Source organism: Panthera pardus, unplaced genomic scaffold (assembly GCF_024362965.1).
Source record: "Panthera pardus isolate Hobbes unplaced genomic scaffold, ASM2436296v1 HiC_scaffold_16, whole genome shotgun sequence".
NCBI lineage: Eukaryota > Metazoa > Chordata > Mammalia > Carnivora > Felidae > Panthera > Panthera pardus.
In genome coordinates, this window is record NW_026526721.1 from 110,859,912 (window position 1) to 111,148,269 (window position 288,358).

At 37.6% G+C, this 288,358-nt stretch overlaps 1 protein-coding gene across 17 annotated transcripts; it reads right to left on the minus strand.

The window, feature by feature from the left end:
• Positions 1–8,905: 8,905 nt before the first annotated feature.
• On the minus strand, positions 8,906–215,064 carry MBNL1 (muscleblind like splicing regulator 1). 17 transcript variants are annotated; one of them, XR_008422554.1, is made up of 11 exons: positions 158,903–159,180; positions 51,400–51,570; positions 40,975–41,175; positions 28,533–28,790; positions 27,291–27,344; positions 26,229–26,382; positions 18,595–18,630; positions 17,809–17,903; positions 15,924–15,987; positions 14,772–14,846; positions 8,906–12,325 (listed from the first exon to the last, which is right to left on the minus strand). XR_008422554.1 is itself a non-coding variant. In XM_019439947.2 (11 exons), exons 2-10 carry the CDS (start codon positions 124,634–124,636, stop codon positions 14,790–14,792), a joined length of 1,032 nt encoding a protein of 343 aa, XP_019295492.1. In that variant the 5' UTR covers positions 124,637–124,750; positions 191,305–191,419; the 3' UTR covers positions 8,906–12,325; positions 14,772–14,789. The 17 variants fall into 17 exon arrangements, 15 of the variants coding, with proteins under 15 accessions (XP_019295492.1, XP_019295499.1, XP_053759679.1 ...); XM_019439947.2 differs by lacking the exons at positions 15,924–15,987; positions 158,903–159,180 and adding exons at positions 124,631–124,750; positions 191,305–191,419; XM_019439954.2 differs by lacking the exon at positions 15,924–15,987 and adding an exon at positions 124,631–124,750 and having other exon boundaries at positions 158,903–158,988.
• Positions 215,065–288,358: the final 73,294 nt, after the last annotated feature.

Below are 288,358 nucleotides of genomic sequence, written 5' to 3' on the forward strand. Positions count from 1 at the left end.
GCATCTGCTTCCTGGAAGGCCCTAACTGCTCTTTACCCTAATTCTGATCATCACGTTTTATAACTAAGAACTGGGTTTCCTGCTTCTAGTTTTACCTTCACAAATCCTCTGCCAGTGGCAACCAGAATATTCCATCTGTCTAGAGCTGGCCTCTGAATGTATACTGAGACCCATGAGGTCTCTATGTTCCCATTCCAGCCTATCCAGTTTTCCCATTTACTGCTCATCCAGTTGGCACTCCTCCAGGAGAGCTTCCTGAATCACCCCAAGTGAGATTTGGTGTCCGACCCCACCAATCACCCTGTCGCCTAGATGCTTCTAGGTCCTATATGTTATACCTTTGTACCTTTCTTCCCAACAGAACTACGATCTCCATCAGGGCAGGATCAGTGCCTATTTGTCTCAGCTCCATATCATTCAACAAATATTTGTTTTTAAGTTGAAAGTGTTAGATTCTAGTACTTCGTTAATTTACTATCTTTAAAAACTCTCAGAGTACAAAATAATTGATTAGTTTGTTCAAGTGTTTTTGCAATTATGAGAGGACAGGCTTGTAATTCGGGAATTAACAAGGCAAAGAAGCAACTGTCCAGACTTTCCTTCATTTCAGGATTCCGAGAACCTCCATCCAGAGGGTAGACAAGAGAAGAAAAATAAGACCAACTTAGAACCAATCCATTTTCTATTGATAACAGCGTTTGAGGAAACATCAAAATGTTAATACTAGTGACTAAATTGAGGTCTAAATTTTGTGGTGCTCTAGTTTACTCATTCAACCTTTAATATTCATATTTGAAATAAGACTGATAAAGAAGTCCGGTATTTTGGGGTTTTTGTAAAAAATGCAATGAGGTAAGCATTTTAATAATTTCTTTTATTTCTATTTAAAAATATTGTAACCATTTACCCGTACAGGTGGTGGGGATGTACTTCCTTCTGGCAAATCAGAGAATTTAAAAAGATATCCACATTAGGCCAACACACCAATCAATTCAAGTTAAAGAAACAGTATCATCGGATTTTGTGGGGCCCAAACTCAGGTGATTGTCACATCTTTGACTTAACAAACTTAAGGCTTGGATATTGTGCAACTACAGAAGGCAAATAATACTTTCTTTATCATAGGAGCATGATAAAGATTTTAGAAAGTTGCATGACACTGAAAACCACTGGGAAACCTGTAAAGTTGAGGACGTTTGCATTGCACAGACTCATCTTCTGGCTCTTTCTTCTTCATTGCTCCCTAGGAATCAGGGATCTTTCTCTTTCTTTTCCATAGCAGTTTGCATGGTCTTCTAGGATTTCAGTTATTCATTTGAATTGCAGCTATTTGTTGACATCTATCTTTCCAACTTTTCTTTTTGTCCTTTGAGAATAAAAACTGATTCAGATTAATGATATTGTCCTCAGTGTCTATCACAGTGCATGGCACAGATTAGAATTCTCTAAATTCTTGGAAGAGAGAACAGGAAAAAGAAAAAAAAAAGAGTCAAGAAACAGTGGGAGAGAGGGATGAAGAGAGAGGAAGAAAGAAAGGAAGAAAGAAAGAGAAAAGCAAAAAGAAAGAAGGAAGGAAGGAAGAAGAAAGAAAAAGGAAGGAAGGAAGGAGGGAAGGAAGGAAAAAAGGAGGGAAGGAAAGAGAAGGAAATGAATTTAAGTCATTTTCCCATGAAGTCTCCTAAAGTATTTAAATCTCATTAAGTATAAGATGAAAAATTTCATCTCTTATTCAGAGGTTGTTAATTAGCAGTGAACAGGTGGGAAAATTGAATGTAGTGGCGTTCCAGACCCTTTCAAGTCACATCAGATGAAACAATATTTCAATACACCTTTTCATAGGAGAGTTCTGCTGGAAGCCGAGGAGCCAAAAATAATGATCAGAGCTCAGAGCCTTGTGAAATAATATAAAGGGAACAGGATGGAAGAAAAATAAACCAACTAATTAAAACAAGATAAAGATATTAAAAGCATTCAGACTGTAGGTGTATATTCTGCACAGATCAATTTCTGCTGCAATTCTTATAATTTGTTCACAAATAAGTGACTTATGTTCCTCTGATGCTCCGCTACTGATGCTAATTAACACAGGCTTGAGGAGCCTGGGAAAAGGAATACATAAATAAAAACAGTTCAGCAGATGATAGGGAAAGACATTTGCATGCAAGGAAACAGACTCTCACTCTCAGACTTAGAACTGTAAAGGCTTGTTCTCTCACCACAGACTCCTTATGAGAATATGTTCATGAGGTACACCACACATACTAGGATATTCCTTCCTACATTCTCCTCTCCATAGATAATGAGTTTGACAATCACGGTTTTTATTCAAGAAGGGAGGGAAGTTTTAATTAAGCACATTCTAAATTACTCTATTTAGTGGTACAGTTAAAGAGGTTCAGAGTGGGTTGCAGGTTGAATACCAGTTCTTTCCTCCAGACCATTTTTCAAAACAATGGAAGACACTGAGATTCTGTCAATCTTTCTAGATTCTCAGTGGTTGTATTGTTTTCCCGGCCCAAAGAGCTGAGGTGATAGAATGCTCCTGCTCTCCATTTTCGATTGAAGCTACGAGATAGACTTAATTAAAATGCAAGCAAATGAACACACTCAACCAGTGCCTCCCAAGTACAAAACGTGGTGCAATGCACTGAGTGCCCCAGTGGTGAGTAAGATTGGCTTTTCCCTCCTGGTAGAAAAGTACCCTTCTTTGGGGAGATGCAGATTTGTAAATAATAAACCTGTATAATACCAGGAAGAAGGAAAGAAAGTGTTAAAATAGAGGGAAAAGCCCTGAGGAAATAGAGCAAGGAATAACAAATGTCCCCTTCATCGTGTCAGGAGGGGAGAAAAGAATGTTTCTGGATGCAGCGGCATTTACTGGAGCAGAAAGGATGGGTCAGCATTCACCAGGAAAGACTTCCGGGAAAGGCACGCCACCAAGGTAATGTCATGCCTCCTTAAGTCACTCAGGTCTGCTCAAATGCCACATCCTTGGAGAGCAGTACGTTGCCCTCATCTCCCCGGTTAATGTAGTTACCCTGCTAGCAGATTTCCCTAAGTAGAAGGATCCTTAAGACACTTAGCTCTTTTTTCAATAAAATAATATATGTTAACCAATTTTGATGAATTAGGGTGTCTTTTGGAGAACAGAAGAGTGAGGAGGTAACTACCCAGATAGACAAATCGACTGATTTGAAACAGAAATTTGTGTTATACATAAAATGGAAATCGGGGATGATAGAATCACGGAGACTAGTTGGAGTTTTAGAGCATTGTGACCCAAGATTGTACTAACAGGGGTTTTATTAGTATTCTTTTACTACTCTCCCTAAAACAGCATACATATTTTACTCACTTGGCAAGATATTTTATATAATTTTCAACTAACAGTGATAGGTAAAGTGCGTGTTTTGTAAGACACATTAATATTCTGGATTTGGCAAATTGAATCACTTAAATGGGTGGATGGTTTAAAAAACAATGTAAGTGATTCAAAGTAAAAACTAAAGGAAAAATATAGGAGGTAATTTAAGTAAAAAACAAATGTTTACTAAAACAGAGATTTTTTAAACCCAATTTAAAAAGCCTCCTATAATCCTCCCACTAAAATTACTTTCCCATATAATTAAATCATTTTTGAAAAATGCTTTTCATTTTATTTTTCTAAATAGACTCCAGCCCAGCACGGAGCCCAATGTGGGGCTTGAACTCACGACCCTGAGATCAAGTTCTGAGGGGAGATCAAGAGTCAGATGCTTAACCCACTGAGCCATGCAGGTGCTCTGAAAAATGCTTTTTAACTATCTAACACTCCATTATACTTCACTTAGTCATTTTCTAACTACTGAAACAAAGACTGTTCTTTGGTTTTGCCATTATAAAAAAATGCTATAATTAGCATAATCAACCATACATAATTTTTCAATATTCAGATTACTTCTTAGGGATAAAAAGAATTGGGTAATGAGGAGAGCAGTCATATTATTCAAAAAGAGTAATTTTCATTTAATTTTATTCTAAATTACTTTGTGTTACAGTTAAAGGGCTCAGGACAGTTGTGGGAGAAGAGAAGTAAGAGATCAGGGTGTATTCAGTATCCTATACATTGTATTTTAGTTATTACACTGTGAACTTGTTGCCAATCAATCTAGTATCTCAGAGCCTCGCACAGTGCCTTGGCACATAGTTAGATTCTAACTATAGTGTGTGTTCACAGAGCTGAGCCAGTGCTAATGTAAGCATCTAAAATAAACCTGCAATGAAAAATGATATGGAAATACATTAGGGTCACTCAGATGTAATTGGAAATACTATTTTGATAAATATAACAAAATATTTTAAATGCATTGTTTAAAGGCACACTTTTTATGACAATTAATGCATCCATTCTGTTATTTGCTCTTGAGCACAATTTTAATACAGGGAAAATTCAAATAGTTAAGCTTAGATAGATATGTCTAAACTGTCACTTTCAAATTGACACGACTTAGGTACAATCTATGGTCATATCATGCTGGAAAATGACATACGAATTTTCAGAATGAGTCAGAAAGTACTTGATTCTAGTTTTGAAATATCCGCTGTATGTGCAGCAACAAACAGGAGCTGTGGTGAATTAAAGGAAGATAAAGTTTCACTAAACAGGGAAGACAGCACTGTAGATAACACAAATACATACAGTGTGTGCATGGTTCCTTGAAAAAAGGGCTGTGTGACCTAAGAACTAGGACAGAAAGTGAAAGATCATGTGTAGCAATTTGCAAAATGGATACTAATAAAATAGTGATCATAGTTAACATGTATCAAGTGCTTGCTATATGTTCAGGTGCTGTTCTATGCACTTTTTGTATATTAACCCAATAATTGCCTTCACAGCAATTAAATCAGAAGGTCTAGAGGTAGGAACCAAGCCTGAATACCTTTTAAAGATCCCCCAGGAAATTCCAAACTGCAGAAAAGTCTGGGAACAACTCCATGACCCTGCAAGGTAAAAATTCTTTTTATGACTTCTGTCTTATTAAGGTGATTTCTGTCTTATTTTGATTTCTCTCTTATTAAGGAGTCACAGAGAGGTAAAGGAACTCGAAGGGTTAGAAAGTTGAGAGATGGATCCCTGTGGTCTTGTACCAGAGCCCTTGACCACTGCTGAGCCACCCCAGTGCTCACTGCCATTTCCAATACATAGCTTTGACTTTTATGGATTTAAGGAAATTTTCAATGCATGTCCTAAAAATAGTCATTTTAGGCGATTATAACCTATTCCTACGTGCTATGTTTCCTACTAGCATCTGTGATGCTCTTCTCCCTGGCTAGGACCTATCTTCACCATGCACAAGGATGTGCCCCAATTCCTTAAACTCCTCCCACCCTCAGATGTGACACTTCAGAGCCCACTGAAGTCCGCAGGTGGGAACTGGTTGCATGTATGAAAAGAAAGGGGCCCAGGAGTAAAACAAAGCAGGGCATACACTACAGTTCTTCTTGTTACTAAGACCCTTTTCAGGGCCCAGGTTTTGACTGTTAATTTGTTAGATGCTAATTCCTAAGGCTTCTTTTGTTCAGCCTCCGCTGCAGCCTTGAAGTTCCTCTTTCATCCTAAACCTAAAGTCATGGTATATTATGGGACTTCGGGGGTGGGGATGGGATCGAAGTTTTCTGCTTAACTTTGCTACTCTCACTATATGACTTTAGGCAAGAGGCTTATGTCTTCCAGACCAGTGCACTGTGTGCCATTCTAAATGGACTTTGGAGATCCGCTTGGCTAAATTTTTGGTTCTCTGGCACTTCATGGCTCTAAATTTAAGTTCAAGTATGCTCGTCTGCGGACTGCTCACTGATTTCCAGACCTTCAGAGTCACCATGACCACTGGTTTCTATCACGAACTTGGGGTTCTCCTGTGAATAGATCCTGTCTACCCGGGCAATCTTGATGGTAGCTATCCTGGTCCAAGCAAGTGCCTTTCAGTTACAACATGGGTGGTATAATTCAGTATTTAATACTCCCATAGTTGTGTATCTAGGGCCAGAACAGATTTAATAAACCAGGCACTTGGGCCTAAGGACTCACACCGATGTGGAACCCTCCTCCTACATTTTCTTCCATGGCTGCTTTTCTATGTCCTAGGAGATCTATTCATGACTGTGGCCCAGGCAATGGTTGCAACAGCTAAAATCTTCCTCTAGGGAAAATGCACCCATCTCGGTGGAGTCACAGAAGCCCACCTGAAGCTGTTTGACCCCCTTCATGGAGCTCTTCTAAGTTCCAAGGTCAGGGATTCCACCTAGAGGCAAATGGGACGGAGAGTAGTGGTTAGAATTTACACAACGACCTGGTGGCTCCCAACCACCACGAATAAACCTCCTGGATTATTCCCTGTTAAAAAATAAATTCTACACTTTGTCCTTATGAAACCCAATGAGAGAGAAAGGAACTGGTCGCTCTCGCTTCGTTTGGTAAGTCGTTTTCTGAAAGACTGTTATCAGGTCACTAATAGTAATAGGTTTTATCTGTGTTCTACACTGCCACTGTTATTTGTTCCTAAAAAGGTGAATTCCAGGGGAGGCTATATTTTGTTCTATTTCCCAACATTTCATTAGCAAAAAAATCCCCAAAAAACAAAAACAAAAATGAAACTACATGAGCACACTAAAAGTTCATGCAGCAAAAAGAAAATTGGGGGTCAGATTCCTTAAAATACACAAAGGGGTAGGCTCTGCCTTTGTTTGACTGGGACCCTTGGCAGGGATGGGGGAAGGATGGGGTAGCTGAAGATGACAGGCATCCAGCGCAAGGGTTGACAACTCTGAGGAAGCGTGCCAGTAGGCCTTGGAAGAAGGAGAGTTCCAGAGCCCCAAGCCCAGGTCAAGCACAGCACACATCTGGATCTTGCTTTTCTGAAGGTCCTGGGAAAACCTAGAGTCTAACTCCCAAGAGGTTTGGAAGGGTAGCTGTGGCCCAGCGTGGCCTCCCACAGCCACAGTCTGAAGGAAGCTTCAGATTTACCACCCGTTCCAAGTGCTGGTGGGGCCAAGGCCCCTTCTAGGGATGGCTGGGCCCAATGCTGGCAATGGCCAAGGGTCTCTTTAAAGTCATTTCAATGAGGCCCGATGTTGTTTTGATAGATCAAGAGACAAATGTCAAAAACAAATCACTTGACATTTAAATCTCTCTGTTGCACATTTGTGGACCTCCATGATGTTAATACAGTTCAAGCAGGTATCTTCTAGGCTTTCAAAAGTTTCCAAATTCTTTAATAATATCACAACACACTATTTTTCCAGAACACAGAGGACCTCAAGTATTTTTTTTATGAAATTTACTGCCAAATTAGTTTCCATACAAGTATTAAATTGACTGCCTCAAACTCATTAGGGAGTGGAGTGAAAATAAGTTAAAAAATAACAAAATTTTGTTGCCGAGTGTCCTACAGGTTTGCTTACAATGTTAAGTGACTATTTCTTATATGAAGGAAACTACTGGTCTGAGTGTGCCTCAGTGACATTATAGATTGCTACGCATCACTTACCTCCAGAGTAATTCCCAAGTGTAAACTCTGTGAGTGTCAAGGCTCTGTAATGAAAGAATGGCTCTAGCAAATGATTTTGTTCCCCAAAAAAGAAAGAAGTAACTAATGACTTCTAAGACAGGGTCCCATCCTGTGAGCTGAGGACCCCTAGTGGTCCTTGTCGTCAAAGATCCTTCTGAATAATAAGTGTTGTCTGGAAAATAACAAATATCTCAAAAACGATTTTTCTGTTGTGATTAATAAAACACAGCATCACTTAAAGAGCTGAATACTGTTGTGATTAATAAAATACAGCATCACTTAAAGGGCTGAATACTGTTGTGATTAATAAAACACAGCATCACTTAAAGTACTGAAAACTTACAATGGCTGTTCATTATTGAAATTCTTTTTCAATTAAAAGATACCCAAAATACCAACACTAATTGCAGAGAGTTGGATGTTTTCACGTTACTCAAAAATATTATAAACTCCTGCTTTATATAATCATCTCCGGGACAGCTACTCTAATTTTGATTAAGTGGCACCTCGAATAGTTGGATCCACTGAGAATAACAGGAATGTTCTATAGAACTCAACCAGTGGCAGAACTGTATTAATTATAAATAATGCACTTACTTTCGTTGTAGTAAGTTCTAGAGAAAAAAGCACCGATGCACAAAGAAAAATTTGCAGGCTTTGACCCAATATGGAGTGTGGCACCGTCACATAAAGCAGCACTAAAGGAACAAATGAGTTAATTTCTTCACTTTGGAACTTTGGCTTTCACTGGCTATTTGTGGAAACTGCAAAATGGGAAGCTGTATGGGATGCCAGACCTCACTGTAGCCAAATTTTTAACTTCTCATTTACAAAATTCACACACACACACACACACACACACACACACACACACACGAGTTATGGCATGGCCTGGCTCAGCTGCCTATGTGTAATCTCTTTTATCCCGCTGAATCAAATGTCATCATTATTTCATTACTGAAATATTCACTTAGAATGCCTGATTTCCAGGTCTAGCCTCCCGAAGAAGCCAAAGAGAATTTCTTTAATAGACAGCGCTCTAGAACTGATAAGAGATTTTTTTTTTCCTCCCTTATGGTTTTCCTCCTCTATACTCAAAATAGTATCCAACAGCAAGCACTCGAAGTGTCAAGGTAAGAGAGGGCAAGATGTTTCAGAAAATACAGGGCGATGCATCACAATTGAGATTCTCAAGCTTGGTATCAAAGGACAGTTGGTGAGAAGAACAGTGAGTGCCTTCCTTGCAATCAGTTAAAACCAGATAATGAATTTTCATATCAGTACGTTCCTTAAGACAGACAGGCATGAATACTCGAAACGCGCACAAATAATTTACTCTTCAGTCTCAGATACACAAATATACTTAAGAAAGAGAAGTTTTATTAGGGCAATTTCACTTTATTTTTCCATACAGCAAAGTCAACTACTGCAGTAATAATAAAATAAGCATAAAACAAATTGCAGCCCAAGACAAAATACATAATTTTAAGCAACTACAAGCAGAAAGTAAGTTGTGATTACATAATAGTAAAACCAAGCACATCTGTCCTTTCAGCAGATGAAAGCTGTAGGGTTGCTGATAAGTGCAGCCAGCGGGAGTGAAGGCTGGATACACGAATTCATTAAACAAGTGCCCATGATCACCTTTGCTTTTTTGAGTGCTTCTGAGTTGAAAATTAAAACCGTGAAATTTGAACTGCGTTTTATTTTTTCACCTGCTGAAAGAACAGGATCCTACAGCAATTAAAAAACAATCACATAACAACTATAGCTACGGTGTGCTGTTTGGTTTGCCTGTTTATGGTTTAAATTTTGTGAGAGTCAATACTTGTTTTGAAGATTTTTTTTTTGTGAACAATAAACCACTGAAATTGGCAGAAACTGATTTGTATAATATATGTCCTTAGTATAGTTCTTTCTCTTTTTTTTTTTTCGTTGAAGTTTTAAACATGCAGTAGTTTTGAAAAATGTAAGGAATATTTGATCCATGATTTCACCTTAATGGTTGAAGTACCTGCTATTTTTGGTAATGATCTTCAGGCAGATTTGGCCCAATGGAGTTTTTGTCAGTCATGAGATCTCGGAAGGATGGCATATCTTTCCAGCTGAAAAAATCCTGGCAAACTACAAGCTGTCCACAATAAAGCAAAGCAACATGTTTGAAGGGGTATGGAGTGCTAACTCTGTGCCACTTTTGCAAGCAATTTTGCTCAGTCTGTCATTTTATTAGCCTTAACAAAACTCCTTGTAATTATAGACGTTTTTATTCAAAATAAGATCTTACTATTATACAGGTTTCTCTCTTTTGACTATATACAGAAGTGCAAAAAGTCAACCTTCTCTCTAGACGTTCCAACATGCTAAATTGCAGCATAATCAACCCTCAAGAGTTTGCACACACGCTATAATTCTCATTACGTAAACTTTGAGTATTTGGATTATCAACAAAAAAGTCCCTTGTTCTATTTATTGATTATGCAGCTTATTTATAACAAGGCCTGATATTCAGGGATTTCAAAAATATTAAACAATACTTTAACATTTGAAATGGATACAGTAGAAAATAAATTTTATTCTAATATCTAGGATCTAGATCTTCTTATAATAACTAATTACAAACAAAATAAATCATCAAAATATTACTCAATTGTCTGCCAGGATTGTTGCGATAGCAACAACTTAACTTCTTACTTAGCAATGATTATATATTTATAAGATATCCATATAAAAGATCTTTGTTCTTTTAATGAAAACTAGACAAGAACTAACAATGACTGACATTCTTACACTTTAATATTAAATCAGTAAAATATAAATCATTTAGTTAACAATAATACGAATATTCGTATGACACTACATGTAATTCAAAACTGAGTATGTTATGAAGGAAAAACTACTTTAATTTTTTTTTTGTATTTTGAAAAATTCATCGGTAAAATCTAATAAAACAAGAGTCTATAAACTGAAATGGTATTCAATTGTTAATAGAAAATGAAATCTAATAAATGTAGGAAATGAAAAACTACATTTTAACAAGAAAAATAAGTAATATTCTATAATGTAACTAACTACAATAACATGTGAAGTCACCATTACTCTCTTAACATGATTGAAATTACATTGGTATGGGTTCCAACCCGTAATGTAATAATCTAAGGCTTTAATAGATGTACAGTACAATCAGTAAAATCAACACATCAGTCTTATATTAGAAAGCATCTCTCTCAAGCATAAAAACTTGCAGTAAACTTGGAAGTATGGAAAGTTCTATAACCGAACTTTCGCTTCTCCCATTCCACACTATAACTACCAGTGACCTGGCCCCGACGTCAGCAATTTTTAGAACTGCCAATCAGAGCAAAAATATCCTTTACTAGCTGCAACATCCAAACCACAAAAAAGGAATTCCTTTGGATGAATCCATTCTTAAAAACTGAATGCACATCTATTTTTTTTTAATTTTGTAAAAGGCTTTCTAAGGCTATAAGCAGTTAATCTGAACAAAACAAAACAAAACAAATCACATATAAAATTCACCCATGTACTTAACCCACCCAATTACTAGGTTAATTAAACATTTCCCATTTTCATATTTTGGTTTATCATGCATCTGATGACAGTGCTGCTTTCTTCTTTGTTTAGAGTCACTATTTTAAACGTGACTGTGGTGAAGCATTTAAGCAAATGTGAAACCATTTTTGCAAAGCATTTATAGTCGTTTGACTTTTGACAGAGCTATAAATAGAAGCAAAATAATTTCCTCAAACATTTTTTTTTGTTATCGTGTCTCAGAAATGGCATATCCCTTTTGAATAACATGTTACACAGTATAGTATGCATAAATATTACACTACAATGCATTAAAATAATTTTATATATATATATCTATTATATATATCTCCAGTATGTGTGAGTTTATCGGTATTGAGAGAGTTTGTGTTGTGCTGTCTATTGTTACTGTAGAGTTAAATTGGCCATTTCTGAGACAGCTTTGGTTTCCAAAAAAAAAAAAAAAAAGGAAAAAAGAATGGTGCCCTTTGACTGATTAGTACTAGCAAATAAGCAACAAAATGTGGCTCTGAAAACAATAACACTGAAGAAATAATACTCTAATTTGATGTACAGTCTATGGCACTTCATGAGAATCCTTAACAACATGGTACTTAAAGCCATGATGTGCTTTAAAAGATACACAGTTGTGGTTTTGCTTGGCACATTCATCTCTGTCAGATCCCTCCCTCACCACATCTTAAAATCTATTACATTAAAAATATTACTCTTAAACAAAAATGACTGTGCATGCACGCTCTCGTCTATAATGGCGATTTTAAATACAAGGTGCACCTTTGTTATTTGTAAACCTTGAAAGAAATAAACTTATTTTTAAAAAATTATACCTTGGTCTACAGACGTACCAATACATAATAGAATCATGGTTACACCATAGTCTGTCTTTTCAAGATGGCATGAATATATAGGAAACTAATTAGGTATGCATCTTTTAATGCAGAACTCTGTGCTAGAAAAGAAAGACAATGTTGTTCTTCTTTCAGACAGGAATATCACCTCAGCACAAATATCAATTAAATGTACAAAGTGTATAGGCAACAGTGTGCAGTGGATTTCCATGTTGTCTCTTCTTCTGGTTAACATGCAATATGTGGATGTCTTGTGGCTGAGGGGTTTTTGTGTGTGTTGCTTGACGGTATTTACAATATGGCTAATGACCTCGTCCTTTACGCTAACCAAGCACACTGTCCTTTCCTCTTTAGTATGATCTACAAGGGAAAAAGAGACAATCTTGGTTAAAACAGAGAGAAAGTCTAAAAAGAGAAGATGTTGGTTAAAACAAGGCAATTTCCAATAACTACTTCATCTGAAAACCGTATTGCTTGGTTTAAAGAGTAAAATACACGTATGTTGTTACATCTTCATATAGAAACAAAAACCACTCCCCAAGTACAAGTGGACCTAAATTTACAACTCTATGAGAATAAAATGACATGCACAGCCTAATAAAATTATGGGCTCTGCTCAAATATTACCCAATACTCAGCTAAAAGTATAAAATATGTTTGCAGAATCAAGGGGCATAATATAGTAGAGCTCTTTTTTAGCACTATCATTGTGGGGCAGCATTTAAGCTCACTTTAATTCCTCTCTCCTGTAGTTTAATGGGTTGCAAGAATACTGGTTTGGCCCTACAAAATTAAAATCCACGCAACAGTAAGTCCTATTAAACATGACTCACCATATATGGGTGCTTGATTCGCATAGCATATGTTTGGAAAAAATTTATACTTTAAATAACTGTTTTGGTTAATTTAAAGTTTGGGGTTTTTTTTCCCCCTAAAGCCAAGGGAAAGAAAAATCCCTTATGCTCCTGACAAATTAAGGTGGAAAAGATATTACAATGTACTTGTGAATTAATACTTTCAGTTTTTACATGAACTTTGTTCTCATCAGAGAATCTTTACATATTAAACGTATGCTTTACAGTACAACCTCGAGCATGAAAGAAGTCACCATTTTGCTCCACTCAAAAAGCAGTTTAATTATTGCAACTACGCATGAAAATGGGCAATCAGTTGTTAAACAGAACATTAAGAGCCTAAGATTCAATACACATAAGTCCACTGGTTTGCTAATTGATGAACTTACAGCCGTTTGGTATTATTTGTTTTCAACCTGGATTATCGCTCAGAAATAGAACATAGTTATATACACACCAAACATACCCAATTGACTACAAAAGCTTGAAGCAGGGTTTTAGAATCTGTCAAAAGGAGAACTTTTCATCCAAACCTACATATTAAAAGGAATGTGCTTATTAAAAAATGTGACTCCTGTTCAGGAGAATTTATTACCAGATTATTGAGAAAGCTTATGAAATAGACAAAAATCACTTTCAAGAATTTAATCCGTGATTGTAGCATGTCTTTGGTACTACTTCCTGGACTGCTCTCAAATTTTGTCTATCCTCTTGTCCTGCATGGGCTCAGCCTTTGTCCAGCTCTTGCTATAGATTATTATCGCAAGGGTCTCAGAACTGGTTCTCTGCCACCGTCTCCTCACTTGACACACTCACAGTCCCTTCTGAAAGGCCCTTACTCCTCTCTTCTCTTGAGCGCAGCCCTCACTGCCCCAAGTCACTATTTTCTGACTCTGTTGGAAAAAGTTGTTCCTTCATCTTTGCTCCAAGAGAAATTTGTTCAAACCTCTCATTTTATTAGAGTGCGCTGAAATTAACATCTTTATCTCGTCTGTTCATCTTTATCTCATTGGCACGGTAACACATGGTAACACATAGCACCAAAAAATCATTTGCAAATGTGTTATTGAAAGGAAGCAGCAAGAAGGATCACCCATCTTATTTACGAGATTCAGTTTCCAATACAGAGGCTCGTTTTAAATATAAAACTATAAACATGAAACAAATATCCTGAGCATATATGATAGCTTGAATGTGTACATACTGAATGAAGCATAGCCTCTGAGGATGAAAAATGGCCGGCTTTCCCAAGTGTCTAAGTCAAGGTGTTTGAAGGAAAATCACAAGACTTTCAAATTATTTTTCAACAATGACATTTTCAGAATTATACAATCTTCTAAGGTTGACTACTTTGAAGTACCTAAAGTTGGATATGTGGATATATGCATATGTATGTATGTGAGTGTGTGTATACATTGATTTAAAGCCCGACTCTTTATATCTGAATAACCCTGTGTGTGGTGAATCATGAGGTGAAGGGGGTACGTGTTCTCACATATAGGATTTAGCAAAACATTAAAAAATAAAACAAATGATGACCTACACTGGAGCTCAGCAAACTACTAGCCGTGAGCCAATCAGACCTGCCACCTAATTTAAACATATATTATAAATTTTTATAATAATATTCCTTACAACCCACCTAAGATAAAAATGGGAGACCTTTCTTACCTCCTCTCAAAACCTTCAGCACTGAAGCATACTCTCGGTTATAAATGTACTCATTTGTCTAAGCTTTAATTTGCTTGTACATTCTACTTCTAGAACTGTGCCAGTCACAAGGCAGCTGTTCAATAAATATTTGATGACGTTCAATTTAAAAATAATAAAAATAAAAGAAAATATATAAATATTTTCTCTGAAATTCTGCAAAACTTCCTGAAGTACATCACACAAATGGTAGCTCAAAAAAACACTACAAGTACACACTATATATTACAGAAGGAACTTACTGTTTAGTGATGAAAATTCTACATCTGGGTAACATACTTGTGGCTAGTCAGATGTTCGGCAGATATTATGGGTATCTAGCAAATAAAAAATTATTTAATGAATGATCCATGCAAGCAAGCCAACAACCAAGAGATGAAAACATTTTAATATTAATTTTTTTTTTTTTTAAGAAAAGTGAAATTCAGCTGTGAGGTGACAGTCCTTATCTGGCCAACATAACAGTAAGTTAATGTAAACTTAATGTCAAAGGAGCAACTCATTTTTAAAAATCTTTGTGTTAAATACTAGTCTATAAATGTTATCAGTTTTTAGGAAGTAAGAGAAGTAAAACTATCCAAAATTCATGCACAGCAGTAATTGAAAGAAGCCCTTTTTGTTGGCCTACACACACACACACCTGTGGTTTCAGTTATTTACTAACCCATAAATCAAAGTAGAAAATGCCTATTTTTGTGCAACCAATTTCTAACATTTTCGTTCAACTTATGGTTTCTAACCTTTTTTTCCCCCAAATTAAACGTCCCAGTTAAGAATTTTAAGAGAGTATTTCAAAAGAACCAGATAAGAGCTTAAGTTTATTTCAGAACATAGTCCTGAATCCTGATTGCACATTTGACTGTATTATAAATGGGCAAGAGCTTTAAAAAAACTTGAGAGACAATACAATAAGAAATCAATATAGAGGTGACTTATTTCAATGGTCCCCAAAGCTATGAACTTCCAATTTGTAGCCTGACTCTCCTCCATGCCAGAATTTTTGCTGCTAACCTGGGAGAGGCAGTGCGGTAGACTGAGCCAGTCCAAGGACTGCAAGCACAGGTTCTCACGCTAGTGCATCCATTTCCTGGTGGCGCAAATTTGAGCCAAGCACTTAATTACTCCATGGCTAAGTTTCTTCATCTATAAAATGGCACTAGTCCCACCTCAGCAAGGTTGATGGGAGAAGAGTGAAATCACATACATGAAGGCATTTTGTTGTTCTTTCAATTTAGATGTCCTAGACTAATGCAACATATTACAATCCACAGTCTGGAGTGTAAATGAATATGTCTCTATTTTATTTCCATTTCTCAGCTGACATCTTTACACAATTTTACAGCATTGGCAAATGGCACGAAAATGTGCTCCAAGCATAATGAAGCTTCTCATACCATTTTTCCTGCTGCTGCAGGACAGGATGTTGCACCCAACAGTGTAGAAGCATCAAGGATGGGGCTGTCGAAACATACCAAGGACCTTCAACACCAATCGATGCAGATGAAGGGCCAGCTATAAACTTCTGCATGCATGCAGGCTGCATTTTGTGGCATCAGCTATTTCCAGCATTGCTAATATACTGTAGGCATATACATATGTATGTATATGTAGATATAATATATGTGTGTATATATATATCCATTTCCCTTTTCTTTCTTTTGGTTGTAAAACAGTATGAAGACCCAAGATTATGCATGAAATGGTCACAGCACAATGCAAAAAGTAAAGTGTCCCCTACAACCCAGGTGGCCCAGGGCATGTTGGAATTTGCTTTGCTATAGTTCTGCTTACACCAGCAATTCTGTCGTCATACATGGTACACAGAGAGCTCAGCATCATTGATTTGCCTCATAAATGGATTACGGTGAATCCATTAAGAAATTTCTGCCATAGATTACTTACTAACATGCCACATATGCACAATCTAGTATTCTTGTAAATGAGTCTGATGTGTTAGCATAAATCTGGGGCTATTTTGACAAGCTTCAGAAAAACTAATGGTTCTTTGCCAAGCAATGTTTAAAGCTTGTCTGAAACTTTAAAATACATCCATTTTGGCATGCTGCTTATGAAAGTTTTTAATGGCTACACTAATAGCTTGCAGTTCTTCAACAGTACATGATGTACTGTGGAGACAAGGGTGGTTACTTCTCACAGCAGTATCTACAAAGTCAGATGGCGCTTAACTGGCCTTCTCTTCCCAAGGGGCAATACGCTGATTCTCATCTCTTAGAGATTTTTTCACGTCATTTGGCTACATTTAACCTTAGTCTGTGGGTTATCTGAACTTTGATTTGGCTCCAAATGTTTTCACATGCTATTAACCTTACTGAACTTTGCTTTCATAACAAACATACTTATACATTAAGGCCAAAACCCACTTTACATAAATTTGACTTTGATTCAACCATTATTTTCCAGAATATAATTTAAAATAGGATCAGAGAATGTTGGCTGAATCAATGTCGATTTTTAAATTTTAAATATTTTAATAATCATTTTCTTTTAAATAGTCATTCTTGCATATCATAAAATTTCAAATTTCTGAAACAGATCCCATTTACTTAAGAGTAATCTGTGAAATTGTTACTCCATAAACTTCTATGGAACCCAGAATGACTCAATTTACCATATTTGATGTCTTTTTTCCCTTCATAACTCTCTAAAATCTATGCTGGGTAACTATAGAAATATGAGCACTTAGGGTTTTTGTTTCTGTGTTTGCTTTTCATTTAAAGCAGTGAGAATCAAACCTTGGACACCAATTTATTTTTAATGTACAATCTGCTTATCAAACAAAACTATAATGAATTTATAAAAACTCTATTTACAAGAGTGGTCATTTGTGGCATCTATAACATATTTAAACATCTCGCTTTTTATTAAGAATTTAGGAAAGAACTAAGAAATTGTACATACCAAATGTTTATCATAAAAACCTTAAAATCGCCTGCAGTTTTGATTGGTCAAAACACCTGAAGGATTGAGACCAAATGAGAATTGCTTGTGTAAATATCATTTTAGTAGCTTTAGAAATGGAGCCGCGACAACTTTGGAGCACTTATAAATGGCATAAAAGCATTCTGCTGCTCATCATAGAGAGAATGTGTAGGCCAACAAGAGGTATCTTTGAAACCCCATGCTATTAAAGCACCCTCTACAGCCCTCACGTACACACGATTCCCACTGACCTCAATGGGAAAGCCACGTGCGTAAGGGCTGTTGGATTGAGCCCTATTAGAGTTGGTTTTTAAGAAACAAAGCTGTAAATTAGCAAACCTGGTTGGCTGTGGCTGTTGCAGCGAAGGGAACACTTGTGGCAGATGTTGTTGCTGCGGACACAGTGGCTGGCGTAGCACCGTGCACCATGGGAACTTTCGGAGGGAAAATCATATAAGCAAACATACAGAAGAGTGTAGCAATATGGAAACCATGGCAACATGGAGGAGATAATTGGGCATGGTATTTATCACAGCAATAAGCCATGTGACGGGACATCATCACCAGCGAGTGACATGCAATCACAGCGCAAAGCAGGACAACATTCCAAGGAGAGAAGGGGAAGGGAGATGAAAGAGAAAAAAAAGGGGAAAAAAAGCTTGTTACCATCAAATCAAGAAAATTGACACAAACAGGCTTAATTTGCTACGTCAAAAACAAGAATTTTATATAGTGTTCACAGTCAGACATTCAAAATCTAAGTCAAAATACAGGTATTTACTTCATATATACAGTTATTTGTTTGAATGAAAGTATTTTTCTCTTATTTATTATTATAAAAATATACAATATATTACTTTTATGATATAGGTTTTTTTTTTTTACACACCAGAACTCATAGTCCAATCAAAATCCACCAAAGGTGACTAAAGGAAACTTGTGTGTAAAGAAAACATTTATGTGAGTCCATGTCAATTAAATAGAAAATGGCATTTAATTGACAGGTGTTAGTAAAAGGGAAATGGACTTGCCCAATAGATACAAGTTAAACTTAGCAGTGGATTTTGAGGGGCTGTGAGGTGCACCATAGGTTTAAGATAATCAAGAAACAAAGCTGGCACCTACCAACACTTGTAGCGGGTGTCATGCACAATATTGAGCCTGCCCATCATGCATTGCAACAGGAAGGTGGATTTGAAAAGGGAAAAGAATTAAAACATCCCATCACACGTGTAATTAGGAAATTCATTTGAACAAAGAAGAAAAATTGTTATTATGGGAACAGTGGCATGTAACTGTCAGCACAATCAAATCATACAATAGCACAGTGATCAATTAGAACTAGTCTCAAGTGAAGAATAAAAGCCAGTTTAACTGTGTGCTGGTACACTTTGTTTCTCCTGATTGCTGCCTATAAGTAAAAGTATTTTGGGAAAAGTTTAAACTCGCCTAATTCTTTTAAAAATAATATTGTAATTTGTTTTGTTTTAATCTGGTTACTAGCCATCTGGCGGCTTTGCTATTTCTGACTTTAACATATGAATGTATTAACATTTTCCTTATATTGAGCACATGTTAAATAATTAGAGAAATTACTTATTATTAAAATGGTAGGTAATCCAATGCACAAAACTGGCTTAACAATGTAATAAAACCAAAACATTCATTTTCATTCCCTTGGTTTTTATTTCTCTGTTCACTGTAGCAGCAACCACACAGACATGGAAGGGGTTGTGATCATCCATCCATACAGGAATTTTATTTGGAAGGATACCAAGAAATAAATTATGCATAAGGAGAAAGTGAAACTTCTGCATTGCCTTTGTTTGGAATTTAAATGTAGGCAAACATTTAGAGAAGATATACTTTTAAGTCCTGAATTGGTTTAATTAACAGGGATCTGGGGAAACAGACTGGTTTTCACTGCTGGTTTAGACCTTCAGGACTTCTTGGAATAGCAAATGTTCTCAAACATTTCATATAGAAAAAAAAAGTTAATTATATATATATATGTATGTATATATTACACATGGGGTGTTGGCACTGATGTTTTCAATGTTCAACCATGATGCTAAAATATTATGTATGTAGTACCTGTTCTCTTTTACATATAAACATTGCAACATACAATTTTATGTTTTTTTCTTTTTACCGAGTACAGGGCACTTTCCCACATAAAGAACTACTGTTCTTTCTATGAGATTATTTTAGATTTCTAGGTTTTAAAATATCAAATGATTTTATATTTCTATCTAAATCTTGGCACATCCTATTTAAACACTAGCAGCATCTGGGATGAACATTTGTTAGACAAATATCTGCCAATTGAGTCTTGTCAGAGATGGCCCTACAAAACAAAGCTGCCATTGAGAAACAAGGATTACTGAACTGGCGTCCCTGGAACAGCTGCAATTAGTCTGTTATCACAATTAGACTGTGGGCACAATGATCAGTGATTAAACTTGGTAATGGAGCTAGGGAGGCATCCGCCCAGGTGGCATAATATTACCCTGACAGTCATTTGTTAAGATGCTTGAAGATCTCTATCATTTGCTACTACTACAGAGTCAGACTTGGGAAAGAGAAGAACAAAAACAGACCACTAATAACAAAGACGTTAATGTGAGACAGTAGAGCAAGCGAAATTTAATCCTGGGTCTAGATCCTGTGAAATCGTTATCCTCTCAAGGTGGGGCAAGAGGACTGACTGGGAAAGAGAGGATGAAAAGATGAAGGAAAAGCAATAATGTGGTATTCAAGGAATAGGAAAGCCGGTTTAAATACTGTATGGGTAGTAGGTTTTCAATTTACCATTCATTATTATGCTGTAATTTGCCTATTATATTTCATCCCATACATAATTTAGCCTGCACATGCGGAAAATGAATTAACCATCCTATCTGTCTAAAAGCCTAAAGCTTCTATGATTGGAATTTTAGTTTGAATTATCTTCCTCATTACCATTATAACCAGTGCACACAGTTTTGAGAGGGATTTGCAGCAAATAAACATAAGGCAGCAATGAAAATACTAGCCAGGTGCAATAATTCACAAAAACAAAGACATTATGCTGTAGGACCCACTTACCGAGACCAAAAATCACTTTGAAATGACCATAATATCCATCTTTACAACAATGGGTTGATTTACTAATAATGATGCACAAATAGCCAATTGAAATTTTTTTCCTTAATTTTCAACACAAAGAAATGTTTCAGTGAATGCATTTGTCAATTTCAAATTTCCCCTATGAAGATATTTGCATAGCAGAATGAAGTGTTTCTGAGGAATGCGTTCCTATTTGAAGATGCAGGAAAAACAAGTAGGAAGGTAATTTGTAAATGCGTTGTATGCACAGTTAAAACTACTTCAAGGAGAAGGGAAAGAAGTAGAAGAGAGAGAAAGTGATAATGGATATTTGGTTGGAGGTCTGAACTTGGATGTGGTAATTCAAGCCTACTGATTAGCAGTATTAAGCTGATTTAAGATCTTCTAAAATTTGTATCATTTGGGACTAAAAGTACACAATCAATTGAAATTATTTTCGAAATTGATATCTGAAACAGCAACAGCTTCAGTTTATTTCTATCTGATGTTTTGAATTCTATTCCATTGCAGTACTGAATTTAAGAAATGACAAATAAAACCTAGTGCCTACTACATTCCAGGCTTTATCCTAAACGCTTAGACCTGCCTATGATAGTGCTTTAAGAGAATGTTTTATGAAACTATGTTTAAAACTCATTTAAATGTAACCTTATGAAATAATCACATTATCTACATTTTATAGGTGAAAAATAAAAGGGATACAGAGATTATAACTTGTGGTGGATCTGGATTTAAACTTCCAAGCCTGATTTATAATCCTATGCTAAGATGAAAGTAAACTGCATTAATTTCATTAATTATAATAAAAGTGACAAGCTGGGAATTTTTGTTTTTGTTTTTTTCTGTAAAAACACCCCCATCCCCTTGCCACCTCCCTTCTCACTCCTCCCCCTCCAGGAAAATTTCCTGGCCTTCTGTTTCTTTATGTCTGGTAAGTTGCAACACAAGCCAAAGCCAAAGTTGCTTAAAGCAAACTTATTTTTAGGTTTTTAAAAAAATCATCAGCCCACACTGAGGGCAATATGCTAGGAAGAGGGAAGAGAGGTGTGCTTCTGAGGGTAGAAAGCAGGCAAAAATGGTGAGGGAGAAAGAAGAGGAAAGAGGCAGGGAGTCTGCAGGGTCCGTGAGTAGTTGGGTATGTAGTCTATTCTTCCACCATAGCTCCATGGGCACAGGCTGCCAAGGGAGCGTATGCTGCTTATGAGGCTAAGGAGCTCAGACAAGCATGCCTGGACCTGAGGCAGTCACAGGAACCCTGGAGGGTGTAGCTTGCTGAGACCTTGTAAGCATGGGCCATGATCATACCAGCAGTGACCAGTGCTGACTGAAGAATGGAGAATGGGCATCTTATCTACCCTACTGGACGGCACAGGCCCTCACCTTGGGTGGGGGGTGGGGGGTGGGATGGGAGGGAAGAGAAGATGTGAGAAGGGGGTCCTGAATCCCGGTAATTAGACCCCAGTAAGGGAGCCTAATCTCCCAGTGAGATTAGAGTTTAGAGTTGGACTTCATTTGAATTCAAGAAAATGAAGTGATGTAAATACAAATGGTACTTCTTATTCCAATGTCAAGGGTGAACTCCATACCTACAATGTAAGTAGACCCTAGATTATACATAAACTGTATGAATAATTAATTGAGTTTTAAAGGGCGAAGATTTTTTAAAAAGTAGTATATCTCTAAAATTTAAAAAAGAAGCTTGGATATGAATTTACTCCAGTAATTGTATTTATTTTTAAACGAGATGGAGGGTATAAAAGCACCAATCATGGAGTCAGGGTATCAGTAAGGCCTAGTTCATTTTTTGGGCCAAATCATTTTTAAGGACTTGATATAAAGAGCTCACAGATTTTGAGAGACTGAGTCAAACCCACCTGACCTGATTTCAAGTTCTGTCTAAACCTTACATACAAGCCATGCAACTTGGAGCAAATCATTGGACCTGACTAGACCCCAAATTACTCATTAGTAAAATGGGACTATTAATGCCAACCTTTTGGGGTCGTTGTGAGAAAATATGAGATAATGTATATAAAGTATCCAGTGCAGTATGGCACAGAGCAAATATTCAATAAAGGCAGCTGTTTTGAACACAATGTGTGAAACAACTGGGCCTGAAACCATTAGGGAGTTGTGGGGCTTGGATTGGACAGAATGCACACCTTGTAAAGGATTTACATTTTGATTTTATTTAAACATTCTTAGACACTTCTGGATTCTAGATTTAACCCTTGGGTCATAAATTTGCAATCTCCAATATGAATACTGGCATACCATGTGGCATATAATAGATGTGTGCTGATTCAATGAATGGATGGACATGGGTGGATGGGTGGATAGATGGATGGATGGGGAGACAGGTGGATGGATGGATCAATGAATGGGTGGATAGGTAGATGGATGGAGAGAAAACTGGGAAGGACAGAGGAAGGAAAAGAAGGAAGGGAAGGAAGATAAGAGGGAAGAAGAGATAGGTGGTTGGAAGGACAGATGGATAAATGATTGGATGAGTGCACAGATAGACAGGTGGATGCCACATAAACCTAATTTTGTTATTAAAAGTTATATATGTAATAATTGTTTTTAGCTAGTTACCTGGCTTGCCACTGAACCTTGATCTTTTGCCAGCAACCCAGTCTATATACATAGTTACCTCCTCAAATGACTTAACTATGCTTCACTGTAACTTCAATGTAATAGACCCACAGACATACCCCTTAAGTTATTACTGAAGCAAGAGACTACAGAGCTCTAAAACTCTAAGTTGCAAAGAATAAATAACTTCTATTTTCTTTTGAGTTCCAAAAGAGCCTTCAGAATATACCTTCCAAATCATTATATTGTGGGCAGATGGGAGGTTCTAATCAAGTAAGTCATCTGCAGAATAACACAGTCTTTGGAAAATGAACTTCCTTTTTCCCAGGTATTATATATGAGATTACACAGATGTGTGGTAGGATGGATTTCCTGTAGTTCTCAAAGGGCATTTAAAAAATTGAATTAGCTGTAAATTTTTTTTTTTTAAATAGAGAAATTTCACATGCAACCATCCAAATGAGGTAAATATCTGGGAAAAAATCAAAAAGACCTGCAATACTGGACATCAGGGCCATTACATTAGATTGTGCAGGTCTGCACAACTAACCACGGGAAGCAGAGACACAACTACCCTAAAATGTAAATGGAGCCACAAAGGATGTGCAGTTTACAACAGGTACAACATGCCAGGCAGATATTTCTCTGAGGCAATAGAAGCCTAAGTCAAAACACTCACCATCCTCTTTAGATTGGGCCTGTGCTCCCCAGTGCCTTCCAGATCTCACAGCTCCTAATTTATTTCTTGCTCCATTTGTTTATATATCCTTCCTGGCCCCTAAGGCATTTTAGTTTACATTCTTTGCATCAGATTTCTTTCTTTTCTGGCTGTCTGACAAAGTGGTTTGGCAGAAGTAAAGACGGGCTATCCATTTTAACCTTTTAATGTCATAGAGCCAAATTTTTGGACACAGGCACTTATGACAAATAACGACAATATTTTAAAAGAATGATGAAGGTATTATCTACTTCTGATTATGTGACTCATAAAGGTTAAGCCCTTTAAAAGTGGCTTACAAATAAATGTAATTTTATATTATTGTAATAATTTCATATCATATTGATTAGAAATATCAAGAATAGAATATAGACTATCTCTGATGCAAAATTCATCATAAAAACGCAAATATTTCTTAACCTTTTTAGCACATTGCAATATATTGTGACACATTTTATTTACATTAAGAACACTTCGTTTCTAGAAGAGAGAAGTATGATTTTGAATTGCAAATGTGTTTGTTTTTCCCACACTTGATCCTTACCTAGCATCTTTTGCTCTGTCTTATCCACAGACCAAAAGCCTTTCTAGGGAGAGATTACTGTCAGAAATATCAAGCAATTAATGGTTATGTTTATTTAGAAACGGCCTTAGTCATCTGAATATTGTTGGAGAAACTAACGTAAATCCCATTTAATAAGACTGAACTGTTAGGTTTCCCTAAATAATATATGGAGAGAGTTAGATGTTTTTATTTTTAGATTTTAAATAATGAAATTCACTTCTAATGACACTGTTTTACTGAATGAAATAAGCTGACAAAAATAATCTTTGGTTTCTTCAAAGAGACTATGGTAGTTACCCACAATCTCTTAAAACTTTGTTTAGTGATCTGACTATAGAAAACTTGATATATTTGCTGAAGACGGCATAAATCTAGGGGCATGGCAATTTATATAAAAGCATAAAGATTACATTCTGGAAATCTCTGAAAACCTGTATGTGTTGAGAAAAAAGTTTCAACCTTATAAAGTGTAAGAGAAATGTGATTTGCCTCAGAATGCAATAAACATGCTACAGATCAAAATGATGTAATTTGTATTCTAAAATGGACAAACTGCAAATGCACAGAGACTATTTTGTAAGTACAAATACTTTATCCATGGTGCCTAAGGCGTATGCATTGTAAGTCATGTAATATTCCACATACTCCAGTCCACCGAATCTTGTTACATATTCTACATACGGATGGCCAGCTTTCAGAGATGCACTGTATAGAAGCTGTGCTTGGCATTAAAAACTAATGTGAACATAACTTATTCTTTTGTTCGCTATTCAAAAATAAATTCTCACATTCTCTCGTGGCATTACGAACCTAACGCATTTAAGTACTGTCAATATAGCATAATATACTACTGGTGCTGGACCTCTGACATACATACCTCATCGTTAATTAATTTAATTAGGGATAAAATTATTTTATTAAATAAATCTCTGAACCCATGGTAATTATCTTAGAAAGGTTAAGAGGTAAAGAGGAAAACAGGATTAGAGTCTCTGGTTAGTTGAATTCCAGACTATACGAAGTTTAACATGGATTTCCTGAAGTCAATGAAGGGTGCATAAAAATAATAAATTTTCAGGTAATTAAATGACTGGTTAATGTTTCTAAATTTTATACCCTTGCAGATAGTTCTACAGTATGTTTATGTGACTAAATTGAAATCCACTGAAACGACAAATGTATAACTCAACAGTAGATGTAAACTTGTACTTCTATTAGCTCAAGAGAAAATAATGATTTTAAGCAATGTACTGATTGGCACACTTTTTAAGTGCTCTGGAACACAGAGTCAGCGTTTGTTTTTTTGTGTTTTTTTTTTTTGTTTGTTTTTTTATTCTCCACCTCAAAAACAAAAAGGCTGAAAAATAAAAATCAAAACTGAAAGTGTCATTTCATAGAATTCAAATTTACTCTGGAATCATGAAGGCAAAGGGGTCTTACAGCAGAAGAGTGTCATAAAATAGCTTGACAGACATAAAACAGTGTTGAGGAAAGAGAAAAAAAAAAGAGAACTACATTTCAATTCCGAATTACACACACCAAAATAAATCTATAAAATACCACAATGATCTTTGATCCATTTCTCATTACACTAAGATTCTTAGTTTTTAAGGAGAACCACATGAGATACCTCAGTTCATCTGCTACTGCTGACCACCTTACCTTCCAACTATCTATGGCTAACGGCAAACTGGGGGCCTGGCTTATCTGCTCTACCAGCGTATCTATCTGCGGCTCCCCAGATTCGTTCATGAATAAGCTCAGACCCCTTACCTGGTGGGAGAAATGCCGTATGTTGTTGCAACTGCATGTTGGCTAGAGCCTGTTGGTATTGGAAAATACCAGTGTTAAAGACTGCGGTGGCACCGTTGGTTTTTTCAAGAGCAGGCCTCTTTGGTAATGGGGGAAGTACAGCTTGAGGAATTCCCTGTTTAGTGAATGAGTATAAAAAACAAATACCAGTAAAAAGAGAAAAAGAAAAAAGAAAAATCAGTTGAAGGCTAAAATTGTTAGGAAGCATGAGCAAGCAAGCAGCAGAGCACTGAACTACCCGGGGGGTGGGGTGGGATTCCAATCAACAAAAATTAAAAGGGATCAAAAAAAAAAAAAAAAAAGCAAGATAAAAGCTTTAAAGGAAGCATTATTTTTGTCCAAAACAAAACAAAACAAAACAAAACAAAAAAACAACCCACTAGGACGAGAGCACATGTTATAATGTGTTAAAGTGTTTTAAGTCCCATAATGCTTCAGGCTTTCTGTGAGAAGCCACTGATTTGGGGCAAGAAGAAAAGCTGCACTGCGAGCTCCATGAGGACTGACAAGTATAAGCAATGTTAATAGTTAATCGTACAGAGTGACCAGAACAGGTAAAATAAAAACTCATCCCACTCATCTCCTCCCCACCAGACCTACCTACACATGCAAATGTCCCAGAGCATGCAAGTTTTTTTTTTTCTTAAACACTGAACTATAAATATTAAAAAAAATAAATAAATAATTCTATCACTAAAGCCATGCTAACCAAACAGGTACATAAATATACAGTCAAAAATACATTTTTAATGTCCTTAAAGTATTTCACTAGAACATTCTACAATGTAGTTAAACTGAATGTGGGCTGCTGGGCTTTCGGAATCTTTCATTGTATGATATCCGTCCAGGTACTCACAGTAGAGTCTTTCCACTAATTTTGTCAGGAAACCACACTCAGTTTTTCATTGTACTTTACAATTTTATAACAGAAAAAGGAATATATATTTTTAAATTGATAAAAAAAAAAAACTTGTATCTACAATAAAGCTACATGCCAAGCTAAAAGGTGAAAGGTCATAGTACCAGGTCAAAGGTTGCCTCGAGGGGTCGCTTCAGTGATTTGACAGCCGACTGAGTCTTAATTAGCAGGCAGCGAGCACATGATGGCAATGGGCCAGTGGGGTTCAAGCGCATTAACATAAACAGCAAGCAGAGGTGCATCATGGGGGCAGCAGTGCATTTTTGGGTAGGTGAGAAAAAACAAATAAAAAAACAAATCATCGGAATGCCATATACAACGAATAACAAGACTAAGCATGCACAATAAAGGCACTACTGAGTTGTTATTGGGAGGATAACTCCTCTTTGTAGTTAATTACAAACAAGATACTCTAACAGAAAAAAAAAAAGAGTGAAAGGTAGAGAGGAGGAGAGAGTCTGCCTTCTGTATTTTTGCTCAAGTATCCATAAACAAACACAGAAAAGACCTCTCTCGTGATTATTTTACTGTGCTGTGAAAACCACACAGTGTTTTTTATGACTATTTTCATGATTAAGTCTTTTATATATTTATGTAAAAAAAAGGACAACATTAAAACAGCTAAGCAAAGAACAAAGAATGGACTCATTAAAATCAGCTATTAGATCACATTAAAATTTACCTTCAGAATATAGGTGTTTCTGTTCTAAATGATCCAATTTCTTCCTTGAGTACTGCTGTCTTTCTCCTTTCTATGTAATGGCATAGTCAAGGTTCTCTAGCGTTACAATTATATTTATGCCACAATATTATTTAAGATGATCTAGATAGCACACTGTTCAAAATCTGGTAGCTAATCCTAAAAACAATTTTGTTTCAGCAACTTTCCTAAACAGTTCTAGATTATGTTATTGTTAAAAGCAAGATATATGTAGAGAAGAGCCTTGATGTGCAAAAGAACACACCGAAGGAGAACAATGGCTGATTAGATGGCACACAGAAAAATAAGAGGACTGAAAATGGCAGTATCGTTAAATTGGAGAGGAGACAGGTGTTCTTTACAAAGCAGAAATTTTAGAAACCCTATATCCAGAATAAGACAGAGTATTAAGAGTTAGGCCAAGGGTAGGAGCAATCTGAACCATTTGAGGAGTTACCCTCACTTCTGTGAACGGTAACTTCATTATGTATTGTCTGGGATACCTGAACAAACATATCTTCAGCAAAAAAATAAAAATAAAAATAAAAAAATTTAAGGTTAATAAATGAATAGCTTGTAGTCAGATCTAGTCATTCAGTTTGCTGTACTGACTGCTAACAAAGAGAGAGCTGATGTCTCTACTCACCATGGCAGCTGCGGTGGCTGCTGCCTGAGCGGCTGCAGCCTGGTTGACCTGGTATTGGGCAGCCTTGATCTTGGCTTGCAGATGCGCAGGAGGATGAAAGTATTTGCACTTTTCCCGTGAGCATCTCCCTTTGATGTAATCCATACACACGGTCACTGTGTTGTCATTGGTGTCAATCATTGTGCTGTCAGCGGGATGAGCAAACCGGCAATCGTTTTCTCCTCTGTTGCAGTTGCCACGCTGGTACTCTCGACATACCTAGGAGGTCATTAAGTGCATGGGACTTGGTCAACAACGTGGACAAATGCGATCTTTTTGGAGAGTTTAACTTAAAGGTGGTAGAGGGCTACACGCGAAAGGGGAAAAGACCATTTGCAAAAAAAAAAAAAAAAAAAGCACAAAATAACTTGAAGAGTTCCTCCTTCGGTGCACAAGTTATAGCCCCATTTCAGTAAAATTTCTGTGAGAAAGAAAATACTAATACTAATTTAATACTAATTATGGTAAAGCATCTAATTTATACTAGGTTGATGTATTTATTAATTACCGAGGGAAAAAGAGTAACTTTACAGTGAAGCCACCACTTTAAGCAAGTGATCAACATGAAGATCACCAGTAAGAAGACATAATGGCATTGTGTATCTACTGATTGGTAGGACACACTGGAAAAAAAGGTCACCGCATCACTTTCATTGTATCGTGGCCGAGAATGCATAACCGGCATTTAATCACGTATGTTTTCGCTCTTATGTGGATCCTGAGAAACTTAACAGAAGACCATGGGGGAGGGGAAGGAAAAAAAAAAGTTAGGGAGGGAGGGAGCCAAACCATAAGAGACTTTTAGAAACTGAGAACAAACTGAGGGTTGATGGGGGGTTGGAGGGAGAGGAGGGTGGATGATGGGCATTGAGCACTGCTGGGATGAGCTCTGGGTGTTGTATGGAAACCAATTTGACAATCAATTTCATCTTAAGGCAAAAATCATGAGGAAATATTGGACAAACTGAAATGGAAGAATGTTTTACAAAAGAACTGATCAGTCCTCTTCCCAAGTGTCAAGGCCATGAAAGGCAAATAACGATGATAAACTGTCAGAGACTGAACGATCCCGGGGTCAGAGAGAGGAGGTTTGTAGGACAACTGGTGAAATTTGACGGCGGTCTCTAAATTGGTTAAGAGCAGAATATCAGTACTAATTTGTTTTGTAAGCGAGAACAAGGCCATTCAAGTTGTTAATATTTGGGTAAGAAGGATAGGCAGGAACTCATGGTTCTGTTTTTGCAACTGCTGTGAGAATCTGAAATTATTTACAAGTATAAAAAGTAAAATCTTATAGCTTTGTAGTCAAATGTTTCCAAGAATTTTTTTTTTAACCCTTAGAGATCCTTGGTAGCTATATAAAGCAGATGGAAAAAGATTCTTGTTTATTTGCTTTATACCTATTAATTTTGGATGGAGTCCCTGGGGAAAGGATGCAAATGGATTATTTCTCATGTGTTTGCTCCATTTTGACTCTTATTATTAAAGTTTGTCATGAGGGCTGCTCCAAGCAGGAGTCTGCCAGCACTGTCTTCATCTGGGATAGTGTGACCTTTTTACCACAAGAGGGCCATCTAAAACACAGAATGTCCTTTTTACTATTTTCATGTTCCTACTTCTTGTTTCACACAGTTTTTATTTTTCATGTTATCTCCTCACAAACAGAAAATACACAGATCCCAAGCATTTTATTTTGCAGTACAGCAAGGAAGTGAAATGGGAACCCTGTTATGATTTAAAAGGCACAGGTTTTCTTGGATATGTGTACATAAAATGATCCCATTTAATTCTAGGTAATTTTCTCTATTATATTCATATCCCATTACTGAGCAAAGAGCTTCTTTTAAAAAATACCACTATAATTTGTATCATGCCACATCTTAAAACAGCATTATAAATGACATCTTGCACTATTTTTAGACCTCAAGCTAGCTGAAGCTTTGTATTCCACATACACAGCAATGAGCCAACTTTATTCATCATCTCATTCACTTTCTTCAATTAAAAAAAATTACTGAATAAATGCTATAGGCCGGACACTCTGAGAGAAATTAAGACTACAAAAATGACTTAGGAGGTTACAGAAGAGCCTTTTTCTTCTTCTTCTTCTTTTTTTTTTTTTTTCTCATTGCATTTGTCTTCTTAAACATAAGAAAACAAGGATAACCAGGAGTTGATAATTTGAAAGTGATTAAGCCGTTATCCAGAACTATTGTCCTCCACGCTGGCTGGGCACCAGTGTCAGTGGCAAAGCTTTCTACACCATAAATCCCCAGTCCCTAACCAACACTTACTGAATTAGGCTCATCAAAATAGACTGGAATAGTGACACACTTAAATGAGGATAAAAACTTTTCACGTATGTATATGAAATTGATGCTAAATTTAGACTATCGCATGAACAAAAAGGCTGTTTTTCCACATAAGCAAATCTACGTCAGTGTAGTCTCATGCAATAGAAAACTGTATGTGACTGCACACTTCTGGGGTGAGTTCTCCGGTAATTCCTGCTTTCTCGAACGTACTTACAAAGAACCTGGCAGCAGGTGAACTAACACCCTGTCTTTCAATTTATCTTACTCTGTGCCACACCGACAAGAAAGATCCAAAGGTGAGCTTTTTCAGAACTATTAAAATCTAAGATTTGTTATTTTCCCAAAACAAGTAGGCTTAGGCATGCCTGTGCCAGAAATTTGAGCGTCATTCTCCCAAAATAACAACCTGGGTGCTGGGCTGATTTTGACTTTTTATTTCTCTTTCTGTCTCAACATTATTTTTATTTTCAGTGATATAAACTTACATTCAGATTGCATACAAATGGTCTTCATTTAATGTTTTTATTTATTTAGGAGAGAGAGAGAGAAAGAGAGAGCACAAGGTGGGGAGGGGCAGAGAAAGAACGAGACACAGAATCCGAAGCAGGCTCCAGGCTCCAGGCTCCAGGCTCCAAGCTGTCAGCACAGAGCCCGATGCAGGGCTCAAACTCATGAACTGAGAGATTATGACCTGAGCTGAAGTTGGAGGTCTAACCGACTGAGCCACCCAAGTGCTTCTACAAATGGTCTTTCTAATACACCTTCTCATTCCTGTCCATCTGCTTTATATGTGTGTGTGGTTCCTACAGGTTAAGGAGTGGTTTCTTATCATTTTCTACTCTTTGTATCTTGCAAGATGCAATTCAGGAGAACTTTAAGTCTATCTAAGAAGAATTGATAGTTAGCATTCCACTTAGAATTTGTCCTAAAACTAACCTTTTCAAAGTTTCAAAGAATGTAGTCAACTGCTTTTGTACGATACACATTTTTTTTACTTGTTTTTATTTTTTTCTCACTTAAAGTGCTCCTGACATGAGAAATGGAACAGAAGAAATATACTGAGATAGCTGTTCTCCCATTATTTTTGCCCTTGAAAAAATAAAGAAAAAAGATGGAAAATCTCCTGTGAAAACTTGTACTGCTGAGAGTTGTATACCAGAGGGGCCAGAGGGGTTTGCCAAGTGCTGGATGTGTGTCTATATCATTGGTACCTACCTGAACAGAACAAACTTCCCAGCGCTTTGAAAACACCTTTTTCTCTAATAATCATCACCAATAAAACAGGATCCATCCCTGGACTGCTGAATTTGAGTTTGGCCTGGTTTCTCTGAGGAACTCAAGAAAACTTTAGACTATACTGATCTTCAAAAGAAATATCTTAGGTGTGGTTTCATATTAGCAAATTATAACTGGCGGACAAGCTTCAATAAACTTAATCTCGGAATTCAAATCAGGATAAGAAATTGTAGGATTTACCGTATGGAGAATTTAAAACATAACAGGTAAAATTAAGTTTGAAAATCCTTAACAACATTGTGGTTCTTTTTGCTTTTCCAATCCAGTCTTCTGCATGCACACATTTTTCGAATAGTTATAATTATGGTATAGCTACTACTTGGTGACCTGTTTTTGTTCAACAGTGCATGTAAGCATTTTTTTAATTTTACTAAAATATAGTGTCTAGAGTGATCATTTTTGATGGCTGCATTGAATTCCATCAAACAGATGTGCAGAATATAGGTAACTCTAGCAGAGATCATCTAGATTATTTCCAATATTCTCATATTACAGATAACATTGCAAGGGATATATTTATGAACATAGGCATTTAAAAATCATTTTCTAAAGTTACATCTGCAGAAATGGCATTAGTGAGTCAAAAAATATAAGCACTTTTTATAGTTTGGTAAATGGTTTTCAAACAGATTAAAATAATTCCAGCTATTTAGCTAAACACATAATGTGTTTCAATCAAAAAAATGTTGAATCTTTTACTCTACAAACATTAAGGCAGGATTTGTCTTATAAATCAGATAAGTTTTATAAATTTTCATACGAAATAGGTAAGAGGTTGTGTTTACATTAAAAGCCATCATTTTAATGAAGATATTCACTGAACACTTTTATTTTTTTAATTATTTTTTTTAACATTTATTCATTTTTGAAACACACAGACAGAGAGAGTGTAAGTGGAGGAGGCCAGAGAAAGAGAGGGAGACACAGAATCTGAAGCAGGTTCCAGGATCTCAGCTGTCAACACAGAGCCCGACGCAGGGTTCAAACTCATGGACCAGGAGACCATGACCTGAGCTGAAGTCAGACACTTAATCAACTGAGCCACCCACGTACCCCTCACTGAACACTTATAAATATTAAAATCCATTTCCAGAACCATCTATTCCATAATTATGGAAAATTAAAAGTACTTAGAAAATCAAAAAAATCAAAAGTACTTAGAAAAATTCCCAAAGGAATATGACTTAATTCTATGTTAACTTTTTTTTTTTGTTTTGTTAATTAAACAGCAGTGGTATAATGAAAAGAAAATAGAGTTTAGAATCAGAAATTGTGGGTTCTACTTAGTTCCTACATTTACCAGCTATGGAATCATGAATACCAAGAAAGATAATGTATAGATTAGCTGAAAACACACAATACAAATCTGGTTAAAATAAATAGTTCTGTTATTTGACCTCTAAGTTTTTTTATGAATGTGACAAACCTATTTCAAAATGGTCAGAATAATAACAGGTTTTATAACTATTATTAAATTCAGCAATGATCTGCAAGTTAAGGCATTGAGCTTCTAAAGACATTAATCCCAATGTCTGAACTTATTCAAGGTGGGACAGTCATTTGCATGTTCGTTAAAGAAAGATCTGTTTGAAGTAGTATGTTTTGTGCTCGCCATATTTAAGGCAGTCATTTTTAGAAAACAACTTTCAAAAGCAGGAACAGAGAGCTTATTACAATAGGGAACAGGGACTATTTTAATATTTTGGGAAGTCAATTTAAAACGTAATGACAAATATGAAGGAGCTTATACATATAATATCATATAACATACAACACTGTATATAAATATATATTAATACTTAAGGAGCTTCCATATATATGTACCTATTGTTCAACAATAAGCATCACAGACTTTATTTTTTACGAAGCTTGAGCTATATGAAACTTTAAAAAAGGAGGGGTGCCTTGGTGGCTCAGTCGGTTAAGCGGCTGACTTCGGCTCAGGTCATGATCTCGCGGTCCGTGAGTTCGAGCCCCGCGTCGGGCTCTGTGCTGACAGCTCAGAGCCTGGAGCCTGTTTCAGATTCTGTGTCTCCCTCTCTCTGACCCTCCCCTGTTCATACTCTGTCTCTTCCTGTCTCAAAAATAAATAAAAAACGTTAAAAAAATTTTAAAAAGGAATACTGGATAAACAATGATTTTATCAAAGTACCACAGCATTAATGGTCATGAGTATATAATCTAATGCCAAAAAATTATCCGTATTTTTACCTCAAAAAGGATTATAATCTTCACATTTTAAAATTCTGGTGATTATGGACAATGATCTCAGTAGATTGTATAATTAAATTCCCAAGAAAGAAATCTGATGATGTGATACCTACTTTCAATGTTATCTAATAATTGTACAAAGTTGGCCCATCTGAACTTCATTTTCCTCCTTCTAAAAAAAATGAAAAAAAAAAAAAAAAAAAAAAAGACACCTACGTCAGCTACCTCAGAGGATTTCTGTTAAGATCAAATGGGAGATGTCTTTGAAATCTAAAGGGCAGAATCCCTCGTTATACCATTAGGGCAGAGAACACAAGCATATTTCTACAGATAATACAGCTCAGAATTTATCACTTTACCCCATGTAATTAAAAAAAAAATCAAACTGACCAAGTAAAAAAATCCTTCCATTTTCAGGTTTTCATTTATTCATTCCTATGAGAAACACGTAAACCAACAGGACAGGAAAATACAACTCTGAAACAAGGTCATCAATATGTCAAAATGCTCAAGTCAACAGTTACTTTTACCACTGTTGCTAAATAAATGAAACCAGAGAAATGCTAGATTTAATTTGGAGGAAGCAATTAGTAGACGAACAGCAAAAGTGAGTGGTTAAGCTTAGGGAGTTAACGTATTTTAAACAACTTACAACTTCTTCATCTCCCAAACAAAACTCAAACTAGTCACAGAGAGTAACTGACAGACTAGATGTTTTAAATGGGGATATGACTACATTGTAAGGAGCCATTCTACAGCCTTAGTACAGATTTAAAAACAAAACAAAACAAAACAAAACTCCTTAGACCTGTGTGCACAAAACTCTCAATATTTCTTAGTAATTTTCTAGAGAAGTTAAAAAGTCATACAAGCAGCAGCCAAACACCCTCCACAAAAATACAAAATTAAAAGAATCCTACCAATAAGCTTCTCTTATTAAAAAAGTATCTGCTTTTCTAATCTTATTTTGAATCGAAGGTCTTCTATATGCAATGGATCATGCCAAATCAATTAAACACCTATAAAAATCTCAATCAAGGCATCACTTCCACTAATACTTGACCTTCATTTAGCTCTAAATGCTCTTTTTTTATATGTAGTCAATAGGTACCATATTGTCTTATGCCTGTATGAAAAAAGTCACTGGACTCTTCTGGGTCAATAAGTAGTAGAAGCTTTCAGCATCCAGTGGCCTGAATTAGACACTCACGTCATGATTCTGTCAGTAGAATAAAACTTTCAGCACAATAATAATCTATTTGAAAATACTTTTTGTAATGTTTATTTATTTATTTTAATTTTTTTTTTTTAACATTTATTTATTTTTGAGACAGAGAGAGACAGAGCATGAACAGGGGAGGGGCACAGAGAGAGGGAGACACAGAATTCGAAGCAGGCTCCAGGCTCTGAGCCATCAGCCCAGAGCCTGACGTGGGGCTTGAACTCACAGACCGCGAGATCGTGACCTGAGCTGAAGTCGGACGCTCAACCGACTGAGCCACCCAGGCGCCCTGTAATGTTTATTTTTGAGAGACAGAGAGAGAGAGAGAGAGAGAGAAAGCACACACGTGAGCGAGCGAGCATGAATGGGGGGAGGGCAAGGGGCAGAAAGAGAGGGAGACACAGAACCTGAGGCTCCAAGCTGTCAGCAACAGAGCCTGACGCGGGGCTCGAACTCACAGATTGCAAGATCAGCTAAAGTTGGACACCCAAGCGAATGAGCCACCCAGGCGCCCCAAGAATAATCTATTCTAGAACAAACAAATTCCAGCTGAAAAATATCAGAAGCCAAGGGGTGTGCCCATCTTTCCTGGAATATAGACTGTTGATATAGAACTGATGCCATAACCAAATAGCAATCTAATATCTTTGTCAGCCTCTGAAATGTAAGGTCAGTGGATTAGTTTTTTGTTTGATTAATACTAGTAGGTGGTATAAACAACCTTAATCATTATCAGTTTACTTGAACTATTTCATTATGTGCACTGCGTTCTTAGCAACCTAACAAAATGTAGAATGTTAAGTGTTTTGGAGGAGGAAGGTTTTTAATTCTGAGTCACAAATAACTGTACATAAGGTAAATGATGAAAAGCTAAGCCTTAAATAACAGGTGCTGGCATCCTGTTGAGTAAGTATTTTACAGACTATTTGTGTTTAAGATCATCTGGCTGATTTGTGAAAAAGACTCCCCCAGTGAAGGAAGACCTACGGAATCAGTCTATGGGGATGAGGCCCTGCATTTTTAGCGATCATCCCATGTGACTCTAATCCCATTAAAACTTGGAAACCACGGCTCTAGGACTAAGGGCAAGAACAAGATGCCATGTTTTGTAGCTGGAATGCTCAAAATGTAAACATGTTCCCAAGGAGAATGTTAACAAATGTTAAAAATTTATCCTGTGTTATCTTCTCTGTTGGATTACACTAAACTCTGAATAAGGGCATGTATCTTTTTGTGATTAATTAATTAACTGGTTGACTGGCTCATTTATTCATTTAACAAGTTATTGGGTATCATTTGTGAGTATGGCAATATTCTGATGTGGATCTTTTCTTGCTATTGGTAGCCGTTGAAAGGTTTCAAAGGTATTCCTCACAAGTATTTTTTTACTTGAAAGATGTTCAGTAGTTCTTTGGATATTGTTGAATAAACGAGGGAATGAATGCATTCATGGATCCTTTTTGCACCATAAAAATTACTGTGTTATCATGAAAATAAGTCGAACAATAATTTCTTAATTACCAACTCTTGATAATAAAGTAAGGATATGACTGAAAACCTCAGTCCTGTCTAGTACCTGTAAATTTTAACAATTTCTTTTTTTTTAATTTTTGTTTATTTTTGAGAGAGAAAGAGAGCACGTGGAGGATGGGCAGAGAGAGAGGGAGACAGAATCCAAAGCAAGCTCCAGGCTCTGAGCTGTCAGCACAGAGTCCAACGTGGGACCTGAACCCACGAACAGTGAGATCATGACCTGAGCCAAAGTTGGATGCTTAACCAACTGAGCCACTCAGGCGTCCCAACAATTTCTTAAAACAAGCATTGAAAATAAACTGCTGCTTGCAAATTACAAAAAAGTATCCCAAAGTTAAAAATGTAATTTTAAAAGCCTCATTTCAGTGACCAATATTTAAGAGATTTGCTCCTCTTTAGAGAAAACCATGAATACTGAATTTTACAGTATAGAAAGTATACTGCTACAAAGTCTCTTAAAAGGTATCCAACAAAGATAGATAATATGGATATTGATATAAAGTTGATGTGTGTTTTACATCTATATATTTAATAAAACATGTAATATACATTTGTATATTTAAACTAATTTAATGTATTTAAATATGCTTATTTGAATGTTATATTTAAATAAAATTTTCAGTAACTTGTGGCTGGCATTAAAAACAAAAAGACAACTTAAATGTCTTCTAGAATATTCTAACTGGAGGTGATCTTACAGATTATCTGGTACAATCCCCTAATTTTATATGTGTGGAATATGAAGTTCAGAAAAGATCAGAAACTTGACCCAAGCTTACTCATCTAATTAGCAAAACTGCTAACACTAATTCTTGGATTCCTGTTGTTCGACTTAACATTTTTTGTAGTATCACAGTGAGTGCTGTAAATATGTGTCAGTTCTCCCAAACAGAAGAACCAGAAGGCTGATAATCTATGGTATTTTTAATTTCCTTATGGTCTAACAATTTGGAGCAGAAAGAGAGAAAGAAGCGGCAAGAACAGTTGGCCAATATTTAAACTGATTTAAACTTTTTTCACCTTAAAAGGAACTCAAAATTCAAACACGCACTTCAGAGTTCCAAGAGGCAAAAACAAGAGCATATAGATTTAAACCGAAATAACTACACATGTGGCGAACTGGTAAATAAGTGTGTGCACTTACTGCCATGTCTTTTGGATTGCGATATGTTGTGCAGTTAGCGTGAGAGGAAATAACCCGAAGACAGGAGTGTCTAAAATCACAGCACCAAGCAGAACGACATGCCCCTTAGCTTCACAGTGCAATATGCTAACAGACTGTAACTGTGACAGGGCAGCAGCTCCTGTTAACCAGAATAAGACAGGACGCTGCCCTACCACTATCAAGCACTGAGATAAGAGGAATTTGGGTTAAAAGGAAATGACAATCATGTCACAGCAGCCAACTGCTGTCACTGTAGCAGAAGACAGACAAAATACACAAAGTAGCTCCTCACAAGAAAACTCCAGAACTAATAATAAAAGTACTTATTTTATTGTTTAAAAGTGTTTATTTATTTTTGAGACAGAGCGAGCAAGCACAAGTGGGGGAGGGGCAGAGAGAGAGGGAGACACAGAATCCGAAGCAGGCTCCAGGCTCTGAGCTGTCAGCACAGAGCCCGACGATGGGGCTTGAACCCATGAACTGTGAGATCATGACCTGACCTGAAGTCAGATGCTTAACTGACTGAGCCACCCAGGTGCCCCAAAAGTACTTATTTTAAATTAAATACTAATCAAAATATAACCAATTACAGACTACCTAAAACTATGGTCGGATTAGTTTATAAGAGTTCGGACCACACAGCTCAGCCTTTAAGGAGATTTAAAGAGAGATTTTTAAGCTTCTTAAATATCATCTCCTATCAATAACTAATTCATTATAAAGGTCATCCCAGACTGCCTATTTGGTTCCCATCAATCAACAATTATGCATTATGAACCGAGGGTTTGCTTGAGAAAGATCAGGGGAGGGGGAAGGTGACTCACACGTTAAGCATCGAGTGATTTTTTAAATATTTAAAATTCCTAAATTGCCTCCTAAGTTACCTGAAAACAGCATTAGTTAAATAATGAGCAAGTGCAACTGCACAACGACCAAGCACCCACAAGTCAAAGTGTGTCTCTAGCACACAGCCGTCCTTGGTCCACAGAGGGCACGCAACTAGGTCTCCACGTCCTTTCAGAGTTGTCCTTACGGGACCGGCTTCATCAGTAGCTTTTCCCAAAATTTTCGTGAAAGGTAAACGTGCAAACAAACAATATACTCTAAAGAACATACGGGCGCCAAAATGTCTTGCTTCCTCTCTGTACTATCACTTGTATGGAATGAGAGATTTAAACAGTGTTTAAAAATGGAGCTCTGAGCTCACACCCAACCGGAGCATCCTTTCCATGACCTTGAGGAAGTTTTGCCACAGCTTTCCCCTAAATCTCTTGCCCTATAAGATGGAGTTAACAGTATCTTCCTCAGCAGATTGTTTTGAAGGTTAACGATGCAATGCATGTGATGGGTTGATGCTGTGTTTGGTAGACTAAATCTCCAGTAAATACCAACTACTGTTACCACCATCAAAAAAGGTGGTGGCGGTTCCCACTACCTTGAAATCTGAGATCTTTTGCAATGAATGCAGTAAAGCCCTACCAACGAGAAACTGGTGCTTATTAAATAAATTCCTGCTAAACTGATTTAGGGTCAATTAGGGTCACACAACAGCCTTATTTTGCCTCTTTCTTAGTAACTAGTAACTTCTTCTAGTAACCAAAACTTCTCGGCCCCAACTACCTACTGCCTCATCCTAACCAGAGGAAAAGGAAAAAGTCACTTTGTTCCTTAGTTGAACATGAATGCCGGGTTTTAGAGCTTCAATGTACAATAATGTTGCCATTTTGTTTTCTTCATCTGAAGTTTACCAAATCCATTAATTTATAGCCATGCTCCAATTCTGAAACAACCACTTCAATGTAAGATTTACTTCTTTAATTTCTTTTTCATGCAGCAACAGCAAAGCATATAGATCTGATCATCCTCGACTCTGAGACTTGGAGCATCATACGCTTTCCAATTTAAACCATTTTTATAAGAGCACATTTCACAAACAAAGCTGCCTTGCTATTATTCCAACCAAAATACTGTGAGGCCTATGAGGAAATTCCCAATAATAAATTCTAAAATGCTTTATAGATAGTAGCTGAGCAAATCGTTATGAGAACAAAGTGTCAGGGGATGAACAGAATTGGTTGTTCTTTTTTTTCTTTAAAGATTTGAGACACAGAGAGAGACCAAGCACGAGCAGGAGAGAGGCAGAAAGAGGGAGACACAGAATCTAAAGCAGGCTCCAGGCTCTGAGCCATCAGCACAGAGCCTGACGTGGGGCTCCAACCTAGGAACCATGAGATCATGACCTGAGCCAAAGTCTGATGCTTAATGGACTGAGCCAGCCAGGCGCCCCTTGGTGGTTCTAACTAGCAACAACAACAACCAACATTTAGCAGGCATTTGCCGTGTGTCAGACACTCCTGGAGGTAAGGGCCATTATTATCTCCATGTTAAGGATGAGGAAACTGAGGTCCAATGAAGTAACGAGTGGTCTAACCCCAGAGTCCAAGTTCCTATCCGCTATTATACATACAGATGCTGTGGCTCTCGTAATCATTTCACTGGTCAAACATGGCATACCTAAATTCTCGCAAAATGCTCCAAACACCAAACCAAGATCTCTGCTTCAAATATTGTTTAACCTTTATGGCCGTGGAAGAAGTAAACAAGCAGCACACTCTGAAAATCAGAACGGAGTACATAAAGGAACCAGTGAAGCATTCCTACCTCAAGTCTGTCTGTCCGCATTAATTTCTGTGCAGCAGCCGCAGCAGCTGCAGGCACGGGGACCCCAGGATTCCCTGTGACCAACATTGGTGCGGTCGGCAAGATCTCTGCTGGAACCAGGCTTGGGGAAACAGGTCCCAGGTAGGGATTAAAGGCTGCTGATGCATTGGTGGCTAAGCTTGGTGCAACTGAAAACATTGGCTGAAAAATAAAATAAAAAGCAAAATTTAATATACAGGTCTTGGGTCAAATTTGATATTCTACATTATATAATCTATCCCTCATCCATCCATCCATCCATAATCCATCCTTCCTTTCCGCCCTCCCTCTTTTCATTTAATTCTATGTTTATTTACTCTCATTCAGGATAAGAATGTTTCTTGAATAAGCATTCCTCAAATCAATGCTTTTCTAGAATACAATAGGTAATTTACCCATTAAATTTTCTGCTGGGATTTTGAAACTTGGTGTCCATAATGCTTGTAATTTCTTTTTGAATAATAGATCAATTATTCAATACAGAAACTTCCTGGGGTCACCTAATCTCCATTTTTATCCTGATAAAATCCTAGAAACTTGTCTAAGAAATACATTTCATAATTGCTATGTCAGATGAACTTGAGAGATCTGTTTACAACTGTTAATGGGTTGCAAGTGTCCTATTATCTGGAATAAATAAAGCAGAACTCCCAGAGGATAACAGAGTTTCACAGTCAATATAAACTGGAAATAAATCTCATGGGACGTGTGAAAGATGATGATGACACCATTTCTCTTGAACACACGAGGTAAACTATTTGGCATATTCACTTGTTGCAGGTTCTTCCAAAGAAACTGTAAATATTCCAACAGTTTATCATCCTCCTGTGAAACATTTAACGAAGAATTTACCTTACTAGGGAGAAGCCATTCTGAATGTCTGAAAGTCTGAAACAGAAAACTTCTAAAGAAATGCTACACGGTTTAAAAAAAATACACATGGTATTTTGTGACAAGATAGAATTTCTGCCAGAAATGCTTTAATGGATATAGGAGGATGTGATATGAAGATCTGCATATCAGAAAATATATCTGTTCTTAAGTAGAATTAAATAATTTACTTGAAATCTACTTTAGTGATTTGCTTTTCCAGTTTTTAAAGCATAATCTAGCTCAACAATTTTCTGCCCGTGGGTGGTATCTTTTAGCTTCCTAATTCAATAGATTTTCAATTCTTGAAGTTTGATACTTTGTGTAATAATAACGTTTGTCTCCAAAATACAAAAACTCACGGACAAAATGGATCCTGTTTTTTAAGGGACTTTTTTTTAACAATTAATTTTCTTTACCCTGTGGTATAAGGAACAGAATCGTGGACAAATTATTTAGAATGAAGGGGACATTAGAATGTAGCTAATTCTTCCCTCCTATAGAAATAAGAAGTTAGATGAACGCTGAGTTTACATAGTATTCAAGAGAGTTTTGGAATAAAGTCTTATATAATTAAGATGTAAGGATAATTCCCATAGCTCAAAAGAAATGTTTAAAATACACACACACACACACACACACACACACACACACACCCTTATTTAGGCTGGCCCTGACTTGCCCCATATTTAGAAGGGTAAAATGGAACTCAAGAATTCTCTTTTTCTTAGGGCAGTGGTTCTCAATTACGTAGGTGATTTTGCCTTGTAGGGCACATTTGGCAATGTCTGGAGACATTTTTGATTGTCACAGCTTGGGGGCGCTGTTGCGTCTCATGCGTGGAAGCGAGGGATGCTGCTAAGTGGCCTGCAACACACAGGACAGTCCTCACAACACAGAAGGATCCAGCCCCAATGTCAGTAGTGTTTAGGTTGAAAATCCCTGTCCTACGGGATGCACTTTTTTCTCGACTTCACAAATTGTTTTAGGACAGAATTTTTGCAGCTACTGTACACGTTCTTATTAAGACCATGGAAAACAGAATATTTCATACATAATTTGATTCACTAGGAAGAAGAAACAATATACCATACATTCCACTCATATTTTCAAGTTGTAATTATGCTTCCAAACGTGTTGGTTTGAATGCCATGGTTAGCTGCCCTGCCAGGTCGCTGCCTCCTGCCTAATGAAGTGGCCTAAAGTAATACCTCTGATCCTCAGCCCCGTCCCTGCCCAAAGCACTGACAACAGGAAACCACCTGAGCATTCCAGATATAAACAATCAATAATCTGTCAGAAACTGGGGCCCAGAGCAATCTCTCTCCATCAACAGTTACTTGAATAGCAGCTGATTTTATACTGCTCCACTGTCTACTGGCTGCTAAGGCAGTGCCAGGACAAGGGTTGACCTGTACAGTGAGTATGTGTTGAACTTGGACTTCTACTCAGAAATATCCAGGTTAAACATACGCTGTTACATATACACTGAATGTAATTTCAATGAGACCAACACTCTAATTTCCTATTAGGTATTTAAGAATTATAAGCAACCAAGCACAGAAGACCAGAAGACCTGTTTAAAATACGGACAACAGTCTGTATCATTCCTCTTTGTATTCTATTGCTATGAATTAACGTGTATTTTTCAGGTAGAACCTTCTTAATGAATGCATACTTTGGAAAGTTACTGAGATGTTTATGTCCCTGTACACAATCTACCAGAATTATTTAGAAGCAGAGGTCAAATTTACAAAGCTATTTGGAGGCAAGAAAAATCATTTATTTTTAAGAAAAGCATTCTTACTTGAAGAGAATAAGACCAGGGACGAATAAAATTCAGCTCTGTTAAATCTCACTGAATAAATTTATAATCCACAATGCATATAATGCAACAGTTACATATTACAGATGAACGAATACTTCTAACTAAAAATATTGATCTTATTAACTGGCAACAATTTTCCTGCTGGATTGTTTCTATTGAGTTGTCATGTGAATGGATTTTCTGACTGAATTCAGCAGAGCAAATTCAAATCTGAAGAATTTTAGGGCACTGTCCCCATGCGAAATCTAGCAGCTTTAAAAATCTGAAACAGGGGCGCCTGGGTGGCTCAGTTGGTTAAGCAACCGACTTCGGCTCAGGTCATGATCTCACAGCTCGTGGGTTCGAGCCCTGTGTTGGGCTCTGTGTTGACAGCTCAGAGCCTGGAGCCTGCTTTGGATTCTGTGTCTCCCTCTCTCTCTGCCCCTCCTTCGGATTCTGTGTCTCCCTCTCTTTCTGCCCCTCCCCTGCTCATGCTCTGTCTCTGTATCAAAAATAAATATTCAAAAAATTCTTTTTAAAATTCTGAAACATCAACTATTCAGCAAGCGCTCTCTCTAACTGTTCTCTCTCCAGATAAGTAGAGCTATTTGCTAAACAGGTAGCCGATCGATGATAATAATAGCTCTATACTGTGAAACTTGATTCCAAAGGCTGCTCCCAAAAAGTGCAACATTCCTTCCGTTATTTTGAGGTTTTACACATTTGTTACATTCCTTTTTCAAAGAGCACCTTGCTGGAGGTAGGTCACTGCTTGGCCTTATCAGTGCCCTAATCAGATTAGTCAAGCTGGGGAACTGCTTCACTGCCAATTCTCCATTCCCAAAGCCATCCTGCAGACAGTTCAGCAGAGTCGCAGGGATGGATATTAATGCTATGGTATTATCAAGTGCACCCTATTTTCTCTTAAATCTCCACAGGATAACATATAACTATGTAATTGGTGCATATGATACTGACTACATTCTTGTAATAATGATTTACGGGTATCTTTGTTCCTGGAAGGCATAAGGAAGGTTGACTTATGATTGCCTTTTGCCAGTGAACACCCTCAGCAGAGAAAAAACAAACTGCAATCTTATAACGTCGGTGCATTTATGGGCTAATCACTTGTTTGTTTTAAATGAGATATTTTGATTCCATTAAAGTAATCAGGCTTTATTATAAATTAAAATGTTATTCAATTTCACATTATGACCCTAGTTAAATGTGAGCAAACATGATTATTACTAGACTTCCCTCTATTTATTGTGTGCCAGGCATTGTGCTAAGTGCTTTACCTATGTTATTATATTTAATTCTCATAAGAGTAAAATATAAACGACATAGGGCAAAGGAAAAAAAAAACCCTCCATTGTTTCTGTTTGGAGTTGGGGGAGGGGGGCGGGTGGCGCAGATATCTGTAGAGTTCACTGCCAAATCCCCAGAATCTAGCTAGCTGCCTAGAACATAGTAAGTACTCAATAAATATACACTGAATGAATGAGTGAATGAATGAATATGTGGATGAATTAAATTATAGTCTTGTGGGGGGGGGTGGTTTCATTACTCCCTCCCATTCTGCAGACAAGGAAAAGCGCTCACACAGATTATGTGTCCATAATCATAAATGAGTGTGTGTAAGACTTAGGATTTGGACACAGGTGTGTCTGATTTCAGGTGATTCTGAAACCTGAGGTTCTCAGTGCTGGCTGGCCATTAGAATCCTCTGGAGAGCTTCAACCCCCGAATGCCCTGGCACTCCCCACTCATCACATTCTCTGCAGTACTTTTCAAATCTCTTGGGTAATTTCAATTCCATACATTATGTGGTCTTCTACCATTTAAACACAGAAATAGATTCAGACTTCTGATTCTGCCTAAGGTCTCTAGGGAGACACGTTCTCTTACGGCTTCCTTCTTAACATGGTTTTTCCCTCTACATTGAAGGTTGCTCCTGCCCAGTCCACTTGTTTAATTCCTAATCATGCTTCAAGAATCACGACTCTTTCTCTTGAAGCTTCCCCTGATCCACCCACATCTCCAACTCTGACGAGGTTTCTCCTACCCTCTGTTACCACAGAACTCCTCGGCACTCGAATTTGGCAATGATCACCACATGTGTTTACTTAACCATCTCTTCTACCCTGCAGGCACTCAGACTGCTGCCTTATGCAATGTGCTGCCTTCATTCTGCATCCAGCCTGTGACTGCAATCTACGCAGGTCCCCTACACACATTTGACTACACACAATGACTGTATTAATGGGTTTACTAACTGGTTTCTCCAGCACACAAACTAATCAGCAAATGCATTAAATGTTTTCTAGTATAGATGTTTGAACATTAAAAAAAAAAGAAGAGATTTCATATTACTTCCTCCACACCTGAAAATTTAATCATTAATTTATCTCGTATGCTTGTTTGAAAAGTATGATTTATTTTTTTATGCTGAGCTAAGTTTTTTTCAGTAATATATTATTACCATGCTGTAATGTTGCAAATAGCATAGGGGCCCTAACTTATTTTAATACATGATGTGAATCACTGTTTATTTTGCATATAACGTTTGTGACTTTTAACAAAAAGTTAATGGAGTGCAAATAATAAATAATATCTAATCAGTGTCTGTTGCAATTTACAGAAGACAAATTTTGTCAGATTTTTCTCAATTTTACTTGTGCGTGCATGTGTGTGTGTGTGTGTGTGTGTCTTTGTAAAGGTTGATCCTGCAAGCAGTAAAAGAATAAACCTTTATTTTTACTCGACAGCACACAATCAAGGTGTATAAAACCATGTTTCTGGGTATACACAATCCTATACAGGAGCTACAGAAGTCTCTGTAAACAATTGTTTTGCATATAAATGGCCAAAAGCTAATGGAAATTCTCAACAAATTCACATTGCGATGTCTTTTTTTTTTTTTTTTTTTTTTATAAGAAGGCAACATATGACTGGAATTAAAATAAGAAATACTACGTAAAGTCCGCTTCTAGACTGACTCGCTGACTGGGCAAATCACAATGACCACCTGGCTTTACTTTTAATTTTACCTTACCCTTCAATCAGTTTTAATGAAGTAATAACACTTAAAGAAGACTGACGTCTGGCCCATCAAGTAAAAAGGTATCACCACATACTGCCTGGTCCCTAAGATTTGGGCCAATGTCAAGATGCTCCAGGAAGCACAGACTCCTTGACCGAAACAGCCACTGGAAGTGCAGGTGGAGGGAGCACGACTCAGGATGACGGCCGTGGAAAACATTTTACCAGAAACACTTGGTCATGAAGTGGCCTTATCTCAATCACTAGCTGAATACACTGGAAGGTAAAGCACTAAGAGCCAATTTAAGAACTCTAGGTGTTCCTGGACATGTAACAAATGATGACTTCAAAGCTTTCAGCACTCAACTGCCAGCTGCTGTGACAAAGAAACACCGTGACAGCAAAGGTGAGGCGACGGGAACTGCAAGGAAGCTTCCAAGATTTTGGCTAAGTGCAGTAACTCTGAATTTCTTTATCCCTAGACTACTTCAAATTCATGAAATGCACAGTAATTCAACTTGAGTTATGTACCTCAAGGCGGCTAGGTGTGTGTACCTGAAGGGAAGCTGCCATTGGAAATTATGGATGGCCAACGTTATCCCTGGAGAGCACAGAGAAAGGCAGATGAGGTCACTGCTGGTGGGACTCCAGAGCTCAGATACAGCTCTCCATAACCACTACTTATGCAGAGTTCTTCAAGGGCAATGACAGCTGGAATCAACAGAATTTCTGAAGACACCTTTCTGGGATGGACCAAAGAAATATACCAGATGCTTCCGAGTTGTGAGCCACAAGATACGGTCTATATTTGGTTAGGTTGTTTGGTTTTCTTGTTGGATTATCTTTACATCAGACAGTGCATGGCAATGCAATCATTTTTTAAAGTAGTAGTTAGAAAAAAATACAAATACTTAATTTTTAAAATTTGGGTAATCAAGTACTACAGGTCTTCCATTTATCTTCAAATATCAATATAATAAGGAGAAATGTGATCTTTTGACATTTTTATTAGGGGCTTAGAAATGATAATAGAATTAATGGCAGTTATTTAATCATTTATTATGCAAATTTTAGGGAGGAGACAGAGATAAATTCAATTTGTTATTTTCAACTACTTATTTTCTCATCTTACAAAATGGGAACAATTGTGTTAGAAGATTGTTAGGAACTTGCAGAAAATATATTTTAAATGTTCACTGTATGTTGAAGAAGGCCAGAGATTTCCAATGAATCAACCACGGACTCAGAGCTGTGGTTGGTGGATGTCTCCCACTAGTGTTTCTACAGCATGGATGCCAGAACCTGAACAGCTTGGGATAAAATCCTTGTCCTGCTACACACGAGCCATGTACCTTATGCAAATTATTTAACCTTTCAGAACCTCTGTATCTTTATTGCTGAAGTTGAGATAATAATATCTACTTTATAGGACGGTTGTGAGGATTTTTGATACAAAAAGTAGTGAGTGCAGTAAATGCCCTTAGAGTGTTGTCTTTGCTCCCAAAATGTTAAGCCCTCTTTCTGGTTCTTGGCTTGGTGCATTTCATAACAACATCATAAAGTCCACAAAAACAGGAAACTCTCCTATAAATCCCTGAATTCCCCAAGTCAGCCCAAGGTCATATTCTGAAGATCTTAAATTGAGAGACCCGGTCTCTGAAAATTTATGAAAAGAGGAAAACCCAATTGAGGGACATAGTAGCTATTGCCTGGTCTCAGCGGTACTCTCACCAAGCCCCTGGCTGCCTCTGCTAACACATATCCGACCATATGCCCCATTCCATGCCACAGTCTCTATAATTGGGCTTGTACTCTGGCTCCTGCTCATGATTCCTTTGGAATCACAGGGGCAGGTAAACTAACACAAACCTCTGCTCTCTTCCTTGTATTTGGGGAAGGAAACTCCTTACTTTATTCTTTCACTCATCAAGAAATTTTTGATCTCTGTTATATGCCAGGCACGATAGGAGATGCTTCTGGATTTGATTAGAGCTTCCCAGCTCCTTCTCTTTGTGGTCCTTCAGGCTATGGTTTGGGGGCCAAACTGGTTAGCCCAAGAAAACTAAGATGCTTCACCTACTTGACTACAAATCCTGAAACTACTCAGACATTCCTACTCCTCCTGCTATTAAGGATGTGCTCACAGTATCATCTTTGATAGAACCACTACCTGGGTTGGATCCACATTTGTGCTCTGTCTTCAAACACTAACATCTGTCCTAGCAGCCATCCTGGCTGCTTCCAACCCTGTTATAATCCCTATTTGTAGACCCAGCATTAAAGTTCCAGTAAGCAGCTGGTTATGACCATCTCATTTATTTCCGAATCTCTGTATCATGACCCTCATCAAAACAGGGCTGACTACACAAAGAATCGCAAAGTCTCAGGTGAGGTTTTGAAGGCAAATTTCCTGGATTAAAGCCTTCTCCACAGTCATTAAAGCCCCAAATACTTTAAAATTGAATAATTAAAACGACTTCTATATTTATTACCAAAAAAGTCACCCTGAACAGAGTCTATTTTTAGACTGTGATCTCAGGATGCCTGTAGCAGAAGGGTAATTCCACATTCAAATCTAGTCATATCAGGGAAAACTAACACAAAGCCTGAATGTGCTCACAACTAATATAAATAAATGTTTTGTCGAAGCAGCGAACTTTCCACCAAAACCACCAGAAAATGTGATTTTTCTGATGGTTTCAGAAACTGTGATTTCGTGATTTCATAAACACCACGTTTGTTACTGTATTTCACAGACATGAGCATAAACATTGTTTACGGTTCGTCCCAGGATTACCCACGTGATGACCCTGGAATGGCCTTGAGGGTAGAGCTCAAGGACTAACTCAGGAGATGGGCCAAGGCTTCACAGTGAGCTGCTCACTGCCATGGCCAGCACTGGTTTCCACAGCGTGGGAATTACACTTGTTGACCTCGAGGTGCTCCCGGTCACAGAGAGGATAGAGACTGGTGCTAAGCAGGCTTTAAATGTTTAAGTGGAACAAAGTGTCTCACATCAATGAGAGATCTTCTATCAGCTAAAGTAGTAGCCACCCCAAGGATTTATCAGATCTTTGAAACTGTGCGAGAGAGCCAGTTGCAAAAGAGAGCTCTTATCCTATATTTTATGCTACCAAGAATGATCATAACTAAACTTCTTTAACCAAATCTTCATGCTATCCCAGTACAGATATAATATTAGCGGATATCACAAAAATAAATTTAAGATATCATATTTTTAACTGAGTTCCCAATAATGGAAAAAAAATCAGGTTAAAACAGACACAGAATTATAATATTCTCTCACCTCAACTGCATAGTACTGATAATTGGTATCACTGCCGATGTGATATGGAGATCCCTCCCACCTCGAAATGCAATCCCCCCCTCTTTTTTGGAATGATTGGTGCATTAAGTTCTAAGAGAGAATAATAATTACATTGAGTTCAGGTGTTAAAATGTATTTGGAAAAAAATTAGCACACATGCTTACAATTAGCATATCAGAAAACCAAGGGTCTTCACATTTCCATAACCCTCTAATACTGCATATAAGTTAGTGACATAAATTACTGACAGATATATTCTCATCATTTCAGATTTTAACATGCATTTAAATACAGAATTACTAGATCACAATTAATATCAGGACACCTTTTGCAATCTAAAATTACTTAGGATATTAACCTTACATTTTTATGAGTAAATGTGGGTAAAGGTTATTAAAGTCATTTATCATATATATACTCCCCCGAACCCCAAGTAAATAAATATGTGCTCAGAATCAAAAGTTATTCACATATCCTGCTCAGTAAACATTAAATCTCTATGATCACCTACAGTTTAGAATATTTAGCTCTTTGCTTAAAAGCCCTGGGAGTTTCTTTCTCTCCCGATTAGTTCTCTTTTTTTTTTTTTTAATTTTTTTTTTCAACGTTTTTTATTTATTTTTGGGACAGAGAGAGACAGAGCATGAACGGGGGAGGGGCAGAGAGAGAGGGAGACACAGAATCGGAAACAGGCTCCAGGCTCCGAGCCATCAGCCCAGAGCCTGACGCGGGGCTCGAACTCACGGACCGCGAGATCGTGACCTGGCTGAAGTCGGACGCTTAACCGACTGCGCCACCCAGGCGCCCCACCGATTAGTTCTCTTTTAATGAGACTTGCAAGTGTATGATATTGTTTCACCACTGTTAGAATTCCGCTAGCATTTGTAACTACAAAATAATTGCAATCTGAGTTTAAAAGAATCACAAGCTATGCAACAGATACTCTTCAAGGAAAGAAGGAAAGGAAGATTCTTCTCAAAATTAAAGATGATCTATACCAAATTTTAAAATTATTATTGCCGTTATAGTCTGCAAATGCACAGACTATACTGGTGAGTCTGATGACCCTTTTAACACCTGCCAATCATAAGATTTAACATAAAGAGAGTTTTAGGGGGAAAGCATGCTCTGATGTAAATTTCCACATGACTTGGCCACAAGATGAGTAACTTCACAGTGTGAAAACTGGTTCCGGGTTTGCTTGATAATTTTGCTAGAAAATGCTGGAGAACTGACACTGTTACCTATGTTCACTTGATGAAGTGCAGTCATTACTTTATACTGAAATTGAACACTTGGAATTACAAACCTAATGAATGAGAACTGAAAACATGCTTACCACAGGTTGTAATGGGGCACCAGGCATCATGGCATTGGCTAGTTGCATTTGCTGGGCCAACATGGCCATGTTCTTCTGCTGAATCAAGTTATTGCGCCCATTTATCTCCAATTGCGTTTTTAAGTGTGGGGGTGGATGAAGATATTTGCAGTTCTCCCTGGAGCAACGACCCTAAAAAACAAAAGCGGAAAATACCATCTTAAAAAAAAAAGATTACAATGACACATCTTAAAAAATAAAAATTATGCAAACCTACCACTTGGATCTACCATGGGTTTCTAACACACTGCACTGTCCATATCAATTTATAGTACATCTGGAATAAGTAATGAATTCACCCAAATGTATTATCAAAATGAGGTGTTAGGACACTTGAAAAAGTTTTGAAGCTTACAGGAAATTATTTTAATATTAGCCCTGATATTTCTAGATTGGAGTTTAAAAATCTACAAACTGCCAGGGTAATATTAAAATAAAGAATATCAAATAAAGAATATTAGCTCTTTGCAAATCTTCTGGTTAACTTTAACGAACCCAAAAGAATCATGAAGTTTGAACATCTATTTTTACTCGTATTGAGTTCCAAAGAAATGAACTGGGAGGATTCAAGGCACACTGACTCTTCAGTTAAATACCTTTACAAGTATCTCATAACCAAATTAAATTACGACTAAGCTTTACAAGCCCATATATTAAGAAACTTACAGGTGAAAAGAAAAAAATTCCCACATATTCTCACTGTATATACAGATGGCTAAGTACAATGAAACACTGGTGAAAATATAGCCTGTTTAACCTTTCAAAGTCTTGTCTCCACTGCCCAAGAACTAAACAACAGTAAGAAATAGACATATTTACCCTCCAAAAGATTTACAAAGTAAAATGGACAGACAAAATAAGTTGCTATAAAGTAAGAAATGTGAAAAAACCCTTCCTTTGGGGATGATTCTTCTCATTGGAAATACGTATTAAATTGGGGCGCCTGGTTGGCTCAGTTGGTTAAGCATCTGACTTTGACTCAGGTCACGGTCTCATGGTTCATGGGTTTGAGCCCCACATCGGGCTCTCCGCTGACAGCTCAGAGCCTGGAACCTCTTCAGATTCTGTGTCTCCCTCCCTTTCTGCCCCTCTGCTGCTCCCACTCTGTCGCTTGTCTCACTCTCAAAAATAAATAGACATTACAAAAAATTTTTAAAAAAGAAAATATATATTAAAGTCTATAATATGCAATACTGTGAGGGATTTGTTTCATATCATTTCAATACTATCCTCATTTCACTCTTTCCGTATTATTTCAATATGTTGTCAAGTCTTTATAGTAACAGGTCTCATCAATTATTACCTTGACAACTTCTCTCACCAATAAATCTAATTGGAACTGTTTGTGAGTGTCAAAGCATTATTTAACTGCAGCCGTCAACCACCTTGCTGAGCCTTCTTTGATTTTTCTAAGAAAAATCCATTTACCATAATTTGATCTTCAACTGTACACTGACTCAGCATGCTTATGTTTGTGATAAAAATCTGTTACAACCCTAATTTGAATGACCTATTTCTGGCTTGTTTTGATTCAGGTTTTTAGGAGTAAGTTTCTGCACAGGGCTAATGTCATAGGATACTGCTTCATGTTTTAACAAGCTTTATGGAATAAAGCATCACTAATAATACTTTTTAAACCAGAAGGCAGTAGAGGACAGTAATTGATACCAAGGAACGTACAGTTCTCAAGACTTGGGGTAGAGGCCGAGGTCTCTTACACATCAGCAGTACGAATTGCACAAAAAAACTTTCTTTAAGTCTCAGGCTTTTCATCCATTTCAAAATTGCTACATAAGCTACACCACGGGTTTATTATGAAGACCAGAGAAGATAACGCATACGTCATGCCCTTGGTACTGCATGGCACTCTGTGAGCTAGGTAAAGGTCAGGAGGTGCTATTGTCATCCGCACCCCCACATTTTTAACTGTATATCCAACAAAAGAAAAACAACATATTGACATGAAGGTCATTTTTATAATATCTCTTCGTTATGCACATTGATATGTTCACAAAGGAACATTTATAGATCTATGACTTATTCTGTATGAAATCATGCTTGATTGAGATCACAAGTATATTATCAGCTTGAAAGCATTTACACAAAAAATAACTTTTATAAAAAAAAAACAAACAAACAAACAAAAAACTACCCCAAAACACACTGAGTCACAAGACCGACCACAGAGAATGACTGGCCAACATAAATCAGTTCATGGATAACAAACACTTAATTGATTTCAGGGCTCTCCAGGTGAGGTGTTCTAGAGAAAACCCGCTTTTTCAGGACAAAGAACAGCTTGGCTCGAGGGGAAATTCTGGTTCTCAGTATCTCCAAGTCATATTTCTTACTAATATTGGATCTTTACAAGTGAAAATAAGCAGAGTTATCTTCACCCTGAGGATTTAGTTATTGTCAATTCACTCAGATCAGTTTCTATAGCTCCATAAAAAGCACAGAGGGAGCCCTGGGCCTTGAATCAGGCCTTGCCAATACTAACACTAATCTTCATAAACTCTTCATTTTGAGCGCCTCCCTTAACACAAACCACCCAGCCCCTTCTACCTCTAAACACAGCACAGACTGAAATAATGAAGGAGAGAAATCGTATGGGCTTTATATATATTCCATGTCAGTAGAGGTCAAACCTTTTAAAAGAAGCTCAGACCTGTGGTTTGCATTTTGGTATTTACTACATTCAGGAAAAATGTCATTCTATTGCATTTCTTACATATGCTACCTTTCTATGCACAGCTTGATTCGATTGCACTAAAACCTCACTTTCAAAAAGCTATGTTCCTAAGAGTCAACTGAGGATATTTTGTGAAAAAGTATGCAGACAAGCAAGCCTCTTCCAGAGTCTGTGGCAACAGACCTGGGGGGCCTAGGGATCTGCATTTTAATAGTATTCCAAGTTATTCTGATGTAGCAAAAACAAAAACAAAAACACCAAACAACAACAACAAAAACCACTACAAAACACAATTCTGCAAAGCCACATGAATTTTTCATTGACATGTGTGGAAAAAAAACAGAGTAGTCTCTGCAATTGACATTAGATAAACTCAGCTTCCTAGAGAGTTCAAAACGTGTTTAATGCTGACTGGGCTGCTGCATAATTGTGGTTTGACAAATAAAAAGGTCAAGAAAAAGTTAGAATAAACATCCTCTTCTAGAGGATTGCCTAAAACTCTGGAGAACATCACCAGCATTTCTGGTGAAATGAATTTTTGGAGAAAGAAATCTTTCGTTAAGATTTAAGACAGGGAAAAAAATGGGGAGGGGTACCTGGGTGCCTCAGTCGGTTAAGTGACCAGCTCTTGGTTTTGGCTCAGGTCGTGATCTTGTGGTTTGAGTATGAGCCCTGCATCAGTCACTATCAGCCGTCAGCACAGAGCTCACTTGGGATTCTCTTTCTTTCCCTCTCTCTCTGCCCCTCCCCTGCTTGTGCTTGCTCGCTCTCTCTCTCTCTCTCTCAAAATAAATAAAATAGACCTTAAAAAAAACTTTAATAAAGAGTTAAGGTAGGGGCACCTGAATGGCACAGTTGGTTAAGCATCTGACTCTTGACCTCAACTGGGGTCATGATGTCACAGTTGAAGAATTAGAGCCTCGCCTCAGGCTCTGTGCTGATAATACAAAGCCTACTTGGGATTCTGTCTCCTTCTCTCTGCCCCTCCTCAGCTTGTGCTCGCTCTCTCTCTCTCTCTCTCTCTCTCCCCCTAAATAAATAAATAAACTTTAAAATATTTTAAAAAAAGAATTAAGGTAAGTACACCATGGGTACCTCTCCAGATTCATCTGAGTTCCCAGCAACAGACCTCAATAAGCATTTACAAAAGAATGAATGAACACTTCTTAATAAATCCTTAAAGGTGAATTCTACTCTAACTCAATTCTGGGACAATGAAAATAACAGAATGAAAACTAACTCTAACACCAAACTGATTCTTAGCTGCACTAATTTAATGATGCTTTTATTCAGAGGCCAGTAATTTCAACACCCCATAAAGCTTGCCACAATAAAGGGACAAAAGGTAATAGAAGGTTTATAAGTTTCACCAGAGATGAAACAAGATTTGTGTAGAGATTCCATGTATTTAGTGTCTAAAATCTATACAGTGACAATACATTCTAAAAATCTAAGAACAGAAATTTAATCCGCATCTAGCCCTCACACATGCAAATTTTTATAAAGGAACTATATTCTAAGTCATCAAGAGATTTCACCTCAAGATACATTAAATTGGGCTGCTAGGATTAATGCCAACATATAAATATAAAGTAGATTTTATTCCATTTTGATTGCTCTATGCAGTTTCACCTATTGCCATATAATTGTACATTTTATCCAACACAGCTTGGTTCAAAGAGCAGAAGAACAGCTTTGTTAATTACGTGCTGTGTGACCCTGTGGGAGTTAAATTCTCTGAGTGGCCATACCTTTCCGGTGGAATTGCAACAATACCATTGATTTCATTGGTGATACATAAGAATCGAGCAAGACGGTGGGCCAACTGCATACGTGGTTCCTGATTTAACAGGCTGTCAATAAATGTTAATTATTTTTCTCTCTTTTTTAAAGTTCTCAAGCTAATAACAAACAGCAGTTGCTTAATTTCGCACTGTCTCCATTAAAAGTACTAAAAAATAATGCAAATAGCACAACCCAGTGACAATGCCTGTCAATCATCAATAATACAATATTAGCCTGGCCCTTAATGATCATTCTGTATTTGCCACATCCAGTACGGAAAAAAAGCCAATCTAATACATTTCTTACACTGTTACGTCCCTGTGGTTTGCTTTTGTTGACTACACGGACACTTTATTTTCAGTAAGCTGTCCAGCTGGCTAGCAGGCCACTTTATAGAGTCCATGCCATAAATACCTTAGACGCCGTTCAAAAAGGCTTTTTATAGGTTAACTAAACACAGATTTCAAAGACATCATTGTAATGCATATATGGTATATTTTAAGGGAACAGAGGAAGTTCAGTAAAATATCGATTCAGATTGAGTCCATTTTTCTCCAATAATTTTTCTACATCTTTAAATTAAAAGTAATCTTTCCAAAAAAGTTAAAAATTTCCCCTTGTAATCTTAAAAGACTGTATGATGAGATCGATAATGATCATTCAAGAGATCAATTCCTCAAGTCTTTAATATCTGAAGTTATAAACTGTTCAATTGTGAATTTAAGGATTTTCTCACTAGCTTTTGAAATAGGCAAAATTTTGTGATTAATAACAAAGAAAGCCTATGTTTAGATTAACTGTGTGAGCTTCAAAATAAGTGCCTGATTAAACATTAGAGTTTAATAATATGTGCACTTTTAAATAATTAATAGTATGAGCATATATGGTACATACCTAAAATGATATGAATGTATATATACTATATGCTGCATATATTGAGATATAAAAATAGAATGGAAGAATAAATATAAAATTGAATGAAACTACAGATGGCAATTCAAATATGAGAAAACTATCAGCTATTTTTAATATTTAAGAAGTAGCTAACAACAAAAAAATGAAACATCTTACTTAAAAGCTGGCTAAACTTAAAACAAAAAAATCAAAATTCTATTTGAAAACTAGAACTAATTTTCTATTTTTAACTATACTTCTTCAATCTAAAATAAAAGGAATACTGTGATTTATGACGTCAGAATGTAAAAAGACATCTTTTAAGCTGCCAAACGGTAACTATGTGGTAGAATTAAAATTATTGGGTCATATTTGGGTAGACTCTGGAAATAAAGGGGCAATGAAAAAATTATAGGAGTACCAGCTAATACACATAAGTCTTTTTCCAAATTTCACTGGAAATACTATTGGTTTCCAGGAAAAACTGTTCAAACTGTAACCATTTATTTCAATTGTTAAAACAAAATCAGTATTTCCTTTGGACAAACAATTTTTACCAATGTATCTGAAGCACTTTCCAGAGATATTCATTGCTCAGATATTGGCCAGAAACTCTGGCAAAGGAATTTGGTAGCTTCCTATTGAAAATTTTTACTGTTTTTTTTTTTTTTTTTCAGTTAAGATGATACAAATATCTCACAAAAATTTTGCCAAAGGAGAAAAAATTGGCAGTCAAGAAATATCATTTCATGCATTTCCAAAAATGTTTCTTATGATTCTACCATGCTAATTTGTAATTATCAATCCTAATGCAAGGTGAATAAATTTACATATATAATATTTATTTTAAAATTACAAGCCTCTGATGGTAGGAAATTTATGGCAGTTTATTTATTTTCAATGTTTATTTATTTATTTTGGAAAGAGAGAGAGAGCACACACAAGCAGGGGAGAGGCAGAGAGAGGGGGAGAATCCCAAACAGGCTCCATGCTGTTAGCACAGAGACCCATGTGGGGGCCTTGATCCCACAACCATGAGATCATGACCTGATCTGAAATCAAGAGTCAGATACTTAACAAACTGAGCCACCCAAGCGCCTGTACATCAGTTTACAACATGATTAAGTTTTGAGAGAAAATTATACACACACACACATGCATGTACACCCATATACACTGTTTTGTTTTCATTTAGGTGAATATGAGTTTAACTCTAGAAATGAATTTACTGGCTTGAAAATATTGAAAATAAGATAACTGTACTTAACACACAGGTATGTTGTGTTGGTCTTGGATGTATGTTTCCTTACAATCTACTTGCCTCCATAAAGGACTTGCTCTAGCTTACAGGAACAAATACAGAAACAAATACATCCTAAAAGGAATCTCAAGGTCTCCAAATCTCAACGCTATTGACATTTTGGATCATATAGGCTTTGTTGTGGAGCTGTTCTGTACATTGTAGGATGCTTAGCAGCATGCCTGGCTTGCTAGATGCCTGTCACACTCCCGTCCTCAGTTATGACAATGAAAATGGTCTCTAAATACTGCCAATGTTCCTGGGGGGTGAGAGAAAGGCAAAATCATCTCCAGTAAAAAGTCAACCACTGTTTTATACCTAATGGAATTTAATGGGGGCTATATTAGTCTGCTTTGGCTGTAACAACAAAATACCATAGATCAACTGAATTAAACAAGAGGAATTTATTTTCTCACAGTTTCTTGTAAGAGTGCTTTCTGGCTTGCAGACAGCTATCGTCTTGCTATTCTAATCATACAGCCTTTCCTTGATGCACGCACAAGAAGAGAAAGTTTGTTCCCTGGCATCTCTTACAAGGACATTAATCCTATCAGATCAGAGTCCCACTCTTCTGACTTTAACCTTAATTATTTCCTTAGAAGCCCCATCTTCAAATATAGCCACAGGGGAAATAGAGCTTCAACATAAGAATTTTAAGGGGGCACAAACATTCAGTCCAGAAAAGGAACACACATAATTAAAACTGCCAACCCAAAGCTATTTGTAATTAGCTTTAAATATCTTCATACTTACATGTAAGTGTCTGGAAGCTTTCTCAAACATAAGATAATAGATTTTTACTATAAAACTGGACTCAAAAAGAGTGGGTGGCTGACCAGTTATTCCTTCTAATTTTGCCAAATTCTAATAGCTGCAGCTTCTAAAAATTCTCAAGGTATGAATATGTGAATTTCAGTGTTTATTTGTCTTTTATTTGAAATGGAAGCAAATACAGACTGTGGTATACAAAAAAAAAAGTAAATAATTATATTCCAAAATCATACTAATAGTGTCATTCACCTGTTAACTACAATACCAGATATGCTGACGTATATTTTTTAAAGTTTTACTTCCCTACAGAAAGTCCTTTCAGGATAAATGAAAGTGAGACATATACCCCTTACTTTGAAAAAGAAGCTACTGAGGAAGATAAATTAAGTAGCCAGATAACTCAGAAAAATAATTAACAATTTCTGACCACCACCTGAATTCTGGTGGACCCAGTGCTTAATGTTGTTTTTAGTCCTATGCAAATGTATACACATGTATGTAAATCATTATATATATACACACACATATATACTCACTGCAATTATGTACCTATTTCTAAGAGCAGCATATGTATTACAAACTGGCAATTCTGCTCTTGTTGCAAATTTAAGAAACATAGAATATTAGATTTAAAATTTGTATTTCATGTTTTACTTGGAAAAACACATAAGGACTTTTAATTTTTTTTTTTAATTTATTTATTTTTGAGACAAGGAGAGACAGAGCATGAACAGGGGAGGGTCAGAGAGAGGGAGACACAGAATCTGAAACAGGTTCCAGGCTCTGAGCTGTCAGCACAGAGCCCGACGCGGGGCTAGAACTCATGGACCGTGAGATCATGACCTGAGCCGAAGTCGGCCGCTTAACCGACTGAGCCACCCAGGCGCCCCCACATAAGGACTTTTAGAAAGTGACAGAATAAAACCTAAAGGGACACTTAACTATCATTTGTATAAATTCCTAATGTAGTCGAAAGGATATTTTCATTGTTTTTCTTAGAATGTCTCCATGAAGATTTTTACTGATTTTATGTTATTGTTTTATTGTGTTGTGTTTCATAAAGAGTATACTATACTATATTATAAACACACATAGTATATATACTCTTAATAAACCAATATTATGTTTTACTATATTTAAGTAGTATATTTTAAATAGCAAATATATAATATTCACATATTAACAGTAATTTTCCTATTCACTTTTTATTCTCAAATATTATCATGCTTTAATCCAGAAAACAAAATGGGATTTTTTTTTCACCCTGTATCTATTTCAGATTTTATCATGTGGAAAGGCAAGAAAATATTCTTAAGCCAAACACTATTTCTCCTGTTTGAATTTCCTCATTGGACTTTCAAGTAACACCAAGAACAAATGCTTAGAATTCTCAGAGAACATGAAGAAAGGAGTCAATTCTCCCTTTATTTTCCTAGGTATTTAATCAGTAGTCTTCTAAACTTAACATGAAGTAAACAGCACAACACTAATCAATATTTGAAGCTTAACTTTCTACATTCATCCAATCAACATAAGGCCAAATGCTTTGAGCTCAGGTCAACACAAGAGCTGGGAAAAATTTCTCTTATCAGTGAGAGAGAAAAGCAGAAATTTATGCATGTATTTTTACTGAAATATTCTCAATTTCTTTTAAGTTATTTTACCCCATATACAACATATTTTCAAATGAAACACAACAGAAAGCCAACTTAAATTTTTCCCTTTTTTTTAAATTTTTTTTTTTTAACATTTTATTTATTTTTGAGACAGGGAGAGACAGAGCATGAACAGGGGAGGGTCAGAGAGAGGGAGACATAGAATCTGAAACAGGCTCCAGGCTCTGAGCCGTCAGCACAGAGCCCGACGCGGGGCTCGAACTCACGGACCGCGAGATCATGACCTGGGCCGAAGTCGGCCGCTTAACCGAGTGAGCCACCCAGGCGCCCCAAATTTTTCCCTTTCTTGATCCCAGTGAAAGCTCATGTTCACATACACACTGACTGTGGCTTAACAACGTTTGAGACTGCCAGAACAAGAAAGAAAGAAAAATACAAACACAGGTACATACACAATCTATTGAGTTTAAATCTGTCATTTTGCCATGGCCTCAAAGAACGTGAAAGAATGTTAACAGACTTTCACTTGTGTTAAACACCTTTTCATCAAAGTCTAATGTGAACTCAAAGCAGCAATTTTAGGTTAGACACTTCTAGCTCATGTTCAGAGGGTGTGCTAGGCACTACTTCATAGAACATTCCTAAGTGTGATGCTGAAGATGCCTGGACATTAAAACCAATAGTGACATTTACAATATCCCAAAATATCCTGAATGCTGACGCAAACTCCGTGCACTCTAACTCAAACATCGGGATACTATGACTTTTTTCCCAGAGAACTTACGAGCTTTAATTGCACAACTCCCATTAATCATCTTGAAAACGGCCTAACTGAAACTCTACACATCTAGAGAAGTATTACGTAATGCCTAGGAGCCAGAGGAGGCAGAAAAGGGGAAAAAGGAAACAAAATCACACACATTCTTGTTACAAAAACACCACTCCTTTCTCCAAGCAGCTTTTGTCAGTGAGAGATCACGTATACGTACAACAGTGACAGCAACAGTATGACGAGCACACAGTGTTAGCAGATAGTCCTCTGGAGAAACTTCAGCCTCCCCAGTGAGGGCCCACAAAGATCTCATGTGAAGAAATGCTTACAGCAGCATGCCAGAAGAAGAAATGGGCTCACTTCTTCATTCTACCCGGGGCCTCCTCCACCTCACAGACTCCCACAAAAGTGTGTAACTTACTGCATGAAGTGCTATGAAGGGTTTAATTGGCACCTACTGTCTCCACCTATTCCACGGTCTTCCTGCGTTCCCAACATGGGTCTGGCCAACCTCCCTGAGTCAAACCAGAGTCTCCATGACCTTGTGAAAGCCCAGTGACATTTGGTAGGTGCCAGCATCATTAAACAGTCCAACATATCTTGGCTGCTTTTTTATGGCATCATAAAATTGGAAATGCCAGATCACTATGTTTCTATTATTTTTTCAATTGCTTCATTATTTTCTCCGTGCAGCAACTGTCAGACTTCTAAACTATTTGTAGCAGAAACACTTCTGAAGTTTTACAGCCTCCAAATCAGACACTCTCCAATCTTGGCTGATAATTAAAAACTCTAGCATTTACATAATAAAATTTAGTGCTCTATTTGTAGTGCATGCCTTTCAATTGAGAAACATAAAATGTTTTACAAATAGTACCCAATTCATCATACCATTGTTATGTGGATTACAACATGACAGTATGTATTTATTACATTTCTACGGACTTCCTGAGGGTTAAAAAAAAGGTAAATTTCTTAGGTCAAATGCCTAGACTTTTTCCTTAACAATCTGTTGGAAAACTTGTCTGAGCAGTCCTTTATAGACCTATTCCAGTTCCTGGTACACTGGCAAAGCAGAAGTTCCCATCTTTAAATACCCCTCCAAAGGTGTGTGTGTTGGGGGGGCGGTTCCTTGTCCAAGGGCACATAACTAGACGGAGGCAGTCTAACCACAGAGTTGGCACTCTTCACCACTATGCTGGAAGTATGCTTTCATACTGATGACCACTTTGACACGCTCAAGTACGTACGTATGTGCGTATGTATGTTTTTCGAATCACGCTGACACTAAAACATAGATGACTCTAACCAGAATAAGTCAGAACTGAAGGAATGCTTCAAACCCCTTTGAGTTCTACAAAGGAAAAGTTGTTTCACAGTATAAACCACTAATTTCTGAGAAGACGAATCCATGCAGTATTTCCAACGTGTAATGGAAACCAGGAGATTCCCTTATAAATTTCAGTTCATCTGTCATTCATTTTTTTTTTTCTCCCTCAGCAGGACTTACAGAATCAATAGTAGTAAACAACTCAACACCAAACAAGTTAAAATTTTACTTCACGCTATCCACTTCATTTAGACACCTAGAGAGGCAAGAGATTCTTGGATTATCTATGGAGTCCCCTGATGGGTCTCTGTGATTTGGATACATCGCAAATGGATATTTGGGTATATCAATGGATATACTAATGGATATCGGATATATCACAAATAAAGAAAAGGTGATTTCAATAAATTTTTAGTGTTTATTTTTTTGAGAGGAGAGAGAGAGAGAGAGCACATGCGAGAGCAGGGGAGGGGCAGAGAGAGAGGGAGACACAGAATCCAAAGCAGGCTCCAGGCTCTGAGCTGTCAGCACACAGCCTGACATGGGGCTCGAATTCACAGACTGCAAGATCATGACCTGAGCCAAAGTCAGACACTTTACCAACCGAGCCACCCAGGTGACCCGAAAAGGTGATTTTAAATTTATTTTTTAACCTTTATTTATTTTTGAGACAGACAGAGACAGAGCATGAACGGGGGAGGGTCAGAGAGAGGGAGACACAGAATCTGAAACAGGCTCCAGGCTCTGAGCTATCAGCACAGAGCCCGACGTGGGGCTGGAACCCACAGACCGCGAGATCACGACCTGAGCTGAAGTCGGACACTTAACCGACTGAGCCACCCAGGCGCCCCAACGAAAAGGTGATTTTATATATAGAAAAAAGGTATATATTCTTTATATACATACAAACATATATAAATACATATTAATATAAATGCATAAATGTATATTTATACAAACATAAATGTATAAACATGTAAATACATATTTACATAATATGCATAAATATATATATTTATATATACACATACATACATAAATATATATATTTACATATACACACATATAAATGTATATTTATATAAATATACCTTTAAATATATAAATGTATATTTAAACATATATAGCTGTACACATATATTTTTATATATATAAATTATTTACATATATATAAAATGAAAAACATAAGTGATATTGAAAGGATGGCAGGTTTTAAGGGGCAAGTCTTCTTATTCAGCAGTATAACAGAAACTAAAGGAAATCAAAGAGGCAAAACATTTTGGTGAAGTCAGCTCAAGAATAACAACAACACTACCTTGTATTTATGAGGCATTTGCTGTATTTGTACTTTCTAGATATACGTGCCTACAAATATATTTTTACATATCTAAAACAAGCTATGTAAAAATATGTAAATATATTTTTACATATCTAAAATATTTATTAGCTATGATAAACTTTAAAGAATAATATCACGCGATATTGTCAAAGTCCCATTTCAACATTTCCTTTGCAAATCTTTCATCCATGTCCACTAGTTGGGAGAGTATATACTACGCATATGAGGAGTGCTTAGATAATTCTCTCAACTGTAACAGATGTCCAAAATTTTGTTTGTCAATTACATGCAGAAATTATTGCACTATACTGTTTTCTAATCTTTCAGAGATGTCATTGTCTTTGCCAAATATCAGACACCTTTTCTCTCCCCAGTTTTTCATTCAGACTCCTCTGTAACCTCTGGGATTCCCTAACTGAAAATACATGCTGTCGTTTGCTGACCTCACAGATTTGGTTTCAAGTCCAGCGATTAAATGCTATTTCTTCACATAAACAACAATGACAGAGCAACGAAGAAAAGGTGAGGCGACAAAGGTCCTTACCACTGCTGACCACTGTCTCCTTCAGACAGATCAACTTTGTACTTGAACAAAATGTGCTCAATGACACTGGCTCTGTTCCTGTGGGTGAAGCACACCCCTCCCCCCACGTCCCCATGACAATTTGCTAAAATTGTGCACAGCCATCAGCCCTCTCTCAGACTTCAGGCTGCAGCGAGGAGAAAGACAATTGGCTCACGAGCCCAAAACACATCTCTATTGGATGCTGACTGCAGCAGCATAGGCAGGAAGGGCGAAAAAAAATCTTGAATAAAAAAAGCAGTATCACCACACAGGTGATCTGAGCCTGTCTTCTTCTATCACCCTACTTCTACCCCCACCGAATTCCACTGGCTTTCTAAGGCAGGTCCCCAAATATCTATAAAGAAACGACACTCAACAAAAGTTCCTTAAAAATTGCCACTGGGGATAAAATGGGAGAGAATTATGAGAAAGAATTTTGAGAGGGAATTCATGTTCTAGTATCCTTCAGTAGCTTTGTGAGAACGGATCCATGTTACCAATAAACAAACAAGTGAAAAGAGATGTCTGGGAACTATGGAACTCTTACAAACGTGTATAAGATGACTCTTTAAGACAGAAGGGTACTGAAGTCATCACTTAAACGCAGGCCCTTGAAAAAGCTTAATCATCACAAGGTTGCTCTGTTTTAAAAGGCGATCGGGGGGCGCCTGGGTGGCGCAGTCGGTTAAGCGTCCGACTTCAGCCAGGTCACGATCTTGCGGTCCGTGAGTTCGAGCCCCGCGTCAGGCTCTGGGCTGATGGCTCGGAGCCTGGAGCCTGTTTCCGATTCTGTGTCTCCCTCTCTCTCTCTGCCCCTCCCCCGTTCATGCTCTGTCTCTCTCTGTCCCAAAAATAAATAAAAAAACGTTGAAAAAAAAAAAATTTAAAAGGCGATCGGAGGCTGCAAAGCGTATTCTTAAGTGTTTATTTAAGATGCAAAGTATGGAGATGTTGGGCCTCCCAGGAATGTCAGCCATGGCAACACTGGTTTTTAATAAGCCAGAATGTGAACCTAAGAGGGAAAAGCACAGGCTGCTGTCACATGATGTTTTTCTCTTGCTATCATATCAACAACATTTAGGCCGAAAGCCCAGATCTGCTAAACTCCAGGCTTGGGTGCAGTGGAGTGGGTAAAGCAACGAATGCACGGATTTTACGCACTACCCCTGGCTAAAGCAAGTGGTGTTTGGTAGCAATGGTTGTTTACCTTCCTTGGCACTTCGTACATGCCTCTCTCCTAACAGTATCACACGGCTTTACTGTGCATTTTTACACACCTTCTTCCCATGCCCACTGCCTCCAGAAGGCAATGTCCTGACTCAACCTTGTGCTCACCAGCTAGGCCAGGCCAATAAGCCCAACAACTGTTTGCCAAGTGAATGAGTCCTGCCTATATTTCAGAATAGAAGATAATCTGTCCAATAACGTTCTCAAAGATTTCTTCTGCATCTTCTCCAGGACCTCTCTCAACTCACAAACTACAGTCCCATTTTCTCTTCATCAATTTATATTTCCCTTTTTCCCTAGTCTCCTCCCATCTGTTCCTTTTTCAGGTAACTTCTTACTACCGTTACCAAACCACATCTTTGTACTCTGCTCCCACCCAGATAAGATACTGCACTTGTTGGATTTATCTTTGTCCTTAGCTCGTTAGGCATAAGCTTCTCATCTACAGGCCTTAGAGATCTGCACACAGGAAATGTCTCAGGACTTGACATAAAAAAAGCAATTGAGCCCCGGCTCAATGGTTAACATCACATGAGCTGGAAATCACAGAGTTGTTTGTTCAAATGTCAACTTTGATATTTATTAGCAGTGAGATTTTGCATTAACTATTCAACCTCACTAAACCTCAACTTCCTCTTCTATAAAAATGAAGATAAGAATACCATCCTAGGCATGTTGTAAGTATTAAAGGAGAGAATGTACACAAGGGCCTCGACTATGTTCTGGTACTCAGGAAATAGAAATTACTTTCTCACTCTCCTAGCACGTTCTTTACAACCTTGCAGCCCCTGCTTCCTGTTATTCAGCCCATATCTCTGGACACGCTCGAAAACATCCTTTCTCTTCCCTCAACCTCCTCTTTTCCATACTCCTTCAGCTCACCATCGAGACAGAATCTCTTCTAAAGAACTCACACTAAGCCTCTCATGGCTGAAGATGGCAAATGTATAGTCCAGCCCAAAAACATCCAGGGGAGCCAGGGAGACCTGGATTCACCGGACCTCCCCACCCACTAGCTATGTGACCTCATGCAGGTACTCAACTTCCAGCCCAAACAGCGCCTTCATGTGTGAAACTGTATCCAACTAACTTAACCCCTGGGTGGTTATGAGAAAGCTTTCCCAATGCCCAAGGTAAGATTCAACTACTGCTCATTTCTCTTACCATTAGGAGACTGGGCATCTGCATTTTAAAAGGAATAGATAATAACAGCGAATCATTTTCCTAAGTTAAATTTAATTATGAGAGGTGACCCTTTCAAATGTCACTTCCTGGGGACATTTTCTCTCTCACTGTCCCTTCCTTCCTCCTCTTTACTTTCCTGCCAGATAGAATAAACTCACTGTAGTGAATTCAGCACCTGTCAAATTGTATTACAGGTAATTTCTACAAGTCTGTCTACCCCTTTAGATTAAGAACTTGTTAAAGACAGGGCTAAATCTAACTTAGCAACCTAAGCATTTTTAGTAAATGTTTGTAGAATGAATAAGCAATTTAAGACACGGGAGGGCATTTTCGATGTCCCAGCTATCATCTCACTGCGACAATACTGTAAGGCCTAGGCCATTGGTCCTCAATCATGGATGCATGTTATAAATAATAAATTTCTATACCCAGCATCCACCCCCAGAAATTCTGACTTAATTGATCTTGGCTGGATCCCAGGCAAGCTTTCAGATGATTCTAATGATTGCTACTCTCAGGACCATTGGTTAGTCTATATATACCAATCTGCATTCTCATATACACATCAATTACAACCTTTTCCATAGTTCTTGTAAAACCGGTATTGGCCAATAACTCCAGGACAACTGCTAATGTTATCTGACTATTCCTTAATTGACATTTCTGTCTCTAGACTGTTTTCTTCACAGCTCCTTTCCTATTCAGTGGTAGAAAGGACAAGGGACTGCACCAAAGGAGCTGCTGTCTTTTGTTCCCTTGGGCATAGAGTCGTAGTGCCTCAAACCAGCACCACCTGTTTCTGAACACCTTGTTCACAGGAAGCAAAGAGCTCATAAGAAAAAGAGGCTCAAAGGGATCCACATCATCAATGTATCCATGAGAGCAGCCCTTAAGTATTATTCTCAACATTGATGGTACACTAAGGAAAGAGTGTACCAAAGATATTGATTGCATGGTCCTAGACATTTCCTTTCATTCTCATCCATTGGAGGCTAGAGGTCTTAGGCGGCTCCTATGTTATCTTGACAGTATCGCTTTTGTGACTCAATTATAAGTCGCTATGCTAAAGTTAAAGTTTTTATAGCTGCAGTAAAGGTTTATGAAGGTAAACTAGTAGGTCATAAATTTTCAAATAAGAAGATAAGAGGTCTCCACAGGATTACTGCATTTTGCTTTGGAAGACCATTACAATGGATAGAATCCTTTCTCTAAGGGTGACCTCCTCTGTGTCCTATTCAGGGGTAATTCAGGGGTCTGTTGTTAACTTTCATAATAATACCCATCATTTACCCTCAAGGCAATCCCAAAAGTGATTCTTCTTAGCCTCCTATGACAAATGAGGAAACGGAAGCTCTCAGAGGTTAAATATCCCATGTAAGGCCCCACCAATGTGAAGTGGTGAAGTTAGGAAGTACTAGACACATCAGAGTTAGCATGCATCCGCCCAATGGGTAGGCGGGATGTAGACAATCTAGGGCCTGGGGGCAACTTTAATTTGTTGTTGCTGTTTGCCTGCAGATACAACACATGATTTTACTATAATCCAGGGATAGAAACTGGAAATTAATATGTGCTGCCCCCATTAGAAATTATCAAAAGTTAAACAGAAGGGTTTGTGTTTCTTGCAAACATAACAGAGCATAGAAGGTCTATGAAATTGTTCTAAAAGAACTAGATTTATATCTTGATAAGAAATATAGTTCATGTTCACAGACACACATATGTGGACACAAATGAAAGGGAAAGCAGAAAAGAAGAACTGATCATTGTCACCTAATCAAACTGAAGAGTAAGTTAGAAGATAGGAAATGAATGGATAAGGAAGGAAGGAAGGAAGGAAGGAAGGAAGGAAGGAAGGAAGGGCAAGCTGTTGCCTTGTCAAGTGTTATCAAAGTGTTACTTTGAATATACTTCATATTAAATCTTAATATCTTCTAGAATAACTCATTTAAACATTTATTCACCATCTATTTGCTGACAGCTCTCATATGTTCCATGCTATGGGCCAGCGGAGACAATAAATGAATCAGACATATTCCATGAAGGGACATAAGACATGTATGTAAATAACTAGGTAAGGATAGAAGGCAGAAAGGGTGATAAGGAACATTCAGATAAAGAGTTCTCATAACTTGAGGGAAAAAAAAGACAATGCTTCCATTTAGAAGAATCAGATAACAGCTTTGAAGAACAGGTGGAACTTAAACATGAAGCATTAGAAAAGATATCCAGGTAGAGGAAATAGTCTGAAGCATCAATGACAAATAATACATGCATTATCAAGTGAGAAATAAGTATGAAAAGTAGTCTGACTCTAGTTTGAGGACAGTTTTTAAAACTGAGTTACAGATTGTCTACTTCCTTTTACGGGCCAAGCAGAGCCACTGACGGGCCAGGGGTATCATCAGCGCATCAGCAAAGCTGTACTTCATGAATCCATCAGACAGGAGTCCAAGGGCTCCTGAAGTGGCCGAGGAGGGGACACCAATTAAGTAATTATTTTGACAGTCCAGGCAAGACTTGACACAGAACTGACCATTCTCCAGATAATCTCCCAGACTCATTTTTTTTCACAATCTCCCACCCCACTCCTATTCTAATGCGTGCCAACTCCCCCCCACCCCCTCCCAGCCACAGTAAACTGAACTGAGTTCAGTGACTGTCACAGGACATCACTTTGACCATGCAGATTCAGCTATTAAAATACTCTGCCCTTCCAGGTTTTTTTTTGGACTGGCTAACTTCTAGTTATAGAGTTAAGAGTCTCCAGTTAATGTCACTTCCTTCAGGAAGTGTTTCTTTTTTCTTTCTTTTTTCTTTCTTTCTTTTTTTTTTTGCTTTTTTCTTTTTTAACTTCATCTTTGTTTAATGTTCTGGCTGATTCCACAGCATTCATTACACTTTATCACAATTAAATGTCAGCTGCCTGTTTCCTTCACCAGACCAGGCTCAATGAAGGTAAAACCAAGACTTTATCTTCCAAGTTGCATTCCCAAAATAAGAATACCTAGAATAGTGTCAGGCTCATAATAGGTATTAAGTCAGATAGGAGTCTTACAAAGCAAAATATATTACATAATATACATACAATACATGCTTAATAGACATAATATAAATACATGTAACATACCTTATCTATATGTCTAACTTCCAAACACAGCTAGAACAGTGCTTTTTTCAACATCTGGTAATGTTTTGAAAATTGCTTATTGACCAACTGCCAAATCAAGCTTTCTTATTTTACAATTTCTTGCAGCTTAATAGCAAATTTCTGGTTCAATCATTAGCCCATCATTCTGTTTCACTGTTTTGTTGTACCAAGATAAAAACTGGACTCCACACTACAATCACATCAGGAAAGAGTAAATAGTAATTACTCAGATTGGAAAGGTCACTTAGAAGTGTCAATTTGGTAGGTAGCTTGACGAAAATTCTGAAGCACTGCTCAAGAGATACACCAATAAAATGAAACTACATTTTTTTTCCCTGTTACAGTATTTCTTGTTGGAATAACCATTTTACATTTTTCCTGATTTTGTAAAAAACAAAGCAACAAAAAACAAAGTTCACGTTTGCCTCATTTTATTCTCCCAGTAGCTGATATTGATAACTTTAATGTAGGTTTTCTGAATGTGCCATATTCATCTTTAATATTTTAAAATAACAATCATGCTACCCACTCTAAGAGAATTTTACAATATCACAAAACCAAATATGAAAGCCTTTTGAAAATTAGAAGGAATTTTTCTAAATCGGTGTAGTAAACACACTAACATAAAAAGAATAATCAGTATATATGCCTACCTTCTACACAATTTTTCTTTTTAAAAATTTTTTTTTAATGTTTATTTATTTTTGAGACAGAGAGAGACAGAGCATGAACGGGGGAGGGGCAGAGAGAGAGGGAGACACAGAATCGGAAGCAGGCTCCAGGCTCTGAGCCATCAGCCCAGAGCCCGACGCGGGGCTCGAACTCACGGACCGCGAGATCGTGACCCGAGGTGAAGTCGGACACTCAACCGACTGAGCCACCCAGGCGCCCCTTACAATTTTTCTGAAACTATTCCAGTGAGTCATAATCATGTGATTAAGTTTCAAATTATCCAAAACAAGTTTAAGTCTCTACATGCAACTATTTTTAGTTCTTTCTGAGATTATGTTTTGTTTTATTTCATTTCATTGTTAGCACTTACCTAAAAGTCAAAATAATTTCAGATTTCACTTAAAAAGTTGTGGTTCCCAATTTATAATAAATTTCTCTTGTACTGTAATTAGGGCAACTGTTTTTGGTTTGTTTTGATTATATTTTAAATAAATTGTGCTCTGACAAAGACCATTTAGCAAGGGAGGTTTTTTTTTTTTTTTTTTTAATATTACTCTCTGGAAGAGAGTAAAATTGATAATCAAGTGGACTGATTATACAAACAAAAACTAATTCTATTTGCAATCCATATTATACATTATAAACTGCCAGGGTTTTGCTGAAGTATACTAGCTTACATGGGGCAGGGGGTAGGTTCCCCTGCCCCCACGACCATGAGGGAGTGATGAAATTACTGGAGCCCACGCAGCACACAGCAGGAAAAGATTGATAATGTATCCGTCAATGGAGTTATTTTAAGGAAAGATTAAACAGAGCACCATGAAAGGACCAAGAAATACCTTAAAACAATTCAAGTAAAATTTTACAAATTATCAACAGTCTTATTTATGTTTACAACATTTTATCAATCATTTGAGATTGAACAGCTCTCAGAATGACAACGTTCTTGGGGCACCTGGGTGGCTCAGGAAGTTAAGCATCCGACTCTTGATTTTGGTTCAGGTCATAATCTCACAGTTCGTGAGTTTGAGCCATATGGCCATACGTCGCGCTCCATGCTGACAGCACAGATCCTGCTTGGGATGCTCTCTCTCCCTTCTTCTCTGCCCCTCCCCCCTCGTACTTGCTCTCCAGCTCTCTCTCTCTCTCAAAATAAATAAATTAAAAATAAATAAAAATAAAAACGAATGGCAATGTTCTCATCTGCCGGATTTTCTAAAGTTGGGGAAACTTTCAGATGAGATCATCCATTTTTAACAGTACATCACATACTATATTACATGGGCTTAACAGCACTGTCTGACTATATTTCCTCCTTGTATAGTCCTGCCAGCTCACTATTTATTGTGGGAAACTTTCTGTCATTTCTCCTTTTGTTGTCTTTCCAATGATACATTTATTAACATGTTATACCCCTCCCCATTCTCCACGCTTATCTTCAATATATTTCTATGTGTCCACTAACGCAAAAACATCTGTCAATTTACCATAATTCATTTCTTATACCTCAGTTTTCATAAATAAAACACTGCTCACACGAATGAACAGATGGTTCATTTAAATAAACAGGTAATCCCCAAACTTTCTTTCTGAGAATTTTAATCCACTTCTCTCTCTTTTACCTGACGGCCTACCCAAAAACCCAAAAATCAAATGTGAAATTCGTATGGTAAGAAAAGGTGGGGTGGGCCAGACCATAAAGCCTAACACAAGGTAAACATCAGAGAACAGATGATCAATACTATGAAGTGTCCTTCATACTGTGAAGTGAACTGAAGTGGACAACGTGCAGAGGAAAACACTCTGGGAATCATTTTCACATGCTTTTTCAATTAACTTCACAATGATCAAACGAGTAGCTAAGTACTTAAGGCTCCCAAAGAGAGGTGAAATGACTTGCCCAAGATCACAGAAGTAGCAAAAAAAGTTTAAGTCTCAAATTCAGGTCTGATACCAAGTTGGAGGATTATTTCCTCTGTAACACAGGCGGCTTCCCAGTAATCCAAACAGCCAGAGGGTCTAAGTGGTAAAATAGCACACGGGTGGGATTTCAGGCCATTCAGCAGCCAGTGGCTAAACAGCCACTCTCTCACTGGCCTAAGAGAGATGAATGCTTTATTCAGGGGAGGTATATTCACAGAGAGTTCAGGCTGTGAAAGTGAGAAAAGGAAACCTCATCCAAAATGGAGTCGGGAAGCCATTAAGGGGGAGCTCTCCTGCACTGTCACCTGGCCAGCCTGCATATTTCAGGAGGCAGAAGGAAGATTTCCTCTCAGCCTGGCAACAGTAAGCTGCCCTCGCCTGCTGCCAATGAGAAGCCGTCATCATTAGGAACTCTCATTTTCCTCCAATAAACTTTTGTTCAAAACAACGCCTCCCAACTTCCTCCTTCCCTCTATAAAGGGATGCTCTCCTCCTTTTGTTCTCCAGACTTGCCAACGGTTCGCCAGAGTTTGCCTATTTTGAATTGAAATTCCTTTGCTATTTCCAAATAAACTAAATTGCTGCTCAGTAACCTTCATTGTTTAATTTTTAAGGTTGACAAAGCGAAGAAAGTGGAAGTAATCTAAACGCCTAGTTTGGAAATCTACTTTATAAGCAAGGTTAATCCATTCACTGGATGTCTTTGCTGAGGACTAGTTGAATTTCAGGAAGACACTCATGGTAAAGATGACCTAAGTCATAAGGGTATAGAAAGATCTGCACTCATTAAACAAATTCAAGAGTAATGGCGGTTCCTGTGGTTTTATGGTACCTAACAATCCAAGACAAAACAGTAGCACTAATCTGTTCAAGCGGGTTAAAGGTAAGCTAGCACACCAATGTGCTCCGTGAAATGCATTATATACCAAAAGGGCAGAGAAGAAAAACAGACTTCAACAACAATCAGGACTGCCATATGATACCCGAGTTTACAATAATTCATATTACCCTGTGAAGAGATGAAAATGTACCTACTCACTCTTATTAACCCTGGAGCATTAAATATCTGCTTGGAAATCTTAGATTTATAAAACAAAGTAAAAGCTACCCATCCATAGTTTTTGTTTTATAAATTACGAACACAATGGTTACAAAGAAAGTAAGAAATAAACTGCGGATGATAAAGGGAAAAGACAGTATCATTCATTGTCTATGTGCTTCCAGACTGAGAAGTAGATAGAATCCACTCAGCTAAAGTCCTCCCAGAACCAGACTCCATCGGACTACTGCTCCTGTGTATTTCCCTCAGAGCACTGGTCATCCTGTTGTTATGGTGCTTATTTATATGTTTTCTTACTGACTGAATGATTCCACTAGGGATATAAGATCCATGAGGGTAAAGCCTGGTTTCCCCCAACACTGAGCCAAAGTGTTAAATAAATACTGTTACCCTCTTCTCCCATTTGCTGACAAGAATTCCGAGAGCCTGTGAAATTAAGTAATTTGTACAAAGTCACAGAATAATTAAAACAATGGAGACTCATCAGCCTGATTTCTACGTACTGTATAAACAAACTTGGCAGGCTGTATTTAGAACAAAGATAGTATCAAGTTGAAATTCAAATAGCCAGTAGTGTTTAAAATGCATCAGTTAAAAAAATAATCTCTGAGGACCCTTTTCACTATATATAAACACAGTCAGACTTCTCATAGCTGTCGCCATAATACACATTATGTTACACTATGGATTTCACATGAATTCACTATGTCAGTTGTTGTTAATTGTATATCAATATGTCATAGTCAATTCGTGTGAAATCCATAAACAAAGTTGTCTTTGTTACCCTTTGGGAAAAAAAAAAAAACAACTCAATTTTGCCCCAAGGTATTAGTGTTGCCACTATAAAAATAAGAGCAGATGTCAATGGTTCTCGCTTTGGATGATGTTGTGAAGAAAATCTATCTGATACTCTTGATTTTAAAAGCTATATGTTCATCTTAGAAAACCATGTAGGATGAACTGGATGTTAGTAATAAAAACAGATTCATACTAAACTGGTTACTCTCAGTAACTGTTAAAGCTCTATAAATTAGGCACCATTTTTCAGAGAGGTTCTTAGGTAAAGCAATATTTGAAATCATTTTATGCCTCCTACTACGAGTGGTATTTATAAGAATTGAGGCCAAAAAAAAAAAAAAAACCAAATGATTCTTTTGAGAAAACAATTTCTACAAATAACTGACGTTTCTTTGCAAGTAACATTCAAATTTACTGCACCAACTGTTGTACATACATAGAAAAAAGGAAACTAGACCTACAATTTTGCTAATACCTTGTTTTTGCATCTATTAATGAATATATATTCGTTGCCTATTAGCTTATCACTATGCTGGGTGACAGAAGATAGAAAAAGAAACACAAAATGCAATTTCCACTGGTAAAGAGATCAGATGTGGGAGTCATCAGTGGCATCTCACTTCATGAGAAACTTACTCAAAAAGAGGAAGGGATAGGGGCACATGGGTGACTCAGTCAGTGAGCATCCGACTCTTGACTTTGACTCAGTTCATGATCCCAGGGTCATGGGATTGAGCCCCGCATCAGGCTCCACATGTGGAGCCTACTTGGGATTCTCTCTCTCCCTCTGCCCCTCTCCCTAGTCGTTCTCTCTAAATAAATAAATAAATAAATAAATAAATAGGAATGGTTAAAAAATTAAAAAAAAAAGGGGGGGGGATGAATAAAGTTGGACTCAAATAGTTAAAGGAAATTTTTTCAGATCTGGAGAGGATTTTGTATTCCACCCAACCATTCATTCTCTTGAAAAAGAAAATAAGTCGGTGGCTTTCTTACCTAGTAGTCCAGTATGGTTCTCGAGACTTCTAGCTATTTGTTGCCATTCTGTGGTAGGTTCAACCCTAAGAAAATGAAAGGACTAGAATAATCATGCCCCTTAAAAATGTTCTGGAACCTGGGATCAGCCTTGGATCAAACAATCCACTAGGATAGAGTCCAGCTGCAAGATAACGTGCGTTTGTGATCTATGTCACTGATTTACAAGTCATTCAATGTCCAGGAGCCCCTTCTATACCTACTTTACTGGGAATATGATGTCACTGCTTGGTAGGATCTCAGAGCTATCAAGAAAACAGGCTCACATGAAGCGGATTTGAGGAAGGAATGACACAGGACAGGGAGACAGCCCAGTAAGAGCTGGGTTGGAAGGACAGCCTCATTTATTACATACAGGACTTTGGTCACCCTCCTCTGACATCTAGGCAAGGCATCCTGGACTCCTTTTAGGAGGTACCTCAAAGAGACAAGATAACAGCACTCTAGAAACTTAGAATCTCAGGCAACAAATTGTATATCACAGTAAAATGCTGGAAAATTCAACAGGCCATCTGCACAGGCATGTTTCCTGGTAAAAGCAGACAAAGGGCCTTGGGATTTTCTACTCGGATGAATTATCAGGCATACTTTTGCCTCTTATATGAAGTTTCCTTTATGTTACTGCAAAAAGCGGGAGCAGCTAACCTTTCAGAAGAATGTGACAGTATTGGTGGAATGCTGAAATATTCTGAAAGGCTACTTTGGTAATATATGTTCCTTCTTGCTGTGTATCTTATGTAATTTTGCCAAAAACAGAAAGGGACTGGGTAAGAATAAATGTTCAAGCAAACATACATTAGTCACAAATTAAAGATTAACACTTTGAATGCTTTGTATTTCTTGCTGCTGCTTAACAAAAGCAGAAATTCTAGGGTGGTTGTTTATTCAAAGAGGCAAAGTAGGTGTAAGTCTGGTTGGTTTTCAAAAGCATTCCATTCGTTTTCTGAGTTTTGAAATAGCACAAAATGTAAATATGTACAATGGACTCAATGAGTTCAACTCTGCCCCCATTAACACCACTGCACTAGATCTATATCAAGTACGGCTCTCAATTTTTGTCTCAGAAAGAAGCTCTGAAAGGTTTAATAGAAACATTCTGCAGCAGTAAGAAGGGAACTACTTATTAATATGGATACAGCATTACCTAAGGAGGGAACCATATCCTAAAAAATAAGGCCCATCTTTAAAGACCTCTTGTTGATATTTCTATCACACAGTGTCGCTACTTGCTATTTACAATGTAAACATACTTTCTTTTTAACCAAATGAAGGGACTTACTGATGCTCCCTATATTTGTAACCCATGCTCAGTGAAAGAAACTCTGAAGAACCATTTGCAATTCATTCAGATGATAAAAGCTAAGAGAATGCCAATCCTTTATTACCAATTCCCTGCAAATTTAGCCTTTCTACCCAAAATAGAATCAGAATTCATCAGAATTTTAAAAATATGCTTCCCTGTGAGTTGGGGATGGAAAAGGGATAGACAAACTGATTCAGCACGCCTGAGGCAATTGTATGCTACTTCTCACTGCTTCCAATTAGGATGTCAGCACTTGGCCGATCAAATCCGATTTTTCTTCCCTCAGATATACCCTGTTTTTCATCGTGAATTATGCCAAGGTGTTTTATATAGGAACACCACTGAAATAATGCCTGGTGTATGTTTAGCAGAATGCTAAACCAAACTATGTCAGGCAGGAGCTAAATGCCCGGGGAATAAAAAACATGCAAAATTACGCCCCCAAATACTATCAACTTTCAAAAGTCTTCTAGAGCTGTAAGAAGCATTGCCAGTTCATGTGTGATTTTTGGGAAAGTTGTATGAACCAAGTTTTCAAATGCAGATGATAGATAAGGTCAGAAGGATGAAGGTTTACAGGTGAGGATCTGGAAGGAAAAAATGGGGATGTGGCAAGGAGGTCAGGAGTTTGAAGGGTAATGTCAGAAACCTGTGAACAGAAGCTTACACCGTTACGTAACACATTTGCTCCTAGAAGTGACGACTTCGTGTTTCAAATTTGGGACCATCATTATCCATTCTAGGAAATTCTTTAATTTCTCCAAGAAAGATTTCCTGTATGTGTAAAACGCTGCAAAATTCCTCCACAGTACTTAGATAGTGGGTGCTCAAAAAGCAGAAAGATACATTCGGGTTCAAATCCCACTCTGTCACTTACCAACCCTGTGACCTCGTGAATACTTCATAAACCTCAGGGCCTCAGTTTCCTCATCAATCAAATGGGAATAACTATACTATCTACCTGCTATGTGATTTATGAGGAGTTAAATGTAAGTTTGTATAAAGCCAATTCCTAGCACCTAGAAAACACCAGTAGAATATAATTGTTCTTATTATAAGTTTATCTGGATGTGTTAGGTGAAAGTTTTCCAGTCTCTCTCTTACATAAGTGCATTTTGACGGCCTTGGTTTATTGTTCTGGTAAGTGGCAGTGGGGGAGGGGGGGTGGTGGCGGGGAGGTGGTTTTCCACAGTCACAGCTCATGCACTGCTGTTCCACAGCACCAATACAAGAAAGAAGGCAAAATGCCTAATTTCCACTCAGACCAAGTTACCAGAGGACTATCACCCATTTACATCCATTTATACGTATGTGTCTGTGTGAGTGTGTCTGTGTGTGTGCAGAGAGTGAGACGTGGACGTTTGTGTACGTATGTGTACACAAAGAGATCAATTCACAGAGATAAATAAAGGGCGGAAATTAATCCCCACTCAAGGTCTATAAAATATTTCATGTGAACTCGGAAGGATAAATGAAAGTGAATTAGGCTCTAAACCACAAAAGGTTTATTATTAATCTTTATTAAGGTCTACGTTCATATTTTCCAGTAACTCAGAAACGACTCCATTATCACCAAATTTTCCTCCCTTCCCTCATTTTAGAGCATGATTCACGAAGTAAAGATACTGTTTCCATTAGTTCATTTACCTATATACCTATGTGAGTAATATACATGTAGACTGTGAGATGTGCTAAAGTGAATACCTCCCAAACACTGTCAGTGAAACGTTTCCAGATTTCCGGCTTTAACTTTTAACTGCTAGGTCTCTGAACCAGAATCACTGGCCATTTCCCACAAAATTCTACGCCCCCTTCAGCCCCACCTTTTTCTCATAGGGTGTCTAGTCATACATCTTCAAAGACATAAACCCCGGACTGGATGCAGGTGGGTAGACGTAAGACCTGAACTGGGAATCGGAAGCACCCGTGACCTAGACGGATGCTCTCAGTATAGGAACTGAGAGTAGAAAGTAGATAGAAGGAACGTGGTTCCACTCAATTACAAGACTGGGACTTCTAGGATTATGAAAGCTGAATCTAAAAGCCTTAACTAATCTTTGCTAATTTTTTTTTTTCATTTTTCAAATCCTGTTTGTATAGTACTGGTATGAAAAGATCCTTGATATGTTAAAATTTTATGTCCCCCAGGCCTTTGGAAGTGCCCCCTTCATCAGACTTGCTGTTTATGTGAACAGTCAACAAGCATGTACTGAGGTGGGTGGCCAGTTAGGTGCCCTCCCTAGCTGAGTCACCAAGCCTACTCAGAGCACAGGGCTTTAGTTTCCTCCCAAGCAGCAACACAATCAAATACAGGGATTGTTCCTGAATATCCAAAAACTACATGAATGTATAGAGTCTAGGGAAATCCCGTTAGCCTATAAAACAATATTGAATGCCAACAGCTCAGAGAATGGAGCTCAGAGAATTAGGCAGCTATAGGCCACTTAATCTCTATTCTTACTGTTAACTTCTCTCATGCATTTCGGGAATGGCCCTGGCAAGTTGATTTACCAGTCTTTAAATAGATTAATAGTAACCTTTAATCAGCTTTCTGAGGCTACGGGAGACAAACGAGCAGGTATATGCATATACCTATTACACACACGGATAGCAAGTATTCATTATTTGTTTCCTATATATACTTAATTTTACTATTAGGAGAATCAGAATTGCACAGGAAACATATGTGGATTAGAAGGGTACAATGGTACTTTACCAAGGTGAGGCTGAACTATTCAGACATAAATGCTTTCTGTGACTTCTGATGAAACAACACAGTCATTTGTTAATGAAAAATGCAAGGAGAACACTTTTAGGAGACAAAGAGCAAGTACGAGAAAGGAACACTTTTACTGAAAATCTGCAACAAGAGAATAATTAAAAGGGGGTGACTAAACATATCATAGTGCCTGACTATATGAAATCACGACTTTTGAAGGAGGAAACATACACTGTCATTTACTCTTTTCATATTTTAATTTTTTGAAGACAAATTTAATTTTAATATTGCGAGTCTTCAATGTAGACAATTCCCTTCTTTCCAAGGATCTGCTTTCTTAGCTTTCGTTTAATAACAGTTTTACATTCGACACCAACTGCAATGCTGTCTTGTGCTTGGTGCAGGGTTATGCTACTGCAGTGATATAAAAATAGCAAAGGCAAAAAAAAAAAAAAATACACAGCAGACCGGAATAGTAGACCAGAATAGCTTAAAAATTGAAGCTTTCAGATAAAGCTCTCTGAAAGAATTATAATAGTTACAACACCTGATTCCATGCTGTAAAAATCATTCTTCTTTCATTATATAATATTAAAATTACATTGGGGATTCATATTTCTTTCTCCCCAGACCGATACACTATTAAAGTTATACTGGGTCTCAGAAGAGTTCAAAATCCAAGCTGCACTGGCCTGCTGTGTCTGTTTACTTAATCTATTTTTATAACACTGCGGTAGCTGAAACCAACATACCAAATACCTGCTTCGACATTCTGTACCGCATTGATTCAAGAGATAAAATTTATGAGAAACAGGCAGCAAACTATGTTTGTTTTTAATAAATCAATCTACTCTATAGTATTAAAGTCAGGGCCATAAGGAACCACAGCTATACTGTTTTAAACGTCTGAAATACAGCCCGAAAAGATCTTAATTTTTTTTTTTTCCAACTCTGTTCCTTCTGCCAGGTGAGACAGTTGCCTACTTCACCTCTGCGAAATAACACAAGTTGCAAGTCGAGTGTCTGCATCAATCCTCCCCAGGTTTCTTGATACACAACAGGCTCTCCGGATAGATGTATCATCTCTACAGCAACCTAGCACAAGAACATACTATAGCTAAATTATTAAACAAAATACACCCTTGACTGTGAACACCTTTCTTGCCAAAGAACAATGCCAAATCTAACTTGTACTTTGTGAAGCATTTCTAACAATTCAGTGTACCCAAGAAAAATAAGCTTGAGAGTAGTGACAGAATGGGATTTGCCAATTAAAAGTTGTTGCCATAGAAACAGGCTTTAATATGTTCTATGAAAAATATGAACATGTCATGCTTTCTCTTTAGTCATTTACATTTGAACATAAAATGTGAAAAACACAATTATAGAGAGGAGTGTAGCTCCCTAAGGGAGCATCAAACACATTCTCTTGTTCGTAAAAAAAGAAAAGTTCCTTTTCTCAACCAAAAATGAACACATACGCTGTTTTCTCAAAATTTTTTATAGATTATTTGAGTAATATATCACTTCAGTGTATGGTGTGATTTTTTTTTCCTAAAACTCAGCTTTTTTTTCCCCCCAAAGTACTCTCCTAGATTTATATTTTCTGAAAGTCTTCAAACACTGTGCTCTTTGAAAAATAACTTTAAAAATAGCTTTTGAATTACTCAAGGGGAAGATCATTACAAAGGATCCTTTGACATTCTAAACACTCTAAATACCACATGTTAAAAAGTATTTTAAGTACATCATTGAATGTTCCTGACTGTTGACTCAAGGGATTAATATGGGTTAGACTCTAGCCAGATGACCATAACCAGCCACAGGATATAAAATAGTGAACTACTTTATCACTTTTATTACTGTTTTACTAACATAGCCCATGACAAGAATTCTGGACATAGTGCTATCAGTCTTCAGGTGGTGACCCAGAAGATAAATATTAATGTTTTGTAGAAATTCTATCATGCAGTTCCCAGATTGTACTCATTTCAATATCACTGCACAAAAAGCAAGTGACACATTGAAAATTTGTCTTTTGAAAGGCTCAATCTATTATGATGTGACTTGATTCATTATGTATAAAATGAAGTCATCCTATGACTGATGAAAATTAAAAATTATTTATTCCTTCATCAGTTGAGCACAGAATTACCCATTCATGGGGGAAAGGAGCTGATAGAATACTTAATTAATACATTAATATTGTATGCCATTGATTATTCAGCAATGGTATGATTATTTATAACAGATTTTAATTGAGTTTTAGATGAAAGAGAGTAGTTAGGAAAGAGGAGCTTAAGTTTTTTAATCATAGAAGATCACCTGAATTAAAATATTACAAGGTATGTGAGAGTTCCAGGCCTATAAATTCTTCTCTGTCTTCCCTTTGTGAGTATATTCTCCCGCACCAAAGAGGGCTAGAGACGACTTTATTTCCTTAAGGCAACAACGGCTCTTGGAAGATTTAACCTGAGAAAAACCTAAATACAAGAAGAAATATTCTTGAAAAAAAAAGGCATTTATTTTAAAATACCTTACAAATTCATTTTTTAAAAAGCCTTAAGCTATTTACCTTTCCAATTAGAGTAAAGATGCAAATCACATCTTGAAACCAAGTACTGCCTGCTGCGAACCAGGAAGAGTTCTCTTTCTGAGATTCTCCTAGAGATGTATAACCTCTCTTGCGTTACATTAAAAAAGTATTAAGTAATTCTTAAAACTACACGATCGCTCTTTGGTCTTCCTTTCAGGCCTAAAGAGTAGATAACAACTAACTAAATAAGCTGTATGAGAACATGCCCACCAAAGAATCAAATCTGCAAGCGATACTCAGATAAACAATTGGGCAACTCCGGAAACAGCCTATCTACTGGTACAAAGTTCAGAATTATGAACACCAGACAGTATGGGCTTATACAATTAGACATTTCCCAAGCAACACAAAAGAATGTCTGTTTTATCGTGCAAGAAGGTCCTCCCTCTACAGATTTAGATTTCAAGTTTTAAAATGAAAAGTTGGAAAGCAAACATCATATAAAGTCTGCACCTGCCCGTGAGCGTTGAAAACAACCTGCTTCAGTGCCTGCCTGATGTGGTTCAACAACCAGCACTATGCCAGGCTGCCTGAAAGGATGTTAAACACTCAGGCTGTAATCTACTGGTTATTTAGTTTCTTTTTTCTAAGATGTGTTGCTTGTAGAGTACAGTCATTACTGTCATTCAGTTTAATGGGTTTTAAATTGACAATGAAAGGTAATTTTAAAAAAGGTAACTTCTAAAACTCATTTGAACTTAGTTCGTATGCTTTTCAAATCATATACATTTTGTCTTCGATTATTTTTCTATAACTCTCTAGCCAGGCAAAACAACAACAACAACAACAAACAAACAAACAAACAAAAAAACCTGGGAGCAATGCTCTTTGGGGATAAAGGGTTATTTTACATATGAAAGGTAATTTTTTAAAGTTTTTACTATACCCTGATATATGGACAAAATGTACCATGACTGGTAGCTACCCCACTAAGAAGCATTTTCTCTGGACAGAGTTTGCTAGCGCGGACCTCCATCCACCACCCCCTCTCAAGTGTAACTGTTCCTAAAATAAAACATTATAAACTTCTCTTGCACACTAAGCACATGGTGTCTATAGTAATTCAAATATAAATGACGTACGTTTTACATTTTTAAAAGTCATATGAAAATGTTTGTCACTTTGTTTCCCAAATAACTAACACAGGCTGCAAAGTCCAATTCTCATTTAATCTAACGAAATGATAAATCTTAATAAATAATAAATCTAAACCGCCCTTTAATGGCCTGGATTTACTCAGGTGCTATGAGTGCAATACACATGTGCTCGACGGCCGTCACATAAAAAGGGAATCTGAAGGAAGTGAAGGTAAAATCGCTTTCTCTTAGTCTCCAATTAAAGGTACACTCTCTAAATCATTTTCGTTCATGTGACTTTTCCCAACGTGACAGCAAGAGTCTTCAAGGTAAAAGAACCCCGATGTGTATCATACCACATCTGCAAACTAAAAATTTAGCATTCATCTTCCAGCCTCCGCATGAGTACAGTGCAAAACCGCCCAGAGGATTCCTCCAAAAACAACTCGGGAGTGGTCACTCGGGAATTAGTCCCGTGGCAGCTATTCCACAGGGATAACAAACCTTTGTTGATCTCGTTACAATGGATCCTTTACACCAGCTCATCTAATTTCATCTAATGTATTCTCTATTCATGAAACAGTATTCCTCTATAACCAAAAGTTTTCAGATCTATGCTATTTTCAGAATACTCTCTGGCTCTATACAGAACATGTAAACAGCTCTTAAGCTGTGGAGGGTCACAGACACCTCTCTGTGCCATGCACTCAGTGTCCAGAAAACTGTGCATGTGCAATTAAAATAAAACATTGGGGCCTTTCGATATGTGCACCGAAATCAAGAACTTCTTCAGGAGTTCTGTGAACTCCACAAGAATCCCCAGGTTAAGGAGGAATGCCACGCTGCACCCCGTTGCAGTGGGTGTTGCAGAAAGTGGGGCTTGTCTAAGCAGCCAAAAGCAAGTTGGTTTGTACAGAATCATTATTTGTGTTGTTTTGAGAGAGAGAGAGAGAGAGAGAGAGAGAGAGAGAGAGAGAGAGAATGCATGAGCATGGGAGAGGGGAGAGAGAGAGGAACAGGAGATGAAAGGGAGAGACAGACAGAGACAGAATCCCAAGCAGGCTCCACACTGTCAGCGCAGAGCCCGATGCAGGACTCAGTCCCACAAACCAGGAGATCATGACCTGAACTGAAATCAGGAGTTGGGACACTCAACCAACTGAGCCACCCAGGTGCCCTACAAATTATTATGTATAAGTAGTCTGAGGGAGAGGCTTTTAGTGGATAACAGGAAGAGATTTTAGAGAAATTTGGTAGAAACTTGCCCTGAAACAAAACACTGATACCACCTGACAAGAAAGCCTTGTTACACGGGCTTCTAGAATCCAGAGGTGGCATCACGCAGGTCTTCCTTTCTGAGTGTGATCGGAAGGGTGGCCCGACTGTCTCTCAGGTGAGAACCACTCCTTGAAGGAGAGGTTACTGGGAGACTCAATACCGTGTAGAAATCGAAGAGACATAACTCACTCTGCATAACTGCCTGGGATACATATCCAGTAACGTTCACGGACAAAAGAAGTGGTATAAAAATAAAAATGAGCCTCCAGAAAAACAGTTTTCCTGTTATTTTTGGATTTTTAAAGTTCCAATTCCTCTTTCACATTTCAAATTACTTGAAGCTTCAAAGAAGGTACAGTAAAGTCTTACTTCCATCATCTCTCTAGAGATCCTCTCACTAACACAACTTACTTTCTCCAGCTTTTGTCATCCCTGTTTTAAAATTGTATGGCAAGGGGCAAGGATTCTATCATAGATTCATAATGTGCTCTTACATTCATAAGTTCACATTATGATTTTAGGAAAGAAAAATGTTTCCTTGCCCTTAATAAATCATTGTCTTGAGTGGCATTCAGCTTAACTACTGCGTAAGACAAGCAGGGGAAGAATGGTCAGCTAGTTTTCCATTTGGCTCTTTCTACTGCCAAGTGGGTTTAAAGGCAAACTGTGTCATACTTATATTGCTTACTTGATTAAACATTACCACCTCTGCTTACTAAACAAGTCTAAATATACCTTCCTTGGGGTAACTAGGGAGTATGTTATGACTACTTCGTTACACTAAAGTGGTTTCTAAATCAACTGACAAATACACCAAATGCTTAATGTGTCCCTAGCCTCAAAAAAATATGATCCCCGTCCTGAAGCAGGTTAGGGTATCAAAGAGCAGTTGGAAACTAAAGTAGTAATAAGTCAATCAAACAATTATTTGACATCAAATAACTCAACCCTTCTAACTCTGACTGGGTTGATCACTTTGAAATAAAGTTAAGCATTTTAGAGAAACACAGATTTGAGTCTTTTCTCATTCTACTAAGTTACAAAGCGAAACTAGATCACACTTTAAATCAAAGAGATGAAAACACACCTCTCATAGAAACACATGTGGAAATTATCATCTGTGAAAGGAAAAAAAAATATCACTTGCCCAATGAATTAAGACACATTTTCATTAAAATATGAATGTAGAAAAATGAAATGAAATAAAATTTTGCTAACTACTGAATAAGCTAAATCAACAACACTAAAATGAATTTTCTGATAAGTGATTTTCCAGTAAATAGCCCATCATGTCTTCCCCTCTTCTGCTATAAAATTCCAATAAGTAACCAATCAAAATGTATCCATAGTTTTACATAGTATCAAAATTTTAAATATCCCAACTATCAGCAGGAATTTTTCTTAAAGCAATAGAGTGCATGTACAGGCAGGGTTTTTTATTTTTATTTTCTGGCAAGTAAGGATACATACTAATTCAACATGCCCTGGGATTTTTCTACACCCTGCCTAAAATATGTCAATGTAGTTGAACAAGGAAACCTATAAACTTCTGCCACCTTTCCATATACCCGTATTTGTATATATTTCCACAAATGTAGATGTGTTCATCTTTCAGTCCAGGCTTTGTAACAAATAATTTTGGGGGTGCCTGGGTGGCTCAGTGGGTTAAGCGTCCAACTTTGGCTTAGATCATGATCTTGCAGTTTGTGAGTGTGAGCCCTGCGTCAGGCTCTGTGCTGACAGCTCGGGGCCTGGAGCCTGCTTCGGATTCTGTCTCTCTCTCTCTGTCCCTGCCCTGCTTGCACTCTGCCTCTCTCAAAAATAAATAAACAATAAAAAAATAATTTTGAATGTGGGCAGAGTTTAGAGCTGTAAAACCTGTTACAATGAAAACATCTATTATGAAATCTTAGTTTGGGAAAAGATGTATGATTTCTGCCATTTGGATATGTCTAAAAGCAGGGAAACATTTTCTGATACAAAGCCACTTTAGTCTATCTTACCTCTACCCCTGTTTTATTTACTGTGTACTTCTCAAGTGCTATGGCATCAGAACTTGCTATAATATCTACATCTATCTATATATCTCTCTATATTTTTAAAAACTTGAAATTGGTTTATGAATATTTGACTATTCAAAGAATCTTCCTGTGTAATGCCAAACAAAAACATATCAATGTTCAAAGGGAAAAACAGTGGTACCTCAATGCTGGGAGCAAATGAGCTGGAGAATACATACACATCTGAAGGGCATAAACACTCATAAATGACTTAAAAAAACAACAACCCTCAAAACAGGAAAATGTGTAAAAGCCATATGAAAATACAGCATATGAAAATGTAGTAACTCCCATATGAAGAAGGGCTTAATATAATATTAGTAAGGTATTAGAAACAGTGCTTATTGTGTATACATTTAGCCAAGCCTTTGGGGCAAGGATGATGAGACAAAGCTATAAAACCTCTTTCAAAACCTCTTTAGAGGCTTACACCTAGTAATCAATTAATAATCTGAAAGGTCCCCCATCCACACTCTTGTTTTCCTGTTCATTCCCCTTATCTTCTTTCTCTCATCTGTTCTATCTGGCTCAGTGTCACTTAGACCTCAAGATAAACTTTGAATTTAGATGCAAGGAAAAAGTCCAATTTGAGCAATTTGCAAGATAAGGAGAGTGTCAAATTCTCAAATTATCCTACTTCCTTTCTTCCTCTGATCATTTCAGGCACTGTATTTTAGGTATTCAAGGACCAATATGTTCTACAACTGTTAATGCTGGATTTTGTGGGCACTTCCTATTTTTATACTTTATGACACATCTTTTAAACTTCAAGTGTGTAACAAAAGGAATCTTCTCAAACACAGAGAACATAGTAAGCAATGGATAGTGAAGGAATCTCTTCATCTCAAAGTTACACAACATATGTGCCACTGACCAATAGTATAAAAATCTTCACACCTAGAAATCTTTAAGACGAGTTCATTGTTGTTTAGAATTAATATTAACTCACCCTGTCTGGGAATAAAAACCAGTCTGTGGTTTTTATGCTCTGTTTCCTTTTAGAAATGACACCTATTTAGAAGGTCTTTAATTCCCTTATAACGTAAGCATCCTATGTCATTAGCTTCAGTCTATCTCAAGGAAATTAGGGACCTTTACCAATTCAAATGGAGCAGAGGCAAGATACTTAGCCATCTTCGTCTGAATCTTTGACCAAAACAATTAACAACACCAAAAAGCCAAAATAAAACAAATTTTAAAACCTCAAAACAATAGAAAAAAAAATAAAGAAAGAAAGAAACAAAAGCCCTAACAACCTTATTACAACCTCCTGGTTCTCTGTCACTTATTTGCAGCAATTATTAAAATGTCATTTAGAAAAATCTGTGTTCCGGTAAATTTAATGAAGACAACTCTGAGCAATTTGGAATGGGCCCAGGAAAGGAAAAGGCATCTTGCCAAAAAATATAAAGTACAATCAAAACAATAGTTTGAAGGAAAAGCTGAAATGATTAAATACTTAAGCTTCTAAGAAAAGCCACGATGCATCCACAGGTGGTTGGTTTGGGAAGGGAAAATGATGTAATTACTCGATATTAATGATCGCTTTTTGGCCAAGATGACACATTTTGATAAAATATTTCAGAAATAACCATATCCTACATGTATAGGAATTCCTGCTTCAGTGTATATTCTGCACATTTCCTAGTGTCTTCGATCAAAAAGTAACCCTCAAAGTTAATTATCAGAAATGTCAGCAGTACCCACTTACACAAGTCTTTACATTTAACTATCATTGTTTTCAACCCACATTAAGATGTTCAGTATATGTTACACATGACAAATAATCACATTATAAACCAAAATATAGTTGATACAGTAGTCAGTCTACTACAAGCATACATTTTTAAAACTCCTAATAATGATGTAACATAGTATAGGGTCTGATTTCTTGGTATTATCAGAATTATAAAAAGCTTTGAACATCCTTAAAGAGGAAATCTTTCATAAGCACATTTAACAACACTTTTCCAAAAAAACTCTCGTTATTATCTAAATATCAGGTGGGAATACATTTAAACAAATTCAGAGACGCTACAGCATTGAAAACACGTCTACATTATTTTATACCTAGTATATATCTTATGTCTATGTCATAGTAATAAAATATGAGCTTAGCTCAACTAAAGTACAATAAAATATTTTATAATACATAATATACTATAAAACATATTATTTATAATATATAATTTTATGATAGTAAATAAATATTATAGGAACATGTCCACTACCACCTCATTTAAAAAGCAAGAACAGATGAAATATTCTTAATACTCTGTTCTTGTGCCCCTGCACTTAAAAACCGTGCATTTTATTGAACAATAAATTAATGTATAGTTCTCTCAAAATTTATGACAATTTTGATTATAAAAGAAATGTAGGGTACTATAGAAGATAGTTTACTCAATGTTAAAGATTTCTAAACAAGTAACTGCCAAAGATTCTGAATCATGAATGTGAAATCCAAATATCTGGGGTGTCATAGCACCATAGGTTTTTTGTTTGTTTTTAAGTTTATTTATTGAGGGGAGTGGGTAGGAGGGGCAAGGAGAGGGAGAGAGAGAGAATCCCAAGCAGGCTTTGCTCTGCTCAGCCCAGAGTCCAATGCAGGGTTCAAACCCACACACCGTGAGATCAGGACTTGAGCCAAAATCAAGAGTTGGACACTTAACTGACTGGGCCACCCATGCGTCCTAAGCGTAGGTTTTAATTCTATCAATCATTTGTCTTTGGGCACATGACAACTAACATTTATTGTTATATAATGTGCGCTGAGCACTGTTTTATGGGCTGCATACATGTTCACTCATTTAAGCCTTTACAATCCTATTTGGTAGGTACTGACTGTTATCACCCTCAAACACAGGCTGATGAAACTGAAACACAGTCATATGGCTGACAAGGGGAGGAGTCAGGGTTTGAACTTCTCAACTTGGGCTCAATAACCACTCTACCATTCCTAGCTACAGTGTCTCTTCTATACTATGCACAGGTGATGGTCTAGCAGAGGAACAGCAAGTAGGTACAAACCAACCAGACTGAAAGAACCCACATACAAACAAAGACTCGGCCAATCTAACAGAGCCTCATACCAGCATAATTCTATTAAAAATAGTAAATGCCATATTATCAAAAAGGAAGACACTTCTGAAGACAGGAATGACTGTCACCATTATTAATGGCTTCTTACAATGAATATCTTCCAACTACTTGGAACAGCCTCACTGTGAGCGCTGTTTTCCTCACTGCCATGATTTTGGGGGTTTGTATTAAAGCAACGGGAAGTCAGCATGTGAAACACCAACCACAACCTCTACTTCGTATCACATTCTGAGTCTAGGCAAAGAGAGGAAAAGGGAAGACCAGGAAAAAAAGAGGTAGTGAGGAAAAGAGAAACACAACCGGGAGAAGATGGGGAACCGAACGCAGACCCTGAGGTGGAGCAGCAGTTTCCCTGGGAGGCAGAGAGTGCCATATCCTCAGATCGTACCCCTCAGACCGTACCCCTCAGATCATACTCCTCAGACCATACCCCTCAGACCGTACCTCTCAGACCGCACCCCTCACACTACACCCCTCAGACTGTACCCCTCAGACCATACCTCTCAGACCATACCCCTCAGACCACACCCCTCACACTGCACCCCTCAGACTGTACCCCTCAGACCGCACCCCTCACACTACACCCCTCAGACCGTACCCCTCAGACCATACCTCTCAGATCGCACCCCTCACACTGCACTCCTCAGACCGTACCCCTCAGACCATACCCCTCAGACCATACCCCTCAGACCGCACCCCTCAGACTGTACCCCTCAGACCGTACCCCTCAGACCGCACCCCTCACACTACACCCCTCAGACTGTACTACCCCTCAGACCGTACCCCTCAGACCGCACCCCTCACACTACACCCCTCAGACTGTACTACCCCTCAGACCGTACCCCTCAGACTGCACCCCTCACACTACACCCCTCAGACTGTACTACCCCTCAGACCGTACCCCTCAGACCGCACCCCTCACACTACACCCCTCAGACTGTACTACCCCTCAGACCGTACCCCTCAGACCGCACCCCTCACACTACACCCCTCAGACTGTACCCCTCAGACCGTACCCCTCAGATCCTCTGCTAAGAGATGGAGCTGGGACAAAAGGTGTAATGCTTCTGCCTTTTTCACAAAAAACTCTTGTTTGTAAAAACACACCGTTTCCCAATAAAATGTTACTTTAGATTCCTTGGGCTTTGACACTCCTCTCAGCTAGATCTAATATACGATCATCTGCATAACAATTTGACAAATGGAAAGTTTCCAACAACTATTAGTCAGCAAGTCGTATCCGCCATAAACATTTCTTTCTGCTCCTAAAACAGCTTCATACTTCAGGTATAAACCACAAATAACAATGGCACTCTCAAAGAATCTCTAATTTAAGAGATCCCAACTAGGAAGACAGAGCTGTATCGGGGCATTAAACAAAAGATTGAAACAGTTGATATGAACAATTTAGGTACAGTTCAGTTTATATCCTTTCAAGACAATACCCTTTCAAGACAATATGTGAGAACATTTGAGTCAAATATCTGTATACAGTCTTAAAAAAGGGCCTACATTTTTACTTTTACATTTTCAGTCATGAATTTAAACAGTGTTGCTGAAATAAATTTAAAAAAAAACCCTTCTTTTGTAAACTGTAATTCCAAATTATACTTAAAACTATTAATTTATGGGGCCTCCTGGATGGTTCAGTCGGTAAAGTGTCTGACTTCAGCTCAGGTCATGATCTCGCGGTTGTGAGTTCGAGCCTCGCATTGGGCTCTGTGCTGACAGCTCGGAGCCTGGAGCCTGCTTCGAATTCTGTGTCTCCCTCTCTCTCTGCCCCTCCCTCTCTCCCTCTCTCCCTCTCTCTCTCTCTCAAAAACAATAAACTTAAAAAATTTTTACTATTAATTTATGAATATATTGATGTGTCCTATAGCAAGAATATAAAAATATGGAGAAATTTCTCCAGGAAACAAAGGGTTAATATCTAAACTTGGATTTTCAGTCTAAAGCGAAGTAAATGTGGCTAATATTGCATTTCAAAATACTTCTTAACCCTTGTTAAATTATATAATAGCATTAACTAGTTGGAAATTCCTCTAAGGATTTGAGAAATATATGGGAACTTAAGTACAAGGTCTCTATTATTATAATTATTATTTATTTTTATGAATTCATTACCCAAAATGTTGTAAATATTTGTATGCATAATTCAACAGTAATCAGTGGTGTTTATCTTGACTAACTGATAATCTACAGACTGCAATGCATTTATGATTTCAATGGAATTAATCTTCAATTCTCTACACTTCATTGTGAAAAGAGCTATAAACAGTTTGCCAAGAGGAGCCTTTTAGCACCGAGGCTTTATTTGCAGGAGGAAAAAAAAAAAAAGTCCTCTTGGGCAAACCCATCTTTATTCACTGCAATATATAACTATTCTCAAAAGGAGCTAATAGTCTTAACTCCTTGTAATGTACATGTTTCAAAGATATCTTCTTTGCCATATAAGATATAAGAATAACAGACGTATTTCAAGAAGCAACACACGATGAAGTCGGTTTTTCCTTGTCCATGGGAAAAATAATGACAAGTCCTTTTCTGACCTATGAGAGTGCAGAGGATCTGTGGGCTGGAGGCAGGAGACGACAGGGTGGCAATCTGCCTTGTTAACAATTCCAGCATCCCTAAAGTCCTCCTCTGTTTTTTCAACTATCTTTCCATGTTCAGATATACACTGAACACTTCATTCTTGCTTGGCAAATTTTATTTAGATTATTCCACAAGTAATACATCAATTTCACTTTCCTGGCAATCACATCCTGCCCATTTTCAGTTGGCTTCCTTCGACGCCCAGTTGACACCCTTGCTTGAATGGTCACGGCGTGTCAGGGAAATGCCAAGGCCGATCTGTCAGCTCTATGGGTTTCAGCCACTGTAGTGGGGCTACTTAACGATTTATAATAGAGCTGGGAAGTGACCACTGGCAGTGCTGCTGGGAGACACTGGTGGCTGACACCGATTACAGAAAGCAGTACAGATGTTTTCCCAGCGAAGATGCCCCGAGCATCTCATTTCATCGCGTCATTGCATGTGCCCGCTATGCAAAAAATGAAGATGGATATTCAACCCCCTCTGCTTGCAAAAACAAAAACAAACAAACAAACAAAAAAAGCTAGCAACAAAACTAACCATGTCTTCGGTTGGGCTTTTAAAAATCGGAGAATTTTCAAACAATAAAGGAAAGAACGTGGTTTATAATAAAGAGGTGACTTTTATAAGTGCTCCTTCTATAGTCGGGCTACTCTTTTCTCCTAATTCATAGTTATCTTTTTTTTTTTAATTTTTTTAACGTTTATTTATTTTTGAGACAGAGAGAGACAGAGCATGAACGGGGGAGGGGCAGAGAGAGAGGGAGACACAGAATCTGAAACAGGGTCCAGGCTCTGAGCTGTCAGCACAGAGCCCGACGTGGGGCTGGAACTCACGGACCATGAGATCATGACCTGAGCCGAAGTCGGACGCTCAACCGACTGAGCCACCCAGGCGCCCCCATAGTTATCTTTCAACTTAAATGTTTCTAAAGAAGAAAAGATAAAGGAGATCCTTATTTTTAAAAAATTCTTTATATGTAGAAGAGACATATTAAATAATTTACACGAGATATGCCATTTAGGATTTGCTTTAAAATACTTGAGCCTATAGTGCCCCACACCCCAAAAAGTGGGATGATAGAAGCAACTAGATTAACAAATACTAAAAACTGTCAACACTGGATCGTGGTACATTATGGCATTCTCTCCACTTGTTTGAAAATCCTCATTTAAAAAACTTAGGAACCTATAAACATGGAGTTTCGCATTAAGTCACTACTTTCCCTAAATTAACCAAACCAATTGAGAGTCAAATATAAATTATGTCTAATGTTTTTTTCCCTGAGAATAAAGGCTTTAATTAATTTAAATAAATACACAATACATTCTCAATTTCATTATAAAATTAGGGACACTATTACTCAGGCTATCTTTGCTACATCCAACTCTTAATGTCTAATATTCTGCGAAGTATTTCTTGACTGTTAATTAAGGGCAAATGAGATGGTACCTTAAGAAGATCTGTGTTAATTCACCATCTAAACTGACATTAGTAAGCAATTATTTTGATGTCCCTCATTTTCATAATGAATAGTAAAACAACAAAGAATGACAATGACATTCAATTGCTTGCTCACTTTCCTAGTTGGCTCCCATGTTTGTCTTTTCATTATGCCTACATATTTAAATTTCAGCCCTGCAACTTGTCACAGTCTACCCTCCCAAAGCATCAGACTGCCGCATGTCTAAAATATAACAATAAACTGTTACAATTCTTTCATTAATCTTCCAACATGGACCACTTAAAAGTAAGTGAGGCATTATAGCCTAATTCAGTTACATTTTCCATAGCATCTACATTCAAATGGAAATGTATCTGCCAGCTTATTAGGTGCTGAGGATATTACATTATACTCTGTAAAGTTCAGCGAGATGACTCACACAGCAAAATAAAAAGAAAAATGGATTGAAATGGAATAAAATTAAGTGCTATAAAAATCAACTGGTAAAAATTACATGTGATAAAGATTTGTACTTTCCTTGAAAATTACATCTTGAAATCAGAGATATATTGGTCTTTCAGACCAGAATAAGACACTTCTGATGGTAATGAAATTCAAGTTTGGAAAGTTGTTACTCAATATTCAAACAACAACAAACCCTCCGGCTAGGATTACAGACCCAGTTAACAGCCTTTTAGCTCCACTGTGATCACTGAGACTACTGGTTTCTTCCCCCCACCCTCCCCAATTTTAATTTGGCAGTTAATAAATTATGGAATCTTAAGAGTTGAAAGAGAATTTGTTTTTTAAAGTGTTTTAAAAGTTTGTATTTATTTATTTTGAGAGAGAGCGCGAGCATGAGCAGGGGAGGGCAGAGAGAGGGAGAATCCCAAGCAGGCTCCACAACTGTCAGTGCAGAACCCGATGCTGGGCTCGAACTCACAAACTGTGAGATCATGACCTGAGCTGAAACCAAGAACCAACGCTTAACCTTCTGAGCCACCCCAGCGCCTGAGATGGAAGAGGATTTAGAAACAGTGTTTGGCCAACCACCTAATTTTGTAGATCAAGAATGAAGGCTCATGGAAGGTCATTCTTGCCGTCCTCCTAGGTTATAGCAAACTTAGCATTCCTCGACATGTCGGTCTTGACACAGGCTGCCTTGTTTGAGCTTTTGAAAGATTCCTTTATATCTCCGAGTCTAAAAATTTATCTTCCCTCTCCCTACCCACTATTATATATATACACACATACACAAAGATTTATATGTGTATGTGTATATATAAGAGAGGTATCTCTTAAGCTGACAGAATATCTCTGAAGAGAGAAAGTCCCTTGAAACTATCTTGGAACTTTCAGGGGGAAAAATAAAACACACAGACTTTCAGCCTTGTAAAAGGTGTTTAACAGAATTGCATAATTAAAATAATTTAGTCCTGTTGCCCTGTTACACCAAACTCAAGGCTATATCAATTGTTAAGAAACTGCTATTAAGACAAAGTAAAATTAAGCAAAAGCTTCTTAATTTTATTTTCAGAAGCTGTATTTAAAAGAAAAAAATTAACTACCTAACATCGCCAACATAAACTCTAATACATCTTTTTGGCAATCTCCATATTAGGGAAGATAAACTGAGCTGAAAGGTTCAGTTACATCCATCCGATTTGAGATCTCAAAATTTGAAAAAGGCTTTACAACTTCACACAGAGAACAAAAGATGACAATATTAATGTGCGAGCTATCTTGCCTCGTAGTGAAGCAAGGTGGGAACCGCGAACATTCAACCATTTTATCTCTTTGTTTGCTGGGACCTGAAGAGTTAAGTCATGTGCTACTTTCGCTTAGCTAATTACGTAACAAAAGAGACTTCAGAACTATAAAAAGTAATAGAAAATTATTTAGGCCACATATACATTTCCATTTCAAAACTTACACCCTGCTAAACAACACACTTTTGGGATTACTCTTTGGAAAATTTATTTCAACACATATTTGATAGGTTTTAAGATCACTGGTGATATGACACCCAGGTATTTCAAATTTCGAACATTCTTAAGTGCTTGCTACCTAAGCCACCTGCCACCATCCTATGTGTGGCGGTGCATACGGTAAGTGACTGCTATCCTCTGAAGAACTTCCCAAAAGAATCACCAGTTATAAAAGGTTAACCTCAGTGTGACAGAAGACACTGCAGCATTCAGGCAAAGCAGTCCACTCCCGAGGAGCTTCTAGTACATTTGTAACCAAGGTCCTAACAAGGCCTGTCCTAGACCTTTCTTTAAACCTCAAAAGTGGTTACGCCTAGCCAAAGGCAGGACAAGTCAAAAAAATAACAAATTGGATTCATTTGCACCTTTGTAATAACAGATCTACTGTCTACTCGTCTGCAATCTCTCACGAGGCCTGACTTCTTTTTTTTTTTTTTTTTTCCAGGTTGGAGGTTTCCGTCAAAACCTGAAGACTTTAAAATATTTTATGAGAAGCTAAATCATGTTGGCAGGATCGGGTTTGGAAAAGAGTCTGAAGTTATAAATATGTTCCAAATAAAATGTTTAAGATATTTAGATTTTTACTTTCAAATTAAATCTGGTCGCTAAGTGGTCAATTTAGGCCATAAATATATAGTGCAGTTAAAGCTTCCGTTTTACAGTTCAGGGGACTTATCTGATTACTACATCATCTGGGATGTCAGACGGGTTTCAGCTTCCACATCAACTCTGATGCGAGGTGGATTTCTGGAGGGATGGCTGGCACGTAATGAATTTATCCTTCCTGACCTCCGCCATGCTGTACATATGCTGGACATGTAAAAACAGTGTTTTACTAGAAATCACAAAGAATGCATTGTCCCCGGCAAGTGATCTCTTGCTGAGATAACAAAAACACAAAGTTATTGTAAGTCACACTATAGTTACATTGTACACAGATGTCTCTTGTCTTAAGGCATTTTAAATATAAAAGATGCAGGCACTACTAAACAAGGATGGTATTATTGTCTCTATCAATTACATAACTTTGATCAAATCACAGAAAGAAGCAACTCTATTCCAGAAGTTCTGTGTGAAGAATAGGGGCATCTTGAATTTATAATGTACTGTGGGAGCAAAAAATTCACCTGACAGATATTTTCTTTACAGAACGATTTTGATGGAACATGGCTACTGTATCAACACAGGTTATGTTCCCTGGGGCTATCAGCTGCGTGAATGATGGATCTCATTCTCGATTATGGGAGAAAAAAAGCATGAAAAAGAATGAAGTGTGAGAGTGATCTGCTGAGGACTATTATCCACAAAAGGGCAAGACTTGACGTATGTGTTCTGCATTGCAAACTACCCGCTACCTTGTAGGTGCTTGGTGAATAGATACAGTGAAGAAAGGATGGTAACATTTAGGCCCAATCTCTGGTGCTGAAATTAACCAATTACATGACATGTACTTAAGCATGTAACGTTTAGTGTTCTGGAAAGCTGAACTATCAATACCTGCCTCAGTGGGCTGTTTACAGAACAAATAAAATCGCGTAAGTGGAAGCACATGGCCAGTCACCACAATGTCTGACGTATAGTCAATGTTTGGTAAAAGCTTATTGAAAAAAAAAAATGCTAGTTTAATACTGGGCTAAGACAGAAATTAATTTCATTGGGCTTATTCCTTTATCTACCACTGTTATCCTACTCCTCTTTGAAACTTATTGATCTATGAATTTAGCTGGAAGAGTTCTAACACTTCTATTTAACTTAATGATACTATTATATCCCAACTAAATCCTTACTGCAACACCCTTTATCCTGGTATCTTGTGCCTCAATCTATAAAATTAACAATTGAGTTGTTAACATTTTTGAATAAAGATTGGGCTCTTTGGTGTGTAAGGTATGTATAAGTTACAGTTACTATTTAAATCTGTAGCTCTCAATGCTACCTTCAGATGCTAGTAATAACATACCAGAAGTAAAAAAGACATTAAATTTTTAGATGCAAATGAAATTCTAAATCAAATGCATAGTTCCACTATTAGAAACATGGCTGAAAAGGACTATCTTTTATCATGTTCTTACAAAGTTAGTCCTAATTCTGCTATTAATATGCAAAAATTTGGAATTTTTCATGGAACTTTACCTACTTTATTCGATATACATTTCTGTGATGCAGTTTCCTTTCCACCAAAAATATGGAAACTTCACAAATATTTAGACAATTCCACAGGTATTTCATACCTGTTCCTTCTGTAAAATAGTTTGTAAATCCGAGCATTCAGCAAAGTACCAAAAACATTATCTACATCTTTTCTATATCTATATAAATACATAGATTTTTTTTTGAGGAATGAATACATGCAAGTAGCTCATGGAAAGGTTAACTGAACTACTATTTTTGTTTTATTTTAACCCGTAAAAGTCTAACCCATAGTTCTGAGGAAGGGGTAATTTTGCTCACCAGGGGACATTTGACAACATCTGGAGACAAGTTTGGTTGTAAGAACGAAAGGCTGAGAAAAAAAGTGCTCCTGGCATCTAGTGGGTAGAGGTCAGGGATGCTGCTGAGCGTCCTATACTATACAGGACAGCCCCCAACAACAAATAACTATGAGGTCCAAAATGTCAATAGTGCTGAGGCTGAGCAACCCTAGTCCACATCAAAGTCAATGTAATAGCATGCCCTTCAGAAACTGACATATGCTTTTGTGGCATTAACCTTAAAGTAAGAACTATGCTATCTGTAGGAGTGGAAGACAAACACAAGGTGATATTTTAAAGTAATATGGCTAAGAAAGTTTTTTGAATCTACATCACAGACTTTACACATCTGCATCAGTGACCCCTCTCATTGCCATCTCTGACACAATCCTGCGAGTGGATCTCACTGCACTGGGAACAGAGAATTGGAATGTGGGCAGTGGGTGCTTTGTTAGAGCTGTTGCAATCTGCAAGTCAATCAGGCTTAATTGGCCCAATAAACAAAAACATTACATCAATTATAAAATCTCCAAAACCACTGTCATGTTTTCATTGATTAATTCCTACTCATTTACTCAACAGAAAGAGTTTTGCAGCAAAAAATAAAATGCTTTAAATCACATCCAGTACACTGCAAAGCCAGGTGTCTAATTAGAGCAACCCCTCCTCTCTTTCTCCTTCTGCTTCTCTGTCTCTCTCACTTCTTCTTGGGAGCAGTATTAGCTGCAGAGACTACTAACTCCTTACTGTGAGCTACATTTTAAAATTTTACTTGTCAGTTATCTTAGGAGAAAATGTCTGAATGAAAATAAAGTCGGTTCTTGGGTAAGAGGCATTGGTGGAGGTATCAGTAATTTGGTTAATGTATCAAATGCATAATAATTAGCCAACCCTGCCATTAGATCACTTTTATTCTTTGAGTTAATTCTTCTGTTACAGCAATAGTTGGCTTCCCCAACTTAAAAATACAAATATTTATCCATTTCCCTATTGTTTTCAGGCCAGGCTTACTAAAACACAAATCTGGTAGCTATCACTACCCCACCTGAACAATTCAATGGTTTCCCATAGCTTTTAGGTAAGCATTCAACTCTTCAGTTGAACTCACAAAGACCCTCACAATGTGGGCCTTAGCTTCCAGCCCTGTGCCTTCCCTTTTTTTCATAACTGCCCCCTAACAAATGCCATTCCAGTCACACGAAACTGCTAGCAGTTCCTCGGCCATTCCATACTTTTGCAATGCTTAACTTGAAAGGTACTAATGTTTCATCTCAAATGTGCTTTTATCTCTTTTTGTCTGCCTGGTTTACGCCGTCATCCTTGGGCTTGCTATCCAAATATCACTGGAACTACTCAGGGGGCCTGCCCTGCCTTCTCTCTCCTCTGTTTCCATAGTATCCTGGGGACCTCCATCAACGAACATATTCCAAAACGTGCTCTGAGGACCTTCTGTGTCTCGTATGTGAGACTGAATCTTTAAAGCTAAGAAGCCTCAACTGTGAAGTCTCAGAGCCCCTGGAAGTACCTGGTATCGAACAGATTCTAAACATTGGTGACTGAATGACCGAATCATAAATCAACGAATGATGGTACTTTCATAGGTCTGGGCATATGGGTTATTTTCTCCCTTTACAGTGGTAACATTTTATCCTCTCCTTATGATCTAACCATCCTCAATTACATACATATTCTATAGTCAAGCTATTTACTCCCTGAAGCCTTCAAGGTTCAGCCTCAGTGTCTGTTACATAGTGGCTATTTAATAAATATGTGAGGAATGAACAAATCAAGAAATAAATCCTTAAAAAGTTATTGAGTATAACTAATCCAAGGACAGAAGCATCTCAGTCAGGGCTGACTAGCAAAAGGAGTGGATACGTGCAACTTATTTCCCTCTGGATTCAGGAAAAAAAAATGTACATTAACACATAAATATACTTGGCAAATCCACTTGAATGGTATATGCATATTTATAATACCAGTGTTGCAATTTTGCTGTGTTTGAAAGTTTCCAGAATAAAATTTGGGGAGGAAAATACCATATCAGTTGTAATAAATGCAGAGGTACTTACAGAAGGGTCAACAGAGTGGTATGGGATCCCCGAGAAGAAGAATGAGAGGAATCCCTATTCAGGTCTGGGAGCAGAGGAGGCCAATTTGGGAAGATGTCATAGCAAGGGTGATTCCTGAGATGAATCTTGAAGGAGAGGGGTAAGGAAAAGGAGAAGGGAAGGAGATCTGGGGATGAGTGAATGATTTAAATGGCAAAAGCAGGGAAGAAGTGTTTTATCATTGTGCTCTATCAATTAAAAAAACTGACTGTGAGTTAATATTACTACAGATGATTACTGAATGGTTGTACAATTTTTAGGTACCACTGACCTTAACCAACAGGGTGTGGGATATGGGCGTGGGGCTTAGAGTTTTATTATGTGACAATATAATACGGGGGCTGTCTTTGCTTCAAACAAATATGAAAAATCAATTGGAGGAGGGGAGAAGTAGTAGAATACTAATCTGACTATAAGCACAAGCCAAGGATCTATTTGAGAAGTGTCAGGCTGAAGATACTTTTAAAAATGACAGGAGAAGCATATCAGAAACTAGAGATAATTAAACATTTGGAAATCATTAGGGCCCTGGGCCAAGATACTTGGTTGCCATGACAAAGCCAAAAGAAGCTACTGAAAACTTGACAAGCAGGTATCCTGGGAGAAGTTGAACAAAGAGAGAAAAGGCCAACGTTTTCAAGAGGCAATAAGATTATAATTTTCTAACTCTCTCTTGGGAATATGCTGTGGGTACTACTCTGTCTTGAGTTTTACAACATGAGTCCAGTCTGACTGCAAGTGATGCAAAGGTAGGTACTGTACAACAAGGGTATTTTACTTAATGTCTGAACCTTCTTCTGGCTTTTTTAATTTGCCATGAATCACTAAAGAATTTGCTCTTTGGATCTCAGAAGGGACCTGGAGCACAGAGCTCTGCTCACAGAGAGGACTCATATTCACCATCTGGTAGAGGTCTCTAGAAGCATTGTTTATCTTGTACTCCATGCCTCTCTCAAACCCTAGAATGGAAATTTAGGGATTTGGAAATGCTGACCCCTTCAGGGAGGGCTAGAGCTAGAGCATGAGCTGATTATGGGAATCTCCTCTCAACCCCACTTTCAGTGACCTCATATTGATAGCTTGAAATTAGTCATGATACTACAAAAATCAGCAAACATGACAGACCAAGATGGTTCTTTCTTTCTCCTCCAAGAGCACCTTGTTAAACAGTTACCAGCATACCACTAGATCCATCCCATGTAGACAGTTAGAGACCAACTACATGATAAATGATAGTTAACTAAAAATACTCAGCAACCTGTTAGTAAGCCAATCAGTTTGGGTCCCTCTTGTAAATCAGACGATTTGAAGTTTGCATTGTCATTTGTCCTGCTCAAGTGTCTAGATCAAAAAATATAGGTCCTGCTAATGTCAACCAAGAAGGAAGCAAAAACCATTTCTCACTGATACATGTAGTTGAAGCCAAATGACAAAACGGGTAGACAAATTTAAACTGTGTTATTCTTGGGATAGAAGACTGTGATCTCCAGGAGAATAACCCAGCTTTGTTCGTAAGTTCCAATTGTTAATTTTTGAGATTCAAAGTGTTTTCCCTCTTTTGAGCGACTGATCTCTTTCTATACCATATGTATGTGTTCGTTTAAAAAGCCAGATGATACCGGGACGCCAGAGTGGCTTGCTCCGGTGAGCGTCCGACTTCGGCTCAGGTCATGATCTCACAGTTCGTGAGTTCGAGCCCCGCGTTGGGCTATGTGTTGACAGCTCAGAGCCTGGAGCCTGCTTCAGATTCTGTGTCTCCCTCTCTGCCCAACCCTGCTTGTGCTCTGTCTCTCTGTCTTTCAAAAATGAATAAACATAAAAAAATTTTTTTAAAAGCAGATGATACCTTTTATAATTTGGAGACTAACCAGTGTGGATAGCTCAATTCTTTTGACGGAAAGGACAGCTAAACGAGTTCAGTCTTAGGCAATCCATAGTCAGGAAAAACAGTAAAATATGCTCTATCAGTGTCAATAAAAGGAAAAATGAAAGAACAAAACTGCCATCACTTGGATATCTCAGTTCATTCTCTTCATCCCTAAGAGCAAAGGAAAGACACCTATTTACTAAGGAGGAAACTAACAGAACATGGATATTTAAAAGTGAATGAGACACATATTTTTTTCAAATAGCTTTTAAGGTCTTTTCTATCCTTTATTCTAATGAGTCACTTAAATCCCAAAAGGTAATTTTCCACCCTACTTTTCTCCTCAATCATTTGTCTCTCCCCCCACTTTACGTCAGGCATACAATTCTCAACATTATGCTTACAATCTTCATCAACACGTGTTTAAATGTGAATAAATGACAAGTATCTTTAATCAAACATATTGGTAATCAGAGACAAGGACATATTTATAAGTAGTGAATAAACTTGTATACGATTTTTTAGGTTTTCATTTAAATTCTAGTTAGTTAATGAATATTAGTTTCAGTAGAATTCAGTGATTCATCACTTCTGTACAACATCCAGCCCTCATCACAATATAAACTTGTATAGGACTCTGAAGCTCCTTGAATCACAATCTTTTTTAGAGTTTTATAATTCTTCCTTGAGGCACATTTTAACTTTTCACGGGATGCCAGAAGCCATCCTCACTGATGTGGCAGATGAAGTTGAATATTCTAAGCTAACAAATCCTTTTTTTTAAGTCCAGCCTACCAAAATTCTCCTTCCTTAATTTACACACATACAAACACACCTCTTTAAGAAGAAAGCTAATTGAACATGGACAACTTCTTATTTTTAACTTCTCAGGTGTTTTCATGGACCCTCCCTGCATCTCCATATTTCTAATTCCAACAGAAGCTCTCTTAGCTCCTCAGCCACCATCCCTACATGTCCTGCCATGGGCCAAGCTTATTTCTAACTCTTTGCATCTCATTGCTTTGATCACTTTTTGTTATCTAAATGAAGCTCAGCTTTCCCTGATCAGTAATGTCACTCTCATTCAAACGTCAGCCTATAATCAGGATCCTATGGGAACAGTAACATAAAGAAGCAGGAATGAGAAGGTTAAATGAAAGACACCACTGAGATTCAATTTCTCTGACACTGTTTTCCACATATCCTTTCTCCTGTTCCACACCCCGCCCCCTGCAAATAGAGCACCACACAGCCTCCCAGAACCCTAATTATCACATTACTGAAACAAAAGTCGTCTTTAAGCATTCCTCCCACATGAGAGCAGGGTGACTCCCCTCCTCCTCTGAGACTCCCTCTCAGGGGTGGGAACTTAGCACCAGACAGAGCGTGTGAAAACTACCACTGTTTACGCTTACCTAACACATTATTATTTTCTATAACCCTCACAACAGTCATTTGAAGTCATCCAAGCAGATGCTGTGCTCTATTTCAGAGGTAAGGAAACCAGCTTTGAGATGTGAAATGGCTCCCCAGGAGCAAAGGTCTTAACCATAACCAGGTCTGCTGACCCCTTCCGGTGTTGCTTGTAAGGATAGTAAATGATGTAACTAATCCCAGATACCACTCCTGAGAGCCTCTGTGGGCAAAGCACTGTCCTGGGCTCTCTACAATCCCATTCTCCCAGCAGCCTGGACAGACAGACAAGGCATACTTTGTAATTCAGGACTGTATTATCTCCGCTTAGAAAACGTGGAAAGTAAAAGCCAGAAGCACATCAATAGTACGTGGTAAATTTGGGGCCAGACCAGGTCTTCTCTTTTCCTGGCTGTCTCCCTACCACACAACTTTCTATTTGGGACTATAAGCATAGTAATATCAAAGGGGAAATGTAGGAGTTTGTGTTAAAATGTATTTGGGGAACTGTAAGAACAAACACTTATATGCACACACACACACACAACACACACACACACACACACACACACACACACACACACCCCTCCTTTGGGATAAACAAAAAAATAACTATTTTTATAATTTTAAAAACTAAAAAGAAAATCGTTTCTATAATAAATCCCGTGTTCCGAAAAATACAGTAACATTATTTTATTCCATATAATAATTTCATTTTTCCAGGTAGCCATGCTGGAGGGCTCCACTTCTCCTAGACCAGATACCATGATCAGTTGAACTTCTAATCCTTAAAAATTACAGAACAAAAGGGGAGAGGTATCTGTAGAATATCTAAAACTAGGACATCTTCTAAAGGTGTCTGGCAAACCTTTGGGTTACTAAAATTTTCTTGCCTCGATGCACATTCTAGGATTCAGCTGTTTCTTTTAAGGAGCAGATATACCAGTCAAGATATTTTATAAAGGGGCAACAGGCTTAACGCACAACAGCTTAATGTGGCAGTGGCACAAGAGTAAGAAGGGCACTAACTGACCTCAGAGAAGAGCAGAGTAATAAATTCTTCAGGGAGTATGTATACATAAAAAGTATGCTGGAATATCTGTTTTAGTATGAGACTATAAAAATTGTATCTGTGCATAATAAAACATAATTCTCAGAGACTGTTGTCTTTCTTAGCACACGTTTTAATGAATCAAAAAGAAGGTTCCATCAAACCGTGAAAACAGGTGCTTGCCTCATGGTGATCAACCCATGCCGTTCTGCCCCACCAGATTACAAGGTGCATAACAAACGGAAGCAGAGCCTTTCCACTTCATACCATTCTGGAATTCTTGCTTCTTCCCATGAGAAACAACGTGATATGAAATTGAGGCCCCAAAGCAGTTCTGTGTATACTTAGGGGAAAAAACAAATGAGACCCAGGCAGGCTCTGCTCTTTGAGCTTTGGTGAGCTGCATAACCATCATGGCTAGTCCTATCATTGCTGTTAATCAATTCACTTTGACAAGTGTTAGGCTAAAGGGACAACCTCCATGGTGACTCCCTCATGCTCTGGAATGGCTCAAGCCAACACACGGCAAAAATACATGACGCCTTGTGAGGTTTCTCCCCTCTGTGCCTTTAATGAAGTGTATGTGAATACTGGACCCGACCAGAAAGGGATTAAAGAATTCTTGGAAAAGAAGTCACATTTGGTGGATAATTTTCTTTTTTAATGTTTGTTTATTTTGAGAGAGAGGGTGGGGAGAGGCAGAGAGGGAGGGAGAGAGAATCCCAAGCAAGCTCCAGGCTGTGAGCACAGAGTCCCAGGCGGGGCTTAATCTCGCAAACCATGCCATCACAACCTGAGCTGAAATCAAGAGTCAGAGGCTTAACTGACTGAGCTACCCAGGCACCCCTAGTGGGGTAATTTTCATCTTAAATTGGTTTTGAAATACACAGTCTTTAATAGAACAATAGGGGAATACTCATTTTCAGTATAACAGTCTAAATTTTGGCCTATATCTATTAACATAGCTCACCTAGCAGGACCACAACCTCCGTGATAATCACTAATAAATTATTTTTCTGACTGAATGCTCATCTAACAATGGAAGAAAATAAAATTTGGAAGAAAAGGTTAATTCTATCATCTCATAAAGTTTAAATGTTTTAAAACTTCATACTATCTCGAATAATGCACACTTAAATATTTCATGCTAAAGCTAAAATGTAAATTTAGTTTGAATTTCCAGGACTATCAAATGCATAGTAATAAGCCACATTTAAAAATATTTTGCTTCCTCTTATTCAGTCAATGTCAAATTATACTCACTCCGATTTCTTATATTAATCAAAAATTTTAAATATTAATGCGCTAATTACATAATCTTTGGGGACTTGAATTTAACTTTGTAAAGCACAATTAAGATGGACAGGCATGGACTCATTTAATGCTCACATAAACATTATAAAATAGGAAATGTCATTGTCAAGTTCCTTGATGCAGGAGATGGAGCTGGTAGGTGAACCAAGAAAGCTGGGCTCTGATATCCTCATTCCAACCCTGATGCTGTCTGGTCTCTCAACAGTTGGCCCAGGGTGCCATTCTTTGTTTTGTTGACATACATACTTTCAGTTAGTTATCTGCTCACTCCTCCACTCAGTAAGTAAGTGCCAGGGTCTGGGGGGAATAATGATAAGTAAGAGAGAAGTTATGCTTTTTAGCATGTTCCAAGTCTGGTGGCAGCAGAGAATTTGATGAAATAATTAAATCCTTGTGACAAAACTGCTGAAATGACGGGCAAAAATTCCTATAGAAGCAAAGGCTTGGGGATCGTCATTTAAAAACTCTGAATCTCAACGACCTCAACTGTAAAACAGGCACAAACAACGAGTATTAATTCTGAAGAGAAATAATTCTAAAACCATGATTAAATTACATGTCAACTTAGTATCAACGTCTTTTATATGTATAAAATATGCCCTGTTTCACTCCATCAGTGAAGGGCTATGGGCAGATACTTATTTTTCATATGGTAAAAAATGTAAAATTAGAGTGAAGTCATTAAGAATATAAAACTCTAATCTAAGAGCTATGCTTTATAATTTTAAAGAATAAAGGGAACTTGAGTACAGAGATGACTTATGGAGGTATCTTATAGTCTTTTCATTAATCTGTATGATCTTCCAACTGAATACATACCTGAAGTATATGCTTTCATAGCAAAGCAATGACTTCTTCTGCGGTGCAACAATTTAAACAATGAAAACTTTAATTCACTTACCATTAAAGCTTCCTACTGTACAGACTGGCAAAGATACTATGAATAAAAGCTATTGTGCATCCCTCAAGCAGCTGCCTCTCAATTATGCTTTTCATCAACAATTTTGTCTATTGTTTACATCTCTCTCATCAAATGACTCTATATCTAGGTAGCAACCAAATCACTTCTTTCACTCAAATTGGGGACTGAAGGTTTAATTTTAAAAGATCCCTAGTGTTCACCCAGAGGTGGCTAAAAGTTATTCCTTGCTGAGGTCTCATCTTCTCCAATACTTCCTATCTATATAGCATAGGCCAGGTACTCTTAATACTGACAGGGCTATGATGGGTGGGCTGCAGAGATTTTGTAAACCCCTGAATTTGCCTGCCAGATTTCAGGGTTAGTGCTCATATGCACTGTATTTCAGAAATTCTATCAGATTTTCAACATGAACCATAAGCTAAAAAAGATTAGAATGTATTTGGATAGAATCTTCTTCAGGAATTAATACACAGAAGATATAACAAGGACTCAGTAAAGAGCTATGGAATTAATATTTTCCACTTGAATTCACCTAGAGGCATCTACCTCTCACCCATCTACCTGTCTCATCGCGCCCCCCCCCCCAAAAAAAAAAAAAAACACAAGAACATAAAAGGCAAAGCAAAGTACACAATGGTTTGGTCAATTTCTGTGCACTGTTCTGTGTAAATACCCTGGAAGCTTCCTTTTCTAGCCTCTGTTGTGATTAAGTTGGCCCTAATAATTAAGTTGATGCTAAGAATAATAACTAATTCCAGCCTAGGGACCCTGAGTCGTTTAGCTCCTGAGAAAAAAATTACCGGAAGTCAATGTCCCCTCCCTCCCCATCTCTCTCTGTCATAGCTTCAACTACCTCAGAAGTCACATGTTGGAAGAAAATGGAGAAACCTTAAATCCCTGAGTCACTCAATAAAGGAGCGTACCACTGAATTTGCAAGAACGAGGGGTAAATCTTTACTGGAATAAGCTGCCAAAATTGAGGGATAAGAGGACTGTTAGTAATACTGGCCTATCCTGATATCCTCAAATTGAAAATTAAAAAATATATATCTATATACCCATAGATATCTATCTATATATATGTAATAATATCTAATAATAAGCAATATATATATATATATATATATTTCTCAAAGTTGAAATCTGTGCTAATTAAAAGGGGGGCTGCTTACTACAAGTACTATTTTTATATTTTTGTAAACTATTCATTACAAATTAAGCTAGTTGAGGGGCGCCTGGGTGGCTCAGTCGGTTAAGCGCCCGACTTCAGCTCAGGTCACGATCTCACGGTCCGTGAGTTCGAGCCCCGCGTCGGGCTCTGGGCTGATGGCTCAGAGCCTGGAGCCTGCTTCCGATTCTGTGTCTCCTTCTCTCTCTGCCCCTCCCCCGTTCATGCTCTGTCTCTCTCTGTCTCAAAAATAAATAAAACGTTAAATTTTTTTAAAAATAAAAAAAAAAACAAATTGATTTAGTGACATACTACATAATGCAAGAATTGTATGTCCACGCACCTCCCTAATAAATAAAGATAAAACCTAGATTAACATCCAAAACAGGACAGATATGTGTGCATGCAGTCATGCAAGCCACACTAAAGAGCGTTTTCATGATGGTGCCAGCCACTGTGGATACGGAGCCAAGGGTCATGGTCCTGCTGCATCCCTGAGGACTCAAATCAGTAAACAATTATAGTAGCAGCCAGCGTGGGGTGTTATGGTGACATCTCCCACAGCCTGGGGGACAAAAGGACCAAAGGAGGCTCCCCAGAGGAGCTATAACTGGTATTGAGCCTAAAAGGACAGGAGGTGGTTAATTAAGAAAAGAAGGGTGGCACAGTTTTTTTTTTTTTGTTTTTTTTTTGTGGTTTTTTTTTTTTTTTTTTTTTTTATGAGAAGATAGAATGATGGGAAGGCACGAATGTGAGGCCGTTGAGATGTGTGTGAAAAACTCCAGGGACGCTGGAAAGGAGAGTCTAAACTGAAGAGTGAGTGGTTCAAGGTGGCCCTAGCGAGGTGGGCTAGGGCAAAACGGTGCTTCGACTTAGAAGTCCAATGTAACGGAAGGACCTTCTCATGCTTTCCTGGGTGCTTCTAGAAGACAGTAAGATGTCTGTGCAACTGCATGATAGTCATGATCAATCAGTGTGTTACAAAGTTTGGGACAATAATAAAAACACGAAAAGATGAATACATGAAATTTGCCATTCGCTACATTTTACTCACTTAGATCTGTTTTCTCACCCTTCAATTTTTCCTTCTTCATTTATCTTGAAGAGATATAAAATGAAATATTTCCAGGAGGAATTAAAATCAAGTGGCTTACATTATAAACTTTACAGCTTTACATAATTTGAAAATTTAAATAGAAATAATATTTTACTTTCAGGCTAATATGGAGTCTAAAACCATGAAAATCGTAAATCATAAACCAGTTCATAATCTTTCTGTATCTCTGGAGCTCTACTGTAAAAAATAAGTGGATCACTGATTATTTATGTAAAAGGTAAAGAAAGTTGATTAGTAGTTACTATAAAACAAATAGTAACGTACCATAAGCAAACAAAAACATGTACTCTGTTTTTTAAACGAGAGGCAAAGACAATCTTTCATTTTTTTGCTTCTGCTTAGAATTATTTTTGTTAAGAAAGAATCAAAAACATAATTTGACTATTATAATTAAGGGATCTGTGCCTAGAGTGTGGATCAGAACAAAGTTAAAGACATAAACCTAATCTTACTTGGTTGATACAAACAGCTGTATAAACCACAGCACTTAGCAAACATTTGCTTTGCAAATTTTTGTCTTTTCAAATTGTTTATCTGTCAAACGCTTCCACTTTCTATAATAAAGCATGGTTAAAAATGTTGTCTGCCTTTATAAAGTATCCACTTTTGAGCTCTAAGCTACATTTTGTTACATTGTAACTTTCCCAACCAGGAAAAAAGAAAGCCTGATATAATAACCCGTCCCCTTCATTTAAAATTAAGAATTTGTTTTAGAAACCGTTTTTGAGGTTCACAAAGATAGCTAATTATAGCCTTCAGCCTTGTACTTTGATGGAAGGCCAGGCTGCAAGACCTTTCCTGATAGCACAGGTTGGTGGGGTTACTGAAACACATTAGGGGATCACATGGAATGGGGTCACATTAAGTAAGCAACGTATATGCTTACTTATACATGAATAAAACATGTTCCCACCCTCACTTAACATACAGTCAAGGTGGGACTATAGGGGAAGTAAAGTTAAACTAATGAATTTAAAAAGCAATATACAAAAGAGTGCAGACACAAGGCAGTGAGCCACCCACACAGCAAACAAGATGGACTGAAGGCACCGGGGAGGACCTTCTTCAACGTGACCAAAGGAAGTGTTTGGTTCATCTTCCTTAAGTCAGCATCTCTACCCACTTTTTTGACCCCTTCTCAACGTCTCTGACATAGGGTACCCTCCATTATCCCTACTTTAAGGAACCTTCATTCCTTTCCTCTCCAATGACTCCTGCACCTTCCCTTAGTAGAACAAAACATGGTTCCATTGGAAGAACACCTCTAGTCTTCTATAACAACCCTCTCTTCTCTGCTCATTTCCCTGACACCAACTTCTCTTCTTTGTGTTACTGAATCTCTTTATAGAGTTGTCTAAACTTGTTGAGTCCTCATGCGTGTCTTCCAACTTACGAGTGACTCATCTTCTTGGAATCTGGTTTGCACTGAGGACTCTACCTTCTCCCTTCCAATTCTACTCAAATTGCTTTCTCAAAGGTTACTGCTGTCCTCTTCACTGCCAGTCAGCATATCATTTCTGGTTTCTTGTCCCCTCTGTAGCATCTGCAGCATTAACTATTTCCTTCTTTTCTCTTTTGCCCTTCTTGTGCCCTGTCACTTTCTTTGACTTGTCTCTTTTCTGCCTGCTGATTATAGAGAGATGCACTAGAATTTATCATTGCATCCTTTCTTCTCTGTCCATTGTCTCTCTGAATATAACACAGCACTATCTTACAACACAGCACTAACAGTGCTGAGGGAATGGCTTTCAGATGCTTTTTTGTAAATTCAACTACCCAACCAAATCCGTTATCTGCTCCCTGCTTATTCCTTCTCCAAAGAGAGAGAACACATCAAACGTTAGCAAATGGCAATGCCCCCTCCCTGATCATCCAAACTATGAACCTCAAAGTCATTTTCAGCAAACTTCTCTAGCTTTCCTGTTGATAAATGAGGGATAAAACAGCACAGTACAAAACATTTACAGTGCACACATCTTCTTTTTTTTTAATTTTTAATGTTTATTTACTTCAGAGAGAGAGAGAGAGAGAGAGAGAGAGAGAGAGAGCGAGCATGAGTGGGGGAGGGGCAGAGAGAGAAGGAGACACAGACCTGAAGCACACTCCAGGCTCTGAGCTGTAAGCACTGAGCCCAACACGGGGCTCGAACCCATGAGCCATGAGATCATGACCTGAGCCGAAGTCGGACCCTTAATTGACTGAGCCACCCAGGCGCCCCATACGGTGCACACTTTTTAAGTACTATTTTTTTTCAAAGCATCACATCAATTTTCCTGAAATATCTTTGAGTGGGCTATATGATTTTATTGTTCAAGATGGGCTACTATGAAATAGGAACTGAATAATTTCCTATTATTAGGCTGACTAACAGATTAGTCAGAAACGATATTCAGCTTTTCTAGTTCAGTAATTGCCTCTAGGCTTTGTAGCAATAGTAAAAACCTTCTAGAGGCAAGCTCAGATAAAAATCGAAAGCCAGTGTTTTGATAAGCTGTTCATTCAGACGTGCAAGTGTCCATTCTTTTTCTTTTCATTTCTTAACATGCCATAGATATAACATTACATTCAGCGGTTCACTTACAAAATAATAAGAAACAAGTTGCCAGTTGTTTGACTCACTTAACAAAGCCACTGATGTTTGCATTTTTCTTAAATAGTGCTTGTGTACTTTTCCAAATTATGAAACAAGACACTGTAGGTAACTCAAGTCAAAAACTAGCTCTATAAATTAGTACCAAGACAAGTAAATGCAACAGCTAGCAATAATTAGATAGCAAGCCCTGAAGAACTGTTATTGGAGTATTTTCAAAAGCCTACAGTGTCTGTTTACATAAGTACTCTATTTAGCACAAGGGATACATTCCTGGGGAATGAGCCCCACGAGAGGGCATGATGGCCAGTACTTGGGCTGATGTGAGCTTGCTTCTCTGTCAGCAAAGGCTCTTCCTTTTCTTCAAATTCCCACCCCTTTATTTCTGTAACCCCTCTTTCTGTTACCAGGCTGTAGTAAGGTGTATTATGTTCTCCATAATGTCCCAAGATTTCCAAAAAGCCTCATTTCCATGCTGATATTTAACCTGTTCCCTTAAACTTTTTCTTCAGCAGTTAAAAATCTGCCACAACAATGTCAAGTGCAGAGCTTTTTTAATACAGCAAAGACACCCAATATACTTCTGGGTGTTGCTGCTGCTGGCTGAAGGGTTCAAAATATGTAGTGTGTGCTCCTTTAAGAACAATTGCCATAAAATCCAAATGAAAATAGGGATAGAAAACACACTAAATTCTTCGAAGCCACTATAATTTTCTTAATCCATTTCTATTTATTTTATTTAGAATGCGATTACACGGATCAATGTTTATTTTTAGAAGAGTACTAACTGCCCTTTTGCTTATGATTTGTGTTTTCTCATCTACTGATTCCCCAAAGCTCTATAAATGTAGGGTAATTCAAACTACAAAAACAGTATCTTATAACCTAGAAAGTTCTCATGCTCCTGTAACAACTGGCTGTTACCACAAAAGAAAATGAGGAATTTCACCCAGTTGCTGTCAATGGATTCTTTGTAGTATTTCAAAAAAGTATTTTTCCCTAAAAATAATAAATAGGAAGAATGTGTTACCAATAAGCCTATGCATTCACTCATCCACTCGCTCTTTGATTTTCACCAACACTCATTTATTCAATAAATACACATTGGCTTATCCAGCTGTTTGGTGAAATACTATACTTTGTTGATACAGCAAATTCTATATTCTCTAGTGTTGAAAATACATTTTCTCCTCAGGGGAAGGTGCTTGTTTTCTGTACCTTTCCTTTCTTCCCATTACATGTGCTTTCTCTCTTGGAAAACTTTTTGGGCAACTGAAAGCAGTCTCAAAATTATAGAATAAATTTTAAATAGGACCTTGACTTTTATAATTTATGATTATCTGGGAGAAAAAGTAGAGTTTGGACTCTTCCCCACCCCTACCCTCAACCCCACTATTCTTTTAAGTAGATTAAAATTTATACAATTGTTATACTATAGAAACAAGAATTTTACTTTAGTGTTCATGAAAGCCCTACAGAAGTGTGTGATCGGTGGGCAGGATTCTGGAAAACACCTACTTTTCACAGTTAAGTTTTAAACTTGGATTTATAGTACTTTCTGGATAAATGAATTACTTCAGAAACAAGAAGAAGCAGAGTTTACAAACCATGCTGTGCTGTGCATTATCTCCATTAGATATCATTCAGTCCAGGGGGGCAGAATGGTGGGCATGGTCTGGAGGACAGAGGACACACAGAGTACGAAGGGCACTCCATGCAGACCTGTTTCAGGACACTAAACCAAGTCAAAGTCCAGCGCCTTGTCCACAGCCTTCTTACGTCATCTTTACTCTTGTAAAGCTCCTGACTCCCATCCAAAGTGCCCAGAACATTACAAACCTTAAGTAGAAACTGACCTGATTCCCTAAGAATTGGTGGATTTGAGTGATAGGTAGAAAAATGGCCCAGTTGGAGGCCTTAAAAATGAAATCTAACTTTAAAATATCTCTGAAATGGAACATTATTACTTAAAATTAAACGATAATTTTAACTCCATTTGAGGTTCTGTTACTAAAGTATCAATTCAATCAGTATTTTTTAAATAATTTACTTTCAATCTGTTACTTTTCAATCCACTGAAGGTACTTAAAAACAATTCTGGTTCTTTAATGAACCTAAAATCAAAGTTTCCTCTGAGTTGAGATGTCCTTTTTAAAGGGCTCTACTTCCTTGCAGCAACCTTATTTTTTTTTAACTTTTTTTTAAATTTTTTAATGTTTATTTATTTTTGAGACAGAGAGAGACAGAGCATGAACAGGGCAGGGGCAGAGAGAGAGGGAGACACAGAATCTGAAACAGGCTCCAGGCTCTGAGCTGTCAGCACAGAGCCTGACGCGGGGCTCGAACTCACAGACCGTGAGATCATGACCTGAGCTGAAGTCAGACGCTTAACCGACCAAGCCACCCAGGCGCCCCATTTTTAACTTTTTTTTAATGTTTATTATTTGAGAGAGAGAGAGAGAGAGAGAGAGAGAGAGAGAGAGAGAGAGAGAGAGAAAGCAAGCAGGGGAGGGGCAGAGAGAGATGTAAACAGAGGATCTGAAGCAGGCTCCGTGCTGACAGCACACAGCCCGATGTGGGGCTCAAACTCCTGAACCGTGAGACCATGGCCTGAGCTGAAATTGGACCCTGAACCAACACAGTCACCCAGGCGCCCCATGCAGCAATCTTAATATGGTACAATTAGGTAGGTACTCCTTTGTCATCTGAGAGTTTATTAAATTTTTGTTTGCAAATTTATCAACACAGTTTCAAAATTAAAATTACCATAAAAGAAAGTATAAGTGCAATTCCTCAATCCTGGACTCTAAAAGTAAAATTTGGATTACTTAAAGTCTTAAAGTCATTTTATTTAAATATTTGGTGTGGGGTCTAAAACACAGTTTACCTTAACTATTGTGATAATTGCTAGATGCGAGGTTTCCAGACAGTTAATCAAGAATGGTGACAATGATTAAACACCACTCACTTTATTTAGAACATTTTCTCTCTTATTAGCGCTGACACTGTTATTTCCAATGACAAAATTCTCCTCAGGGAGAGATTGCACGGATTTTATTTGTACCACTGCCTTTTATGTTTTTAAAAGGGTAAAACAGAACAGATTAAAACTGCCAAGAGCATATCCGGGGCAAGGCTGAGGAGAAGAAAAACTGGTATTCAAGTATCTAAGTTATTTCATGTGTACAGCACTTTATGGGGAGTTGAATTTTTGCTGGTTAATACATACTGCTTCAATAATGTCTCTAGCTTATTACCTAATCAAAACTCACATGATGAATTGCCGAAATAAACTAAAATCAGGCATCAGGAAATACCAGGAAAAGAAAATAAAAGCACCTGCCACAGTTTTTCACACACAAAAAGTATGCTAGACCCACCATATAACTCAGGGACACAAAGCCATAAAAGCAACTGGTTAGAAAGGGTTATAAGGAGTTAATATCATCCAATTCCTGGTTCTGGTGTAAATCCTTTATGGTAAAAGCAAAAGCCTGTGTGTGTGCATTTCCATCTCTACACGTGTGTGTGTGTGTGTGTGTGTGTGTGTGTGCGCGCACGCGCGCACAGAGAGCGGGAAGGGAGGGAGAACAAGAGGGAGAGGGCAAGTTTACAGACACACTGGAAAAGAAACACACAGAAAGACCCCGCTTTCTATAAAATACACGATGTATGTCAGTGTGATTTTGCCATTGTGTACTCCATTTTTTGTTTAGCTTCATATCAATGAGTACTTTGCCAAGCAAAAATGTTTTAATATGTAATGACTTAGCACTTGATTTAAGAGTCCGTTCTTGAGATACCAGGGACGGCTCCCCACTATCTTAACATTAGAGAAGCACGACTGTAGCACATGGTCTTTTTCAAATTAAGGAGACAAAAATGCTCATGGAAACATGTGGTGTGATGTTAACTCCCACTTAGGAGTTTTGTCACTTTGTTTTGTTTTATTTTGTTTTGTTTTAGGCTTCACACCAGCAAGGAGCCCACCACGGGGCTTGAACTCACAACCCTGAGATCAAGACCTGAGCTGAGATCAAGAGTCTGACACAACCTACTGAGCCACCCGGGCACCCTGCTCACTTGAGGTTTACCAAACAGCTATCTTTCAGGTGCCAGCACACAATATCCTTGTCCTTAAAGACAAGGAGCTAATGTATCTGGCCATACACTATGCAAAGTAATTGGAATTCTTATTTGGATTATCTAAAAAAACCTTTATGGCAACTTAAATTTTAACAAAAATGGTTAGGTGTAACAATAAGCATAGCTAGTTTTTTTAGTAAGTTTTGTGTTTTTAATATATACTTTGATTGAAAGATATGTTCATCTTATTATTTTAGGGAATATGCATCAAAAGAGTAGCAAAAATTTGTAACGAAAAAGCCTCAAAGTTTTACCCATCGTCCCCCACAAATATTCAGCTTTTAGAATGACACTGACTTCCCACATCATCTGCATAAACTCTTCGTTTTCTGACCATGTACTACAAATTACAACTTTACAATATGACATATTGAAAACCATATTTTGATAATTTCCTAATATAAGGTTTTATATATATCAACGATGTTATTTACAGATACATTTTTCCTCAAATCTCTGGCACCAAAGTTGAATTTTTAAAGCCAGAAACATCATTTTTAACTGCATGAGAAACCAATGTAAATGGATTCTAATAGATTTTGATTCTTTAAACTCTAGGTCCTCTGCCTGCAAAGTTTTAAAAACTTGGAATACTTTATGCCTACATCAATTAATCAGACTACACTGACAGTTTCAATTCCGCCATGTCCCTAAACCAGTCATTACAAAGACTATGTACATTCAGCTCCCTGGCCCACCCCTACATCTGCCTCAACTCTTCCCTCTGTCCCAGAGGGAGCCCCAAGGCATCCTGTTCTTCCTGCACTGTAGCCCTGCTTTCCAATCCCTTGGTTGGCCATGATACCCTTAAATGAGTTCTTCCTTTTTTCATTATCAAGCATGTATCAAGTGCCCACTGTTTCCTACACCCTATGTGAGGCACTGCCAACAACTAAGATGAACATCTCTGACTTCAAGAAGTTTGAGAATTTAGGAAGGAAAGTCCCTGGTCTTACTAGCATTCAAGGCTAACCCGTGATACTCAGCTTAGCCCAGGTTAACTCACTCTCCCCAGAATTGAGCCCCAGCTGCTGGTCTGGGTTCTGCTTCAAAAAAGAAAGAAAATAATCCCACCACATCTGCTTAACCAGGACTACTGTCATCACCTGGTTACTCTGATGCCACTCACTGACATCAACCCAGATTGAGAGTTCACCCACCTTCTGGATGGTACAACCACTCTATATTTGGGTCAATTCTGACCTTTGATGCCTTCTCCCCCTTTCTGCACTGGTCTGCCACTGGGAAAATAGCTTTGACAAGGAAAGCATATGGATTCTTGGAGAATGGAAAGTCATCTAATCACCGAGATCCTATCCATTTTTAACATTTTATGGGGTTCTGATTTTCATAAACCATGCATTTCATTTTGTGGACATGCTATTGTTTTTAAAGAAACATTTACATCTCTATCAATTATAATAAAAGTCACTTATTGGAGGTGCTCTTTAATTTCTATCACTTACTGTCTACAATAATGTGATATAATAGACACTATTATGTGATTCATACACAAAGAACCCTAGAGAGGTATGCAATTTACTTAATACCACACAGTTCCTATGAGGCAGGGCTGAAATTCTAATCCTTGGAAGACTTACTTCTAGAGTTTTCTCTAAACCACTGAACTATGCAACTTTCCCCATCAGCATACATGACATCATGATTTATGCATCATAAAAGGTATGAGTAGGTCATATGAGTAGGTATGAGAAGCAGTGTCAGAGTTCAGAGACAAGCATGAGTTTTCGCTTTGTGGTTCTTGATGCTATTGCTTATGGAAAAAGTGTATGTATTCCTGTTTCATTTGGTTTTCCCATCAGACAGACTTGGGTCTGAATCACTTTCTAGTTATAAAATCTTGGGAAAATTACATAACAACAACAATTTATTGGTTGTTTTCTACATGCTAGCCACTGTGCTAAGTGCTTGGCATACACTTTCTCATTAAATTAAATTAAATATTCATAAAAATCCTGACAAAGAGACTATATTCTTCATATTTTAGAGTGGGTAAGACTACAACTGACAAAGTAAGTAGCCTTTCCAAGGTCCAATAGCCAAGGAGTAAACAGACTGCAGTGGAAGGAGACTTAGGCAGAACCATCTTGATGGCACTATGCCATGAAAAGGTTAGGACTGAATTTGGGAACTAGCACTTACGGCCAGGTGTTACAACTAGTAAGGACCTGTGCTCATTGTCCACCAGTTCAGATGGTTCTCATTCTCTCCAAGGAAGGATAAAGAATACACAGGAAAGAGCGAACAGTGGAAATTGAGAGGTACCAGTCTTATGAGTTGAGTGACGGCAGAAATACTCAGGGATCATTATGACTGGGGTTAAGAACCTTATTTTGAGAACTGGCCTAAGACTTCAAGACTAAACTTTCAGTGAGTAAGTACTTCACATCTTTTCCAAAATAAGTGTTATAAATCTCTATTCCAAAAGTACTCCAGCTAGTTTTCAAACTGAACTTCCTAAAAAGAGCATTCAGAGTTTTCATTCTTAGTTTTGCACACATTTTACTCTCAGGTCCATCCATATTGGGCCTTAAGTCCATCTTGGGCATCATTCAAGGGGAATGGATTATAGTTACACCTCCCAAAAAATCGCATAAAGGGAGCCTGGGCATGGCCCCATTAAATGATGATAGATATTCAGTAAAGTCAGGGAGAATTTGGATTTTGAGGTAATAATTCTAAGTCAGGCAACCAGAAAGCATTTAAATTAACAAACATGTCAAATAATTCCACTTACATATAATTATTATAGCACAGAGAATGTGCACCCATTCACTTTTATGATATCACACATAAACAGATACCTTTAAAGATGCAAGCTGAGGAATTTTTCAACTTTGGAAATAGTGGAAGTCAATTAAAAATTTTCTGCTTAGAAACAGAAAATGAACTGCCACATACATACACACACACACATAGATGTAATCTTTTCAATTTTAAGAACTTAAATTTTCAGAAAACTGCCAAATTTATAGGATCACACACTGAAATAAATGGCATGCCAGAAGTTTAATAGTCCATCCGAACAAAAATATTTTAATGATTCTTGCACTGTACTTTTGAAAATCCTAATATAAGTAAGGTAAGCCACATTACACGAGGCAGAAATAAAAAGGAAATTCGAAAGGCCACAATCAGGCTACACTGCAGAAGTGAGCTCACATTTATCAGCCGTGATCAGACACACTTGATACTGAGGAAAATCACTTTAACTCCTAGACTCCATTCTTTGCTCTGCAAACACTGGCAGGCTGAAATGTAAGGCAACTTCAGTAAACAGCATTGCCTAGAGTCAAGTGCCCTGGGTTAGAATTCAGTGATTTGTATTCTGGTCTTGGCTCTAGGCTTAAAAATTGTGAATTATCAGCCTCTGTTCCCTTATCTGCAAAAGGGTCATCCTATTATTTATTCAATAGATTTTTTCTATTCAGGTAGTTGCTAAGATCTTTATGGCACCAATACTTTATATGATGTACTTTTTCTGTACATCCTAAAAAAGAAATCACTTAGGTCTTACTGTACTGAGTTCAGCTTATGTGAAGTTACTTTGTCCATTAAACATTAAATGCAGTGAATACCACTAACTCATTATGTTCCATTCAAAATATTGTAAGTATTTTTAAAGTTTTAAAGTAATTTTATAAATATTTACAATAATTTCACTCACTCTATCTTAATGTTTAATATTTAATGATAATATTTTATTTATTATTAAATATTATAAATACTATTTTATTTATTAAACATTATAAATAACATTTTATGTATTAATAATTTAATATTTAATATAATCTATAATACAATTTATAACATAATATATAATGATAATTAAGTACATACATTGTTTCAATTCTTGTCCTAGAAGATTATAAGAATTCTAAATAAATAGAAAAAGGAAAATGTACTTCAGAAGCCAACCTGAGAATAATGCAACCTCCCGGCTTGAGACTGTGCCTTATATTTTCAAAAACTATAAACTCATTATAAATGTTAAGAATTAAAGCATTACAATTGTCCTCTTCTGTTTTTACACATGAAATCAATTACCCGATTTAATGCACTAGAAAGACTTCCATTCACTTATACTTTTGAGGTCTCGAGGAAATAAAACTGGGTTATTTTCAAGTGTAAATAAAATACTTTGTTGAACATCTTTTAGTTTAAAAAAAACAAGCATTCTAAATAAGCACTATCAAAGAGAAACCTTGCTTCATTTTGTATGGCTATTAGTAAATACTCTTTTTCATTTTTAAAACCTCAGTTACACATTCAGTTATTGAGATGAAGGAGTTTCAATGTGACAGCTAATAGCCTTGATTCCAACTACAGGGCATCAATTAACAGATTGAGTCCACATTGAAAAGAAAACAAAGGACAAAAAAGAGATGAATGAAAAGTAAGGCCACTGAGGATCTCATACTAGAAGAGCTGTCTTAATATCACTTCACAGATTACTGCTTACGAATGGAGGCAGGGCAAAGAATAAAAGTTGTAAATAATGCTGAAGAGATAGGTGACTGTGCTGTTCACGCCAAGATGCTGCTGATCTCTCTCTCCCTCTCCCCCTCGCCCCCGCTTCATCCAGGTTATTTACACCCATATGGAGTGATTTTTTTTCCCAAAAATTAGGGGCGGGGAATGATTCCCCTTTAAAAAACTGAAAATCAAGCCCTAAAAGAAGAGGAAATGCTCCATTTAGAATGCTAAGCAGTAATGTTTGACAAAGGACAATATTGTACCCTTGAAGTACCATGATCTGAACACCTCTTCCCATTCCTTTTGAATTAATTACGGCTTTAGAAATTTGAGTGTAAATAAATTAAGGAAATAGTAATTTAATATTTCTAGTTTTAAACATTAACAGAAGTAAACAAAATACAGGCATTTAGAAACAAATAACTTCTACTTTATTTTTTACTGTTTTAACTGTTTTAATTCTCAAGATTTCTCTTACTGAATACACAATGTAGACTGTGAAAGAGAAAAGAGTGCTTCATAGATTCCAATTCAAAGAATGGAAAAAACATTTTTTTAATCTATTCAATGCCAAGTTTAATATAAATAAAATAGATTAGAAATGCTATCATACCAAATTCCCAAAAGAGGCATTTTAATACGTAGTTACCCAACCGAAGACTCATATTCTGGCTCTATCATCAAGCACAGAGTTCCCCAAGGATATTCTTTAGCTATTTAGTCTACATTAAATCCATGGCTGTAGGTTTTCAGCTTCTAGAACAGCTTCCTAGAGAAATCAGAATCTTACCTTTACATATCTTCTGCAGACGTTTCTTGGTGCTTTGAAAAGTCCTGAGGTCTATGTCAAACGGCCATTCTCTTGCTCCCAGGGTCTTAGGGGCTTGGAGAAATCCCAACACCTGCTGCTACCACTGAGTGTCGATGCTAGAAAAGCTTCAGGGTTTTGACAGCAGGATCACTGAGCCACAGCCAAAGCTTGGGAAGCCTTAACAACTGAAAGCAAGTGTAGAGGGCAATGTGGTACCCAGCACGGGCTCAATTGTAGCAGCAGGGGAAGGAATACTCCCGCCCTCACAAGGGTATAGAGGCAGCCATCAGGGAACCCAGGCTCTGTCGATGGACAGGGCGGAGGAAGTGGAGACATGACCACACAGCACAAGACCCTGGGGGAACGGAACAACTAGCACAGAGCTCAGGTAGCGCTTGAAAAGAATCACCAAAATTCCCCGACAGAACACAAGAAGCAATGGCGAAATGCAACAAAATACATGGAGACAGGCCATTCTAGCATCCCATAAGAGAGCCAAAAACACAGTTGAGGGGGAGATATGGAGCTCTAGTCTAGAAAGAAAAGTAAGGAAGACATATTACAGTATGCCTACTGTGTTTGAGCTTAACAATCTAGTAAGTGACATAAAATTCCTAAATCCTATCGTTCTAACATTCATATTAAGAAAACTCACAAATACAAAAAATCACAGGGTGCTAATCCACAAGGCAGCAGAAATTAAAAGGCAAAGCTGTCCATTATCAGAGGACAAAATGTAACCGAAGTTTAAACTGAACTTGATTTTAACTTGAGAAATAAAATTGCTTTTTAAATAAGAACAACAAATGTTTTATCAAATATACCACCTCCTATCCTGATGAGATGAGGAAGGCTGAAGGAGGAATTCAATGAGATGAGAGAAAAAGAATATGAAGAAAAAGAAGTGGACACAGAGTGTTCAGAAATTAAAAGAAGAAGGCACAGAAGAAGAGGGAGGAAGAAAAGAGGAGGAAGACAGGAAAGTGTGATTAATGTGCTAGGTGTTAATGCATGGTCACATAAACCGCTCGCTAAGACTCCCCAGAAGCTGGACTTGATAATGTTCTGTTTTCCAGAGAGCTCCTTCTAGCTTGTTAACCACTTTTCACAGCTCTTCAATGATTTGCAAGCCCTCAGGAGCTCATGCAAAGGAGCCCGCTGAATATTAAATATCAAAAAGGTACAAGAGACAGACCCTAAGACAATTCTGCTTCGAGGAGCTGGATAAAATCAAGTAAGGAATGAAATATAAACTCTGACAGGACTTTAATAATTCCTAATATGTGTCAAAATAAAAATAATCGGGTTAATTTAGGAACTATCATTTTTTCAAGACTAGAAACAAATTAACCATGGGTGCCGTTTTATGCTTGTTTCAGAAATAAATAAGAAGAAAATCTGCTGCTTGATGGCGGTTACATGTATGCAATTCTTGACTTCACATATTGACTTACCTATGTTTTTAAATTCAAGTTAGCCAAAATATTAATAATAATCTTTTACCTGGGTATCAAGTAGCTGAAATCATGCTGTTTTAGGAAAGGCTGATTTCCATGCCTCACCATATAGATATAGACATATAGTTAATAACACACACAATAAAAGCAGCTCTTGTTGGGCAAATTTACTTACATCCCTTACATCACTAAGGGTCCACCACTTTTATAAAATGAAATAATCCTTAGGCTACATAATACTAAGTACTGCCCAGGCAGCTAGTACTTTAAATTTGACAGAATTGAGAATTTATGACGGAAAAGGATGGAGAATCTGAATTTCCCCTTAAAAATATTTTTTATTGTATCAACAGTGCCTCTAAGTTCAGATGTTGGTGTGAACTAAAACTTAATATTTTAAAACATAATATTTTCAGTATGATAGCTTTGGATAAGGAAAGACTGAGTGAGCCATAATGGTGGAAACCAAAGGGAAGTGGACTTTAAAAAAAATGTATAGTCTGACTTTGAACAAATATAAAACATCAATTACAGTTTGTTTTTCTGACCTATGTTGTCAACCCCACTCATGAAAATCAGTTTCAACAATCTAGCCAACAATAACTAAAACAAAAAAATGTGAACGAGTAAATGTTGCCAAATGCAAAATGGCAACATGGATTCATTTGCAAAACTCTTTAGATTACATGGTATGTCAGGATTATTTTCAGTGGAAATAGAAAAATCAGTACTAGCCATTTAAAAATATACATTCTATTGCTACTGAAGTATCTTACTAAAGTAATAAGATCAAATCATCTAAACCTGTGTTTTCCCTGCTGTTAAGCATCAGAAGGTGAGAAATTTTTGACAAATGTGCTCACAATTGTATCCCTGTACCTAGTTAGCCTGGAAACACAGCAGGTGCTCAATAACGATTCATTGGCTGAATGGTGGTACCACATGTGAAAAGGCACTAATCAAAAATGTGGCAGGAGGAGGGCACTTAGGAGGACTGTGATCAAGAAAATTTCTTAATAAACAGTTATCTTCCTACATGGCTTGTCAGAGCCTTTATAATGCTACTATAAATTCCTAAACTTAACTGTCTACTTTTTTTTAATGGAAAACCTATTAAACATAGATTAACTATTCTAGGAAAATTTGGCCTTCACCTTTGGAAAACTTCTTTCTATATCTTCCAATTGTTTAATGAAAGACATAGGTAAACTATTAATTGGCATATATTCATATGTGTTCTAAATTATAAGATGGAAGAGAAATATATGTATTTTAAGTCATGTAGTAGCTTTTGGCAAAATGGGAAAAGAAAATTTTAGAGTGAGAAAAAGTGAGATACCTCACTCAAATTATTCACTTTACTAACAGAGAAACTTACTCAAAGAAACTACCTTGTATTGGTACATGGATACATTAGCAATGTTAAAGACTAATCTTGTGCAACTATCTGACTAATATAGCCAATAGCTTACTAATTTGCTTACATAATTATCTTGAATTGAAAAGAATATTCCTGGCAAGAATTATGCATACTAATTTCTTAAGTTAAAATTCTATAGTCTACTGCTGTTAAAAAAGGAAGTGCTCCTTTAGAATTGAAAGGAGGAAAACTTGCTTTCACATACTAAAAAGTCATTTTTTTTTAAGTCACTGTGGGTCAAGAGAAAAACAAGAGCAAAAATAAAATAGTGGAAATTACACTGGAAACCATGTTCCATGTACAGAGGTATCTAACAAACCTCAGGATTAGTATCTTCAAGTAGTAAAGCTGGGAACAAATAAGAACTTCATTTATGGAATGGATATAAGGTCACAGATCAGGTCACCAGTGGTAGAACTATGATTCCCTTCTAAAACAACATTCTGGTGTTCAGATTATTCGAGGCCACTTTCCAATGGGCGCCATGTCAGTCCTCGAGAGATCAGCCCTTCCCAAAAGAGATCTTTGCGAACTGGCTCCCCATTTGCCTTATTCACTCACCAGCATCCATTAGCCAACTCCATGCTTTATCTTCAATAGATAAGATACGGCTTCTTCTCGCCATGGTGCCATGAAAAGGATCCAGAAGGTTCCCCTTAAACAACATTTCCTGAGTGACTGCTGCAGCACCAAGAGTAAAGGATATGCCAGGTCAGCCACTTTTCCTTCCCAGCAGTATTAGCAGCAGCAGCAGCAGCAGAAGCAGGAGCAGACCATTTAGACCCAGCTCCTTGCAGGATGCTAGCCAAAGCACTCTTGTTTACTCTACACCTAGACAGAGTTTGCCCGTATGTTTGCACCTTTCCCAGAGTGTCAAAACAGGTGTTTTCCTGTGATCATGCTTAAAAATCTGCTCCCCAAACAAGGTGATAAATACACTGTTACTATGAAATTCTAAGTTTCTAATTCTATGGAAAACATGTTCTTAAAGGTTTACTTTATTATGAGGAAGCCTTGATGAATCCTTTTAAGAATTCATTCACCCTCCTCGCTCCTAATAAGCAAGTGGATTGCCCTAAAATTTCCTGTTAATGAAAGAAAGGATGTTACTATATAAAATAAATGCCATCATGCAATTTTGGTCATTTCTTTCCTAATGTTCTATCTGCCTTCCTGGCATAGAATCGCTTTTTGCAAACGCTATGTTTTCATAATCTTTACAACCCTCCCAACAGATGGGGAAATATCGGGTCTTATGCTCTTTATTTTACAGAAGGAACAATGACTTCTCTTTGCTTCTATATTTCATTCCCATTTGGATGTTACTGATGAGTTGTTTTTCCTACCAGTACTGTTCAACTTAACGAGTGGCTAGAATACGGCTGCACAACAGTCAAGCAGACAACATCATTAACAAAGCATTTACTTTACTAAACTGATTTATCCAGAGCCAAAATCCTATAGATAGAAAAAGCACCTAGAGATCTTTAAAAAATTTAAATAGCTCAACCAAGGATAAGTGTAAAACAGATGATTATTTTCTTAGTAAGTAAATGCTATTTACTTACTAAGTAAATAATACTTATAAAGTATTATCATAAAGTATAAAAGTAAAGTAAAAATACTTTGCTTACTAAGTAAATGCTATTTACGTATTAAGAAAATAATCATCAATTAAAGAGTCATAAATACGAGAATACAGAAGCATTGTTCTCTGCACAGTAGAGAGTACAAATTCTCAGTGGCAAAAGTGAAACCCTACATTCACAGGATCTTAGTATATGTTTCTTGTCATATTACTACTTCACGTGTTCACCTTATCCTCAAAGCAATAGCAGGAACAATCACTAACACTCACTGAATGCTCCAGGAGTGCCAGGCACTGTTCTTAGTGCTTTACAAGAGTTATCCCATTTAACCTTCCAAACCACTACAGATCAGATGTAATCACCACCCCATTTTGCAAATGAGGAAAGGGAAGCTCAGCCAGGTGCCATCACATGTTCGAAGTCACAGAGCTCACAACTGACTTGAACCCAGGGTCGCCCAGTTCCAGAAGTGGGGCCCTTAAACAGTTTGCTAAAATCCAACATTCATTTTTGTTTTCACAGTTTTTTCTGTACTGCAAATGTACCTTTAATACGATAGACACTAGAACATGTTTACACAAAATTATAATTTGATAATAGTTAACATGCATGATGGTAGATATTATGGGCCATGAAAATTCCATTAAGTCCTTGACCTGTATTATTAGGTTCACAACACCCCAAAGAGGCAGATATGCTCCCATTTAGCAGGGTACTCTGGAAGATTTAGGGACGTAGAGTGCTAAGGAAGTTGCCAAACTCATATGACTACTATGGAACAAATGTCAACTCTGGATCCAGGGAAGGCAGCTCCTGAAGTTGTGGTTTCCCCCTTATACCTACCCTCCACTGCCTCTCAAAAGCTGATGTCATGTTATCCTTAAAGAAGGGGAGTAAGAAACGTCAGGGCTGGCCAGAACCCTGGTGGGAGGACGTTTGGCTATTTCTGTCTCTTCTGAAAAACTTAATAATGCATCAAGTACGTCAGCTCATATGATACACAAGTCCACATTCACTTCTCTTAATGGTGTTTACTAACTTAAGGAATTAAATGCAACCTGCGATTCTCACATTTTAATAAAAGTCAAGGACAGGGGCACTTGGGTAGCTCAGTTAGTCGGGTGTCCAACTTCAGCTCAGGTCATGATCTCACAGTTCATGAGTTCAAGCCCCGGGTCAGGCTCTGGGCTGACAGCTCAGAGCCTGGAGCCTGCTTAAGATTCTGTGTCTCCCTCTCTCTCTGCTCCTCTCCCACTTTCTCTCTCTCTCTCTCTCTCTCTCTCTCTCTCTCTATCAAAAATGAACAAACATCTAAATTTTTTTTTAAAAAAAAAAGGAGAGGACAAATTCAGTTTTCACATTTTTTCCCAAGTATATCTTATCTTCAGAAGCACTAACAGGGCAGTAACATTATCATCATCACAGTACTGGTCATCGTGTTTGGGGGATTACCATTGCTGGCAGCCATACTTCTATTTTATTCGCATCATTTAATTATACATTTAATTGTATGCAGGACCAAGACAATAATTGTGAGATCAGAGGAAGCTTCAGAAATCTGAGGATCATCCCTTGAGATATGGGCTGAACCAACCTTGGACCAAGGTACTTCCTTGAATATTCAGCAGCTGAAATGACCGTCTTTGAATGAGCTCTTGAGGACACAAAGCCATCTGGGTAATCGCAGACAGCTCAAATCGAGCACCTACAGTCGCAAATATAAGACTGCGAAACCAATGGAGAATATGGAAACCAATCTCTCTCTTTAATTTGGCAGCAGGCCCAACCCTCTGGACAAAGTTTGGCTAGCTTCAGCTTTTTCAGTTTTAACCTAATATAAATTAGCACAAGAAACTATGAAAACTTCAGAGAGAAAATACAGTTATGGTGAAGTCATATACCCTCTGTCAGAATTTAGCCATAAGCTGTAAGAAATATAGCCATTTGGTGGCATTTAGCAAGAAGAAATTTAGGTGCCCATGTGGCACAGCCTGAGGTGATACATTAGAGTCTATTTACTCTCGATTATTTTTGAAATCAAAAGTTTCCAAAGAAGGAAGGTAACAATTCTTTACCCAATTTCTAGACAATTATCTCCTCTGCAGAGTTCCTTGAGTGGTGGCATTATACATCGTACCCACATAAGCTTGATTCACTCTTTGGCTGACAACAAGATTTAAATTTATCTGTCTTCAATGTTAACACTAAATTAACACAAAAGTTATTCAAAAATTCTAAAAAAAAAACAACACATTCTGACATCTTTTGGATGAGGAAAACAAAGTAACCTCATAGGCTTTTACATAAGACAGATCATAACAAATGATTTCTATGACCTTGGCACTACTAAGTGATAGACTAGGAAGATCATGACTCATTTATGCAGTCATCCAGATATCTATATATCTTCCAAATATCTATATATCTCTATCTAAAAATATATATTCAAATATCTATATATAGATATTTCTAGATATCTAGATACAGAAAAAATACAGATATATATCTACATATAGAGATATACAGATATTTAATATTAAATATTTAGATATTTAATAGATTAGATATTTAATATTAAATATCTGTATATCTCTATCTCTAGATACATAGATACAGATACATAGATATTTGAATATATATATTTTTTGACTGTTTAAGTTATCTACTGCAGCAACAATTATTATTTCTTGCTGATGTTAATGACAGTGCAATTAAAAACAGAGAAATATAAGTTTGGGTCATTTTAAGACTTTACTTTAGAAAGATATCAAACAACAGAAGTCATATCTGTAGATGAATACATTAGCAGCTTTTTATTCATCAGCTTTTACTGGGTATACTCTCTTTTATTTAATTCCTTGAACTTGGCTTTATCTGGAAAGAAAGGGATTGATAAGCACCAACTCTAGGCCACACTTTGATCAAAACAGGTAAGGCTGCAGTGAGTTCCCCAGGTTGTCCTGAAAGTAAACAACACACTATTACCAATTCTTAACTAACACGAAGTCAGCCAAATATAAAATGGTGACCTAAAAGTGAAAAGCTCTAATTGTGCATTACAAACCCCTGAGTCATTCTGTCCTCACAACTTTATGCTTTAAATAAACCTAAATGCTAGCTAAAGAAAATCTACAAGCAACTCAGTGTGACTTAGTGTTTCCAAACCAGGAAAAGGAAGGACTTTCAGTGTTCGAGATAACATTTGTTTCCTTTAGTCTGGAAAATAAACATTTCCTATGCAGGTTATGCCCAGGGACTGTGTGTGTGTGTGTGTGTGTGTGTGTGTGTGTGTGTGTGTGTGTGTGTGTCAGTGTGCGTGTGTGTGTGTGTGTGTGTGTGTGTATCAGTATGTGTGGGTAAAGACAGAAAGGGGAGAGAAAGAGAGGACGAGGAGAGAGAAACAGGAAGATTTTTTAGTAGTATTTGGTGTTCAGACAATACCAAATTTTGTCCTGGAGTTAGAATTTATCTCAGCAAGTTATGTGCACATGAGCTATGAAAGAACTGGAATTTGTCATAAAATCAACAGGAAATGCTTTCCTGATTATATATCACATTTCTATTAATTCAATAACACAGGATGACATATTACATATAGTTACATAAAATAACAGAAGTCTTGGGTCTCTAAATTTGATTAATTTATCTTTATTTCAATATACATTAAGCCATTTTCTACATTTCAATAATACTAGTGTATCTTTCCTAATAGAGGAATAAGCAGATTTTGTCCTGATATCGTGCTTATATAACACTAGAGAGATCTACTTTAATACATTTATGCAGTTCATTGTTTACTGGAGTTAGTAAGCAATGGCCAAGAGAAATAATTCATTTACATTTGTCAAGTATGAATACATATGTAACCTATCAAATAACAGCTTAAGTTGTCAAGGGCATGAGTAAGAGCCTCTCCTGCACCGGTCCAACTTCTCATGTGTTCGCTGGAAATGCATCATACAAGCCTGTGTTCCATGCCTTGGGGACAAGATTATAAATTAAAAGAACAAAACGCCACCTCCGTGTTAGGTATATGAGTATGTCTACTAGTTTGGTTAATCCTCATTGCACAACTTTAAGGCAGGCATATTATTGTTCCCATCTGACAGATGAGAACACTCAGAGCAGTTGGAAAATGTGCCCAGCCAAATCTGTTCCACAAATGCCCCTGCTACCTGGGTAGAAACTAGGGACTAATGGGATTACACACACACACACACACACACACACACACACACACACACACACACACACACACTTGTGAAGTTTACTTTCTTGTTTTCTGTTATAAGGATTGTTATATATTTTTTAAGATACATAGTGAGTTGCAATTTATATTTTTTGAGTATTTCCAGAAATAATTCTTAAAATACTCGGGAGACTGCTACTCCTTCAGTAGTCAGATAAGGAAATGTGTAAGTGAGAATTATGTCAAGCCAAATAGCACACGTATTTTAAAATGTCCAGGATGCTTTCATTTTATCCAACCCCTGAAAAGAGTAGGACATGAAGTGTGTTTTCAAAGAAATACATTTTCTTTATGCGCATTTGGCATTGCTGGCTGACCTCAGCCAAGGCAAATAGGCTAAGAAGTAAACATCATTCTTTTACTACTTTTACAGGGTTCTCTCAGTTACCAACAGAAAATGGTCCCCGTTTTTATTTTTATTTGTTCGTATAAACTTTATATTGCATGATGAAATGTGACCAGTATTTTTCCTTTTTTAGGCTCCGTTTCACTCCTAAATTAGCTCCTATCTGTCTCTTCGCACTAGCACTTCCAGTTCTGCATTCCTGTTTAAAATATTTCTTCCCCCTCTCTCCACCTTTTTTTTTTCCCTTCCAGAAATGACTAATCTTCCTGTTATTCTACTCTTGTCAGTTTTTCCCCTGGTATTCTTTTCATGTTGCGTAACATTTACTTTTCAACAACTCCTTTTAGAATTTTACTACTGTATCCTTGATGCTAGCCTTCCGTTTTCAACAGATTAAAACAGTCAATATTTAGATATTAGTCTACTTTTTCGGGTCAGCTTTTGTGCTATACAGATTAAGCTATCTCCTCACGCCAAAAATGCAACTCTTCTTTCAATCGACATAATATAAATGCCCATTTGTTGATCTTCAAAGCTAAATTCAGTCTAATCCTCAGTTACCAGACATCACAATTAAAGGGCTTAGCTTTTTGTCTCCTTTCAAATTTCCTGATAAGTGCTAGCAAAGCAAACGTAATGCCACTTCTCTTAAAATTCTCTTGCTTCCCAGCACTTCTCCATAACATCATAAAACATGTTAGCATAGACTTACAAGCAGAATGTAAAGTTTTCCCAGCTACTGATTTTCAATTGCAAAAATTATTTTAATTACATGCCCAGAATTTGACTTCTACCCTAATTTTAAACAATCATAACAACTATATAGCTATATACTATCTGAACAGAAGTAGAGTTTTTATCTCAGAGAAAACCTCTGAGAAGCGTTTTAAAATTACAATGATTATTTAATATACCCAAAGTTTATAAGCTAATATGGCATGCCTAACAAAATATTAATCATAACCTCAGATTTACATAATCCACTTTTTGGTGAATCCAATATTATATTATCTCATAGTCATAGGATCCCATAGAGAGAGCAGTACCTTACTACTCCTATTTACACTGGCTATTCACACAAGAAAATGTTCACAAGGGTCTTCAGAATTGTACATTCCCTAAAATCCAAAAACATCTTTAAAAACCTGACAAAACAGACTTCAATTACAGGAGATAAATACATCCCTAAAATGTCACCTTCACTTTCTTAAAATAAAAGTCAAATAAAGTTCAAGTATATTTGCTTAAGTTAAAATAGCAGAAGAGCTTCCCATTTACTTTCAGTTTTTTTTTTTTTTTTTGGTGGGGGGGGGAATCCCCATCATTCCCTCTTCTTACTTTTTCAAATAACAAAAATTAAAATTTCCTGGCTTGTCGCATACAATGCCCTATATGGAGACATGTCATTTTTCTTTGGGTCAGCACCAACAACTTAACTTTAAACCTCTTTATTATCCCTATTTTGGACTCTACGCCCAGGAACTCTAAAGTCAGTTAAAGCATTCTTGGTTCATATTTATAATATAGGACATCAAATATTATAGTAACCAAAATCAGATTCATATACATATTTTTCTTAATCACATCACATTATACATGGAAAATAAATCCAAACTATATAACTCTATGAAAAAGGCAGGGCTTGTGTCCATATGCCCAGCGACTCGCACAGTGCTTACCTGTCTTCCCCCCAAAAAAACATGCTCAATAAGTATCTTCTAAGTGGATAAATTCAATCATATAGAGGTATATTATGGTAAACACAAAAGGAAGGAGAAGAGACTTCCTGTCACCACAAGGGAAGGAATATTCTCAAAATGTAATAATCAACAAAAGAGGATTAAGAGAAATAACTCAAAGAATATCCCCAAGGGAAATTTTATCAAAATTTGTTAGAATACTTTGAATGTATCTATATTTGGGTCATGTATTAAGAAATTATATTCTGGAATAGATAAATAAAACTCATGCATTTTTCTCCACCTTTCTAATATAAACTATATGATGAAGGTGCCAATTAGTTACCAAAAAAAGTTCTCTATAGAAAAATTACAGGTAATGAATGCAGCAGGAATGATAGAATGAAAAAGGTCATCATTTGGCAATCCCTAAAAGAAATCATGAAGCTATGCAATAAGGAACAATGAGATGAAACACTAATCCAAGTCTGATAAAGAACTTTATAGGATTGGCCTAGGCTGGCCTGAACTTATCGACAGATTTTAGCATCATTAAATGTGAGTACAACAGAAATTATGCCCCTTTGGTGAGATGCAACTGAAAGTACACAGCACCATCCAGGAGGCATTCACACCAAATAATAAATAGCATTACAACTGAACTCAATGATAGCTTTAATTTCTAGTCTCCAGAAAACCAGGGAGATGGAAGAACATGGTCAACAATACACAGGGAAACAACTAGCTACATTCAGAATCTCAAATCTTCTTCAGGACAGTGACTAAAGTCTTCAACAGATAAAGGCATGGGAAGAAAAAAGGAGCAGAAACTATCACAGACTAAAAGAATCTCAAAAGACCTCACTTCCAAATGGAATGTGTAAATCTTGTTTAGATGCTCACCTGGTCACTCCACCTGTAAAAATAGATCTTGCTCTGACAACAGGGGGAAATTAAACATAACGTGGGTACTAAGTAATACAATGAAATTATTGTCAGTTTTGATAGATTTGGAAACAGCATTATATTTAAAAGAAGTTCTAATCTGTCACAGACAGATGCATACTAAAGAATTTATAGGTAAACTAATAGGATGTCCGAATTTGTTTTAAAATACATCAGGGATAAAAGGTATGTGTGAGGTAAGAAACAAAACAAAATGGGCAAAATGTTGACTGATGCACATATGGATACATGCATACAAAATGCTGATTCATACATACATAGAGGTTGCTACAATATTTTCTCTAATTTTTGTATATGTTTGAAAATTGCCATAATAATTTTTAAAAGCTAAACAAAACAAAACTAAAACAAAACAAAACCACACCACAAACAGAAAGCAAAAGAGAAACAGTTACTACCTGGAAGAATAACTGAACTTCGTATTATATTTTTGAACCAAAGTCACAAAACCTACTTGACAAGCTAGACTTTGCTTCTAACCATCTGATCTGGCTGACCTAACAATTCATTTATATCTGTGAACATAAATATCTATATCTGTAACAGAAACACAACTGACTTAAACCTACTTACAAAAATCATCTATATCTGAAAATAAATTATAAACTTAAAACACCTAAAAACATAGATACCATTATTAAAATGCTTTCTTGTTCACCTTCATTCCCCATGTATATGTATTACCTCTTCAACCAAGTAATAAGGTCTTTATGAGCAAAGTCCGTCTTATTTCTTCAGTCAACAATGAGTGAACATGTGTTCTAGTTGGTGTACTACATATCCAGTATTTCACTAAACGGTAAGAACACAAAGTGGTAAGTCACAAGCCATGTGCTCAAATTGAGAGAGGGAGAGAGGTACATAATTACAATTCTTCTGCCGAAGACAGACAGAGATGAATGGGGCATACCACAGACACAAGGAGACAGGACAATAACATGGCCAGGGCTGGGGTGAGGATAAGGTTATATGGAAAAAGTACACAAAACTATTTTAGGGGAGGAAAAAAATTCTAAGCCAAAAGACAGAAAGGACAAAAGACATTAGGTTGGAATAGCAAAAGAGGAAGTGTTTTGCAATAGGGCACTATCACTAATACTCACTGTTACAGGCATTGGGCCTCAATCAATAACCCAGTGGACTCAACAAAATGCTAAGTATTTAGTATGGGATCAATAAATATCTATTAGTTAAGGTACAGAGAGACAAGTTCAGGTAGTATTACTGGAGTGCTCATATCATGGAGTGCCTGTGCCTCAGGCATTTTGCTAGTATACTGAGATAAATGTATTTCTCATTCAACCTCACATCAATCCCGAGGTAGGTACTATTATTATCCCTAACATAGACATCAGGACACTGGGACACGGAAGGCCTAAGTAACTTGCTCAGTCACTCAGTTAGCAAGTGGTATGCTGAGAAATGTTCTGAGTGTCGCAAAAAATGTGGGGAAAAATATTTGGAAATAAAATTCTACATGGTCAAATGATTTAAAGAAGAAGAGATGACACTAAAACAGCGGGTGCTGCTAAGTGCCTAAGTGGCTCTCTGGAGAGGGAAGGACCCTGAGTTGTCAATTTCCATGGTGTAAATACTCCTACCATGGCCAATTTCAAGATGCCAACATGACATCACTTAACCTGGAGTTGGAAAGAAGTCTTATGTGAGCCAGCTCCTGCATACCACTGGCCATAGCCTTCAATAAGCTATTCAGATAGAGAAATAACAGCCTGATTATATGGTCAAGAAGATAACAGGAAAATCAAAGAAAAGGTACACCTGCTATCTCTGATTACAAGACTCTGTACTTGAGTAATAGCCAATTTGTATGTGCAATTCATGAACACCTAAGGAATATAATATAACGTATGAAAGGCAATGAGGACAAACTAATTCATCGAGATTCCACAAGGAAACATACGTTTTCTAGGAGTGAAGAGTTGACATTTAAAAAAGTATTCTTTCTATGTGATTAATGAACTGTGATTAGTAAGTGATTTCCTGCTAAACTATTCCTCCCTCAGGTAACACATAAGAGGATTTATTTCAAACTGGAAAAGTTAAAAATGAAAATACAGTTGAAGGAAATTACTTGATGTGGGTCAGCAACAGACACTGCGACTAAAAAAAGGGAGATTACTTTTGCATACCCTGTGTTTTATAGACTTCCTGCCATATACAAGGCGTTGAATGATACTGATCAGAAGGAAGGAGAGGAAAAAAAAGCCAATAATAAAACTGGATTTATATATATGTATGTCTTATTTATATTTAAAGAATATGCAGGGTTGGCTGGGAGGCTCAGTTGGTTCAGCATCTGACTTTGGCTCAGGTCATGATCTTGTGGTTCATGAGTTCAAGTCCAGCATCGGGCTCTGTGTTGACACATCAGAGCCTGGAGCCTGCTTTGGATTCTGCTGCCCCTCCCCACTTGTGCACGCTCTCTCTCTCTCTCTCTCTCTCTCTCTCTGTCACACACACACACACAAACATTAAAAAAAATTAAAGAATATGCAGATATATGTATATAAAATGGAGTTCAAATGATTAATATGTGTATATTTACACCATTGCTTTAAAAAAATTCCTTTGAGTTACTCATTTAACAATAGCATGGAATGAATAAGCATAGTTAGATGAATTTTATATGTGCATAAAAGAGAGTTAGAATTATTAATATTACCATATTGATCCTATCTCATTAAGTCCCTTTACCATTTAACAACAGTGTCTGATAAATAAATATATCTAGATAAAATCTTAATGAAATATTAAATCTATTTTTCACATAGAATGCAAATATAATGCTGAGGAGAAGCAAGTAGTGATCAGCAAAGCAAAAAAAGCCAAATTATATACAAATTTCTTGAGAGGTCTAGCAACCTTAAACCAGATGCCTCCATTTTTGGCATGTGGGAAGTCTGTTGCTGACCTGTTGCTGACTCTGGCTCTAAGGAACCTGCAGCCTATCCATTAGTTAACAGAATCCTGGCTTAAACAGACTCCAAAGAAAAAAAAATGCAATTCATTAGCACCGTGGATGCTATTTAATACATATGCAAAACAAATGCAAAAGATGCTTCTGAGCCTTGTTAGAGTCTGTATACTTTGTCTCCTGATGTTCTTGTCTCAACAGTAAGTCCCAGACATCTTTTATTGGGTCAATTTAACTATTGATTTTTTACTCATAATGCTTACCAATGGCAGAAAAATACCACTTTTTCAGTCTAGTGCCATAGGGGAGAAAAATTCACAGAATACATATTCAAAAATGAAAAAATCAATCAACAACACTGTTTTCTAGTACATAAAATATTTTGACCAACCAATATTGTTACTTAACTAAACTGACATTTTTTCCAGTCCAGTTATCAGACTTAGATGAGAGTCCAGATGTATATTTTTATCTTTTTGATATCACAATTAGTTGAGAAGTGAAAATCCAAGTAAAATAATTCTAGTGTTCTGTACACAATGCTATTTTTCATTTCCTTGAATGAAAGAGGACTTTTAAAGAGGTGACTGTGTCAACTTGTGATGAAATGTATGGTCTAATTTATAACTGTAACATCTGTTAATTAGTTTAATAGTTTCTTTGTAAAGTTTGGAAGTAAGGTTAAGAAGGTTATGGCATAAATTAGGAGCTAAGATTTCAACTGGTATTCCACATTTTGTTCCATTTTCATAATAGTAAAGCAATATAATATTTATTGGAAGTCTACCACATGTTAGACCTATGGGCAGGCACCAAAGATTCATAGATGACCAAGGCACAACCTCTGCTTTTTAAAAGCTTCCAGACAGGGAACACAGCAGTTAAAACTAACTACAATGGTCTATGCCAGGAGTATGGTAGAATTCTAATGTGCGTCTACGGTCACTGCATTTTCATGCAGTAAAATAACCTTGTAACTAATGTATGAGTTTTCATATTTCTATATAATAGTAATATTACCTAACTTATTAGAAGCATATGAGTGACTAGGCTTTGGGTTAGTGATTAAAAGACTGCCTTAGGTGAAAAGTGATCTGTCCAGATTAAACAAACAACAAAGCAAAACAAAAAAGTCAAGAGAAAACAAATATCACTATCTCTTCCAGTTAGTTTCCAAGTGGATCTGAAAATAACATTTTGAAATTAACATGTTTTGAAGTTAACATGTTACTAACTAGCTATACAAATAGGAAGCCTAACCTGAAAAAATAGATACGCAGTTACTGATGTAATACTCCTTGCAATTTGCACGATGAAGAATGGCATACCCGGCTCAATTTGCTATTTCCGGAACATTTTAATTATTTCCCAACTTGCAAGATTAGAAAATCAGACTAGCCTCATAATCATCAGCAAACAAAATAAATGCTGCACGAAGGTCTTCTCTAAATTCCTCTCTTTTGAGCAACGTATGAAGAGGCTCCCTGTTCCAGACAGTAAGTACTGCTTCATGCCAAGGGGAGAAACTCTATACAGCTCGTATCTCTTTAAGATTATTTTCAAGACCTTACCTTTTCTGAAAACACTCTGCAGAAAAGCATGCCAAATCTAAAATAATGGATCAGCAGAATTTATTCTCAAAGTAGATGACATTTACAAAATCGTGAAGCTCCTTGAAGAGGGCCAATAAGTCTCAAGGAGTAATATATCTTAATGTTCAAGTGGAGATTGAAGCATTTGTTAACAGCTACATAATTACTCCACTCTAACCCTTAATGAGCCTAAAGTACTAAATTTTTAATCCCCCCTGATGACCCTCTTCGCAGTGGATAAATATAGGTTTCTTCTCAAACATTTAATTGCTAGGACTATTGATATCAACACATAATCCAAATCATTTTTGACCCTCTAGAACTTTTCATTTCTTTCTAAAACAGCTTATATCATACAGCTCCTAAAATAACTACTGGAGGGGAAAAGTAATGAGCAGGTTAACAAGAGGCAGGGCGTAGGCATTGATACTTTTCAGAAGCAAAGATGGTCTTTTCTGCTTCAGATTGAAGATCTACAATACTGTAAAGTTTTCAACACTTGGAAGACAAAACTTCTTTTTTCTTCTAAAATTAGTGTCGAAATTTAAGTGCAACAGAGATACAGAGATCTCCCTATAAAAATCTTTGCTACTATTAGTTCCATAATATAACAACTATTATAGTTGCTACAGTTGCAGTCTGGTTCCCAGGAAATTCCTCTCACAATAAGCATGAACACTAATCAAGATTCCTCTCAATATTCTCAATAGAGTTAAAAAAAAAGAAGGAAAGAAAGAAAGAAAGAAAGAAAGAGAAAGAAAGAAAGAAAGAAAAAGAAAGGAAGGAAGGAAGGAAGGAAAGGAAGGAAGAAGAAAAGGAAGGAAGGAAGGAAGGAAGGAAGGAAGGAAGGAAAAGAAAGAAAGAAAGAAAAAGAAAGAAAAGAAAAGAAAAAAGAAAGAAAGAAAGAAAAGACTGATAATGTTGCTATCCTGGTAATACCACTTCTCCTGTGCAACTTTTGAAGGGTAAATATTCTACATAAACTTGACACTTTCCTAACAAAGCACTTTACTAACAGAGAGCTAATATTGTTAGAAAAATAACTGTATTGTGCCACTGCACCAACCAATTATCATTCTCCATTAGGGACATGGGCTGTATATACAGCCATGTTTCAGGAAGCCTGAGCAGTTCCCTATGTTCTGCATGTACAAGATAACATACAAAACATGGCATGAGGGCAAATAAAGGCCTGTTTCAGAAATTTACAAGAGAACACAAACAATCCACTATAATGCCAGAGCAACTTAACTGTCTGAGTCCCACCATAAATGAAGGATTCCTTACAGAAACAGTGTATATGTTGCTATCCAACAAACGTCCCATTCCAAGAAAAAAAAAATTCTCTAAAGTTGAATTTAAAAGCACATAAAGTCTGCTCAAAATTATTGGTCATGGTCAGGAAGAAACATTGCTTTCAATTCATGAAACCCTTAACAAATGCCAAGGCTATACCGAACACCATACATACAGAGGTGATTAATGTAAGCTTCCCATGCCTAAGGAGCTTATAAGCTAGTGGGGAAAAAAAGAAACATGAACAAATGAACTGTAAAATCAGGTACAATGTGATTCATTCTATGATATGTAGAATGCTAGGGAAAAGTAGAGAAGAAGAGTTAGTCGTTTCATAGAGTATGTCTCTTTTGATAATTACTGTACAATGAGAGCCTCTTAGAAGTAAGAGCACAGAGGAAGAATTAAATTCACCTGTCAACTGCAACCACAGGTTGGGTACAGATGCAAGAGGTTAGCAAACAAACAAAAAGCGTCTGGAAGAATCCACTGGCTATTGTAGAATTTAAAACATAGAGTATTATATATGTTACTATAATTTTAAACCATGTCCTGTATATCCTTTTATTAGTTTTAGAACAAACTTGGGTATATACATACATACTTTTTTTTTTCAAGATCCTGCTATTAAACAGCAAACACGGTAAACCTTTAATGACACCAGTCATCAAGGCATCAGAATAGTCAAGAAAGTAATCCACCTTAATAGCAGTAAAAAGCAGTGACCTGACCTGAATAGCAGTTTTCATCAATCAGGTGTGTCAGTAAGGCCATTTGAGAGAAATGGAAGACAAGATATTCCAGTTTTTGCTCTGACCTATTGACTAGTCATATTTAAAAGTTCCTGATGAGCTTAGGATCTTTATGACTATAATTGAGCCCTAACCTCCCTGATGGCTCCTCAGTTTCCAAATCAGTAAAAAAAAAAAAAAAATGAATTGTATGACATTGTTTCTAAAGACTCTTCTAACTGCAATCCTAAGAATCTAGGCATCACTGGAGTTCAATAGCGAAAATGACAAAGAAAAAAAAAAGCTTACCTCTAAATATGAAGCAAAACCCTTCAACATTATTACATAAACAATCCTTTAAAATGAAAAAAAAAATCTTAAATTTAGGCAACAAAAATAGTCAGGTTTTCCATGGAAAAACCTAGCACCTGAGGTTTTCATTCTTAAAATTTTTATAAAGCTTCACTTGCAGTGGAGTCTTGACTACAGAGTGATTTGCCTTCACATAGCTTCTCTGGTCAAAACTTACTCTACGTGGAACTAAGGCTAAATCTCAATTTTCTTTCAAGTTACTTCAAAAATACTAGAAACACTTCCAACAGTACACATAAAAATGAGATTAGTAGGTTAAATGCCAAATTTTAAACATTAACCTCGTATTGAAAAATGACAATAATCAAGGGTACTTAACTAGCCAGAATATTATAATTTGCAAGCTGGCTGCAGTCTGTGAATGACTGCAGAGTGTCTTTTATTTTTTTAATCTGTATTGATTTTATTTCTATTCTTCAAATTGACATAAGAGCTAGTCATGGCTTAGAAACCAGATTTGCAGCCTGTCCTTTCAAAGATCTATGCAGTAATGATAAACCCCGTGGTTGGAATCCATTCAAGCTCACACTGAGCCCTGTCACCGGGTGAAGACTTGCTGTTGGACAATGCATCTTTTCAAACCACCTAGAAGAGTGATTTTCCATAGATCAAGCCCTATTTTCATTCAAATATAGTTTAAAACCACATGGTGGAATAAATTTGCAGTAATTTTATTAACCTAAAACATTTGATCTTTAAGTTTATGATGATGTGGTGTTATTTGTGCTACTAGAATAAAAAAAACAACCATTCAAGAAATAGAATGGCCAATGTTCTGCCACGATGGTTGAGCTAAAATGTACAATGATGTCGCATCATTTCTTGTTGACTTTCAAGATAATATTCATTAAATAATTGGAAATGTATGAAGCAGTATCCTTTTAAGGAGTTTTGTCATAAGAGAAACACATTTAGTGATCAAATCACTTTCAGAATGTTGATAACTTGAGATTTCATTTTTCTTCCAACGATGACCTGTTTTTCTCTAGAACAGTTACTCAGAAAAATATTTTCAGCCAGTCATAAGAATAACTTCCTTAGAAGCCCTTTCCTTTGTACTATTAAACAGTCTGGAAAATTGCTTGCTTGACTCATTCATGCTGTCAAAATATACTACAGGCTAAGGCTGACCATCCATTTTCCATTTCCTACAACAACACATGCAATTTATGTATGAAGTTCCAAAGCTACAGCATTTGGGGTCTCAGTACCATTTTCATGCATTGTTAATTTGTAAAACTACATCCACACAGAACATATTTGCTATGTCTGAGGACTACCACTTATGCAAGAAAAGTTTCAGACATTTAAATCCATTTTACTCAAAGGTAAAAGGCCAAATGAACAAAAGAAGGTCCCTAAGTGATAACAGACTATCATCGCTTTTAACTTCAGTGCTATAAATAATTATCAATCAGAAATTCGAAGAGAACACAGAAGAGTTATTTGGAGATTACTCTGTTTGGAGTTATTTGCAGATAATAAATAAAATACGTAAGAAATACAAAATTCTGTACCAAAAAAAGGTTATGAAGTCAACCATGTGATCACTGAAACTCCACATTTGTGGACAAACATTACCTTGTAAAGGCTTAAAAGTAACACTTTTTTTTTTTTAACCAAGTGGTTATTATAAAAGACATAGCAACATGAAAAACGCACAACATATGGAAACCTGCTAATTGTAATCAACATACATCAAATAGCATTTTTTTAGGGAACAGAGATCATAGGGAATGTCATTTAGAGAGAAAAACTATTCTTGAATCTGAAACCTAATGGGGACATCAATGAAATGAAGCGACTCCATTTTCTAACTATGAATAAGAAATTACTCAGTAGGTGGGATTATTTTGTTTTTACCAATCATGTTTTAAAATTTATCTATGGTGCTAATCAGAAAGTAAAAGCCAGCTGTGTGTGAGAGAGTCTGGAGCATGCAAAGGTTTCCAGATGGTTCTATCCTTAGGAAAAAGAACACACATCTTCTATGTAGATTGAGAAGTCATGGCAAAACTACGACGTTCCCTGAATCTCTCAGCAATGTTAAAAGAGTGTTTGTTAACCAGGAACATAGAGCTGTTTAAAAATATATCTGGCTCTGTTTCTTGGTTTAGAGATTTCAACTGAGTAAGTCTAGGTGGTAGCACAAGTGGTGGGGGGAGGAGGTGAGGAAGGGGGAATATACTTTTCCAAGTCTTTTTTGCTTTGTGCCGGAAGCCTGGAAAAGTACCCGAGATGCTGTTTGGCACACAGTGGGCATGCCACGTAAGCTGTTGACTCACATGCAATTAAGGGAATCCTACTGTTAGTATGGTCGATCACTAGGCAGGGGAAAGGTTTGGGTCTAGTAGGTATTTGAAGGGTAAGTGGTCCAACTGGCACCATCTTCTATACACTCTCTACATTCAATGCTGAGCTTTTCACATTTCTACTGTTAACAAGTTGTGAACTTGCAGGTCGTTTGAGGCCGGTATTTTAATAGGCATTTAAAAAAAATCATAATTGTTTATGTTTCCTCATTCTTCAAAAATCAAATGCTAGCCAAATAAACCAGAGGTAAGAAAAGGTTGTAGATCAAAAGCCCTGGAAGATATTAACATAGGGACAGAGTGATCCTTCTTCAATTGTTCTGAAGTAAATATATTCTGAAAATGTAAGCAAACAAACTTTGAGGTCATAATGCGACTAGGAAGGATTAATAAGGAGCACCTTTATTGACACGAAAGTCACTTTCATTATCAGTATCTCAGTATTGTTTCCTGACCTAATATTTCTGTAAAAGAAAGAGAGAAAAAGAGAGAGACAGAGACAGAGAGAGAACGCACAAGTGCATGCTCGTCGACTGTTGGTATTATCTGTAGAGACTTGTCTGCTGGAAAATGTTTCTTTAACTTTGGTTTGGCTCCTACCTTGGAAGCTGAAGGGAAATAAAAACTTTTCCATGGATTAGAGCCAACTGAGCTGCTAAAACAAAAGGTAACATTCATCAGAGAACCATGGTACTATGATCTCATTCTGAGGGTTAATTTTTTTTACATTAAGTGTGGGCTGTCTAAAGTTTAGAAAAGTCAAACAATTTATGTTAAAGAAACTAAGTAAATATCAGCCTTATCTTACATGCTGTTATATACACCGAAAAATATTTTTAACTATGAAACATGAAACAGTAGATTAAAAAAACTCATTTGATTCCAAAAAAAAAAAAAAACAAAAAAACAAAAAAAAAAAAAAACTCATTGGTTCCTAGCTTGATTATTTCACTTAACTTTCTCTCTTCACAATCCTCCCAAAATGTGAGTACCCCAGACAGGTATACATCCTACTTATTACTTCTACTTATATTCAATAATATGTAATTTCTTCATGAAACCATTCTTAAAGAGAAGTAAATTTTTATCAATAAAACTTGAACATCTGAGGGTGCTACCCCCCCTTAATTTTTAAAAGAAAACCCCAGGTTTTACACATCTGCTCACTAAATATTAGATGACCATTTAATTCCAGGAAGGCCTCAGTGCATAACTTTTGGCATCTTCTAAAATGCTGAAAACAAATTTTATTTTCCTGTCCTTCTGTACTTTTTCCTGATTGTTTCACATGTTAAAAGCCTAAATAGCCAACTCAATTAAATAGACTGGAAGCATCTCCTTTGAACATATATTTGATCCTTTTTCAACATCAAGTAATACAACTAACTCAATGCCACGTACTAAATCAATGCACAGAATGGAATGGGTAATAATCGATATCCTTAACAAGAAGGCAGTGGCACGGCTTAGTAAATCAAACTGTAAATGCACAATTCATATTCTGAATTATATATAACAAAAATGCACACACTACTGCAAAGGAAAAGCTGAAGCTAGCTTGTAGGAAACTAATAGGCTATATTATGCCTGAAGAACCAGTAAAATCAGGAGGCTGGGTTTTTCTCTTCTTCCTGCAAAAAGTGTATACTCTCCTATTTCAAACCAAAGTCAAAAGTCCCAGGCTTGTGAATTAGGCCAGCACCTTTAAAACCTTACAGAGAAAGAGACCATTTTACAGGGCTTGATTTGGATCCCTATCAATTCTGAGTCGCAGTGAAAGGGGGAAAATGAGGATGCGGTAACTAGAACATCATGGACTTGGCTACTTCTTTAAACCTTTGAGGAAGTAAGTGGTAGATATTTTACCAAGTAAGCAACTCTGTATGGGCATAGAACGAATAAAGTAGGGATAGTGCAAATCATGAAAAAAATGGGACTTTAATATTTAATCTGCTACTCTGTGCTGGTACGTTACTGAATAAACATCAATTTTATTTTTGAAAAAAAGTCTTAGGTGAGTCTTTTAAGAAGAAATTTACATAAATAATATAGTGTCTGAAATATCAAATGTGAATTATTTATTTTAGACCAGCATAGAGCTAAAGAGGCATTAGTTTTAAATGACATTAAATTTGGAACAGCTGGTTACAACCACTTTTTCATTCATGGATAACTGCATTTAGAAATGGGTTTATATGCACAGACAATGATACAAACACTGTATTTCACTAATATTACCCCACTGAGTTCAACGTCAAGTGATACACATGTTGAGAGGTTAAGGGGTATTTTCTCTTGGTAACAGGTAAGTGAAAAACCTAGTATGTGATAATGCACATTTATACATCAAGATAAACACTGATTTTTAATTTTTTTTTATCAAATAATGGATAGATACCTTTGGTACAATATGCAAAATGGGTGACATTTTATTCTGACCAGAGGCACAGTTCCTCTTAATAGGGGCGGAAGGTTACGTAGACTGAATTTCAGCACCGAGATCAGAACAACACTAGCTGCTACCACTTAGAGAGAATTTACACAGAGCGAGACACTGCATGAAGTGACCTGCATTATATAACCAATCTCACTGAATCCACACGAACCTTCAAAGCAGGTATTCTTAGCCTCATTTTATAGAGGAGGCGCAAAATGACTGACACAAAGTCAGTAGGAAGTAACTGGTGAAACCAAACCCAGATCCAGCTGAATTCACACTCTGAGCACTTAACCAGCTCTTACTCTTTGCCATAAATGTTTTTGTGTACAGCTTTTACAATTATTCCAAAGATCCCACTTTGATTCAAATTCCAACGTAATGTTGGGACTAAGTGAAAACCACCAATGGCCATATTCTCATTATTGCTGGCACAAGTATTTATTTGCTATAAAGTAATATTCATTATAAATTTCACCCCAAGGAAAAGAACACAGAGGCCAATCTCGACATTCAGAAAACACCAATCAAACAATCAATCAAGCCAACACTAAAGTCAATTCATGAAGAAAATGCCTAGAGAAATAAAATCAAAGGACAAAAAATACTGCTTTTTCCTGTGATCAATTTTGTTCTAGACACAAAATAAGTTTGACTTTTATGCCAAGTTTGAATTTATATATCAAAGACAATTTTGTCAAAAATCTTTCTAATTGGCTGTCTGACTAAATTCATACATTCAAGAGAACAGCCCAAAGGCTTGGAGTTTCTCTAAGGAAAAGATCCTTATAATACTAGGTATTGATGTTAAAGGTTGTCTTTTTGTGGGCGCCTAGATGGTTCAGTCAGTTTAGCTTCTAACTTCTGCTCCAGTCAAGATCTCGGGGCTCCTGACAGGCCACAGCCTGCTTAGGATTCTAGCTCTCTTTTTCCCCTCTGCCACTCCCCCACTTGCACCTTCTCTCTCTCTCAAAATAAATAAACTTAAAAAAGAAATAAATAAATAAACTTATAAATAAAGTTTATTTATATATTTATTTATATTTATTATTATTAATAAATAAATATTTATTTATAAATAAATAAATAAATAAACTTAAAAAAGAAAGGTGTCTTCTTTCTTTTCCCCATGCTATCATTCATCCAATTGAACTGCTCTGTGAGGATATGTATTTCCCACAGAGCCTTTTAAACCATGTAATGAACACTAATATTTGAGATGCATCTCTTAGAGGCACCTGGGTGGCTCAGTTGGTTAAGCATCCGACTTCGGGTCAGGTCATGATCTCACGGTTCATGGGTTTGAGCCCCGCATCAGGCTCTGTGCCGACAGCTCAGAGCCTGGAGCCTGCTTCAGATTCTGTGTCTCCCTCTCTCTCTGACCCTCCCCTGCTCATCTCTGTCTCTCTCTGTCTCAAAAATAAATAAACATTAAAAAGAAAGATACATACATCTATTAACAGTCCAGGATTACAATTTAAACTGATATATACTAAATGCCCAGTAAGCCCAGGTATTTTACATTCTTAAATCCATGTTTTCCTGAGAGCAAGCATGCTTTCTGCAATATCACAAACAAAATGCAATCAGTGGTCCTAATATTCACAAAGTCATTTTTATTTCAATTACACAGAATGCAAAAATCTTAAAAAGAATACTGTGAAATATTTTACAATTAAGGTATACAAGGCGCCTGGGTGGCACAAGCATCCAACTTCAGCTCAGGTCATGATCTCACAGTTCATGGGTTCAAGCCCCGCATCGGGCTCTGTGCTGACAGCTCAGTCTGGAGCCTGCTTCATATTCTGTCTCCCTCTCTCTACCCCTCCCCTGCTTGTGCTCTCTCTCAAAATAAATAAACATTAAAAAAACTAAAAATAATTAAGGTATTCATATGAAAACATTTCCTCTCATTGGATCTAAATATTTCAGCAATATTAACATGGCAGGTATTAGGCAAATATACAAAAAACTAAAAGGGACTACTAAAATTTCATTCCTAGCTAATTTTTAAAATATGATTGTTTTAAAAAAAGTTATTATAAATACCTTAAGTGACACATCAAACATATAGACATTACAACACAACCCATTGCAGAAGAGGCAGGTGAATGGTTTCCTCTAGATTTTAATTTTATAGAGCATAACTTATAAAGACTCATGAAGGCTTTTAAGCATATTTTTTGTACTTTTCCAATATTATCATAAATGCACAGTAAAACTCTTAGGAATGAAATCTCAGCCTCTCACAAAACAATGTCTCATATATTAGAAAACTATGACTTCTACTATTATTTTAAATAAGAAAGCATATTCTATTTTATGCAAAAAGAAAGGAGAGTTATGAAATGAAAACCTTACAAGCTTTGTCCTAGAATCCTGAAATTCTCATTTGTTTTTTCCCAAAGCATCCTATTATTCTGGTATCAGTCTGGCAGGGCTTACAAAATTCTACCTGATCTAAGGCTTATGTTCTCTATATTATCAGACTTCTAGTTAAAATTCTAATACAAATTTCCCATCTTAGGTGAAAAAATATTATTAGTGATTATTCAGGGATGGTTTTCTGAATTACGAAAAAGTGTGAGTGATCATGATTTAAAAAACAGAGGTGTCTTAAATGCAAGCAATTACAGTGACTCAATAAATACTTGCCCAATTATGTCCATCACTCTAACATGTGGACTCACAAATAACAAACGCTGTATTTCATACACATGAGATCACGGTGCCGTGCTTCATACTACTGCCAGCATAAACAAGTTCAAGTTAGAGTGAAGGCTCAAAGCTCAGCCTCTGAAGACAGGCTACCTGTGCAGAATCCCAGCTCAACTGCTTCCAGACTGTGCAACTCTGGACAGATTATTTAATCATTCTGAGGTCTCCGCATGTTATCGAATCAATACATAATGATCAAATCAGGAAGTAAAATTAACCATGTCTATATGTGTTCCCTAAAAATCAATCTGACTCTAGTTGATCTTGGTAAATGATAGATCCTGATGATGGATCCATGTAAAAATCAGTGGTAAACCCATTCTGCTTAATACAAACACACGGTTCCTCTTGCACACACATAACCATAGTTGAAACTTATCTGCTCTTCCTACGCAGACTATGTAAGAGTTTCCAATGTTTTTCTTAACAAACCTCCTCAGACACACATGAAGACATTTACTGTCTACTTATGTTTTACATGGGCAAATTTGTGGTCTACTGGGAAATTTTAAAGAACAGAAGAGTTAAAAGAATGTTTTATTATTCTATGATAATTTTAATCTTCATTGTACTTCTCTGAAGCTCAAAAGCTATCAACACCCAAAAAGGCAGGGGGGGCTTATGAGTCATTCACCCATGCAGCAGGATTGCCCGTCATAATGTCTGCTACAGAGCAGGCTATAAATGACGAAATGAGGAGGAAGAATGGATTGTTTCCCTTTGGTTGATATGCAGAAGTGGCAAAACCTGTGGTCTGCAATTTCTTTAAATTCGTAAACTTTCAGTATAAAAATATGTTTCTGAAAAAAACATTTCTCCTCCAGCATTATTTATCCTTAGTGAAAAATACAGAAGCCAAGAGTAGCTCAGAAAGATTTTTTAAAATAACAATTTTGCATTTCTCACTACACATACTTAATCCATCGTATGTTACATGTTAAGCTACTATACGTTAATTATAGTTTAAACGCTTTGTGGGAGCTACCTAAATAAATTCCACCAGGCAAAAACCTGCAACGTAGATGACTCTTCTTCAGTGTAGGCAATGACTCGTTAGTTCATCTGAATGTAAGCTGACCTGTGTGTGTGTGTGTGTTTAAATATACTGGATTTTCTTATGTGGACATTTTGTTTTCAATTTACTACTCTGCTGTGATTCATGGAAGGCAATGTCTTGCAGTAAAAGTTCATAATAGCAAAGAAAAGTTCAACAAATAAAATCAGGATGATAATCTTTTCTCATAGCTAGATTTAGATTTCATGAGTTTCCACTTAACCATGAAGAGATATGAGATAACATGAAGAAAGATAGTTCATTCAGAATACAGATCTTTCTCAACAGGATTCTTTATATAAATAATGAATTCTTTAGTTACTTCTTTCTTCACGGTTCATTTCTGTGTTGTCTCCCTTAAAGGAGAAAAGGAGAATTGTTTTATGAAAAGCAATGTCATCTACCAAAGAGGAATCTTATTTCTGGCACAATAAATTCGGCTATGTTTTCTCAACCCCTTCCCCCCTTCTTTTTTTTTTTTTTTTTTTTTTTTTTAATTTGGCCCATTTGGTAAGCCAACACTCTTTAGTTTTAAAAGCTTCCTGGGATTGGGAGATGTAACTAGACTTATTTTCAGTCTATGAACGATTTTAGAATATTAGATGAGCAAAGATATCTGAAAGCAAATTATCGTCTGAATGCAGTAACATGGAAAAGAATGAATTACAGATGTAATTTATCCGTCACAAGCAGATCCTAAACACTGATTATGTCCGTGCTTGTGCAGAAAATTGAAAATGATAGAAAAGCTCCCCAGCTTTTCTAACTTTAATTTTCCATGTTTTACTTTGTGTAATTTACTGTCAACTATTAACAGCAGATGCTTCTTGCCTTATTTGAGAACAGCCTGGACATAAGTATAAGTGATTCTGAAACCCAGAAGCCTTACACAACAAGCCTGAATTTTATGCAGAGAGATCAATTCTAACTTAACTAAGGGCTGCTGGAAAGGAGGTGGGTGAGGGGTGGGCTAAAAGGGTGATGGTAATAAGGAGGGTACTTGTTGGGGTAAGCACTGGGTGTTATAGGATTTTAAGTGATGAATCACTAAATTCTACTCCTGAAACCATTACTACACTATATGTTAACTAACTTGGATTTAAATAAAATTTAAAAAATAAACAAAATAAAAATAAGTAAAATAAAAAAAAAAACATCAGCATTACTTCAATAATGTTAGAGTCTAAAAAAAAAAAAAAAATTCTAACTTAAGGCACCTGGAGTCCCATGGGGTCTTAAGAAAACAGAGTACTGGATCTCAACAAACAGTGAATCTCAACCTAACGCAAACAGAAATTAAAAAGCAAATATGGTTGGGGCACCTGGGTGGCCCTGCCAGTGAAGCGTCCGACTTCAGCTCAGGTCATGATCTCGCAGCTCATGAGTTCAAGCCCTGTGTCTGGCTGTGTGCTGACAGCTCAGAGCCTGGAGCCTGCTTTGGATTCTGTGTCTCCTTCTCTCTCTGCCCCTCCCCACCCCTCTCTCTCTAAAATAAATAAACACTAAAAAAAAATTTTTTTAAGTAATGTGGGGCTAAAATACAGGTGGTTCCCAACTGGCCAATGATGATCCAGGAACAGCAGTCCCAGTTTGGCAGCCCATGGCTGGGGGAACGCTCTTAATAGAGATTCTTCTATTCATCTCTTCCCACTTGAGGTCTGAGGGTTAGTAGTTGTGAGAGGGAAGGGAGGGGTAAAAGGAAAGATAAATCACCAGAGACATTTCTGTCTCCCTCCCCTTAGTTCCTTTTTCACAGACCCTCCAATTGCTGTGGAGAAGTTCCCCCTCCAAATTCCATCATCACTAACATACTGGTTTCCTTGTTAGCAATTAGCCCCTTAAAGACTTTTTCATATCTCTCCCAAAGTATGACATAGAAGTGTTTCAATTATACTCCTTCCGGAATACTCATCCCCAGACCTGCTATATGCCTTTCTTCTCATATCTGGGTCTTTATTGCTGATCCTTTCACTACACTCTGTGATAAAACAGCTAGAAAACAAAATATAATACATGTATTTTTTTTAGTTTTGATATTTTCAGGATCCACCAATGCTACTAGTAATTATAAAGCAACAGTATCAAAACAACGGCTACACTTTAGAAAACTTCAGGAAAGAAAGAGAAAGGGAAGTAGCTGGTCACTAACATTAAGTTCCACAGTGGACCAGACTCACAACCAACAAGCTGGGCATTTGAAAAGAAAACAAGTTGAGCTTTTAGGGTAGGCAGGGGGCAGGGGGAGGATTAGTTGGAAGATACTGACAAAGAAGTCTTCCCACCCTGAATAAACTTTGGACTATAGTTCCGCATCCCACACCATCTTTAGTCCCTATTGATTGTGAGCCACTGCCCTGCTTAAAGCCAGTCCTGGGGAACAGGAGCAGCCCAAATATGGAGCTGGGGAGCCTCCTGCACTGCCTTGCAGAAAGTGTCCCAGGAGTTTGGGGAAAACCATCTCTCCTGCATGAGGCCCAAATGAATTTCTGGAGTACCAAACTGAAACGTGAAATGTATCTTTCCCATTCAAACAGTTTGACAAGGCAGCTGAGGTCTTTGATACTGGTAGTACTTATGATGTCTGATAAGATGGCCCTCATAATGCTTCTGTGGAGCTTCCTGGGTTTTCTTATAACCATATTTTCCAGGCTATTCTTTGCACTGGACTATAACTGGAGCATCCTCTGGGTTACCTGGCTTCCCAGGGCTGGCCTAATCACTTAACCACATTGCTTCTATGGGGAAATGCTTTCTAAACAATGAAAACTTGGAATATGGCTTTTTTTTTAATTTTTTGTATACATTGGGCGATGGCTATATAGTTTCTACAATGACGACTTATTTAAGATGATTAATTTAAAACCTTTTTCCTACATGACCACGTATTTGGAACATGTAATATTTGAAAGGTGGGGGCATCTGCTATCTTGTGCTATCTTATACTCACTCATTGATCTATTTTTTGACCTAAAATATAATTATTTTTGAGTATTTGCCATTTTAGGGTATATATTGTAAATCTGCCTTAAACATTAATTTTTATTCTTATGCACTCCTTTGTTGGATCCTTAGGGATATGGATATGTAAATTAAGAAGCAAAGTTTTACAGGAAAGTGGTCAAAAGTACAGGCTGTGAAATCAGGTTACCATGCTTGGAGTTCACATTTTACTAGCTGAGTGACCTTGTGCACATCACCTAACTTCTCTGTACCTTAGTGTGGTCACATGTAAAATCGTAGGAATATCAGTAACTGTCTCAAATGAGTTTTCTGTGAGGACTAAATACTATGAAAAGATAAAAAGCACTGAAAATACTGACCAGCATATAGTAATTTTCAATATTACTTCATTTAATTTCATAGAGGAAGTAAAAATAAAATATATTTGTGGAAGAAGCAGAATTAGATATTAGAGTAACTACAGATTCTTCTGTCAAATAAAATCACTTGAGACCTGTTCTTATGATATGCATTCCTGTTATAGTTCAGTTATAAATAACAATATATAAAAATATGTCTTGGCAAAGCAAAAATAAAAAATAATTTTGTTTTTCTATATAAGTAAAAATCAATCCATGTGTAATATGCCAGGTTTTATTGACTAAAAATATCATGACTTCAAAGGGGGGGGGGGGGGGGAAGACAACTCTGGTTACCCAGGACAGTAGACTGATGATAGGTTTGCCAATATATGAATATAGAAGTTTCTCTTCAGAGGTGGCCTCCCTCAGCACCCCACCCTCCATACCTAGGTATTTTTCAGTGTGAGTTACTTGACTCCAGATTTTTTCTGGAAAAAAAAAATTCTGTAACTCTTCCATCCCAGGGACTGCCCTCCTGAACGACCATTCTCCCCTTCTACCTTATCCACCCAGAGGCACAATTTTAATCAGGACAACAGTAAAAGACTATAGTTCCCACAAAGGAGCAAAGGAAGAAAAAAAGAGAGGAGGGGCAACCAAGAAACAGACTCTTAACTATAGAGAACAAACTGATGGCTACCCGATGGGGGAAGGGTGAGGGGACAGGTAAAATAGGTAAACGGGATTAAGAGTACAGTTATTATGATGAGCATATAGAATTGTTGAATCACCATATTATACACCTGAAACAAATGTAACACGGTATGTTACCTGTACTGCAATTAAAATTTAAAATTTTAATTAAAACAAACAAACAAACAAAAACAACTATAGCTCCCAGCTATCCGTGCTACCAAAATCAGCCACTGAGAGACAAGAATAAATCACTGGGAGAAGCTTAGAGGGCCACTGTGCAAAGAAACCTCAGGAGGCTAAGCTGTGGTTTCCTTTGCCCTCACCTCTTTCTGCTTCCTGGAATGAAGATATGATGGCTGGTACTGTGTCGGACATCTTACAGTTTTGAAATAATCCTAAGATTGGAACCCATGTGCTCCTCACAACTTAAGGGTGAAGACACCCCAGTTCTAGTGACTGGGGAGTCATCACAGACTTGCACAACCGACTAAAAAATAAACCCTTTATCTGTTTATGTCACACGCCGGGGAGGGAAAGGTGCCTCTATTACTCAATGCTGGACACAATTCTTTAAAGACAAAATATCCAAGTAACTTCTCCATAACTCCATAGAGAAATATAAAGAAGGATCAGACCCAACAGTTCCGAAGCTGGACCATTAGGAAGCTGGAAAGAACCAGAGATAACACAAGGAGAATAAAAGCCAGAGACTGCCAAGGCCCAAAGGTATCCAAGAGACAGCCTTTCAATCAAATTATAATCCAGGAGGACTTGTAACTATCAGTATTTTTCAAAACCCAAGTTCTTATAATATAGAAAGTTTTATCTCAAACAACAAATCAGACTTTACTTCAAAGTGATAATCTTTCAACATGTGCCAAAAGAGAATGAATCATGCTGTAGGTGATGTGCATTTCAGGTTATTTGCATGAGAAATATATATTAGATAAAAACTCTGTAGTTGTTTATTATAAGTGACTATTAGAATAAGATATCCTCACCAGAATTACTCATTTATAGTGCAATTCACAAGGAAATCACTATTCTAATAATTGATTATACTTTCAAACAGCTAAGTAATTCTAAGGAGCCTTTGCTTTTAGTTACTTTTACCAAAGTTTCTGCATATTAACAACCATCATTAGTGCTAAATCAAAAACCATCTCTTTAGTTAATCCACTTCCACTGACTTAAAATTTTTGACCTGTTAATATAGAAAATTGGTCCCTTATCTAAAAGCATGGAATGTGTGTTTGCCAAAGTTAAAAAAAAACAAACTCAAAATTTCCTCAATGCTATGTCTTTGTAAGAAAATAAACTTTGCCTAAGACTGTGGGAAGGCAGATACATTGCTCAGCATGAAAGGTAACAGATTAGTGATGTTGATAGCTGAAATCCTCTACTTATCCTTGGCAAGGAAAATGACAGGATAAGCTTCCCAAACGAGGTCCCTAGGTGTCTGTGCTGGAACTGAGAAACATTCAATTTCTCACCTCTCGCGTGAACTGTGAGTATGTCACACACATCCTGGATGGAAGATTGGCCCATGCCACATGGACTGTTTTAAGTCCATCACAGCCTTATACATGGAATTGTTTTGAGGCTATTTGTGGAGACTCAAAATTCTGCATTAGTTCAGAAATCTAAATTACAATCAAAGATTGAACTCAATTCTTAGTGCCACATTGCTTTAGGTTTAAATTGTTTGTCACACCTAGGAACTGAAGGAAGGTTTAACGAGAAAAAGAGAAATAGAAGCAGCGTACCAAAATCTTATGAAAGGAAAAAAATAACTAGTTTTAGAATTAGTGCCTTAAAGTAGCATGACTCAAAACATGACTTGAAATTTGTCCAAGTTTAAAAATCTTAACTCATTTAAAAAATGTTTTTCTAAAAAAAAATTCTAACTATAAGAATATAAATAGGTAAGTGAATAAAATTGTAAGCACTATCAAAGCAGCTATAACTATTGAGAATTTCATTTAAAAAAAGATGCTTATCACCGTGCATTCACAGGGTATTCTTTACAAAGCTGTGAAGATTCTGCTCGGGGAATATAATTTGAACTCGTACATGATACGCATGGCTTCACACGTGATGCCTTATAGTTAGTTCATCTCCTAAGTTATAAGGGGAAACAAGATAGTCCTGTGTCAACCTGTCACTGAAAGACACTGAATATGTACCTACAGAGTTACATGTATACATAATCATCCATCCAAGTTTTTCATATCACATGGGAGATGCCATTAACAGAACAACAAACAGTAACAACAACAAAACGCTTAGTAAAAGTTACTCCAATTAGGAGCCTACTACATCAAAGTTTTGATTCAAGATTTGCAAATATCTGAAATTTGTCTGAACTTCGCAAAAATCACTTTGGCAGGATTATCAAGTAAGCCAATTTAAAAGATATGATGAAAAGACTATGCCAGGAACTTAGAGCAGCAGCAACACAGGCAGTTGGCACGTTGAAAATACACTGTGCTCACAATGGAGGACCTCCTAAAATATAACTATAAAAACCTTCAGGACCACTTTATAATGTCCAGTTATGCCACCCTGTCCCTGTGTGACCAACTAGACACTTGATTTGCCTTACTGGCTCTAAATTTTCCAGTTGCTCATTTACCTGGATGTTTACGTATTTGTATATCTCCTAATAGCTGAATTCAATTATTCTGCTAGGTCGTTAGAGGCTCTTTAAATGTGTTCACTCAGGATCCTTGATTCCATGCTGCTCTGCAGTGGAATCTGACCCCTGATGTGTCTACAACAAATCTGATTGGCTGTGCTACCTGTATACACAAACGTGTATAATAGTGAAATGAATCCTTAATTATCTTAAACTGCGTAATTTGATAAGAAAACAAGTGACTAAAGTTTTCAAAGGTAAAAAAAAAAAAAATTGCTAGATTTTCAGAAAATAGACGGTAAATATAAAGGTTACATAGCCCTTCCTCCAACACCTGAAAAATGGACGGACATTTGAAAAAGAATAATTCAGTAAGCAATAGTCATTTTGAGTTGATCACATGGTGAAAACATATTTTTGTGTTAGCATAAATTACTTGACATCACAATAAAATACATTCTGTAGAGTTTCTTTAAATCAACTACCTATGTTTTAGTTGAGCCATTATTACTGAACAAAATAGGTAACTTGCCAATTTACTGTTATTTGAATCATTTCTTAAATACAATATTCTAATGGCAGCTTTCAGGGTTGACATTTTTCTTTCAGTTTTTTTCTCTTTGGTATCCCTTTCACAAGTCATAAGGAAAAAAAAATCCTTTACAGCATAAAATAATCTCTTTTCAAATGTTCAGGGTGTCTGAAACAGCCAAAACACTCAAATCTACAGTGTGTAAGCAATCTAATTCTCAATCTGAATATATTCTTAGACTGTTGTAAATTGTTATTGCGAGTATAAAACCAAAATTAAGTTAGAACGATCAAGCGCTTAAAATATTGTTTAATTTATAAACTAACACACATTATTACAGCTTCTGCTCTCTTATTGTTACCATTCTATTCCCAACATACTTAATATATACATATATTCCTAATTATCATGTATTCTGACTTTACTTAGCAACACATCTATTATGACAAAGAATTCTGTTTTCATGTAGTAAATTTAATCTAATTACTTAAACTTTGAAATCAACAATACGCCACTGAAATACCATCAGCTAATTTTCTTCCTATTACCTTTAGTAATATGCCAACTTATTTCTTTTGCATAAATACTGTCTTGAACTGTTCAACTTCTGTTTTTAATGAAACAAATTCTCCTCTTCTAAGTAGAAGTCTGCTATGGACGTAAGTCACCTGGGAGCCTGGCCAAAGTCTGAAACAGCACAGCTGAAGGGTACAGCCATTTCACAGGGTCCTCTCAGAGAGTATTTGGTTTGCTTTCCTAACTTGCTAAAAATAGTAGATTACACAGGCTACCTCCATCTCACGGCTCAAGAAGTCACAAAAGGCTGGACTATGGATTGTAGACATACATACAACACATTTTATTAAAAAAGTGAGAATATTACATGTTTTCTAAATTCCTTCCATTTACTCTCCGAGACAACACAAATGATCTAGTGGTTATTGGCATGGAATTATGCTCCTAAGGCTTCCAAATTTCAGAACTTCAAGCACGAGTCATGGAGTTACCTTAACTGTTTTAAAATACGTTTTTGATCTATTTTAGTCACCAAATTGAATACAGCAAGACAGCTATCTAAAAGCCAGGACTCTAAATACTGTATTAAGAATCACAGAATGTGTTAGTTATAAATACGTGTCTACCAAAGGTGGGTTTGGAAACATGAATACTTAATTACATATTCAAAATGTGTTAAATGAATTCTTAATATAGTCATTTCACTAACATTTCAGGAGCTATTGTTCCTGCTATGAACCTCCACACAAAGTTGTGTTTATGTTTTTCCTCTTGTTCAAATCAAAATATTTTACCAAGTTTTAGACACTATAAATTAAATTTTAGTTTCTCATAGAAACAAAGAATGAGGACAAAGTTTGCATTGATTAGCTGCTATAATGCGTTCATTTCATAAGTAAATTTAAATCTTAAAATTACTTGCTATTAAAAAAAAAAAGTCCTTGATGTGGCAGTTGAATCTTGTTAACCACACAGCAATGCTGCCGTTTTACTCAAAGGGAGCCTGTTCTGTGTCCACAAGTGAGCAGCCACTAAAAAAATATTTTGAGATGGAAAAATAGCAACTGAATTTTAATGTTTCACAATGTTTCCAAATGCTGGGGAGGCAGGTCTTCTGTGAAACCACTCAATGTCACAGCCAAGTTTAATGTCCTTCATTTTGTAGCTACGAGTGCACCATCAACTGTCTGTAGGATTAAAAATTGGATTTACTAGTAATTGGGTCAAAACAGGGTTACTTATGGACACAGCTGGTTACCGACAAGGGTAATTAGCCCTTTGCCCCTCATTTTACGGGTCCCCGTCTCTAATTACACCTAAATTCAGTCAGCAGGAATTTAGGAATACATAGTCACAAAGGTACAAACCACTGTGCCCTTCATTGATGCCTTTCAAAGGAAAGAAAAAGGCCTCATGGTAATCTATAACTTCTGGCTTATTGATCTTTAGGACTATGACATTAACAATAATATAACACTATAAGATATCTTTGTTGTTGTGAATGCCTCCTTTGATATCCCACTCTGAAGAGAATATCCTTGAGTCTTTGGTGAAAACTTTAGCAAAGTAAGCAGCCCAACTGAGCCAAGAAGCAATTAACTGCAATAGACAACTCATAAGCTAACCCATATAACAAACACATCAGGGTGAGTTATGAGTTAACGTTTGGGTTGACTATATCAGTTAATTCACCCCATGTTATTAAAGAAAGCATTTTTATTACAATAGGAGGTTTTGTTTTGTTTTGTTTTATTTTGTTTTGTTTTGTTTGCAAAAGACAAGATGGATGTATGAAAGTTTTACTTCCCTACAGATGCAGAAATGATAGTGACTCCTGTCTCACAGGTTCAAAGAGTGAATTATACTGACACATTAGTATTCAAAGCCAATTCAATTAAAACCAAGTAAGTAGAAAGTACCCAGGGATCTTCACATTTCTAGTCTTGACCTTGCATGTCAGAATAAGGATACAATTATCATGCTACCTTTTAAAAAGCCCATTTTCAAACTTGACACCTGAACTACGAAGCAATGACATTTTTGAATGTCAAGATACACTAAAGTGGATCTCTCAGTACCATGGTGCCCACAAAAGCTTAACTTTTAATACTTCTAGCTGAGACAGTTACAAATTTTAAAATAATCAGGATCCAAAAAAAATGAACTAAGTTATTTTACATTAGAATTTTACAAACTAAAACAAAACAAAACAAAACAAGCCTCCAAATAATAGTACTTAAAAGTTTCCACTCATTTATAAAACTCAACATTCAACAAAGTTTATGCCTCAGATAGGGTACTATAGCAACAGCAGCAGAACCTTACTTCTATATTTTCCACAAAATGCATTGATTCTGGCTTTAAAATAATATGCTTATACAATAAAAAGGAGACCCATAATATTAAAATGTTAATATAAAAAGTCTATCCAAGTTTTACTGCCAGGAAATCTGTTCTTTTACAAAGGTAACAGCAACTTTACAAACAAGGAAAAACAAATCATCTTCATTCAGCTATTGCCATGGCCTTGTATAGACCATGCATATGCTAACACACATATTTATCTACATTTACTATTCCTATAGAAATCGACATTGCTATGACTAAGTTAAAAGTATGCGGACACTTTCTGTTTTAGAAAAACATCATTACATCAAAGGACTGATAAAGTTATTCATAACAAACAAAGTTTGGCCAGAGTTGGTGCCATTGCTTCTCAATAAAGTCCCCCACCCCAAAAGCATCCATAAGAAGACACCATAGAACTAAACTATTAACAAAGCAATCCATAATTCCAAACTCAGTGGACTATGTGTCCATATCCCCTTGATTCAATCATTGTGTATCCTTAAAATAATATAATATTTACTCACTTTCAATGAATCAAAGCAGGCGATTACTCGTCCATTTTCAACTTGGCAGCTTTTCGAAGGATGTGCAAATTTACATTCCGTGTCTGGCCGTGAGCAAGTCCCCCTTTGGAACTCTCTACATACTTCCAGTGTTAGCCATTTTGTGTCCCGAATTGGTGTGACACTAACAGCCATGTTTAGATTTTACAGGTAGTTAAATTTTGCAGTGAAACCAACAGACCCAGCCCCCCACAAAAAAATAAAAATAAAAATAAACCCAGCAACAACCAAAAAAAAAAAAAAAAAAAAAAAAAAAAAAACCACCAAAAAAAAAAAAAAAAACCTCAAAAAGCTGAACTGATAAGACTGTAAAAGGCTGATGAAAATGTCCCCTCCAAAATACTTTTTTCCCCACTCCCTGCTTTAAAAGTACATGGAAAACTGTGTTGTCAATATCAAGGAAAAGATCTCCCACTAGAAATTCACAGCATGAAACTGTTAATTCAAGAGGTTTTGGTTTACAGAGAAATACTAGAATCGTAAGTAGATGAACGTTTAAAAGTAGGGCCTCGGATCAGCCTTGTGCTCTCAGTAACCCCTTCCCAGTGCCAATTTGGAGCCCAAAATGCAAGCATGAAAACGTGGCAGACCCTTTGACACCGAATTTCCAAGCTGCTTTCAGCAAAGTTGTCTGAAAGGGAATCTCCTCACAGCTGAATTTGCAATGGAGTTTGGTGGTGCAATCGGTATTGATTAGTTTGGCATAGACAGATGCAGCAGTTTAGAGCAAATCGAGAAACTGATTTTTTTTTTCCTCCTTGATTTCCTGGCAGAAGAGATCTGACTTTTTCAGCAAACTTTTCTTTTAAAACTAAAGCAGCCTAGGGCAATGCCAGATACTTAGAGCTTTTGTCTTGATTATAAGTAGAAATGGGGGTGTCTGGGCTAGAAGTGGAGGGTGGATGTGCTGTCGTCACAGTCTAGCTGGCAGCAAGCAAGGCAAAAGCAGAGACTGCTCTAGAAGCGGGTCCAAGCAGCAGAGACGTCAGGAAAGGCACTTCTTAGTACCAACCTGTAGAAAAAAGAGATAGGTTAAGATTTACTAAGTAGCACTTCACTGATGTCCTACAGTATCACAACCTTGCCATGTGCTACCAGACTAAGTAATATTCAAGTCAGCTTCTCTCTCTCTCTGTCTCTCTCTGTCTCTCTCTGTCTCTCTTTTTCTGTCTCTTTCTCTCTCTCTCTCTCTCTCTCTCTCTCTCTCTCACACACACACACACACACACACACACACACACACACACACAATACTTACAGTGAGGCATATTGCAGCCAGCCATCGTAGATTTATTAAAAAAAGGGGCCGTTTCCCCTTGTGAAGCAATGCATGATAGAGAGATAACCAATCACAGATAGTGTTGCAGCAATATTCTGGGCAGAAAGCCAATAGTGTGGGTTGTCTTATGAAAGGTCGCGCCTGTCAGACGTTCATTACTATGCTATAAGCACAGAAAATGTCCATCAGATGTGACTTATTCCACTGCAAGAGGACGAGCATGTGGGTTTTGAATTTACCCAACATGCAGTTAGTGGACTAAACCATGTTAGTTTCAAAACAGCTTCCAAGACAAGTCCAAGCACTTGAAGATCATCGCCGGGGAATAAAAAGCAAGGTTTAAAAATTGCAGCTGACTTCCAAGCTGCTTTTCCCTCCGGCTCTGCGCAGGGACGGGCACTGAACAGCCTGCTCCTGCTGTCCTGACACGTGAATAAAAAAGGAAAGGGGTGTTTACAAATGGTACATTCTCCTGACCTATCCAATTCACTTCCTTCTAAAGCCCAAGTCCTGCCCCTCCACTGAAAGCAGCACTCATACTGTAAAACTATTCCATTCAGCCGGCAGACACTTTGTCAATATATCACAGGCGGGCGAGATAGGAACAAAAGCATCCTTTATTTGAACATTTTTTAAGCAGAAGCTGAGGTCATGTGGGGGAAAAAAGGAGTGTAGTGTTGTCAGTGTGTCTGGCAAATGTGAAGTCAACCTCAGGGGGGAGAGTGATTCCATCGCAGAAACATTAAATATTAAGTGAGCAATTTGATTTGGGCAGCGTGATGTACTTCAGAGGTACAGAAGAAGCCAGAGGTTGGGGGCTGGGGGATCCCCTGTTGCCTAATGATCTATGAACTGGGAAGTACAAGACTGCTCGTTATAGCAGGGTATTTTTGCTTTTAACAACTTACTTTCTTTTTCAGTCAGGATGGAAAAACTTTCAGAAAATGCTTAGTAGTTATAGAAACAAAACTACACGTTTCTTTTCCTTTTGAGTGTTACCAACAAAGGAAACAAAGCTTCAATAACTCCAAAAGTTTCACACTCCAAAGAGGCAATGGCACAATATAATAAATAGTGTTTGATCACACTTGCTTCTTCAAAGGCCAAATACGGTCAATTGGAAACTGGAATATAGAATATGAATGTAGAAACGTAGAACATATATATAGACAGATAGATATCTAGCAGAATTTTTAAAAATTTATTTTAGGATTAATATAGCCACTCTTAATACTAATTAAAAAAACAAAAACAAAAAAACAACAGATACCAGGTAGGTGAAATACTGTAGTAAGACTACAACTTTTGAGAAAAGTTCTAAAGAACCAACTCATACCAATGCTCAAGAAGTACTTTTGTTTTCAAAAAACTTTCTGGTTCTAATTTCTGGTTGTAGAAAAACAAAGTTGAGTCAGTCGTAAACTCAAAGATTCACCCACCCTTCTGGATCTTTGCTCCACATTCAGAATTTCTCAACTATTTTGGACCTTCAGCATGTACCCATCTGTGGTCAACAACCCCTGTTGTCTTTCCTGCTAAAATTTTCAAGCACTTCACCTGCAACCATACACCTCCTTTGGAAGCCAGCTAAGAGATCGCTTCCTCCAAGAAACTTCCAAAATGTCGCTTTATCCATCCCTGCCCACTCATCATTAACATGTCTTTTCTGAATTACTTTGGCATCCCTATACAGTGTGTTGTTTGCTTACATGTATGACCCACGAAACTATATGTTTCCCCAAACAGAAATAAACCCACTCACCTCATAACCCCAATGACCAGCACAGGGATGGAAAATGTATGGAGCTCCATAACTTGGGTAATTAAAGGACTGATTACTATATCTGTACTGGAATGACCTCTAGGGTACAAAAATATGCAAACACATGCATGAACAACCATATAAACACATGTGTAACACCACACATGAACACAAACACACACCTGAAAACACACACACACACACCCATCAGTGTCTCTATCAATTACTATATCGCAGGGTCACTTAGACCCTCCTGCTGTGTAGGAATCCTCCCCCAGCCCTGGACAGCTCCCTCTGACATTCCACAGGACAGCTTTTTGAAAACTTCAACACTTTCAAGCCCCTTCTCTTCCATATTCTGCTCACTAACAGCAGACAATGATCTTCCGTGAAACAAATATTTCATAGTCAAAACAGGAGCCCTTAGGCATGAACTCCCTGTCACCTTCCTGCCACCCATTTTTACACTATCTTTCTGCATCTTTCTTTTGGTCTCCCAGTTGTCCCTCCCCTTGCACACGGTCAGGCTTCCACCTTCACTCGTTCCTTCTCAAAACATCTTTCTCTTCACATTCCTTCTTCTACCTTCGAATGACCTGCCTTACCTCAACTCTTTCTCTCGGTCCTCAACATGCTGAAGTAGCTCCAAAATAGAGGAGGTGGCAGGGAAGGAGAAAGGGACCCCGCCTAGCTATGCATCCTCCCCTCCCTAATACTCTTAATCAGCTGTTCCCAGACCAAGGGCTAAAGAGCCATCTACACATGCCGTTCTTCTGCTTCTTCCGTTTTGAATCTGTATCACTGTGACCTCCACACTCATTACTTTACTGTTAAGCAATGGCCGACAAAACTCCAAGTGAAGCCAAATCCAAAGACTATGCTAGTCTTTATCTTTACTTGACCTCCACCAGCTCCCTGTTAAAGGTTTCCTCTCGTCTTGAACTGACACATTCTGTCCTTTTGGTTTCTCTCACTGCTGCCCCTCTAGTATCTTCCCACATAGAAAGGAGCTGCCAGGAGCTGGGGAAGGTTCTTGGCACATGCCATGCTGTTGTGGGCTCCTGGGACTTGTTACGTGCTAGCCCTTTGTTTGGTTTGACAGGTACGTCCTCACCCCTTCAACCTGGTAAATCTCTTCTCCTTGTTTAAGCTGCTATTCAAATATCACCTTCTCTCTAAGGCTGGGCCAACTATGCCAAACATTGTTCCATCTCAGGATATTCCCAGTACTTTTTATCTCCTGGTGCTTTTACCCCCAAAGTTATAAATTCCCTGACAACAGGATCTATCGCCATTTTTTTTTTATCCCAGTTCCTGGAATATAATAGTTGTGTTTAAAATATTTGATAAATGAATATTTTATTCAAATTGACAGAACAGACATGTATATAAAGGACATGTCCCGAACAGCAAGGAAATATTTCGTCATAATCTATGGGGACCAAACAACATGAGAAAGGATAATGGTACCCTCAGAAATACCTTCGCTGGTTGGTGGTTATGTCTAAAGACAACCACAGAATCAATTTCTAAAGCTGATTATTTTTCCTTTTTGATATGTTACAGGCTTAATCTCACGCATAAAATATCCTTTAATTAAAATGCTTGCAAATGGGTATTCTGGATATTTTTATTTTCTGTAGCAGAGATACTCTAGTCACTTCAAAAAGGGTTATCAACAGAATTACAGATATATACGTATTGGTAAACTGAAAATACTACTTACTTGTAAAATATATAGGCAAATGTGATAATCAAAGTGTTTACAGTTATCTAGGCACAGAGCCCGAGCAATCAAAATGGACACCAACCTTTATGCATTATTAGTGTAGCTGCACCTGCCAATGTGGGTTCCAGTCCTTGATACAGACCACCAGGGGGTAATGACCTGAGATTATACCTAAATTGCTGATATCAGATTATGGTCTTGTACTCTTTCTCTTTATTCAAACAGAAGGGTTTCAGGGAAGACTGGAAATCTTCATAACTGAAGGTTTTGGTAAATTAAGATGGTATAGGATTTGGATCAATACTAAATTTCCAAAACACTGTTTCAACTAATAATGGATTTTTATTCTATAGAGAGAGACAATGTTTAAAAGTATGTGGGTGATGTCCAGATTGTGAGAATTATTACAAACATGTTTGCTCTAAAAATGTGTTGTTTGTAAATAATTACTGAAGAAAATATTTCTCCGGTAAAGATATTTACTAACAGATAAATTGCTTCTGAGGTAAATTTATGACCTATATTTCGACATATTATAATAAACTTCCCTGAACAAAAAAAAAAAAGATTGGAGAATAGTTTTACTGTAAGAATCAAACTTTTTAAAAACCTACATAATAAGCCCTCTTATACCAAATGATCAAATCCCTAACACTAAAGAGCTCCTCATTATGCAACACGTCCTACAAATAAGTATATTCTGCCATAAGAACCAAGAACAGTGCACTCTCCTTGAGTGATTATCAGAAATCACATATACTTTCTACTTTAAGTTATGAAGGGGGAAATAGAATAGAAAGGAAAAGAAGAAAATATAAAGATAGAGGAAAGGAAGCTAAGAAAAGGACCAAGGATAAAGTAAAAAAGTGCGGGAAATTAGTAATAATGAATCTCACAGCAACTGATGCATATTAGCATTAAAAAACTGACAGCGGATGGCTTCATATAAATATCTATTTACGGGTTGCATACATACTGCAATAGAGGATAAGCAGACACAAGGCATGAGTATGAAATTCTGTTTTGGAGAACTGGATGGCCTCTATGAGCATGGTTAAATTTCTTAGTCATATATGTATAATAATCATTTCAGTTCTTCAGAACCAAATATAGGCACTTCGGTCCTACTGCATCCCAGACTAGTTAGCTGGGAATTTGGGGGACTTTTTTCATAAGCTTTTGATTTTGAAACAGCTTACATATTGAGGAAGTTAACAGAGTAATTACTTGAGGGTTTGTTTTTTTTAATTTATTAAGACAGCTTTAATCTAACTGGAAAAGATAGCCAACTTCATCATCTAATGTTCGAAGGTGACAAGAAGCGGCCCCTTGCCCCAAACCATAACTCCCCACCCCACCCCCACCCCAGGATCACTGATGTCAACAAGTCCATAATTAGCAATGCGTTACTTCAGGGAATTAACTCCTGGTACAATTTTGCCCAGGGCTTGCCCCAAATATTAACAGAGATTTCAGTATACAAACCAACTAATCATTTCAGGAAGCTGTACAGCCATTTCTCTACTCATTAAGGTACTAAATAGAGTAACAAGGCCATTAAGTTATTACATGGGGAAAACTATGGTCCGAATGGGTTAATGCAGTCTTCAGCAGTATTCAACTCCATATAACAAAAAGCTGAGATCAGTGTTTCTCAGCAAGGGGTAAGCACAGTACTGGTAGCACCCATGGCAATTTTAAGTGATGCAGAAACAACATAATTTTAATAGATGCATCAGAATGCAAAAACTAGTTCATGAGCCTGTGATTACATGCGTATCATAACTTAGAAAGAAGCTAACATTTAATATAGTAATTTACGAGACTATTATAAAAAAAGCTTAAGTAAATATATTGACAACATCATGAAAGAGATACGCAAATAACTGAAGTTTTAGAAACACTGCCGAGAAAAAAGGTAACTTTCAACCACACATCCTCTGGAATGGCATGCCTACTGTCAAGACGGTCTGCCAGTCTGACATTGCACGGGCTTAGGGTCACAAAGAAAGGGAAGTTTACTAACTCAAATAAGTCATCTACTGTCTGTCAAAGCATTCCTTTAAAATTCTAGTGGGCTCGGGGCACCTGGGTGGCTCAGGCAGCTGAGTGTGGAACTTTTGACTTCAGTCAGGTCATGATCCCAGGGTCATGGGATCAAGCCCAGTGTCAAGCTCTATGCTGAGCATAGTGCCTAAGATTCTTTCCCTGTCTCCCCTCTGCCCCCTCCCTGCTAGTGCACAGGTGTGCCTTCCCTCTCTCTCCCTCCCTCCCTCCCTCTCTCTCTCTCTCTTCCCCTCTCAAAAATAAATAAACAAATAAAATTCCGATAGGCTCAATTCCCTAATCATCAAGTGGTCCCTTACCAGAAGGATAATGAAGGAGTGCTGGTTAGGAAACACACTATTGCCAAAGATTAGAATTTCAAAAGCAACTCGCTAAACTGCCTCAAATTAGGAAATGATTATTGTCCCTTCTGCATTTTATATATAAGACCACCAAATAAAACAGGAAGCCTCTGTGCAATTAAAAAGCAAACTTTGATTCGATTCCCGTTTCAGGCAAAATTTTTAAAAAAATGAAAAGGCTTAAGATCATCAGAAGATACATATTACAACAGTGGGCTGTACTTTGTGTACATGGTCACTAGCTTCATACCTAATTAGATCCTCATCCAGTCCTTACTACAAAGTTATCTTCCTGGAAGCTTTTGCAGCCACTATCAATTTAAGTCACTATCAAAACTTCCCTGCTTCTCAACACAAGCCCAGACTTGCCAGATCTTTGCCTTGCCTTATTTTTCTTCATAGCACTTGTCAGTATTTGGTGTAATATTACGTGCCTATCTTTCTATTTGCTTATCTTCTACCTTTGCATTAAAATCTAAGCTCCACAAGAGCAGGCAGTTGTCAAGCCAGTCCTCCCCTAAATAGCCGGCACCAAAACAGTGCCTGGCTCAGAAGCCAGCAACCTACGGGGACACTAGTTTACAACTATGATCTACAAAGTTACAATGCCCATTTGATACATTGGCAATGTCACCTTTATAACTGAATGAAACCAGCCTCAAACTCCACTCACTGGAAAGAAAACATCAGGCAGTGAAGTTAACACAAAACTGTATTCATATACCTCCTCAATTATGAACTTGATGGAAGATATTCTTACCCACAGAATAATCTGAAACAGTTACATGTGGCTTTGCAAATTTAAAACACGTAAATAATTTATCTGTGAATTTCTGACAGAATCAGTTTTCAGTTCTGGCAAAAGAAGAGAAAATCTGCATTTTGTTCCTGATGATATTCAAACAGGCAGTCTTTTAACATTTCCCTCTATTCTACAAGAAAGTGTAATGACATAACACTACAAATGCCTCTCCACAACGGTTCTTCAGGAAAAAACACTAAGCCTATTTAGTGTTTTGCTTACTCTACATATCACACAAAAAAGTCATCTTGTTAGCCTTAGGTAGTCATTTCTGATCTGTCCCTATCATTTAATATCTCAAAATAATAAACAGGAAATCAGAACACAAACTACAAGAAAATTAATAATGCTGGTATGTGCTCAGGAGCTAAACAGTAGAAAAAACAAATCTTACCATCCTGGCAATTTTCAGGAAGAATGGTACATTGACTCAACTGGAATCTATCAATGTGAAATTAACCTGACAAAACTGGGAATGCCAAAAACTGATATTGTTATTCCCCCTGCAATGCCGTAATTACAAACTTTAATTCTAAAGTTTATTCAGATGAGTTATATTTATCTGACATAGTAACTGCGGGCCAAAATCTTAGTTTTAAATTTTTAACATCTTTTGAGTAACATCACCTAGTTTCTTAAAAGACTGGTGGTACCTCTGCCTAAGACATTTTTAAATGTGACCTTCGCTGCATGAGAAATGGTAGCCAATTCATCTATAGGGTACCCTAACAGTGTTACTGCACAACTCAAAACTAACTATGAAGGTGATTAAGGAGAAAGCTGAGGAAATACCTCCCATGGCTCCCTGTACATCAGTGACAACTGTTGCGTGTGCACCTCCTCGTCCTACTGTCCCAACCTTCCTTGCAGGGCAAAACTCATTCTTACAACTGGTGGCCATTAAGGTCTTCTCTATAATTAACCTGCGCCTGTTTTCCATTTGAGCAAGCTCAATTATTTGAGCTAAATTATAAAATCAACATGAGAAGAAATGATAAATTGCATACACACACACACACACACACACACACACACACACACACACACATATATATGGTATATAAGGAGTGTTGGTTAGGATAGACACTATTGCCCAAGATTAGGATTCCAAAAGCAATTCGCTACACTACACCCTAATTAGGAAAAAAAAGATTGTACACACACACACACACACACACACACACACACACAGAGGGAGAGAGGGGGGGAGAGAGAGAGAATATATATACACAGAGAGAGACAGAGAGAGTGTGTGTGTGTATATATATGTGTGTGTGTGTGTATATATGTATACATATATATATACACACACACACACACATATATATATATATACACACACACACTCTCTCTGTCTCTCTCTCTCTCTCATATATATATATATATATCTGTCTCTCTCTCATATATATATATACATATATATATGTGTATACATGTATACATATATATGTATACATATATATATGTATATGTATGTATACACACACACACACACACACACACACATATATATATATGGAGAGACAGAGATAAAGAGAGAACCAAAAATAAACTATACCTATTAGAACCCTTAATCATAGTTGTCACACTTTCCAGAATTTTTAAAATCTTAATGTGGCAATAGCTCTCAATACTATCAAGTATATCTGAGTACAAAAGCTTCACCTTATCAGATAAATCTTGAATTTCCAGGTAAGTCTGATTTAAAACCTAACATAGTGGCCTCAATCCGGGAAATTTCACCGACTTATTTCTACTGAAGACTACCCAAAATACATTGCTTAATTATTAATCATTCTGAGAAAATTAAATAAAATGTATGTTTATAGAGACATCTAAAATAATTATTCTTCAGACTATAATGAATGAAACCAATTATAAATATACTCTGGTATTACATGAGTGTATCCAATTAAATGAATTACTGGACTTCTCATGACACAACACAATACATAAATATCTCCTTTCTATTTCATCAGCAAAACTCCCTATCATTTTATGAATGTATCTCTTATTGCAAAGTTTGCAAATACTCAAGCCATAAAGGTTTAATATTATCATCCTATGGATTTTTCTATTGATTTCTATTGACCTTAAAAATTGCCTTGTATACAAATAATCTCAAGTTTACTCTTAATAATATACCAATGTTAAATGCATTTATTCTGAGTAACAATAAAATATGAGAATCTGTTTAACTTGAGTTTTTTAAAAAAAAAATCACAAATTCACACAAACATACAGATAAGAATTGTATTTGCCTTAATTAATAGGGAGTCAAGATCCAGTTGTTTTTCCCTGATTTAAAGGAGGAAGACATGTGACAAAACGAGTTTATGCACTGACAACTCATATTTTCACTGCAATGTAGCTTAAGTATCATTTGAGAAAGGTTCCATATAACTTACAACCTTGACTAGGTCTGAGATAAGCATAACCACAAATTATGCTCATATTACTGTGATGGCTATGTAATAATCCAGAGCTTCATACTGTATTTTGTAGAAGCCTAGAACTCCAAAGGCAGCTCCCAGCTCCATAGTTCTTTAAAAGAGACAGGTAATAGGCAGGCATATTTTGTTCATGCCTATCTCAACATTTTTCATAAGGCTTCATTTACAAAATTTTTTATTTGAATGTAGGTGACACACAACATTACATGAGTTTCAAATGTACAACATAGTGATTCGACAAGTTTATACATTATACTATGTTCACCAAAGCATAGCTACCATCTGTCACCATACAATGCTATCATATCACTGACTGTATTCCCTATACTTTTATTCCCATGAATTACTCATTCCTTAACTGGCGGCCTGTGTCTCCCACTCCCATTTACCCATTTGGCCCATCTTCCTACTCCCTCCCCTTGGGCAACCATCAGTTTGTTCTCTGTATTTATAGGTCTGACACTGCTTTTTGTTTGTTTATTCATTTGTTTTCTTAGATTCCACATGTGAGTGAAATCATATGGTATTTGTCTTTCTCAGTCTGACTTACTTCACATAGGATAGTAACATCCCTCTAAGGTCCATCCATGTTGCTGCAAATGGCAAGGCCTCATCCTTTTTATGGCCTTGTAATATTCCTGTGTGTGTGTGTGTGTGTGTGTGTGTACGCACCCATGTGCGCAAACATATATGTGTATAAATACACCAACTTTTGTAAAAAAGAGAAACACACTGAGAATCTAGAAATCTGAAAACATAAGGTTAGCTGGATAAGAAGGTAATTTGTTTCCATGATATCTGCTTTTACATCTATATATACATTGCTTACCACACCTCTGTGTCACTCAATGTCCTTGAATTTGTCACATATTTAAGAACTTAAATCTCATTAAATATGCATCAAATGATAACGCAGACCTAGAATCTCTTGAGTCACTCACTCACAGGAACTTTTGCAGACATACATGAAAATGTCATGTCCTCGTGGAATTGATATTCAGAAAGAGATGTCCAATAAAGTAAAAACGTATCGTGTGCTGTGATTAGGACTATGAAAATCAAGGATTGTCATTTTAGAACTGTAAAGACTGAGGAGCAAATTAAAATTTGAACCAGATACTGTTTAAATTTTGAGCCTCTTTTCTCCCTCCATACTTAGACTTCCATACCTCTAGTGACTACAATAATCTAAATTATTTCAAAGTCATATAACAATTTGCACTCATAACTATGGTTCTGCTTTTTTTGACATCCTGAGACGTATGGTATAAATTATAAGGCTGTTCTCCATATAGAGATAGATGTTACTAAATAATGGAAGAGATAGTAAAATGCAAATTAAAATGGTGTACAAAAATCTCTAGCAAGTAATTTACATGAATCATATACATCAAGTCTGTCTTCCCTCCCTCCCTTCCTTCCTTCCATTGATTTTAGACATTGCTAAATGAATGCATATTCAATTGTAATAAATTTAAACCATACAGAAGGGTTTTATTGAATGTCCAACTGAATTCCCCCCCACCTTGCTCCGTTGCCAAATCAGACCCCCTATTATCCCAAAGGTAACCACTATTATTGGTATGGTATACCTAGTCCTTCATGCATTCACATACAGACATACACATCTACACACACACACACACACACACACACACACACAGTTTATCGTTTTTACAGAAGTAACACATACTAAGCATATTGTTCTGAGGCTTGCTTTCCATGATATACGATAATGACTTTTCTTTGTCAACACACACGTCGATGTAAGTACTTTTTAACAACTATGTACTGCTCCACTCTATGTCCATTCTTTAATAGCAGCCACCTAAGTTAATGCTCATTTTTCACAAGCAATGCTGCAATGTATGTATAAAGCTATTCTTAGGTTTTGAGCGGCTTTAATAACATACTTAGAACATAATGTATATGCATATATTAACTCTGAAAAACAAATTCCGTCCAAGAAAACGTTTCCCAGTATGTACTTATACCAACAACGAACATTGCGTTTCTATATTGCTTACTCCCTAAATCTAGTCCTTAAAAAGATACAACCCCTAAATCTAGATTGTAAATTTCTATAGTGGGAATACGGCAAAGGTATGACTGGTCTTTTCTCCTACAAATAGAACTTAAAGCCTTGTCTTTTTATTTTGCAAAATATTTCCAACTGTTAGCCCTTCGATGGCAGCTAATCAATGAGACATTTGTAAAATCAGTTTTTCAACTCCCATTATTTCAAAATAAACCATTTCATTGCTAAAACAATTATAACGTTTATATTTTGCAATTATTTGCTAAAGAACAAGGACTGGGAGTCTGAATGTTTGGGTTGACAGGAGTATCGAAACGGACAATATATAGTTTACCACTCTTTTCTTATTAATAGAAACAAACGTGTAGTTAGAAGAGTCTGCAAGGCATGTTATATTTGGACAATCACTGACAGCACAATGTCATGTGATTAAGGGAATGCTTTTTGGTTTTTTTACACATTATTTCTACAAATGTCAGAAATATCCTGCTCCCCCCTCTCCTTTTTTAGACACGAACTGACTAAAGGAAATGGTTTCTGACAACTTCTATAAATAAGGCAAGGCATTATCCAACTAGCTAAGGCACAATAGAACTCTGGTGAACTCATGTAGGCCTAAACACAGTTTCCCGTGTGGTCATTTCCCCAGAGGTTGGCATGCCTCATGTAGTAATTTCTGACCCTGGATCAGACTGTTCTCCTGAAGTGCCACGACCATGCAATTAAAACGAACAAGGTAAGTATATACTCCTGCATGATTTTGCCAATGGACAAAGGTCCTGTTAGATAATCAAACATTCTCCCCTCACTTTGCCTTCCTCAAACTCTTCCCCAGTTGTTAAATAACAGCTTCCAGGATAAAGAAGATGTAAGATGGCTCGCTGGCAAAATGTAGGCATTTCCAGTGCTTTTATTCCTTTGACAATGTGATTTTACCACGGTGTCAGAGTATACATAATTGTCACACTTCTCATATGAGATCAAAGAATTTAATGTTAGGATTTTGTACTTTCAAAAAGAGCATATGTACTGAACACACTATCAACAAGCTAATGTGGCAGCTGAGGTTTGGTTCCTTTGCTAAATAGAAAAAGGACACACGTTTCTCAGGTACTTTAATTGCCCATAAGGTTCTATACATCCCAAAAAAAGCTGTAACACATGAGGAAATCTGAAGAGCCGACTACACCCTTCTAATAAGATCATGATTAAAGTTGCATGTGTTTCTGTCAGCAGCCTGTGCACTTAAAAAGCAATGACCACCTTTCCATGGGAAAGCACAACGCGCTGACAGCTGCTAATAAACTCAGAACTGCCAACATTTGTTACCAGCAACACCTTCTTTTCCTGGGATTCTGATGCTCCAGAAAGATTCACTATCTGAATCAGTCACCTGGGGGTAACTGCTATAAATATATATTCCTAGGACCTACCCTAGACGTACTAAGGAGAAAGACCAGGAATCTACCTTTTACTTTACTTTACTTATTTATTAACTTAATTAATTAATGTATTTATTTTTGAGAGAGCGAGTGAGCAGAGGGGCAGAGGGAGAGAGAAAGAGAATCCCAAGCAGTCTTGTGCTGTCAGCGCACAGCCCGATATGGGGTTCCATCTCATGACAGTGAGATCATGAACTGAGCTGAAATCATGAGTCAGACACTAAACTGACTGAACACCCAAGAACTCCAGTAATCTACATTCTAACTGAACTCCTTCAGGTTATTCTTAATGTCATAAAATTTTGGCAATTATAATCAACTGAAGCTAAAATATTACTTCCACCAAAGACTGTTTACTACCTTTGTACTAAATAATTTCCTTAAAGCTCAGAGTATCTGCCTGGAAAAAGATAGATTGAGATTTGATAACATGCTTTTTGAATATATTCTGTCAACTACTTCAGAAAGCTGACCTACCTGCAAAATGTTATACCAAAAAAAAAAAAAAATCCTGTTGTATTCATTTTTTAAAATACTATTTTAAATCAGGCACCATACATGCTCCTCAACATCATTCTAAGATACTATTCACCATATCCCACCACTCGTCATGTCTCAAAGCACTTACGTTTTTTAATCCTGTTTCAATAGTTCACTCCGAGTACGCAAAAGCTACTTGGCTTATAAAAAATTCTCCCCAGTATATCTGAAGGAATACATTGGATACATTTAAAGAGGAATCATGTAGCAATCTTAAAACTTCCTATGGTTCCATCATTTAGATGTCAAACCATTACATATAAACACACACATGCTAAATTCTTTAAAGATAGTAATATTTAGATTCCTTATTTTTTATTTATAAGAATAATTTAGAATAGCAAAATTATTTTGCAAAAAGATTTTTAAAAATTAAGCACCTATTCTATCACTGCACTATAAGATTAACTGTTAATAGTATATAGATAAATGTGAAATGAGGATTAATATATGAATAGGTTTGTGTGTGTGTGTGTGTGTGTGTGTGTGTGTGTGTCTGTGTGTGTGTGTGTATCCAAAGAGTATGGAAATTTTTTTATCCGGGAATCAGTCAAATCATTTTCTTTGTATGTAACGAAATACTAGCTCTTAATTTAAAGTGAGGGAAAAACGTGGTACTAAAGTTAATAGGAGGAAAAAGAAATTCTTTAATCTTCTTGCAATAAGAACCACTTTACTTTGGATAAAACTACAAGCTGTGCTCCTTTGGTAAGTAATAACCCTTGAAGAGATGAACTTTTGAGAAGTTGGCTTATGCTACATTTCTTTTTGATTTACATATAAAATCTGCAAGGTATTCATCTGATTCTTTAAGCAAGTTTCTGCTGGAAGAGCCATGTAGAAAAATTTACTGCCCCCACCCCAGAATTCGTAACATTCTCTTATTGTACAAGAGAGCAAATATTTTATATATTGGTATACAATTTATTTTTGTCTGGCTTTTGCCATTTGATCAACACAACTCTAAGAAATGGTGATATTACCTTGCCCGTTTGTGAACAAATAGATTGAAGCTTGTATGGTTAAGTGACTGACTCACCAAAGTCCCCTAAGCCAATTAAATGGAAGAATTGGGACCCCAAATCACATCTTTTGATTCCAGATTTAAAACTGCATTCACAACACATGCTAGCAATTTAAAATCAAGCTTTGTGGAAATGATAATGACTGTGAATATAACAGGAACAGAGAGAGACCGGGACTGGAGAGGGATATGGCAGAGCAGTCACGACTGCATCACCTGTGGTTTGTGCTAGTATTTAGGTGGAGAAAGCCTTGCATACAGATTTTGAAGGAGATAACATGGTCCCTTACAGAGTGGAGACATGGATGCTATTGTCCTTGCATGTGCATGGGGTATGCACCAAACACTAATAATGCACACTTAGGGACGTGAAAATTATAAACCACGTCTATCAGCTTCTTCTTAAGTCTGTTAATCAATTTTAATCTAGTAATTAATACATTACAGGGTTGTAAGTGCTCAGTAACTGATTTGAAGTTAATTGTTGAGGAAGAGGCCTTTGAGCATGATTTTATTCTTATTTGTCTGCCCTCTGAGCAAGAAGAGCCTACATTTTCTTCAGAGCTTTCATTAGAAGAACTTAAAACATATTAGCAGAAACCTTCCATATAAGTAAAATGAAATGCTGCTCTAAGTATAAAACTGAGTATGTGCTAAGCAAGTATGCATATAGTCAGGCTGATCTATATCAACTACTAAAACAGTGTTTGAAAACCAGTGAAGGGGATAGAATAACTGTCTAAAACACTTCTAAGCCATGTAGAGTCAGATAGATTTTTTTGACAGCTGTTGAAATCATAGAAAAGTATACTAGAGAAAAAGTGCTGAGGGTTTGAAATGGCATTAATGATATGTTTCTTTCACATGTAACAAACCTGTTCTGTATTATATTAGTTACCTTACAGCACAGAGAAATGGTAATTATTAAGTTGCTTTCTAATCTGAGAGTACCAAGTCAAAGCAATTAAGAAGTTGCTTATTTATTTTTTTAAACATTTATTCATTTATTTATTTTTAGTTCTCTTTTTTTTCTTCTCTACTATCCTGGAAACAGAAATGTTTTCCCTAAAGAAATCCAAATACATCTGACACGTATAATAATCTTATTAAATGAATAAATATATTCATCAAAAATAAACAATACCTAGATAAAATTATATCTATGTATTGATTATATGAACAGTTTATCGACGACCTTCTATATGTAACCTAGACACAGAGGTAATACATGGACCCAGCTATGAAGAGTTTACTGCTTAATGGGGAACATGAAACAAACACACAAATAACTATACATTAAAAAAAAAAAAAAGAAAGTGAAAAGTACACAGCAGAGATAACAATAAAGCCTGGTGAGTTAAAGGAGAGAGGGGTCAGGGGTGGTTTGGTGATAAGAAAGACATCTGTGATGGAAAGACAGGAGGAGGAGTCTCATTGGGTTAGAGACAAAAAGGAAGGGCAATCCAGACTGCAGGAACAGACAGAGCAAAGACAGGGCCATGGGAAGGCCCAGAACACCAACACTGGGGGAAGTGGTCTATATGCAGCGCCCATGTGCAACGGGCCTGGCAGGAGATAAAGCTGCATTTGGGGACTGGAACCAAATCAGTGAGGGCCTTGAAGGCCAGGCTGCAGAATTTGGCCTTCGCTTCTTAGTTAATTGGAATTCATCCATTCCAAGATTTCACCCAAGGATAGAGTCGGAATATTTAGCTAACTACTCTAAGGGCTAAGAATAAGGCTGCACACCGGGACACGACAAGATCTTATTAAATAAACTCGGGATTCTTCTACTTCCTCAAGCTTCTGCTTCGGTTGCCAGCAAGCTGAGAGATAAATTTAGTGCTCAATTTCATCTCAAGCACTTGGTTCATCTCTTTTCCTTCTAATTGATTTGTTATGTCTCTCGTTTACAGTCCTATTTTATGCGCGCTTTACTGTTGTAAGCCGACTCACATCCCTTTTTGATGGAGCATGCGTCACACATAAATACAATTAAAGTAACGTTTGCCCTGCTACCAGGTAAGGTTGTAGATGTACTTTTAAGGTTAAAAGTTTCAGAAGAGAAAGGAGAAGTTAAAACTCGCCATCAAGCATAGCTCACGCTTCTAAAAATATTTCAATGAAAGATGGCCACCTTGGATTAGGATACCCAATGTCTGCAGTTGACAACTGCTCTAAAATCTACAACTGTTGGGTTCAACAACCTATTTTTTTTTTTTTTTTGCCTGGCTGTCCAGTTTGACCTTCCCTGTGAATCAGTGTTCGCACCAGATGCCTCAATGACCTTCTGAAACTTACAAGGCTTCCAAGGCTACAGATATTTTCAGCTGTATCAGCCCTGGCTGTCACAGCATTCTGCATGATATTGAGTGGCAAAACTGGAGCCTCCTGTACGAGCCTGACCTTTTAAACTCACAATATTGTGCTGCCACTCAAAATTGAGTTTTCTCTTTCTGCATTACTTTGTGATACCATTTCCCTTGCGTAATTGTAAAATAGCATTCTAAGCATAAAACGGTACTTTTCTTTACGTGAAAATACTTCACTTCTACACAGGAAACCTAACACGGATAGAGGCTTTAAAATAAATATTTATTGACATCTATAAATAATTTTTTTTTAATTTCTAAAAAGATTATTTAAATTTTGTGGCAATAAGAACTATAATGTCATTATTTCTGCAATGGCCAATTTGAAATTTGAGAGATGTCTAAATTTTATAATTACACTTTCATAATTACATCTGCTTGTGTTAACCATTATGTATTCAATGCCTAGCACAGTGCCTAGAATATAAAGGAACCCAAATTAATATTTAAGTGAATGTTGCAGAATCTTTCACATTTAACTATTCTTCATTTATCATAGAACTATTGGGCTGAAATACAGGTGCTTAATTTTCTTGCCAAAAAAATTAGTACATCAGCATGGGGTATTTCTCTTTAAAAATATGTCTGAGAATGCTTGGTACACAAAGGGAAAATATTTTTTGAATACATGAATGTCAGGTCACTTATAAACAGAAAACTGTTGCTGTGGGACTAGGTTAAAGTTTAACAGCAGTGGATGAAAACAGCAGTGGAAATCAATTCATTAAGACATAGATTAAGGTTCTTAATAATAGTATCTATCAACTATTTAATCTCAAGCCTTCAAAACTACTGGAGTGATAATGTATTCAAAATGATACATGTATATTAGAGTATCTTTTATTTCCATTTCCTGCTATGTTTTCACAAGTCTTCCTTGTAGCCAGGGCAGAGAACCACAAAATGATATTAAATAAATATTTCAGAGCCAAATTCATAAACTAACATTGGTTGGTGAATGTATCCCTTAGCCTCATACATTTATTCTATTCCATTTTTAGCTATAACGTCTGTGCTACTTTGTAATCCTTTATGGAATATACATGTACATATGGATTAACACACATAGATGCACACAAGACACACACATGCACACACTCTAATTACCCTGATAGGGATTTGAGGGAACATGAGAAGATTTAATCAGAAGATTAATCAGTCTTCAAATGACTGTCAATTTTCAATAACATTTGTGATTATTTTAAGGTTGGCAACAGATTTCTGTATTTTAGTGATGAGAGAAATGAATTCCCTAATGCTTTCAATAATGCAGCTGAATAAATTGGGAGAGTGTCTGCAATACTGTCTTTGGGCTCAAGACACTTCTTAAAATGGGCCACTTAAAGCCATCCAACTGAGCCACTGGCAGTGTGCTATGTCATTCAGAAGTGACATCAGAAACTTCACAGGTGCTAATGATTTTGAGTCTAAAAGTAGATTTCGCTGATCTTGGTGAGTGCTGGGGCAAAGGGTATTAGGTGTGAGTAGAACTAATACTATGCAAACCACACTTGATCTAGCTCTTTTTCCCAAGCCAGCAAAACTCCAAAAGTCCACTTCCTGGTCTCTGCTGTTTTGTCTGACCGTATTGCTTCAAAACCCGTTTTTCACATCTTCCCTTCTTCGTTAGGTCTTTCCAGAACAAACTTGGGTTAGGCCTCAAATCTCTACTGCTGTCAGTATTTGTGTACTTCATTCACAGCATACTGAGGGAAACAAACAGACAAGAAGCCAAGCTGCTGGGTTAAGATCTCAGCACTCGTGGTACCTTCCTACGTGACCCCTGAGCAAATTACCTGACCTCAGCCTCACCAAGCCTCCATTTTCTCACCTGTGAACCAGAGAGAGGGAAGGCACCGCATAAATCTCACAGTGCCGGGAAAGAACCATACATGGTCACATATGTAAAAGAATAAGTGCCTACCAAGTAAGTGGCTATTTTTGTAATTATGACGATCGCTAATGGTCTGGCCCTGTTGTGATTTTGGTTGTTTTTCTTATTTCACTAAAAATGGACTTTTCTCTCTAGGCTATCAACTTCAAAAAAGCAGAAACCATATCCTTCATTTCTCTTGAAAATGTCAGTCAAAATCTCACGGTGGAGTTTTTTATGCAGAGGGCTCTAAATAAATGTTTATGATTAAAAATGAATAGTAGTAAGCCATGAAATAAAAATTCTGAGTCTTCTAACCCAGCCTGCAGATTAAATCCTGGAAACAAGGGATGAACACTTCACAGCTGAATGGGGTCGTACAAAATACGCACAGTTGCACTTTCACCATTTCAAAGTTTGGAAGCTAGCCTACAAAATACAGCTTTATTTCCTGCACACAAAGAAAAAGCTGGAGGAAAAAGAGCATCGTGTGCATATCCAAAACCCTTTGTCATTAAAGTAAAATACAACACACCTCTCTCTTACAGATTTTTCCTTTAACATAAAAGTCGCAGGCTCTGAAACTTGACTGTCAATACTGAGTGATTTAACCTCCTACTCAAGGAGTTAGCATTAAGAAGCTTCGGATGAAGTATGTGTCCCCATCTTTCTCCCAAAGTGCCAACATCCGAAATCAAGCCATCGTTTCTGTCTCATCTAGGATGCCACTACATTTGGGTCATGCTGATGTATCCAATCCTTACACAGAAAAACAAGCACCTTAAGCGTTGAATCACATAACTAAAAGGAACTGTGAGTCGATTCTGTCTTTCCTCCAACATACAGAGCACGTAAAGAGTTAACGTGTCTACTGGACGGTTTTAGGCAAATTCCACACTCTGCCCACAAGCAGCCTATTCTTGGCTCCCGTGCCCACTTTGTTTTGCCCGTACATTACTTGTGAATATTTCAATCACTACACTGGAAACTACTTTGAGAACAGAGCATGTCTTACCTCTGCCCGGGACAGGACAAAGGGGTACGACAAGCAGCACGTGGACACTGTGCTCAATCGGTATTTGCTACGTGAGAGGGTTTTCCTTTGAGGCCCAAAACAATGGCATGAGCCTTCCATTTTCCTTCCCTAGACATTATATAATTTCATTTGCTGTGTGTTCTAAACAGCTCTGTAAGAGAGGAATTTGTTAGCAAAGTGACATGTCTCCAACAGAACACGTCTTCAGTTAATAGCTTCTCTCTTGAAATCCTAAGCTGTGCCACACAGTGGCTGAGGGCACACAGACTGCTGTGTGAACATGATACAACACGAAAGCATGAAATAACCACATCAGGAAGATAAATGAATTTAGCGTGTGCTCTGGAGCTACCCCTATCATTTCTCAGTGAAAATTTTATAGCATCACATTATTGGTGTGAAAGTAAATTATCTCCTGAAACTTCACAAAGCTTCCTTGGAGAGCCTCCCGAAACGCAATGTTGTAACAGGTCACACCATTGCAAGCCCTTTTCATATCTGCTGAAGACAGGAGGCCTAGGGTGTTTTGTTTTGTTTATAAATCTAAGAAAGAGATTATAAGCATTTGTCAAACTATAAGCCAAAGTCAAAGCAGAAAGACAAAAGTTTATTTGGCAGCCTTTTAAGTTAAATTTACGCCTTCCTGACTTGTGTCATTTGTGGTATGGGTGAAGTTTTAAAATTACTGTATCGTAACTATACCCCTTGCATCCCCAGCAGAATCATCAAGAGGTAACAAAAAATTCTGTTCTGAAATAAGAAAAGACAGGGGTTCAGTTCAGTTTGGCTGCTCACCAGCTGTGTGACTTCAGGCAAGCAGGTTAACCTCTCTGCGTCTCTGTTTCCTTACCTCTATCAAGAGAATGATGGCTCCTGCCACGAAGGCCTGTTCCCTGTTTAACACCATTACCAGGTGATTCTTTCAAAAAAGAATATAAGCTGGCAACGTCTCACAGAGAAGACACTCGGATATGGTAGCTGGCCTCCTTACTTTCCCCCTGTTCATCCCGTTTCCTTACAAACGCTGAACAGATAGACAAATTTCTCCTCCACACAGCACACCTTGACTACTAAGTTCCACTAAGACTTCCTTTCTTTGGATTTTCTTCTTTCCTTGACTTTCCTCCTTTGGTACTCAATAGTATAGCACCAATACTCAACTGTACTATTCACTTTTCATGTCTTTCTCTTCAGCTCAATTACACGCCAACGAAGAGAAACTAAGTAATTCTCCTTTGGATCCTCTTCTGCCCTACTATATAATCCCTTGACTCTAATAGGTACTCAAAGTATGTTTGTTAATTGGTTATTTAGCATAACACAAAGGATGAACTGATTTCCCTGTATGGCCTTATGGTTAACATAGCAGAATAGCTTTTTACGTGAAAAGACCTCAGCACTTAGCAAACTTTGATCCATTACTGAGAAACAGACACAATATTTTCTCCCAACACAGTATTAATTGCTCCCTAAATAATATTTACTTTTAAAAACCCATCCTCAAAACTCTGTTTCTCTGAGTCATTTCCCACATGCAATTTTCAGTAAATGTAGGTCCCCCAGAAAGCGTCGTGCACAATTCTGCTTGAAGGATAGATTTTTCAACAGTCTCAATTCTTCTGGATATTTCAAATTAGTTTTTGAAAAGGTCATGCAATACCTCAGAGAGACTCTATACCTGGGTCAAAGATCTGCTTGTATTCCCTGTTGTTCACTTTTGCTATGCTCGTCGTATCTCTCAAAGTCTTCTGGATGGGGCATTTAAAACCAAATATTATCTAATGCCACTAAATTGACAATGCAGCTTTCCCTGAAATGTCTGAGCAATGAAATTCAAATAATGGCTCAAAATAATTTGGAGTAAATTTGTCTAGTTAAAATTAGCCCAATGAACAGAGAAAGCAAAGAAGAATTTCTAATTTTAACACCATTTAATCTTACTTTAAAAAATGAACATTTTGTGAACATTATCTTAACAGTGCAACTGAACAGATTTTTATCTTATCTTTATAAGCACAAGGCAAAAATCAGATAAACTAATAATAGAAAAAGACATCCTAAGTGTGGCTCTGACATAATACTAAGAGGCATAAAAACAAAAGCTGAAATAAAGCACTGTTAACATTATTTTCTCTAGCTCTCTGTAAACATGCTATAAAGACATAAACAGAGCAATTTTTATTATTTCTCATGGAAATACCCATCTAAAGAAATAATAAGTGGTAAATAGGTATAAATAGAATCTCCTTCTTGAAAACTGTCCTGATTTCATGGGAATCTGTCCATGCATGTTAAATACAACATAATCTATCATTGCTCTGACATTTTCTGCTTAAACTATGTTAAGCCATTTACTTGTAAAAAGCATGTAAGGACCTTAAGCAAAATGGCCAGTGAGAATGCCTCTAAAGCTTTCTATTCCATTCAAAACATAACTATCCTCACAACACCAAGAAACTGTTAACTCAGTGTAACTGCTTACTTATTCCCATATGTACATCATTCTGTTTGTAACAGTGTCTGATTATTAAGGAGTTTTATTTCCAGGAAAGAGAATCTCACAGTTATACTGATACGTTCCCTAAAATAGCAAGGTCTGAGAAGCAGAAATGTCAGTGGCATTGAGCACATTGCAAACTTACTTTATCATGTATCTGTGTGACACTTGCTTTATCACAGAGGCCAGGTTACACCGGTGTTCCTTTAATGAGGGACCAGAAGTACCTGGCCAACATTGCAACACTTCCTAGCAAATAACAACATACGCCTAAAGAGGAAATTATGCTTACTTCAGAATTACCAATTTGGGATGAAGAATTTGGCGACCTTCTACAGCTCCTCAGATCCTGTGCTTTATTTAAAAGAGGTGGACACAGAAATGGCATGGTTTAAGAAGTTAACACGCAGCGTCCACTTAATCGAGTTATAGAGTTCCTGATAGAACGCAATTTCAAGTGTTTTTATCTTACTGGTATTTAGAATAAAGTTCCTGATCATAAAAGAGCTCGCAAGTAGCAACATAATGAACAGAATTAACATTAAAGACTGAAATTTTTATGTAAAACTTTTCCGATGAAAAGTTTAAACGATTCTTACTATATTTTAAGAATCATTTTTAACACCTCCCATTCCCTTTCACGTCCACATCTAGTCAGTTGCTACATCCTATGGACCCTATGCCTGTCACTTCTCCCCCAGTGAACATGTCCTCCTTGTCACTTCCCATCATTTCCCTCAGTCCTTCATCTCTTTCCTACAATCTCTACTGCATCCTGTGCGTCCTATCCTTCCTCTAAATTGTCACTAAAATAGGTGCCTGTCGGGTTACGCGCCTGGCCAAACGTCTCACGTTCCCAGCTGGGTGTCAAACTCGTATCACCTGTTTCTCAATGCCCCCCCAACGCGTAGTGCCAACCTCCTTTCCCACCTAATTCCTCCCTTCTCCCTACTCTATATGCTGCCCACCTCCCCCTGTGCCTTTTCTCTCTATCCTCTTTCTATTCATTCTTTTCGAGCCTCCCCAAACACTGGAGCAAGTGCGACTCTGCTAAAGTATTCCAAATGTCTGCGGTCTTGATCTCCCATGCACACTAACACAAGCATTCTTTAAATCTACTTTCATTCTTTCACGTACAAACATGGCTTCTAGAACTGGGCCACCCTGGTTCAACTCCTTGCTGTGCTACTTATTAGCGACGCCACTTGGGACTATTAACTTGTCAGTGCCTCGGTTTCCCCATCTGCGAAGCTGAGATATCAACAGTAACCATCGCACAGGGTTGTTCTGAGGAATACATGAATTGATTCATAAATCTTACCCTGGCACATAGGAAGCAGTCCAAAATGTAAGTAATCACCATGACAGTTCTTACCCTCATTACTATTCTTTATAGACCATTTCCAATTGGTTAAAAACATGGACATTTGAATAAAGACAGAAAACAAGCCTCATAATTCTACAAATGACAAAAAGAGCTGTCTAGCCATGCTACTTAATCCTAAAGATAAAGGTCATAAGGCCTAGTTTACAGCTGCAGAAAAAGATTAAATGAGCTATTTTATAAAGAAATGGACAGCAAAGTACAACTTCTACTAATTATTATTTATATGTTTAGAACTTCACAGATACAGAACTTAAGGACTGGAAGGAGTCAATGGTTGTTCCCAGATCACATATCCAGTCAGATCTGGTATAAAATAAAGTCTATACATTGTGAAGCTTCTCTATGCCTACCCACCCCACCCCCCCAACCAACAAAGTCATTTGTTCCTTTCAAAACACAGACAAAAATGCAGTAAGTATATCCAGAACTGGAAATTTTAAAATGATAATAGTAACACTGATATCACCTCCTACATTTGCAGAGTGTGTTCCACTTTTCAAAAGTTCTCCCCCAGTGAGGTCTGTTTTTGTTGTTCTCCTTGCACTGCAACAAACACTGGGGCTTTCAAAACGAACTTAGAAGCTGTTTATAAGAACTGATGTATCTTTTCGTATACTACTTCCTGAAACTAAAATTTGGTAAAGAGAAATATCAATGAGGGGGCCTCCGGCTGAGGAATGCTGAGTCACAAGTCCAGCCAATGGTTCAGAGCTTTTCCCAACAACTTTTGCCGGACAGCAGGCCTCTATGCCTTCCTTTCTTTGTATCTGTCACCTATCCGGACTACCACCACCGACCCCAGACTATCTTTCTGCTAGGATAAGAGCTACCCATCCACATGGAGTGCTAAAAGGTCATTGCAAAAGTAATTCTTTTCTTGCAATGAGAGAAGGGCAGAAACAAATAAAATGTAAATGTCTCATTACTACTACCATCAACAATGCTGGCAAACAGATTGCTAGACACAGGATTACAAATTGTAGATACTATAAGCTCTGACTGGTCTTGTAAGTTCTAACTCTAAATCAAGTTCAAAAAATGCCTTTAACGATGTTCTAAATATGAACTGCATAATGCCTTATTTTGGCATTCTTGCTATTTAACATGCTTGTGATGTGTTTTGACTATTAAACTGTAAAGTCTCTGTTTATATTTCCTCACACTCCCACTGCACATATTATTGTTACCACACTTTTTAGCATTTTCTGGAAGAGTCTGTTCAGTCACAATCACTGTAGACAGATGTTAGTCTGCTGCAAACTCAAATAAGAAGGTATAGATGATGTTGCCACACGTTCCACAGACTATCTACTTAAAGCATTTATTATTTTTCAAAACCCACAAAACTGTACTCCTAATTGGGACAATTATACCTGTGTCTGAAACCATCAGTTAGAACTTTCTGCTTTTATTTCTTCATTTCTCTTTCATTCAATGTCACATTAGACTGGATACTCAGGCTGTTTCTGATTAAAATCTCCTGGCTAATATATACTTCTCTCAATGCTGCTCATCACGCTTTATGCATCTCTTTTCCCAAAAGGAAATTACTGCTTTTTCAATACATTTTAGCATTATTTCCACTTCTTAACTTTAATATATAGATTTTTAGAAAACAACCTCATTGTAAACAACCTCACTGTCACTGTCAGTTTACTTTCAACCTAGTCTTTGGCAATTTCTCTCCATCCACTGTTCAAATCCATTACCCATGCTGGTCTCCTGACACACAGTAACTATTTGGTGCTTCAACAGTAAAACTGATGGCAAAAGCTATCAATTATTCTCATATAGGACATTTGGAAATCCATATATTTCTACTAGAAAAATGAACTAAATAAATGGACTAGAACACATACAAAAATCCCGTGTCGGGATGCTAAATATAAATGCATGAGAAATATGGAAATATCACTGAATATATATAATTAAAACTGGCTTAATAGAATATTTTTCTATGGTTGGAAAATAAAGAATAGTTTTTTTCCCCATTATTTATGCGTTAGGACTGTTTCCTTTATTATATGTATTGGTCAGAGCTACATTAAGACTTAGTTTTCCTTATCTGAACTTCCAAAACCATGTTACCAAGCCACTGTTTATGAAATCTCACTTTCTACTTACAGTTATTTTCAAAACTCCTAACTTCTGCTACCAGACTGCTACTTCTTTGAACAAGCGTACTTTGGCTAAGTTTGGTAGATTTCACTGAGCCTAGCTTGCTATTTTTGCCACAACACATATTCACTTATAAATCAACAATACAAAATAAAATCTCTCAAATCGACTGTGATGTTTATTTCATATGATTAAACTTGTTCCCATGATCCTCGAATCTTGTTAGCTCTTTAAAACAAGTTCATTCTTACTTAATAGCTCCCAAGCTGTTTTAAAAATGAAAATATACTGTTAAATGTAAGTTCCTTTTAAAAATTCTTTGGAGGAAGAAGTATCAGTTAAAGAGGGACAGGAGTTGATATCTGCACTGACTTTAGATTATATGCTATTTAGCACAAATCTTTTTAATACTTTGATGTTATTTAACATCCAGATTATTTGAATAAATTATTAGCATTGTCTAGGGCACACCTAGCTTTCACACAAACACTCACATAAAAATTGTGTCCACATGCGTGAGTATGTACCTTATCAACTGTTATTCACCTCTTTGGATGTACAAAAGATATACTTGTCAATTTTTATTTAAAAATTTTTTTAATCTTTATTTATTTTTGAGAGAGAGACAGAGTGTGAGCAGGGGAGGAGCAGAGAGAGAGGGAGACACAGAATCCGAAGCAGGCTCCAGGCCCTGAGCTGTCAGCACAGAGCCTGACGCGGGGTTCGAACTCATGAACTGAGAGATCATGACCGAGCCGAAGTCGGACGCTCAACCAACTGAGCCACCCAGGCACCCCTATACTTCTCAATTTTTAAAACAACGCCCATGGAGATGACAGTTTTTCTTTTGCAGTATACATACTACTGGAAGCATAACAGTTATTTCAGAAACATCTCCTTTTTAAAAGAGTTGATCTCAGTGGAAAAGGAATTCTTCACTCCATGCAAGATGGCTACCTTTCATCATGAGATTATTACATCCTGAACTGTTTTAGCAAAGGGTAATCACAGAAACCTGAATAAGACCTCAAAAACAGTGGGAAAAGTGTCAACTATATAGTGCCTAATACTATAACATAAATGCTTTCAAGATTCTTCATTTTTATGGATGTCACGGGCACCCATGTTAAGATGTCTCTTGGAAAACGTAAATAATTGTCTATAAAAGAGGTACTAAAGTCATTAAAAACTAATAATATGTAAAAACCTATAAACATGTATTTGCTAAGTGTTTTTTTCCAGGATATAGCTGTAATGTTTATATAAATATATATTTGTATAATATGAAAAACACTACATAAAAATCAATTTCCCTATCTCAAACCTAAAAATATAAAATATGTCTAGAGACACTTAATGCCACATGTCAATAGCTGTTCTTGAATTCTCTGCTTTGCAATCAATATCTCTCCAACCATTAGTGACTATGCTCCATGACTCATCAGAAATGATATGCAAAGTTAATGGGGATCGTTGTTCCCCCCACACTCCCTACATGCATCGACACTAATGGCAGTTATGCCTCACATAGTGGGAGACAGATTCAAGATGGCACCAAGCCAGGAGGCAACTCTTCTGAGGTTCTCTAAAACCTGCCCTGCCCGTGGAAAGAACCCACTACATCCATCCTGTCCTATATCTTTGGCATCCTTCAAGGAAATAAAAGTAAGCATGCTTTATATGGATAAAAAAAGAAGCGCATTTTTTCAGCTTAACACTCACTGTGTATGGCAAAATGGACTTCAGTTATGAAAATATCTGAGGGGAATGTTTCCAGGACCTATGCCATTGTGCTTTGTTTGCTAGTCAGATGCTTTCTCAAGAATGTGTTCAAATTATAAAGACAATGTCTCCGTGTATAGAAATTCCTGAAAGCCCATATTACCACAGAAACTTATTTTTACGTTTCCTAATATTCAAAACAATGCCTTATACCATACAAGTGAAAATCTCATTCTTGTGAATTTATTAATTAACAATTCGGTCAGGAGTTTGTTTGGATTTACTTAATGTTTTTATTTTCTAAGGAAGGAAAGTCATAGGAAAGGAAAATACATATTAAGCATTTGAGGATAATTGCTATTTACCAAAAACTCTATTTTAAAATAAGTTTTAGTGACTCGTTTATGTTTGGTAACTTCAGGACAATGATAGCTATAGTGTCTCTAAAATGTTCCTAAGTAGCAATCATACTCTATTCTGGCCTTTGAGAGGTGTTAGGACTCATCCACTAATTATAAGCCTTTTCTCTGTTATTACTACCTCACCATTAAATCTCTAAACTAAATAGTAGTTTTGAGGAAATAAAAATAGATGTTAGGTAGTGTGTTTTCTTAGATTTTGGTTACAATGGATAAGAAAGACAAGGTATTTGTGTGTATAATATACTTTTTTAGCTTGTGAAAATAAAAGTCAATTTTATTATTTTAACCAGCAAACTCACGAGGCTTTCTCTCAGAATTCTGCTCCCCTGATCTATTTGAGAACAACACTGTCCAATAGAAATGTAATACAAGCCACATTTGTTATTTTAGGTTTTCTAGTAGTCGTATTTTAAAAAAGTAAAAAGAAACAGGTGAAATTAATCTAACTGAATATTCTACTGAAACCAATCTATCCAAAATATTATCACTGCAACACATAATCAGTATTAAAAATACGAATCAGATGCTTTACATTCTTCCCTTCTTTCAAAGTTTTCCAAATCCAGAAGGTATTTTACACTTAGAGCAAATCTCAGTCCCAACTAGCCACATTTCAAATGCTCGACAGCCACATGTGGCTAGTGGCTACCGCATTGGGTGGCAATTCTGGATTTCCAAAAATACGAAGCTCTTGAGCCTAAAAGGCCATCACTTCAAAATCTTCCTATGTAACATCTTCTATAATCAGCATTGCTGCTAGGATTTTATTTTGAGCCAAACATTTAAGTGAATACATTTTGCTTCCTTCCTTCACTCCCCTCACCCTGCCTTTCTATTGCGCACCCTGATAACTTTCTCTTAAGGGCGTAAGAAACCCCAGCGACCTAGTCTCTTTAGCTTCTTCTAAGCAAGATCTGAGATGTTCTCGAACCTGTGCATCTTCAGTCATCAAGCAGAAAACCTGAAGGTGCAGCAAAAGGCTATTATCTGTTTTCATAAATAGAGATATCAAACACAGGTCTAAAGAACGGCAACACTGATAAATGCCAAGGGCAACCTTTTTGCTTACAATAAAAATAGGAGATTTTATATAATAAAGTAACACGCCCTGGTTCAATGAGAAATATGATTTGACTCTTCCCCTCACCCCAGGAGAAACCTTGGGATACTCTGTTCTTGGTCTGGAACAGAACCCAGTGCTTCATTTCATAGGAATTCTGTGCCCAGAGGAAGAACAGAATGCTGGAAACAGAATTTAATGAATTCAACTTGGAGTCTTAAGTTTGCCTCAAATGTGGAAATGTAAACACAAGCAATAATATTTTAAACCATGAAACACTTTGGATTCTCCACTGGCATGGCTGCATTGAGTACCACACTCGATGTGTATCTGCACACAAATTTGTTCTTAGTAACATGAGAAAAAAAAAATTAAACTAGGCACATGCGAGCTTTTCTGAGTCTCTTAGTAATAATAAAACCTGATTATTATGTCTTAAGTGACACTGTAATTATAGACGGATGGATGAACAGGTTTTCTGGTGCTGACCTAACCTGTTCCCTCAAACACAAAAGGCAAACTTTTGTAGTGCTCGGTGAGGGAAACCCCCCATTAAACAAATAAAACTAAAAACTATGTCTACATCTTGAAAAAAAGCCCTACCAACACAATAATCCAAAAGAATTTCACCGCCATGCAAATACACCACATGGATGAGAATCAGAACACTGTCAGGTTCCTAAAAAAACAGTTTCTAGCTATAGCTGTCACCCACCGACTTTAAGAAAGCAAAGATACAAGTGTCAACAGTGTGCTTTCTCAGGCTACAAAGTAACTTTATTCAGTGTCTCTGGCTATAACTCTACATCTAAGGCATTCTAAGTATTGAACTAAATATTCTCAAGATGAGTTTTACAGTCCTTGAACTTCCGTTTTAACCGCCTCAGTGATTTTTTTTTTTTTTTCCTATCTCAACAGCAAGACAAGGAGAGACACCAACGCTCTCAGGAACCCACACAGACAACATGGAGTGGATTACTTATGCGGGTATAGACTAGTTATGTACTAAATACCCTCTGTGTATAAACAGACACTGTGTTCAAACCCAGGAGGGAGGAACACGGCGTCCACGGGTGTAGGATTTCAAAGCGCCTTGCAGAGGGCCTGCAAATCCAAAGGGCATTAATTATGACTTCTCTCTTGGTGTATTAATTTGTTTAAGAAACGCCTCAGAGGACGGCAGAGTTTTACCATCCATCTGCTATCGCTTGTGCCTGTGCTGGTGGGCACACAAAGTAAAGACAGTGGCAAATAACCTTTCTGGCAGCTTCTTACTCCGTTTTAATCCCAGGGAAGCACACTCCACGGAAACACACCATCAAATCTCAGCAGCAGCCGTCTACTCTCAGGCCAGGGAGAGACTTAAGAACACAATGACTCTTGTAGCAACACCCCTGTAGTTGTAAAGTGCCGTGAGAGGGGCCAACACAAGCTCCACCATATACCTGCTCGTGTTACAAGCTCTGGAATCAAAGTATTCTCACATGACACATTACTACCAATAACAGATTCCGGCTCCGTTTCAAAAAAAAAAAAAAAAAGTGGGGGGGGGGGACTACATATTTGTCCTGCTTTTGTCTAAAAACCAGAACCCAAGTACTAACTACTTTTCCTCCTCAACCTTTCGTGAAAGCAATTCAACCAACTGCGGCTCCACCCAGAGAGCGTCTATACTTACTTTTCTTACAGTTTTTGAGTGACGCACTACAAAACGATGGGGGGGGGGGGGGGGGAGAGAGGAGCCCTCTCATGCAGGGCGTCTTCCGCCCTGTAAACTTGGCAAAAGGCAAACTGGACTGAAATACAGCACTCTCCATATAAGGAAGCCCAGCTAAACATGTCATGCGTAATTTATGGGTAGCAGGCAGAGAATTAACCTTTGCGTGCACATATTTGGCCCAGATGAAAACCGGGGCTGGATGGCAGCCCCCGGGGACAGGGATGCGGGATCTCTTGGGAGACACCGTGGCTCGCGTCTGATGGGCTCGCGTCTCCTCCTGACGAAGGTCATTAAGTTGTAAGTACACTTCCACGCACCTGTTTCTTTCATCCCCCCCCCCCCCCCACCACCGCCGCCCCCCGCCTCTTTCTCTCTTTCTTTCTTGCTCTTTCTGCCTCGGCTGCCAGCTGGAAGCTGGCTGCGCTCTGACAGTGTCCGCAGAGCCCCGGGAAGGGCGGCTCGGAGCTGGGCTGCAGCTGCAACCTCCCGCTCTCCCTCCAGCTTGAGCTGGTGTGCGAGAGGGAAGCCTCCACCGCGGCGAGCCAGCCGCTGCCGCTACGAGACGCAGCCGGCCGGAGCCTCCTCTCACTTCCTCCTTCAGCCATGTACAGCCCCGAAAGAGTACAAACAATGCAGAGCAGCGGAGCAGCGCGAGGAAACTGTGAACAGGGAAACTTACCTCTCACATTTTTTTTCAGAGGCAGCCCGACTGCCGACCGAGTGCCCAAGGCATTGTGGGAGTCCTGATTCCAAGAGGCCCGCGATTTAAAATTGAACTTGTCAGTTCCCAGTCACGGGAGCATTGTGAGCGCCACAACTCATTCAGCTGCAGTGGAAAGACTGTTGCATGTCGCTGTGCAGCCTCTTATCGCCGAGGTCTGGTTTCCGCTGCTGCTGCGCGGCCCCTCCCCCGCCAGCCCAGCCCCACCAGGAAGCCCGGGGCGGACTCGTCGAGCTCCCGGACGCACGCGGCCGCGAAAAAACGCTCTTCAACTTTCCGCCGCCCTCCCGCCCTTCCCCGGGCCGCCCTGGCGCCCCTCAACCGAACAAAGTCCGCAAGGGGTGGTCGTGGCCGCTCGCGGGTCGGCGCACCGAGCAAAAGGAAGCCGCAGCCGGCGCTGGCGAGGTGCATCCCCGCAGCCGACCGGTGGTATGTTCCATCTTACACGTTCAACATTATTGCAGCCGAGCTATAGTGCAAACGGGACGCACCCCTACTACTTTCTGCTCCTTCCGACCAGCCGGGCGGACAAATAGGTTCTTTTTTTTTAAAAGAGCCGGTGGATGGGTCTTTTATAAGGAAGCCGGCAAGGTTAGGTTGAAGGTGAGAATCCGATCGGCATGAAACGGTAAGGATCGGATGGGGCTGCCGCCTTAAAATGCACCACACAGTTTTTGAACCTGGATGGCTCACAGGCGGGAAAAACATCTGCAAGGCTGCCAGTGTGTGTCTGCCTCAAGTAACGGCGTGTGCGCAGTTTTGCAGTTCCTTAGTAAAACTGATTGTCACACAAGCACAAAAACTCCTGTTCCAGCTTCCCGTCTAGCTTGTAAATAATATTTGGAATGTAAAACCCTTTCTTCCCAACTCTGCATTACATGATTTATAGAAAAGCACAGCTCCTTCTTTAAAAATAAAATGCCATTTTCTGAAATACTGGAATATTCTAAGGCACATAAGTCATATTATTGTTGGAGCAAAAGAAACCACAGCCCCCAATCATAATTCATTGGGTGTTGTAAGATGTAACTTGGCTTCCCTTTGAATGGAAAGAATTTGGGGTTAATGTGATGTGATAATGTTTTGGAGATTTGGGGGCAGAATTTCCTTTGGGTTTAAGGAATTTTGATAACTTGTTCAATAATGAATCTAATTTAAACCATTGGTTCCATGTTTTGGACACAATCTGGAATGAAATGGTAGGTAAGGTGCAGTGTTCTTCCTACAACTTTATTAAGTTGTGTTAAAGAGGGTGCGGCTGGCTTCTGGAGGAGAAGGAAAAAGATCATGAAAGGTGCTAAGGTTCAGAAATAAGTCCAGAGGCACTAATAACAGACTTGAGTTCTGACCCTTGACTAGATCCACAAAACACTGAGTTAATACTGTGCACTGCTCCCTTCCATACAAATTAATTAATTAATTAACTAGTTAATTAATTAATTAGATGGCCCTACTTATCAGTGTTAATCATTAAAAAGTACCCAAGCACACACACAGTTGAAGTAGATTAAGAGGACACTGACACTTTCTCAGAGGACAGGAATGGGCATTCTCTATCTGCCAATTAGTAGCTATGAGGACTTCCTTCCTTCTAATTCAGCATTCACTGCAACAACTACATCGAATGCCTGCTATGCCAAAGCTATAAGAATGGGTAACACAGTCCCTACACAGTCAAGGATGATACTTCTACTAGGAAAGAGACAAACCAATTAACTCTGCCTGAGGGGTGAATGCTAAGATGGTGTAGGCAAGCCCAAGGGGGCCTGAGGAAGGTTAGGGAAGGCTTCCTGGAGGAGTTATTTTGAACAGGTGCCTTGAAAGGTATATAGGAATTAGCGAGATGGAAAGGGAGTTGGGGCTGGACAAGTGAAGAAAAGAGCATGGTCAATACAACGGGCCTACCAGCCTTCCTGTTAGAGGTGAAGGAAGGGTAAGTGTAGGGGAGTGGCAGGAGATGAGCCAAAAGCAGGTCTGTGTTAAGCCCAGGAGTCTCTACTCTGAAAACCATGATGAAATGGAAGAGTTTATACAGCAAGGGGATAGGTAGGTAGAGTTTGGATTTGTATTTCAGAAAGATCCTGTGGCAGCAGCTTGAGGGTGAATGGGAGTGCGGGGTGGCGGCCCATAGAAGAAGGGTGAATGGGTGTGGACAGACTGGAAAAATGACTCACACAGGGAATGAGGAAGGGAGGAACCTTGGGAGACTCCCAAATCCCTGGCTTAGCCTACTGGATTGTTTGCTACTTGCCTTTTAATGTCTTCAATTTGCCTTTCATTCTCCATGACAACGAACCCATGACTTCTGAGCTGGGCCACCTATGCGTCTGCTAACAGGTTGGTGCCCTAGCTGGCTTCCACACACACCTCAGGATGTCCAGTGGACCGCTAAGGACTAATCCCCATTGTGGGAATTTATTTTCAATTGTTCTCAGACCCTTGTAGACTTCCAAGTTAGCACTTTGGTGCTCTCTTTTCTTGTGGGTTAGAAAATTTGCTGTTTGGAGCAACATGGTGAAAAACAGGACTTTGGACCTGTGTATGGTGCAAGAAGGGAAATTATTTTTCCACTTCGGCACTGGAGAAGGGGGGAAGTTCTGGGAACAAAAGAGAAATTGAAACTGAGACAGATTTTCTGCTCCACCGAACAGAATACAAAGAAATACAAGAAAGACCCTTGAATGTTAGAAACGGTAAAATAAACATCCTCGTAAATGACTGAGAAGAGAAAAAAATGTTATTTTACGTTAGATAAAGGAAAAAGGGATGGCTAACAAAACTCATATGAAATAATGGTCAATCTAGGACTCAAAAATGTGTCAAAATAAATTGTGATATAAAACTTCGTTGCCAGTGACTTTGCTTAATATATTATTACAGATGATATTATAACATGAGTAATGATATTGAAAATTTTGAAGCACTGTAACAAGAACCAGATCACATGTTAAAAATATTAAATCATGTTGCTAGCTTTCAACTACCAGTAGCATTCTAACCACATTTTAAATTGTGGAAATTATTAAAAAATCATTAGTAATAAAAAGTAAATAGTTTCCCATTTAGAATACCAATGATAGTCCCTCAGTGCCAGGAGAGCATTAGCAGTATGGTTTCCTATGCTTCTGTGAAGTGTACTGACAGTTCACAGGTTCATGAGTGAGTAGATCCATAAGTATAAAAAGAAGGTCATTTGTGGATGGAGAGGGAAATTATAGAAAACAATTTCAGATGAAACAGAACTACCTTTTTAGATAAAGGAAAGAATGTTCACTGCCGGTTTCTGAAATATTTCAAACCATTCAAGTCTTAATTATACCAATGAATCCCAATAGAAATGCAGTTAAGCAATATGGTTTTTAGAGATAATATCAACTACCAGGTTCACCAATAATGCAGATAAAGGAAATGGTAGCATTTATCTTTTTCACTCAGATGGGAGTCTGTGAAGCACCTGTGTAAATGTGGTGAGCGTGTGTATGAATTGTATCTTCCTTGTCCTACATACACATTTATAGCTCAGTAAGTTCTCATAGCCTCCCAAATGTGATTTGCCTTTCCTGGCCAAACAAAACAAAACAAAAACTCAGTGAAAATATCCCAAAAAGGTATGTTTTTTAAAAAAAATTGAAATATGAAAAGGTCTTGAATCACTGATCTAGGAATACTGTTTTTATTATACCAGGATAAAAATAATCCATTGCAAGATACTGTCAAAACTGAGACCCAGATGCAGATCTTTGCTTTCTAGCTCATGTTTAAATACATATGGTTGAGAGAAGAAGCTTCTGGAAGGCAGTGAAGAGTTGGAAACATTTTTGTATGGAGAATCCATTTTAAGCAGATACATTAAATGTATCTCTATTAAATTTCACAGTGGAGGAGGGAGGCACTCTTCTATAGCCTGGATTCAAATTTGTTCAAGTATCTGAATAAATATACTGGTAGAGTTATATGACTTTAGTTTACCTTCAGGGACCTTTTATATTTTACTTGCCAAGTAAGTTTTATAAATTATACCCAGTATTTAAATATAACATATTCTATTACATGTTATGTATATATAGTATGTTATGTAATACAACACATTGTATATATAATACATATGCCACTTAATGTGTAAATCACATAGGTGTGAAAATATTATATAAAATCAACATATTTGTCTTAAAATGTTTATAAAGACTAAAGTTGGGTTTAAAATGTTAATTTGATTTGGACATATCTCAATTAAGCTATTTTACCTAAAAGTTGAATCTAAATCTTCAATATAATTATTTTGGCATCTGGCAATAGGGCAGTATAAAACAAATACATTTCAGAATTAAAAGTTTAAAGCCACAGAATTTGAATTGGGAATCGAGCGTTAGAGACGGTCTGGCCCTATTCCTTTGTTAGACCAGAGAACATTGTAGAAGTAAATTGGCCCCATGACAGAGCAGAACTGGCATCAGTGTCTTCTGACTCTCTCAGACCATTTATTGTCATTGTTTTTCTTAAAAACACTGGGGCCGTAACAGTATCTAATATAGACATCATGTTTCCCCACGTTCAATGGAAAGAAGGGCCACCCTAGATTTCAGTACAATTTTCAACCTTTTTTTTTTCCTTTTTTTCTTCTTCCTCCCATTTTTTTCCATTCTTCCTTCCTTTTTTCTATCAGAAAACACTTTTCACATAATCGTTCTGTTCCTTTCACATATGTTGATTGAGCACCCACCATGCTAAGTCCTGTTCTGGGCAATACAGTTAGAGAAATTAGCACAGCTCAGTTACTATCCTCAAGGAATTTAGAACCTGCTATGGGGAACCAGGCACTAAACAAGTAAAGAATAAATAGAAAGAAACAGATAAGCATAGGAAGCAATTTCAGATGAAGATAAGTGCTATGAAGTAAGAGAAAGCAGATTAATGGGATGGGGGTGCATGTTAAACAGCGTGGTCAAGGTTTGAGGTGGTCAGAGATGGGCAGAGACCTCAAGGAGGGGCAGAACATCTCGAAAGACCATTCAAAGAGGTGGAAACTGCAGGTCTAGAGTCTTGAATTCCAGGTTCACACAAAGGCTAGAAAACCAACAGTGAATAAAAATGAATGGGGTACCCAACTTCAAGGAACTTACAGTCAAGTGAGAACAATGAATGCCAATCAAATTAATCACACTCAAAATGTATAACTACAGCCATGATGCTTGCGGTCAGTAACGACTATTGAAGTGTTCCGTTGTATTAGAGGTGGGATGATGCATGATCCAAGTTTGCTTTTCACAGAAAGAACTGAAGTACTGTCCTGACTGCTATGTGGAGGCTAATGGTCTAATCCCAGAACAAGGGGCAGGAAGTGTACCACAGGGACAGCGAATGGCTGAGGGCCAGCGGAAGTGAGATACAGTAAACATTAGAATCTTACATCTCAGAGCTAAAAAGAATCTCTAAGATGACCACATCCATGCCCCCAGGGAAGTAAGATTTATAGTGGATGGGTGTGTGTGTGCATGCACGCACATGCTTTTGCTTAAAGTCAACACAGTATAGGGGCACCTGGGTGGCTCAGTCGGTTAAGCCTCTGACTTCAGCTCAGGTCATGATCTCCCAGTTCGTGGGTTCAAGCCCCACATCAGGCTCTGTGCTGACAGCTCGGAGCCTGGAGTCCGCTTAGGATTCTGTGTCTCCCTCTCTCTCTGCCCCTCCTCCCGCCCCCCCCCCCCCGCCCCGCTCACACACACACTCTCTCTCTCCCAAAAATAAAATAAAAAAATTAAAAGTCAACACAGTATAGAAAACTCAAAAGTACTGAAAATAGAATATTTTTATAAAAATCAGCAGTGATTCCAATTCCCAGAGAGAGTCACTGTAATACTGCAGTTTATTTCCTTTCAGGCTTCTCTCAACACATTTTTTACATTGATATTATACTATATATGCAACTTTGTGTTCCATTTTCTCTCCCACCTAATCTCATAGTATAACTTTATAAAACAAATGACATCTCTCATGTCATACATTTTAATCTTCATTTATCACATGAGGTAATGGGGACTGGAGAATTGCCCTTGACCAAAACCTCACAGCTAATGAGGGTTAAGACTCCTGCCCCACAGTGTAGTGTCTCACAACCTATAACCCAGATCCTGAATTAATGTGTCTAAAATTAATGTATTTCTAAACATTCTACCTGGGACATACACCTGTCTTCTAATGAGAATTGTCACTAAGGAAAAGGAAATATACAACAGTGGTCTTTTAATAAATAAAGCAGTTACAAAATAAATATGAAACAGGTAGCCAGAAAGTCAGAGTGGATGTATTACTCATATATGTTTATAGGATGTAATTACATGTAATATTATGAAATGCTTTCTACCATCTCATAAAATTGTGTGTTGCAGCTTAGCCCAGAGTCCTCTTGTAATCTTTTAAAAATAGTGCCTAATAAGTCTTATAAATGTTCTAATGTAACTATTTTTATACTGCAATCCCAACATTTCTACGTATAATAAAAGCACCTGAAAATATGCCCATTGCTTTATCTATTCCTAAATGCAAACAAATTTCTGAAAATGCCAATAGCAAGGTTGATTTTTCCTTTCCTAAATGTCTATCTATCTACGCATTTTATTTTGGACTCCTTTCTTTGGACTCCTATGAGAGTTCTCTCTGGATCTTATCCACTCCGTTTATTCCTTATTACCTGTCTTTCCTGAAATTACCTTCAGACCATTTCTCAAGAGATGTCCTAAAGGATTTTTGAAAAAGAACAACTTTTGTCACATTAATGAATGATGGGGGATTCATATTCTTTTTCTCCTTTTCCCCTCTTTGCCTTGTCCAGTAGTGTGGAAACAGAGCAGTAGTCTTACATTAATCCTAATATCCTAATGTAGGCATCAGTATGCTGGCTATTGCTCCTTAGTTCATTTAACAAATATTTATTGGGCACTGATCATACGCCAAGAGTTTGCTTGGCACTGGGGATACAGAGATTGTTAAGATTTCTTCAAGGTACTCACAGCCTAGTCTAGCTGGTTGGGGTGGGGTGGGGGGAGGCAGATGTGGGAAAAAACCTCACACTCTTGGAAAAAAGTGTAGCCAATGAAACAGTTCAATTAAATCCAACAAACCCTTCTCACCATGTGCCAGGCAGATGGTAAGGACGACCGGGCTGCACCAGGCCTCGCTCCTCACAGACTCCCAAGCAGCTGGCAAATGGTAAAATTACCTGGCACATGGTAAGTGCTTCATGGCAGAAAGAAAGAAAAGACATAGGGGCGCCTGGGTGGCTCAGTCGCTTAAGTGTCCGACTTTGGCTCAGGTCATGATCTCACAGTTTTTGAGTTCAAGCCTTGCATTGGGCTCTGTGCTGACAGCTCAGCCTGGAGCCTGCTTCGGATTCTGTGCCCCCCTCTCTCTCTATCCCTCCCCTGTTCATGCTCTGTCTCTCTCAAAAATAAAAATAACCATTGGGCGCCTGGGTGGCTCTGTCGGTTAAGCATCCGACTTCGGCTCAGATCATGATCTCACGGTGCATGGGTTCAAGCCCCACGTAGGACTCTGTGCTGACAGCTCAGCCTGGAGCCTGCTTCGGATTCTGTGTCTCCCTCTCTCTCTGCCCCTCCGCCACTTGTGGTCTGTCTCTCTCCCTCTCAAAAGTAAATAAACATTAATTAAAAAAAAAAAAAAAGGCTAGAAAAGACATAAAGGGCCGTAAGACAGACAAGCAACCTGATCGTATAAACGTCATAACAAATCGTTGCCCTGGCAATGAAAGTTTTTTTTTGTTTGTTTGTTTTTGTTTGTTTGTTTTGTTTTTTTACTGGGCGACTCAGTTGGCTGAGTGTCCGACTCTCAATTTTAGCTCAGGTCATGACCTCACAGTTTCTGAGTTCAAGCCCAGCATTGGGCTCTGTGCTGACAATGTAGAGCTTGCTTGGGATTCTCTCTCTCTCCGTCTCTCTCTGCCCCTTCTCTCTCTCTCTCTCTCTCTCTCTCTCTGAGTAAATGAATTAATTACAAGTTTTTAAAAAACAAAGTTTGTTTTTCTTCATTTTTTTGCTGCTATTAGCTTACCAAGGTGGAGTCTAGTTCCCAAACAGCAGGCTTGCTCACCTTGCCCTCCGTGAGTCCCAGGCTGGCCTTGCAACTCTCTCCTTGCTTCCCCCCAGGCCTTCAACAGGGGATCCTCAGCTAGGTGATAGGAGATTATCTGATTAAAGTCATTCACACTAAGGTGAGACTGAGGCTTAATCCTTCAAAAGTGATTGCTTTGACAAAAGATAGCCTGTTAACCCTAATGAACCGCTAACTGGCAGAGCTTAGAGGGCTCCTTTTCTCACCCTCTAAGCTGCCCACCGCCCACCCCACCATTATATCCTTCCCTCTCTATTTCCCCTCCTGAAATAAAGGAAGAAAGGAAACTAGTAAATTCAGGAACGTTAGGGACTCTAATCACACATAATGTCTCTCTGCCCTCTCCTAAGAGCAAATGAGGTGGCATTTATAAGCCCGTCCTAGAAACGGGAAGACAGAAAGTAGGGAAGTGGTTCCTGAGTTTGGCTTCACTTTGGATCCACAGAGTACAATCCAGACCAATCAAATCAGAATTCCTGGGAGTGGCACACAAGCATCAGTACTTTTTTTTTTAAGTTCCTCAGATGATTCCAATGTGCAGCCAAGGTTTCCTCCCACTGAGCTAGAGTTTAGGAAATGAAATTATCCAGAATCAGCGGCAATCCATTGACCTGCTCCATTTTCTTCCTTTGGTGAATAAGGTCTATTTGGCACAAAAGAAACAATGTTCTCTCCAGGAGACTCTGTTTCAAATAGTTAGCTTTGGGCAAACTGGTGCACATAGGCATCTAGATACGTGGGCATCAGGACTGGTTGCCGAGAGCTTGTACAGCTTTGCCATGTACCTGATGGGACACGGGGCTTCTCACGCAAACTAAATACGTTTCACCTTATACCAGGTAAGCATCAGTGGTTGTCCGTGTGCTTAAAAACAAATGAGATATAGTCAAGTCCACACAGAACATAACCCTACATGTTCTATAATGCTTAGGTTGCTGTTTGCTTAAAGTTCCATATCCTGTCTCTTCCTAAGAAATTGTGATCATGAGCGCCCCTTGAGAATGACATTAGGGCCACTGAGAGATCAAAAGTGCCCTAGGCCACTTCCTTTCGGATTTATTAATATTAAACTATAGAATATGTATGTATGTGTGTGCGTATCACATAAAAGTGTGCATATATACATATATGTGTATATAGGTATATCTGTATGTATAACTTTCTCGAAAATAAAAAGTTTTACAAATTCTTATCTATTTTATGAGTTCATTCAACAAAATAACATGGTTAAATCATAAATACAAATACATTAATAGGACATTTCTCATTTGCAGATAGCATTAGAAGTCCTAATTTATGGTGTTTGTGAATGTGCCATTGGTCCCAATGGCCACACCTGGGTGGCTCTGAACGCCCATATTTCTGCCACAGCCTTAGCAATGAGGAACTACTGACAGGACCTGATCCCATTGAGCCTTCCCAGTACTGATGTATTTTTAGACAATGTTGAACGTTCTTTTCCCTTTTCAAACATTTCTGACCGTAGGTCACCAGCTCACCAGTAACTGCTGCATTTTCACTGTCTTTTTGCTGTCAACTTTCCTACCCAGTTCACAAATAGTCATTGAGCACCTAGCATAATTCCAGCCTTTCCTAGAATCTGAGGCTATAGAAGGAGCAAAACTAGACCTCAAAACCCTTGAAACATGCAGTCCAGCAGGATATAGCTATGCAATAGTAAATAATTGTAATCAGTTAAGTAAATAACATAAATGCGCAAAGTGTAGCGTAAGGGAATGAGAGTGTGAACAGGTGAACCTAACTCAAAAGGTAGACAATTATCATTACCTTTATGATCTCTTTCTTTTTTCATGCAATTCAAATGTCTAGAATTACAGCCATGTGAGAACCACCACAGTACTTAAACTGGATGTCTTCAGTGCCTTTTAATTTGCAAGACAGGATTCTATTACTAGTTGCATGAAATAGTGACCCTTTTTCTGTTAAGATGCAGGATGTCTACCACACAGCCCCCCAAGGGCAAGGTTTGGAGCAATCTGTGACTGAGCATTACTATGCCACCCTGGCTGTTCTTTGGTGTTTATTGCCCATTTCCTGGGTTTAATCTGTTAAGGTTATGACATCTCCAAGACAAAGCCAGCTTCTCTCTCATACTTTCAGAGAGTAGAGCATGTCAGCTTTGGAATTAATATATGAAAATCCAAATGTATTATCTTTTGTTTTGTCAGAGTTAAAGGATCTTTTTAAATCTTTGTTCCTGGATGCAAAATTATTATTTTTTTCCGTTCCTGAATATAATAGGTAGCATGTGCTTTCACAAAATAACGTATCAAGTGCCTTTAATAGGAGTTTATTAATTCTGTTCGGGAGCCATTGTAAAGATGTTTATGCATGATTATTCTAGACTAGCAATAGAGCAGTAGTCTGTAACTCCTACCCACATGCTACTCCCATGCACAGTGTAACTTCCTTCTATAGCTTCAAGACTCCCACGTTCCTACAAAAGCTCTTTCCTACCTGTCACTTAGTCTTCACAATTAAATAAAGAACAAGTTAACTGTTTAAAGAGGCTGGCCACACTGGGCCTCCCTTTTCATGAAGTCATTCTTCTCTGAAGATACTCCAAATTATAGACTTAGCCAGAACAGTTTTTTTCCTCTTTGAGGACTTTGAAGTCTGTTTCTTCTTACGATATTCTGGTAGGTCTGTCATAGAAGAAACTGTAAATAGTTGGTCAGGTTCCCTAAATACCACGAGCTCTATGTGAGCCTTGGGAGGTGTTAACTTTGTTAGATTAGACTTGAACTTGTGGAAAAGGGCGCATCTGGCACCAAATATCCAACTTGTTTGAGATAGCCAAAATTAATTATTAAGAAAAAGGAGTGCATGGATGATACTTGGTACAAGTCTGGATAGTTTCCTTACTGTGATGCAAGAAGCCAGCTGAACTAAATCTATTTCATTTATGACTAAATTACCAGGTGACTAGGGGTAAAACACTGTCTCCTTTGGTGTTATTGGCAATAGGTATTCCTGTGCCAAATATGACACATGGGCCAGCTTCCAATGGCAAGAGTCATGCCTGCTACAACCTTGTCCTTCTGCCCATATTGTTGGCTGCTCTTGGAAAAAGCATAGCCACCTCTCCCCCACCCCGACTGGTACAATGGCCTATGTACGCACCTCACTTTTTAGAAGAATTAGGTTAAAAAATAAGGGGCTGTTACTTCAAAGGCTGTTGTTCTGCACATGCATGCCTTGGCTTCTATGAAATAAAGACGGTCTTTGGAGTCTGTCATTAGGCACATATTTCTAATCAATCTCTTCAACTCTTAGTCTTCCACTAACTTAAATTATCTCCCTCATAGAATTGTGATAATGATTTCATGGGAATTGACCTAACAGAGGTCACAGCATTATTATTATTTTAAATGGGATATTTAATATTAATAATATTTTATATTATTTTAAATTGTGTGTGGGGGGGGGGTTGTTTTTTATTTTTGAGAGAAAGAGAAACCATGAACAGGGGAGGGGCAGAGAGAGAGGGAGACACAGAATCCAAAGCAGGCTCCAGGCTCTAAGCTGTCATTACAGAGCCCAATGCAGGGCTCAAACTCACTCACCATGAGATCATGATCTGAGCCAAAGTCAGACACTTAATGGACTGAGCCACCCAGGTGCCCCCAAAAAACATAGGCTATTTTAAAAATAAGCTCATGTTAAACGGCAGATTTCTTCAAGATATGAGGATTAAAATCAAATTACAAGTTTAAGAAATGTACAGCTATTGTTTATAAGATAAAAGACAAATCCTCTTAGAGTTTTTTGAATGGACAGGTAGGATGTAATCAAAAGGGAATCCAAGATGTTCCCTGGAGTGATAAACAGGCACTTTTCAAACATCACTTTTAATTGACCAGAGCACATCTTTCTTTTGTCTAACTTTCCCCACCCACTTTACAAGAAAAAAAAAAAGAAAAAGACAACATGGGAAGGACAAGCCAAGCCAAGTAAAAGGCATCTTCCACTTTAAAAAAGAGTACATAATGCACAGTTGCATGGAAACCACATCCTTTGGAACCATATGTGATTTTTTTTTTTTTATGCAGTCAGAGCTGTTGCCACGGGATAAAAATTTAGTTGTCTACTTGCTTCATTTAAGTAACACAAGTCAAGAGATTGTTCCAAGCATAGCTTCCCTCTTTTTCAGCTTTTACTCTTTCCTCGCTGAAAAAATGTATCTCTCAATTTCGTCAGAACAAACACCCTCAGAACTTTAAGCGGAGAACATAATGATTTTGTGTTGCTAAGTACTATTTAGTAACAAAGGTTTGGGCCACAGGAATGATGACATCACCCACAGAAAGAGGAACATTTACACTTTTGAAAGAGATTCTTTTCCAATGTGATGGGTCACCAACCAGAGGAACAAAGCCAAATAAGGCAGGAGGAGAGGCCTCCTGGTTCTGGAGAAGGCATCTTTAGCATCCAATTCTGGAATCATGCCCCAAACCCACATGCTCTTCTACGCTCCCCTTCTGCATCTAGTTCATGTCAACAAATGTGTACTATTATTATTGTAAAAAGCCTGGTACTCTCATACTTCAATATATTTGCTTCTTAATTAATCTGTCCACCTATGGGCAGCAGGTCAGGAAGCGGCTTCATGTTTCAGGGGTGTTCCCTAAATATTCACACACTGCAGATATTCATGCATTTACACACGCGTGCAGTTGGAAACCACACACCATCTCACACTTTGCAATAATCCAACAATACAGTGAGTCATCATACCCACATATTTACATGATTCAATGGACTGCATGGCTTAAATAGCACACAAGTCACCTGTGCTCCTCCATACTTCCCAATACCACCAACAAAATAGTTTTCTCTTTGGGCATTGACAGGAACACTCATAAGTCAGCTTGTGGCTCCTACAATATCATGTCTGCCTGCCTTGGGGAAACTATGACTGTGTTCCTCTCTACCCCACCCATTGTCATCCTTCTAGCCACACCCAGTCCAATGCCATGGGTAGATTTTTTTCATTGTCATCTCTTAACACAAACAGCCATACTCGTTGTCATTAACTTCTTAAGTATGTGGGGAGGCCATTTGTTCTTGTCCCTAATAAATATTAGGTCTGTTTAAATAATACTAATACTAATACTAATACTAATACTAATACTAATACTAATACGAAGAAGGAGAAGGAAAAGGAAGGAGAGGGTGAGAGGGAGGAGGAGGAGGAGGAAAAGGAGGAGGAGAAGTCCTTTTTAGTAAGATATTCTATATTCCTTTCCCAAATCATATTCAACCACCCAACTCCCCCTGCAAAAGTTGTATCCATCTAATTCTGGGATTTAAAAGGTAATAATTGGATGATTTAGATCTCTTGGGATAATAAAAATAAATCAGAGGAAATTTATAATTATTCTGGAAATGCAGAGTAAGTAATCGCTACTTATAATAGGAATTGGTTGATGTTGTAAGGGTCCCTACCATCACTGGTGCTGGGATTTGAGAAGAATAAATAGGAGAACATCTGTTGTCTTCAGAGACTAGAAAACAGCCTTTTCTCTAGTCTTTTCTGCTTCTTATCCATGCAGAAACTAACGTGCCTGGTGACCCCATTACCAGACATCAGGGTACCTGTTTTCAATGGCCATGACGAAGGTCAGTTATTCCATAAGAATTTTACTGAAAAATCTGAAATTGACACATTTAAATAATATTTAAGCCCTTTCACTTTCATCAAACCCATACCAATTATAAAAATGAGAAGGCAAGGGGCGGCTGGGTGGCTCAGTCGGTTCAGCGTCCGACTTCGGCTCAGGTCATGATCTCGCTGTTCGTGAGTTCGAGCCCCGTGTCGGGCTCTGTGCTGACAGCTCAGAGCCTGGAGCCTGCTTCCGATTCTCTGTCTCCCTCTCTCTCTGACCCTCCCCCGTTCATGTTCTGTCTCTCTCTGTCTCAAAAATAAATAAACGTTAAAAAAAATTTTTTTTTAAAAATGAGAAGGCAAGTAAATGTAGTTAACCTCTGAAGATAAACTCAGCTTATTGAAATTTATCTAAATATAATAATTTACCACCTAAGAAAGCTTTTGCCCTATGTAGTAATCCCTGCTTCTCTTCAAGCAACAGTTTTTCTTGGCCTATGTTAAACACAGAGAGCGAATGGGTCACCCGTTGCACTCATTTCCCAAGTACACACACATGCATGTCTGCAAATATTTGCTCGCAGTGTACAACTCCTTGCCTTAGCCTACAACCTAAGGAACCTGGCCTTTTTTCAGCCCCAGCTTCTTAGTATCATCTCTCACTACCCCCATGTGACCTGGACTCCTCCTTTCTGCTTCTCAGATATGCCAAACTCATTCCTGCCTCCTCTGCACTCGCCCAGCACTCTTCCCGGGGTCCTCTGCATGGCACTCTCAAAGTCCCCATCATTCAGGTCTTAGCTTAAATATGTCCCTTTCGGAGAGGCCACCTGGAAGGCCAGCTAGGTACAGGAACTTTGCTTCTCTGCCTGTCTATCCTTTTACTTTGTTGAATGGTCTTCATGCTGCTATCTAGCATCATCGAAATTCCCTTCGTAAACATTTACTTGTTTACCGGCTTAGTCATTGTCTTGCCTCCCACTGGACTGAACCTCAGCTCCTTCAGGTAGAAATTTGGGCTTGGTCATCACTGTTTTCCTAGCATCTAGATGAGTGCTTCATGCATAATTCTTGATAGATGAATACACGAATAAATGCACTTCAAAATGGAAACAGAGGCCTCTCACAAGAATTAAAATTGTCTCTTCGCATAACCCACTTCTTGAGAAGAACCACAAAGGCAGGGTCACCACATCCCTCCTCTGGGAGGACCATAGAATAGAAAATAAAAAGTGGCTCAGTATAAATACCAGGGGCAGTATGTGAACATGGTAAAGATCCATTGTGGAGACAGACACACCGGGACCAATTTTGTGACCATTATCAAACTCTCTCTGAACCTGTCTTTTTCCCCCCTTAAATCTGTAAAATAGTACTCGGGGTACTTATTTCACAAAGTCTATGAGGGTTTTAAATTCGTTAGTTAATCCTGTGAAGCACAATGGTATTAAATACAATGGCATTTTAAAAATGGCACTAAAACCTGGTACTAAAAATGATACGCAATGGTGCTAAAAACGAGTACTAAAAACTATAATAGTAAAGCTATTATTATTAACATTATCATCATCATCACCACCACCACCATCATCATCATTATTTAGGACCTAATAATCTCAAGAACCAAGTCATAGGTTTATAACCTTAAACTTGATATGTTGGATACACACACAAAACAACTCCAAACAATATTCCTAAAATAGCCTTTAAAATCCACTCCAAGATCAAAAAATAGAACCAGCAAATAATTACACAACAGTATGTGAACTATATGCATAGCCATGAGGCCAGAACAGGCAGATGGTGAATCAGGAAAGAATTCTGGAAGGAGATTGGTCTTCCATCTGGCTTGAGGGAAGCGATGAACCCTAGCTGGCAAGGAAGGGCGGGCACATGTGTTCCTTGGGGGTGAGGGCAGAGGCAGAACCAGTGCAAAGGCAGTGGGGCGGCAATGCAGAGTGACTGCCCCCAGGATTCTAAGAGATTAGTGGCACCCACTGTGAACCAGTCTCTTTTTAGCTCCATGGAAGAGAGCCAGTGCACACAAAAAAGAGAACTTCTCGGTCTATTTGTTGTCCCCAGGGACCACTTCTTTTGTGTCAGTTCCTTTCACTCAGTGCTAACAGAAGTATCCCACCTGACAATCGCATGGCAGTTTAGAACACTACGGTAATCATGGCCTCCTCCACATGACCTTGGGAGATAGCGGTTATTTTTATCATGCTTGTTTTATTTGTATCTAAGGTTCAAAACTGTTGAGGCCTTTTGCTTAATCATCATTTGAAGACCTAATATGTTTCAGGGATTCTTCTAGACACCGAGGATATAATATGAACAAAACAGACCAAACCCTACCCTCATGGAACTTACCTGTCAGTGGGAGGAACAGGGAATAAATAATTAAACAAAGAAACAAAGGTTTTGTGTGGTATTAAGTGCTATCAAGAAAATTAAAAGGGGGTAAAAGGACACAGTGACTGGGTTAGGGACACTATAATAAAATATTTAGTTGGTCATGGAAGACACCCTTTAGGAGGATCATCTGAACATCTAAAGAAGGAAGAGTTGTGCACAGTAATGTGTGGGAAGAACATGCCAAGAGAGGGAAGAGCATGTGCAAAGTCCCTGAGTCAGGAATGAGTTTAGGAAGCTCCAGAAGCAAAATAAGGAGTGGAGCCAGAGCATCGTGAATGACGGGATAAGAGGAAGGATGTGAGGGAGGAGATGTAAGTAGAGGATAATACATATAAGCAATAGTGAGGAATTTGGATTTTTTTTCATAATTAAAATAGGAATCCATTGAAGAATTTTGAGCAGGGAGTCACAGGATTTGACTTCTATTTTAAAAGGTCATGCTGGTAGGGATGCGAGAGTAGAAAAAGATCTCACAGTTGTGCAATCGAGCCCCGCGTTGGGCTCTACCCTGGGCACGGAGCCTGCTTGAGATTCTCTCTATCTCCCTCTCCCGCTGCCCCTTCACCACTTGTGCAAGCTCTCTGTCTTGACAGAGAGAGTAGAAAAAGAGAGAAACGTCCAGAACAGAGATGATAGTGTCTTTCACTGTGCTCGAAATGGTGGAAGGGGTGAGCCTGGTCAATGTTGGAATATATTTTGGAAACAGAACTGACAAGCTTGCTGATAAGTAGGATGCAGGTGAAGGAAAGAAAGAAACCAGTGACACTTTTGACCTGGATAACTGGGTGTAAGATCATGTCATTTACTAACCAAATAAGACTGGCATGGAGCAGAGAGAAGGGTGGGCAATGAGGGGCTTTATTTTGAACGTGTTAACTTTAAGATGCCTATTAACATCTGAGGTTTAATAATCACTTTGAGGTATGAGTTCATAAGCTGGCAAAATTTAAGGAGGTATAACTTTTTTTTTTAATTTAAAGTTATGGGGTTAGATATCTGGAGAGAGAAGTAACCATCCAAGATTCACAGGCAGTAAGTGACAGAATGGAAATTGAAAATGAGTCTTGGCACTCATCAACTCTCTCTTCCTACCACAAATATCAGGATGTGTCCATCATTATGAGGAGAATATGGGAGAGTACAAGGGACAGGAATGTTCTAGAATGACTCATAGAAGAGGGTGAGAATTTTTCCAGTGCTTATGGACTATACAAATTCATGGTTGCTTCTTTCCTTGCCTATTTTTCTGTAAGTGTGATGCTATATGCACATTTAATTTTAAAAATCCATTCTGGAATAATAAATTCATAAGGTTGACCAAAGACCACTGGTACTTACTTTCTTTATGGAAATTACCACTTTTTGGAATACGTGACAGATAATTAGCTTCAGACTAAATGTAGATTAAACAGAATTGAAATATAAAGCTAAAAGTTTAACCAATAACTCACACAGGTATTTCTGAGTTGTATCGTAACATTTGAAATAGGACCATCAGGTTTGTTTAACAGAAATGGCTTGGGCAAGAGGCACTTAATCTCCATGGCTAGGAAAAACAATTAAAAGTCAATCAAGTAAAAAATAAAATTAAACCAATAAGAATGCAAAGGGAAAAAATTCTAAAACTGGAAACAAACAGAAACAAATCAATCTAATTGTATTTCAGATGAATACTATGATAACCTGAAATGGAAAGAAAGAAAACGTGTGAGGGATGGAGGGAAGAGGGAAGGAAGGAAGAAAGGAATTCATCCAAGTAACTAATAAACACAGTGTTTGGTGGGGAATGAGTGTGTGGAGGGAGAAGGTGCACACAAACCCTGAATTCTTTTTGGTGGGTTTATTGTAGTGATTTGGGTAAATTAATTCTTAAATTATTTAACAATTTTCTATTTATTTTTGAAAGAGAGAGAGAGAGAGAGAGAGACAGAGCATGAGCGGGGAAGGGACAGAGAGAGAGGGAGACCCAGAATTCAAAGCAGGTTCCAGTCTCTGAGCTGTCAGCACAGAGCCCAATGTGGGGCTTGAACTCACGAGCCAAGATATCATGATCTGAGCCAAAGTGGGAAGCTTAACCGACTGAGTCACCCAGGTGCCTCTTAGATGCTTTATAGAATTGAGTAAATGAGTAAACACGTTGATGTTCAGATCCAGGGCTCACACTGTGGAAGAAGGGACACACAAACATGGCATAGGTGAGGGCAAAAAAGAACCTTCTGGGAATGGATTGGAATTGGAAATAGCAGGTGAATGCAGGATGTCCAAAACATATGTGTATGGATATAAATTTTTATGAATGCATGCATATGCATTTTTGTATGCATACTTGTATGTTTGTGTCTGTATGTGTGTATTTGCATTAATATATTTTTGCTGGAAGGGTCAAAAAAGAAAAGCACTCCAGTGGCAGTGAGAATACCTAACCCAGATTTGGCCTTTTAGACCATTTTCCATTAAAAGAAATGAGAAATGGATGATTCCAGGGTTGGGATGTGCTAGGTACCAGATTAGCCTAGAACATCTTTTTATGCCAGAAAGTAAGAAAGTGCGTACTAATACGAGGGAAGCTGGCCACAGGGACATAGAAACCAGAATAAAGAGTCTTCATTGGTCAGATGTGGACAATTTGAGCACCATAACAATTAAGGCAGTAAGGAATTATAACCCATTGGAAAGACAAAATTTCCTGAGTTAATATCGGGAACAGATATACAAATTAGTAATTAAATACAGGAGAGAGGGGAGATTTTGCTTACATTAGAGTACAAAAGGCTGACTGAAACGTGCCGGGAGTGTTGGAGCTGGAAAATCGTGATTTTATAACTGTAATGCATTACAGTCAAGACTGCATCAGATGAGAACATCAATTAATATTAACCCAAGAGGAAATTTTTCATGAGGAGTTGTCATTACAATGTGGAGAAATTAGGCAACACTTTGACATCTCAACCAAAATTAACAATACCATTGGCGGATAGATGAGCATCCTGTGACCCTAGGTATCATCACCTGTGCAGTATTCTAGCAAACACTGCAAAACCACAATCTAATTGTGAGGAAACGTCAGACAAATACAAAATGAGCAACACGGTTAAAAAAAAAAAAAGAGGGGTGCCTGGGTGGCTCAGTCGGTTGAGCGTCCGACTTCCGCTCAGGTTAGGATCTCACAGTTTGTGAGTTCGAGCCCCGTGTTGGACTCTGCTGACAGCTCAGAGCCTGGAGCCTGTTTCAGATTCTGTGTCTCCCTGTCTCTGCCCCTTCCCTGCTCATGCTTTGTCTCTCAAAAATGAATAAATGTTAAAAAAAGAAAAAAAAAGAGTTGGTGGGTAGACTTTAAGGTTTTAATTTTATAAAAGACAAAGAAATGATGTGGAAATGTTCCAGATTAATGGAGGCTAAAGAGACATTGCAAATAAATGTAACACATGACTCTAAACTGGATGCTTTACTGGAGGGGGAAAATTATAAAGGACATTATTAGATAAATAGCAAATTGTAATATGGGCCAATAATAGATAAAAGTATGGTATCAATGTAAATTTATGAAATGGATATTGCAACCATTACATAAGAGACTACTTCTATATTTAGTAATTACAAGCTGAAGTTAAGGGTCATGTTTTTTATAACTTACCCTCAAGTGGTTCAGGAAAGAAAAAATGGAGACAGAAAGATATGGAGAGAGAAAGAATGAAGCAACTATGCTTCATTCATTCATAAGCAAATTATGAAGCAACTAGAGTAAAATATTAAGATTAGGCAAACCTGGGTAAGGGTATATAGGTGTCCACTATACAATTCTTATTTTTACAATTCTTTTGAGCTTGAAATTATTTCTCAATACAAAAATTAAGTAAACGAAGTATAATAAGCATTTCTAGTGAGCATTTAAAAACTCCAATGGCATTAGATATATGATTTTTACTCAGAAGGCAGCCTAATTGTCTAGACGATGTTCCTGCCTCTCCTCTAATTCAGATCTGTTCACCAACACAGGAAGAGCATAAAGCATTCTGCTTCAATTTTTTTTCTTATGCAAAGTGAAAACAAATTGAACTGAGGTATGCTTAAAGAAAAACGCTGCTAATTTATTTATTTTTTCCAGAATCAGAACTGTGGTGATTTTTTTCAAGATCATATTACTATTTGTTTGTTTCCAAAGTGAAAAGAATTTTTAGACTGTGATAACCACTAAATGTGGAAAAAACTGAGAACTTACAATTAATTTCTATAAAAATGAGCTGGGACATTTTATACTAGTTCATGGAGTAAGAACAGTAATCTAACTTCATTTCTGCTTCACTGTCCATGGTTCCATTATGAATTAATGGTTTTAATGCTATTTTTCTTTAAATTTGCATTTAAAAATACAAATTTATTGTTTTCCGTAGCAATACTGGAGAATGTAAGCCCATTTTGCACACATGTAGAAAGATGAAAAGACAAAGCTGGAAAGTATTTAGAAGACATCAAATCTAAATGCCTATTTCTAGTTCATATAACATCATAAAAATATCACTGATGTTAGGGAAGCATTGGCAATGTAATAGTAATTCTCAAACAACACATAATTTACGCTCTAAAGATTTAAGCATTAAACAGTGTTTTTATTTTCTAGAATGCAGATGTATAAATTAGACCACATATAATGCTTCTTTTTTAAAGGAAATACTCAGAAATATAAAAGAATTTGCCTTTATTCTTTATATTTGCAGAGATTCTTTCTTGTGTGGAAATGAGATTCATATTCCCTCTTACAATCATATGTACTTCCAAAGCACATATTTTTGGGAACATAATAATTTTCCCATATAACACATCTTTTCATTAATAGAAGAAATATGAATATAGAAAATCAATGGATGTAAGTGGACACAATTTGCTTTTAAAAAGGCTGAAAAAGCCATATTATCCAGATTTAGAGGATTTTTGTTTCTGAATCCAAAACACGCCATCCCTCTGAGTCTGCCCTCAAACTATAATCTTTCCAGCAAAAAGCTCTCATCTTTACTTTTGCAAATGAGACAATGGCCAAAAAACAAAGAAACAAAAAACAAAAAACAAAAAAAAGGAAAACTAACCAAACAAGGGCATCAATGTTTCAAAAGTTCTTTTGGGAGTCCGGTCATCTATGTTAAGAACAAATAGCCTTATTGTTTCAAAGCGAAATTATTATTTGAAAGGTAACATATTAGTGAGGTGGGATAGAGCCCTCTAGAAATAGGTCATTCTCTTGCCCAGGTGGGCGGCTTTAGAAAGTTCCCACTGTGAAGGAGGGGACAGACACCCAACAAAACTGTGAGATTCGTTGGATCAACCCTGGATGGCAGCAGTCTGACAGACACCCAGCAAGAACACGCACACATCATATAGACAACCACGTCTTATTAAGACAGATACAAAATTTTGCAGTGCTATACAGCAGTCATCCAGCTTCAACTTTATGATTCAGTGAAGATTTATGTCTCAGTGTGTCATATGAATGTAATCTTAACGAAACACAGTACAATTTATGTCTGTAGTTGAAAAGTAAAAATTTATGTAATAAATTACTTACAATATTATATCAGTTTCACTTTAAAAATGTGGATTGGGGGGGGGGGTCTTAATGCTTTTTCTTATGACACCATGTGAAATAAAAAGCCTATGCAATGCATCTTGCTGTTCTCCCAATAATGACAAGACCTTCTCCTTTAACAAACCATATAGCTCATGGAAACTCAGCCAGGTAGCACTCATTTTTTTTTTTTTTTTTTTTGGTACATATAATTTTGTCATGGAGCAAATTCTAAACTTAATCTCCATAATCTAGAACTAGACGGTTCATTCGGAGACTAAGAGTTCCCAACAAACACAACCACCACAACAGCAACACATCCATCACGCCAGCTAGATAGAATTTTCTCTACTTCTTTGGCCTTCATTTGCCAGTCTGAATTACAGTGTTGATCAATCTAGATCATAATTTCCTTGACTATGTTTTTGCTTGGTTGGTATCAGCTATTCAGTGTAACACCACACTACGTACAACAAACCCACAACACTTAATAGCTTATGATATCAAAATATCTCATATTTAAAATTCCAGACATTTAAGAATACTTCCATCATTTATTTTTAAAGAGAGGGGCATTAGACGTGGTGTTGTTGCAAAGGACACAACCAAGTTCTGATGGAAATAGTTGTGTGTAACTAGCGTGTGATACATAAAGAAGGACGTGCACAATTTTAATGGATTTCTCACAACTATCAATTTGATGGTAAATTTTTGATCTGGTTAAGAATGTCAAACTTGAGTCAACAGTTCGTTTCCTGAATTTCTAACACTAACAATCTGTTCTTCTTCTCTCTATAATCGAAAGACAGTGACTCCTGTCACAGCACATGGCATGAAAATAATTTAAAAAAAAACAACAACACCTTATTTTCTAGGTAATGTAATAGAACCAGCGTGACAGCATCGTTTACCCAAATTGATTAAAATTAAATCCATTAATTTATGGAACAATGTGGACTTTCTTTTTCAGAAGCCACCTGATTAATTAAGAAAGCAAACCAAATTAAGTAAGCATTCAAATATATTATTTGCTTAAAAAAGATTTACAAATCGCTGCGTGATAAATGTAATTATATTAAATAGTTAATATGCATATATATTACTCTGGCTTGGCACAAATAAAAAAATTCTGTTGGATTTAGATTACTTTAGAATTTCCTAATGAAATTAGTTTCAGCTTATTTTGATCTGCAATTACGAATTCAAAGGGTTTGACTTTTAGTTTTTACTCCACTTTTAAGCATTATAACTGGGAATTAATCTTAAGACAAACATAAATTTCTAAAATTTGATTTACTTATTTACTTTTTTAAATACTACTATCTACAGTACGAATTGCTTTTTTCCTAAGTATTTAAATATCATCATAATGTGATGATATGAAAGATAAGACTGAAATGTCACATTTTAAATAATTCTCTATATTTTCACAGTGGGTAGAAAAAATGCAAAAATATCTTTATCCTGGAAAATGTCCAACTAATACTATGCAAAATTAACAAATGTAACTAGGATAACTTACAAATGTTAGGAATTTACTAGAGCTAAGGGAAGAAAAAGTTCTCAAAATTTACATTAGTATGAAAGTTCTTTTGGCACTAAATTGTGTACAAAATTATGAAAATAAATAATTTTTTTTTTACTTTTCAGTTAAAATAATTTGGAGATCAATAAGAACTTCAAAATCTTCCAGCTTTTTAAAAGGTTGAATGTGCGGTTGAAGCTGTAAATTTACTAAAGTTTTTCATTTAAAATATGGACTATTTCCGTAAGAATTGTCAGATTAAGCTAACCTATTTTATAATGCAGCCAACATTTAAATTGTTATTACATAAACAGCAATCCAAATAATAAAAATAAAAAATAGCAAGTTAACACTTTCTTCTTACCGCTGTGTTATTTTCAGTTGCTTGTTAAGCTCCTTAAATAGTTGAGTTAACCACCATCTGAAAGGGCTCTGACTCTCTGCTTAGCTCTTTTTAGTCATTTTTTTTTTCTCTCTGCAAAAGGACAGTCTACCAAAAGAGGAAGTTGTGAAACACCAGAGTCATTTTGCTTTATACATTCTATGGAGAATGGAGTTATTCACAAACGTCACATTTGGAATCATGGTAACAGACTATAATTTGTGTGTGTATTCATATATAATTAACATATACACAAATGTATATGTGTGAGCAAGTTTTTGAAAAGTTAAGCTATTGAAATCTATACTTGATTATGTAATGCTCATTTACATAAGGAAACATCTCCTCTGTGGCCAAAAGATAATCATAGAAAAACAAAATTCTGCTCTATGCAGACAAAAACTGTCAAGCTGATACATGAGGAATTAACTTGCTTTTATAAGGCTAATTAATTTAAACTCTTCAGAGTATGACCTAAATGCTAATCTGACTGCAGACATATTGTACAAAGAAAGAAAGAAAAAAAAAAAAACTTCAGTAAACGGACTTTTTTCCTGGAATCTGGGTAGTGGTTTTTTACCTACAGGCCTTAAACTTCCTTTCTCATGAATAGCTGCCTGTTACATACAGATAAAGAATTGCAAAACTGAAACTGTTGCTTATCCATAAGCTATGGTCTGTCTAAAGTTCGGCCACAAGAATAAAAAACAGGTGCTGGTCCTGCAATGCTGAACATCACTGGTTAAGTTTCTAACAGGTTGGAACGCTAATTGAAAATATTTACGGGGTAGTAGGGACAACGGTAGAAAAAGGACATAAAAACAGTTGATCAAGGCCAATACTCCCGTCAACTTCAAATAGAACGAAATACTCATACACATTCTTCTCGCAGGTTACTGAATAATGGAAGCAAATGAATAGCCGCAATTTGTATGTGGCAGCCCCTCCCACCCTCCCTTGCTGTTGGGGAAGGGAAGAGGAAGCGGCTGGCGGATTGCAAGAATAACTGTAAATTGTCAAACCTCCACACGCTGCAAGAACCACTTTCTGGACTTTGGAAACTATCATGCTCTCGGGGTATGCTTTTTAATTAACCATAGTTTCGAAAGGGCAGTAAAGAGCAATTAGGGGATGATTAAAAATGGAAACGTTTTTCCATTTCACCTAAACTCCTGATTGATGTGAATTTGCAGGAAGTAAAAATAAAACAACAAACAATATTAACAAAGCTGCCACCACAACAGCAGCAAAATGCCAGAGTGTCATCAATATAAAATTTGATTTGAATTCTTTAGTGAGATACTTATAAGAAAATCCTTGAAGAAAAAGTTACTCGTGATTAATATTGCTTAGATTCTAAGTGTTTTGAAAACTGTTCAATATGATTGTACTTGAGTTCTGTTATAAACCATGAGGCCCATCTGCCCAACAAAGACCCAGGCTTGCTATTGAAGCGTAGTGCTGACGTCCGCAGATGATTTTAATGTCCTTGCCCAGTATTTGTGTTCCTTTTACCTGGATGGTGGATGTGGATTTCTATTTCTCTAATTATGCTCAAGGGTCCATCTTAAACAGCTCTCCTCTGACTACCCCTCCCTATTACTTTCCCATTTGAAAAAGTTGTCATTGACTTCCTTGAAGTCCTGGGGTGTGTGTGTGTGTGTGTGTGTGTGCGCGCGCGCACGCACATATACTTGTGTATATTGTGTTTGTGTATGCTTATGGTGGAATATACATAAAATAGACAATTTTTATCTTTTTTTAAATTTTATTTTAGATAGAGAGAGAGCACAAATGGAAGGGAGGGATAGAGGGAGAGACAGAATCCCAAATAGGCTCTCTGCTTGAGCCCAACAGGGCTCAGCAACACAGGGCTCAATCTCATGACCCTGGGATCATGGCCTGAACCAAAATCAAGCATCGGATGCTCATCTGACCAAGCCACCCAGGAGCCCTGACAATTTTTATCATTTTCATGTGTATCATCCAGAGGCATTAAGTATATGACATTATTGTATGACCATCACCACTATCCATCTCTAGATTTTTTCATCCTCCCAAACTGAAACTCTATACAATAACTCTACTGTTATTAAACAATAACTTCCCATTCCTCTTCTCTCCCAACCCCCAACCAGTCCCTGGAAGCCACCATTCTACTTTCTGTCTCTACGAATTTGACTTCTCTAGATACCTCATATAAATGGAATCTAGGACATTGGTCCTTGTGGCTGGCTTATCTCATTTAGGTGGACCCAGGTTGTAGCATCTGTGTGAATTTTCTTCCTTCTCAAGGCTGAATAATATTCCATTATATGTATACATCATCTCTTATTTATTTATTCATCCTTCGATGGGCATCTGTGTTTGTAGCCACCTTTTGGCTCTTGTGAATAATCCTGCTATGAACATGGATATACAAATATCTCAGTTCTTCGGGGTTATTCTTTTGGGTATAGACCCCATAAATAGAAATTGCTGGATGCAAGTGTTCTTTATTGCTCGACCATATCATAATTCTATGTGTAAATTTTTGAAGACTTGGCATACTCTGAAATTCTTCTGTCTTCCTCATGCTTCATCTCCCTGCATTCTGGTTTCTGCTTCTATTCACCAAGACTTTCTTGCCAAAGTCATCAAATGACCTTGGTCATTTGGATGTTACCAAATCCAAATGATACTTCATAGCCCCCTTACTTGACTTCCTTGCAGCATATGCCACTGTTGACCACTTCCTTCTTATAGAAGTGCTCTCTGTGCTCGAGTTCCTCACTCTCTCCTTCTGATTGTGTAACAATTTCTCCTTTGACTTTGCTAGAGGGTGCCTTAACTGTGTTCATCCATTAAATATTTCTGCTTCTCAGGATTCTGTTCTGGGCCTGGTCCTCTTCTTATTGACACTCTCTCCATTATACTTCCATGGCATCAATTGGCAAATACTTATAGCTCCCATATCTGTTTCCAACCTAGGTATCTCCCTAGGAAAGTTTTGACTAGTACAAAATACAAGATCATTTGGGCTTATGATCTAGAGAAAAGCATCTGCATAGAAGGTCTAAGATGAACCTGAATTAATTTTTTATTTCTATTGTTTAGTCTTGGACAAGTCAGCTATTATTTCTTTTATTAAGTTCTTATTTATTTATTTTTGAGAGAGAGAGAGCGAGAGAGAGCGAGAGAGAGAGAGCCCAAGTTGGGGAAGAACAGAGAGGGAAGGAGACAGAGAATCCCAAGCAGGCTCCACACTGTCAGCACAGAGACTGATGCGGGGCTAGAACCCACAAACTGCAGGATCATGAACCTGAGCCAAAACCAAGAGTTAGATGCTTAACCAACTGAGCCACCCAGGTGCCCCAGCTATTATTTCTAAGTCTTGTTTCCTCCTCTGTAAAATGGGGCCATAAACAACCACTTTGGAGGATTATTGAAAAATTATTTACCTAACTTTCAAAAATTATAAAATAAAAATACTTACTTTGTTGTGTTTATAGTGTAAAAATACAGATAAAGCAAAAATTAATCCTATCTCTCCCTATTGTGATTCTCCTTACATATATATGACACATTGAATGAATAATTCTGTGGGTTTTTTAACAATGGTTTTAATTTTTTTTTTTATTTTAGAGAGAGAGAAAAAGTGCAAGCAAGGGCAAAGGGGAGAACAAGAGAAAAGAGAGGGAGGGAGAGGGAGAGAGAGAGAGAGAGAGAGAGAGAGAAGAGAGAATCTTAAGTAGGCCCCATGCTCAGCACAGAGGCAGATGCTGGGCTTGATCCCACAACCCTGGGATCATGACCTGAGCAGAATGCTCAACCAATTGAGCCACCCACGTACCTCATGGGGTTTTAAATATATATATATATATATATATATATATATAACATCACAGTATACTTTCACTGTGATTTTTTTTAACTTACCAGTATAGCTTGAAGATATCGCCAAGTTCTTCTTTTGAATTGATTCACATATATCTAATTCCCCCAAGGATAAAATTTGTGTAACTTCTTCAGAATTAAAACAGTATAGCCAGTCAACAGCATTATAGATGACTCTTTGAAAGTATGTGTAAGTTTGGAGCACCTGGGTGGCTCAGTTGGTTAAGCATTTGACTCTGGCTCAAGTTATGATCTCATGGCTCATGGGTTCGAGCCCTGCATCAGATGATCTGCTGTCCATGCAGATTCTGCCTTATATCCTCTGCCCCTCCTCTGCACTCTTTCTCTCTCTCAGTCTTTCAAAAATAAATAACTTTTTTTTAAGTTTGTGCAAGTCTTTCTTTAAGGTAAGTATAGGAAAGTAGTATTGTTGGGCCAGAGGGTGTACACATTTGAAATGTTAATTGTTATGCCAAATTGCCCAGTCAAAAAAAGCTTTACCATTTTGAACTTCCAATACTTCCTGTTTTTCCGCTCTATTGCCACTACTCGATATAATCAAACTTCTAAAGATTTGCCAATCTGATGGGCAAAAAAATAAAATAAATAATGGTATCTTCATAGTTTTAATTTGTTTTTCCCCGATTACTATGGAGATTGAACATATTTTAATGTTTGTATCCCCTTTTGTATTTTGTTTTGTAAATTGCCTGTTCATTCATTCCAGACATTTGTTTATTGGGTAAATGTCAACTTCTTATTGATTTGTAGGGTTAAATTTACCTTCTGTCTTAATGTATTGTAATCATTGTTCTTTTTTAATGCTCCAGTCATTGCTACTGTAGCTTTTTGAGAGGATCCCAAAGTTCTTTGATAAAATCCTTGCATTCTCTCACAACTAGATGGCCCGGGGCTCCTTTTGTTATATTTCCTATTCCAGACCTGACCTTAGCCCTTTTCTTGAAAAGATCTTGTTTCCTTTTAGTGGGACATGGTTTTTTGAGACCACAATTTAGACATTAGTGGTGCTTCTAGGTTATCATCAGCATTAGGAATAAACTAGGTTATTGTAAGCATTAGCAGTTAATCAACATACTGTTAGCTCTTTCTACATGTGATACGTATATATTTGCAATTTATATTTAAACATGTACTAGTTTATAGCATGCATTAACATTGCATCATATTTTGCATGCAAGTAACTTAAGAATAACATCTCTGATGCAAGAAAATATTTTCTTTTAAGTAAAAACTGAGCACTATTTTATGAAAGGATATCTTGATAAAGAAAGGCAATAACATGGTAATTTTCATGTCTTTCATTTTGACCTTTTAAAATACCCTCCAAAGAAATTTCAAAAATCATGTAGATTGGAAAAATATTACACAGCTTCCATATTTTTCATGTTTTTCATTCACATTTATAATTATGATTCTCAATCTGTTTCCTTTTTTTTTTTGCTATTATGCGCTTACCACTTAAAAGTAAGCAAGCATCTTTGCATTTGTCCTTGAAAAAAGATTTCAATTAAAATAAATACATTCATGGTTTTAGCCACCATTTTTTCCCAAGACCTATTTCATGGCCACTTTAAAACTACTGAAGTGGCAACCTTTCAGTTGCTATCTGCATAGCTCAGTGGTGAGAGGAGTACTCTCATTCACTGATTTTAGTTTTATTAAATACATGGATTTAATATTTAAGCATGCATATAATTGTTTTGTGCAGTTAGAGAATTGAAGAGGAAAGCACTGTCTGATCATTCTTTTTTTTATGTTTATTTATTAATTTTTGGTGGGGGGACGGGCAGAGAGAGAGAATTCAAGCAGGCTATGCTCTGGCAGCCAGATGCAGAGCTTGAACCCATGAACTGTGAGATCATGACCTGAGCCCAAACCAAGAGCCAGCTGCTGAACCAACTGAGCCACCCAGGTGTCCCAGCACTGTCTGATCATTTTCAAATACCTTTCACTCTTATCTGTGAAAGGGAATGAGAATATCAACTTCACTGGGGTGTTGTGAGCATTAATTGGCTGTTACAGGCAAAAGGCCAAGCAGGTAAGTTTCCTGATAAGTATGATGCTGATAATTCCAAATCTAATTTGAAAACACACAGTTGGACAAAAAAGTTCCTTTCAATTTGTGAACTTATTTATTTATTTGTAAACACTACAAAAGGTTTACAAATTAAATCACATCTAGTTTTACATTTATGGTACATTCATTGTGTTTGTTAAGAAAAGTGAATTAAAGAACCAGGAATATAGGAGATTTGTGGAGAGTCAATTACTCACTCATCCATTCAAAATTTATTATCTGATATATGTAAGGAGTTATACTAGGGGCTGGGGATACAAAAAGAATAATTGGACTTTGCAGATTACTTAGTTGTTGTTGCCCTTTCTTGCCCCACTTCTTTGCCTAGAAGCTCATCTCTACATACCACATACTAGCCTCCTCTGCCCTCTTCCTTCTGGTTACCTTTAGCCAATGGATGCATCAGCACGAGATGGAAAAGAGAACTGGGAGTATGATTTTGTATCCCCTTCATCCTGTCAGGGCATGATTTAGGAAGTGGCCACATTGCTCTCCCCACAGCCATGGCTCCTCACTGGCTGCTTCTCTCTTTTTCTTTTTTAAATATTTTTAATGTTTATTTATTTTGGGGAGACAGAGAGACAGAGTGCAAGCTGGGGAGGGGTAGAGAGAGAGGGAGACATGGAATCTGAAGCAGGCTCCAGCTCTGAGCTGTCAGCACAGAGCCTGATGTGGGGCTCAAACCCACAAAGCTCAGGATCATGACCTGGGCTGAAGTCAGATGCTCAAGCGACTGAGCCACCCAGGCACCCCTGGGTGCTTCTCTTTTGCAGCTATATCTTTGATCTAGTTCCAGTAACATGGCTCTTCTTTGCTTTTTGGGTCTATGGGTGGTAACAGATTTCCACCATTGCTCACCTATGGTGCTTTACCATACCTGGCTGACCCCTAATCATTTCAACACCCCTCAATAATCCTTTCGTTAAACGCACTATTTCAGGTAGATTTTACTCTACGTTAGTCCTGTCATTAAATCAAATTATACGTGTTACTTTGAAAGTGACATACAGGAAGGTATACAGTTTCTGGGGAAACACAAAGGTGGAAAATTATAAAAGATGTTGATCGGGGGACTCAGTTCAGGGGAAGTAACAATTGCACTGAGACTTGAAGGATAAATAGGATTTCATGGGTATTGAGCAGGGCTGGGTTTGCGGGGTGGGGTGGAGGGGGTGGGAGGGAATTAGAAAAAGAAACAGAAGTCAGTGAAAGAACATCCTAGTCATGGAACTGCATGTAGTATGCTATTTGGGAAGCATATGTTGGGAGGGTTGGAAAGGTGGGTGGTGAAGGTACATATTAGAATAAGCCAGACAGGAGGCATTAGAAGATGATGAAGAGCATGGTATTAATGATCCCTGAAGAAGCATAAAATACTTTTAGTGTGGGCTGATTCAGGGCTTTTGGCTTATCTGTACTTTTTCTTACTCTTTACTAATTCTCTTTCTTTTGGTAATAAGCCTCATGATTTTTCTCTGAGGAACATCTTTGGTGTCAGCTCACGTAAAAGGAGGCATTGATTTCCCTCACGTTCTAACTTGGTGTTAGCACATGACCAATGTCTGGGAAATAAGTGTAATTCTTTTTCTTTGGGACAATGATTGATTCAAAGATGGGTAGGGGATTCAAACTAGCCAATGAGACTTATTTATGGAAACTTTAGGCTCTGCTTTTGCTGGAATTGGCTAGCTATAAGACCAAGTTCTGATGACATCATCAGAGTCCCTAACTCCAAGTATGCCTGAAATCTTATCACTGTTCTTTTCTTAAAAAGAAAATTATTTTTCAATGTTTATTCATTTTTGAGAGAGAGGAGGGTAAAGAGCATGAGCCGGGGAGGGTCAGAGGGAGGGAGACACAGAATCCAAAGCAGGCTCCAGGATCTGAGCTGTCAGCATAGAGCCCGATGTGGGGCTCGAACCCACGGACCTCAAGAGCATGACCTGTGCTAAAGCCGGACGCTTAACCGACTGAGCCACCCAGGCACTCTGTCACTGTTGTTTTCATTTACTAAGCCCATAAATTCTTAGATTTCTGTCACTTACAGACACAAAAGTCCTTTACATCAGGAAGAAAACTATGGAGGAAAAGACATGTTTTATTTGAAGTGTAAATGTCAATATCAAGAAAAACAAGCAAGCAATTTTTAGTTAATACATTGAAGAGAAACAGGTGAAATGAATTTTAATGAAGTATTTTATTTAACTCAATATGTAGAAATATTACTGTTTCCATATGTAGTCAAGATAGATAATTTTATCCTGTTTAATTCTTAAATTTGAACTTAAGCTAATTAGAATTAAATACCATTAAAAATTCAGTCCCAGCCACATTTCAAGGGCTCAACAGCATCCAACAGCACAGCCCTACTAGGTCCTAACATACAGGAGTTGACAGGAGTCCATTTGAAAGTCAGTCTGTAGTCAAATTTTAGGACTGAAGGATGGGGAGCTATTTAATATTTTTGAGCGGGGAAATGATGTAAGCTAAAGAATGCTTCAATAAAAATAACCTGGCAATTACAGCATCCTCAAAGCTTTCCTGATTTCCCAGTCAAATTAATGATGCCTTTCTCTATAATCCTCTTGCACAGAGTCATAAGGACACATGTCAGACTCTCTAGGGACAGAAACACTTATCCATTTTGAGAAGGCAGCCAGAAAAATAATCTGTTGTTGAGCAAGATTCTCTCAAGACGTTGCCTATGCATTCTTTTGTCCCTAATGAGATGTGGAACATTCCCATCACATTACATAGTGTGCCAGTTTCGGATTCCTGCTTGTACGTGATCAGGTACAGTGGAATGATGAAATCAAATGTTAGGTGCAGAAATGACTAAAAACTCTTTTTTAACGTATGCATGAATTAAATGACCAATCCTGACTTGAGACCTATTCAAACAGGAAATGACAAAAATCTTAGAATCAAAAAAATACACTGTATACTATCAGCTCCAAAGAGCAAAAATAGGCCTTACTTTGCTGGTGTCCCATCCCAGTTTCTTGCCCGTACGTAGTAGGTTTTTTTTAAACTATATTTGTTTAATGGAACTAGTGAATTGTAAAATAAAAGTAAGAGTCTTTCAATTCTTCTTGGATAACTAATATAAAACCAAACAGAGCCATTTAAAAATAGTTTTTAATTTTTTAATCTACTTAACATATCTGAATAACTCCTTGATTGAGTTTTTCTGATCAACATTCCATTTTCTTTCTATTCTTTATAAATGTAAAATGATTTAAAGATACACCTTTCATTCCTGCAACATCATTGCAACTTCAATCAAATGATTATATCAACTCTAAGAATCTCATGTCCTGGCAAATTAATCACGTTACCAGAAACATTTTTTTTTTTATAAGGAACATCCTTTTTCTGTACGAATGTTTTAAATTCCTGAACACAGGCATTTTATACGATTAGTGAAACATTTTGTTTCAGCCAACTGGGCGAAGGCTATGTTTGTTATTTCTGTGGTGAAACAAAGAAAGGATATGTTCTCCTTCCACAGCTTACAACTGCTACAACGGAGGAGCAAAATGGGGGTCAGGTCAGGAAAAAAGTCCTCAGAGGAAAGTTGCTACAGAGCGGCCACACCCAAACCTAGAGAATGCAATGCAATAGCCATTGGTGGTGGCCACAGCTAACCGTAGCTGCTACGAGTCACATGTGACTGCTTTTAGAACAAGACTTCTAGGAAACAAGGGTGTCCGGTAATGCTGGAAGCTCTCGTAAAATTATATATTCACTTCATTTATTTGCTTTCTGTTGGTTTGGAGCGATGATGAGATGCATATTTCAGAATGTTGTGGGGATTCAGTTTGTGAGATTGTAAGCATCACAAAAGACAAATGTATGGACAAATGATATTTCTTAGGGGGGATTTAACTTCTGTTCTTTGAAGGCAGCTGTCTTTGTCAATAGACTTAACTAGTTTTGACTTTTGAAGACCAGTCCTGACAAGTGATGGAAAGTATGGATGTCCAGTTGATTACCAATGAGCCCTTTGGTAATCATTACTAAAAAGCTTTACAATGTGCTATTTTGTTGTAAAACATTTGCATGAGCCTTAATGCATTCTGTTCTTCCTGAAAGCCAATTTTACCAGCAGTTACACAGCTTTTAGAAGGCTTCAAATGAAGTCACTTACGTTTCACAGTAACTGAAAATTTACAAAAATATCAAAGCCCAAATCTCTTATTCTGTGTGCTCAACTAAATCAGTGGCTTGCAAGGTTTTCTGAGTGTCAGGACATGATATGCTTTTGTTGCCTGGAAATCCTCTCCCCACCCCCCTTTTTTTGCATACACACACACACACATAAATGTTACATGTGCACATATATACATACTACATATATAAATGGGGTTTTTTTGGTGGATGGGAGTTGTAGAAGCAATATGTGATCATCATAAATCTATAAGGAGGACAATAAAGATCACTGTTTGATTCAATTAATTGGGGATTATTACTATTTCATTTTTATATACATCCTTCCAGCTTCATTTATACGTATATTTTTTTTCAAAAATGGATTACATAGAAATAAAGCAGAATCCTATATAATATATAACTGAATTTTCATTTTTATTAGTCACAGAGTGGGAAAATATGTAACAAATTTACTATCAATTCAATAATACTTCTTATTCACATCATCACCTACATACATTTGAATGATAGTAGCACATATTCTTACAGAATGTATATATCCAGGGTACTGAAATACATGTGGATGTATGATTTGGAAACTTTTCATAAAAAATATATCTCACACATTTAGAACCACTGGTTGAAATCTTTTAACAAGCCATGCATGTGTGGCTGTTTTTGATTGCTCTACGTTCAAAGCAATTTCAACTGCCAGAGCTTCTGTTGGTATCAACAAACACTCATGGAATATTTGCTACAAATCAGGATAGGCCTCAACTTGCACAAGAAGAGCTTGGGAATCAGTTTGTCTGATTATGTAATTATGTGATTTCAGGAATTAGCTATTAGTGTGGTTCTTATGTGAAAGGTGAATGAGATACATCAATAATTTTTCTCCCCCAAACCTGGGAAGACTTCTAAAAAGAGATAAGATCTAGAAAGTCTTAAAAGAGGGAACTACAATACTTGAGGAGGTTAGTTAGGCAAATGAAAGCTTCAGGTACATGTGTAGTCAAAATCTAAAAGGAACATCCGGTGAGTATTGTGTTGTGAAAGATCAAGAGGTCAAAATTCACGTAGAAATTTATATTAGAAACAGCAGAAGTGACATTTAGAAAATTAAAGTTTTTTTTTTTTTAATTTGGAAACAAATTCTAAAAAAAGGTAAGTTCAGAAAACAATATGATGAACACGTGTGTACCCACTATCAGAATAAAAAAGTGATCTGGATATCTTTTTGTCATGTGTTTTCTTCTTTATATAGCTCTTATATATTTAAAAACCAAACCTTGGAGCACAAGGAGTAGTTGAGTTGAAGTGTTGGGGATATTGCAAAGAGACTGGAAAAGGGAAAACACCTTCGGGAGAAATAACTCATATGGAATGTAAGTGACACATACTCAAAAATCTTTTAGAAGAATGACTCACTGGAATTATTTAAAATTGCAGGGACTCATCAAAGAGGAGAGGTTAAGGATGACATGACTTAACATGTTCTGAGCAATTTGGTCTCCACAGTCATTTGATGACAACTCTTTCTGATTAAGTTCAGAAATACAGACAGACTTCGAGTTTTATAGGAATATGATCTGAAAGTTTCCTGGTATCTTGATTATCTGCATTTGCTTCCCATAGTTATGAGATTGTACTTTGTTGTTAACTTTCCCAACGGGTTCATAAAAGCCTACTTTCATAGCCTGGCAGCCAAGATTACCTGTTCTTTTAAGATCCTTCATGCACAGACACAGTACGTAGTGATTGTTAGATGTGATAATAGGATGGTGGTTATATTTAGGGAAAAAAAAAGATTAGTTTTCTATGGCTACATAACAAATTACCAGAAACCCAGCAGCTTAAAATAATACAAATTTACAATCTCACAGTGTTTGTGGATCAGGAGTCTCACACAGGATGGCTGGGTTCTCTGATCAGGGTGTCAAACTGTGGAAATGAAGGTGACATTCTGGGTTGCTCTTCTCATCTGAGTCATAGGACCCAAGCTCACAGAAGTCATGGGAAGAATTCATTTCCCTGTGGTTTTAGGACTGAAGTCCCATTTTCTCACTTGCTGTTGATCAGAGGTTGATCTCTGCTTCTAGAGAGCACATTCTTTGCTGTTGGGCCCCCTCTATCATTAAGCTGATAATGGAGACTGTCTTGCATGTCTAACTACTCTCATAGGGTGAATTTCTGACTTCTTCTGACTCTGACCTCTAGACCTAGACTCATGTGATTAGTCCAGACTCACCTAAATAAATCTTCCTATTTTAAGGTCACTGACTTAGGATCTTAATGACTTGGCAAAACTCGTTACAGTAGTGCTTAGGTTAGTGTTTTATTGCATAACTGAGAGAAGAGGTATATAGATACGGGCCCCCAAATCTAGGAGGACCACCTTAGAATTCTACTTACCATAAGCCCTATCAGCTAAAGATACATACTGGCATATGTGAGGACAGAATGACATGATGTGTGGGATTTGTATTGAAATAAGCCAACAACAACAACACAAAAAAGAGTGAGAAATAGCTGCAATAAAGTTAACAAAATATTGAGTTATTGAAACAGTGGTGGGTATTTAGGGAATTATTCTACTACTCTTTCTGCTGCTGCTATGTTTAAAATATCCACTAACATTTAAAAAAAATTTTTTTTTAACGTTTATTTATTTTTTGAGACAGAGAGAGACAAAGCATGAACGGGGGAGGGTCAGAGAGAGGGAGATACAGAATCTGAAACAGGCTCCAGGCTCTAAGCTGTCAGCACAGAGCCCGACGCAGGGCTCGAACTCACGGACCGCGAGATCATGACCTGAGCCGAAGTCGGCCGCTTAACCGACTGAGCCACCCAGGCGCCCCAACATTTTTTTAATAAATAAGTAAATAAATACCATGTCCCTCAGCCTTAATCCTGAGACCCACATTTTGATGCCTTTAAACTATCTTGTGACTATACACTAATAGCTTGGATTTTCTTCTGGGTTTTCTTTTCCTTTTTGGGCTTCTTGTCCAGTCATTCCTCAGTCCTTTAGAGCCATAAAGGAAATTGAGACTGAGTACATCACAAGGTATATCTGGGATGTCAAGAATGTTAGATGTTAGCACATGGATAAGGACTAGTGCATTTCCCATGGTGAAGATGAGAAGTATGTGTGAGATAGAGATATCTGGCCAAAGGGACAGTTGTGATCAAGTGAGCCCTAACAATGGTTGGAATGAGTAAGGAAATAACGAGGCTTGAAAAAGAGGAATTATATCCCATATATAGGAAAGTTAGCAATAAATGTAGAAAGAATGATAGAATTAGCAAATCACTATTATGCAATCCCCAATGTAACATGAAATTTAGATGAGGATATCAGAGATATGCATCTAACTTAGTGAAAGTTTATTAGAAAACAATATATTCACACAGTTGTAAAATAGCATCACACAGAAAGCCTTTTTTAATTATAGAAGGAAAACAGACCTTTATTATGGAAAGACCTTGTGATTATCACCTTACTCGAACAATCTAAGATCAACATTAGTGACACAATGTAACTTTATGTGACTCCTGATTAATGCAATGAGAGTTTTATGCTATCACCTATCCTAATATTTTGCCCCAAAATTTAACTTGAATCTGATCATAAGGAAATAATCACTCAACCCAAAATGTGGAGCTGTTTACTAGACACCTGACCTGAACTCAGGCAAAATTCAGTGTCATCAAAAACAAAAATGAAGAAGCATAGGGATTGTCTTTTATTAAAAGACTCCAATGAGACTGAACCAAATAGAATAAATGAACGTTGATTGGATCCTGCTTTGAAGAAAAAAAAAATAGTTATAAAAGACATGTAAGAGAAGGAAAATTGAATATAAATGGTACAGGTGATGTTATAATTGAATTACTGTACATAATCCTGAGGTTAAAAATTGTACTATACTTTTATAGGAGAATGTCCAACTTGGGGTGTGTTCTAAAATAGTTAGACATGATCAGTAGCATACTGATGTATATTTGGCATATATACGTACATACACAAATGTAGGTGTGTGAAGAGAAAGAGAACAGATTTGTCAAATGTTCACAGTTGGTGAAGATAATATTGGTGTTTATTGTTATATTCTTTCAACTTTTCTACAGGTTCAAACTTTCAAATATAAAGAAAAAAATCACATCATGTTTCTTGAATTTAGTTTCTGTTTCTGTAAAATGAGGGGGTTTAGAATAAACCATCAGGAAATTATTATTCTTTGATTATATGTAAACTGGAACAAAGGAGAAGGCAGCAGTTAAATTATTCGAGAACTTAACGAAACAGATTAAAAGGATAAGAAAGTGCTGTGGTGACATGGGCAGTTAATTTAAAATGATTTTGCACGTAATTAGTTTTGGTTTTTTGGTTTGTTGATGGAGTTATATTAAAACACTTTAATTCTTTCGCCATTTTAAATATAATAGCTCAAGTTACTTCTCTGAGAGAAAAAAAATGAAAATTAACTAAAATTCAGATTTTTTACTATTTTACTATATATAATGTCTAGTTAAGCATAAAAGCAAAATTGACATAGTAGGATACGATATATCCTGGTAAAGTTTTGGATAGAGTATCAATATTGAAATATTTGTTTAGGGTATGGTTTTTTAAAAAGGAATACCATTATGGGGTGCCTGGGTAGCTCAGTCGGTTAAGCGTCCGACTCTTGATTTCTGCTCAGGTCATGACCTCATGGTTCATGAGTTTGAATCTCATGTGGGGTTCTTCGCTGACAACACAGAGTCTGCTTGGGTTTCTCCCTCTACCCCTCTCGCTTCCCCTCCCCCTCCCCCTCCTCTCTATCTCTGAAAATAAAATAAACTTAAAAAAAAATCCCATTCTTAGAATGAAAATGGCTCCTGCTTATCTTCTTATTTAAACTCTCACAGAGGCTCGATAACTAATCCCAGAATCTTGCCAGTTTGCCTTCATACTATATCTAGATTTTCTTGCTAAGCAAGAAGATCACAGTTCATGGACCTAAGCATCAATTGGCTGTTTTGTGGCTAAAACCGTTTTGCCTTACTTGAAAACATCCAAACTTATGGATACATTAATTTTTTAAGTTTATTTATTTATTTTGAGAGAGAGAAAGAGAGACAGAGAATCCCAAGCAGGCTCTGTGCTGTTGGTGCTGAGCCCCATGTGGGGCTTGAACTCAGGAATAGAGAGATCACCATCTGAGCTGAAACCAAGAGTCGGACACTTCACCCAGGCACCCCTGGATACATTAATTTTTTAAGCATTGGTCATATCAGTACATTTTGAAATTATTCTTTATTCTTGCAAAACACAAATGTAAGTTTATTGAGAGTTAAATCCTGCTTGTCATATATTGATAGTGTCTCACTCTTACCTCATGGTGAATATTAAAATGGATGAATTTTGACTAAATGTAATTTGCAGCCCCACATCACATCAGCACATTAATTATGATATAGATATAGATATAGATATTTATACACACATATATTCAATATGTATTTGTTGAATGAGTGATTCAGTGAATGAACTATCCTGGTAACTTAGTAGGTACTCAAGGTGAAGGGATAAAGTTCTCAGGTAATAAATGTTTTTTTAAAAAATTAATATGAGCATCAGCACTTAAGACTTTAAGTTGAGACTACTAGGCCTTCCTATTTAGTAGATTTCCCAGATTTTGGTATCATATTTCTGCCCATTTCTCTCTTATTTTTTCTAATGCTTAATTTATTTCATATTTCAGAATTACCAAAACTTAGCAATTTTTACTGTGAAAGGATTACCCCTTGTTCAGCATAACAGAATATGTTTAATATTGCTTAACTAAACAAGGAAGAAACGTTAATTCTACTCTCTGTTTACTCACATGCCAAATTCACATCTTTGTCTGATTTGCCTGCATCTGTTTTATTTTAGCTTAGTCAAGAAAACAATAAAATCTTAAACTGCATTACAAAAGACCAGAAATGTGACTGAATCAATGAACTACTATCCATTAAAATAGTTATATTTGAAAGGGATATTGTTATAAGGAAGTCCTATAACTAACTATAAGGGAGATGGTAATGTGGTGATACTTTATGCACAGTGCTTTACAGCTCTCCAATTCAGAGATTTCACATTGAATAAAATAATTTGTGGCACCCTGACTCTTTCCAGGCAGTCTTCCAAATTGTCTAAGGCAAACTTACCACTGTTTATGCTGCCGAATGTTTGAAGTTTGAAAAAATCACAGGGTTATTGCACTCTGAAATATGTTGCAAAAAGGTCTTTGCTGTTTACCTGAATAAATTAGTAATTTTACTTAGGTTGACTTCCATTCATAAATGAGTATATTTGAAAATAGGGTTCTATGCATTTATAAGATTTATACAACCCACATTATTATTAAACTCTGGATGTCCTTGAATAAGTGTTTAGGTCAATACCCCAAATCATCTGAGTATTATTCTTCCGCTAGGGCTCATAGTATATCTTAGTTCTGCACCTGAAGATCATTTATTTTCAGTTAAATTATATTATGGAGATATGAGTAACAATATAAAAAAAACACTGATACAATACAATCTTTGCTCCATTAGCATCTCAAAAAAACTGTGAATTTTCTGATTCAAACAGAACAAAATTATTAAGTTATATGTTCACTAACACTTCATGATGATTATTACATTAAGATCAATTTTGGTAATAGTGCTATATTTCCATCTTCTAGGGTAAAAAAAAATTATGATTTTTGTCTCACTAGATCTGTAGCTACTTCCTCTTCCTGACTTGGAATGAATAGTAATTGTCTAACTTCATAGTTACATTTAAAACCAGGTTTCTGTCAAATCATTTTGATTTTCACTGAAAAAAATAGAGGTACATAGAACATCTAGAATAGGAAATCAGCCACTAAGGGGATGTTTCCTTTCTGTTATCTTATAATTAATTATGATAAAAATCTATGTAATATACTGTTTTTTGAGTATTTTTTTGTTTCAAGTTTTTATCTAAATTCTAGTTAGTTAACATGTAGTGTAATATTAGTTTTAGGAGTAGAATTTAGTGATTCAACACTTACATATAACACCCAGTGCTCATTACAACAAGGTCCTCCTTAATACCCATCATGCATTGAGCCCATCCCCTGCCCACCTCCCCTCTAGCAACACTCGGTTTGTTCTCTATACTTACGAGTCTATTTTATGGTTTGCCTCTCTCTCTCTCCCTGCTCCATGTTCATCTGTTTTGTTTTTAAATTCCACATATGAGGGAAATCATATGGTATTTGTCTTTGACTGGCTTATTTCACTTAGCATAATATACCCTAGATCTATGAAATGAATGAAATGGCAAGATTTCGTTCATTTTTCTGGCTGATTAATATTCTATTGTATGTACCACATCTTCTTTATCCATTCATCAGTCAATGGACATTTGGATTCTTTCCATAATTTAGCTATTGTAATATCATAATTTTATTTTCATGGTGTTTAAAATTCATTCTTATGTCAGTTTGCAACCCCGGATACTGAGAGTGAATGGAACCCAATTCTGTCCTCCCATGCACCTCCACCTGACTCTCCATCTAGAGTAGAAATGACTCTTGTCCCAAAAGTAGTTTCATATAGTTAGTCAAAAATTTAGACAGAAAATATCTTAGAATCTCTTGAGAAAAGAGAAGAGCAACAACCTAAAAGAAAACACTCACTTATTCAGGAATTTTTATATACAAATGTTTATTCATTTTTGAAAGAAAAAGACAGAGAGAGAGAGAGAGAGAGAGAGAGAGACGGCAAGAGTGCATGAGGAGGGAGGAGCAGAGAAAGAGGGGCACAGAGGATCTGAAGCTGGCTCTGCACTGACAGCAGCAAGATTATGACCTGAGCTGAAGTTGGACACTCAACTGACTGAGCCATCCAGGCACCCCAAAGAACTCTTTATTTTGTATACATATAAGCACAGTGGTGACAGAGGATCTTATGTGTTAAAAGCAATTGAAGTAAAATCACAAGCATAAAAGGAAGTCATGTTTGAAAAAGGATATTTCTGTTTTGGGCCATGAGGGAGTAACAGAGTCTAGAATTAACCTTAATCCATAAACAAGTAGAACACTGGGCAAAATATAGAGAGCAGTCTATTTTCAGAAACTGGAACATAGGCAGTACAACTAATGTTTCTGAGAAAAGAAACAAATGAGTTGAGCTTCCTGCCTGGAGGTCATTTCCAGTCTGTAGTATAGAAATGGAGAAACCAAAATGATATTGGCAATCGTATTGAGTTGGAGAGATATTCCAATTTGAGGGGGATGCTGAAGTTAGTTTGCAGGACAAAGTATCTGAGATAAAGAAACTATGTAGAGAAGGAGTTCCAGCCTGCGACTCTTTGGCTGAATACCAAATACATATGAGTAATATGAAACCCATGAATCCAGACTAGGAACGTCATCCAAGGAAAGAAAAATTATGTTGAAACTGTAAGATGAACAATTCCCAAAACCCACACAGAGCTGGGAGTTATCAGTCCCCATCAGCCAGAGAAAAGATGCTTTCTTAAATACATAAAACATTCAGTAGAATCTACAGGAGAACTTGGGCATTTTACAAGTGAGGCTAAAGTTGCACAGAGTAAATTTTGTTCTAGATATTCCCTAAAATGACCTAAAAAGAAAATTCAAAAGATCAAAATTCTAAAATGTGAACCAAATCTAACCATCTTTAAAAGAATATAACAAAATCCAGCACTCAGCAACCTAAAATTCACACTGTTTGGCACCTGATAAAAAATTATTAGAGATACAAAGGATAACAAATCGATCCATAATCCAAAGAAAAATCAGTCAGTAGAAGTAATTCCAGAAATGAAAGAGATGATAAAATTGGTGACAAGAACTCTAAGATATCTATTATAAATATGCTTCACATTCTCAAGGACATAAAGGAAAGCATGAACATAACGAGGACACAAATAGAGGATATAAAAGAGAAACCAATGGAACTTCCAGAAATGAAAATTAAATATCTGAAATTAGAAAGTCACTGGATAAAAATTAACAGTAGTATATTCATTTTGGAAGAAAATACCAGTAAACGTAAAGACATAGCAAAAGAAGTTACCCAAAATGAAATAAAACAAAAACAAAAACAAAAAACAAAGACTAAGTGACATAAAGCACCAGTGCTTTAAGGGACAATATTAAACAGTCTTGTCTATAGGTAACTGGAGACCCAGAACAAAATGAGGAACAGAGAACAAAAATAATGAACAGAGTTCCCATATTTGTTAAAAACTATAAACTTTCAGATTCATGAAGCTCACAATCCCTAAACAAAACAAACACAAAGAAAACTATCCCAACACATAACAAACAAATTGCTAAAAAATGCTGTTTGAGAATGAAGATGGGTTGAAAGAAAGAAAGAAGATGGAGCTAGGGTCATGACTGAGAAAAGCCCAGATAACTGAAGCATTCTATTGCCACTCTCTGTAGGTTGAAAGCAGGCAGAGATTTTTTTTTTAAATATAGTTTATTGTCAAGTTGGCTAACATACAGTGTATACAGTGTGGTCTTGGTTTTAGGGATAGACTCCTATGAGTCATCGTTTACATACAACACCCAGTTCTCATCCCAACAAGTGCTCTCCTCAATGCCCACCACCCATTTGCCTTTCTCCCTTCCCACCTCCCCCATAAACCCTCAGTTTGTTCTCTGTATTTAAGAGTCTCTTATGGTTTGCCTCCTTCCCTCTATGTTTATAACTATGTTTTTCCCGTTCCCTTTCCCCATGGTCTTCTCTTAAGTTTCTCAAGTTCCACATATGAGTGAAAACATATGATATCTGTCTTTCACTGACTGACTTATTTCACTTAGCATAATGCCCTCCATTTCCATCCATGTTGCTGCAAATGGCAGGATTTTATTCTTTCTTATTGCCAAGTAGTATTTCATTATATGTATAAACCACATCTTCTTTATCCATTCATCAGTTGATGGACATTTAGGGTCTTTCCATAATGTGGCTATTGTTAAAAGTGCTGCTATAAACTTTGGGGTACATGTGCCCCTATGAATCGGCACTCCTGTATCCTTTGGATAAATTCCTAGTAGTGCTATTGCTGGGTCGTAGGGTAGTTCTATTTTTAATTTTTTGAGGAACCTCCACACTGTTTTCCAGAGCAGTTGCACCAGTTTGCATTCCCAGCAACAGTGCAAGGGGGTTCCCGTTTCAGAGATAAATTTTTAACACTGACTTTAATTATTGGCATATTTTTTTTAGTTTGTCATTAAAAGTGAACAAAATTGAGGATAGTCAACATACAGTTAATAAAAATCTACATACTACATGTAGCCAAAAATATTTATTGGAGAGATGGGGAGTGTGGGTGAGGTCAGAGGAGTAGAATGGAGGGAAGCTATGGACCATATGTCACTTATTGTAATTTTTAGTTACTCTGTCAGGGGAGTCTTTCTTGTATTTGCAGAATAATGCCATGCTCCTTTAGAATTACGTTCATATTCAAGGCCACTCAATTAGCTATTTTATCCTGTAAATCCTCTCTTCTCTACCTTTCTCTCTCCTCATCTGTTCTTTATTAAGGATAAGACGTGATATAAAATAAAAGAAGAGAGAGGATATGAAATTTTACCCAACAGGAAGAACAATCCCAGATCTTTTAGGGGGCATAAAAGAATCAGAGAGAGAAATACAAGGAGATCCTAAGGATTCAGACTCTGACTGGGCCTCACAGTTGAGGACAGGAGTTTGGTGAAAAGATAAAATGTATGTATAGTTGGAAAGATCTCACAGAATAAAGAACCATGGCCTAATTCCCCAGAGTTTACAGGCGACAGGTCACCAAAGAATATACTGCGGGGCTGTGGTATACTTCAACAAAGATATCTTGAATTACAGTTGCCAAACTTCCCTCAATGACAAATGGTGGTTATGAATCCCAAGGTTCTTCATTTCTCTTTGGGGTGATAGGATATTGGTCATGAGGACACCATGAGAGCTGAGGTAGGAATGTACTGTCACAGTGAATAGATAAACTAGGGGTTGAGTATGGACATGGCAGAGACAGAGCATCCATCGTGATGAAAAGTGGAGAAGACAGGGGTTAATGTCAGCAAGGGAGAATTACAAAGCCTTTACAACATCAAGAGAAAAGATTAGTAGTTCACTAGCTAGACTCAGCAGGAGCCATCAAGAGAACCCCAACATTGTGTTTAATGAAAAGAAGGAAGTTGACTATTTCTATATAGTTGGCCTTCAAAATATTTTAATTGGATGAATAAAATAATGCTTGAAATGATCCACATTCTGGGAGTTTTAAGTGGCTCAGCATATCTTTGATAAAAATGTCATTTTAAAATAACTAAAATTAACTCTAAGTTGGAACAGTCATGAAAAACAATCCTATCTGAACTATTTAATGTAACTGAAAATTAAAAAAAAAACACCTAAAAGACATAGAGGAAGTTTCAAGAAAGTGTATTTATTTTAGAATGTATATCCCTGATATATGTCATTTCTTCTATCTTCATGTAGTGTTTCCACCTGGCTCAAACTTGGTGTCATGCTTACTTCTTGGTAGGGAGTAGGATGTGGTTTCCAGAGACAGACAGCTGGGAGCAGGGCAGTGCATTCAAGATAGGACATATTTCAATATAGTAACTTGGAAAGATACTTTCCTTTCCTTGGATGGAAAGGAAAAGAACTTACATATTCCCAGGTGCCCAACATATGGTCTCATTGTTCATTTGAGTATATTTATTCTTGCCATCTCAGACTCTGATGGGATCTCCTGGAGTACTAATTGTGACTGAGGCATCTGATGGAGTAGAAGGAGCCCTGGATGGGGGAACTGGGTGATCTGAGCTGTACATCAGTTTCTGCCATTGACCAGCCATATCAACTTCAAACCAGTGGGGCTTAGTTCTTCCACTTATAAAAGTTGGGATCAGGACTAATTATTTCCCAGGTTTCCATCAGTTCTGATATTTTTTGAACTTCTAAAAAAATTTCTAACTTATTTTACAAACCTAGAAAATCATATAACCAACATCCAGGTTTCAAAACTTTCAAAATATGACATTTAAATCAACCATGCACTCTTCTGGTAGTATTTTTGTAAATACTAATGGAAACATCACTTGTGAAGATTGTCCAAAGAATATACAGGATCTATATTCTGTCTACATTTCTCATTTCTCTTTTGTCCTGATTTCTTCTTTGCACATTTGCAGCAGGAGCCCTAGGAAAACAAGTCAAGGACACTGTGTATGTTCTCTCCCAAACCCCCACCCTACTTGCAATGTTTTTCTTTTCAGATTTCTTCCCTGAGTTTACATTGATAGGATAACCTGTTTTATCCATTTTCTTCTTCTCTTAAAGGAAGATATCTAATAAACTCAGTAATTCTAAGATACTAGTGACTTTATGATTAGTGTGATTCATTAAGAATATTTACTTTTAATATTTTAAAAATGTTTTACTTATTTTTTAAGAGAGTGAGAGAATGCAAGCAGGGGAGGCACAGAGAGAGAGGGAGACACAGAATCCAAAGCAGGCTCCAGGCTCTGAGCTGTCAGCACCAGAGCCCGAAGTGGGGCTGGAACTCACAAGTACCATGAGATCACGACCTGAGCTGAAGTCAGATGCTTCACCAACTGAGCCACCCAGACACCCCTGGAATATTTACTTTTAAAAATATGTAATGCCTACCATTCCCCCATACACACCAATAAATTCCTAATGATATTTGTTAATTGTGGGCCACTAAAAAGACATATTTTTAAATTACCAAGTGTATTTTCCTGGCTCTTAAAGATTTTCAAATTTTAAGCTTTAAAAATATCACTTCTTAGTTTTACTTTAGAGCACTCAAATAAGAAACCAGGCAACCTGTTGTAAAAGAAGCAATCAAGCCACTGCATAATAAACCATAAACTACATCAAAAACACAAATTGAAATGAGCGTTGTGATTTCAGGAACTGTCACTATCAAAATATTTAGAAGTTTTCAGCCTGAAGATATAGAGTAATAGTTTTATTGTGTAAAAGTTTGATTATGTTCATTTATAGGAATCTGTGCATCATTTATTAAGCATTCATTGGGCACCTACTGTGCTCTTAGGTTTTTTGGCAGGTGCACGTATAGTGGTTTAGATGAAATATAAAAGGCATACATGTTGCTAGTTAGGTGTAGCCCATGGTGGTCCCCTAAATGGGAAGCTCTGAGTTGGTGTACAAATAAACAGTAGATAGTGCTTTACCTAGGAAAAAAATTCATATAAAAATGCATACAAAATCTCCAAATCCCCAACCCATAAATACTTATAGTACTTATAAAATTATCCTTATGTGTCAAAACTCTAAGCTATGGCATTTAGATTAAAATGAGACTCGCTTTTTGCATTCCTCCTTCCCTAAGATATGGACTCATAATCCTAGAATCAAAAGGAGCTGGAACTGAAAGAAACTTTAGAAATCACTTAGTACAGTGGCTTTCAAACTCACTTGAAAGAGGCCAGGTGGCTGCCCCAGGTGGGTGGGTGGGATAATAGCAGTGTTGGGGCAGATTGGCTGAGCAGGTGTCTCCCTGGCATAACCAGAGCAGGAAAATACCTTGGGGGAGGGTGCAGAGCTCTCTCACTCATAGCATGGCTTTGCAAGTCACATATTTACATATGGCCTTGCCTGGACCCTGTAGACATGTGAGTTTGCAAAGCCTGCATTGTATCCTCACCTTTCTTTTCATTCATTCTGTCTTTTCTCTCAATGTGCAACCATGAAGGAGGAGGTCCATGTCATTGACTGATGTTTTCCTAGAGAGCACATTCTCCCATGACACAGAGGAAACTACCATTTTAAATAATTTTTACTTTAATACCCTGCGTTATTAATACCGTGCTATTTACTTATTATTTACTTTACTACTCTGTGTCATTAATACCCTGTGCTATTTACTTATTTACTTATTATTTACTTTACTGCCCTGTGTCATTAATACCCTGTGCTATTTTATATAGTTTTTGAATAGAAATTATCAATGTACATTTTTGAATTATTTTTCTTTTTAATAGAGCTATTTTTGACAGCTGAAATTATGGATCTAGGCTTGGAAGTCTGATCCATCCCATTTGCTTTAGATTTATCACAGATAAAAGCTAAGTTTTACTAGTAGTTATATAGCCTCAATTTTGTTTTTGAGAGAGAGAGAGAGAGAGAGAGAGAGAGAGAGATTGTACATGCAAGTGGGGAGGGGAGGCAGAGAGAGAGAAAGAGAGAGAGAATCCCAAGCAGGCTCCACTCTCAGTGTGGAGCCTGACATGGGGCTGGATCCCACAACCCTGGGATCAAGACTTGTGACAAACTCAAGAATTCGATGCTTAACTGGCTGAACCACTAAGGTGCCCCCTAGCCTCAAATTCTTCATAATACTTAGAAGTAAAAACTGAACAAAAATTTATCTGACAGAAATGGAAGGGAAGGAAATGGTTCCAACTTCTATTTTGCCTGCTGCACTGTCCAGCATGGTAGCCATTAGCTGCATGGAACTATTTAAATTAAAAAAAAATAATTTTAGGGGCGCCTGGGTGGCTCAGTCGGCTGGGTGTCCAACTTCGGCTCAGTTCATGATCTCGCAGTCCATGAGTTCGAGCCCCGCATCAGGCTCTGTGCTGACAGCTCAGAGCCTGGAGCCTGTTTCAGATTCTGTGTCTCCCTCTCTCTCTCTGCCCCTCCCCCATTCATACTCTGTCTCCCTCTGTCTCAAAAATAAATAAACGTAAAAAAAAAATTTAAAAAAAATTTTTTAAACATCCGTTCCACAGTAGTGCTAGTTACATTCAAGTTCTCAATAGCCCTATGTAGCTAGTGGATACTTTATTAGACGGCTGAGATGTAAAGAGCTAACATCATTCCAGCAATTCCATTGGATAGCACTGTGGTAGAGAAATACCATAAATTGAAGAAAATTGCTTATCAGCTATAGACATGAAATGTTACTTTCCCTGTCTCTTGTCATAGTAAGGAAACTGTTACTCTGTGAAAAGAAAATCTGGTGTGTTTGTTTTCCTTCTGACATTTCTTTCAATTGTCATTTCCTCCTGTCTATACTTCTAATGTTTCATCCTTCCTACTCAATCTGCACGTTAAATACAGAGACATCTACCATTTCCATCCATATCCTTCTTCCCTGCTAAATAAAGCAACTTTTCCGCTGTCACTAATATTGGCTATAAATTGTCATTCTGTGACTAGAAAAGATTGGATTATACAAACCTCGGGAAATAGCTTTCTGCCTTTGATGGATCTCCCGGGAATATTCTTGCCCCCAAATACCTTCCAAGAATCTGGTCTCAGTGCTTGAAATCCCAGCATATTATTGAAATTTTTTAGGTTTTCCAAAGTTTGCCACGAAAATGCAAATTCCTGGCTGCTGTGTGTCAGTCTGGTTTCCACATGCAGGTCTCTGTTGATTTTTTTTTAATGTTTATTTATTTTTGAGAGAGAGAGAGAGAGCAAGCAGGGGAGGGGTAGAGAAAGAGGGAGACACAGACTCCAAGGCAGGCTCCAGGCTCTGAGCTGTCAGCACAGAGCCTGATGTGGGGCTTGAACCCACAAACCGTGAGATCATGACCTGAGCTGAAGTCTGGGGCTTAACCGACTGAGCCACCCAGGTGTCCCCCAACATGCAGGTCTTTGTGATGTAACGGGTCGGTTAACCCTCCTAGGTGTAAGCAGCCTGGAAGGAAAGGGGCATTGGTAACTAGGGAGGAGGAAGTGTGTCAGCAGGGCCTTTCATGAAAATGCCGGCTTGCTTTTGAAAATGTAGAGTTCCTTGCAAGAAAAGATGAGGCCAGGGAACATAGGACGGCTGGGTCCAGCACCATGAGGTAGGATAGACCTGGCTTTGATACTGGATCTATAGATTCTCCTTTTGCGTCCTGGGACATATGACTTAACCTCTCTGACCTTTGATTTTCTGTCCTTAAAACGGGTCAAAAAGTAACTTAGGATAAGGAAGGATGTGTACCCGAGGTGCAGCTCTGTACAAGGCACACACTTTCTGCCCTAGGTACTTGAGAGTCGGTGGGTCAGATCTGGGGCTGAGTCCAGAAGATCTCAAAGAAGGTATAGTAACAGAGCTTCATCTATGTGGTGATGAACACAAAGAAATGGCCTACCGGGAGCAGAGAATCATTAAATCATGTTCCAGAGGAGACTGAATAAGGAGATTGAAAGTTAGAACAGAGATAAAATGTAGGGCTTGGTGGAAGTTGTGGGTTGTTGTTTTTGTTGTTCATTTGTTGGTTTTTTAATCTAGCAGATTCCCTCAATGACTGAAGCCAGCCAGAGTGAATTCTTCCTCATTGTCTCAGTTTCTTGCATCTGTCTGGCTTTACACTGACCTTAAATGTTCTTTTCAGTCACAAACGGAAAATAAGTGCATATTGGGTAAATATGTGTGTCTATAAAATAGGTCTATCTTTCCTTTTAGAGGTTTTTTTTTTTAATCTAGAGGGACAGAAAGATTTTAAACAGAAATGTTACCCAAAAATGCATGAACCATGATATAGGACAGTGTAGAGTGAAATGGGAACACAGGGTATCTGCTCAGAAAAACGAACTTCCCTTTAACTGCTAGCAAAGTATCCAACGCTGAGCAAATGTCACTCCATGCAGCCACGAATCTCAAAACCATGGTTAACTTATTTAATTTACTGAGATATTTTTCCTATGTCCTTCCTATCATATCTTCTAACATAAATCACCTAGAATCAAATTTAAGTATTTAAGTTATGACTGTCTCAGAAAATGACAGCAATATTCCACTTATCAAGTAATCATCATTCAATAACCTTACCCTTTTGGAGTCAACATGAAGAATACCCATAAGGTGTTTCTGATTGCTATAGAGCTGTCACAAAGCAACCCTTAAGATCATCATTTATTTTTGACTTTTACTTCATGTGCAATTGTAAAAAGCTTTTTTGTTCATTTGTTGTTTGTTTTGATGTTTTATAAAGGCTGACTAGTGGCAGCAAATGAGAGAGCTGAAGAAATCAGACACTTTGGAGCTAGCAATGGCCAAATATGAGCCAGAATGCAATTTAAATTTTGAATAGGAGAATTAAGAAGAATGTGTTAATAATACTATTGTTCCAATAGCAAGGCAACGTGGAATGCATCTTAAAAGACTTCCTGCAAAGTGACTGAAATGGAAAAAGGAGGCATCAAAAACGATAAGTTTCCATTATTTTTCACCTATGGAATATTACTTTTATTGGTGACGATTGATAAATGAGGTGTTATAAAACCTTTAGACACAGTACTTATGTCTTCAAAATATTGCCTCTTATTTCTAAAGCCTTACAACAAAGCTATTATAAACTTTTCTTTCTAAACTCTGGTTCTGATGTCAGATGAAAAATCTACACTTTAGGAAAGATTTTAAGGAAAATTAAGATCCTCTCTTGCATTAAGTTCATGTGACAGAAAATGGAAATAGAAATTAAAGGGTCTGAACTCATTTAAACCAAGTTACTAAAACTTTCATACATTTAAAGAGGGACTAGTGATTTATATCTAATTTATCTCATACTGGAAAGAGTGACCTCAGAGTCTTTATGGAGCAAGGGGTGAAGAACTAAAACACTAAAGGAAAAACAAAAAAGAAAAGTCCCTTCAGATCAGCTTTTCCAACCTCATGCTATGCTAAAAATCTACCTCCCAGAACAATTACAAAGTTTCCATTTCTTACATGACAGTTAATTTTCAAAGAGTTGAAATTTAAAAAGACAACAAACTTTGTGTGTTTAATGTAGAAGTAATAGCAACAGGACTGTTGGGAATGTGAAATTAAAATAGGGTTCTCGGTTCTCTTATCAGAAAATAAAATTCCAATTTAACTAGAGTGTTAATGAATACCTCATTCTCCTCCCCCAATTTTGGGCTCAGTCCTTTTTGCACTATTGCAACAGCCTGCTACTTAAAAGATCTCCTTGTCTCTAACCTTTTCTTCTTCCAGTTTATCACTTTATAAGATTCATTTGACAAGATTCATCTTTCTAGACCAGTGCTATCCTATGTCATTTCACATTAAGAAATCTTCAAAGGCTCCCATTTTTAACTGAGTTAAGACCCCTGTCAGGTTGTATTTCAGATGCCTCTATCCCAGTAGTTTTTCAAATGAATTCTCTGGAATCCTAATGATCCAAACAGGTGCTTCGGGAGTTACATGAGATTTTGGTCCAAGTGCAGTGGGCGCTGAGACTGCAACTATTGTTTATTATCCTGGGCTTTCATTATCTACATGTCATTAGACCAGAGCACTATAGAAGTAACTGCACTACATTTGAATTTATAGAATAACTTTAGTGATTACTTTGAAATATTTTACATAGTAGGGTTATGCATAAAATTTTCTTTCTTCCTTTATTTTTATTTACTAAAAGAGTTTGGGAAAAGTTTCTCTATAAATGCTACCATTTTTTTTTAATTAGGCTTCACCCCAGCACAGAACCCAATGTGGGGCTTGAACTCACTAGACCCTGAGATCAAGACCTGAGCTGAGATCGAGAGTCACACTTAACTGACTGAACCACTCGGGTGCCCCTAAATGCTTCACTGAAGTATAGTTGACATACAATATTACATTAGTTTTAGATGCATGGCATAGTGATGCAACAATTGTATACATTATGAAATGTTCACCACTATAAGTATCTTTTTATCACCAAACATGCCAGTTTCCTGTGTCAATTACCATGCTGGTTCTTTACCAGAAATTCCCTCCTCCTCATCCCATTCTCCAGGTCCCCACATTAAATCTTTCCAGTGCCATCAGAGCCTTTGCTGCTCCTTCGATCTATCCAACTTTCTCTTTACTCTGTGTCACATTTACAGCACCCGCTGGGGTTTCCTGCTCGGTTTCATCTACACTCCATGCTAGGTTCATTTTTTCTTTAAGGCAGGAATTATCTTATTTTGCATTTATTAAATAATCAAATATTTAAAGAAAAGAATTAAGGTCCAAGATTCTGAAAATGATCACCATCACCACCATACAAAGTCCATACTTTCTATGCTTTATGAGTGCTACCTTTTGAAAAGCCTTATCCAATGACAGATGTTCTTTAATTAGGGAAGTATGTAACGTATGATAACTTCAAAGAACAAACACAAAATCACTAATATTTTAGAGTGAGTTCACGATTTTGGTAAAATAAAATCACTATGGCAGGGATAATGAAAACAATTTGTTGAAAGCCTATCATGTGATAGATCTTTTATCTATGTTCTCCTATCACTCTAATAGCTCTCTAAAATGGGTAGCATCTCGCTTTTATAGAAGAGAAAACTGCTACTCCAAGATGTTAAGTCTTTTGCTCAAGGTTACTTACAACTAGAGTAAATGGGAGAGTCAGAATTCAAACACTGTCTGCGTGGCCCAAGAAATAATGTGCTTTCCAGTTCATCACACTATCACTCAGAATGGAAATAAGGAAAATAATAATAATAATGGCATATGTATGAATTCTTCCCACAAGGAGATTTGCGTGTAATTATTCTTATTATTCAATGCATAGAGCTTGAGATCTTTTCATGTCTGTTACAAAATTCTTGCTTGAGGGTTTCCCACGATAAAACACCCACTTGGACTGAAAATTGCCTTCCTCAGTTAGTGAGCATTTCACTCTTCCTGGCTGAGATGAAAAGTTCCCATCAATACAAGTAACAACAAAAGGAAAAAAAAACCTGAAAAAAAAAAGAAATGTTCATATTCATAGTTATAGATGTGAACCCAAAACTTAGGCTGCTTCTAATGGTAGAATAAGAATGAAGAGGGGCACCTAGGTGGCTCAGTCAGTTAAGTGTCAGGTCAAGATCTCACGGTCCGTGAGTTTGAGCCCCACCTCGGGCTCTGTGCTGACAGCTGGGAGCTGGGAGCCTGCTTCAGATTCTGTGTCTCCCTCTCTCTCTGCCCGTCCCCAGCTTGCACTCTGTCTCTGTCTCAAAAATAAATAAACATTAAAAAAAAAAAAAGAATGAAGAAAAAAAATACACAGCAAGTGTTAAATAAGATTTGTAAGCATGTCTAGTACAGCTAATTGAGTATGGCTAAAGCTAAATAATCTAAGAGACGGAGACAAACTTCCTATCACAGCAGAATGGAGTGGAAGTATTGATCAAGATGCTCTTGGAGTATATAAGAGTTTCCAACTTGGAGTTTACACCCCTGCTTGCCTTTTGAACCAATGCCAGCAAAGAGAGTCTCCTTGAGAGACCAGCCTCTCACTTCATGCAACCAGGTATCCTTTGTTGGTCCTGTTTCTCCCTTCTCCTCCTACTTGGCAGTCTTTCTGATTTCAGTCTTAGCATGAAGCCCTTTGACCGGCTCAAAACGAGTGGCTTCATTTGATAACACTTAGCAGTTCAAAACTTACCCATAGGTCACTGAGCTAAATTTTCACTGTGGCAGTTCCTAAGCAAGCTTAATAAACTTCATAACTTTTACTTTTGTCCTTTCTTCTTTAATTGTGATCCTAGAGAGTTCGGATTGCTAAATTATAAGTAGTAAGATGACAGTAGCTGTGATATTTTGAAAGTCCCTCATGTGACTATCACCTTGAGAGAGCCCTGGAGGTACTACTAGGAAGAAAAGAGCTTGAACAATAGCAATGCCCAGTGGAGGGTGGTCTCGGGGGAGCAGGGAGCAGAGGTACAATCGTTAATGAGCTCCATGGCTGAGGGCAAAACCTTCCTCCCCCTCTTCCTTTCTTTCTCTTCTTCCCTCCCTCCTTTTCTCATCCATTCCTCCCTTCCCACTCCTCATCCTTCATACTGACTTTCCTGACCTCATCTTTTCTCTGATCCTGTACTGATTGATCTGAAGTATGACTTTTCATTTCACGGGAACATTTCTCCAAAGTAGCAGAGCCATGTTAGACCATGATACTATCCGGATAATGTTTTTAATTTGAAAATAAGAAACGCTGGATAATCACTACCCACTTACAAGATTTCACTTCTATTTAGAAGATTAAAGGTGATTTATATCTTTTGCAACTAGCCATCATTTTGTTTCAAAATGGAAAAACTAGAACTTGGACCTACTGAATTCTCGTGATGTGCCAATTACTTGGCTAAGTATTTTAGATGAACTTCCTGGCAATAGGTACTATTATTATTACCCTTACTTAACAAGTAAGAGAATTGAGAATTATAGAGATTAAGCAATTTGTTCAAGGTCGCACAGGCAGTAAGTATTCTGACTCAAGACTTGAAACCCGATGCTTCTAAAAAAATAATAAAAAAATTATGCTCATAACCACTTATACTGTCACAGATTTTCAATTATTAATTTTAAGCCATATCTGATACCCTTTTGGCCAAAACTACTTCTCCTAAAGCTATTAGACAATAAACTGAATGAAGTACAAAAAGTAGGCTGATCGAATTTCACAGAGAATTAGTTTGGGTCAATCATAGAGTCAGTTCCAACAATAAACTCTGCTTGCATTATATTTCACCATATTATGATAAAAATGTTTTTCTTCTTGTAGAAACCTTTTCATGTAGTGTGGTAAAATGGTCTAGACACCATTCACCAATTCTCCAGTTAAAGCCTTTCTCCAGAAATGTTCTTACAATTGGAAAAACAGGGATTTGTGTTTTTTTTTCTTTTTGGGGGTTGGGGGGCGAGGAGTGATAATCTTCCAAGTGAAAACATCTCTTTAAGAACATGGAAATGGTATTTTTTATATTCAAACACTATGGTGACCTTTGGGTGTGTATTTGGAGCTGCAGTGTTACAGAGGATTTATTTATATTTCATCTTTTTTATTATCTCCTGTGAGCAAAGGGTCTCAGACAATAAAAAGGTCACCTAGTCTAGTGTCAGATGTTACTTGCTCCAGCCAGGCTCACCATGATAAGAGACTTGCATGTGAAGCTTGACCGCTTTGTTCCTGAAGCAATCTGATCAGGATCATCACCCCCGATTCAGGTAGAGAGTCAGAGAACTACTTGTGCAGCCTCAGACCAAACTAAACTATGGCTTCGACCCATGACCTCACAACCCAGGTGACTTTGGCTGTCACTATTGCCTGGGAACTCTTACTGCTGCTCCCTGTACGCTAGACTAAAATCCTGTAAATCCACACTGATCGGGTCTAGGTTTGCAACTTCTCTCAGGGCATTGCTTTTTTGCAGCATTGAATACTTTTCGGGAGCTCATCTACTTGTGAGAATCAGTTCCCTTAGCCATAGTCTTCACTTGGCCCATCAGGAGGAGATCCCAGCATGTTTTGAGATGAATCCATGTAATTATGACAATTCATTATTAGAACTGGAATGAAACTTTATCACTTTATCCCTGTTTTTTTTGAATCAGTAGACCTATTTCTTCAAGTGGAATCGAACAGGAAGTCTCAATTTTAAAAAATACAACTAAAGAGAAGTGAAGGTGAGGTTGAAACAATAATACAAAAATGAGGTCTAAGATTCCCCCATGCACTGCTCCCCCCCACCAGAAACACACTTACTCAAAGTTGTTAGAGCACAGCTTTGACATCCCTGATTTATTTAAACTAATTTGGAGTCCCAGGTACTTTGTCCAAAGTCACTCAAAAGTCTGGTACCCCAAACTCAAACCCACTACACTAGTCAGGGATCTTCAGAGAGACAAAAGCAGTAGGGTGTGTGTGTATGTGTGTGTGTGTGTGTGTGTGTGTGTGTGTGTGTGTGTATCTATATCTGTACCTATATCATCTATATCTATATCTATATCTATATCTATATCTATATCTATATATTGAGAGAGAGAAATATAGATTTATTTGATTTATTTAAGGGATTGGCTCACAAAACTGGGGGGAACAACAATTTGTAAGGCAGGCTGGTAGGCTAGAGACCCAGGGAAGAGTTGATTTTGCAGCTTGAATCTGAAAGCAGTCTGGAGGCAGAATTTCCTCTTCCTTGGGAGAAACTTCAGTCTTTTTCTATGAAAGCCTTCACCTGATTGGGTGAAGCCCACCCATATTATGGAAAGTAATCTGCTTCACTCAAAGTGTCCTGATGTAAATGTGATTTTAATCATATTTAAAAAGTACCTTCACAGTGACATGCAGCCTAGTGTTTGACCATATATCTGAGTATTGTGGCCTAGACAAGGCCACATTTGTTTTTGACACATAAAATTAACCATTACACACAGGGTTCTTAATCCAAAACCTATGCTCTTTCTGTTATGAATAAAGGCTTAGGATCCAATAGAAGAGAAAGAAGTGTAGTGTGTGCTGCTTGTTGCTTACCTAGTACTCATTCTCCTTTTTACTCTCCTAACAAAATATACAATTTTGGGGGGAAAGCCAATAAACCTACCTAAAATATCAAGCTTTCTAATTTCTTCTAGAGTAGTTGTTGGCCAGTGAAATCTAAGTAGAGGTTACTGGATGCAGTTTTGGAAGAGTTCTTCCTTTCTTTATTTTTTGACCCAACCAATTGTTCAACTTTATTTCTTGTTTTTAATTGACATATAACTAATATACAGTAGTATATTAGTTTCAGGTGCATAGTATAGTGATTCAACAATTCTGTACATTACTCAGTGTTCATCACGGTAAATGTACTCTTAATCTCCTTCACCTACTTCACCCATCCCTCTCCCTTCTATTTCCCCTCTGGAAAAGTTCTTTAAATAGATGAACTGATTTTGCTGGTCTATGGCCACCTGGCCTTTCCCTGTCTTCCTTTGTTTTGCTTGGAATTTGGACTTGGTGACTGAAGCTAGAGCAGACATCTTGTGATCACAAATGTCAAGAGGATCAGAGAGACCTAGGTCCTAACATTTTGGAGCCAATGAACCAGTACTAATAACTATGTTCAGATTTCCCTGTTACATGATAAAATGAAAAAAGAATCTTTTTCTAAGCCTCTGTTAATACAGGCAGTCTAAATCCTTAATTGATACAGACAGGGACACAGATGACTACAGTGAAGATCTTGAAAACTGAATAATGATGAGATCCTTGAGACTGAGCCTAAGGAAGCAAGGCAAAATGAAGAGGCTAGACATAATGAACACATCAAATACTATGGGAGACCTAATTAGGCAGGAGCACTGGGCGACTGAATGGCTGCCATGAATTCAGCAAAAAGGTAAATGGACAGAAGTGGCTATATGAAAAAAGGAGATGGACATTTAAAAGACTAAACTTCTTACCCGCAAGATGAGGGCAGGCACTGGCATGAATGACAGTGAAAGCTGTGTGACTTCTTTCTCTGAATCTTTCTGAGAAGTGAAAAGTCAAGAGAAGGGCAGGAACAAATTAACTGCCTTCATTGGCAACCTCCACTCTAAGATGTGTCCTCCTGACAGACCCTTTGAAGAACTTTACCTTGACTGGTTTATCGATACAAGCACTTCCTCATCCCAAGGTTTTTTGCACAAAGACTTAGTTAATTAAACCCTCTATCTTGTGACTATAAATGCCCATCTTAGTGCAAGAGCTGAAGTACAGATCACTTTTAGACATTATATTTTAGAAGAGTGGGGTAGAGAGGGAGAGAGCGCTAGTCTGCTTGAAATGACTTAAATTAACTCCTACCTTGAGGTAGAGAGATAACTCTGAACTGTCTGTAGCCATCAACAATCTTTCCTAGAGATACCCTTCTTATGAGCGTCCGGCTTTGTGGAAAGAATGAGGGGTTCACAGTAGTGGAGAAGGTATAAATGGGAGGATTTGATGATCAGATTCTCCAGACAGAGTCGAGGTAGGGACACATAACTATGTATTGGATGACCTTGAGCATGAGACAGTCATTGGCTGGACGTGAGCACAGAATATCTTTGGGGAAAAGAGAATGGAATACGACAGGTTTTAGTCAATTTGAAAGCCAGAGATAAATGAGAACAATATGCCTCTGGCAATAAATGGTCACATCAGCAGGAGTACTAAGCGGCAGGACAGGAAACAGGCGGTTAGCACATCCAGGGTGGGAGTTGTGGCTAAAAATCCTGACAAAGGGATGTATAGCCTCTCCTTTTCTCCCTCTCTTCCGTGTTTCTGAGACATCGGAAGTACAGCACTCATTCTCCTAGACAAGCTCATTCCACCCTATTCTCTCAAAACCCAGGAAAAAATGATTCTCCTTCATAGTTCACTTTTAAGAAATATTTTAGGAAGCATAAAAATACAAGGTATTTCCTTAAGCACATTTGTTACCCCTCTTCCCCTCATTTGCTGTCAGGAATAAATTTACTTTATGCAAAAATTCAGCATTAAGTATGATTTTTGACAAGGAAAGCTACTTGCTTTTAAAATTTCCAATGCAATAGGACATGAGACTCAAACCTTATTATAATGTATCCATAGGCTATCCAAATTCTTCCATTGAAGTAATCTTTTATTAAATAAATATATACGCCTGACACCTATTAAATTAACAAACATATATTTAAAATATTCTGGGAAGAGCCTATCTAATTCTCTGGGTAAAAGTCATCTGAAGGAACTTTATTGGTCCAATACAACTAGCTGTATTTTCTCTTTATTTATTTATTTTTTTCTTATACCCTTCAATTCTCTGTACTTTTGCGGCCTCAATTTCCTTTTGGCCAAACAGCAAATCAGTTCATTGGAATCTAACATTTGTTCAGTATCTGCTGTACAAACGTGATCTCATTTAATGTTCAAAATAAACATCCCAATATTTTTTTCCAGAGGTTAAGCCACTTGTTCAAAGCCATTCAACTGGTAAAAATGTCAGAGAACGTTCCTTTTCCTTAAATTCAATTATCAGCTTAAAAAAAAAAAAGAATCTTATTGAATGAGGCTAAATCTGGATGCTGCCTCAATTTGTTTTCAAAGGACCTGGGTGGGGAAAATACGTATAGGCAAGAGTTAAAACCGAGAGCGTTTAGGCAAAAACGGATGTGAATAGAGTTGTTATGCCAATTTAATAATGAATACCTGGAACCAGAGGAACTTTGGTGATAAAATAATCACAGAAAATGAAAAATTAGCATTTTTGTTTTGCAATTTTCTTCCAGTTAGCAGAACCAGCAGCCCACATAATAATGAAAGAGCTTCCTTAGCAGTCTTCACAGCCCCTCACCATTGCTTCTATACCTCTTTGTGCCTCTTTGGGATTTGCTAGCCACATACCTGTAACTTTCCAGAAAGGCAGAAAAGGGTTAATGAGCTGTTTGGTCATTGTTTAATCATGAACCGGTTTCCTGCTTCTTCCCAATAGGACAATTGTATGAGCCAAAGATTGCTTTCCATATTCAGCACAATAAAGGAATACATTTCAAAACTGTTTTTCCTTTGGTGGTTCAATGACTTTGTTTTTTAACTTATAATATTCTGGAAGCTGAAAATACATTAAATCTTCAGATAATATGAAAACCACAAAAAATGTATAGAAGTTGAATACAAGACATTAGAGGTGTGCTCTACCTTCTATCCAAAGGAACTAATTTCTGAATATTTATTTAGTTTATAAAAACGGTAATAATTACAAAAATGGCACACCCAAGACTATATTTTCCAAATCTTCTCAGAGCATAAATACTTACATTCAAAATGAAGTGCTTTGGAGTTAAGACTTTTATGTGTAAGAATTCATAGACAACCTAGTTTCACTATATTTTAATGTTTTAAAATAGTGCCATCATCTTTCAAAATTATTTTGTTCGAACCACTTAAATATGCCTATTAAAAAACGTTAAGTTTCAAAGTAATCTATTTCTAAATGCTGCAAAATTTTCTGATTATATTGAACTATTATTTGCATACTTGACAAAATTAAAAATAGTTTAATAGTTCAGCATTCCTAAAAAAAGGGGTTATTCTCTGATGACACTTCTCAGCATCTTCTATCCACAGAGTACCTCGTATGTATTTTATACTCAGCAAAATTTAATAAACTGCTAAATTTACTGAACTACTGTGAATCATTTTATTATCTGTTAACAGTTTTCATTGTACATTAGAGGAAATCTAGGAAATGTTTAGCATCCAAATATTATGACCTAAATTACAGCATAAGTCAATAATCAAATTAATCCTAGGCCAGGACCTACTGGTTATAGGATACTTTCTGAGATGTAAAGTTATTTTACAGGATTCCATGAATGGCAGCAGTATATTTAGCTCCAAATACTGTGCTTTCTAAACATTTTATGTCTTAAAATGGTAACCTCTGACTGGGAAATGATTTCTTTCAGTGTTATATTCCCTTGGTACATATTTAACATTTGTTTACTGTGAGCAAATTCATTCACCTTACAAACTTTGCCTAGAATGCTCCCTCTTCCTTTTGATCTTTATTGGTTTCCCTTTATGATACCATTTCCCTTCTTAAAAGGAGATCTCTACTTGTCCTACTGTCCCAAAGCAGAAGCAGGAGACTGAGAAGTTATTCCTCCTCCCCACTCTCATTCAGGCTCTTGGCTCTACAACCAGTGCTCACCAAGCCCTTCTCCTTTAAAACCTTCGTGTTGTTACTGCTTTCCTTATAGCGCCCATTTACTGACCTCTAGGAGACTCAGTTTCTAGAACTTTAACACTTGGATGGAACTCTATCTTTGCCTAACCCCTACCTCTGCCATCATCAGCAGTCCTTCCAACTTTCAGCCCAACTGGTCAACTCCAGCAGAGACACCCTGGTCATTGCCCAAAAGTGATCCTTCAAGATAGCAAATTCTGAAACCTGCCTCTCAGTCCACAATGTCCTCCTCCTCTCATCACGAGCTGTTATACTTCTGTGGAATCTGTTGTTTTGTTCCTGTCGTGACTCTTGGGTTCTAATCCTTTTGTACTGTTTTCAGGTATGAAAAAAAAAAAACAAACAAACACTTCCTTGGTCTTATTACCCAGTTAAAGATCCCATGGTCAACCATGATGGATCTCCTTTCCTTAGCACCTTCACACTATTCCCCAATCCTGGACATATTACACAATCTATTTCTTCACTCCCATCCCAAGGTGGCATATTGTTCAAGGATGTCACAAAGTTATATGTCTTACAGGGACTATGAATTTATGCTCCCTGAGCTCAACTGGGTTTTCAGTGTTTCTCAGTAATATTTTTGTGATTTTACTGTTTTATTTTCTATTAACTTGCCCTTACTTGTTAGCTACCTAAAACTTACTCCCGACTGTCTCCCTGTTAGCAGGTGATCTTTATACCCCTTTCACTGGGAGGATTTAGGCTGTTAAAAATGAACTTTCCACTTGTCTCCTAATAACGTCGTATGGTCTCATCTCAGCTGACTTTTTCCTTCTGCTTTTATTTAAGAGGAAGAGAGATTGCTCCATTTTCCTTGATAAACCTTATCACTTATATTTTTTAGTCTAATTCTTCTCATCTCCCAAGCATACTGTCTCCCAGCTCCTTTAATTTCCCCTCACTTGTTCTCATTGTTGCATTCAACTGAAGTAGTCTGCTCCTTCCATGCTTTCTTTGTTTTTTTTTAATTTTTTTTACACTTATTTATTTTTGAGAGACAGAGACAGAGCACAAGTGGGGGAGGGACAGAGAAAGAGAAAGAGACACAGAATCCGAAGCAGGCTCCGGGCTCTAAGCTATCAGCACAGAGCCTGACGCGGGGCTTGAACGCACAAATGGTGAGATCATGACCTGAGCTGAAGTCGGACACTTAACCGACTGAGCCACCCAGGCGCCCCTCCTTCCACTCCTTCTTCCTGCCTTGGCATTCTCTCTCTCCAGCAACTCAGAGTCTAGACTTGCCCTCACTGGTGCATTGAGCAGTTTTCCCCAGACAAGCACACAAATGCCCTTATCCGGTGTCTCTCCCTAAACTACTCTTCACTTCTCATCGAACACCACAGACCACTCTCCTTCTCAAGTGTCCAAATCATCTTATTAACAATTATTTAAACTGCTGTGCAGTACATGCAATACGGAGATAAATATTATATGGTCCCATTCCTTAAGAAGCCCACAAACTAGAGATAGAACATACTGCTGAAGTCATAAGCAAGAGCTACTGTAGCAGAGAACAAAAGAAGTGAGCAACTCTGCCAAGGAGAGCTGGGAGCAGCTTCACCAGTGTGGCATCTTTGCTCCGTGCCAGGACTGGTGCGTGTTTGCTAGGTTCAGACGAAGGCGGGCACTGTAGACAGACACATACGCCCGAGGCGCCTGCTTTGGAGACAGCAGACACTTTAGTATATTCCAGTAGATGTCGAACATCAAGCCTGCAGGGTGCTGTCTAGAGACTAGAAATGCAGTTTGAGTTCTTACGTTAAAGGACTTTTCAGACCAAGTAGAAGAGGTAAAAAATCTCTCCCATTGGTATCAGTTTCTACGACTGAGCCAATACAGAGTTTTAGAGTAAAACTTCAAGATGTGACTTGTACAAAAGAGAACAGATGATAGATCCTCTGAAACTAACTCTTCATTTACTGAAATTTAATTAAGGGACTCTATCTTTCTCAGCATTCAGTCTTTAACGCTTAGACATCTATGTCTAGTCTGCCCCACCCCAATCCCTCTCTATATTTTTGCTACCAAGTCCTGCTCATTTTACTCCGCATCATCTTCTGCAATTTGGATTTCCATTGCTTCTGTCCTCCATGTCCAGATTCAAGCCTCACCTATTAGCTCTTGCATAGACATTGGGGTCTTTGAAGCCATCATATATTGGGATCCCAGCCTCTAGTATTTCTCCCGTACTAATATATTCCCCACAGTGTTGGTGCTATGGAAAGTCTGCAAAGAATAAACCAATATGCCAAACACTTTCTCCAGTTCCACCTGATATCAGAAGGCGTTTCTTTCCTTTTACTAAGTCTTTGTTAAGTACCTACTATCTCAGAACCACAGTGCTGGTGCTTTGTTATCTTATTTTACATTTGCATCTAAGAGCACGATTCACTATTAATAGTAAAACATGTCTTAGCTGTATATGCAAACTCTGCCAGTATCTCCCTCTTCTGAATTCAACTTTCATTTGGTAGTATTGTCTCTAACCACATGGGATAGGTTAATCCTTATGACGTGTCACCTGTATAAATCAGAGGACTTGCTCATTGCTGGCACTAACTCAGAGTAAACAAGATTCCTACTGCCTCAAATAAACCACTAAGTTAGCTCCCTCAAAATGTTGGTACGTGATGTATATCAATCTGAGCCTAGAAGCCACTGAAATTTGTGCCTAACTGCTGGGCTATGGGAGCATTTAGAAATAGCTTCAGGCCATGCTCCATTTTTATAACTTTGATAGTAAAACCAATGTCATCACAGTATGGTTTAACTCTGCTTCGTTTAGACTTTTTAAATTAAGAACTCATGCAATGCCTATTATTTGATAAAATTGATTTGTTATCGTTGTGCCTATGTGCATATCCTTTGGTGCTAGAAAAATCCGGAAGCACAAAGTGGTAGGTAGTAAGTTACGATCACCAGATGTTAGGGTGCAGGCCATCTAAGTGAACCTCTCCACAGAGCCTCTTTGTTCTGAAAAGTTAAAAAATGGGTAGCTAGACTGACAACTGCCATCAGGAAGAACAGAAAGCAGAAGTATCCTGATGGTAGTGCCCTTAGGATATTTATCAAATCCAGGATAAAAGTTGTAAAATGATGTCATCGGGCTGAATTGGCTCAACGCTGTATTTCACTTAACCTGCATCATTTAAGTACACATTTACAATTTGGGAGAAATCACATAGAAATTAGGTTTTATGGCTTCTGTTGAAACATGAAACATAGAAAACAAAGCAGGATCAACAATTAGCTGGCCCTAGGTAGGGGAGGAACAAATTCTTGAAAAGGCCCTACATGTTACTACTGCCTTTGCATCTCATTTGATTTCTGTCCCTTAATTCTACTCCACAACCAGGGTGGAATGAAGGGAGGCAAGGCAGGCAGTAGTGCCTGTGGTTGAATTTCCTGTCATTCCAATGGAAAGAGTTCTTTGAGTCAAAACTAATTTTTAAAATAATTATGATCATAAAAGAATGGGCAATTTCTTGAATACTTGAGTATGTAGATTCACACTAGCTAGGTATAACACCAATTAATTCTCTTGTTTGAGATTTAAAACAACTCCTTAATGTCTACTTATATCATATGCTCTCATCTTTTTAGGAATCATGGGCATCTGATGAGTTGATAGATGCAGTAGAGAAGGAAAATACACAGGACATGGATGGTCTTTAATACAGAAATTCAAAGCAGTAAATTAAGGTATATCATTGGTGGAAAGCCAAGGAAATGAAAAAAAAAAATCATGAGCAACTGAGATTGAGAAATTCCTAGTGTGAGAAGCTATTACAGAAACGAAAGCAGAGGTCTTGCCTTTTCAGGTGTTTGAAGACACCAGGAAATATCTCCAGACTAAAGCTGGAGAGCCTGTAAAAAAGAAGTCTAGAGAAGTCCTGAAACCCATAAAAGAATGTACTTCCCCAAATAGTTAAAGGGTGTTTGCCTTTGGTTAGCCAAACCACTAAAATAAGGAAGTAGGCAAGGTCAAGATTTTCTCTTCTAGGTTCAGAAGAGCCAAGTTTTGCTATTCTGATTCTCAAGCAACTATATTTCCCTATAGAACATGGAGCTATACACAAATTTACTCGTTGTCTAAACCTATTCCACAAACATGTAATTTGGAGACAGTATTGGGAGACAAGGTATTTGGAGACAAAGAAGCCAGCTGGTTCATAGCACTGCATCCGTACCTTTTATTAACATGTATCCAAAGAACTCGTTTGCATAACATTTATATTGCCTTAGCCTTGAACAACCCATAAGGCAAATGCAAGATACTTGATCTAGGGAGGATATAGCATGTGGATTTGTTGATCAGAGGACTTGTTGAAGTGTATGTGAGTGAGGGTAGTGGAGAGGAGAAGAGAGACATTAGTAAATCCAGTTAACACAGAAAGGTTCTTTAAAACTACTTTTCCCACTTTAAAACTATTTTGGGACATATAGCCTCAATAGTAGAAATTGTTCTTACAGGGAACAAAGTTCTCTGAAAGAAAAAAAAAAGTGCTAAATGCATATCTTGGCAAAAGGCTTTATATTTGAATTTAAATTTTAAGATAAATTTGTTTTTCAGATCGTATAAGCAAGCAATCCCAGAAAAAAAAGTCAGAACATTTTAGTTTTCTTTTTATTAAAAAAAGAACCTACAGAGATATAAATTGATTTGCATTCTTGTTATGTGCCCTTGGATATCACACAGATTGAAAGATTATAATTAGAAATGAAACAAAAAATAATTCCATAGTGCTTTCACATTTACACTTTAAAATCCAGAAAAATGTACTGACATAATTTAGTAGTCAGTATAAAGAGTCATTTTTTAAAGCGAACTGAAATGTGCAGCATCAGGGAAAAAAACCAAGGCTGACACTAATTTTTTTAGGGTTCTAGCAAAGTGACATTTTATTCAAACTTTCCTCACAATTCCACATACAAATCTATAATTCAAAGCTTGTGAATCTTGCAAACTATGTGCAATCTGTATAAACACATACACGTTATTTGAAAGGGTTACATTACTAAAGCCACAGTCAATGAGTCACTTTTAAAAAAGAATAATTCACTGTATGAATCAGCCATTTCTTACTAGAAGTGTGCTTTACCTAACTTGCATATGCTAACATTTGCTTTAAAAAATTCAGAATTTATGAAATCAGCAACATACAGTTTTATTGCCTTCTAGTCTATCCACTGGAAAACTAAGCGAATTATTTCAAAGATATTACTTGAAAACCATATTATCATACTTGAAAACTAGACTTTTGGAAAAAGTCTAATTCTCATCAGGGAGTAAAAAATGAATTACCATAGATCAACTTAAGGCTAAATTTTATAATTCTCCATATCACCAGATGTAATACATTTTGAAACACGTATTTAGATCTTTCTATGCTACTTAGTTGTTTTAGCTCTAAATAATTTTCAGCTAAATAAAAGCTTCAATTCCTATCCAGCATAGTTAATAACACAGTAACTACAACATTTTTACAATAACTTACAATCTTCTGCGATGATGTTTCACAACTCCTTCGGTTAGAGCTGGCAAATATGATTTCTGTTACTATTCTATTTTAGCTTTTCAGTAAGTGCCAGCAAACAAAATTATATTCCTTCCCTTTTATGGCTTTCTGCAAGGCCCTGGCTTGTAGAGAAGGCATTTGCGAGGTTGCTAACATTAAATTTAATGTTAAACAGCTTATATTTTAACTACAGCTATTTCGCTGGTTGGATATATGCACGTTTGACTCTTTGCCACACATTTTGTTAGTTGGAAATAGTAAATGACCAGGCTTTCTTGTTTACTGAAATAAGTGGCCTCTTTATACCTTCAGGAACATTAGCTCCTATGAAAAGAAGGTCTGGAACATCAATTAATGTGAAAATGAAAGTCAACATTTTTGTTTGTTTTAAATAATTTAGAAGCCAAAAGATAAAACTAGTTCACTTTGCCAAAATGCAAGGCATTTTAGGCTTTTATAAAAAAAAAAAAAAAAAAGTAAACACTAACATGAAAATCAGCAAACTGCTTAGGAAAAAAAAAAAAATGTGAAAGGGCGATTTTTGTTGGAGGACAAGGTAGCTTGCCATTAAAAATGGTGTCTGTTCCAAGAAGTCTGTTTGGCTAACGCCAGAGACTCTTTACCAGCAAAATAAGAGAAGCATGCTGTGCTTCACACATGTTTCTACACATTTCCTGAGAAAGTCTGAGCAATCTTTGAAATAGGAGTCAAGAGCAGAAGCCGTTCTGGTCAGAGTCACCTTTGAAGTGATTCTCTGGTTATCTCCATCACTACTCTGACCACGCCTCCAGGCCCCTGCTGTGTTCACAGGACAAAGGTAAGCCACAAAGGATGCCTTCATCTGCATTGTTCAGATATAAACAAAGACAATGAAAACTGATTTAGGTGAAAGAGTCAAAGGCAAGTATGCACTTTATAATTTGCCTTCGTGTGATAAAGATCCCAACTCTTAAAGTACTCCTCCAAAATAACTTTGTATGGAATGTATGTATTGAGCCAAGGCAAAAAATCCTATACTATCGAATACTTTAAACCATTGAAATTCTGGGATAATGCATACTTTCCTATGTAATCCTTTATCTTACAAGACAAAGGAATATTTTCTTTCAATTGTTCCTTATAGAAATCGCAGTCTTATTAAACCTAATAGTGCTCCAACAATAGGATTCTTTTTTTCAACTAAGCAAGTTTGTTTTTTGTTTCTTTTTTAATTCATGTTTTGTGCCTATACCTGATTGTAAGGTGGTGTATTAGATTAGAGCTATTTAGTTAGACTTCTTTGATAACTGGCCAGGTAGATTTATACTTTTTCTAGAGCTTTTTGTTAGAACTCAACAAATATTTAATAATGATCATTATAATGAATTATGGAAACACCCACAATATAGTTCTATATAATCAGTCACTATAGTTAACCATGATATTTGTGTATTTTTTTAATTTCTAAAGTTTTGATATAGCTAATATATAAGTGAGTCTGAAAATAACCTAATAAATCTTTTTTTAAATGTTTGTTTTTGAGAGAGAGAGAGAGAGAGAGAGAGCGAGAGTGAGCACATGCACAAAGGAGGAGAGGCAGAGAGAGAGGGAGACAGAAAAACTCACACAGACCGCATGCTCAGCATGGAGCCTGACGAGGGGCTAGATCTCACCACCATGAGATGACCTGAGCCGAAACCCAGAGTCGATCACTTAGATCACTTAACCGACTGAGCCACCCAAGCACTACCCCCCACCCCCACCCCACAAATAAACCTTTTTAAGCATAATCTTTTCCATTCTCAAAAGCAAGGCACCTAATAGAATTTTATTATGCTTTGATATTAGACATCATATTAAGTGGCCTTTCAGAACACAGAAATTCATGATTTGAGGGATATTATGGGCCTAAGAAATCACCTGATTCAACTGCCTTCATTTTGTGGATTGGAAAGTGGAGAGTCACCGAATGAAAAAGTGCCTGCATTCATATAGCAGGTATGAATACAGAGTAGATAGAGCAATTTGACTATGAAATAATAAAATAATTACAATCTAAAATCTGACATTCTCTTCTTTCAGTGAGTCAAAAGCCCCTATTCATCTATCATTTATATTATTTTGTATAAGATTAGGAACTAGAAAAAAAGGGGATGCCTGGGTAGCTCAGTCTGTTAAGTGTGAGGTTCCTGAGCTCGAGACCTGCATCTGGCTGCCTGCTGTCAGCACAGAGCCCAATTCAGATTCTCTGTCCGCCTCTCTCTATCCCTCCCTCACTTTCTCTTTCTCTCATCCCCGGCCTCGCCCCATCTCAAAAATAAAATAAACATAAAAAAAGATTAGGAACTGGTATTTCCCTTCTTTAAAAATATTTTTTTATATTATAGAAATATAAACATACAAAAGTTATCTTTATTTTCAATTGCCTCAACAGATATTTATAGAAACTGATGACCTTCCAAAGAGTAACAAAAATGGCATGTCAGTGAACATTTTCATAATAACAACATATAACATGAATTTATAAAACCATTCCTTAATCACTGAGTGATACTAAATTTTTGAGACTTTAATTAATTCTTCTGTTGCCAAATCCATAGCTGCACACCTTACACTTTTTCCAAGTTATTAAGTAAACAATTATGAGATTGAATGTGCATTCCACCATGTCTTTTCTCATGAGTGCTATTTTTCAAGCAATGGTAATTTCAACAGGTTATTTCTATTGTGGCTCCTTTCATGTGGGAATTATAAACAAACAAATATAAAAGGCAGGGATAGCTATATGATAAATATTACGCTATTATGTCATTAAATTATAATGACCAGAGAAAAAGAATATGATATAATTTCAAGTGAAATAAGCCACAAGAACTTAATTATGTACACACACACACACAGAGTGAATGCAAACCTGTAAGAAAATACTTGAGAATATTAAAAATGTAGGATTTTTCCTGGAGTGCAGGATTTTGAAGGACTTTTCCTTTTTTAAAATAAAGATCTGTATTTTTAGGATTTTCTACAATTGGCATATTTACTTCTATAATCAGGAAAGATTAAAGCTAATTTCACAGAAATAGACACATAAAAACTAAATTATGGAATATGAGGGTGCACGTACAATTTCAGGCTGCTTAAACTTTGCATTCAGATGGCATCTTTCCTCCAGAGAATGTTACGATCTCGGCTAGTGTGTATTTTCTAAGGAGGCAATGAGACAAAAGACATTTTTTTACTCACTGAAAGATTAGAAGCATTGCAAAGCGGAAGAGACCAGCAGAACAGGAAACAAAAGTAAAAGAGTTAAGATAAGGGACTGCTGAGAAAAACAAAAGAGAGCTGCTAAGGAGTAGTAAAAACACTTTCTGAGTGTTTTGGCTTATGATATTACTCAGAGAAAAGCAGAAGAAACTAGTATTTCTGTAAACTCTGCAACATGGCAGTGATTATGCCTATGTCACTTGGTTCCCAGTGGGGTCACATTGGTCTGATTATTCTCCTGTATATTACCTATGATTGACCTCACCCTGGTATGTCACCCAGAAAAAAGAGTGACAGCATTAATGAAACCACAATGCACACTGAGGTTATTTGGCCCCCCAAACTTCAGCTCTTTGCATTTCACCCCACTTTCTCCAGAGTAATTTCCATGAAATAACTAAACATACCATCTCTCTTCTAGGACGGTAATGGCTGTGTTATTTGATGGTAAGAGAAAGAGGACTTCAATCATTTTATTTTCAGATAGGCAAGTAGGACAAGGGAGGGGGTTGATAGAGAGACAGACCTCTCAGAGTCGTCAATTCTGTAGCTGAGGGAAAGGCAGTGATGGAATAAAAAACAACATGGTCATCAGAGGAAACCAGATCGTAGTTCCCAGATCCCGCATCTACTAAATATGTGACATCTGGGCAGGTGTGCTAGCCATTTTGAGTCTCAGATTCTTCATCTGTAAATTGTTTTAATAATATCATCTTTGGGGCGTCTGGGTGACCCAGTTGGCTAAGCCTCCGGCTTCGGCTCAGGTCATGATCTCAAGGTTTGTGAGTTCGAGCCCTGCGTAGGGCTCTGTGCTGACAGCTCAGAGCCTGGAGCCTGCTTCGAATTCTATGTCTCCCTCTCTCTCTGCCCCTCCCCTGCTCATGCTCTGTCTCTCTCTGTCTCTCAAAAATAAATAAATGTTAAAAAAAATTTAATAATATCATCTTATAGCAGCTGTACCTACATGAGAAAAACAGTTAAAGCGTACTTAGAAGAGATCATAGCACACAGTAGGCTCCCAATAAAAGGTTCCCTTTGCCTTGTGTCCCAGCCATTGGACACACATTACAACACGCTACTCATTGCCGCAGACTTTTATTAGCTGTTCCCAAGCTTCCATTAGCTGGTGACAGCCTATCCCTAGATTCCTAAGTACGGGTAATCTTTTTTAAAGCCCCACCCCCCTTGTTGAGATGTTTCACTGTGGTTTTCCTATTACTGCTTTCTCATTTTCTCATGAACTTCAGTTTTCTGCTATCAAAATATACCCATGAAATTTAATAAAGCCATAATCATGGGGTGCCTGGGTGGCTCAGTCAGTTAACTGTCCTACTCTTGGTTTTGGCTCAGGTCACGATCTCACAGTTCAAGCCCCACATCAGGCTCTGCGCTGACAGTAGGGAGCCCGCTTGGGATTCTCTTTCTCTCTCTCTCTCTGGCCCTCCCCTGCGCGCTCTCTCTCTCTCTCTCTCTCTCAAAATAAATAAATAAACATTAAAAAAAAAAAACAAAGTTATAATAGACTTTGTATTTAGAGTTCTTAGAATCTCAAGTAGTACGTAGAAGGACCCTAAAAGATCTTTGAGTTCAAGAAGCAAACAGGATGAGCCAAGCTCATATCCTTTTAGTTTAGCTAGAACAACACTCATTATTTCCTTTCCAACTTGAAGGCTGCAGGCAGGGTGTTATTCCTCTCTACTGTGGGTTCTCTTACTTCCTATTGTGGCTGTTTCTACCTTCACTTTCCTTCAGTGGCCCTGATTTCATTCAAACCCTCTTTTAGTGGTGGTCTCGTGAGAAACAGGGGTGTCACTCAAAGACTTGTCACAAATTTTTGGGCCCCACCCTACACCTAATAAATCAGAAACTCTGCAGACAGGGCCCAGCCATCCATGTTTGAATGTGTCATTCAGGAATACTTGCTACATTTTGAGAATATATATTACAGAGACTAGCTCGATCAATGCCAGCACTCGGCTTTCTTGACAATAACCCAGCTCCCAGCCCCCACCGATCCAGCTTTGGTTTACTGCATGTTTGACATCATTACTTTGTTCAGGGCTTTTCAACAACTTTGTAATCTTCCAGGTTAGTCTATGAGGGAGAGGTAATTTTTGCAATAATCTTGAAAAATGACATGCGAAGCATGTCTTTACGCCTTGATGACCTTCCTTTTAATCCGTTCCCTGTGTACCACACCCTTCAGATTTCCAGGGAGGTGAGCAGAGTGTGGAATAATTTTTAAACATTAACAATTTAATCTTCTCTGTTTTAAGGAAACTGTGACTCACTTTAAAGATTAAAAAATAAAAGCAAAACAAAAACAAAAGCCGAACCTAACTGAAACAATCAAAGCAAACAAACAGAAACCCCTAAAACCAAGTCCTGAAAGCAGCAGAGAATTTAAACGGTATGTAAATACTTAAGACCACCACTGAGGGGGATGCCTATATCACACAAGCATATCTGATGTCAACCACTTTTTGATTGACAGAACAGAGCGGCACAAAGTGTGGCCAAGCTTCTTCAACCTCTAACGTGGCTTGTCACTGTGAAATGAATAGGAATATCCTCCTAAAACAATAGAAAATGATAGGAGACTATGTTTCATTTAGGTTAATATTAATAAACGTTGCTTTGTTCCCCTTGGTTTTGTTTCTCTTCCACAATTTTTTTCCAGGTCAGGGAAGCTGTTAACATTATTGACCCAAATTCCAACCTGCCTCTTAAGGATGTGGGAAATTTGGGGCGCCTGCGTGGCTCAGTGGGTAAAATGTCTGTCTCTTCATTTTGGCTCAGGTCATGATCTCGTGGTCCGTGGGCTCGAGCCCCACATGGGGCTCTGCACTGACAGTGAGGAGCCTGGATTCTGCCTCTCTCTCTCTCTCTCTCTCTCCCCCTTTCTCTCTGCCCCTCCCCTGCTCTCTCTCTCTCTCTCTCAAAATCAAGAAATAAACTTAAAAAAAAGATGTGGGAAACAGGAGTCAAACTGTGGACTAAGCAGTCAAAAGCTAAATTGTTTCACCTTGTCTGAAGATTGATGGCATTATCATTGATGCAGGTGCTCATTAAAATTTCTGAGCGTTTACTCATTCCACATGGTAAAATCCCTTTCAACAAATTTTCTCCTTTATCTAACCACGAATATTTCTTCTAAGGTCAAACAGACCTTATACCTTCTATGCCTCGTTGTTTTTACCAGAAACTGAGGGGGAATTTAGAAACATTTTGCAAATTTTTTAGATATAGATTAATAAAAATCAAATGCAAAAAGTGAACACAATGCAATTACTACCGTTTAGACAATCTCTTTGTAGAAGGATATCTATTCTTCTATTCTCTCCTCACTAGCTTGCAGGAAGCCAATCTTTTCCCTCCAGAGCTATGAAAAGATACCTAGAAATATTGTTTATGTTATCTGTGGTGCCTGTTTTGCTTTATTCAAACCTCAGAAATAGAATCCATGAGCTTCTTGGTGTGAGGAAAGAAATATTTACCGTTACCTCACATACCCAGACCAACCAAGGGGTCGATATTCTTCCAAATACTGCTCGAAGTAGAAGACAGAGCACTGAAAATTATTTCGGGGTATATCATTGTATTATTCTTTGTATCTTCAGCCCTTGGCACAGTTCTTTTCACATTATAGACAATTAATGCATGTTGAAATCATGAGTGAATAATTACTAATATACATTGGCTTGATTAATAATTTGGGTAGTTTGAAAGAAAGTCTCAAATGGATGAGGGATCTGCACCAGGCTATGATTCATCTCCATAGATTAACTAGCAGGAGCTTAAAAACTGAACAGCAACAAAAAAAATAACCCTATTAGGAATGACATCTGAGCCATAAACCCAGTAATAGAAGCCTTGAGTTTTAAAGCATGTGTTGTAATCATTAAATTTCAACAATCCTTTTACTATCATCCAACCTCACATGCCACGTTCGGTAGCAATATGTCAAGATGTGAAATGCCAGCCTGTCATGGATAGTACAGGAATATAATTTCTCTTCCACATTCATCTAGCATTTTGTTTTCTTTTAGCGGAGGTAGTGGGTGTGTGTTTGCCTTACATCAACACTTGAAAGCACTGCAATAAATATGTTTGATAGAAGCTGATGGAATCCCCATTTTTGGTGCATTTTAGAAATGATTTATTTGGTTTCCACGTCACACATCTAATTTAAATACAAAAGTCTTTTCCGAGAATGGGCATATTTTTACAATTTTTTTGTTGGGTCCTGAATTATTTTTTCTTTGAGGAGGGGTGGGATTTTTTTCTACTTGAGCTTCCATTTCACAACATCTTTCGATGCTTCGGAGTAATACGAATTCTAGTGGATGGCAATTTTTCCATCATCCCTTTAAAATTAACCTTCCCCCAAAAGTGACGGTATTGAGGATTCAGTCTCTCTTTGCAGTTCTGTAAGTTAAAATGACTAAAAATGAAACTTTGTATGTGGTTATTGTAGACTGAGCTCACACATGTTTCTCAACTGAAGTTCCTTATTTTAGGCAAATGTACTACAGTTAATAGTTTCTCTATTAATTCAACCAGGGGTTAGAAAAAAGGAGAATGCTCGTTTTAAGAAGTGCTTCTCAAGAGTGACACGTTAGATGACTAAATTCACTCTGCTAACAAAATGTCAAGTGTTTTTCTTGTCTTCATATTTGTTTCCATATGCCCTCCCCAAATCCTCTCCCTCCATTCAGATTCGTGCCTTACCTTTTTAAAAATCTGCTCTTTAGACATTTACCTCTTCCAAAAAGCCCACTCCAATAAGCCTGTAGCTTGCTTAGAAGCACTTGTGTTTCAAATACTACTCTATTTTTTTATTTTCTTATATTTTGCTAAAAAAAAAAAGTGATTGGGTTTAAAGAATCCAATAACAACCTTTAGCCATTCCCCATTACTTACACTTCTGCCCAAACTCCTCCATTAAGGTCTCTGGCATTTCCACAATATGACCCCATCCACCTACCCACCAAGCCCTTCAATTGCTCGATTTCCTGCCATCTGTCAAGCCACTCTCCAGTCAGAGGGGGCTCTTTGCTGTTTTAAAATTAGACCTTGCAAGTTTGTTCAACCCTTTTATTTACATTTTCTCCCTCTCAGCTTATTATCCCTCCCTCCACCTCTGTTAGGATTGATATTTACTAGGCATTTATTTAACAAATACCTATTAAGTGTGACCAGTCCCTGGCCTCGAGCTAGGAAGGAGACAGATGCCAGTGAACAAATGAAGAACTTACAGTAAATGAATATCAAATCATCAAATTAAATACAAAGTTAAAAATTTGTGACACATGCTTAGAAGGAAAGATCCAGAAAGCCATGAGAGCAAAACAGGGGGGCCTAATTCAAATTGGGTTTTTTTTCAACTAGTAATACAGTGAAGAAAGGAAGAAGCAGGATTAGCCAAGCAAACATTAGGTGGAAATCAGTTTAGTCAGAAGGAATCATGCTTTCATATGCATTGAAGAACTTTCAGAAAACAAGTGTGAGCATTGCATAACATGAGAGAGGGAACTGCACCTCGATAGACACATTTCCTGAGGAGCAAACAGGGGTATGCTCCTCCATTGCTTCTTCTGATCCAAACGGTGGACACATTTAATGTCATTAGCCATCCTTGATATCCTTGACTTACAGACTTGGGACATGTCTTATCTCCACTACTCGATTTTAAGCTCCTTGAAGACAAGAACTACATCCTATTCATATTTTGTCCTTTGCATTATTGGGTACAATCCCCAGTAGGTAATGAGCATGAGGCCAGCTTCTCTGCAACCATACAGGGCCCTAAGCTTTGAGAGGCCCACTCTTGCTTTAATGCTTTGCTGTCACCGTCTCTAATTTCTTAGTACTTTTTGAAGAAAGGGCTCCAGCCTTTCATACTTCACTGAAACCCTCAAATTAGCTAGCCAATGTTGAATGAATAGAAACTTTCTGAGTGAATGAGTGACTCAAAGGTTAAAGATATCTAATTGGAATAGGTCTGCAGGGCATTTTTTTCTTCTAGAGTCTATCTTATTCCAGGAACACTGTATGATTCTCTGTTATGTGATGGATGCTTAGGGAATGGGCAAAGTTTTCCTTTAAAAGAAGTTTACAGGGAAGCTGGCTGGCTTGGTCAGTTGGGCGTCCGACTTCGGCTCAGGTCATGATCTCGCGGTTTGTGGGTTCAAGCCCCGTGTCAGGCTCTGTACTGACAGCTCAGAGCCTGGAGCCTGCTTCAGATTCTGTGTCTCCCTCTCTCTCTGCCCCTCCCATGCTCATGCTCTGTCTCTCAATAATAAATAAAAGTTAAAAAAAATCTTTTTAAGTAAAAAAGAGAAGTTTAGTCTTCTAGCATATTATTTACTTATTTCTATTTTTTATTTATTTTGTATTTTAGAGAGAGAGAGAAAGAGAGAGAACATGAGAAGGGGAGAGGGGCAGAAAGAGAGAGAGAAAGAATCCCAAGCTGGCTCCACACTCAGTGCAGAGCCCAACACGGGACTTGATCCCACTACCCTGGGATCATGACCTGGGCAAAAATTAAGCTCCCACCCAGGCACTCCTGTTTTATTTCTCAAATATTAGATTGAGCTCCATATTGACTGGGTCATCGTGCCTTATTTAGATATTCCTAGAACCCCATCAGTTGAAGCATACTGTTTCATGATCATGGCTTTTCGAATCTCCATCCCCATCACTAGGAGATGAGTAAGTCAAGGTCCCAGACATGGTTCTCTAGGCCATTCATCTGTTTGCATTTTGTGAATTCTTTGTGTCCTGCTGCATGTCACAAGTATGAATGAGAGACATCAACGCGGAGAAATACATGCCATTCAGGCTTCTGCTGCTGAGTCTATAGAAGTCTGCAGAAAAAAACACGAGCAGCATAAGACCTTCAGTTATCAAGGATTAACGACTGAAACTGGATCTTCTAGAGCTCAAGTCTTGTAACTTTGGGGGCCTGAAAGAACTAGTGTGGTTCTTAGTCCAGACAAGTTCGGGGCTGGCAAGTATTTGTGCAAAGCTGGGTTAAATATTAAGTTATTTACTGACTTACTTTTCCCCTTTGAGAAGCCCCTTGGAGAATTCAGAAGGCTTTTTAGCTCATCCACCAGTCACCAAGCTACAATCAACACTTATTACTGAGCTTCCACAGGACAGGCTGATTTCTCACTATCTGTCTGGTCAATGATCCATAGATTATGGCCTCCTTCGTGCAGAAGGAACTTAAACTATCTTAGCTCGAGAGTTTTATAGTTACTTATAGCAGTGAGTCAAAAAGGTGCCTGCAGAGTAAATAGGACTTAAACAGCATATCTTTCAATTCACTGTCTGATGATACGGTGCACAGATTCCAAGTTTATTTTACCTAAGCCTTTTATTTATTTATTAACATTTATTCATTCTTGAGAGACAGAGCAGGAGTGTGGGAGAGGCAGAGTGAGAAAGGGAGACGCAGAGTCTGAAACAGGCTCCAGGCTCCAAGCTTTCAGCACAGAGCCCGATGCGGGGCTCAAACCCACGAACTGTGAGATCATGACCTGAGCCGAAGTCAGATGCTTAACTGACTGAGTCACCCAGGCACGCCTTACCTAAGCCTTTTAAAGACTGTGGTGGACAATCTTATGCATGCCCTGAGCTTGGGCTCAGGCTCTTTTTCCCTCCTTTGTTAAAAGAATAATGAAAGAGAACTCTTCCTTAATAATTATTGCAATACTTTATCATATTTCAAAAGAGCTAAGAACAGACTGTAAAATTAGTGACTAAAAATACTGTTATGAGAGCAGGTGAAATTTAAACCTATGCAACCAAGCAGGACTGAATAAATCCAGGATTATGTCTACTTGGTGATTATTTAGAGACATAGTAGAGTTATCCATTCGCTGAGAGAATGCATTCTCCTTGTGGTGGTAGAATAGAGCAAACCTATATTATTTATGAACAAAATATCATCCCTTTTATTTTCTGAACCCCTCAGGGAGAATTCCTCATGAGAATTCTTACTCATGCATTGCACACCTTTCATGGCACCTCTTAATTTTTCTGTATTTATATATCTTTTCACCATTTTATCTCTTTCTCTCTAGCTGAAATCTCCCCAAGTGAAGGGACCTCTTGATATCTTTAGCCACAGTTCCTGGTAGATAATAAATGCTTATTAAATGAACAATGAAAGAATGCACGGACCATTCCTCTTTTAAATTACACTATGGTTATCTGTATCTCCTTAGCCCTGACACTTAACTGTCAAGCCTCTAAAAGGCGGTGTGAACTGATGGGAAATTTATACCGGGCCCAGGAGCTGTAAAGACCTAGGAGAATGTGCCCATGTATGATGCTAGAGAAGAGGTCTGAAAAGCAGAGTGATTTCTGGCCTGGAGGCAAGACTATCTGGCTCAAGTAGCAGGGGGAGGACGAGTTTCAGGAGAGCACACACAGCACAGGGTCTGCTTTGATGCCTCTGCTCCCAGTGAACCACATCCTTGCCCTTGGGGTGAGCGGCTCTCTCAAGTGCCTGGCTTGTGCTTTAACATCTGAAAGGAGGCGCTCATTTTTAACTTCTGCCCCCAAAATATTGGGCCTCCAGGGGGAATGAGGGACAATTAGAGCCCCTGTCAGACATTTCTTTGTAAATCAGGTGATAGAAATATCTGATTTAATGAAAGCAGTTAGGAAGAATTCATTTCCATACATACATTTCAAATTTACTACATTCTGTGGAGCAGAGGGCCAACACATTCATTTACAGAGAGAAATATTTCACAGGTGTGTATAAAAAGCATCTTGTAAAGAAAGTTTTTTATAAACAAGATCCATCTAGATTGGGCGCTGCTTCCCTCCTGACTCTCTAAGTACCAGTATCAGTTCTTAAAACAAATTTTTATATACACATACCTTGTGTGGATGTGTATATATATATACTCACAAAGTAGCCAAATTAACTGCAGAAAACTTTAATCTCTGAATCTAATTAAGTACATTGTCTAGCTGCCAGATGGAAACCCATTTCAAAAGGCAGGCAGGAACGTTGACCAAAATTGTGCTAATTTATATAGCTCTCCGTCCCCCTAATTTAGCTGCAGAAAGGTGTATGTTTCAAGCAAGTGTTGCCTTTTGAGTTTTCGCTGTAGACGTTTTCTCGCAACATTATTTCTGGCAACAACATAAAAGGCAGTATTATTTATTTATTGACAATTTTTAAAGTAATTTGTATTTTGATTTTCCTCAGATTATTTTAAATTTATATTTTCTTCTTTTAAATTGTTCTTTCCTTTTTGTAATTATGTACTGGAAAATTTTATTTTCAAGGGACTTGTGGTAAACACGCTGCTGTCCTCAACTCCTTCCATGTTCACACAGAAGCATGATTTTTTTGAAATATTGGGAGATTACTCTGTCGGATAATAGTGGTTGACTGAAGACATTTATTCATTTTTCCAGGAATACAAAAGGAGATGGTCACGTGATGTATTTCTAGCCAAGAGAAGGCCTGCTGGGAGGCACCTGGGAAAATTGTTATTACTATGAATAAGAGGCACCAGGAAAAGATACAGCCTTTTGTATATGGCGAGGATGCAGTATTTAGGTCTGGTGCAGCCAATTTGCAATTAGGTGGAAGAGATAAGCCTGAGGGCAAAACTGATGAATTGGAAAGAAAAGATGGGGATGCTGAGGTGGCTCAGTCAGTTAAACATCGGACTCTTGGTTTCTGCTCAAGCCATGATCTCACTGTTTGTGAGTTTGAGCCCCCCAGCAGTCTCCACGCTGCCCATGCAGAGTCCCCTTGGGATTCTCCCGCTCTCCCCATCTCTGCCCCTCCCCTTCCCACCGCTTTCCCCCCAAAAAAAGAAAGAAAGAAAGAAAGAAAGAAAGAAAGAAAGAAAGAAAGAAAGAAAAGATGGACAGGTTCTGAGTCAGTGATAAAATCCTTGTGAGCCACTATATCATCTTATACTTTAAGCCACTTTAAATAGCATCCTCTACTTACCTCCATTGAAAGCATGCAAACAGATACATCACCACTTTGGGGACTCATGGTTTCTACTGAGAGTGGGACTGTGAGTTAGGAGCAGAAGATGCTATTTAATTCAGCATTTTTTCATTGAATGTGCAGACGCAGCCAATTAAGATGAAGGTCAAGTTAGATTTACGCTGAAATGCCACCATTCCAAATATCTATCTTTCCGAAAATATTTTAAGGTTTAAAATTATATAGTCGCAGGGTTAAGCAGCTATGGTCTTCTTGCCTTCAGAACATGACTTACATCTTGAAAACTTCCTTTCTCAGTCTCTCTTTTTTTCTCCGGTAGATTATTATACAGTGAATATGAAGTGGTTCCATCGGTCATCATATTAAGATAACAAAATCATCATGGTGTGATGGCTGAAAAATTAATCAGCAGGACATAGGTTTGGGCAGGGGGGGGGGGGCTTCACACGATCATGAACATTTTGCCAGGCTCTTCATGTACAGAAAATGCAATTGATAGTCACTGTCTATCAGTTGAGAATACTGTCATGAGAATCAACAAAAGGACCATTAGCTAGAGCATCTGGGGAAAAATCCTCTGAATATCAAAATTAAAAAAAATATGTCATAATGTACTTGGTCAATTTATGCGTTAATGCTTAATTTCTCTCTCCAACATCATTATAATTCTAGTCTGGTAATTCTCCTTCTCAGTGTCACAATTTATTGGTATGTAAGTGACATTTTTTGTGTGTGTGTGGTTTCTTCGTGACTATGGCTGAAATTAATAAAAATAGAAAAATTAACTTCATATGTTTGATTTTTTCAAACCATGTTTAATTGAGGTTTGCCAGTATTTTGTTTTTTTTTATAGTGAAGCTTTATGAAGAGTGTATTAAACAGAAGTCCCAATTGAAGCAGCCTAAAAGGGAGTTTGATTGTGTTGTGTCTACTGTAGGAGTATTCTACCATGAGGCAGGCTGTGGCCGCCAGCAGGTCTGGGCTCACATCCTTATACCTTGGTAAGCCACAAATCTTGCAGCGACTAAAACGTTCCAGAGCAGAAGGTAGTGTGCCCTGCTGTCTTCCCTGGGTGAATAGCAGTTTCATCAGCTGCATGTGGGGTGGGAGGAGGAGAAATGCCCCAACAGTGGGGATCCCATTACCAGAAAAGGATGGCAGAGATTCTGAATAAGACAACACATGTCCTCTACATGGGGGGGTATTTAAGGCAGAATGCAGAGTTTCCCAAACTAATTTGCTCGGGAACTCTTTCCACTCAGAACATCTGTTATCATTTCTGGGAAGTGAAGTTTTGATTTAACACTTTGAAAAGTTATTCTTTAGAGTATGCAAAACATTTCAATATAGATTAGCTCCCTGAACCTTCACAACAATCCTACTGGGTCTGTCGGCTAGGTATAATCAACCTACCTTAGGAAACACAGACTCAGAGAGATTCAGAGACTTGTGAAAAGTCACATGGTCTACTGGAATACAAATTCAATTCCAGTTACTTGTCAAATGTTGTGAGATGGCCTTTGGACTGTAAGGTGGCCAGCTTTGTAAGTTTTCTCTAATTTTGACAGTACTTCATGTCAGGCTCTGCACATAGGACTGTCAGTGACACAGGATGACTTGATTACAATGGCATTTCATGATCCACTAATGCAATTGTATACTGCTGGCTTTGGTATCAAACCACTTAGGTGAGAATCCTGGCTATTACTTTTGCTAGAGCTGTGTCCTTGGGCAAGTTACTTTCACTTGGGAAAATTGTGTCAATGGAAAGGCAGGCCCTATACGGTTTTTGCTGTTGTGATTAATAAAGATAATGAACGTAATCCTTAATATAATGACTAGGACATACTGATTACTCAGTAAGTCTTATTTATGCTTTTAGGGACAAGTGTCACAATTGAGTCATTGTATAGTAAAAGATTCTAGAAAGTTTCAAATTAATTGTTTATTTCTATTTAAAAATTTTTTAATGCTTATTTATTTTTTTTAAAGACAGAGAGAGAGACAGAGCATGAGCTACGGAGGGGCAGAGAGAGAGGGAGACACAGAATCCGAAGCAGCTCCAGGCTCTGAGCTGTCAGCCCAGAGCCCAACATGGGGCTCGAACCTACGAATGGTGAGATCATGACCTGAGCTGAAGTTGGACGCTTAACCAACTGAGCCACCCAGATCCCCTGTTTACTTCTCCCTTCATATATGTATTGACATACAAAGTTTTATCTGCAAAAGCATTCCCTCTCACCCCCCTGAATTGTATCTTCTAATATATTTTGGGCCAAAAAAAAAAAAAAAAAAAGGCGGGAGAGACACACACACAAGTGGAAATCAATTAACCCTAACTTGAAACAGATGTCACTAAAATGTGCTGTATGTTCTTTCACCCATAACAGCTAACACATCAATTATGGAAAGGGAGAAGCATCCAAAGCCAGATGTTTTGCATGTCTTTGGAATTTATACACTTTCTTAACTATGGCCAGTTGAGTTATCATATGTTGATAATTGAAATAGCTTCTCCTTAATTGCACACCATGGTAATTTCAAAGACAGTTCTTGGCCTTTTAATAGTCACGGAGGTGCTTCTGCTCTATGTAAAGCAAATGCCAAGACAGAATCGGATCAGGTGCAGAACACATAGGTAACATTTTTCTAAATTATTCCATCAGTGAAGTGATTCAAACATATTTCCTTTTGCCAGTCTTACTTTATATGTCGGTGTGGTTGACAAATCTCACAGGAACTCACAACCATTCCACACAGAGACTTGTTCCAAGTCAGAGAGAAGCACATACAGTGTATTATGATTTAGAGTCTGTTGCTGAAAATAGGATATTGTGGCTTAAAGAAATATTTAGACATTACTTAAGCTAACTATTATGGGATTGAAATGAAGGTCCAAATGTTATGACTGGAACTGCACTCATGTTTTCAAAGCTTTTGAACCAAGCTGGTAGCTCGCAGAACAAATGTCACTCAGGAGTAGGAAAAGGGAGCGTGTGCACGCGCATGCACACACACACACACACACACACACACAAACACACACAAACACACACAAATAATAACATTAATTTATATGAATACAACTCCTTAATTTTCTTTCAAAACAACTGGTACTGCTTAGCTCATTAACTATGGGTAATTCATACCTAAATACTCCAGAACTCTGGTCACCGCGGAGAATTTCAATTATGAACCTGCAGGTCAGGTTGTGTTGAATGTACACTGTGGTCATATACTATTTCAAATTCTGACTCACTTCATTACTGAACTATAGTTGTACAAAATTCCCCTCAAGGAACTCTATTCTTAAATAGGATCACTCTTGAGTTTGTGCCTATCTGAAGAAATCCAAAGCTTCCAAACTCTAAGAAACAAGGAAATTTGGCGGTGGAGGGAGACAGCATGGAGGAAATGGAGGAGGAATGGAGGACAGTGGGGGAGTGGAGAGTGTGGGGTGGTTTGGGACTATAGCTTCAAGTTGCCTGCTTCAAGTATAAAATTACTTTGAAGTATAAATTCCTATGAATTTAAAAGTGATTTTTATTCAAGTATTTTAAAGTATAATTGATTTGGGGAGGTAAGTGTTAGTGGGTGATTTCTCACACTTGCTGGGCCACTTTCACATATGTAATAACTCCCATCATATCCCAATTGGGAAGCATGGAAAAAAGTGGGGAAAATGTTTACTGTTATGAATCCAAAGTAAAATCACATGCAGAACTCAACTCTTATGCAATTTTCCTGCAACTATTCTTCGGTAGTGAGCAGAGGACCATGTTGGCAACCAAAATCTTCAGGGAAGGCTCTTGGTTAACTCTCAAAGTGGAAGTAGGAGGAAGTGGGGCCACTGCTCTCTGTCATACAAGACAATGGCGATAGTCCCTTTTAAAGATGTGGGGGGCAAAATAGATTAAGTTCTTAATAGGAGGAATAAAGACAAAATAATTAGACCTATGTAAGTACCTTTGTTTTCTTTCCTTTAACATAGAGAATGGGTTGTTCCATATGTGTCATATAAAGGCTTATTACAGTCTACATCTTAGGAGATATAAATAGGGCAAGGGGAGAGGACACTGTAAAGACAAAAAGCAGCCAGAAAGACTTGGCCCAGTGGGCTAAATATTTAAATATAGCTGTGAAGGGGCACCTAGATAGCTCAGTTGGATAAGTGTCTGACTTCCACTCAGGTCATGATCTCACAGTCTGTGGGTTCGAGTCGTGTCAGGCTCTCTGCTGTCTGCATGAAGCCTGCTTTGAATCCTCTGTCCATCTCTGTCTCTGCCTCTACCCTGTGCTCATTCTCTCGCTCTCAAAAAAAAGAAAAAAAAAAAAGATTCTCTTTCTCCCTCTCTCTCTCTGATTGATAAGTAAGTAAGTAAGTAAGTAAGTAAGTAAATAAATAAATAAAATAAAGCTGTGAAAATGTCTTCCTTCATTGTCTGGCTCAGTTCATTAGTATAGCTAATGAAGATGTGGAGGCAGATTTGGTTATTCTAAGAATTAATTCAAAGTAGTTTTATTCTAGAATATGTCCTGTTTTATTTCTTTTTTCAGGAGGTTGAAATGGAGGAGCAAGTGATAGGATGGGATTTTGAATCTAATAGATGAGAAAGAATCCTAATATAATGGGAGTCAAAACCTAATTTCTACTGTAACTCAGCTGGGCCAAGATAACCCCTACCCACCAGGGATTGGGTAAAGAAATTACTAAATACCAATCCAATTTTAAATTTCACCCAATTAGATTTGTATAATTCCTTTAGGTAATTAATATTCCATTTCTCTGGAAAAAGAAATAGCTCAGTTTGAGTCACCCCTTTTCCTTCGCTTTTCTTCTAAAGTGATAACTAAGTATCTAGGGTGAAGGGTAAGACAGGGAGGCATTGCTATCTTTGGGCACAGCTTGTACCACCCCCACCTTTCTCATCCTCAGTCTCTGTGCAATGTCCTCTTTCTACCTATTGCTGCTTATCTACTTAGCATTCCATACCAATTTGAGGGTGAGGTAAGGTGCACACCCTGGTCTTTCTGACAGTTTAGTAAGAGTCTAGTGGATGGAATATAGAAATGAGTGATCTAGTCCCACGTCAGTCTCTGATGGTGCCATAGACCCCTCTGATAGGGTCTTACTTGGACTCTATGTGATTATTTTGTAGCTCGTTCAGTCACATGTCCTTGCCCAAACCATCCCATTTGCCAAACTCCACACCAGGTTCTCAACCATGTCAATATCCTTTATATCATATAGAAACCAAAGATGATGAGGAAAGATGCATGCCCTCTCCATGCCAAGATTCCTGTAGACATCAAGTAGATAATCAAGGCTCAGGTCTTGGAAACATGTCAACTTGCTCTCAAGTCAATCCATATCTCTTCTCTCTCTTCTTCTGTTATCTTTCACCTGCCCTTCTTCCTGCAATCTCCTGGGAGCTTTCCCTTCTAAATGCACTGTCTCTTATGACTCTGACCTCCTCTCAAACCTTAATGAAGACAGGGGTATTTTCTCTACACTGGGTGAAAACTGATCCTCCAGGTGAAGCTGATTCTCCAGTCTTGGTTATTAAAATGCAAAAGGATGAGGAAAACAGATGAAAAAAAGTTTGAGAGATCATTTTTCAAGACAATATCTTGGCTTGCAAGGCACTTTCCTACTGTATCATCCTATTTGCATATCAGAAGCAGAATATCTCCTTCCTTTTTCATGCTCACTGTAATAAATGGTTTCCTTATGTAATAAATTCTAATCTTCCTTCAGCAGATGGATACTTTAGGTCTATTAGCACCAAGCTTATGAGTTCACATATTTAGAAAGGCAAAAGTGGAAAATACATTAATGTTTCCAAGAGGTTAGATGCTCTATCTAGACTTCTCTCTCTCAGCTTTGACCCAGAGAGAAGCAGTATGTTTGATAAATGATGGTAATATCAAGGGCATTGGTATTACCTTACTTCCCTTCTTGGTACCTAAGGAGGAGAATGCTGTGTAGGATATCTCACGCTACCATGGGGGCAGCCTAGTTCATTTAAGAAGGCAGAGAACCATGGTCAGATGCATAGAATTGCTAGGGTGAGTCCAGAGCCTCTTTCATTTCCCATGTATTATGGCCATTGAGTTGAGAGCAGAGGCAATTGGTGGCATGCCAGGTAAGAGGCTATATTTGGGATAGGATAGGAAGATGGTGCATTGGTCCATATCCAGTAGGAGTTGAGAGGCAACCGACTCAAGAAGGTAGAGATATAGCCAAAAAATGGCTTCACTATAGCCAAAAAATGTGCTGAGTTCAATAGCTACAAGCTTTGGCCCTGGGAGTCAACAAGATATCTAGGTAGCAGGATGTCAGGGATTGGGCATGGGAGACCTGTGAATGTCAGCAAAGACCTACCATGAAGTCAGGGGATTACACTCCCTGGCCAGAGGTACCAACTCACCCAAGCCATATACTTTTTCCAGCAGATTACATATCACCTTAGATATAGAAGGAGGAGGAAAAATCAATTGTAGAAGACTGAGCATTAACAAGAGTGGCTTTTTAGGAAATAGCCACATTAGACAAAGGCTTAAGAGAAGTTGGTCATTTGCTTACTAGATCATACTCTGTTTCAGAGGAACCCCGAACCCAGAAAGGGGCTTTATTTCTTCCCACTTTTGCTTCTTCCATGAGCCATCTTTTGACCTTAAAAATTGAAGCCTTATTAAAGATGGTGGAGCTAAAAACAAAAAAACAAAAAAAAAGGAGCCTTGGCTCTTGATGACTTCATGGAACCATCATACCTATCCTGGAGAGTACTCTTCAGGACTTCCTTTAATGAAAGAATAAATCCTCCAAATTTAAGTCACTAGAATCAATTTTTTGTTACTGGCAGTCAAACAATTCCTAACTGAAACAATTAACTTATTTTTTTTCTCTTTGAATTTTTTCTGCTAAGAATTTATCATTTTCCCCTATACATATGTTATATACTCAGGGCAAAGGTTATTTTTATTTTTCAGAGATACAAAAGAACACATTAGAAAATTTTAAAACATTATCAGAGGAGCCAATGTGTAGGACTGACCGTCAAAATTAAATGTCTTTGCACATGAAAATATGCGCAACATCACTCATCATCAGGGAAATACAAATCAAAATCACAATGAGATACTACCCTCAACACCTCTCAGAATGGCTAAAATTAACAACTCAGGAAACAGCTATTGGCGAGGATGCAGAGAAAGGGAATCCTTTTGCACTGGTAGGAATGCAAACTGGTGCAGCCACTCTGGAGAACAGTGGAGATTTCTCAAAAAATTAAAAATAGAATTATATTATGACTCAGCAATCATACTACTAGGTACTTACCCAAAGGATATAAAAATACATGTTCAAAGGGGTATGTGCACCTCAATGTTTATAGCAGCATTATCAATAATAGCCAAACTATGGAGAGAGCCCAAATGTCCACCGACTGATAAATGGATGAAGAAGATGTGGTATGTATATATATGTATATGTATATATATGCACACACATATACACAATGGAATATTACTCAGCCATCAAAAAGAATGAAATCTTTCCATTTGCAATGACATGAATGGAGCTAGAGTCTATTATGCTAAGTGAAATCAGTCAGTCAGAGAGAGACAAATACCATATGATTTCACTCATATGTAGAATTTAAGAAACAAAACAGATGAATATATGGGAGGGGAGAAGAAAAGGAGAGAGAAGGAAACAAACCATAAGAGACTCTTAAAGATGGAGAACAGACTGAGGGTTGATGGAGCTGGGGGGGATGGGCTAGATGGGTGATGGGTATTAAGGAGGGCACTTGTTATGATGAGCACTGGGTGTTGTATGTAAGTGATGAGTCATTAAATTCTACTCCTGAAACTAATATGTTAACTAACTAGAATCTAAATAAAAATTTCAAAAGAAAAAAAATTAAAAAAAAATTGTCTTTGTTTTGAAAACCTATGTTTAAAGGGCATAGAGGGGTGCCTGGATGGCTCAGTAGCTTAAACATCTGACTCTTGATATTGGCTCAGGTCATGATCTCAGGATTTGTGAGATCGAGCTCCATATTGGGTTCTGCACTTGACAGCGTGGGGCCTGCTTTGGATTCTGGGTCTCCTTCTTTCTCTGCTCCTCCTGCTTGCTCTCTCTCCCTCTTAAAAAAATTAAATAAATAAATAAAGGGCACAGAGATAAGATGTATGTGTGCGCATATGTGCTTCTGTTTTCTTGGTTAAATGAAATAGAAAAAAAATAGTAACAACTGGGGGAGATTATGACAATAAGGTGAGTTCACAGATAAAATTACTGTATTTACTTTATAAACGTTTTTTAGGTAGTGGCATCCTCATCAAAGAAAAAAGAAAAGTACTTACTCTATGACTCTGAGACCTGACCATATGAGAACATTAGATAATGTTTGGGGAGGTGTGGGTACCCAAATCCCAGCACATAAACTGTCTGTATTGAGACTGTTTATGTCTGCCCTCTGAGTCCCAGAGACAAGGCCCCAGGACAGAGACTTATCCTATGAAACTCCAGGGGGCACCCTCCACAAAGCAGGGGATGCAATAAGAGATCTACAAGAGGCAGGGAGCTATTTTGAGACTCCAGTGAAAATCTCCACACTAGAAATTTAGAGCTGTAAGTTCAATTTCTTTTTGAGTAGAATATATGAAAGTTTTCCTGTTCCCAAATATCTTTTCCACACTATTTAAAACTTTTACTTGCCACATTGCCTCTATTTCTTTCAAATAGTACATTCCATAATTGCACAAACTTATCTTTTAAACTGAAACTGTTCCTGGAGGGCAGGTAAAGTGGTTATTTTCTTAGGGAACATACATCTTGTTTGAGAAAATAGAAAATAGATGGTAGAATGGGAAGAATGCGGAGAATGGAAAGGTAATATTTTTTTAATTTTTTTTTAACGTTTTTTTATTTGTTTTTGAGACAGAGAGAGACAGAGCATGAACAGGGGAGGGGCAGAGAGAGAGGGAGACACAGAGTCTGAAACAGGCTCCAGGCTCTGAGCTGTCAGCACAGAGCCCTACGCGGGGCTCGAACTCACGGACCGCGAGATCGTGACCTGAGCTGAAGTCGGCCGCTTAGCCGACTGAGCCACCCAGGCGCCCCGGAAGGTAATTTTAATAACATAAGACCTGGCAGGGGTGGGAAGCATTAAAGTCCTGCTTAGCAGAGGTATTTGGGGCAACTTCTAAATTTGTATTAAGACACAGGTGTGTTTTTGTTGTTGTTGTTGTTGTTTGTTTGTTTGTTTGTTTTTACCTTGGATCTTACCTAGGATAACTGTATTTCCCAGGGTGCATGTGGCAGTCCCAGTTTATACCAGTTGTTTTGCAGTAATTATTTTACTTTCCTTTTTTAAGTTTTTTATGGAGTAATTTTATTTTCAGAATTGTCCCAGAATGCATGATAAATCTTTAAAAAATTTTTTAAATGTTTATTTATTTTTGAGAGAAAGAGGGGGAGAGAGAGAGAGAGACAGAAAGACAGACAGCATAGCTGGGGAGGGGCAGAGAAAGAGGAAGACCCAGAATCCAAAGCAGGCTCCAGGCTCCAAGCTGTCAGCACAGTGTTCGATGTAGGGCTTGAACTCATGAACTGTGAGATCATGACCTGAGCTGAAGTTGGATGCTTAACCAACTGAGCCACCCAGGCGATATTATGGAAAATCTATTCTTGTCCCATTTTTCCTCCTTTAGATAAGAGGGAAAGCACCTCTGATATTCAGAGGCAAAAGGTAACTGTGATTTCTTTTTCTAGGAGAGCTACCTGTCTCACTCCTCTGTTCTGGCATCTGTGTCTAGGTTATAGGAGACAGGACAAGGTGTTGTCTTAGGATAAAGCCCTCCTATGTACTGAGTGGTTGAGAGCCTCAGAACTGAAAAGGGACACAACTAATGAAGTTTTCTCTCTCTTTCACATGTGCCAGCAAGATGGATTAGGGGTGATGGGGCGCCTGGGTGGCGCAGTCGGTTGAGCGTCCGACTTCAGCCAGGTCACGATCTCGCGGTCCGTGAGTTCGAGCCCCGCGTCAGGCTCTGGGCTGATGGCTCGGAGCCTGGAGCCTGTTTCCGATTCTGTGTCTCCCTCTCTCTCTGCCCCTCCCCCGTTCATGCTCTGTCTCTCTCTGTCCCAAAAATAAATAAAAAAAAACGAAAAAAAAAAAAAAAAAAAAAGATGGATTAGGGGTGAAGTGATACTTGAGGTGGTTTTGAAAGCCCACGGGTAGTGATGTCTGTCCATGTACAGTCATAGTGTGAATAATCACCACTGCACATATAAATATGTTGGGGGACATATAGACAATGCAAAGTGTCTTAAAATGGATTTCCCTAAAAGCAGATTCTGAGTACAAGTAGTTTATATGGGAGGTGATCTCAAGAAATGAATACAACAGTAGAACATGGTGAGTTAGGATAGGGAAGGAAGCCAATAAGTGTTTGTTATTGAGCAGGCTACCTCTGTGGATATAGTGGCTCAGTCTTGCTAAGGACCTCGGTAGGCTGTGTTTCATCTCAAATGACTTGTGAGGTAGCTAAGGTATTTATATACCAACTTCTGACAGTCATTAATTGAGAGCTGGTCTCAGGGGGCATAAAGTGCCCAGATATTCTGGCCTACTAGCAGAGGAGAATAGTCTTCAACAGCCCAAAGCCCTCAAACAAAGAATCACAGGTGCTTAAATATGAAAGCCAATGGTTCTGCACAAATGTAATTACCAAATGTAGATAGGGATTTGATAGTGTCTGGGACACAGGCACAGGGAAATCAATTGCACATGAAATATAATTTCAGGGTCATCAGGAAAATCAATCGTATAACTGAATGATGCCTGAAAATCAGCTGTATAACTGAAAACTCTTTCACTGATGTTGGCAACAATACTCAATTATGATCTTTTAGTTGCAAGTTGTTTGATAAATTAATTTATTAATTCAATATAACAGAAAATTTCAGGTCTTTGGCTTCGGACATGACTGGATTCAGGCTTTCTGGCTATGTCATCATGCATGTTTCTTTCTCTTTCTTTGGACTGTTTTCCTCTGTTTTGGCTTCTTCCTTAGGTAGACTATCTCCATTGGTGGCAAAATTGACTACCAGCTAGATTCAACCTGTTTGGCAAGCCAAGAATTAATAAATCACCTACTTTCCAAAAGTTCCAGAATAAGTCTAAGAAGGCTTTCACTGTACTAAACTATGTTACCTGTACATCTCTCTTCCAGTTATTATGTATGGGAAGAGAAATGGGATTTGATGATTGGCTGGACTGAGTTCATATAATCATCCCTAAAACTGTGGAGACTGGGTAAACCTTGGTTGCATTCCATAGCATGAGGTAAGGGCAGAGTAGTTCCTTAGAAGAAAATCAGGTTGCTGTTATTAGAAGGGAAAATACTATGTGGCGATGAAAAAGAATGAAATCTTGCCATTTGCCAAAATGTGGATGGAACTGGAGGGCATTATGCTAAGTGAAACAAGTTAGAGAAAGACAGATATCACATAATTTCACTCAAATGTAGAATTTGAGAAATTTAACAGATATTCATAGTGGAAGGGACGGAAAAATAAGATAAAGACAGAGGGAGGCAAACCATAAGAGACTCTTAAATACAGAGAACAAACTGAGGGTTGCTGGAGGGGTGGGGGGGGATGGGCTAAATGGGCGATGGGCATGAAGGAGGGCACTTGTTGGGATCAGCACTGGGTGCTATATGTAAATGACGAATCACTGGGTTCTACTCCTAAAGCCAAGACTACAGTGTATGTTAACTTATTTGAGAATAAAACAAACACACAAGAAGGGAAAATGCATAGCAGACAGATTGCACACACACACACACACACACACACACACACATCACAGAAATATACCCATATCCATTGCCATTCCACTGTTTAGCTTTGATCTCTGAAAAAAAAAATGCACGTTTCTTTGGAGATTTATTAACTTAATTTTGCAGCCAGGTGACAATTTCCTTTTCTGGCTTTGCAACATGCTATTTGTGTGATACTGTACAATTCACTAAATAAAATGTAAAAGTAGAGTGTTTCCTGTCTTGGCAGTTTCAGGTGAGGCCTCCAAGCTGAAAGCACCAGGTACTAAGTACCCCTGTGTTCTAATGGGAGGTTCTAGGCCATCTGAATAGGAGTTAGAAATAAGAGAATTCCAACATTGGTTCTTTGATCTTTAGCCCAACAAACCACAAACCATGTGGATTCTATAGGAGTTTATCAATGATCATTTCCTTAAAGGAATTAGGATCCTGGTTATTCCCCTCTGCCCCGTGGGGGAGAACAGGTAGTATTTTCCACACAGATGGGTGACACAGGCCCCCATGAGATCTTTTCAGAGCCTAGCATGTGCTCCTTGGTTGGGTTTCCTGATTTGTGATTGGAAAGGACTGGAGCAGCCTCAGCTGAAGGATGAGAGACCGAATGAAGAAAAAAGAAGTGCCCTAGGCTCTTCCCTCAATGTGCTATAGTCATTAAGTGCACAGGCTCTGAAGCACTCCTGCTTTTGTTCAAATCTCACCTCCACCAAGTATTAACTGGGTGTTGTGTGGTTGTGTAGCTTCATGGAAATAGTTTAAAGGAGCATTGTGAGAATGAGATGGACTGAAAGACATTAAGTGCTTAGAAGAGGGTTTGGCACATAGTAAGAGTTAGCTTTGATTATTACTTCTTTCTCACAGGCTGAGGTAGATATTTCTGAGGCCCCACAGAAGGAAGCCAGGTTTGAGTTATCTGGAAAGGGAGCCCAAATAAGAAGGTCGCTACAGGGCAAGGTGACATAATAGACATAATAGGGAGAGTCTCCGTGGGACATCTGGAAGCAGGGATGGAGGGAGATGTCATACGCAGGCAACTAGAGGAGACATCATGCAGCATGGAGTCTCAGCAGTGTCTCTGATAACAGCAGTTCTCTTTGAAGAACCCTAAAGACACCCTAAAACTACTAACTTAAAGATCTACCCAGGGGCATGGATAGCTGAGAGAGCTACATGGTACAACTTCTTTTTTTCTCCATCCTTCCTCCACACCACAGAGAAGAGGAACAGCTTTGTGAATGGGGGAGGGATGCAAACGCCAGGAAGAATAATAAAATAAACCCAAACAAAGCTGATCTTTTGCAATAACTTTAAAGTAGATAAGAGAGTGAAGCTTTGATATTGCTGTGGACTGAATGTTTCCCCGCTCTCCCATTCATATGTTGAAGAACTAACCCCCCAATGTGACTGTAGTTGAAGAGAGGCTTTTTAGGAAGTAATTAAGGCTAAATAAGGTCATAAGATTGGGGCCCTAATCTGAATGGACTGATGATTTTATATGAAGAGGAAGAGAGAGATCTCTCTTTTTCTTTCTATGCCATAGGAAGACACTTCAAGAGGGTGACCATCTACAAGCTAAGAAGAGAGCCTTAACTAGGAACAAAATTGACTAGCACTCTGATCTCAGACTTCTCTGCCTCTGGAACTGTAAGAAAACAATTTTTGTTGTTTAAGCCACCCAATCCATGGTAACCCCCTTTGACTAATACACATATTAAACTTTACAATGCCTGAAAAATTAGGCTATTCAGTGACACTATTCATTTGTGTCTAATAGTGGCTGGAAAAGCAATACTTTCAGCCCAAGATTTCATCCCATAGCAGGGAAGAAGTTTTTGCTGTAATAGACTTAAAAGGGCAGTGGTGGGAAGGAATGGACACATTTTTCATGAGTCTAGCTTTTCGGTAATTTGGTTGCACACTTAACTACTTTGGACTCTGTTTCATTTCTTTGGGAGTATAAAGGAGTTGGACTAGATGGGATTCAAGTCCCCAGTGTGGCTCAGCCACATTACATTCAATGATTCATTTCCATTCATGTGAAAGGGCTTCAGATATTTTCCTGAAAGCAGTTTCTAAAAAGTAAATGTGTTCAGTGTATTTCAAAAGGAAGATGGAGAGAAAAAGAACACATTTTAGAGAACTAGAAGCCTTAGGGTTTCCAACCACAAACCAGACTTTTCTGAGGCCCAACACTATAGCCAGTACTAGCCATTTCATTTAAAAGAACCTTATTAGGGTTGGGTGCCTGGGGGGCCCAATCGGTTAAGCGTCCGCCTCTTGGTTTCATGATGTCACCGTTTGTGAGTTTGAGCCCCGCTTGGGGCTCTGCACTGATAGTGTGGAGTCTGTTTGGGACTCTCTCTCTCGCCCTCTCTTTCTGCCCCTCCTCTGCCCACTCTTTCTCAAAATAAATAAATAAGCTTAAAAAAAAAGGACTTTACTAAGAACAAATGTCGTTTAGTAAAATTCCAATGATACCTGACTAACAAGTAGTCACCTGGTGTTCTCAAAAATTTTTCTTGGTAGCCTACAAGTAATTTTTGTAAATGTGAATTATAATGAACGTGTGCACACATGCACACACACGCACACACACACACCCAATGTCTCAACTGTGATGAATCTAGAACTCTTGAGCTTCTGGTTAATAAAACAAAGCTCCTAGTTTCAATCAAAAATGTAGCTAATCATACAAGTTTTGAAAAGTCGCTGTGGTATTCTGAAAGATGAGTAGAGCATTTCATATTCACTCTCAGGCAACTCATCCCAGTAGCTTTTCTTTAAAGATAATTATTCCTTTCCCACACCACATATGTCCCTAAGCTTGGGGAAATTGCAATTCCAACTTTAAAGGTCTGCCATGCACCGATGGCAGGTTTAAAGACATTCCCTTCCAACGTGTCAAAGTCTTAGGTTTCTGAGGAGGAGAAACCAATGAAAATGTACACTGTAAATTCCCAGTGAAAAAGTGCCTGCCTGCGTGAGGGCATTTTCACATTTCAGTGTTGCCAACGATATGCAATTTGCAGCCTACATGTATAGAAATCTTCCCTGGTAGGCCTGCCCAAATCTAGAGCCAGGGTTATTAAAAAATCTTTGTACCCTTTTCACATAAATCTAGTGCTTCTTATACAAACATTTTTTTCATGTTGGAGTGATTCTAAAGCCTCTAATCCCATGGGTGTAATAGGACACCTCTCAATTATGCATCCTAGGGATGAGTAATTTCACAAGCTGAGGGAAAGAGATAAATGCATTAAAATGTTCTTGCAAAACAAATTTCTGGGAGAGAAAAAGATGAAAAAGGAAGTGAATATAGAAATTGAAGATTTACTTCATTGTGCAGAAAAGAATATTAGACCTGCCTTGGCAGAAGTGCTTAATTCATGATTCTGCACAAACAATCTGGGTAATAGCACTGCCAAAAGCCTTCCTAATATGCATGTACCTACCAAAGCTCTGCTCTGTCTCTGGCAACTGTAGAGGAGGAGAAGTGTATAATAATCACATTCTGTGGTGAGTCATGGGTCAGAGAATCTGTGAGGAATTATCTCATTATATCATTTCATTCAGGATTAGTTCTATTCAGAGGCAGAGTAGTTGGTCACTTCTGGGCTTTTTGGCCTTGTCAGAAGCTATGTATGGAGGCCCTGATCTGGTAGCTAGATGTAGGCTGTGTTATGACACTCATAAGAGCCGGGGCTTCTATAGGCAAAGACAAATTACCATATAAAAGCAATATCTTCTGTCCTGGGTGAGAAATCTTAAAGATATGCAGAGGTAGATACAATCAGATTGTTGGCATGATTCAAGAAGTCTTCGCGGATGAGTAGACAAATTGAGCCTAAAAAAAAAAGGTAGATAGGCAGAGGCGAAGAGTGTCCTGGAGAGTTACCTCATGTGGGAGAAATGGAACCATAAGTGACCAGAGGTTTAAAGCATGGTTGGAGAAAACTTATATTATTAGATGTAGCAGTATAAAATTGTTTTTGTGGACAAGAAATGATCAAATATCCCCAGCTTTGTAAGACACAAAGCTGCCATACCAGCACACTGGAAGACAAAGGTGGATATGTGGGTAGGAGCCACAAATCAGGAATCAAGCATGTCCTGGCAAGGTCTTTTCTAGTGAGGTATTTCCTTTAAACCTCATTAACAACACAGCATTTGCAATCTAAAGAATTATGAACCTTAGAATTTTCTAAGGAAGGGGACTTAGGAGAAACTTAGTTTAACTTCCAAACCCTGAATGACCCTTCATTGTCTGCTTTTATCATTCCAGTGACAATGAATGTCCACCTAATTCAGTTAATTCTCTTTTGAGACAACTCTAGTGGTTTATTTCTTTATTCTTGTGTGTGTGTGTGTGTGTGTGTGTGTGTGCGCGCGTGTGTGTGTTTAATGTTGAACCAAAGATTAGTGTTACAGGCGACATTAAAACTTTAGCTCATCCCTTCAAACATTTGAATACACCAGATTAAATACAGCTCTTCCTCAATTGATGATGAGGTTATGTCCGATAAACCCATTGTAAGTGGAAAATATCGTAAGTCAAAAATGCACTTAATACACCTCATCTACCAAACATTATAGCTTAGCCCAGCTACCTTAAAGGAGCTCAGAATACTTACATAATGTACAATTGGGCAAAATCATCTAACACAAAGCCAATTTTTAATCAAGTGTTGGATGTCTCATGTAACTCTGAAAGTGAAAAACAGAAGAGTTGCATGGGGCACAGAATGGTTGTAAAGGTATCAGTTATTTATCCTCCTAACGACAAGGCTGACGGTACTGTGGCTCGCTGCCCAGGATTACCGGAGAGGATCCTACTATATACCACTAGCCCAGGTAAAGATCCAAATTCAAAATTCAAAGTACAATTTCTACTGAATGTGCAATGCTTCTGCACCATCATACGGTAAAAAAAAAAGAAAAAAAATTTAAGTCGAACCACCGTAAATCAAGGACTACCTGTGGTCCCTTTCTTTTATTGCTTAACTTTTGTGATTTAATTTCAGGCTCCTCCTTCACTCATATGAGGACTTTAAGAGACAAAACAGATGAACATAAGGGAAGGGAAACACAAATAATATAAAAACAGGGAGGGGGACAAAACAGAA

What these genes read in the sequence shown, in the direction of transcription:
- MBNL1 (XM_019439900.2), bottom strand. Translation starts at nt 159,076, where the DNA reads ATGGCTGTTAGTGTCACACCAATTCGGGACACAAAATGGCTAACACTG. An exon ending in CAGCCACCGCAGCTGCCATG is followed by an intron (nt 27,345 to 28,532) that starts GTGAGTAGAGAC and finishes CTGCTAATTAAG; the next exon opens with ACTCAGTCGGCTGTCAAATC. An exon ending in TACGGCATTTCTCCCACCAG is followed by an intron (nt 18,631 to 26,228) that starts GTAAGGGGTCTG and finishes CATGATGGGCAG; the next exon opens with GCTCAATATTGTGCATGACA.